The 264,660-nt window shown below is 42.1% G+C and overlaps 3 protein-coding genes and 2 long non-coding RNA genes across 27 annotated transcripts; 4 read left to right on the top strand and 1 right to left on the bottom strand.

The window, feature by feature from the left end:
• The first annotated feature begins 986 nt into the window (after positions 1–986).
• On the top strand, positions 987–23,556 carry NGB (neuroglobin). Its single transcript, XM_020794371.3, has 4 exons — positions 987–1,231; positions 10,109–10,220; positions 15,362–15,481; positions 20,882–23,556. Exons 1-4 carry the CDS (start codon positions 1,125–1,127, stop codon positions 21,026–21,028), a joined length of 486 nt encoding a protein of 161 aa, XP_020650030.2. The 5' UTR covers positions 987–1,124; the 3' UTR covers positions 21,029–23,556.
• A 15,801-nt stretch (positions 23,557–39,357) lies between these two features.
• TMEM63C (transmembrane protein 63C) lies at positions 39,358–143,378 on the bottom strand. Of its 20 annotated transcripts, none has more exons than XM_078393085.1 (27): positions 142,912–143,378; positions 114,429–114,650; positions 108,957–109,009; positions 89,897–89,980; positions 86,731–86,973; positions 84,647–84,726; positions 82,130–82,162; positions 80,562–80,649; positions 78,966–79,003; positions 72,873–73,015; positions 72,143–72,194; positions 71,382–71,490; positions 70,843–70,916; positions 70,106–70,186; positions 61,631–61,751; positions 59,524–59,657; positions 57,946–58,068; positions 56,541–56,694; positions 55,883–55,989; positions 54,978–55,064; positions 53,427–53,492; positions 52,964–53,126; positions 52,117–52,222; positions 49,671–49,838; positions 47,511–47,626; positions 46,646–46,720; positions 39,358–46,266 (listed from the first exon to the last, which is right to left on the bottom strand). In XM_078393085.1, exons 5-27 carry the CDS (start codon positions 86,926–86,928, stop codon positions 46,054–46,056), a joined length of 2,529 nt encoding a protein of 842 aa, XP_078249211.1. In that variant the 5' UTR covers positions 86,929–86,973; positions 89,897–89,980; positions 108,957–109,009; positions 114,429–114,650; positions 142,912–143,378; the 3' UTR covers positions 39,358–46,053. The 20 variants fall into 20 exon arrangements, with proteins under 20 accessions (XP_078249211.1, XP_072842569.2, XP_072842573.2 ...); XM_072986468.2 differs by having other exon boundaries at positions 86,731–86,928; XM_072986472.2 differs by lacking the exon at positions 108,957–109,009 and adding an exon at positions 93,873–93,939.
• Positions 90,019–113,604, top strand: LOC144589128 (uncharacterized). The gene is made up of 2 exons (XR_013545034.1): positions 90,019–101,219; positions 108,270–113,604. It is a non-coding gene; the product is annotated as an uncharacterized LOC144589128 (long non-coding RNA).
• A 15,360-nt stretch (positions 143,379–158,738) lies between the features above and the next one.
• On the top strand, positions 158,739–167,947 carry LOC140703233 (uncharacterized). 2 transcript variants are annotated; one of them, XR_013545027.1, is made up of 6 exons: positions 158,739–159,230; positions 161,530–163,083; positions 164,026–164,148; positions 165,054–165,189; positions 165,276–165,346; positions 165,632–167,947. It is a non-coding gene; the product is annotated as an uncharacterized LOC140703233 (long non-coding RNA). The 2 variants fall into 2 exon arrangements; XR_013545031.1 differs by lacking the exon at positions 165,054–165,189.
• A 27,867-nt stretch (positions 167,948–195,814) lies between these two features.
• Positions 195,815–212,797, top strand: ZDHHC22 (zDHHC palmitoyltransferase 22). Of its 3 annotated transcripts, none has more exons than XM_020793935.3 (3): positions 195,815–196,229; positions 197,759–198,352; positions 209,151–212,797. In XM_020793935.3, exons 2-3 carry the CDS (start codon positions 197,773–197,775, stop codon positions 209,414–209,416), a joined length of 846 nt encoding a protein of 281 aa, XP_020649594.3. In that variant the 5' UTR covers positions 195,815–196,229; positions 197,759–197,772; the 3' UTR covers positions 209,417–212,797. The 3 variants fall into 3 exon arrangements, with proteins under 3 accessions (XP_020649594.3, XP_020649595.3, XP_020649593.3); XM_020793936.3 differs by lacking the exon at positions 195,815–196,229 and adding an exon at positions 196,245–196,944; XM_020793934.3 differs by lacking the exon at positions 195,815–196,229 and adding an exon at positions 196,245–197,182.
• The last annotated feature ends 51,863 nt before the right edge of the window (positions 212,798–264,660 follow it).

The following is a 264,660-nucleotide window of genomic DNA, read 5'->3' as shown; positions in this document are numbered from 1 at the left end:
GTGCCCCTTACCAGCATTTTGTGCAATGGCATTATAATGTTGGTTGTTTTATTTTCAATCCCCTTTTTAATGATACCTAGCATGGAATTGGCCTTCTTCACTGCCAGGGCACATTGGGTTGACACTTTCATCCAGCTGTCCACCAGCACACTAAGATCTTTTTCCTGATCTGTCAGAGACAGCTCATAGATGAAACAAACAAACAAAAAAATGTCATAGCATCTTCAAATGCATCTGAAGTGGGCTGGAGCCCACTAAAGCTCATGCAAAGTCAAACTTGCTGGCCTTTAAAGTTCCACAAAACATTGTTTTAACTAAAGCAAAATTGAGACTAACTGCTAACCCTGGATATACGGACTCCTATGGCGTGCGCCTATTTAAAACCGTAACGTAAATCGGATTGCTGAAACACTGTGTTTTTTGTTCTTAGCACGGAAATTGACGGAAAGTTTGGAGCGTGTGCCATGTCGTTGCAGAGAGTGGGTGGACACGTAGGTGGAGGGGCTGTTCGAATGAAAGGCGATGCATGTGGTAAACCTCTGGTTGTGTGAATGCTGCGGGCAGAGCTGCCGTTGAGAGGGCACTGTCTTTTTAAGAGCCGGCAAGGCTCTCGCCGGGGCCAGCTGGGAAGGTGCCAGCGCTCCGGGGAGAGGCGCTCGCCTTCTTGCGCTCGCTCGGGTGCCCCAGGGGGGGTCGCTCGGAGACCAGGCGAGGGCGGAGGGGCGGTTGGGGCGGGAGAAGGAGCCAAGGCTCCCCGGAGTATCATGGCGCTCCCCCGGGCGCCTGCCCAAGGCAGGAGCGCAGGAGCTCTCGGGCTGTCCAGCGGAGCGGCGCCCTGAAAAGCGAGGGGAAGGGAAGGCGGGCAGGCGAGGGGTGTGTTGTGTGTATGTGTGCGTTTGTGAAGGCTCCCGCGCCAGCGATGTGAGTGCAAAGTCCCCAGCTCAGGGAGCGGGAGGGGAGAGAAAAGAGAAGGCATCCTCGGCGCGCGCTGAGGCTCCGGGCGCCCCGGGATCGAGGGCCACCTGTGACTCCTCTCGCCGGATCCGGCCCGCCCGCCCGCGGAGGTGTTCTGCCCAAGTGCCGCCGCCGCCGCCGCCGCCCGCTCCTCTCGCCTCTCGGCAGCCATGGAGAGCGACGGCGGGCTTTCCAGCACAGACCAGCAGCTGATCCGAGAGAGCTGGCGGAAAGTGAGCGAGAGCCCTTTGGAGCACGGCCTGGTCCTCTTCGCCAGGTAGGGAGGGAGGGAGGCGGGAGGACGGGGACGGGAAGGGACGCGGACGCGGGCGGGGGCGCGCCGAGGAAGGCTGGCCCGGGCAGCGGCGCCCGGTTGGGAGTGCCAGACCAGCACGTGTGAGCGCGGCGGACGGAGGGACGGCTGGAGTTGAGCCTGAGAACTCAACCGGGAGGGACTCGGCTCTAGGGAGGGCTCTCGCGGACTGATCGCGGACAGGGAACCGTTTCTGTTTTTGTACGGCAAGTCCCAGAATTCCCCAGCCCGCATCCGGAGGTGGGATTATGGGGCTTGTAGTCCAAAAAGTAACGCTTCCAGATTCTGAGTTTAACGTACGGAAGAAGCAAGGAAATGTAAGCCCCCCCCTCGCCCGTCAACTGAACTCCAAACTTTCCCACCAGTTTGGCGCCCTTTCCAGTTCTCTCAGCCTCTCTTCTTTAGCCTCAGCGCCGGATCCGTTTTGCGCTCGCCGCCCGGCCATCCTGTGTCTCTCTCTTCTCAGCGAAGGCGAACAACTTCCCTCTTGCTGCTGTTGTACGTGCTGTCGAGTTGAATTGGGCTTCATGGCAGCCCTCATGGGCGTTCTAAGATATGCGAGAGATGTTCAAAGGTTGATGTTCCAGTGGTATCGCCACCCCCAGCGAGTTTGCATGGCCCAGCAGGGATTGGACCCTGGCTCTCCTGAGTCCTTATCCACCACTCTGTTTTCCTCACCACACTGGCACTTCGAACTTTCTGCTCTTTCTCCTAAGGAGAGTTCAAATAGGGAGACACCTGATTTTGATCCATATCAACTAACCAGTTTTAATTGTTATTTTCTCCTGGAACAGTTATTTTGGTAAAACCAATAGCTCTTATTTGCCCGTTTGAGATCAAGGCGCTTTAATACAGTACTTTTCATAATAATGGGAGTAGCTCACAAAGAAATATTGTTGCTGGAGAATCTGTATTCTTCCAGCTAAAGAGAGGATAGCATGTAATCTTGAAGGGAACAGTGGCAAATAAGGTCATAATTGCTGTCAATCAAAACATCCTGTCACACCAATCCTTGGAGTCCTCCTTTCATTGTATCCTTGAGTTTGGGTCTGAGCTGAAACACTAGGCATGTTCCGATGACATACAAGCCAGGGTTTTGAAGGAATCCTGGCTTACCAAGGATGTTAAGTATGGTGCTGTTCCCAGTTGCATCACAAGCTGCGTCTCCCACAAACTACTGTATAGAGTTGATCTGTCATGTGCTTGTAGTGTCATGAGGATATGGGCGCAGCTGTTGCTCTGGTTTGTTTTCCTCCCAACAAACTGGCAATAGAATCCACAAGGAAATATAAACCAGCTTGGGAATTCTTTGTGTGTTTTGGGGGGTTGATAAACAAGCCAGAGAGGCAGCTGTGCCTTGGGTTGTGCAACACATTTTTCCAATTCCACAGAAAAGCAGCTTCCCCTGAAATGGGAGCAGTTCAACAGCATGCATCAGCACAGTGTACATAATTGTTAAACCAGGCTTGTGTTAATTCTCTAACTTATGTTATCTGATCTGGGTCCTTTAGCCTTGTAAACAAAAATTTTAAGGAGAGTCCAGTGTAACGTGTATATGATGCCAAAATGCTAAAATAAATGCAAACATGTAATGTAATACACTATTACAAAACTACTACAACAACTTGTCTTTTTGGCAAGTGTTTTTCAACTAAGACGGTTACTGCCACTGAAAGACCTCTGAGATATAACATTCATATCCACCTCAAATAAAGTAGAGAATGCATAATCAAAATGCAGATATTCTGCCATAATCCCAACAAAAATTAGAACCACTGTGCCAGGACATATCAAGATTTGGTTAACAGCACTGTACAAAAAAAGCAGCCCATAAAGATCATTTGTTAGCAAAATGTAAGGCTTGATGTAGTGTCTGTTGGTTTGTTTCTTAAAAATTCAGAACTCCCAGAAATCCTGGCCAACACAGCTAGTGGAAGACCTCTGGGAATTTTAATCCAAGAACACCTGCAGGCCCAAAGTGGCCCGGAACCACTTTCCTAGAGAAAGGGACTTAGCTGTTAGCTTAACTCTTCAAAACACCATCTGGTTTGGCTAACTTGGGTTTTAGTGCGTGTGTTCAAGACAGACGAGAGCTCCAGCAGCATCTTGTTCATTTTAGCAGCTCCTGGAAAAGATTTTTGGTACTTCACTACCAAAACAACAACAACACAGCAATATAGTCCTAGTACATAATCTGAAGGCAAAGGTACCTTTATTAAACCAGTAAAAAAAACAAATCACAAACATGAGCTACCTTTTGACTCCTTTCAACAACTCTCCCAATCTTCCAACCATCACACTGTTCTAACTGTGGGATTTTGGCGTTGCAAAAATCCCTAATTTTTTCCAAGCTGTTTTGCTGAAGAAATTTTACCAATTGGATGAGTCTTGGCAGCAGGCAAAACTGTAAGACTGCAGTCCTTATAGCTCTTCCCAGGGGTGAATCCCTGGAAGCCAGGCACTTATGAGTTTAGGCTTGGAAGACTTTGAATTCTGCATTTAGAAATCTGATATTTTAAAAAAAGACTAACTGCACGGCTTCTAGGTTCCTTCTGATTTTTCCTGTTGCAAAGATACAATTTTTCATCTCATTCTGGAAACAGCTTCACAGTCCTGTCGGCATACACTCAGCTCTGCAAAGTGTATCAGAGTGGCTTCCTAATTGCTTGTGACATAGCTATTGCCAGCGCTGGGGCCAGGTCTGGCCCTCGGGGAGAGGCTCAATTAATTCCGGGATCAGTCCGAGGGCAGAGGAAATGGTGCATGTGAGAGAACAGCTGAGCACCCGCCCAGTGCATTCCATTAACCCCCCAAGCAAAGGAGCAGATAGCTGAAAAATGATGGGACAGAATCCCCAAGAGCTTCAGGAAAGCTGCAGATGTTTTACAAATAGTGAACTTAATTTTTCCATTTGTTTACGAAATCTTAAACAAGCAGGTATGGTTTTCCACCACTATTTTAAGTTGTAATCAGTTATAAATCTTTGAAACAATGCTGAGGTTTCAGTGTATGGAAAAACCAAAGGAAGAAGATTTTCCCAGTGTCAGTTCAGAAGAACAGAGGGTGGTTTCTCAGGTTGGTACAGTGCAGCCATTCTCAATCCCCCCCCCAGCCATAAACACAATATGAAAGAAATGTAGGCCAAATTAGGATTGTATAAATCACGTAGTGAACCTTATAGAGAGGTGTGTGAAGTATTCTTTCCAGTTTGTGGCTCTCTTCAAATGTGCCAGGGGCCCCAATAGGATCATATTGTACACACACATCCCATTGAAAATGGCTGGTATAGTGTACATCATTAGGAACATATAAGGTGGCTTTATACCTGGTCATACTGTCTGTTTATCCTAGGGCTGGGCAAAGTGCAGGAATCTAGAAAGGGACATTTTCTTCTGCATCCTGCACCCTCTGTGGGCCACAGCTCCCCTCCCACCAGATTAGATGCTAGTGGATGTCCACTTTCATTTTTGAAAACATCTATTTTGGGGAAATCGGACGGAATTTCTGCAATGAGGTCTGTGAGCTGCAGGATTCCCACTGTGGTTTAGCTCAATGGGAGGTGGTCTCATCTTGGGGTCTTCCTCATCACCTGCAACGTAATGTAGGTAAGAAGATGGTATTTAGACAGAGCCATTAAATGTGAACTAAACATTAACTATACTCTTTTTTTCTCATAAGCAAATTCAGTAATATCTATTAAGTGAAAAAGAAAGTGGTTTACAAATTTGCAATGTGAACCAAGTTTCAAAACTTAGGGTGCAACTGCATTGGAGAACTGATTTGGAATGATTGGTTCACAGCCTGTATCTGAAATCACAGTGCTTACATAGGGGCATCAGATTGATTTGGGAGTTCACTGTTCATGCTGGTTGCAATGCAAGTCACATTCCAGTCCAGAGCCCAATCTCCCTCCCAGTGTGGTGTAGTGGATAGAGTGACAGACTAGGATTCAAGAGGCCTGGGTTTGAATCCCTACTCAACTATGGAAACTCATTGGGGAAGTGGAACTGGTAAAACTACTCCTTAAATATCTCACCTTGAAAGCTCTACTTTCAGGTCGTTATAAATTGGTTGCAACTTGATGGCGTTTTATTTATTTATTTATTTATTTATTTATTTATTTATTTATTTATTTATTTATTTATTTATTTATTTATTTATTTATTTATTTATACCCTGCCCATCTAGACCGAAATCTACTCTGGGTGGCTAACAATAATAAATAAAATAAAACGATATAATAAAACAAAAACCAACAATAGTAATATAGTTGTAATAACAACAATAAAGGATTCATTGGGAAGGGCAAGTTGTTTTTCTATTTTTAAGTACATTTTTATTTTTACCTCCCTCTGTAAGTAATATATTTCTAAATAATTATTCTTACAGCAGTGAATAAGAAGATATTTTTCACAATTAGAGGTAACACTCACATACTACTTTTCCGATAGTAACATTCCAAGAACAGGGCTGGATTAAAAGAACACAGAACAGAGCAAGGCTTGTAAAGAAAGCATGAGCATGCAGACTCCAGATGGGTGCTTCACTAACCTTTATACTATAAATGTGTTGAGAATGTAAGCGTACCCATTGAGAAGGATGATATCTGAACACTGATCTCTGAACATTGAACATGGCACATATGGATTTTTTTTGTTTTTAAGATAATGTTTGCCAAACTCCCCTTTCTAAAGAAGATTGGCGGTCAAAGATCTATCCATTTGCGAATTAAAAACTTGGTAAAAGTAAAGAGAAACAAAAACAGAGATAATTACCTCATCTTGTAATGAGGCAGATGAAACTTGGGTCTCACCCAGAAAGGTAATTCCTATGAAACAGGCTCCCTTTAGGTGAGCTGTTACAGAATGGTAGATGGCCAACAGTTTTAGAAAAGTATCTGTCCCTTCTCCAGGACAGATTGTTTGATTTATCTTTTTTGTGAAGTGTTTCTTGCAGGCTTTCTAGTCTCCATCTAGCAGTTACATCCGTTTTGGAATTCTAATTTAGGGTGTGTTTACAGTAGGAAAAAGGTAAAGTCACAAGGTTGAAGTCACACCCAGGAAGTCAGATTTCCCCAGAGAATTTGCTTTAGAAGATCACACAAGATTTAGCAGAGAGAGCAGAGGAAACTGCCAATCTGAACCTGTCAGCATCTTATTAAGGTGGCTTTACTGCAGCCATCCAGATTTACAGGAAGCATGGCTACCACAAAACTACCTTAACAAATTACTGCCAATTGGCTGCCAATTTCCTTCTTGTTTGCTTAATACCCCGCAAGCTGCTCTACTGCACTAGTGCTGACACCATATTTTTGGGAGGGAGGAATGATTTCGAGACAAAAAGGTGCTCGTTTGAGGGGAACAGCTCACAAGCCCTTTATTTCCTCTGTCCCCACTTTGAACTAGGAAGCTGCTAGAGCAGCTTCTGGTCACCCAAGTTAAGTGATCACACCTTCAGAACCAATGCAAATACACTCAGATCTGAAAACAAGAAGCTCCAGTGGTGAACAGAAACAGTACAGATTGAAGGGAAAATATATGGGCTGATTCACATTTACTTGAATGTCATGAGGTCAATGGAAAATAACAGGAACCAGACCATCCTAATACCAGATCATTTCCCACATTTGTTAATGTAGTCATACTGTTATTCAGAATATAGGCTTAGATCTCCTGGTTGATGAAACCATTATTTTACATTTGTTAAGACATTCTCTTTTCTACCTCACGTGTGAAACCCAGTGGGATTGTACCATGTCTAACTGAGAACGTAAGTCACTCCAGAAATGTGTTGCATAATAGACTCTCAGGCAGTCCTAATAGCCAGGAGACATGTGTTCAGCATAAACAGAAAATGATTTTTTGAATAACATTCAGCCTATCAGGCTAGGCTGATGTGTGAGATGATGGGGTTAAGAGGGTGCTGTGGATAACACGCATGCATGAAATGCAGTTTGTCAGTGGATTTTGGACTATGTCACAGAATGAGGAAGGGCAAATTAACTTCAGTGCTCTCTGAAGGTGACCATCTTTTAAGCATATAGGAGAACAAGGGTAGTGGGGTCTTTTAGTTGTTGTAGGGGATACATAAATCTTGCTGAAAGGAACTTAGGGTTCCTTTGAATATCAACGGCAGTGGATCTTCATCCTGTTCTCCAGCCTTCTCAGACAACTTCACTGGGCCTCCCACCCTCTAAAGCTGATTTGAGGGCACACAAGACTGCAGGGAAATCCATTCTACTAGTGGTTTATGCTTTGCTGCTGGAACAACAGGACTGGATGCAGTCCTCTGAAAGACCAACTTAACAAAGTGCAGCTATGAAGAGAATGAAGACTTCTTACATTTTTGACAGCAATTGTGAGCAGTGCAGCACCTATGGTGAAGTAAATGAAATGTACTAAGCTGTGCTGTCAGCTCTTTCTTTTCTTTCTTTTCTTCTTTTCTATTTTCTGGAAAAAAGGCCTTTTTAGTAGAAGTCTTCCAGTAGTCTTGCAGAATGTCACAGTTCTTTCTCAGTTCCAGGTCTGTATTCCTTCATGGTATGAATTAATTGTTTCTCCCTTTCTGAAATAGCCAATTTCCAACATCCTATCCTTGTCATGCGATATGATTGTGATGCTAGATCATGGTAAGCCATGCTGAAAGCATTGGTTCTGGTAGCAGGAAGGATGTGCTCTATCACAGTGATCCCCAACCTTTTCGGGGCTGCGGACCGGCTGGGGGGAGTGAGCTCCATGAGTGTGGGGGGGTGTTGGAGGCATCCCCATGCTCATGCGGTGGGCATGTTGTGCCTGTGTGTGTGTGTTGTGCTCTCACGCATGTGTGTGAGCGCGACATGCCACTGCCTGCATGTCACACCCACTGCAAGCGTGATATACCCACTGCAAGCATAACACGCCCCTGCATGAGGGTGTGGGGCAGACCTGGACAAAGTGCGGCCCATGGGCCACATATGGCCCGCGAGCCGCTCCTGTCCGGCCCACCAGTCATTGCTCCAGTCCTAAAAAAGTTTAGGGAATTAACTATGTCAGCCTTGTAGTTTGTTCACTGCAGGGCCTCACCCAATGGGGCTTATTACTACCCACAAATTGGGGGCCTATTACTACCCAACTAATGGGGGCCTATTTTTAAGTAAAGATGGTTCTGCTCCCGAACATAGTTCAGATTTTTCATGTGGCCCCCTATAGAAATTAATTGCCCACCCCTGGTGTTGGGGGCTGGTGGAGATCCATATCCGCGGCCCAGTTCCGGCAAGCCCACAGACCGGCACTGGGTCACGGACCGGGGGTTGATGACCCCTGCTCTATCGGAAATTCATTACTGTATTTCCCCCCTTTCTTGAAAATGGGGTGTTGGATTTGGAGGCGAATGAGCACTTAAAGAGGACTAAATGCCAGAGTCCTCTGCCCCATTCCTTTTCTTCGCTGTTGTTGCTGCCTACCATTGCTCCTCATAAGAACATAAGAAGAGCCATGCTGGTGGCTGAGACCAAAGATCTATCTCGTGCGGTCTTCTGTTTGTACTGCGACTATCCAGATGCTTTTGGAAAGTCAGGACATGAGTGCAAACAGCTCCTGCCCATCTCAAACATATGGTTAGTGATGAAAGCATGGAAGAGGAAGAGCAGCTTCTCACTTGCTTTGCATTCCTCTTTTGAGGCAGATTGATCTCAGGAAGAGAATGAGCAGATGGAAGGTGTGTTAAAAAGTTGGCTCCACTTGGGACATCAGGCTCAAGGACACTTCCAGATTTGGAGATGATCCTTGGTGGCAGATGAGTCTCCTGAAAAGATGAGTCCCCTGGGAAGGGCTTCTGGAAGACATAAAGGGAGATTAGAGGTTATGGGTTACACTCAAAAGTGTTTCTGGTCGAGCATCCTTTATCTTTTAATAGCCAACCAGATGAGTATGGAAAGCTCATAAGAGGGAGTGGCAGGAGAACATTGATGAGATTCAGATACACACAGACCCTGAATGCTGAACAGGGATCTCCCAGTAGTGCAGTCACTCTCCAGGCTGAATATGTCCCAGTGGTGCTGAACAACCTGGCAAGGTGCATCTTTCTTCCCTCTCTTATCTGTCCTTTATAGAATTGGGGAACAGAGAGAAGGAGGAGGATGTGGCTTCAGTTGGAGGAATAGAACAAAAAAAAATGGAGTAAGCAAAAGAAAGGCTTACTTTCTTTCGCTTACTCCATAAGCATAGGGGTGGGGTAAGAGGATGGGGGTGGGGGAAGAGGATAAGCAGGAATGGTAGCAAGAGGAGACTCAGACCCTTGGAAACATCTAAATACATGCCCCTTTTAATTTCATAGATGATTACTGGTGGCAGTTAATGGCTGCTGCATTCAGTCCCCTTGGCCTCCTGTGTAGTCCTGCCTGCTTCGAGCCCAGTGTGACAAAAGAGATGAGAAGGCACACAGAGATGGATTTCCTTAGTTCAGCGGAAAGTAGTGCCATGGTTCCATTTGTGCCTGGCACATTTCTTCAGGTCTTGCAGTTGTAAAGGAACAGGCTCAGTTATACTGTACTGAAGGGTGGTGGGAACTTGGTCTCCTGTTAGTTTGTTCTCATGAAGAGAGAGAGAGAGAGAGAGAGAGAGAGAGAGCTAGAATTGCCCAGGAGTGGGCGGACATCCATCTCTCCCTCACATGGTCCCAACTCAACCTCCTGTTGTGTTTGGGTGGCTCTCTTGGGTCTTGTGTGTGGGACATCTTCAAAAGAAGCTGTGATGATGCACAGGAGGGAACAGCAGTTATTGGGATGAGATGATGATCCAGGGGCTTTCCTCTTTGAAATGCTCGGAGATGGAATAAGTAATGGGTTCATGTCTTGTGTTTCAGGTTGTTTGATTTGGACCCTGACCTATTACCACTTTTCCAGTACAACTGCAAGAAGTTTTCTACTCCTCAGGAATGTCTCTCATCACCTGAGTTTTTGGAGCACATTAGAAAGGTGAGAGATGCAAAGATCTTGCCCAATAAGTATCTTGAATTATAGAACAAATTGACAAATTGCAGGTTGAATTAGGAGATGGTAGTGGCTAGTGTTGGACAGTGACTAGGGTTTCAATTTAAAAAATGGAATTGCCAATAACTTTTTAATTTATTAGCGTGATTGGGGAGAACAAGGTAGAACTGAGTGTCTGTTTTTGGAAAGCAAAGACACAAAGTTTCAGATGAATGGATATTTTTTGTTTAAGAAAAGCCTTTTTATTTAGATTGTATTGAAAGAAAGATATATATCCCATTGTGTTTCTTGTGGACCATTCTTCTGAAAATAAGAGATTGCAATTAAAGAAAGCCACTAACAATATATTACAGTGTCTCAACTCAAAAGACCTCTCATGTGTTATTCCTTTCCTGCATCAACTTTCACCTGTAAAAGAGGAAGGAAGCTGGATTACAAGTTTTATCAAAGTCACAGCTGCTCCCTGGAGTCTAGCAGTTGGAGAGCCTCTCTAAAAATGTGCCAAAAGTGGACATTTGGTCGTTCAAGCTTCCTTCCACCCTGGACATGTTCATGGAACCAAATCAAAAGATGTTACTAAGTGTGTGTGTGTGTGTGTCAGACTTCCCACCTTCCTGAATTCAAAGCCTGAATCAAGGTTCAAATGGTGTCGTTTCTGAAGGAAGCCCACTTCACCTTCCAAACCGGTCCAACTAGATTTGTTTTGCCTTGAACATCAGGCTTTGTCCTGATCCATTGCTCAAAACTCCCAGTTGTTTAACAACAGGAGCAGTACAATTACTTCTCCGAGCCCTAAATTATATTACAAAGAGGAAGAAAACTTGTACTAGCACAGGATGGATGGTTGTGTGGATTGTGACTATAACTGAAGGGTGTTCATAGTGATTCCTTGCCATCCTGGAGTGAAGGACTAGGGAGGTGCTGCAGGATTTGGCCCTTGGACCAGTTATTTAATGTTATTGTGAATTACTTGGATGAAGGAATAGAGGGATTTCTCCTCAAATGTATATATAACGCCAGACTAGAAGTTGGGGGAGGGCTATTATCTAAGAGTCAGAGTCAGGATTCAATATGACTTGAACAGAAAGGAGAACTGAGCCAAAATAAGCAAAACAATTTGAACAAGGATGCATGTGAAGTGTTAAATTTAAGCAAGAAAAATCAGATGCACAATATAGGATATGTGACACCTGATTTGCTAGTACTAGGTAGGAAGAATCTCTAAGTCTTAGTAGACCACAAGTTAAATATGAGTCATCAATTTTGTCCCACTCAAGGACAGTAATTGTAGCACTCTGGACATCATAGTTGAAAGATACTGTCAAGCTGAAAGGATCAACAGGCTGGTAAAGCATCTAGAAACCAAGCCTTATGAGGAATGGTTGAGGGGGCTGGGAATGTTTAGTTTGGCAAAGATTAAACAATGATAGGTCTTAAAGCTTCTGTCGAGAACCTTCTCACAGTTGCATCCACTGCCCACTGGTAATTAACTTTATAGTCAAGGCCTAAATGTATTGCTTGGTTGTATGAGTTAGTAAAAAGTAAGGTAGGTCATACAAACCTAAAGTCTTTATGTCTCTCATATATAACATCCACAGCTGTTTGAAAGATGTTTACTATTTAGAAAGCAACAAAGGATATTTGGCATTTAAAAAGCAATAAAGGATATTTGGTCTTTAAAATGTTCTGCTTCAACCGAAGTCTCTCTCGCCCTGCCTTTTATGTTTGGTTCACCAAGAAATGTCACTTAATCCAAACTCTCGATTTTCAACAAAACTATAGTGATGGATTATTATTTTTTTCTTATGTGATGAGGAATGGAGAAACATTAGCCAATCACCTGGGACAGATTGTCATGAGTTTTGACTTCTCTGGACCACTTTTGCCTAATTGGACCCTAGTAAAAATTCCCTGAAGATGGGCATTTGTGTATGTGAATTTTTAGTTTACAGATAATGCATTTTGGAAAACAGCATAAATCTATCAACAGCATTACACTAGAGGAGGCGGAGCTTGATCGCAGTGAAGCCAGCAGCTCCCGGCCAATAGCTCCCGGGAAAAGCTGGAACCACCCAGCCCTTCATCCCTCTAGAAAGTGGGGAACGGAAGGGGAGGCCAGGAGAGGTCACCCCCAAGCAGATGGTGAGCCCAGAAGGTAGAAGATTTGGCAGCAACCATGTCTTTCTTCCTTCTGAAAATTCACCCAAGCATGGACTGGAGACAGAAGGCAATCTTATGGCAGAAAGCTGTGGGAAAACTCCACCCCCAATTCCCGAAGAAGGAGAACAAAAATACGTCCGAAAATACACAATAACAAAGTAAGTCTTTGATTTATGAATAACCTCATTAAGATGTTAAAGAAACTAAAGTGAAAATACCTGATCGAAAGGAGAGAGGAAGTGGCGAGCTGGCATGCCAGCCTGTTTTGTTTCCAAAGTGAACTGACTTTTAAACAACAAGTTTATAACTAGCAGACTGGCTCAAGGTCAGTGAGATAAGACAGCGAGACGGAAAAGTTTGTGTTTCTGGAAAAAAATCCCAGTGGAAATATTACTCAACAGTCTTTAAGGAATTGAAATCTTGTTAATGCTGTACAGTCTGGATTCTTCTTACTAGTTTCAGTGGGACTTTGAAAATAAAAGCTTGTCTTTGGAGCAAGAGGTATAAGCTTGTGGAAAGAAAAAACAGGCGACGAATTATCAGCGTGGCGACATAGATTGAAGACCTGGAGAAGCCCTCTAGGAGCTACCGACAGTGAATCATCAGCCTGTGAGTGAGAGGAATTTAACAGAATAGACTGAGGACTTAAAAAAAGTCAGGGCCGGAGTTACTGAAGGACTATAACAATATTTTTTTGGAGAGACTGGTTCCCTGTGTTTGCTGCGTTCAGACTATCTGAATGTGTTGTGGATTTTGATAATATTGCTATAATATCTGGATAAGGATACTATTTGGACAATAACTGGACAAAAAGGGGAGGACATTTCTGGGGGGGGTTGGTTTGTTGATAAAATAGTGGAATCAAACAAAAATAATATTATTTACACAAACTATATATACTGGAGAGATGGAAATGACCTCCAAAAGGTTGGGAATTTTGCCAGATAATGAATGGCTGGTTACTATGCAAATGACAATAATAACAGGATTCCAGATGGTAAATGAGCGCCTTAATCAGGTGGAAGATCTTATCAAAGGGAAATCAGCAGAGGTAAAACAAAAGTTGAATGAAATGGCTCTAACTCCAAAACAATTTATACCGAGAGCTATGCCAGGTACTATAGATGAGAGTAAGAGTTATTCTGTGAGCTACTTGGCTATAATAGCCAGAAAAGGTGATGTTAAAAATCAGACTACTGTCCTGCACTCAATTTTATTTTCCCAAAACAGGAAGAAAACAGAGTTACAGAAACAAGAGAAGGGCACTAAGAAAATGTGGGAAGTGCTAGAAATGGAGATCTTTCCAGGCAGGCTGAATGCACAAGACAGAAGGAAATTGAAAGAGGGGATGTATTTTATAATTGGTCTCGATTTCCTGATAGAGTTGGAATAACTTAGATTTAAATTTAAATATGAATGTAAGATGATATTTAGAGGATAACCAAATAGTATATAAAGTTGTTTTTTGCATTGAAAAATGAATAGACCAGATGCATGTATATTTAATATGAATAGATTGGATGATTGTATACTCTGTGTTCTCCTATCTTCAAAACCCTTTCCCCATCCCTTACACTTCCTTTTACCTTTTGTATTCCCTACCCTATTCCTAGTAGTTTAAAAAATAAAAAAAATTATAAAAAAAACAAAAAACAGCATTACACTAGAAAGAAGTTTAAGGTCATTTAAAAAATTAAATCTTCTCTGTAGCATGACAGAAGCAAGCAGGAAGGACAAATAAAGGCTAATTCCAAGAATGAAAAAGGATTGATGTTAGGGAGCCTGAAAACCTTTGCTTTTTCACTAGTTTTCAGTTTCTTGGATGGCTGATTTTAGTTTTATGTTCTTTGTAGCATAGAGATACAATTTGTGCTATCTTTGTTTTATAGTTCTCTGTTTCTCATGTGTGTAACTATATTTGAAATACATTTTTGTTTGTGTTTGGATTAATGTAGGGTACTTTTTATTAACTTCCTTGAGCAACTGTCTGTTGGAGAGTAAGGATACAAAAATACCAATCAATCAGAGAGCAGCCCTAAACCTAACATGGAAGCAGTTTCCAGATGTGATGGTTTCAAACATTTAGGTCAGTCTGTGGCATGGCGGTGTGAAGGTCAATGGCTGTTCTACTTGGCAGGGTCACTGTTGCTCTGAGGAATGTATAACAGGGCTTGGTGAAGCCATTTCTGTTTGCTCCCTTTTATACTGCCATGGCTTATAGAAAGCAATAGACTGTTGGCTATTTCGTTTGTCTAAAAAATCCTCATGTATGGTTTCAAGCCCCATTAAAATGAAAGGAATATATTGCCAGCTAAAGAAGTTTAGGATTGGGCTGTAAGTGGTTTTACGTATTGAGGGGAGAGAAGGTGGGAGGAGTGACAGAGGAGTGAGAGTGACTGCATTCAGATGTAATTAGGAATATTTCTACTTGTCTTCACCTATCTGATAGTGTGGCTGTTACATAGGAGCACAGCCTCAAAGAGTGCCTGGGGGATTCTGAAGGTCATAGTTCAGAAAAGTGACATGGGGATTGTACATAAATGCTGCAGTACATGGGCCATAATAGGCAGGTGTGTTGGCAAACCATAGTTGTGGGATCCCAGCACATGTAAAGGCTGCAAAATAGATGTGTGCAAAATAGATCAGGGTGCATAGTGACATGCCTAAGGTCCCTATGCACTATCTGTCACAAAAATATTTTTTGCAAAGGGAATTCTGAGGTGAAGCTGACCCTAGAATCACGGAAGTGTGATGATACAGACTTACAGGCATTTTAAAACAGAAGGTTGTTCTAACATGCTTTTGGTTCTTACTGGGCTGTAGAAAGCTATGGAGAACTGCAGCAAAAACCATTCAGAATCTGTTGTGATATTTGCAGGAGGCTTTTGAGAAAAGGACATATTTTCTTCTTCTGTTGAGGAATGCCAGACCTTTCCTGTTGTTTTACTGTTCTCTCTGCCTGGTAGGTGATGCTGGTAATAGATGCAGCTGTAACCCATTTGGAGAATCTACACTGTCTAGAGGAATACCTTACCAATCTGGGTAAGAAACACCAAGCAGTTGGTGTGAAAGTGGAGTCTTTTTCGGTAAGCTGCTTTTCCAGTCTATGATATACCTGCCATATTCTTGCCTTCCCATAATTTTTCCTTTAGCTCTTCAGTTTATATGACCGTAATTAATCCTATAGGTGTGGAGATTCACAATGAATGATGGTACCTACAAAATGTCCTGTCTATATGTTACTGTGCATTTCTGAAGACAGAGGGAGCTCACACAACAGATCTGACAAGTCATGCATGAAGCTTATAAACCCACAAAACCTCAAGCATACCAGTAGTGGTTGTTGACCATCTTTTCAATGATGATTATCAGCATTTACTATTGTATGCTTGAAAACTGAGGAAATATTGGGACATCTTTGTAATTCACCTAGGTTTGATGGCTTTTATAGGCACCACAGTGCCATTATGTTTTCCACACACCATAACAGATATAACAGAAGCTTCGCTATTTCTTTTAAAGCAGACTAAAAGCCACTCGATGTGGTAAGCCTTCCTCAATTCGGTGTTGTCTAGATGTTTCAAAAGATGACCCCATTTATCTTCAACCATTCATTGACTGCCCTGTCTTGAACTGATGTAAAAAGCAGTGCATAACATATGGAAGGCACCATGCTTGGAAATACTGTGTCTCAGGAAAAGAAGCAGCAGTGCTTCTGAGTAGTTTCTGGCTTTAAAAGAGTAAATGTTTCAGCAGCCAAACTACATGTCTGAATGGCTGAAATCCTGTTGCTTACTGTAGTAAGTTGCTCTAGAGTAGGCCCATTAAGCCAGTGGGGAATTGTGTGTCAACTCCGCCATAAATTCCATTTATTCAAATGGGCCTACTATAACTGTGACTTCTTTTATTGTAGAAAGTTGCAACAATAGTAGGTCGATTTGAATCAGTAAAGCTTACAGAGGACTTTGTTTACCAACTCCACACTGATTCAACAGTACTGTAGTGTAACTTAAATAGCTAAGCAAAAGGATTTCAGGCAATGTATGTTTTTATATGTGTGTCTGCATGTTCTGAGGGACGTGGTGGTGCTGCGGGCTAAACCGCAGAAGCATGTGCTGCAGGGTCAGAAGACCAGCAGTCATAAGATCGAATCCACGCGACGGAGTGAGCGCCCGTCGCTTGTCCCAGCTCCCGGCAACCTAGCGGTTCGAAAGCATGCAAATACAAGTAGATAAATAGGGACCACCTCGGTGGGAAGGTAACAGCGTTCCGTGTCTAAGTCGCACTGGCCATGTGACCACGGAAGATTGTCTTCGGACAAAATGCTGGCTCTATGGCTTGGAAACGGGGATGAGCACCGCCCCCTAGAGTCGAACACAACTGGACAAAAAATTGTCAAGGGGAACCTTTACCTTTACCTGCATGTTCCAGATATTAATGGAAGCAGGTGGCAGTCTGAACTGAGATCACCCAGAGAACAGAAATTTTAGTTTTTTGGGGTAGCTTCCTGTAGCCAACCTGGCTTGGGGGGTTCTGGGAGACATGGTTCCAGAATCTAACCTTTCTTAGCTCTTGGACTTAGGTTTGAGTAGAAAGCAGTCAGCAGTTTTTATGCTGAGTTTTCAATCAATATTTCCCACCATCTGGAAGGGCTCCTTTCTCTGGAGGCAAGCATTGTTCCTAGTCTGGCTCAGCTTCCCACTGCTACCATTTCAAGATGTGCAAATACACATTTAACATAACATGAGATTTGGCCTGAATTTGGTCGGTGCTATCGCCATCTGCTTTCCTGCTCCACACTACATTGAATCAGAGAAATAAAAGAGGGAAAATCTTACCAAAGAATAGGAGAATAGTTGAGATTATTTGTCCATTCAAGATAAGAACATTTATAGCTTTGTTTCTTGTTGCCATATGTAGGGTTGCCACACGTCTGGCAAAAGGAGGACATGTCCTCCTTTTCAGGATCATGTCTTCTGTCCAGTAGGCAAAACTAAAAAACTTTAAAATGTCCAGCTTTTGTATCTCCACCCCCACCCCACCCTCCCCCACCCCCTGCAGCTGAATATCTCCCTGTTACTTCCTTTGTTGAGGCACTTGTAAATCCTCCGGTTCTTTCAAAGACGGGAGATAAGGTGGCTTGATTATTTAGGGCTGACAGCCCTGGGTAGTCAATCCCCAGCTTGTGGATGGCTGCTTCTGCCTGGGAGCTGAATAAGGCAGGAAGGTGCAAGAAAGATGGATGGAAACCTGGACAGGAGTGAAGTGAGTGCAATTGCTTGCCTGCCGGAGGGGAGGCTGTTCTGGGGTTTGTGGGGGTGGCGGTTCAAAGCCAGGGAAATAGGGGCCAGTCCAGTCCCTCCTTTCTCCTAAAGCCGGGGAACAGGAGGCACTTTTATCCCCCCTTCTGCCCTGATCCCCCTGACTCTGGGGCATGTGCAGAGTGTGTTTCCAGGTCCAGGAGCATATGCAGAGTTATCCCCCATGCTTGTGGGAGCTGGAACACACACATACATACATACACCCCCCCCCACACACATACACACACACACACAAGCGGATTTCTCTCAGCTTGAGAAATTGCAAAGGGTGGAGAAAATGGCTTTGTGTGTGTGTGTGTGTGTGTGTGTGTGTGTGTGTGTGTGTGTGTGTGTGTGTGTGTGTGTGTGTGTGTGTGTGTGTGTGTGTGAAAATCCATTTTCTCCATCCTTTGTATTTCTCAAGCTGAGAGAAATCCACACCTTCTGTTTTTTTCTGGTTCTTATAAAGGGTTTCAAATCGTCACACAACTTTTTAAACTTTTTATTTCACTTTATTATGCTTTCATTAAAATAAAAAAATCAATAAATAAAACAAGGGGGATGGGTCACCATTAAAGGAAGGAATAGATTGTCTCCACTGGTCCTGGGAACCCAGTAAGTGTATATGTAGATTTGTTTTGTTTTGTTTTTATTTTAAAACATTTTTTAAAACAAGAAAACACAGTGGGCAGTGGATTCTGAGTTTTGTAGTCCAAAAATGTAACTTTCCCAGTCTTGACCTTTTAAGACTGAGTAGGTTGAATGGTTATGGTATTGCCCCATGATCAAAGAGCTATTCTCCCCAATACCTAATTCCAAAAGTGACATGCCCCCCACCCCATGCACAGAGCCCCCCCAGTATGTCCTCCTTTTCCTCCTTTCTGACTTTCTATGTCCTCCTTTTCGTAAACATGTATCTGGCAACCCTAGCCATATGAGAGTATGTTCTTGCTTACTGAAATGAGAAAGAATTAGAGAAATCTCTGACGTGGTGGTAAGTTTCCTGGAAAGGATGGGAAGTGGGGCAAAGGTATGTAAGCTCAGAGAAGGCAAGAACATTCTTTATTTCTATTGTATGCACACACCTTTTCCCTTCCTTCTCACTGCACCCAGGAACTCTAACTTCTTTCTCCCATCCTCACTTGGGAACTGAAGTTTGGGCAAGTACTTCCATCTCCCATCTGTGATCCATCTGGCAAAAAAACTACTAAGGACAAAGGTGGATATAGTCCTAAATGGAAAAAAAGAGTTATGTAAGAGCTGCATATATGTGGGGTGAATTTCCATTTGAGCGCCAATGAAGAACATAGCCTCCAGACCTCCATCTCTTTCCCCCTCTGTTCCTTCTATACAGCCATGTCTAGGAAGTGTTACCTATTAGATTATTATTTTATTGGACTACAGCAATGCTCATCTTAACAGTGACGCACTAGATGCAGTGTTTTGATGTTCACATGCTTTTTCATGTGATTACATAATATATGGGGTGGGATGGGCTTAAGATGGAATCACTTCCAATTAGATGGCCAACTCCATGTGGACATCCTGTCACCTTTGGATTGAATACGTTGGGAACTGTTATCCTGTATCTGGCTCTGTATTTTGGAGTGGGAGGATTAAAAAGAAAAGAGGATAGCTAAGAAGCATGCAAAAGAATGAAAGGATCTTGAACTAAAAGCACAAGCATAGAATGCTTCGCTGCCCAGTGATGGGAGTTATAGGAATCCAGACTCTCCAGTAAGGTAATATCTGTATTAAATTAGCTGTGTACTGTCAAGTCAGTTCTGACTTCTGTGGCACTTTTCAGGGCTTTCTAGGTAGAGAGTACTCAGAAATGATTTGCCATTCCCTTCTTCTGGAACTGTGCAGATTGCCCAAGCCCACACAGGCTGGCTCAACCTGTAGGAAGCATAGTGGGTAATTGAACTCCCAACTTCTGGCCTCAGAGCTACCTCACTGAGCTTGGATCAGCTAAAAGATCCCAAAATACTGACTGAACTTTCAAGGTGTTTTGGTTTAGGTATTTAGCAAAGAGGAACCAAAGAGTTAAAACTGTCATGGCATTAAAGCCAGAAATCATGAAGTTATATCAATCTATGATGGAGTCCTGGAACAGACTTGCGTACCTACTGGGATTAATCTCTTTTTAGGTCCTCAAAAGATTGAGGTTACATCAAGGCTGTCGGGGGGGGGGGAAGAAATCCTAATAGGATCCCCATTAAAAATGGAAGCAGAAGTACACTATGCCTCTTACCCAGATCAGTTCTAAGCAAAATACAAAGCCTTGTCTCTGAGGCAAATAATTAAAAAGAAAGTGATTTAGCAATGTTGGAGATTAATTTTAGATGTTATAATAGGTAAAAAGTAAAGAAGAGCCAAACTGGGTAGTATTGCGTAGTAGTTGTTGTTTTGTCGTTAAGTCGCGTCTTACCCTTCATGACCCCATGGACCAGAGCACGCCAGGCCCTCCTGTCTTCCACTGCCTCACAGAGTTTGGTCAAATTCATGTTGGTAGCTTCGATGACACTGTCCAAACATCTTGTCCTCTGTTGTCCCCTTCTCCTCTTGCCTTCACACTTTCCCAACATCAGGGTCTTTTCCAGGGAGTCCTCTCTTCTCATGAGATGGCCAAATTATTGGAGCCTCAGCTTCAGAATCTGTCCTTCCAGTGAGCACTCAGGGTTGATTTGCTTTAGAATGGATAGGTTTGTTCTCCTTGCAGGCCAGGAGACTCTCAAGAGCCTACTCCAGCACCACAATTCAAAAGCATGAATTCTTTGGTGGTCAGCCTTCTTTATGGTCCAGCTCTCACTTCCATACATCGCTACTGGAAAAACCATAGCTTTGACTATGTTGACCTTTGTGATGTCTCTGCTTTTTAAGATGCTGTCTAGGTTTGTCATCGCTTTCCTCCCAAGAAGCAGGCATCTTTTAATTTTGTGGCTGCTGTCACCATCTGCAGTGATCATGGAGCCCAAGAAAATAAAATTTGTCACTGTCACCTAATAGTTAGTGGCCACATAAACACAGCCTCTCTTCACTCCAATCCTGAAATTAAGGTTTTTATCTTGAGGTGGTAGAATCTTCCTCCATTTTGGGGCTAAAAAGGGAGATCAATCAATTACATTTGCTTTGAGATGTTTGCTTTCTTTTTGCTGACATGCCTGTCTCGTCTTTCATTTCTAGACTGTGGGGGAATCCGTGTTGTATATGCTGGAAAAATGCCATGGGCCTGCCTTTAATCTGAATGTTCGGGAGGCGTGGACCAAGCTGTATAGCACTGTGGTGAAAACCATGAGCAGTGGCTGGGAAGTTTCTAAAAAGGTGGAATAAACCAACGATCAAGATGCCTGCGGAGCAGTTTTGGCTGTTAATCATCCAGTACATCTCTGAAGAGAGAGCAAGCTCACTGTCTTTCAGAGTAATCTCGACAGCTCTCTCTCTCTCTCTCTGTCTCTTGTTTACTTCGGCATTTACCGTCTCTCTTGTGATAATGTCATGATGCTCCCACATTTCTGTGTAGCAGTTCCACAAATCAATTTGCAGAAGGCAGGAGAGAATCAGCCTGGAATTGCAGCTATTGGTAATGTCAATGTTGTGGCTGCATCCCCTCCAGAAAGTCTTGGTGTAGCTCTTTTCCCAGTCTCTTTAGGAAGAAGAATTTGTACAGATCTTTTGGGACAGAAAGGTTCATACACCAGCCATTCCATTGGAGGTGACGGCCTGAGTTGGTTTCAGTGAAGTAAATCAAAAAGATGTGCATTTATTTGGAATTATCTAAGCAGTATAGCTTTAAATCCCCTTTTAAGGGATTTTGTTTAACTGAAAAGGTCCCCTTCGTGCATTCAAGGTGTGGGATGGTGAGGTGTTTGAAATGCTTTGGACAAAATAGCAACTTGATAGCAGTTGGCAGTCCTATGGATGTAAGAATAACATCTTGTAGTAAAATTAGTGACAGATGCTGCTTTGGTTCTAGGAAATGGTTCCAGAATTTGTCCTGGTTTCTGGCCAAAGGGAGTGCATTTTGTAGCATAAAATCCATTTATTGGCAGCTGCCCCTCCTGTTCCTCCGGAGGTGTTTGATAACCACTTTCTGAATGCTTGACAGAGTGGATTTTTCCTCTGTACGTTTTAATTAAAAGCAGCTTCCTAGCTCTTGTTGTGGCAGAAACCATCTTGAAAGATTAGATATTTGGAAAATTGTGTTACTTTTTGATGTGATAAATAAACTGATTAAATCCAATTTCCATCCCTGAAGGGACTTCAGATATGCTGTACACCAACACCCATCAGTCTCAGCCAGTGTAACTATATGTTATCTTCAAAACATCCAGAAGCTCGTGAACCAATGGAGAGGTTGATTTTATCTTTCCCTTTGATTGGCTTTTTACTCCAGAAACAAATCAATCTACGGAAGAAAATTCTGGGGATATCAAGTGTAGGTCTTGATAGTAGGAGGATGCAGAAGGTATATATTGTCTTTGGGGATACAAGAATCCCTGCTTGCTGGATGACAGCAGTTTTTATGGTTTTTCTACCAAATCTATTGCCTCATGACGACGGCCTCAGAAAGCATTCCAGATTGCTGATTGTTCCACAATTACTAGGAGTAAGTGAGTGGCCAAATTTTTTTAGTGAGTGGCCAAACTTTTTTTAGCTGCTCACTAGTGACCTTTTTGTCTATGCTTTACACATGATTAATTGTAAACTGTCAGTTTTGGTGCAAGGTGGTATCTTGTCGTTATATTTGATGTGCACAACTGCCTGATTTTGTGGAGTATGTATGAATGATCTTCAAGAGCCAGTGGAAGTAGCCATCTAGATTTTTTTAAAAAAATTTCTTTTGTATATCATCAGAATCTGCAATTTATAAATCATTTGGTGTTTTGGTTTATTTAGAGTTGTATTAAATACTATCTTTAAAAAAGGAGATATATGCCTCCCCACCACCACCCAAGGAAATGATACCTCTGTCTTTTTTTGTTGTTGTTGTAACTCCAAAAACAGCTTAGGGAACACGGGTACTCTGAAAACTGTTAAAACGGAATAAAATGTACAGTGGAAAGTTGGGAAACTTATTTACTGGCCTTGATTTGGTGTCTCCAGCTTCAACCCACACAAGACTCGTGATGCCAGTTTTGGACTGGAGTCTGCACATCATGCTTCCTCTTTTTGGGGAGCTATTTGCTGATTTAGCCCCCTTTGCAGAATTTTCATTTTATAAAAAGGATGGATGTGGGTCTTCTTGTTAAAGAACTCTCTGGATCTTGAAGAATTCTTGGAAGATGGTATCTCTCACATCTGCACATCATGGCAATGTAGATGAACCATGATGATGGGGGTGAGGATGAAGAGGATGATGAGCTTCTCTAATTGTTAAGCAGGAGCTGAACCTCTTGGTAGGATGAAGAAAGAGCAAAAATAATGGAGTTTCCTCAGTATTTGAGACTGCATTGGTTGTGTGACATATTTAGCACATATGTTTCTTACTTACATAAGCAAGTCAACTGTGTTAGGTGCACTGACTATTAGCTGGGGGAAGGAGAAGGGAAATCCTTATTGAATCCTCACCAGAATTATTTTCAAGACTTGAATTGTACTTGTATCTACATCGTGTGTGTGTCATGGCCTTATATATACATAGTCTAGTGGCTCATAACCATTGTGATTGAAGCAGCAGGGGGAGAAGACAAACCAACTTCTGCTTGGTTGTACTGTTTCACACTGGAGGTGGTAGTTCACGTGAACCAATGAACCTCCACCTAAAAACATTTGGATGTAATTCTCTCTGCCCTATTGTTTCTGTGAGTGCCATATTTTGTTGAGTCCTTAAAAAAAGTGAATAAACAGTCAAACAAAAACTTGCTCTTAGTGGATGTCAGACTAGTTTGAGCTGTTACGTCTTTCTTTTGTTACATTTTATGCACTGGGAATGTGTTCGTGTGAAAATCATGTAAGAATTATGGCTGCACATATATTCAGGCCTTCTGAATGGTCTGATTTGATTCAGAAAGATTGGATTTCTGGTCTGGATCCAAATAGATTCAGATCTCCTGCCTGTCATCACACTGGAAAACCAAAATGACTATAACATTTTGCACTTCTGAGTACTTTATGTACCCTGTGCAACTTATGACAACTTATGACAACCCTTGCCAACCCAAGAAGGGTATAAAGTAAGGAAAGGGTTGTCATGAGTTGCAAATTACTGAACAGCATATACAGTAATTAGTATTTTTGTGCAAGGTATTTGGTGACATGATAAATCCTAAGGAGGGGAACAAACCTGCCAAACCCCCTTCTGAGGTTTGCATAATAAGCACATTTAAAATTTGCTTTAAACAACAACAAAAGCTGCTCTCAGTCTTGGGCACACTGAGTTCCTCTGAATGGAATACTATAATCTGTTAGAGGTACTGTTCCTGTGGAGTTGGGAATGCTATTCTGAAAAAACAACTTTATTAGTAACTTTGCATTGCCAACACAGTAGTTTTTATTACACTTAAAGTTATATTTTAAAGACTTCTTAAAAGTGCACAAATAGACCCAGACTACAGTTTCTTTGTAAAGTTGTGAAAGGATCAAACATGATGCAGAAGAATTTTGTTTAAGACTCTGGAGAACAGTTTCCAACTCTGAGACAGCAGTCATCATCTCCAAACCAACGTGATGAAAGCTAAGATAGAAGGAAATGTCGCTAAAGGAAATGTCGACTCTGCCAAGAAAAAGATGAAACTGTCACATCTCATCTGTGAATGCCCAAATATTGCACAAACAGATTACAAGGCTTCGGTATTGAACTGGATAAAGGAATGGATTAGGTTGGAAGATGAAAGAATTTTAAAATTAGAAGGGCATGATTTAAGATTAGGATGGCATGCATATACAGTGGTGCCTCGCTTAATGAGCGCACTGTATAACGAAGAATCCGTATAGCGATCCCTTTTTGGGGATCGCTATACGGAGCTGCCCCAATCACCGCACTCGCTTTGCGACGATTGGGGCGTCCGGCGGCCATTTTGGAGCCGCCGAACAGCTGATCGGCGGCTCCAAAATGGCTGCGGACGACCCGAAATGCCCCCCCAGCGTTTTCGCGACCTCGGTAAGCAAGGGGAGGGCGCGAAAACACTGACAGGGGGCCATTTCAGGTCATCCGGCGGCCATTTTGGAGCCGCAGAACAGCTGATCGGCGGCTCCAAAATGGCCGCCGGACCAGCGAAAACATCGCTGGAAGGGTAAGTTTTGGCGCCTATTGGAACACATTAAACTAAGTTTAATGCGTTCCAATAGGCTTTTCCTGCCCCGTACAGCGATGTTTTCGCATAGCGAAGGTTAATCCGGAATGGATTAACCTCGCTATGCGGGGCACCACTGTATATGGTATGTCAAGGGTAAAGATCAAGTAACTTTTTTTCGATCACATGGTAAGGAAATCATTATACCAGGCGTGGCAAAGGTTCTGGGAGCAAATGTATTTAAAAAATCCTGATCTGGGTAGCACTGTTAGAAGCATTTACTCAACCCTCTTTAATGATGGAAGAATGGAGATATACCAAAATCTACTCTTTCAAAGATGGTAAGAATCTGATAGTGGCGTGGGGGCTCTGGCAAGAAGATGAAAGTGACCAAGGTGCAAGCAAGTAGGCCTGCAATGAGTGGTGGTTTAAAAGAGAAGATATTCTGAATGGAAGAAATTATTGGAGGTTATTGGACGTTTGATGACTCCTCCCTCCCGCCCTTTTTTTTTTTAACACGGTAATTGGCCCATGGTTTTTATTTTTTATTTTCTTTTTTCTTCTTTTTCTCTTTTGCTTGTTTTCCTGGTGGGCTTTTTTCCTCCCACTGGTGGATTTTTTCTTTCTTTTTCTTTTCTTTCTTTTTCTTTTCTTCTTTGCTTTTTTAAACATGGTAATTGGCCTGTGGTTTTTATTTTAAAAGATTTTTTAATTTTTTTTCCTTTTTTTCGTTATCCTGTTGGCCTTTTTTCCCTCCCCACCGGTGTGGGTTCCCCCCCCCCTTTCTTTGCTTTTTTTAAACACGGTAATTGGTCTCTGGTTTTATTTTTTTTAAGATTTTTACTTCTCTCTCTTCCCCCCTTCTGTTTGTTTTCATGGTGGGTTTTTTCTTTTTTTTTCTTTTTTCACTTTTGGGATTGAAGAAAAAAATGAAAAGAATGCTTAAGGATAAATAATAAATAATAATGAGGGAAGGTATTAAAGGATAAGGATTTGGCTGGGACCCAGACTAGTGTGGGTGACGTCTCAACCCCTCACAGGGCTCGCGTCAAACTTTAGTGAGGCGCGGGGAAAGGGGAGGGAGAAAAAGAGTTTATATGTGTAGAGGGAAGTTAGGGATAGGAGATTAGTTAGAGGAATAGATGAATTTGGTTTTTTATAGTGGTTTTGTCTTTATTGTTGTTTTGTGGGATGCACAACGGGACCAAATAAAAGACAGAATATGGAAAGGATATGGGGAAAAACATAAGGGTAGCTACTTTAAATGTGAAAGGCCTAGGGACTGTAACAAAGAGAAGGGGAATACAGTGGTGCCTCACATTACGATGTTAATTCATTACAGTGAAATCGCTGTACAATGAAAACATCGTAAAGCGATTTTTAAAAGCCCATAGAAACACATTAAAACCCAATTAATGCGTTCCTATGGGCTTGAAACTCACTGTCCAGCGAAGATCTTCCATAGCGCGGCCATTTTCGCTGCCCGTGCAGCGAGGAATCCGTCTCAGAAAACAGCAGGCGGCCATTTTTTTAACCTGGTGGCCATTTTGAAACTGCCAATCAGCCGTGCGAAAATCTTCGTTTTGTGATAATCGGTTAGCGAAGCAGGTAACCGATCATTACAAAGAGAAAAAAACCCATAGGAAACATGGTTTTGCGATCGCTTTTGTGATCGCAAAAACTTCTTCGTTATGTGATTTCTTCGTTAAACGAAGCACTCATCTTGCAAGGCACCACTGTAGAATCATTGAAATTGTAGAATCCAGCAAACATTGAAGAAAAACAAGGTTGATATTTTTTATCTACAAGAGACACATCAATTGAAGGATGGAGTTAATGAGTTGAAATTACGAAATAGAAACATTTATGAAAAAGGATTTGGGACTTCCAAATCTAAAGGAGTAGGACTATTAATATCTAAACTGTGAATTTATGGTAAAAGAAGTAATATAATAAAAGAGTAACGGTATTTGATAATTCTGGGTCAAATGGGGGAAGAAGATTATACATTAATAAACATCTATGCACCGAATATGAATCAAGGGGCATTTTATAAAATTGTGTTTAAAGAGATGGAGAAGGTTAGAAAGGGATATATGATTATGGCAGGAGACTTCAACATGGTTCTGGATAAAGTAAAGGATAAATCAGTATGTAAAAAAGACGAGTTGAACAAAAGAAGTACCCTCTTGAGTAAGACGTTAAAAACTATGGATTTAAGAGACCTATGGAGAGAACTGAAGGGGGACGAAAGAAAGTTTACATATTACTCTTCTGTACATAATAGTTATTCAAGGATAGATTTTATGTTCATATCGCAAAAATTAATTTCAAAAGTAGTAGATACAAATATTAATGTGATAACGATAATGGATCATGCATTGATGGTGATGGAGACAGAAGTAAAGAAGGAATATAGAGAAGCAAAGAGATGGAGAATAGACTCCAATATTTTTCTGTATCCAGATGTAGTGGATAAAGTTAAGAAAGTATGGTTGGAAATATGGTCAATTAATGAAGCATGTGGGAACAAAATAGGAGTGTTATGGGACACTATACAAGTGGTTATCAGAGGAATTGCTATAAGAGAATCCTGTAAAATAAAAAAAAATTGAGAGAAGAAAATATAAGAAAAATAGAAAAATCATTAAAAGATCTAGAAAGTAAATATTTTATAGATAGGGATAATAAAAAATTACTAGAGATTCAAGCTAAAAGAAAGGAACTTTTTTCATATATGGTGGACTTGCACTAAAGCAAAAATCTTTTGGAGACAGACAAAAGATATTTCACAAGAAATTATACATCAAGAAATAACTTTCAAACCAGAAATGTTTTTGTTGAATATAATGTCAGAAATTATTGACAAAAAATTAAATATATGTTGTTGCACGTATTTGGAGCTGCAAGGCTGATCTGGGCCCAGAGGTGGAAAACGCAGGAAAACCTGAAGAAAGAGGAGTTACCGTACTTTAAAAATTGCTAGATATTGCAGAAATGGATTGTTTATCAGAGACACTATGTGGAACTGGAGAATATATATTAAGGAAAGTTGGAAAATGTTTTATGATTTGGGCCCAGAAACAGATATGAGTAGAGCATGTATTAGAGATTACTATATCACAGTCATAAAGTCAAGAGCATTTTAGATTTTTTTTTACACTTCCAACAAACATTGCTGTTACTTTCTGATATTTTTGCCAATCATACAGGGGTGAAATGCCATCTATGAAACATTTTAAGGATATTTTCTCTAAGATTCACTGGCTTGATCATCCAGGGACTTACTATCATATGTGGTGGTCATGTGAAAAAGCAAAAAAAAAAAAAAAAAAAAAAAAAAAAAAAAAAAGGATACAGGTTTGGGAAATGACAAAAGTAACTGTTCAACAAAAATTAATTTTTAACCTGAAATGTTATCATTGAATATTATGCCAGAAATTATTGATAAGAAAATAAAATATAGTCTACTGTATATATTTACAGAAGCTAGGTTACTCTGGACTGAAAAATGGAAGAATGAAGAGACACCAATGATGGATGAGCTATTAAAGAAGCTACTGGACATTTCAATACTAAACATGCTTTCAGAGGCACTACGGGATCAACCAAGAGACTTTGTAAAGCTTTGTGAAGCTGATACATAATTGGGCCCAGAAAAAGACAGGACTTCAGGGGGAAACTTAGTCTATAGCAAACTCAGTGCTTACCGGAATGCTTTTGAAGACACTTGAGGTCCAGACGACGATGGAATCTCTGTTCCAAAGGGGGAGGAGGGATGTTTAGTTAGTAGTTTTTCTTTTTGTATTTTTGTCTTGTGAATTATATATTAGATAGCTAATGTTTTTGAGTTTGTATGTCATAATTTTAAAAAAAGAACATTTTAGATATTGAATGAAAGCAAGTATTTTCCTGCATATATTTATTTGTCTTTGTTTTGTTTTGTTGTTAACTCCTCCCCCTTTCCTGCTGTTGTAATATGGCTGTTTCTTTATGTGGTATATGATGATGATGATGATGATGATGATGATGATGATGATGATGATGATGATGATGATGATGATGATGATGATGATGATGATGACGACGACGACAACCACCACCACCACCACCACCACCACCACCGCCACCACCATCATATTGGTTTGGAGTGCTTGTTCTTGTGCAGCAAAATCAAGTCTTTGGTTTCTTAAGAGTCCCCAATTTTAGCGATACACATGTTGAATTATGATCATGCTTTCCATCAATATTTCTAAGGTGTTGTCCATGTAGTGGTTTATTTTCCATCTGTTTAATTTATTTTCAGTTTGTTGTTTCTTATATTGAGCCTTTGTTTCTGAGGTTTTCAAAATATTCTCCCTTTCCACTGTTTTAAGTAATTTTTCTCTTCTTGTACTGATATAATCATTTAGGCTTCTTTTTTCCTCCTCTACTACCTGCTGTATTTGCAATAATCAACGGCCTCCGATTTTTCATGATAAATATAATCTGTTCACATCACTTTTCGGATGTAGTGTGTTATGCATGTTCATTAGTTTCCATGTTTTTTGATCCACTTCTTCTTCTTCTTCTTCTTCTTCTTCTTCTTCTTCTTCTTCTTCTTCTTCTTCTTCTTCTTCTTCTTCTTCTTCTTCTTCTTCTTCTGCTTCTGCTTCTGCTTCTGCTTCTGCTTCTGCTTCTGCTTCTTCTGCTTCTTCAACTCAGGTCTATGGAAACTGTCTTGTGCCAGGACAGAATATTTGTCCACCAAGCCCAGTACAGATCACTTTAACTGGAAACAGTTCTCCGGGGCCTTAAGCCAAGGTCTTCTGCATCACACATAATCTTTTCATCACTGAAAATCTGAAGGATTGAGCTTGGATTGGCCTTCATGTCTAGTGTACCTTTTTACTGCACTGTGTCCCTTCCTCATGAGTGTCACATTTACTACAGCTCCAAAAGGCAAAACATTAACAGCAGTTTTTTTTTTTTTTGCTTCATGACAATTCCAGAAGGTAAAAATGTTCAGGAACTTATCAGTCGTCACCAAATGTTGTCCTGTATTTCCTGTGCATGTTTTTCTTATTTCCTGTGCTTTAACATGCCCATTGGAAGCTGCAGTGTTTTCAGGCATTAAACAGTAAGGAGAATTCCAATTGAAATAATGATATTTACAAATAAATTTAGGTAGCTGTAGAGACTGCTTACAGAAGACATACATTCCAGAAAGATGTGGCAACTTACCTGATTATTTTTTTAGCAAAATGTTTGTCAGATCCAGATCACTAGACTGGGTCCCAACTGAAGCCACTGGTCATTTGCACCCAGGTAGATATTTTATTGTTGAAGCATTTAACACTGTTCCAGTCACATTTGAAGACTGGTCTCCGTGTGCACAATTGTTGTTTCTTGTTTGGCTTGGACTTGCCTAACAGGGGTCAGTTCAGCAGTTCATAATTCGCCTCTTGGAACATTGTTTTAAGCCTCCTGTTCCACTCCTCTGAAAACCTGGTTCTCCTAAAACCCTTTCGCAGAGAGAGCTTTTGTTATCCTCCCATCCTTATGGTCTTACATGATTACAGTAAGAATTCTGGTAGAAGTGAGCTGGCTTTGCGGGAGCTCCGGTCTCCATAGCAACAGAAGCAGGAGTTTGCCAAGGGAGATGGTTGCCTTCAACAGCAGCAGCAGGTAGTCCATCCTCCTTGCCAGGGAGAGATGAAGCCTAGCCTTCTGCATAGGTGTAAGGTGGCAGAGGAGAGAAATGCCAATTATTAGGCAGACTAGCAGAGTGCTGTGGAAAACAAAGCCATGTCCAGGATGCAAGCTGTTTTACCAGAGAATCTCCTGAATACAAAAGGCAGGGGTATGTGGCTTCCCTGGAGAGACTGGGGTGCTTAATTGCACCACATTTTCCTACTGTTTCCTATACTATTACAGGTTTTTTTTCACAAGCAAGATGCTAGGCTAAACAGGTGCTCTGAAACATACAGTGGATGAAATCCTGTTGCTTAGTATAGTAAGCATAAGCAATTCTTCCACAACAGACAACCATCTGTCAGATGTATTTTATAGGTCCCCTCTTAACTCCCTTATTCTATAAATCCCATTGGTTCATATGTGTCTACTGTAGATGCAACATTGTGCTAACGCAAGTTGCAAATAGAGTAGGCCTATTTGAATCAAGGGAATACAATGGTGCCCCGCTAGACGATTACCTCGCAAAATGGTTTATTTGCTAGATGATGAGTTTTTGCAATCGCTATAGCGCTTTGCAAAATGGTGTTTCCTATGGACGATTTTTGCTGGACGATGTTTTGGACAGTGCTTCGCAAGATGGTTTTTTCCCCGATGATTTTGACAGCTAGGTCCGCGACTCGCAAAACAAGTGTTTTTGGAACCGTTTTTTGCAAGACAGCAATTTTGACAGCTGATCCGCGCTTCGCAAAATGGTTTTCCTATGGCCGATTTTCGCAAAATGATGATGATTTCCCCCATTGGAACACATTAAATGGATTTCAATGCATTCAAATGCGGAACCGCATTTCGCAAGATGATGCTTTCGCAAAACAGCTATTTTCGTGGAATGAATTAACATTGTCTTGTGGGGCACCACTGTAGTCACAAATTGCTGCCAGATTGGCACCAGCAGTCTCAATCCTGGCAGCGGTGACTTCTTACTATTCAACGCTACCTCCCCCCCATCCTAAGGCTCCGAAATGTCTCCTCAGAACAGAGGAGAGACCTAGGGAGCCTCAGAACCTAAAACAAGAAGGATAGGAAGGCTTTAATTTTATGCCAGATCTTGGGCATGCCAGTGCCAAGTTACAAAATAGGATTTTGCCTATAATGTCATAACTTGGTTGCACGTGAAATGGCTGCCACTGATCTGTTCATAGTGGTTGTCACTGATCTGTTCATAATTAGTGGTAAATTTAATATAGTAATTTAATTGATCATGTGATAACTATGATTTTGATTCAATGAATTGGTGTTCTTATGAATGCTTGTTTGGCCTGTGGGGACATTTCAAGTTGAACAATTTAGTTTGACTTACTTAGTTGACAACTTAGTTTGAACAACTAAGTCGTCAACTAAGTAAGTCAAACTAACAGTTTTAATTTGTGAACGGCGGCTTCTTTGGTTCCTTCAAATTGTATGTTTTCTTGGTAATGAGATCGTATAAGTATATTCTGACTTTAGTGCTAATCTATCACTCGCTCACTATTACTCATTTAACAAATTTCTTTTGGAACAATTATATCATCTCTCCTAGGTCAGAGATAACTAGCTACCAGCTTATGAACTGAATGTGGTCCACGGAACAATTTTAACAATTAAAAATTTACTAATAAAATAAAAATCAAATCAAATTAAAATCAATCCAAGTTTTAAGATTTTATTTTATTTTTTATTGCTAAAAAATGGTTTGCCTATGAAAGAGCATAGCATAGGCATCTGTCAGTCTCGAGAGACTATGGTAATGTGCTCTGTATGGAGGACTTGGAATAGCGTCTAGTGTTTCGACACTGTATGCGAAGCTGGAGTGTTCCTCTCCAGGGCATGAAGCCTGGGTAAAATAATATGCAGAATAGGCTGTTACCCAAGCAGCAAATCCCCCCCTCTCCATGTCACTGAAATAGTCCAATGGAAAAGCAAGAGCCAATACAACTGGTTCCAGCAATGTTGCAGGAGTTGACAGAACAACACGAACTGCCTCCGGGACTCCGGCTCCAGATTTTGCCTTGAGGTTAACTCCTGAAGCCTTTTCCATCAGTGGATATAGCCACAAGGCAGTGGAGGCACAGCACCCAATACACTGTGGGTGAATTCAGTCAAATGGGCCTTCAGCTGGTTGCATGCTTGGTCAGCCTTCTCCTACCAGTTGCTGGGTGCCTTTCTTTGACACACAGTATAGGGCCGGAAGAAATATCAACAACCTCCGATATGCAGATGATACCACTCTGATGGCAGAAAGTGAGGAGGAATTAAAGAACCTCTTAATGAGGGAGGAAAGCAATGACAAACCTAGATAGCATCTTAAAAAGCAGAGACCTCACCTTACCGACAAAGGTCCGCATAGTCTGAGCTATGGTTTTTCCAGTAGCGATGTGTGGAAGTGAAAGCGGGACCACAAAGAAGGCTGACTGCTGAAGAATTGATGCCTTTGAATTGTGGTGCTGGAGGAGGCTCTTGAGAGTCCCCTGGACTGCAAGGAGAACAAACCTATCATTCTAAAGGAAATCAACCACGAATGCTCACTGGAAGGACAGATCCTGAAGTTGAAGCTCCAATACTCTGGCCATCTCATGAGAAGAGAAAACACCTTGGAAAAGACCCTAATGCTGGGGAAGTATGAAAGCAAGAGGAGAAGGGGACAACAGTGTATGAGATGGCTGGAAAGTGTCATTGAAGCTACCAACATGAATTTGACCCAACTCCGGGAGGCAGTAGAAGACAGGAGGGCCTGGCGTGCTCTGGTCCATGGGGTCACGAAGATTCGGACATGACTTAACAACTAAACAACAACAATAGGGCAGGATAAGGAAACCTTGGCTTACCTGAAGCATTGAACGTCGGTTAAAGGCTTTGGACTTCAGTTCCTTTATTTTTTTTACATTGGCCGTGCTGCATACAACCAATCGAACCTGAATTCCAAAACATGTATTGGGAAAAAGTTCACCAGCCCTGGCTAATGGGAACTCAGATAAAAGTACATACTTATTGAGTGAGCCTTTGTCTGGCCCTGAAGTGCTGGTGGCTGTTTGAAAATGGCCAGTGGTTTTAAGCTGATTTTGTTGTCATAATTGGAGGGAAATCCTGATTGGCTGGTGGTGCAAACTATCATTGAATGGGTCATCTGTAAAGTTCCCCCAGACCTCAATAGCTCAGTGATTTTGGTATCTGCCTGTGGAGACAGAGGTTTGGAGTTCAGTTCCCTGCTGTGCCTCTTGTGAGCAGAGCCAGCCTGCATGGCCTTGGGCAAGCTACATAGTCCCAGGATGCCGCTAGAAGAAGGGAATGCTAAACCACTTCTGATTATTCTCTACCTGAAAAACCCTGAAGAGGATTGCCATTAAGTCACAACTGACTTGACAAAAGCTCACACAGACAGGCCAGGAGATGTGTTTGGACATAGGAAGAAGGGATGTTCAAGACACATTGAGCAGATCTGCTATAATAGCCTTGGGCAAAGGATTGTGTTTGGGTAGACAGCTTGTACTTTGTTATGGCAATATATAGTACTGTACAGCTGTAGGAGGAGAACCATGGGAACATATGGTAGATATAAGACTACCTTATATCCATGCCATATGATCCTATTCCATGTTGGTGTCAAAAAGCCTGAAGACTTCACATAGTAATATTTTAGTACAGTGGAACCTCTACTTAAGAACTTAATCCATTTTGGAATGGTGTTCTTAAGTTGAAACGTTCTTAAGTTGAAGCAAAATTTCCCATAGGAATGGACTGAAAACCAATTAATCCGTTCTGGCTGTTTTTTTTGTTATGTAGAGGTGCGTTCGTACATTGAAGCATTAGTTCCCATAGGAAGTAATGCAAAGCTGGTTAATACGTACTCTACCACTAGGGGGAGAATTTTTTTTAACCTAAGATGACCTAAGGTTTAAAAAAGAGCAGGAAAGTTTTTTTTTCCTGTTCTTATCTTGGATTTCTGTTCTCAAGTAGAAGCAAAATTTAGCAAATGGAGCTGTTCTTAAGTTGGATTGTTCTTAAGTAGGGACGTTCTTAAATAGAGACCCCACTGTAACTGGTTTAGGGAGGTCACCCAACTTTAGCATATTTTTGAACTGCAGGAGAAGCTTCCCTGTGATATCCTACCATCGGGGTGGCTAATGGGAGAATATGACATTGCTGAACATGTCCTTGGAGAATACTTTTTGCTTGTTTTGACCATCTATACTGTGTGATGCTTTCCAATTATGATTTATTTGGAAAAGTGCAATTTTGGTAGAAGACCGTGGCATACTACTTCACGTTTCCCTGTTCCTTACGTGTCTCTGAGGTTCTTTCTACGGAAACACCCCTTTCATCTCGCTGTGTTCTAGTTCTTCAGCAGACTTCTAGCACCTTGTGTTCCTACAAGTCCTAGGTTGAGGATGCTACAATTAAATACCTTTGGAGCAGGTGTATGTTATCTGTAGTGCGTCCTCTTAAACTATGCCTTCTTAACCTGATGTCCTCCAGCTGTGTTGAGGATATCAGGTTAAGATCCCAATAGATGTGCCATTCCAGAATACATAGATTGACGTGCCATTCCAAAATACATAGATGAAAACAAGCCACCCCCCAACTCTACTGCCATCTAGCCTGCCTTAAGCCACACTAAAGATTTATATCAAGGCTGAGGAACTGGTGGCCTTAATGTGACCATAATGGCTGATAGGAAGCAGAGTCCAAAAACATTGCGTGCACATTTCCCAGCCCTTAAAAAAGACTTGTCAGGTTAATATGAGCAGACAAGTCTAAAAATCAAAATATTTTGCTTTAACTTTAATGCCTCCCCCCCCCCGAGTAGAATTAAGAGCTGTGATCAGCCTGAGAACCATTTGGGTAGAACTCAATGTACTGATGAACAGGTTTTTCTAGGCTTCCTCTTACACAGATAACAGCACCATTCCCACATCTGAAGACTCCACAAAAAATGAACTATCTGGCAGGAAAGCATAATTTCTGTATTGAGGAGCCTGCTTTACTTGTGTGGCTCTCTACGTAGTTCAGAATTTTGACCTTGATAAGAGACACTGTGTGACATAATGGTTAGAGGGTTGGGCTGGGACTTTGGATATCTAGTTTTTAGTCCCGTCAGAGTCACAAAATTCATTTGTAACTTTGGATCAGTTATTTTTTATTTTCCCCTGAATATATGAGGATAGAGAAGTAGGAAGGACATCCATAGATGGTGACTAGGACAAGGTGGAAGAAAGACAGGATAGAAATGGAACTTGTGTAGGTGTCCTTCAGTCTCGTGAGACTATGGTAATGTGCTCTGAATAGAGGTCTTGGAACAAGGTCTAGAAATGGAACTAATAGTTAAAGAAATGTAATAAATTATGCAAGGAATCTAGAAGAGTATAACCAACTCTGTCCCCAGCTAGCTTTTAATTTACAAGCTATGGAGAGGAATAGTGAAATAAGGGATAAAGCTGCTGCAGTGTACCCATGCTCCTCAAATGATTCCAGTTGTTTGTATGTGGGGGAGGGATTAGAGCACCTGATAAAAATAATAAATAATCATGTGTAGTTAAGTCAGTTTTGACATGGCGAACCTTTTCAGGGTTTTCTAGATAGGCAATACTCGGAAGTGGTTTACCATTCTCATCTTCTGGGTGCACCCTGGGACTGTGCAGCTTGCCCAAGGCCCCAGAGGTTGGTTCTACTCATAGGGGGCACCGTAGGGACCCAGACTCTAAACCACTGTGTTATCCAGCCAGCTAAATAGAGCTACAAATAACACTTGTAAGGGAGGACAGATAACATGCAAGATGAACCCTTAATCTCTCTTGTATCCAGCCATTCTTTATCACCAGTGTTAACTTTGATTAGCTAACTTTGATTTTTTTAGAATGCTCAGTTCATATGGGATGGCAAGCTGGAGCACATCAGATATCGGATTACAGCTTCAATGATTTATGACCACTGATGGATGTGGCTAATGGGAATTATAGTTCAAAAAAAATCTAGAGGGAAGTAGATCTCCTATCTTAATTTTATAGCTTGATTGGGGCCAAAACTGACAAAACCAGTTGTGGGAATACGCATGCTCAGGAACTGGTAGCCCCCTCGCCCATTTTGCTTACCAGTTCTTTCCTTGTAAAAAACTTCCACTACATTCCTGCACTAGTTCTGCTCTTTGACTCTCTAGATATAATAATGGCATGAAAACACAACTGTCTGTCTTTCTAAACTGGAATGTAATTAATAATGCTATCCTTTTTGTTCAGTGGGAGAAAGTGCTTGGGCTTAAACTCTAAATCTCCACTGTGCCTCCAGGGAGAAGGGCCAGCAGGGATCACTCAGAATGTGCGTGGCTGAGGGTGTTACATGCTTTGTTGCCTTGGCCTGGGCAAGCTGTATGATTGCAACTTGCCACAAGGAGGAGGAACTGATAAACCACTTTTGAGTTGTTGTTGTAGATTTTTCAGGCTGTTTGGCCGTGTTCCGAAGGTTTTTCGTTCTACAGTTTCAAATACTCAGCTATCCCACACATCACACCAGAACACGGACAGAGTTCTAGCTCCTGTCCTCTGAAGATGCTGGCCACAGAGACTGGTGAAGAAAAACTTAAGGAAGAAAAACCTTTGGAACACAGCCCAAACAGCCCGAAAAACCTACAACAACCATCAGATTCTGGCCGTGAAAGCCTTCGAGAATACACTTCTGAGTATTTTATACATAGGAAGCGCTGGCACTCTCAGCAAAAGTCAGACAGATCATCATATTTAAGGCTTGATTCATCAAAAAATTAAGGAAACGGCAGGGAGAGAGGCTTTCAGGAAGTGCAAAGGAAAGGTATATGTGATTGTCCTTCAAACTCAGAGTAGTGCAAAAAATGTTCAAAGGAAGAAACAGATAGGCACTCTAAAGGGCATACCTGTGATTATGGAACCTTCCGCAGAGCCAAGATATTGAAGCGCAGATATCCAAGGATGTGGACTCGAGTCGCGGGATTCACTGTCAAGCCAGAATAAGTCAAAATGTGACTTGATTTGGACTTGACTTGGGGTTTATTTTTCAATGATTTCGACTCATGACTCAGAACCACTCACCCCTCCCTTTTTTCTGAGGAAAAAGCTTGTTTTTAACAGGGACTCAGACTTGGGACTTGGTGCCAAAGACTCGGACTTGGGCTTTGGACTGAGACTCAAAGATTTGCCAATGTCCCTGCAGATATCTAGAGTTCAGTTGTAACTTGGCTACATGTCGGAAATTGTTTGTTTGTCTGTTTGTTTTTTGTTTCAATATAAAGTAGCCTTTGTGGAGTTCTGGAAGTTGGCTGCATAGCCTGTGTGGAAAGGACATATTTGCTGTAACCATTCCTATTTATGATACATTTTTGCAAACTAATTCTTCGAGTGTGGATCCTTGCGCAGTCAAAATAGCACAATCCATGTACAAAACGGCGGTACTTACAGACTTCAGGAGTCCCAAACCTAGTGGAAGAACCCCTTTCCATTTGAACAGAGAAAGGGACTAAACTAAAGCATCCAGCTGAGGAATGACAAAGTAAAATGATTGGTGGGAAGGGGGAGGAAATTAATGCTAAATTTTTTTTTGGTCACATGTTTAAACATTCATTTTCAAACATTGGGAAAGTCTGCTTGTGGTAACGTACCCAAAATGACTGCATGCATGCACAATGTGAAAATATGTGGAGACTGAAGAACACCAAGGTTTTCAAAAATACTACAGTTACTGACAGGGGACATATTGAAGCCTATAAAAAAAGCATAACTTGTTAAAAGAGGAGAGAATGTAACACTGAAGATAGAGGAGGAATGAAAGAGAATTTTTTAAAAAAGGAAGAGACAGTGCCATTTCATTATTTGACTAGATCATCCCCTACTTCATAACAACACATTTTTAGGAATGGAAATAAGCAGTGGAGAAATTTAAGCCATTACTGCGGCTGGTATGGGACATCATTTCATCCGCCTCACAATGGATAGCACCAAATAAACTTCCCTTTCTAACAGTTCTTGTTTTGCATGGAAGTGATTTTTTTGATTAAAAAAAAAGAACAATCTTGCTAATGCAAATTCCAAAGCAAGTCTAATTCATTCTCAGTCTTGCTGACTGGAGGGGCCTGTGGATGAGAAGAAGTGACTGATGAGAGCCTCTTAGTGGCATCTGAGCTGAGTATGGCAGGTGAAACCCTGGTAGTTTATAGCCCTGCAGAGCTAGGTAGGAGTACTAAACTAGTAGCTGGGCAAAGTGTGGTCCTCTTGATATTTCTGGACTGCAGTTTCCATCAGCTCTAGGCACTATGAGCACTTTGCAAGTAAGGTTTTGTTGTGCATTCTGTTCATCAGTGTTTAATTGTGATTGGTTTCCTTTTCAAAAGCATACAATGGTACACAGTAGGAAGCAAAGTGACTTTGCTCTCATGCTTAGATGGTGTAAGCAGAACAGTAGTTGTGTTCCTCCTCTAGGCTTTCTGTCCCAATTCATTTCTACAACAGACTTGTAAAATAATCCCTTTGGTATATAAGCCTAGGCCTGGACATGGATGGGTTAGAGGTTTTTCTTTTAGATCGAATTGACCCAAACTAGCTTTTACATTCTGTGTAAAGAAGGGGTCAATATTTCATCCACCAAGAGCCAATGGAGATGACCAGAAGTATCCTGAGAAGTTCTGTGAGGGACTGCCTTCTCCTGTTTTGAGTTTGTATCACTCGGGTTAAATATGTGCAGCTCAATCCCAGGCACTAGCTGGGCAAAGTAACTTTATTCAAGGCACAGTCATAGCAATAAATAGAATGAGAAGAAGATACAGAACTCTGTCACATTCCTGTCGGGCAACACAGCCAAAAGAAAACATACCCACTCACAGGCACTTTGCCTTCTTGAAATATAGAAGCAGCTACGAAAGAAGGCCTTGAGGTGTGCTACATGAGCATGTGAATAGGCAAGGGTTAAATCATGGGCACCAGGAGGAGCATTGGGTATCCTCATTTCTCAGCACTGCTCCTGGAATTCACCTTTGAACCCCCCCCCCCAACAAGGGCAGTAAATCTCAGAACATGTGAATGTGAAGTAGGGGGCTCCACACCTTGGCAAATACTCTTTTGGAATATAGTGCCCAGAATCCCTCACCCTGGCCATGCTCTGGGCAGCTCCTTTTCAGGAAGTTATATTACTGAAAGGCTGAACAGCCCACATGTATGTGTGTATGCATGCTGCTCCTCGTTAGCAATCATGAAGATGGAGGTGAGTCCTTCCCTTTCCACTGAAGCTAGACATATGACTGAAAGTGCGATTTTAATTCTCTTCCTTGGGATCAGTAGCCCAATACTTCTGCTATTTATATATTTACTCAAATATAAGTTCCTCTGCTATCAATAAGATCTGCTCAAGGTGTGTGCAGTTTGAAGCTTAGACTGAGTTAATCCAGCTCTAAACCTTGTGTGGATTGATTCAACTCTTATTTTAGTAGTAGGTATATATAACTACAACTTTGTTGATACAGAAGGTTCACCCATTCTTCCTTGGTCTAGCTTACACTGGTTCTTGTAGGACTCTCAGTTCCCCCCCTCAAAAAAAGTTTTTATTGGAGAAAGCATGGTGACAATTAGTTTAACAAACAGATGTGGGTGTGTGAAGAAATAATATCTTACTGAAATAAATTAGTGGACTAAGACCAAATATTGCCACAGGCAGCAAGTGACAAGGGATATAGGTGAACATATGCCCTCAGATCTGGAGCCTTGGCAATATGCTGGCTTCTACTGCAAGGATAGGGGGAACGTTTGGCTGTCCAGATGCTGTTCCTCCTAAGGCCATTGATAGGGGATTGTGTGAATGGTGGCTCCCAACATCTGGAAGGCCCAAAGGCTCTCCTTGCTCTTTCTCATCAGGAGAAAGCCAGCCTATAAATGCAACAAACACACAAACTCACAAGTCCTGTTTCAGAGTAGTCATTTGTGCCAGTCTTCTTTTGTTACCATATGCTATGACAAGAACCTTCTCCCTCTTTCTCTTTCTCTGTCCTTTTGTGTTATCTCTACTAGGACAACTCTTTGTTCTACCCTCTGCCACTTGCACATCTGGAATCACATCGGCAAATGCTATTAGTAGATTGCAGAACACAAATATGTCATCAGCTAGAACTCAGACATAGTTGTATTAGTCCTTTTCTGTCACAGTTTCTATGAAACCAAGGACTAGGACCATTCCTTTCCTATTCACATTCTCCTCCCGTCTTTAAAATTCACAGGCCAATTATTCATTTGATCAAGTTTTTTATCTAGATCTTGTTTCAAAACATGCTGTGCATTTTATGCACAAATACTCCCAGCCTACTTTTCAGAATGTGGCTCATTCACAGCACCTTTCCCTATAAGACCCCAGGTGTCTGCATATGGTACAAAGTGCAGACTCACTTTGGAACAAACTCTTTGGGCTTCTGAATACAGCAACACTTCTCACTGATGCCTCTGTTTCCACAACACAGCATGAAACACTGCCCTACAGACACTTCCATTGACTCAGCAGACGGGAGAAAAGCAATGAAAAAGCATGGCACATTGCATAGAGTACAACTGTCAGTGAAAAGGTTACAGAATACATTTCAAAACTTACACATTCATGATATTTACTGCAGGATGCACTGAAGCAGCACCATGTAAACTGGAAAGTACTGGGGTCCCATCATGTCATATTCATCAGTTCTGACATGAAAATCTTTTTTTTAAGGCAGGAAGAATATTGTGATGTGTTTTCCCTGATTTAAACAAACAAAGACAAAATACTTTGTCCCCAGGTCTGTTAAACAGGATCGTATCTATCCTGACTTGGAATGCAGCAGCTCTAATGAGCCTGTGTTGCATCCAAACCAATCGGCGCCCCTTTTGGCTATTAGACAAGGGGCAACTAGGTAGCCTATGGCCACCTCAAAACATAGAAGATTGTGACACTACAACACATCCAAGCCTTTGTGTAAGCATCATTAGCCAAGTCCTGGCTTTGTATGGCAGGGAATGGCAACTTAGTCCATCTGCAGCTGCAGGCTTTAGGGTACAGCATTGACTCAAATCCTATTGCCTGTATAACACCAATCTCCATCTGCATAACTTTGAATGGTGAATTAAGAAGTTGGAAACGCCTACAGTGACTTCTTAACTTCTGGCAATTTGCTGCAGAACAAGCTTCTGATCATTGTGTTAGGAATTTTTATCAGACAAGGTGCATGAATTACTTTTGATAAGAAAAGAAAAACCCAGAGTGCAAAAGAGATACAGTATATGAATCTCTCTCTCTCTCTCTCTGTTAATAGATTTAAAGGCACAGTATTCAAAACCAGTTAAAGAATTTTGGAAAGCTCTTATTTATTTCTAAACTTCTCACCTACTCTTAAATAGCACCTTCCTGCTTGTGTGCCCCTATAAAGTGGTGTTCAGAGGCACAGTGCCTTTGATCCTGCAAACAGCATATAGCTGTCATGATGATTAGTAGCCACAGCCAACCTTAACCTTCTTGAATTTGGGCCTGGTTCCCCTGCTGGAATAAACTGGGAAAAGGATTGTTTCTTTTGGATTCAGGCTAAAGTCACATGGACTTTAGCCTGAATCCAAAACTTTTGTGTTGGTGTGTGTGTCCTCAAATTTGCTGCCTCTGCTACTGCCTGTCAAAACAAGGTCAGTGATGGGTGGGGGGAGGGCAAGCGATTGGGTAGGTGAGTGAGCTGGCAAGTGGGTGATCAGGCAGGCTGGCAAGCAGGGGGCAGTCCAACAAGTGAGTTTTTTTTTTTGCTCCTACTTAATACTTTGATCTATGTATTAGATTCTGCTTCCAATGAATCAATTCCATGTCCGCCTCAAAATAAACCAACTTCTGGTGGAGAAAGGGAAAAACTAGCTTCCCTGGCACATACTGCGCATGTGCACTGTAGCGAACAGCCCTGCCCTCACCTGCCCGTCACCGCAGAACATTAAGGCAGGAGCCAATGAGTGGTCGGAAGGCAGAGCCAAGGGGGGAGGGAGCTGGATATAAAGACTGGTGTATGGAGTCTGAGAGAGATTCTGTGAGTGAGACACTGTGTGTAACTTGAAAGTGTCTGGAAAGTGAGTTAGAGATCTGTAAGAGCCAGGATTGAAACAGAGGGTTAAAAGAGTTTTAAAGTTATATCAGATTTGATTCAAATATAAGTGATTGGCAGCCTGTGATTTGTCCCATGAATATTCGTTTATTTACTTCCCTGATCAAATAAAAGACTTATGTTTTGAACAGCACACTTGTCTCCATATTCTATTGATATTAAAGCATTAATATCTGGTGGCAGCGCAGAAGAAGGAGGAGCGAGATCCTCGTGAAGGCCTGGGGGATAGGGACTTCAGAGATCACCACATGCACGTACCTAGCGGGTATGCAAAAATTAGGGTTTTTTTTTGAAGAGCAGAAGCCAATATAACAGTGGTTTTTATTGTCAGTAATATCAAACCCTTTGTCTAATTCCCTTATAAATTCATCCAAGCTGGTGGCCACATGCTTACCATGTGACTAGGTCTTTCCTTTTGTCTCTTTTTAATCTCCTGAACTAGAAAGAGGCTTCATTCTTTGACCTATGTATCAGATTCTTTCCAGACAGTACCATTGCAAGGCTGAACTCCATTTATAGTCTACAGGAGAGCAGATCCATTGAATCAACTGCTGGACAGTAGGTAAAAACTTAAGTAAATCCTCCTTATTCAATGGATTTACTTTAGCTGTGACTAGCAACTAGATTTAGGGCTAAGATAACACACTTAATACTCTGAAATGTACAAGTATGTTTGCTTGAGAGCAATTCACACTGCCTTTGGTGGCATCTAACTTCATGGATTGTAATCTTAGATAAACTTCTAACAGAAGAATATATTTCTGTATCATACTGTGATTGCCAGGTGGATTCCACTCCCCCCCCACATATATTAAACAGCAGCAGAAAACCATTAAGATTTCTCTATTGTGCAAAACAGGCCTTGATGAGAATTGGATTTCCACTGTTTTTATTCATTTGTTTATGTATTTTAGCCAGGCAGATCTCCTGAACCTTTAATAGTTGCTTGAGAAGCAAAAAAATCTGAAAGGAAATGACTTCTGCTACAGGAACTCAATAATTCTCCCAGTTACAGCATCTAGATGGTAGAAGAGTTTTGCCTCCTTCACAACTATATGAGAGGCAGGAGCTCAAAGCATTGTGTGTGTGTGTGTGTGTGTGTGTGTGTGTGTGTGTGTGTGTGTGTGTGTGTGTGTGTGTGTGTGTGTGTGTGTGTGTGTGTGTGTGAGAGAGAGAGAGAGAGAGAGAGAGAGAGAGAGAGAGAGAGAGAGAGAGAGAGAGAGAGTGAGAGAGAGAGAGAGAGAGGAGAGAGAGAGATGTGGGTGGCATGCCTCAGTTTGCACGTAGGCTGTTCCTTCCCTCTCTTCATTCTCCCAAACCACAGGCCATTTCTCACATTTTTCAGACTGGCCTGTTACAGATTCTGCAGTACTGACACAAGAGAGCAATGTCATTGTTGCAGCTACTCCAAATGCAGCACGGTGAATAAGAGAGAAATATTGATCTAATTGGCCATGTATCATATAACTAGAGGGAGCTGAGAGCCCTCTTTTAGAGTGGCAGCTTCAACGCGAAGAGTCACTCCTGCGGATAAGCTGAAAAAGAAAGTCATTCTGATAACCACATCTATCATTTTAATGATCCTCTTAGAGATGATGGGTTGGGCTAGGTCTCATCATGTCATCATGCAGCTTGAAAGCTGACAATCTTGGGTGTACAGAAGGTTAATGTCATTAAAAGGTAGAAATGTCATCTTTGCTGTCCATTTCACCCAGTCCATTCTTGCTTGATCTGTCATCCCAAATTCCAAACTAGATAAGATTCTGGTATAGCCATATGTCTGGATCTAGATTCTGCAACAGGCATGCAGAATAGATGTGAGAAATGTGTGGGGCTCCCCATGTGATGTTACAACTACCATTATCCCTGCCTGTTGGTCATGCTAGCTGGGGCTGATGGGGTTTGAGTCCAACAGGTGCTCCATCCCAAAGCAGAAATGGCTCCAGTTTACAGAGCAAAAAAGGGGAAGAGAATGAGATAAATAAAACCTTTTTCCTTCCACAGCTTACCTCTCTACAGTTCAATGCCCACCCACCAACATAGGTTGAGAGACTTATTTGGCTTCCTTCATACCTGTACTCCCTTCAACACTTAAAAATCTCCCCTTGGTCTCAGCATTCTGTGGCATTATAAGAAATCTAGATTTACATTAGTGCTTGGAAAACTGGCCTTACAGATGAGAAAAGAAAAATAAGTTATATTGGCAAGCTCTGATTTACACTCACACATCTACCATTCTCAAGTCCAGCTTGTCCACAGATTCTGTGTCACCTCTTCTCTCTCTCCCCAGCCCAGGAAACCAGATATTTTTCACTTCATTTACACCCAGAGGCAGCAATGTACGAACATGGCGATTCTTCCAGCAAGCACACCAGCAGGCATAGAAAAACAGAGGCAAGTCAGGTTTATCACTTGGGCCAAACTGGCAAGGCAAGTCTTTCTCGGAGGCAGTAGATTTGGGTAAAAGCAACAACTGCAGCAGTAACTAATGGGCACTTTTTAAAAAAGGAAGAAAAAGGGCTATGGGATATGTTGCTCACCAAGGGAATCTCTTAAGAGTCATTTTGTTACTCAGGAAAGACACAGACTTTTGCTCCAACAACAGATGCACTGCACGAGCTGCGTAGTCCATTTAAAACTCATCTCAGGAGGCACTTGCCATTCTAACTCTTGCCCGCCCAGCCCTGAATGTTTTATGAAAAATTTCATAGCTTTCATAGCCATTATACTGTTCAAATTCTTTTCCTCTTACTGTATTAAGCAGAAGGCTTCAAACTGCAGGAAAACATTGTTTTGTCTTTTACCGAAAAGAACTATCAACGAAAAGCAAACAGTGGGGGGAGACATGGGAAAGGGTGGGAGAGAAAAAGTAGAGTAACTGAGGTCTGATAAGATTTGTCAGAAGATCAAGGAACAGCCAGGGAATGGCGGTTTGTAGCTCAGGAGCAAAAAAGATGCTTGAGGCAAGACGCAAAACACATGGCTAAACTGCAAGAGCACAGGATGGGAGTCTAACACGGCCTCTTTAGAACTTCCCTGTTTGTTCTGATTCTGCCACAGAGTTGAGCTGCCATTCTGACAACATGGCTCAGAGATTACGGGTTGAAAAGCCTGTTGTGCATCTCCTTTGCTGCCTCTGGCCATGTTAGCAAGACAAGATCTTGTGCCCAAGACCAGCTTTCAGAAGGACTTGATACAGCAGCATAGGACTGGCCTCTCTCGGCCTTGGGATGTGAAGCTTCCCTCTGGCACCCTCAAGACTGGAAACTGTTTTCCTCTTATCAGTCATTGCTCTAGCAGGGGCTAAGTCAGTGATAGTGAGTTTGGCTGTCCAGCACAGGCCCGGTTCTGTATTCTCCTTCAGTGCCTTCCAGCTCAGTTTCAAAGCTCTGAAGACCAGCCTCCTCCATATTCTCTGCTTGCTCCAGACGGCTGCCCATGGTACCATAGGACTGGTGAGCCGGCGAGGCTGCTGGCGTCAAGCTGAGCTCTGGCTCTTGAAGCACCGTGGCAACAAACATCTGAGGCAGAAAAGCAAGGAGGTTACAACGGCAGCCCTTTCCACTGCATCGTGTTTACTGACAAGCCAGATCTGTCTTTTAATTAAGACCTCCCTCCTGCCTTTGTCAGCCAGGCTCAGGCAACCAGAACTGAGAAAGGTTATTCCCTTGTTCTCTCTCTTTTTTAACCACTCTCCCAGAATCCCACAGGCATCGTGGACAAGTCTGAAGAAACTCTGACAGAGACTGCCCCAAAGGCTTTTCCTGAGAGCTCCAGCTCTATATAGAAAATGCTGGCATATGTACCTTCACAAGCATCTGTTTAAAAGCTCTGGGATATGGGAAGCACATGTACAAGACAAGCAAGGGAGGTCTTGAGGCAAAGGGACGATGCACTTACATTTGAATTGGGGGTTGAGGAAATGCTGCTCCTTTCCATGTCATTGAACACTCCTTCAGATTGCTCAGACATCTGCTTGTAGGTGGAGAGGGGTATAAAAGTCAGGAGAGGAACAGAAAAATACAGGTACATTCCCTGTCTGCAAGTTTCCAAAAGATGTTATCTCTAAACCAAGGAAGAGGCACCTGGGATTCCTCCAAGTCTATTCAGACAGAAGCTCCTGTCATCCCTGTCTACTGGCCATGCTGGTTGGGGCTGATGGGAATAGGACTATAACAAAATTTGGAGGGCCAGTGGATCCCACTCTGATCCTAACGGACCTTGGATTTTGGATTACATCTGGAGAGGACCAGATGATGAGATTCAGGCCCAGGTGGGTCAATTAACCCAAGGTGACTGGCACATACAACAACTCAGAAAAGATCTGTAGGACAAGAATGATGAGACCACAAGAAGGGGATACAATGGTAGTAAGAAAATGTAAGCCCCCTGATACTTTACACTGTTAATAAGGAATGGTAATTCCACTGAGTTTTTAAACTGATGTCATTATCTTTATGCAGGCGAAACTTACTCAGCAGGATTCAGGCAAACAGAATTCCCATGTTTCTTCATTTTTCCTGTTGGTGCTGGGTGTGTAAAAGGCACATCCATACATCCACCTATTGCTGGGAAGTTGTTTGTAGGACAAGTTGGAAATGGTTTGGGAACAGATTTGTGTGAGCATTATGCAGTTAGTATGTGTATTGTCCAGGAAAAAGAAGAAGTGGGAACCACCTTTTAGTTTTGATATAGGCTCTTCATGTACCTTAGGATGCAAAGAAACAAATGCAGGAAGCTACGCAAAACTTTTCTTTTTTCTTACCTGGTAACTGGAGGGCTTCTTTGGATGCAACTTCTTCAGACAAACGCCAAGAAATGTAGAAAAGATGCAGGAGAAGAGGATTACGAAGGTGAAGATAGTGATGGGATGGATAGTGCCTACAGCATTGAAGAACAAAGAAACAGTGTCCCAGGCTACCATAGTATATTTTGCTTTTAAAAATATGCAAACGCACATACAGATCTGTACAGATCTGTTTTGCTCTGCTTCTGCAAGCAACAAGTTTGTGAACATTTCATTTAAAGCTGTGCAAAAGTGTACATGCATTTTCATGTGCACAGAAGTCTGCCTATACAGATGACTTCCACATAATACACATGGTTTAGCAAATGTTTTTCTCTACTAAGTGTCTTTTTGTATGTAATTTCCTATAACATATGCATTTTTTTGACCAGACATGGTAAGTGCACAAACGGAAAGACAATTAGGTTCCAGTTCACTTAGTAGTTCAGGAAGTATAAATAAGGCTGGTTTGGATTAAAGTGTAAACCTAACAAAATGCCCTTGTGAACACAGTCCACTTCAACAAACCTAATTCAGATCTGCCTCGTATCTATCCAGCCACTGATACAGACTTCTACACACCTGTAGAGCTCACAAGTCAGGTTCTCCTGGGCCTCTCCATCTCTCACTTTACAATAAATATTCTGAAATGAGACTTGCAAACCTTATTCACAGCAGCATCTGTGTGCAGGAGAGGACCATGAACCTCAGGTCCAAACATTTCCATTAGAAGCAGAGTGAAGGAAGCAGGAACCTGTCACATATCTGAAAATCCCTCCACTTTCCTCAGTAATGCCATTGGCCTCAATACTACAATATCTATTATCTTTGATTTCTGGAAAGAGAAGTACTGGTGGCATACTTAGAATTCCCTGCTGCAGAACAAAGGAGGGCCCTAGAGCTCTCTGGTAGGAAATTTGAAGTACAGTGGTGCCTCGCTTAACGATTGCCTCATTAAACAACGAAACCGCTATACGATGACTGTTTTGCGATTGCTTTTGCGATCACAAAACAATGTTTTAATAGGCAAAATTCACTTCCCGACGATCGATTCCCTGCTTCGGGAACTGATTTTTCGCTAGACAATGTTTTTAAAACAGCTGATCGGCAGCTTCAAAATGGCTGCCCGCTATGTAAAATGGCTCCCCGCTGTGTTTTTGGACGGATTCCTCGCATTAAAGGCACAAAAAATGGCCGCCCTTATGGAGGATCTTCGCTGGACAGTGACTTATTCAGCCCACTGGAACGCACTGAATGGGTTTTCAATGTGTTTCAATGGGATTTTTTTATTTCGCTTAACGAGGATTTCGCTGGAATGGATTATCCTCGTTAAGTGAGGCACCACTGTACTTCATGAAACAACATATCCCAGGATTTCATAGGAGGCAGCCAAGGCAGAGGTGGAGCTTGATCACAGTGAAGCCAGCAGCTCCCAGCTAACAGCTCCCAGGAAAACCTGGAACCGCCCGTCCCGTCGTCCCTCTAGAAAGGGGGGGATGGAAGGGGAGGCCAGGAGAGGTCACTCCCAAGCAGATGGTGAGCCCAGAAGGTAGAAGTTTTGGCAACAACTGGGTCTTTCTTCCCTCTGAAAATTCACCTAAGCACGGACCGGAGATGGAAGGCCATCTTATGGCAGAAAGCTGTGTGAAAACTCCACCCCCAATTTCCAAAGGAGAACAAAAATACGGCCAAAAATACACAATAACAAAGTAAGTCTTTGATTTATGAATAACCTCATTAAGATGCTAAAGAAACTAAATACTTAATATGAATATATTGGATGATTGTATACTCTGTGTTCTCCTATCTTCAAAACCCTTTCCCCATCCCTTACACTTCCTTTTACCTTTTGTATTCCCTACCCTATTCCCAGTAGTTTAAAAAATAAAAAAAATATTTTTTTTAAAAAGGTGGCAGCCAAGGCAGTTAAACGGGAGCCAAACTCTTGTAACTGTGTAGTGCAAACAAACAAACAAAAACCACCTGGGTACAAATCAACTTTAGAAACTGTGGCTGTGTGAGCTTCCGTGGCCATGGAGTTGCTGCCCAACCTTGTGCCAGTTGATGCTAGAGAAGCCCTAGGCTTTTAAAGGAACAAATGTCTGTTTCGGGAAGGCTCAGGTGGCGCTCCTGACCTACCTAGACGAAGGATGGAGAAGAAGAGCAGCCAGAACATGCAGAGGGTAGGAGCCACCACCACCTGGCTGACAGCGGCAGAATGGATGCGTTGGTTCATCTTGGTGGGGATATAAACATAGTAGATGTTGTACCGGTCCACCATGTACTTCAGCAACATATACAGCAAACCTGTGGGGGAAAGAGATTGGAGAGGATGAGGTAAAGCCCATGGCTACTTGTAGGAGACTTTGCTTGCTGAGAAGATGATCAATGGGATGGAGCCTAGAGAGATGCAGTAGCGGGAAGGCTTCTCTTCAAACTTAAAAGAGGAAGGGCTTTTGTTTGTTTATCAGTGTCTCCCAACCAGCACAGGAGGTTCAGTCCAGGAAATAACTGTGAAATTCTAGCCACTACTCAGTGGGAGAGCACATGCTTGAATCTTGTTATATGCCATCAGGTTGCTTCTGATGTATGACGATCCTATGAATTAATGACCTCCAAAAGGTCCTGTTCAGGTTTTGCAAACCAAAGATTGTGGCTTCCTTTTTTGAGCCTGTCTACCTTATGTTTGAGTTCCCTCTTTACTTAATGCTTCCCACTTTCTCTGGCATTACCGTCTTTTCCAGTGAGCCTTGTCCTCCTTGTCACGGATCTAAAGTATAATAGCCTCAGATTATTTTAGCTTCTAGTGAGAGTTCAGGCTCAATTTGATCTAGCACCCAATTATTAGTCTTTCTGGCAGTTTGGGATACAGTGGTGCCTCGTATAATGAGTGCCCGGTTTAACAACGAATCCGCATAGCGATGCGGATTTTGCGATCGCAAAAACGATCGCATTGTGATGTTTCCTATGGGGAAAAATCGCTTTACGATTGTTCCCCATAGGCCCCATTTCCCCCCAGCTGACCGGCAGGCGCTTCCGAGCGCCCGCAGTGGACGCTTCCCCGGAGGTCGCTCTGAAGCAAGCGCCGCCCAGCTGGGGGGAGAAGGTTCAGAGCGCCCGCGGTGGACGCCTCCCCGGAGGTTGCTCTGAAGCCTGCTTTAGACCAACCTCCGGGGAAGCGTCCACCGTGGGCGCTCGGAAGCCAGCTCTGCCCAGCTGGGGGGAGAAGGTTCAGAGCGCCTGTGGTGGATGCTTCCCCGGAGATTGCTCTGAAGCAGGCTTCAAAGCAACCTCCGGGGAAGTGTCCACCACGGGCGCACCGAAGCCAGCGCCGCCCAGCTGGGGGGAAATGGCCGCCCGCAGCGTTTTTGTGCCTCGCTTACCGAGGCCGCGAAAATGGCGGCCGGATGGGGGATTCTTCGCTTACCAGTGCGTTTTTCCCCAATAGGAACGCATTAAATGGAGTTTAATGCATTCCTATGGGTTCCCCCCCCCCGCATAGCGAAGAATCCGGATAGCGACGTTAATCCTGGAATGGATTAACGTTGCTATGCGGGGCACCACTGTATTTGTAAACCTCTTCTCCGGTAGTGTGCAACAGGTTTAATGGCTGCCATTTTTCAAGTCCAAAATTATCAATGGCAAAGCAGAAAAAAGCCTCTGATCCAGATCTTACATTGCTGCTGTCAATCAGAGCAGACATAGCTACTTGTTTGGAGGAAATGTCCTATTAGTCTATCCTACTAGTTATTGTATATGTTGAATGTTTGTATTATTTTCTTCTTATTGTGTTTTAATATTGTGTTGCTTGTCTTGTTGTTGTCAGCTGCCTACAGTGGCCTTGCTGCCAGATGATGTGGAGTATAAATCTAATAAATAAATAAATAAATAAATAAATAAATAAATAGATAAATAAATAAATAAATAAATAAACAAACAAACAAACAAACAAACAAACAAACATGTCTTATTGACTATTCACTATTTATTCCACTATATCAATATCCTGTTGCTATAGCACATTGTTGGCACTAAAGTATATGCTAGGTTAACTGTATAATGACATGTGTGTATCTAGCATTTCATTTATCTTTTAGACAAACCACTGTGTTTGCCACCCCACATCCGGGTCAGGACTATAGGCTAGAAAGGGATTAACTCTTCGTTAATGTCATAGTTTACAGTTGTAATTCCTTGATTAGGCCTCATGGATTTGTCTGTCACTGCAGAGCCTATCTGCACTGGCTAGGGGTAAAAGCAGGGGTGAGCAAACTCCAGTGGCGTGTGCGGGGGGGGCTACATGCCATCACTGGACTTTGGAGAGCTGGCCACAGTATACTTAGTTTAAACAACTGAATATGTGGTGTGGAGGAAGTGCCCAGAGGCAGTGAGCCTTCAAACGCAGCAAAATTGCCTCCTAGATACCACACAGGGACTTTTTGAGCAAATATTTTCTTGATTTTTTAAAAAACTGGCTATAGCGCTTTCAAGGTAAAAGGGGTCTGTCACCCATTCCAGTCAAGACTCTATAAAGATGGTTAAAGACAACAGAAGGTGATTTGGGGGCACCAGCCTATATACTTACCAAAGGGGACAATAATGGGGCAGGTGATACTGTAGGTCATGACAACAGCAAATATGCAGCAGGTCCAGGCATACTCCAATCCAAACTGGAACTCATAAGCTTGGTTCTGTGGAAAACATAACAATCCTATTATCTCGATGCCTTCAGCTTTATTATGAGAGTGAAAGTTACTCTGAGGGGAGTATGACAGCATAATCAACAAGTCCTGCAGAAATATCATGAAACCATGGCTTTCTTTCTTTAACTGAGTATTTGCATACGAGTACCCTAACTGTGGTTAAGGGTTTTTACCATGCTTCAACAAAGAAGAAAGTGTCTTTTAAAGAAAGAAAATCAAGCTATTCAACAAGTGCCATGTAGCTCTATGGTACATATTACACGACATGAGTCAATCCAACAGATGTACATTGAATAGACCAGTGATCCTCAACCTTGGGCCTCCAGATGTTCTTGGACTACAGCTCCCAGAAGCCTTCACCACCACCTCTGCTGGCCAGGATTTCTGGGAGTTGAAGTCCAAGAACATCTGGAGGCCCAAGGTTGGGGACCACTGGAATACACGTCTACTGCTAAAGACTGTTTGCAAGTGGTCTTCTCTCAAAAAATTCTCAAGAAGCTGAACCTCAAGCCTACCCAGCTGTGAATCTGGATTTCCTAAAGGGGCAGGGGGGTGGAGTCTAGTGTTTTTCCAGATTATTAAATGTTGATGATATCAGAGAAGAGAGCTGCCTCTGGGCAAAAAGTACAATTCAGAAGATTGCAGAGATAACAGGCGTTCAGCCTTCTAGTCCACAGAACAAAATTTTATACACCTGAATTTGGTTGAGAAAATAGCAGAACCACACACCCGCTTGATGTGGAGCCTCTCTGGTTCAGACTTCGCAAAGCAAAGCCGTGTGGCATAGACAATAAGTCCAGGGATGCGCAGAAGCTCCATGGCTGTCCCAATCAGGCTGGAGGTGATGACATAGTTGACAAAGAAGGCACCATTATCGGGGAGGAAAACACACCTATACAGAAAAAGATCAATGAGGGATGAGAAGAGAAACAGAGAAAAGAGGCTTTGAGAACACTTGACAGTACTTGGGCGTTTCCAGAGATTTTTGTAGAGAGTCAAGGCTGTATAAATGTCCCACATGTATGGATGTGCTTTATGTACAAGCAAAAAACCAATCCTATTATATTATATTATTTTATTTATTTATTTATTTATTTAACTTATATGCCGCCCACACTACCTGAAGGTCTCTGGGCGTTCAAACTGGGTAATCTATCTTACTCACACACATCCCAGGTTCGACCATACTCACTGAAACTTTATCTCTGCCCGATCCACAAAATGGGTGTCAAAGAGCCATCGGAAGAAAAGATCCAAGCTATAGGGGGAAGAACGAGAACAGGAATGGATTATAAACCTATGGTTCTACAACAAAATAAAGTACAGTGGTGCCCCGCTTGACGTTAATCCGTTCTGTTAAAATCGCTGTTAAGCGATATCGTCGTCAAGTGAAAGAAAAAAACCCATTGAAATGCATTGAAAACCAGTTCAGTGCATTCCAATGGGCGAAATACCTCATCGTCCAGCGAAGCTCCTCCATAGGGGAAGCCATTTTCGATCGCTATATTCCGGAAATAGGTCCGGAAAACAGCGGGAGGACATTTTGAAAACCCAACGAGCAGCTGTTTTTGATCGTCGGGAAGCGAAAAATCAGTTCCCAAAGCAGGGAGCCGATCGCCGTGAAGCGGATTTTCCCCATTGAAACATCATTTTGCGATCGTAATAGCGATTGCAAAAAACTCATCGTGAAGCGATTTTGTCATCTACTGGGGTAATCGTCAAGCGGGGCACCACTGTAAACCTAAGTTTACACATGGGTAGAAATGTATTCCCTCCAGTTCACTGGTCAGATTCAGAGATGAGGAACATGTGGCCCAATGGATAATCCCGTCTTTCCATCAGTGAGCTCACTGTGACAAATATAGCTTTCCTTTCCCTAGAATTTCCTCCTCACAACAACTTGATGATGTAATACAGGCCCAGAGAGATTGTGGCTGGCCCAAAGTAACCAAGGGAGTTAAATGGATCAATGGGGACTAGTATCTGAATCTCCGAAGCACCAGTATAATACCCTGACCACCTGCAATGGACACAATAACAGGCCTATTCAAAAGAACATGCCTTGCTTATGTCAGGGGTGGCCAGAAAGACAGACTGCAACTCACCCGTAGAACTCTCAGTAATTTGCAGCCAGTCATTCTGGCAGCCACTGTCTAGCAAAGGCAACAATGAAAGAATTCCCTCCCTAGACTCCTTAGATATAAAAAACTGAGGAGACTGGGTGAAAACTAGGAGTGGGTTTTTAAAGAAGGACTCTGAACGCAGTTTTGGTCTAAAACCAAATTCCTCAGCTGAGCATGGACACAGAGGAACCTTGTTCTTTATTTTGGTTTATTTATTTTGTTTATGCCATGCAGCACTATTCTGTAAGCATAATATCTAGTTTGAAACTAAATGCAGAGCTTTCTGCTTTGCAGAATGCACTGAAATCCACTGCCCTTATTTATTCACTATTTAACAACAATAATAATCCTGTATTCTCGAAGGCTTTCAAGGCCAGGATCCAATGGTTGTTGTAGTTTTTTTGGGCTGTTTGCCTGTGTTCTGGAGCCACACAGCTCCAGAACATGGCCAAACAGCCCAGAAATCCTACAACAACCAATAATAATCCTTCCAACCCCAGTCAAAAGTTTTCAGCTGGCTCTGACTGGTGGAATGTGGGGCTTTGATCAAAAACAAAACAGACTGTGCTGCCTTAAAGTCAGCCCACAATTGTCTTCTGCTACATGCAATTTCTCCGTACCTGCTCAGTCCTAGTGAAGGCAAGATGATAACCATAAATACCAGGAAGAAGTAGCATTTGTGCATCGTGATCTGGTTCTCAGTTGACCTAAAGAAAGCAAACCATGTTTATCCCTTAGAGAAAGAAGGTTAATGAGTATGGCACAGTACAACGATGCAAGAGAAGATGAGGGAAGCTAGCCTGGAATCCTGCAGCAAAACATCTGAAATTATACAACACAGCATCTCCAGACTTGATGATAACTAGGATAACTGGAATATAATAAGCAATGTAAACACATTTACATGTATTTTAATAAACTAACATGGGACAGCTATGTTAATTCTGCAGCAGGCAAAACAACCAAGAGTCCTGTGACATCTTAATGATTAGCACATTTTTATACCTTAATAGTGGTTCCCAAACTTGGGTCTCTAGATGTTCTTGGACTAAAACTCCCAGAAGCCTTCACAACTAGTAGTGCTGGCCAGGATTTCTGGGAGCTGTAGTCCTTGGGACCCATAGTTGGGAACCACTGGCTTATAATATAAGCCATCCGGGGGTTACTAGGAGTGTTGCAGGACTTTAAAGAGTTATTCTTTGTCACAGAGTGAGAATGGCATGTTTGCGGCAATTTACATAAATACTGAAACCCAGCAAGATAGAAAAAAAGTAGTGGCCCCCTAAGTAATGGAAGATCCGCTGAAAACATCTCCAGACAAACTACACTTTATAAACATGAAATGTCCTAAATTCATTTATGCATGGTTTTTTTTAAAATCCATTGCCTTAGCTACTTAGGTCCCTCAAGAAACTCTGAAAATGTGTCAGTGCAACCAGATCCAAGCCTAAGTCGAGGATATGCAGAGATGTTTTCAGATAAAAATTATTTAAAGGGTTGTAGCTCTAAGTTGGAGAGGACTAACCTTGTCCAGTGTGATTCAAAGAAAGCTGAGTAGTACACAATGAAAGGGAGGAACACAGAGAAGGCCCAGAGCAGCAATGTGGGGAAGAATTGGGTGACAATCGGGTTCTGAAATGGGAAGAAAAATGTGAGTAAAATAAAATGTAGTTCTTTTTAGCTGAAAACTCAGTGGCTTTGTCCCCTCCTCCCCATATGACTTCCCAAGATTCGTCTCGCCATCCATTCCCAGCTTCATCTCTGCCTTGATAAGGCTTCAAAGACAAAGGATGCGAATGGAAAATCTGCACTGAAAGGATTCAAACAACTTTCTCTTTCTGTCTGTACATCAGGGGATCCTCCATATCCTTCCTCCTCCAGTGCATCTCCTCATTTAGTACCAGTATATATTTGCAGATCAAAGAAGATAATGAGTATCACACAGAGCATGCAGCAGTCCTGGCTTGTCGGGACACAGATCCACTAAAGGTCCATCATGGAGAAATTTTGCTAGAGCTATTATTCCTAGCTCACTAGACTGGCTGATTGGCTTCCCTTTGGTGGGGACAATGAGCATGGAAACGGCAGCCCCAGAAAGGCAGGGAAAGACATGTTACCCTCCGTAAAAGGGGGCCCTAGTATCAATAAGGCAGAATCCCACCAGGCGGCGGTGGAGATGGCACCTTGAGGCTCTCCACAGGCTGTGTAACGTTGAACAGGTCCATGGTGTTGACAATGATGGCAGGTGTGGTGAGGAAGAAGAGGAGGATGAAGAGGCAGATGTTGAGCAGGACAAATCGTACCCACCACAAAGCACCATGGACAGATAAATTCTCCCTACAAGAAAGAAAGAAAGCATATGCATCATGTGGTGTGCTAGGAAGACCTAAACATATTAGTATCTTGGTAAGACCTCTCTCCTCAAAACAATACCCAGTTCTTCAACCATCAATGGCAATTAAAGATATGACTCCTTTCACCCGGCCTTAGCTGTCATAATTTGGGGGTCTCTTCTTTGTCTCTCTTTCCTGTGAGGTTCAGCTGCTGGGGATCTGCAGAGGGGGCTTTTGGTGATAGCTTCTCAGTTGTGGATTTGTTCCAGCAGGGCAGGGATGGGACACAACTTCTGGCCCAAGAGCAGAAGTCCATCTCAGAGAAGTACTTGTGGGTGACATTCCAATGGGGGGGGGAGACAAATGGGTGGGACACAAAAGATCAGCCTATTTGAACTTAAAACATTCACTGCTAGTGATTAAGCAGTAAGAGAGGCATTTCAACTTTTTGGAGTGGGGAAAGAATCCATACAAAAGCTGGGAACCTGCCAAATTATGGTCTCACTGCTGGGCCACAGGGCCAGCCTGGGGCTCTGGGGAGCTGGCCCTGGCCTCATGGCTTCAGATTCCCCACCCATGCCATTGAGGATCACCTAGCATACCATTTAAGCAGGAAGCAAAGATGTTTATATTTGCAATTCAGTATATGATGTGATTCACCTCTATTATAGTTTTATCCATTCTGCTGAATGTTCATTTTAATTAATTTTTGCTTTCTTAATGTTTTCTGTTTTGACTATTTTCATCACTTTATTATATCCTGCCCTGCATGTGTTTAACTGAAGGACAAAACAGAAAACCTTAAAATATATTAATTTACACAAAATCACAACAATGGTAGGAAAATATGGGAGATTTTGTGAGTTTAGCCATGTAGCCACAGAGAAAAAAAGGACTCCATAAGGCACCAAGGTGATCAAAGAGTCTCTCGTCTCTCCAGTCTTCACATTACACATCTCTTTCCCTTGCCTAATGTTAATGGCCAAGTAGGCTTTTGTGAACAGAAGCCCCACTTCAGATGCATATAAAGAACAGACTACAGTGCAGAAAAGCTTATTATCATATAATACTTGCTAGTCTCTAAAGTATCACAAGACCGACTCATTCTTTTTCTTCCAACAGGTTAGCATGGCTACTCCTCTTGAGAGTCTGAGCTGGTGGATTTCCAGTCATTGAAATATCCCAATATTTGGGTATGGAACATTTTAACATTTGGCTCTCTCTGCAATTAAGACAGCAAAGCACAAGAATTTACCAGATGATGTCACTGGGTGCAGGGGCATAGCTGACCCCCCAGAAATGGGACTTCACCACGGTGGTAACTGATGACTGCTGTGGATGCCTACGGCAGTAGATGCAGTTGTAATCCTTCAAAATACTGGGGAAGAGAAGAACATGGAATAGTTTTCAGTTCCCCTGCTGTAGAGAATCACTGGACTGGGAGAGAATTTGCAGATCTAGTCCTACTTGTTTGAAAGAGTTGTCCGCACAGTAATCCACATGCACCCAGCACATTAACTTCCACCTACAGATTCAGATGCATGGGAGATACAATGGTTAAGCACATGGTAGCTCATGCTGTTGTTTTATGTGCCATCATTTCTGACTCATGGCAACCCTATAAATGATGATCTCCAAATGTCTCCAAGTGATCTCCAAGGACATGCATGGGGGTGGGGGTGGGGAGCCATGATTTCTGACTTGTAGTCTGTGGGCACTATGGTCTGTATGATTGGATGGTTGTTTGTGCCATTGCAGTCAAAAGATCAGTGATTTCTATGGTGTAGTTGATGGGCGGAAATGGGATCTTTGATGGTGATTTGGCTAGGATCACACAAAAAGAATCATATAAAATCATCACAATCGGTTCTTGATTTCATGGAACCGCCTTTTACCCAGACCCCAACACAAACTGTATTTTCATAGCTTACATGAGTTTCTGAATATTTTTTAAAAAATATTTAAAATACTTGTGAGTAAACCAGGTAAACTTACTCATGAGTAAACAAGGTAAACCTAGGAGTAAAACATGCTTTAAGATAAAAAACTCCAGTAATTTCATAGCTTAAATGAGTGAGCTGCTGAATAATATCAATGATTTAAAAATATATTTAAATTTTTTTTTCACAGGCAAAAGCTAATAATGTGTGGACAGGAAGGAGTTAAATGCAATCTTTCACATTGCACCCTGTGTGGCAGGGTTACAAGTGACAGTCTTCCGACCCCTGCTCTATCCAGCTGCCTGCCTGACTTCGGACGGATGTTGACTTGTCAGAATTCTATCCTATGCAAATAGTTCAGTTAGCATGTTTGCAAGTTATAAAAAAGCAAGCTATTTCAGAGCTTTTCAGGCTTCAAGAGTGTTGGACGAGGGCTCAGGATACTTGGATTGAAATTCCCATTTGGCCATGGAAACTCAGTGAGGGGGAGAATGAATAACCACTCCTTGAGTATCTCACCTGTCTAGCAAACCCTCTTAAGGTTGCCCTAAGTCTGATGCAACTTGAGGGCACATAACAGCTCAGCATCACGCACCCTGTAGTGAACAACCTGGTTGGCTTATTTCATGCATCCTTTAGCCTAATTTTAACCAGCACCCCTCTGGACAAGGAAGAAGCGGGGCAGAGGAGAGAAAAAAAGTAGATAGCAGAGAGAGGGTGGCAATGGGAAGAGGGTGATAGGGTGGGAGAGAAACAGAGGCAGGGCAAGGCCAGAGGGGTGGCTCCACCTACTTTTGGTCCCACAAACCAACAGACCTTGATGGAAGGTAAGCTTCAATAGAAGAGAAGACTTCCCCACTTTAGAAAAAGAGTTAGGGGGAGGGGATGCTCACGTTGCTGTCATCCTTTCATCCTGGAATGTGACAAAAGCTATGTCAAGGCGCTTGAGCGCAATGCGGCTGCGTTCGGCATTAAACTCGTCTGTCAGTTTCTCCTCCAGCTCACCATAGTATTGTTCAGCATCCACCTAGGAAGAGAGAGAGAGGGAGAGAGAGAAAGAAAGAAGAAATATATGTGTTTCCTTTATTCAGTTTGGAAAGCTACTAAAATAAACATTGGACAAAGTTAATACAACCCCAAACTTTTCCAATGATTGCATTCATTGTCCATTTCTCAAAAGCTGCAGAACCTTACAGTTCTTTGGCAAATAACACAAAATGATACAGGCCTGGCATTAATCCCAGAATTTCTATCCTACGAATAAACCGATTAGGTTTTTCCTAATGAGATTAAATAAAAGTCAAAACCTAAGGTTCCACACTAATACTGGTGTCAAACATTTGTCAGATGCCAAACTCTGTCTCACAAGAGTTGCCATTGGAGTGAGTCAGCTATCCCAGGAAGCTGTGTGCTTGTGCGGGCAAGTGGGATTAACTGAATCATACCTGTCCTGTTAGACAGATGCCACAGGAAAAATAACAGAAATAACCATGTCAAGGAGATTTTTGTCTTGGTGGAAGGAACTGCTTGGCAGCTGCCAGCTTGCATTTTCCAACAAAGCCACCAGGGGGTGGCATCCAGCTGACATAGGCTTTCAGAGTAATATACGAGAGCTTATATTAGTTTTTGACATTTTATTAATCTGCCTGGCACCCTGAGGGCCTTTATTCCCTTTTGGCTGAATGCTGTGGTTAAAAAAACATTCAAATAATGGCTAAAAATTTTAGCTCAATCCCTTCTAGCTCCAAGTTACTGGGTCCATTTAAACTTTACCTCATGTCTCTTTTTACCTACTTCTTTTAATACCTTTAGCACTTTCTCACCTCGCTGAACTTAAACAACCCCCCTCATGCATTCATTGAATACATGAGTGGGGGTGATGGGGATATCGTATTGTTTTACGATATATTTTGATAGTTATAATCATGATTTTATATGATTATATTTTATGATGTTTTATAACTATTTGTTAGCCGCCCCGAGTAGACTCTGTCTAGAGGGACGGGGTAGAAGTCAAATAATAAATGAATGAATGAATGAATGAATGAATGAATGAATGAATGAATGAATAAATAAATAAATAAATAAATAAATAAATAAATAAATAAATAAATGCATTTGGCCAGGAACTGCTGAAAACATTTTGCTGCCTGAGGTGGAGAAGCAAATCCACCTCCTGCTGCCCAAGTTAAGGTGCACAATACTTAAATACTATGTAACTTTATCCTAGTGCTACAACACCCCTGAAATCAAGGTGCACAATATCTAAAGCTGGTCATGTTGCTCCAACATATAAAGCAGACAATTCCACATGTTCCTCTTTCCATCCCGAGAATAACGTCAAATGAAATGAGCACTTGTCTGCCTTTTCATGACACCCAATAACTACGGTTTGAGGTAGCCACCTCACTTTGCTTTACAAAAAGGCCCTGTCTTGCCATCAACAGTGCTTCATGTTGGGTGCTCATAAAGGTGAATCCCCCCCCCAATATATAAAGATACGCCCATAGGCCTTCTCCACAGGAAGAAGAACCATGGTCATTCAGAGAGTTTGTGAAGGATTTGTGTGTGGATCTGTGGGTTGGAGGAGACATGCATATACAGAGCCCCTTCCCAATTCTCTCAAAGACACTACCAGAGCTGCTGATGGATGTGAGACAGCGGAGAGGCAAAGCATGTAGGTGTGATTCCAGAGCTCTCACACGTGTTCAGTAAATTCATGAGATGGGTGTCCCTCCTGTTCTAGTGACAGCTAGAAGTCCATGGCTTCAATCTCAGTTCCACCATGAACTCAACTATGGAGGGTTACTGGAAGTATTCAGAAAGCCTCTCTCTCTCTCTCTGTCTCTCTGTGCTGGTCTTTTCTTCCTTGTCACAGTGCGAAATCTCACAGAAAAAGATAAAGGCTTAGCCCAGCTTGGTAGCTGACATATAAGCACAGCAATGGTACAACAGACCACCAAAAATACCCATGTGTATGTCCTGACTTCCATTTTGTACCTCTTCAAAGCCACAGATACTGCAACAGAAGATGCGGGAGCACGGGTGGATCTTAATCATGATTTTCCCCTCTTTTTGTGCCTTGGTAGTAAAGTAAAGCCTCCCCTTCATTGCCCGGCGCCTGTCAGGAAAAGAATTAGAGAGAACAGTTAAAAAGGCCATCTATTTCTTCTACAGAAACAGGATCAGAGAGGAAAGTTAATGAAGCCATTCCTTTCTTCATTACATTCAGAGTTAGTGTTCCCTACTTATGTGCTATGGAAATCACATAGCTTAAACTCCTAAACCCAAAATCTAGCATTCAGATAATTTTGTATTTCTTAAAAAACTGAAGAAAAGCAAATCTTAGAAAAGTGAGAGTTTAGCACTGATTACTACGAAGAAAATAGCTATTATTGTATAACATTTGTGGAGAGTGCCATAAAACCATAGGTGGCTATAACTGACAAGATTATGTTGAGGGAATCCTTCCACTATTCATAGGATGGATCTCTTTCACTCTCCTGTCTAATTACTACATCAGAAGACTCTTTCTAAATATAATTAGGAGGATCATACTTCTCAAAATGGTTTAGAAAGGCCTGCTCATTCATTAGTGAGGATAACAGTCCCTTTCTGCTATTATGGGACACTGTTAACTTTAGCAGCACAGGATAATCTGCTTATTGGTGGGACTAAATTTTCATTTTTCTTGTAGTTGTTACATATTATCAAGTTACTTCCAACTTAACAGTGGCCCTGTTAATTAATTACCACAAAAGTTCCAATCATTAGTCCTACTCTGATCTTGGGAACAAAAGGCTATTTTATTGTCCCACTCCATCTCATTCTTGGTTTCCCTCTTCCTCTTTTCTGACTATCTTAAATTTTTCCTAGCATTACTCTCTTTTCCAGTGAGTCTTAAATCCTCAGAATATGTATAAAATACAATGTTGGCCATTGCTTTGTTTTCCATATTTGTTGATATATTCTTATTAGGATTTTGACAGATTCAATTTCTGTAGCTTGAAATAGTTCAATTGGTATTCTATTCACCACTGGTGATTTATTTCTTCCAAGTACTTTGAGAGCAGTTTTCACTTTACTATCTAAAGCTGCAGTCTTCATCACAGAATTCTTTTTCAAAGGAATTTGCCATCTGTGTATTTTTTCTGTAGAGGTCTTTAGTATATAGTTTCTTCATCACAGAATTCTTTTTCAAAGGAATCTGCCATCTGTGTATTTTTTCTGTAGAGGTCTTTAGTACATAGTTTTCACTTCCTCTTTATTTTCTGCTGATCAGAGAGTATGTTTCGTTGTTGATCTTTCAGTATCCCTAATCAAAGTTTAAATTTTCCTTTAATGTATTGGGTCTTCTGAAAGAGATTTTGCACTTTAACTCTTTTGTCATTCTCTTTTGTGCCTTTGCAATGATTATTAAAACAGATCTCTTTGTACCTGTGTGCCAGTCATTTAGGATTCTGATCCTAATTCTGCCCCCTTTCTACGTGTAATTATGATCTGTTGTCAATCATGGAATCATAGAAAAGTAAAGCTGGAAAGGGCCTACAAGGCCATCAAGTCCAACCCCCTGCTCAATGCATGAATACAATCAAAGCATACCTGCCAGGTGATTATCCAAGTTTTTCTTGAATGCCTCCAGTGTTGGAACACTCACCAACTCCTGAGGTAACTAGTTCCACTGTTGTACTGCTCTAATAGTTAGAAAGTTTTTCCTGATATTCAACCGATATCTGGCTTCCTTTAACTTGAGCCCATTGTTCCATGTCCTGCACTCTCAGATGATCGAGAACAGATCTTCTCCCTCCTCTGTATGACAGCCTTTCAAATATTTGAAAAGTGCTATCATATCACCCCTCAGTCTTCTTTTCTCAAGGCTAAACATGCCCAATTATTTCAGCCTTTCCTCATAAAGGTTTCCAGCCCCCTGATCATTCTTGTTGTCATCCTCTGAACTTGTTCCAATTTGTTAGCATCCTCTTTGAAGTGTGGCGTCCAGAACGGGACACAATACTCAAGGTGAGGCCTAACCAGTGCTGAATAGAGTGGGACTAGCACCTTGCGGGATTTGGAAACTATACTTCTATTAATGCAGCCTAAAATAGCATTTGCTTTTGCAGCCACATAACGCTGTTGGTTCATATTTAGCTTGTGATCTACGACAATTTGAAGATCTTTCTCGCTTGTAGTTTTGCTGAGCCAGGTATCCCCCATCTTGTAACTGTGCAATCAGTTTCTTTTCTTTGCACTTATCCCTGTTGAATTTCATTCTGTTGCTTTCAGCGCAGTGCTCCATCCTATTGAGGTCATTTTGAATTTTGTTTCTGTCTTCTAAGGCATTAACTATTCCGCCCAATTTGGCATCATCTGCAAATCTGACAAGCATTCCCTGGATTCCCTCATCCAAGTCATTAATAAAGATATTGAAGAGTACTGGACCCGGGACTGAGCCTTGGGGTACCCCACTTGTTACCTCCTCCCAGTTAGAGAAGGATCCATTAATCATCACCCTCTGAGTATGATTCTGTAGCCAACCTGACACCTGATCTATCTAGCCCACACCTAATAAGCTTGCTAATCAGGATATCATGGGACACTTTGTCAAAAGCTTTGCTGAAGTAAAGATATACTATGTCTACAGCATTCCCTCTGTCTATCAGGGAGATGACCTGATCAAAAAATGAGATCAAATTAGTTTGGCAGGAGTTGTTCTTGAGAAATCTGTGTTGGCTCTTAGTTATTACTGCATTGTTTTCTAGGTGCTTGCACAATGACTGCTTTACGATATGTTTCAGAATTTTGCCTGGGACTGATGTCTGGCTGACTGGTCTGTAGTTCCCAGGTTCCTCTTTTTTGCCCTTTTTGAAGATAGGGACAATATTGGATAATGGATAGCGGTTCTGAGAGTTCTTCAGCCAGTTCCTTCAGTACTCTTGGGTGCTGTTCATCCAGCCCTGGAGATTTTAACTCGTTCAAGGTGGTAACTCATTCAAGTCATTCCTTGACTATTTGGTTATCTATCTCCAGCTGCAATCCTGCCCCCCCCCCACACTTGCACTTCCAGTTTGTTTGGAAGTTCATAGTCTGTCTTATAGGAAAAGACTGAAATAAAATAGGAATTGAGCACCTCTGCCTTTTCTTTGTCCTCTGTTATCATTTTTCCATCTCCATTGCGGAGCTGTGGCATTATGTCTTTTGTTTGTCTTTTGTTACTCACATACCTGAAGAATGCTTTTTTATTGCTTTTAAGATGGTTGGAAGTGTCATTGAAGCTACCAACAAGAATTTGACCCAACTCTGGGAGGCAGTAGAAGACAGGAGGTCCTGGCATGCTCTGGTCCATGGGGTCCCGAAGAGTCGGACACGACTTAACAACTAAACAACAAGCTAACTTCAGTTCATTCTCAACTTTTGCCCTCCTAATGCCATCCTTGCATTTCCTTCCTACTTCCTTGGTGGCCTGGCCTACTTTCCACTTCCTGTATATGCCTTTTTTGTTTTTAGGTCCTCCCTGAGCTTTTTGTGAAGCCACACTTGCCTTCTTTGCCACCTCCCACCTTTTTTCTTGTTGGAATGGTTTGTAGTTGTGCCTTTAGAATTTCTTTCTTTAGAAACTCCCAACTTTCTTGGACTCCTTTTCTTGTTAGCATCTCCTGCCATGGGACTTTACTTATCCTTGTTCTGAGATTATTAAAACTGGCTTTAAAAAAAATCCAGCAGAAGTGTGTGGCTACACTCTGCTTTCATTTCCTTTGAAATCAAGAACTCCAGGAGGAAATGCTCACTCTCGTCTAAAGTCCCCCTTACTGGCACTTCCCCCACCAAGTCATCTCTGTTGGTCAGAATCAAGTCAAGGATAGCAAACTGTCTAGTTTTTTTCTCCACATTTTGTAGGACAAAATTATTAGCCACACAAACCAGGAATTTCTTGGAAGGGCCATACTTGGCAGAATTTACCTCCCAACATATATCTGGATAACTGAAATCTCCCATCACTACTACGTCGTGTCTCTTTGAAAACCCTGCAATTTGTTTTTCAAAAGTTTCATCCACTTCCTCTCTTTGATTGGGTGGTCGGTAGTAGACTCTAGCTACCAAGTTCCTTTTGTTTTTTACCCCAACTAAATTGATTCAGATGCTCTTGATGGGACAGCCAATCTCCTCCTCCTCTATTTCTGTGGAGGAATGTGTATTTTTGACATATACTGCAACTCCACCTCCCTTTTTATCCTCTCTGTTCTTTTTGATCAGTTTATATCCCTCAATTGCTGTATTCCGGACATGGGAGTCATCCTACCAAGTTTCAGCTATTCCTATCAAGTCACAGTTACCCTCCTGAATTAAAATTTCCAGTTCTTCTTGTTTGTTTCCGCTACTCCTGGCATTTGTATACAGACCCTGGAGGTTGCGTGATTTATGGTCTGTTTGTCTTTGCATATTTTGATCATGATGAGGATCGTTGCCCTTTTGATCAGTTTGGTTCATTCCTCTTATTTTGTGTAAAGCTTCATTTACCCTTAAGTCTGTGCTTCTGTCTCCCTCCGCCTTCCAATTCACTTTAAAGTTCTCCTGATGAAGTTCTTCATGCTGTGGGCAAACACATTCTTCCAAGTCGTCGTTAGATGGAAGCTGTTTCTCACTAGCAGTCTTTCTTCCAGGAAGCTTAGCCTGTGGTCTCAAAAAAGAAATCCCTCTCGTCGACACTACCTTCGTAGCCAGTCATTCACCCAGACAATCTTCCTTTCTCTTTTGATTCCTCTTCTGAGCACCGGTAGGATGGAAGAAAAACACTATCTCGGCCCCAAAGTCCTTGAGTTTCCTTCCCAGAGCTTCAAAGTCAGACATGATATCTCGGTGGCTCCCCTTGGCTGTGTCATTTGTTCCCACGTAGACAAGAAGAAAGGGATATATATCTGTAGGTTTTATGAGTGATGACAATCCTTCCATCACATCCCTTATCCATCCTCTAGGGATACAGCAAACCTTTCAAGTCCATGGATCCTCCCGGCATATTTTGGCCTCAATTCCACATAGTAGGGAGTCCTCTACTACAACTATTCTTCTTTTTGTAGGGTGTAGGTTCAGGGACTGTATTTTGCTGTGCTTCAGCCCTGCTCATGTCCTCCTGTGGGGTCTCCTTTGCATGTTGTCCGACCGACTCTTCTTCAAGTAACTGATAGCAGTCTGTTGTTCCACTGGGGAAGAGTGTCTTCTCCTTCTTTTGTTCCTAACTTTTCCATGGTGGTTTGTGTTTGTAACCTCTACAGCATTTTCCTCCACTGCAATGTTTCAGTTTTCTTCCATCAGCAGTGCCCCCTCTGACAGCTGCTGCTGCTCAAGTGTTCTATCAATGTAGGTTTCATCTTCTCTTATCGCCTTGAGTGTGGCTACTCGCTGCTCCAGGTCTCTGACTTTCTCTTCTAACCGCACCACAAGTTTATACTTGTTACATGTATGCAGCATTTTACACTCAGGAAGAAAGACAAACATAGCACAAACTTTGCAGGTAACAACAACTGAGTTGTCTCCACCCTCCATAATCCCTTCTAGCTTTTTTACTTTCAACTGTTTGTTTAGCATACCTGTCTCTCTTGTTTTGTTAGTTTAAATGTAGTTGTACATATACCTAAAGGAATGAAAAAACCTTTGTTAGGGGCCTTTCCCCACGAACCCCCGCGGCAAACTCCCTATTTGCTTTCCTTTTTGCAACCTCCGGTTGTGAGCTCCCTGGGTCTGCCTTGAGCTCTATTTGTCAGCTGAGCTCTGCCCGGAGTCAGGAATTAAATCAATATTTTTAACAGTTTAATTAGTCATTTATCAAGGCTTTTCTTTTCTTTTGACTATGGGATTATTTTTCCCCCTGCATTAATCCCTGATAAAATCTCTGGTTTCATTCCACATTTCTTCCAATTTACTGTGAGAACTGATGTCAGTACAGTGGTGCCCTGCATGACGACGATAATCTGTTCCAGCAAAATTGCTGTACAGCAAAATCGTCATCATGTGAAAAAAAACCCTTTGGAATGCATTGAAAACCAGTCAATGCATTCCAATGGGGGAAATATGTGATCGTCCTACGAAGATCCTCCATAGGGCGGCCATTTTCCGATCCCTGTCTTGTGAAAATAGGTCAGCAAAACAAGTTCATTAAGAGTTGAGCGCTTGCATTCTTTCATTTTAAGATCTGAAAGCATGTCCATGAAGTCAAAAATGACTCAGCACTGCTCGGTTCCATGCAAGGGGTCGTCATAATGCAGGGCACCACTGTAATTTAAAGTTTTTCTTTACAGGGACTTTATATTTGTTGTTTAAATTATATTGTTTAAATTATACTTTGTCATTATGATTGTTTGAGTGTTCTCCGGCTTTTCTCTAATTGATGACATCAATAATTTATGATCTATATCACAGTCTGCTCTTGGACTTGTTTTTGTAGGAAGAATAGAAATCCTTTCTGTTTCTGAGCCTGTGTGTGTGTGTTTAGTCGTTTAGTTGTGTCCGACTCTTCGTGACCCCATGGACCAGAGCACGCCAGGCCCTCCTGTCTTCTACTGCCTCCCGGAGTTGTGTCAGGTTCATGTTGGTTGCTTCGCAGACACTGTCCAGCCATCTCATCCTCGGTCGTCCCCTTCTCCTCTTGCCATCACACTTTCCCAACATCAGGGTCTTTTCCAGGGAGTCTTTTCTTCTCATTAGATGGCCAAAGTACTGGAGCCTCAGCTTCAGGATCTGTCCTTCCAGTGAGCACTCAGGATTGATTTCCTTCAGAATGGATAGGTTTGTTCTCCTTGCAGTCCAGGGGATTCTCAAGAGCCTCCTCCAGCACCACAATTCAAAGGCATCAATTCTTCGGCGGTCTGCTTTCTTTATGGTCCAGCTCTCACTTCCATACATCACGACAGGAAAAACCATAGCTTTGACTATTCGGACTTTTGTTGGCAAGGTGATGTCTCTGCTTTTCAAGATGCTGTCCAGATTTGTCATCGCTTTCCTCCCAAGAAGAAGGCGCCTTTTAATTTCAGGGCTGCTGTCTCCATCTGCAGTGATCATGGAGCCCAGGAAGATAAAATTTGACACTGCCTCCATATCTTCCCCTTCTATTTCCCAGGAGGTGATGGGACTAGTGGCCATGATCTTAGTTTTTTTGATGTTGAGTTTCAGACCGTTTTTTGCACTCTCCTCTTTCACTCTCATTACAAGGTTCTTTAATTCCTCCTCACTTTCTGCCATCAGAGTGGTATCATCTGCATATCGGAGGTTGTTGATATTTCCTCCGGCAATCTTAATTCCGGCTTGGGTTTCTTCCAGTCCAGCCTTCCGCATGATGTATTCTGCATATAAGTTAAATAAGCTGGGGGACAATATACAGCCTTGCCGTACTCCTTTCCCAATTTTGAACCACTCAGTTGTTCCATGACCAGTTCTAACTGTTGCTTCCTGTCCCACATATAGGTTTCTCAGGAGACAGATAAAGTGGTCAGGCACTCCCATTTCTTTAAGAACTTGCCATAGTTTGCTGTGGTCCACACAGTCAAAGGCTTTCGCATAGTCAATGAAGCAGAAGTAGATATTTTTCTGGAACTCTCTGGCTTTCTCCATAATCCAGCGCAAGTTAGCAATTTGGTCTCGAGTTCCTCTGCCTCTTCGGAATCCAGCTTGTACTTCTGGGAGTTCTCGGTCCACATACTGCTGCAGCCTACCTTGTAGGAGTCTACTGTCTGTTTTTCTTGTACGCTGAACCCTCTAGTGGTCTCCATGTATAAAATCATCTGTTAGATATCCTGAAGTGTGCACTTAATAAACAAACTCTTTATTTCATATATTTCCATGAGTCAATTTCCTGCTTTGTTTCAAACTCATCAGCCAAATTCTTCAGTAACGTTTTGTTCCGCAACATTTCTTTTTTTATTCCAAACACTTTCAGTTCCTTCTTCTTCAGCGTCTGCAGTTGAATTAGGGTATGTTGATATATTTTCAATGAAGTCTTACCGATACCATTCGGTCACACTTTACATTCCACTCCCTAACTGCCTGAGCTACATTTCACTATCAGAGCCACTGTTTCTTCTGGATTTCACGTTTCCAGAACAAAATATTCTATAATCATCTTACTCCAGTCCACTTAGGTTCCTTTTCACCAAATAATGCAATATTCCATTTTAAACATTCCATATATATTGTTTTTATATGGGTTTCTGCCATTATAGATGATTAGAAGAGGAAAATCTTTTAAGAGCTAATTATATGTGTCACAGCAGGAGATTCTCTCACCTCGTACCATTTGCAAATTAGATTGCTTTACTTTGTGTCTAGTGTCGAGGACATAAACATGAGATTCCTCTGAAGTCTAATTTCTCAAACTTGAAAGACTGCCTCAACCATGCATATACTTTGAGTTCTAATTATGAGCTACCTATGATGTCTATTTCTGCCTTCAGAACAAGTCGTCCCAGAAAAAAAAATCCTGAAACCTACCTCTCTGAATCCAGCTTCATTAACTTGCGAACATCAGAGCAGAACTGGACTCCGGTCACTGTGCAGCTTGGGTAAGCCTCACTGTGAGGAAGGACAATTAAGAGTGGTCAAAAACGAATGCATTCATTGGGAAGTAGATGCCACGAGAAAGGAGAGGCTGGGATGTGCCAAGAAAGACAGATCTCTCTTTTTAAAAATAAGTTTTATAGGAGTAGCTCATTACAAAGGGGGAACTGTCTTCCAAAGTTCAGAAGTCTGTCTTTATTAGGCCAACTCACAAGAAGAAGTATTGATGTTCTCCAGAACTCCTAATCAGACCAGGTTGTATACAAAGAAAGACAGAGAAGAAAGGAGATAAAACCATGCTATTGAAGCCATGGAATCTGCAGTTTAAGGCACAAGCTTGACAATAAATGTCAGTGTAAATGTAGACATTTAAATTAGGCTCCACCAGGTGCTGTGATGGTTTCTGGTTGCTGTCCATCCTTTAGCAGAATGTACAAATTCATTTATAAGTGGAAAACTGTCTAGTGAAATAGAAATCAGAACAGTTTTTAACCAACAAAGCAATAATCTTGTGAGAGGCGAAGAGATCACTTAGTTTCATGGCTCACTGCAGACATGAACCCAGACCTTGGTATTCTTAATCACAGTCCTCACTGGCTCTGTATATTGTTAACTGGACTAGAATGGGATGCAGTTAGAGGGAAAGACTTTTTCCATGTAGTTGTGCTTACTGGAAATGTTTGACAACAAGGGAGGGATCCGTGATCTCTTTGGGAATCCTGGTAACCATCAGTGTCCGGGCCACCTGGGATAGAAGGGGAGAGAAATGAAGATATTCAGCAACTACAGGACTAGGAACAGCTTCCCATAAGCAGGGTGTCTAGAATGTTATATTAATAAATCTCAGTGTGGACATTTGGCAGATGGGTAAGACTTACACTCTGCCCAAGAGTCACAGCTTTACTTAAAATGCAAAGATAGCAAGATGCCCAGAAAGAATTTTCCTTCTTAGTTCACAGCTCTCAGTGAGGCTGCAGTGTAGGATACCTATTTATTTATTTATTTTATTTGTATCCCGCCTATCTGGTCGGGTGAGGACCACTCTAAGATGCATCTGAGTCTAGTGTTGGCCAGCAGTAGAGGATTAACTGGTTGACAAGACAAATGTTGTCCTCAATCCTGCTGCCTCAAGGTGGAGAACTTCCCTGCCAAGTCCACTTATGCACCAGTCAACAAAGAGAAGTTGTGAAAGAGGCTGCTGCATTCTTACCCTCTCGTTCTCCTTGTACTCAAGTTGGATGGAGTGATGAGCCACACAGAGGACAGTAATGATGAAATAGAGGAGGGAAAAGATACTGTGTAGCCACAAGAGGCGGTCACTTTAAAAGACAAAAAAAAGGGCATTTTTTTGAAACTGGAAAAAACAAGGACATTTAGCCAGAAGGATAAGGCAACAACAGCTGTTTCCTGATTTGGGCAGACGGACTCCCTGACAGACATAGCAGTTAAGAAAACAGGCTTCACCTCTCACATCAAAGTGCAATGGGTGAATGGCTAAGCTCGGGAGGATCTGGTGTTGACCTAGCTGAACATTATTACTGCATTTTGAAGCAAAAGAAGCTCTCCCCATGCTTGCAAGGTGAGCAGTCAAGAATAACTTTCTGATGAAATTGGTACCAAGGTTTTTTTTTTACATTATAAAGGATGGCAAGTGTTGTGGGGGAGGAAGGGCCATACAAACACCAGGAATTTTAAAAAGAAAGAAAAGAAAACAGCATATTACAGAAAAAGGTGGTCTTGAATTTGTTAATATTAAAGAATAGCAATTTCCGCAAGAATTCCTGAAGTAGTCAGCAAACCTAGCTGGTCTGACTCTCCCCTCTTCTCCACTTCACCTTGAATCTCTCTTTCTCTCTCCCCCTTTCTCCTTTGCTCATTTCCTCCCTCCCTTCCTTCCCCTTCCCAACTTCCTTCTTTCTGAAAGAATACAAACAGAAAATAATGTACCTCTAAGGAATTGTGAACACTTACTCTCTGGGAACATTTGCAATAGTGGTTCGGCCAAAATTAGTTGGATGTGTTCCTGAAAAGGAGATAGAGAAGGAAATCAGTGAGGAGATGGCAGACATGCAAAATGAAGGGCACAAATGCAAAAAAATAAAAAATAATGCTGTCTTGAAGGAAAGAAGTATGTTTTTACAATGGCATTATATCCATTCCATCTTAATCATTTTGATTCATTTAGAGCATTTCCTAAATATTGATTCAACAACCATGACTAGGATTAAAGAATGTAAAAACAGTGAAGTCCAATCAGCATGTAGGGAAAAAGCAACTAATCCTAATGGATCAACTGATTAAAAAAAAAAATCATGTTTAGCTGCCTAAATCAGTTTATCTGTCTCAGTTTCTGACACTGAGCCAAACTAGATAGAAGGGCAAATCCATAATTGCATTTATTTTTACACAAAAAAACAAAAACAATTTTCCATCCTTCTGCTTCATGAGAGGCACATTCTAAAGCTTCAGTCTGCTGTTAGCTTCTTTAGTTAGTCAATTCCACTGGTTCAGGACTGAACTGAGTTGTTTCCCCAGTACTGAAAGGAATATTAAATTCCCCTCTTCCTAGTAGAGCAGTATCTCTGGAATCCTTTGGGGACCTCACAGCCACTGGTCTGTTCAAGACCATCGAAACCCCTCGCCCATTACCACTGAGGCCTGACTTTGGGCCCTGCTGTGGGGGATTTAGAGCGCTACATACCTAGGAGGTCGCCAGAGAAATTGACAGGGAGGATGACTGCCACAGAAAGCACACAGATGATCAGAAGCAGCACCAGTAGGTGCCTTTGGAAGGAAAGGTAGGTGGTAGCATCAATTCCACACTTGCTTTGAATTTCCTCATCTCTGAAAAAATGTGAAGAAATGTCAATGTAGAACCACAAATTACCACCCTTCTTTCTTTTCCTTTTTCAGAGAGAAAGAATATAAGTGCCAAACTTTAAGACAGAATATATTCCCTGATTCTGCCAACAAGCAACCAGGCTACAATGTCTTTATATAGATTTACATCTATATTTCTAAGGGAATAAAATAAAAAAGCATGCTCAGTAGAGAACACCAACAGTGGAGACTAGTCATATAAATTGAGAAAATGGCTGAAATTCAAACTCTTCACAGGCTCCTTGGCCTGTTACTTATGTACACTGGCCTAACTACAACACCTGAAACTGCAGCAATAAATTGCTGCCAGTTAAGAAGTTGATGCCTGCATTCTTTGTCACTTGCCAGTTGTATCACCAGGCATATTATGAGGAATGCAAGTGTGGACTCCTTGCCTAGTGATAATTCACTTTGCCCTTGCACTTATGCCAGCATGTGTAAGTAATAAAATTCTGGGCACTGAATTTAAGAAGAAAAAAAAACCCTTTTGGAATTCTGTATAAGATACAATTGTAAGATTAGGACACTTTTGCATATTGATTAAAATATGGAAGGATGAAGATTTATTTGACTAAAAAATAAATAAATCTTGCATTATGATGTGCCACAAACATTTTTTTAAAATTTCTGCCCTTAGCAACAACATCAACAATTTTAAACTCCTGAGAAGTCATACCAGCCTTTACCAATCTGGAACCCTAAAGATCCCTTTGATTACTACTCCCCAACATTCTCTAGCCAATATAGCCAAAACAGATCAGGAAGGGTTGGGTTTCATCAAGAAAAAAATGGCATTTATTTACTTTCCATTAGTGGTGGGAAATCATTCGTCTTCTTATTTCCTCCCCTTTCTCCTCTACTTCTCTTCTGCGATGACCAAGGATGGCTAACAGTCTATTCCTATCAGTGTCACTTCCCCTTATATTTACTCTTAAGTCTGTTGTACATCTGTGATTTTTTTAAATAGATGAACAAAAGTGTTAGCCAAAATCCTACTGGCTTTATTTATTTATTTACTTGATTTCTATACTGCACATCTAGAATGTGCCTACTCTTAGCAGAAGGTTTATGTAATTTGCTGCAGCTAATTGTAGTTACTTGACAAGACATTGGAACACATCCAGATAGTGCAACTGCACACACGATTTGACATGCAACTGGGATGTGTCACAGGACTCTTATCCATTAGTCACACCTAGACACAGCAAGTTACACAAATCTTAAGCCAACACTAATGCAGCACAGTGTATGGGATTATGGGAGTATGAGTTAGAAAATGAAGAGGAGATTGACAAGACTACCCACCTTCCCATGCTACCACAGCTGTAGCTCAAATGGAGCTGCCAAGCAGAGTTGCTTGGGGGAGCATCTGATCAAGAAGTGGGGGCAGCCAAGGTCCATGAAAAGAGAAAGCTGGGGCAGGCAGGAGGTGGCCAAAAGGTGAAAGAAAGAAGCATCCTGGGAGCAGAGGGAAGACCTGCATGGGAGTGACAAGGTACTGTGCCAGGAGAGGTGCCGTGACAGGCCAATAAAAGAGTGATAATGAAATGTCCGATGGGAAGGGAAGCCTAGTGAAAGTGATGTGTTAATTGTGGGAGACCAAGTGAGGTGCCTGGAAGGGAGCAGACAGAGAACTCATTGTGCCCCTCCCCATAAAAGGGAACAAGGAACCGTAGGTGTTAAGACTGACGTAAACTCATGCCTTAAGTATGTGTCTGAGGAAGTGGACTGGACCTCACACAGAAATAAAAATGTTAGCCTTAAAGATGCCAGACGCCTTAGCTTTATTGTTTTCTTGCTGCTGTTGTTATACATATTGAAATAGATGGATATGGCTAACTACTTGAAAATTACATATAAATATGATTTTTTGAACTTATTTTCTCACAAAACATTTATTTCTAGCCATATTTTTCTCAGAAGTATATATTCTTACATCGATTTTGCATTACTGTACATTTATATTTTACATGCATGTTGATATGATTTTAATATATCTTCATTTCCATCTGCCCATTTGCTCAGAAGATACAGGTCACGTTGGTTTGCTTCAAAATATAAACTGATCAATTTCCTCAAACAACTATAAAGTTAAAGGTAAAGGTTTCCCTTGACATTTTTAGTCCAGACGTGTCCGACTCTAGGGGGCGGTGCTCATCCCGTTTTTCAAGCCGTAGAGCTAGCGCTTGTCCGAAGACAGTTTCCGTTGTCATGTGGCCAGCGTGACTAGGGAACGCCGTTTTACCTTCCCACCGAGATGGTACCTATTTATCTACTCGTATTTACATGCTTTCGAACTGCTAGGTTGGCGAGGAGCTGGAACAAAGCAACGGCAGCTCACTCCGTCGCATGGATTCGATCTTAGGACTGCTGGTCTTCTGACCTGCCTTGTATTCCTTTGTTATCTGAAAACCAGGTTCAGCTACAGCTAAATGAATGGGAAGAAAGGATATCTCTTGGAGGAGCATGAATTAATTCTGATGCGCCTCAGTGGAATGAAGTTAATGCATTGTTTATTGACCCTTCCATCATCTCTCCCTCTCTTTTTAACAACCAACATCCTTCCTTTTAAAGACATAAAAGCATTCTAGCATACACTGAGCAGGCACTTCTACATATACACTTTGGGTTTCTCACAAGTGCAGAGAATTTCCAGCAAAATCCAGATCTGTTGCAAGAATTAGCTTCCACATGTGATGGGACCTCCTCCATCTTCCTTCCACAGACTCCCATACCACACTAAAACTGCACTGGAAAGTCCTCAGACCCTTTGCAGAAAATGCTCAGGGCATGTGGTGGGGTAAAGACAGAAGAGAAATTACCTCTTTGCCATTCTGATGAAAAGAGAACAGAATACGTATGAAGCAGGATTTTTCTATTTTCTGACTACAGGTTGCTGCTTTTTGTCAGCTTCTATTGTATCTGTAACTTAAGAGTGACCGATGCCAAAACTCATGTGTTGTTGTGCTATAAAGTCAGGTTTAATCAACATGACAAAAGGACAGGAAAGTCATCCAGCTGCTCTTAATTTTCAGCAGATCCTTGAAATTAATTTTCAGTGGTCCTTAGGCCACTGAAATTAGAGGAATCTTCTATAATAATAGTGGAGAATGTGTATTTTTTTTCCACCATCGCTTCTAAGACCATGAAACCTAAATTTCAGAAAATTGGCATGGATACCATAACTTGGCAAGGACATTAAAAACTTCAAACAGGAATGTGTGTGTGTGTGTGTGTGTGTGTGAGAGAGAGAGAGAGAGAGAGAGAGAGAGAGAGAGAGAGAGAGGTGTGTTTAGTCGTTTAGTCGTGTCCGACTCTTCGTGACCCCATGGACCAGAGCACGCCAGGCCCTCCTGTCTTCTACTGCCTCCCGGAGTTGTGTCAGGTTCATGTTGGTTGCTTCGCAGACACTGTCCAGCCATCTCATCCTCGGTCGTCCCCTTCTCCTCTTGCCATCACACCTTCCTAACATCAAGGTTTTTTCCAAGGACTCTTTTCTTCTCATGAGATGGCCAAAGTACTGGAGCCTCAGCTTCAGGATTGTCCTTCCAGTGAGCACTCAGGGTTGATTTCCTTTAGAACTGACAGGTTTGTTCTCCTTGCAGTCCAGGGGATTCTCAAGAGCCTCCTCCAGCACCACAATTCAAAGGCATCAATTCTTCGGCGGTCAGCTTTCTTTATGGTCCAGCTCTCACTTCCATACATCACGACAGGAAAAACCATAGCTTTGACTATTCGGACTTTTGTTGGCAAGGTGATGTCTCTGCTTTTCAAGATGCTGTCAAGATTTGTCATCGCTTTCCTCCCAAGAAGAAGGCGTCTTTTAATTTCAGGGCTGCTGTCTCCATCTGCAGTGATCATGGAGCCCAGGAAGATAAAATTTGACACTGCCTCCATATCTTCCCCTTCTATTTCCCAGGAGGTGATGGGACTAGTGGCCATGATCTTAGTTTTTTTGATGTTGAGTTTCAGACCGTTTTTTGCACTCTCCTCTTTCACTCTCATTACAAGGTTCTTTAATTCCTCCTCACTTTCTGCCATCAGAGTGGTATCATCTGCATATCGGAGGTTGTTGATATTTCTTCCGGCAATCTTAATTCCGGCTTGGGTTTCTTCCAGTCCAGCCTTCCGCATGATGTATTCTGCATATAAGTTAAATAAGCAGGGGGACAATATACAGCCTTGTCGTACTCCTTTCCCAATTTTGAACCACTCAGTTGTTCCATGACCAGTTCTAACTGTTGCTTCCTGTCCCACATATAGGTTTCTCAGGAGACAGATAAAGTGGTCAGGCACTCCCATTTCTTTAAGAACTTGCCATAGTTTGCTGTGGTCCAGAGAGAGAGGAGAAAGATAATAATAGGTAGGAAAAGAAGAGTAAGGAGGAAATGAGTGTGCAGACTGAGCAGGACAAATTGTAATATACTTGGAAGGTTAAATTTTCCAAGGAAAGCCTCGTAAGAATTTGGATATGACTCTGACAGGGGAATGGGAAAGGGAGAGTGGGAAGGAAGAAGGGGTCAGAAACGTGTGTGTATGTGTGTGTATTTTTCCCACCACTGGTCTTTGACCTGATTTTTAAAAAAACTTTATATATAAATATAAACTTTTAATATATTGTTAGAGATTTCTAACAATCGCAAACCTGTATATTTTTTCTAATCCACAAATATGGGGAAAGAAAGCAAGATTTTCCACAAACTTAGTAAGACATGTGGGACTCCTGATATAATATTAAAAGGGGGCTTTCTTGGTAAAGGAGGAAATGTAGTATCTGACAATGCATTCCTTTATCCCAGAGTTCATTCCACCACCTCCTTTCCACCCCAGATAAGAATTCCATTTTAAACCATCTTGTGTAAATCTAATCAGAATTAAGAAACACAAGGAGGTTCACCAGAATACAAACACCACAAATGTGATCATTAGCTCTGGGTCGCTCACGACTTTGAAGATTTTTTACTTTGGAGATTTCTGTAGTTCTGAAATTTTCATATTAGAACTTCTGGGGAATGACAATTCTTTTATGGAGAAGATCTTATAGTTCAGATATTGAGTCATTTCGGATAATGAGAACTCAGAAAGAGGACAAGGGGCCCAAGGGTCGATTTCTGCTGCTTTCCACAACAAGACATAAAATACTTGGTGCTTGAGTTTGTTCTAATGAAATATCAAAATGAGATATAAACTGGGCATCTTGTCAACAAGCATTATGACAACTAATTTCACTGTAAATGTATTTCAGATTTCATCTACCATATCAGTAGACACAGTGGGATCTGTAGAGCTAAGATGTGTGCTATTTTAGAATAAACACTTTATTTCCATTTTCAATAATACTACACACTTTATTTATTTCATTTATTTATTATTCGATTTCTACCCCGCCCCTCTAGATAGAGTCTAGGAACTTGCTGGAGTATATATAGAGAGTGTATAGGAACTTGCTGCAGATAATTGACCAATTGCCAGAGTGCTTCTTGGTTGTGTGGTTGGTCATGTGCCCAGTTACGCAACTGAGAGGTAGCCCAGCATCTTGACAATTAGCCAGAATTAGCCACAGATAGGCTATATACAAACTCTAATAGGATCTTCATTGTTTTTCAAGGGCTCTGTTAACTTTATCTGTCGTCTCTTTATATTTTCAGATAAGCCTCCTTGAAGTTTATTTCCAGAGAAGAGCTCCAAGTTCCACTAGCAGAAACTGTAGCTTTTCTAACGTTATTCGATCACAACTCTCATCAGTGCTAGGCAACATGACCAATTGTGAGGAATGACATTTACATTATAGACTATGAAAATGAATAGTTCCTGGTTGAGCACAAAACACTGCCATCCCAAATCTCACTGATGTTGCCACATTAAGAGGGAGACAAGAATGATTATCATTACCTACAACATGTCATGTACTCACTTCATTTGGTAAATAGAAAGCAGCCATGAGCAGAAGCCCTAAAAAAGTAAGTGAGAAAAAAAATGAGCTACCTAAGATCAATTAGACCAGAAACACCTGCAACCACAGGTGGTGCTGAAGGCCATATTTCACATTGGCCACTTTCTTATTGGCCAAACCCCTAAAGGAGCATGGCTGAAGTGGAAAGAGGCATGACTAAAATGCTATTTTCTTTTTTGTTTATTTTTTAAAAAATATTTTATCACTTGATAAACAAAACATTTTCAAAATATGAAATTTTACCCTCACAAAGTATTATCCATTTTGTAAAAATAAGATCTATTCTTTCAGGCTAATTCATCAAATATAATTCATTCAGTAATATCAACCTTATAGAAATATTTACTCATACTTACTTGAATAAGATCACAGCACCACCACCAGAGAATAAACAGTCTGTGATTCTCTGATAATTAATACGGCCCCAATATTAAGCCTCTTTATTAAACATTAATACTTGAACTATAAATAACCAAGATGTAATCCTATGTAAATGACAATCAAAGTTTAAAGAAAAGAAATGCTGAGGAAACTCCTAGGAAGTGGGTGGTAACAAACTTTTCTGATTAAAGTTACAGTTAGAAAAAAACTTGTTTACTGCCTTACTATGGTTCCCTTCTAGGTTTTAGGGCAGAACTTCTTAAAAACTATTTTTCTTACGATCACTGGAAGACTAAAAATAATAATAATAATAATAAAGACTTGTGGGGCAGCGTGCAACCTGCAGGCTGCACTTTGCCTACTCCATATTATCAGACTTCAACAGAATTCGTACTTCTGTCTATATTCTGAAGTAATGTGGATTAAAGAAGCCTAGTCCTAAACTCTGGGATAATCCAAATGCTACTCCAAACTACAGCAGACTCATTCAAGTGATGGGACCTGATATGTCAGAGGGAGGCAAACCGTAACCTTCCAGTTCTTGTTAGACTATAATTCCCATTAGCCTCAGCCAACATTGTCAATAGTGAGCAATGGGAACTACAGTTCAACAGCATCAGGAGGACTGCTCTTTCCCCAACCTGTGTTAACGCAACATCTATATAAGTCTGTTAATTAAACAGGTCTACTCTAGCTTGGACTAACAACTGCCAATGAACACAATGAGTAAGGATCATTAGGATACCAAGAAGAACTGCTAAATAGCTGTGTGGTTTAAGTATCTTGCTGTGGAGCCAGAGATTGGGATTTGATTCCCTAGTGTGACTGCTTGACAGGGGCTGGACTCAATCATCTGAAGGGTACCTTTCATCTCTATAAATCTAAGATGATTATGATGATGTTTGTATTTTTAGTGGGGGACTTCTAGTGGGTGGGGAGTGTTTGGGGAATGTTATGTGTGTGCATGTGTCTGGTCTCTGGATGTCTGTGAATTTCGTTGTATGGGTATACTGTGTATATACTTACAATGACAATAAATTATATTATATTATATGATGAACATCTATTTATCTGCTTCCAGCTCTGACTGTAATTATAGACAATTAGTAAGATGGATACAAATTGAAGGCAAGGACTGGTGGGCATTCAAAGAAGTATCTGTTCAATGAAACTTACCCCATCTTTGTTATCAGCATCTAGTGGACTAGTCTCTGATGGTGATTTCTCCTTTTCACTTTGCTCACCATAGAAGAGTGATGTCAAACTTCCCATATGTTGAAAAGGTGACAGATAGAGAAAATAGGTGGGAAAGAGAAAAAGGAAAGGGTGAGACAAAAAAAAAGGGAGAAAGGAGGTATGAATTAGATTTAAAAGAAGATGGAAAAGGCAAGGAAGGAGAAAGAAAGAAAGAAAGAAAGAAAGAAAGAAAGAAAGAAAGAAAGAAAGAAAGAAAGAAAGAAAGAAAGAAAGAAAGAAAGAAAGAAAGAAAGAAAGAAAGAAAGAAAGAAAGAAAGAAAACCATTATTCCAATCAGTCAAATTTTAACCATCTAGATAATCTTTGCATTTACCCAGGTGCCGAGGAAATCAGCCAGGCTACAGAAGGAAAGGTGAGGAAGATGGATGAATTTAAAATTTATAAATTGCAAGAACAGCACCCTAAAGACCAAGCTGACACCCTTATATTTTCCCCTTGCCCAAATACGGCTTCCAGCACTTTGTAAATACAAAGTAAAATTTGCAGCGTAGGTCAGAATTTAGGTTCAGGATCTGCAATGATTGAACAGTTGAGAAATTTGATTTGGACAGAAAAATATATCTCAGCTTACTCAATATTAATTCCGGAGAAAGGTGTACATGAAAAGAAGAAAGGGTAAATTACTCTCCCAACTAACCCCAATCACCAGTGGAAAGTGACAACTCATTAACAACCCAACAGTAAGAATCAAGCAATATTATTATAGGATTGTGAGATCCAAATTTCAGGAAGTTACTTCTGAACAGTGGTGTTCAAAATAAGATAGGCCCATTATATAAGATATAACTGCGATATTCTGAAATAAAATCAAGGACATCTGGACAGTCTGTTAGCATGGTACTAGATGCAGGCTGTGACCTGTACTTTCCTCAAATGTATGAATACCAGTAGTATAAGTTTCTTTTCTGATTGGAAAAACCCAAACCAACCCAGCATTGTCAGAGAGCCAACACCTCAGAGAATAACAGCCAAGTGAACATTCTGCAAGAGCTTGCCCAAAAGCTATTCCATGACATTCAAATAGGCACCCTTGAGACAATATCCTGTAAAGGAAAGGAAGACCACTGCAAACTGGGTTGGGTGGACAAGGAAAAATCATGATTCCCTTTTAATGTTATTTGAGAAATAGTAAGTACAGAAATCTGTGATCTGTAGCAAAGCCTATGAAATTCACCTTGTCCTACGCATCTATGGACAGAAGGTGTAATCTATAAAAAGAACAAAAAATTATCCTTTGGGTCCTTTCTTGAGAAAATTTCAAGGCTAAGAATCTCTCAATAATTACAAGCAGGGAGAGAGATCTCCCTTTCATCTTGAGGTTAAAAAAAGTAAAAAAAAAGTTTTGCAATTTATAGAAGCCAGATGCTCCTGTAGGGTATGGACTGTGCCTCAAATTCTCTTCCAAAAGCAGTGGTGATCCTTTTCCTTTCACAAGAATTTCTGTCCCCCCCAAGCCTCCAGTCCCCTTGTCACCATGATATCATTACTCGTAGGAGTTCCATGTGTTTGGAGGGAAATGGCTGATTAAAAAAAGAGGGTGGGAGGGAGATCAATAGAATCGATTAATAACTCCAATTGCAACCTAAGACATATAAATAGCCCTTCCCTGCGTTTTAAACTGTTTTGTGTAACACTGTCATAGATTAAAAACAAGAAATACTTTCTAAAATGTGGTGGAGTAGTAGGAGCAAGAGTATTTTGCTTGAGTATTATTTTTCCCATATGATGACTATCATCCAAGGACCACACTACAGACTATGATTAATGCGGATGGTGCAGTTCAGGACAGTTTGGCTAAATCATTAAATATGGATCAGGACCAGGTTTGCATGGGTGGGGGAGGTTTAAACCTTCCCTCCAGTCAGTCCTCCCCTCAGATATACCTGCCTCCTCATGCAAAGGCATCATTACCATTACGGCTAATTATGACAAAAACACATTAGCTTCAAGGAGCAGATCTGGTGGGTGGGAACAGCTGGGTGAGAAGATTTAAAATTGGATTTGGGATGCACATGCTTATTTAAGTGTAAAAAACAAACAAGTGGTTCTTAACTGTCCAATGTGTACAGCATGTAGTATGTAATAGCCCAAATATACCAGTTGCAGTCTGTTTCTGTGTTTTCTATTTTTTAAAACTCCAACAGAGGTTTTGAGAGCAAATCAGGTTGAAGAGTAAACATCTCCTGCCCCATTTGCTCCCAATATTGTATTCATTGCTACCTCACTCACATACTTTTTATGCTTCGGGGGCTTCTTTACTGAAGAGAAGCCTGATGAATGTAGAGGATGTCTTTGAGAGCTGGAACTGTAAATATATTCACAGGGCTTCCCTTCTAAAACAAGGCCTAGTAGTGGCTTGTGACTCTAGTTTTGGAGGCACTGTGAATGCACTTCTGGGTCTTAATCTGTACTTTACAGGAGGCATGTGAGATGTTGAAGCTATTTGGACAATAGGATCCAGGACTTGTAAAGTACAGATTAAAATTTGGGCTAGATTTACAGCATCCCTGAAATTGGACACCACCCCCAGCCACTACTGACAAGGCCTCAATATGAAAAGAAACAAACAGGTCTAAAATATACTGTAAAGTAAGGCATTGTTTTTTTTTAGTGAGGAAAACACATATCAAAGCCCATCACAGTGCAAAACATGTATTTATGCTATTGAGGCCTTGTACAGTCTGAATAAACATGCCAGGAGAAAGCATATCCTAGTTCCATTTCCATTTATTGCCTTCTGCCCAGAAAGAGCAGCCTTCTGAAAAGGCAGAACTTGAGAAAGTTACATTTTTGGTACTAAGGTCTTTTTTTTGGGGGGGGGGATTTGGAATTGTGGTAAACAACATGATTTTTCCCAGCTCTGTGAATATGTCAGTAATATGAAGAGGCTCTCCACACCATAATGAACTCTGGAACATCAGGGTCAGATGGGGAACCATGTCTTCTAAGGGTTGAGGAAAAAAAGACCTTTGTGTACTCCTGACCTTTTAGAACATCACCTGTGTTGTGTTAACTAGAGATGGGGGTATTTGTATACGAATATCCTTGTGCAGCTGGACTTAATGAGGGTCTGGCTCCTGGGGCTGGACTGTCCACTCATGTGTCCTGCTGCGGTGCTGATCCCGCTCGTCTTTCTAATCGTGACTAGAGGGCCGCTCTCTTCCTGCTCGGCAGCCGTGCAGGTAGATTCGTCCTCCATTCCCCAGCCTGGAGGAGCCAACCAAGTGGGAAGAGAGTAGCACTCCGGGTGCAATTGGAAAGACAAGTGGGATCAGCGCTGCAGCAGGATGTGTGAGTGGATGGTCCGACCCCAGGGGCCGGATCCTTGTTAAGTCCAGCTGCATGGGGATATTCGTATACAAATACCCCCATCTCTAGTGTTAACCAATTATACCATGTTGTTCGTTTTTTATGACCACTGCTGTTTTGTTGTCATATGGTTTTACAACACTGATTTAAAGAGAAAATACCGAACATGCAGAAAACGATTATTTAAGTAAAACCTGAAATTCTTGATTCCTTGCTTTGGTTTGGCTGTAAGTCTCAGCATGGTTTAGCATGCTAGATACTTTTTAGTTTCTAAGCTTGACAGCAGCTGCTCAGTGTTTTAGTGACTCTGTTAGTTATTTTGAGGATGAGAAAAATGTTTTCTTGAAACCTCAGTTTACCAGGATTCCATACATGCTTCTGAAGTTGACACTTAAGAGAGCTGTTGTCATAACTATTTGTCGCCTTTTGCCATGCCCACAGATCCCAAGACATTCCTAAATCCACTGCTGCCCTGACTTGGGAGTCATTCCTGCAATAACATTTGTGCTTTCACATTGGAAAAGAATCCTTTCACATTGCTGGGCCTCTTGGAAACAAACCCCCTATTCTCTCAGCTTCTGCAGGCCTTTCAGAAACCTTAGGTCTTACTTAAGTCTTACCAGAGTAGACACGTTCTAGATGGGCGGTATACAAGTCTAATAAAATAAACTAAATACATAAAGAAAATAAATTACCTGTCATTATCCATCAGCAATGCCAGGCGCCCATAGTCCCAAGCTGCTTTCCGAAGACAGGAAAAGACCAGTAGCAAGAACTACAATGGAAATAAAAGGTCTAATTTTTTATAGATGCTCTTCGTGGCATGTAGATCAACCTTGCATTAGGAAGCCCTTCTGCCCTGTTTGTGGCCTCGTATCTCAGCAACAGCAATCCAGTCTTATTCGCTAATACACAATAAACATGATAGTTCTGTACTGGGATTACTATTTTTTTCCACACATAGTCATTTGCAGGATGTTATCTCAGCAAACAGGTGTGCTCCAACTTGAGTTTGCTGAGCTTCTAGGACTAAAGGGCACAAAGATAAATGGCACGAGGTGCTTAATCTATCTCACATCTGCCATTTCTCTCGCACAGCACAGAAGATGAATGGGGCCAGAGACAAATTTCCAGTTAACATTATTTATGCACCTGGAGCCAAAGTGCAGAAAAAGCAAAATTAGCAAAGTGGGGGTTGAGGGGGACAAGGAGGAGGAGGAGAAAGAGACAAGCAGCTGCAGAAGGGTAGATATTTTCTGCACACCTGTTTCTCCTATAGCTCTACTTCCCCCCAAATTTTTAGAAACAACAGAATCAGAATCCAGTCATACTTCTTCAAATCAGAGCAAACTGAACTGTACATCCTGGTGACCCTTACACTAATTTCAGATGTTATCCTTCTACACACAACACGCTGGGTTTTGACTAAGTCAGTTCCAACTCAAAACTGACAATGTAGAAAACTTAGGATGATGGCAAAGTGTGATGACTTTAAAGACATTGTTGAAGTCCCTCATTTTAAAAGAGATGATAAACTTACTTGCACCTCTGATTTTTTCCCTCTTTTTCTCTGGAAAATTTATCACTAAGGTATAATTAAACTGTGCACATGTGGCTTGAGGTATTTTGATGCCAGGGCAGACTGTAAACACAACAATCAACCTGATTTCCCTTATGGAACACCACTAGATATTTTGAACTGTAACTCCCATCTCTCACGAGCTAAGCTTTTAGGAGTTGGAGTTCAAGCTATCTCGGTAGTGTCATCCTGGGTTACTGTGAAACAGTGCTGAAGATGACCTATGCAGTCTCCCATATAAAGCAACCCTTCACAAATAGTAAATCACAGATGGATGCATAGATAACAGACTCCACACAACAGCGATGTGTTCAGGGTCAGCAGCCATTCTCTCCATCTTGCACAGCTAGAATATTTGGGGGGAAGAAATCGCCAGCAGGGAAATTTCTGTTAAGCATTTTAGCTGTGTGTCTATGTGTGGTGTGTGTGTGTGTGTTTGTGTGTGTAATTGCTCTGGGGAGGAAACAAACAAGCCTCCTTGTTCATGCACTCCATTTCCTGCTAATTAAGATGAGAAACCTTGGCCAAAATCCTGTTATTTAGCATGGTAAATTGCACTGGAGTAGGCTCCTTTGAATCAATGGGGATTTGGCGAGTCAACTCCTCCATAAGTTCCATTGATTCAAGTGGACCTACACTAACTGTGACTTAATTTGCATAGAAAGTTGCAGTTAAATTAGAGCCATTTCAATTAATGGAACTTCAGAGGAGCTGACTCATTAAATCCCTGCTGATTCAATGGGCCCACCCTACTGCTATTTACTACTACACTAAATAATACAGTTTCAGCCCTTGTTATGTAACTACTGTACATGTGTAGTGCAGTGGACTGAGTACCGGATTGGGGCTTGGGAGATTCAGACTCAATACCTTATTCAGTCACAGGGTGATCTTGGCCCAATCATCCTCAGATTTAGTGCAATCGTACTGCACATGTTTACTGTAAGAATAAAGCAGAGAATCCCAGAGCCATGTACACCACTGTGAGCTCACTGGTAGAAGGGTAGATTATAAATATAATTAATAAAGAAATGTTATGTATCAAGAGAATATCTAATTTGACCCAAATTTCCACTCAGTCTGTTATTTCTTATTTTTTTTAATTCTGTCATTCTCAACTGCATGGGAAGCACCGTAACTGTGGAGTAAGGAATAGATATAGATAACAATGAGGCATTATTTCCTCCCATCTGCACTCACCAACCAGAGAATAAAGTTGAGGGCAAGCACTGTGGGAACACCACCAAACGGCAACCCTTGAAGGACCGAGCTATGGGAGTGGACACTGAAGCACTGCTCTTCTGTGTGGTTGCTCTCGGCATCACCAAATCCAAGGGAACTCAAGAAGATGAGGCTCTCGTCTCCTGATGAAACTTCATCCACAAACATGTTGTCCATCTATGAAGACAATTTTGTCCTAGGGAATTTTACTTTGTAAAATACCTGGGCAAAGTTAGTGGGGGGAAAAGAGGGAGGGACTGGTTAGACGGAAGTTTAAGGAGATATTCTGGCCAAGAAGGCAGTCACATCTGAGGGACTACCTCTCCCCAAATGAGCTCCCCTTTCACTCATGTGATCAGTTGGATTATGTTTGATGGGAATCAAAGAGAAGATCTTGGAAGTAATTCAAATAATTAAATGAGTTGGTGACAGACAATCTGAACAATTTTTGCCCATTCACCGTTTTGACCCATTCCAGACTGGATTCAGGCCACAGTGAGGTACTGGGATGGCACTGGTCGTGCTGTAGGATGACCTTTTAAGGGTGGTTGACAGGGCAGATGTACCCTGTTGGTACTCCTAGATCTCTCAGCAGCTTTTGATACCGCCGACCACGGTATCCTTCTGGACAGACTCTGAGATTGGGATTGGACGCTTAGCACAGAGCAGGTTCCAATCATTTCTCAAGGACTGTGCCCAGAGAGTTCAAATAGGGGATGAAGTGTCGGCTCCTTGGACCCAGTATACGGGATGAAATGCAGATCTCTCTCTCTATTACCACCTCTACAGTGGAGCACTGCATGGCTAACAAGCTGAAACTGAACCCGGACAAGACAGAGATTTTGTTCCTGAAGAGGCCCTCTGAAAGGTTAGGGAGGGGAAAATCTTCACTAGGCTGGATGGCATTGCCCTCCTGCTTAGGAACCAAGTTCATAATTTGGACATTCTTCTGGACGCAGCTCTTTCTGGGGAATCCCAGATAGCAGCCATGTTCAGATGAGTCCTTAATCAACTTAGGCTAATCACCAGACTCCACCCGTACCTAGATAAGAGCTCCCTCAAGGCCTTGGTGTGGGTGCTGATCATATCCTGGATTGACTACTGCAATTCTTTCTATTTGGGGCTTCCGGCTTTCTTTCAGGTTGATCTGGAGATTACAGCGGGTCCAGAATACGACAGGCAGACTGGTGGTTGGTGCAAGCAAGTCTGGCTGTATTTCCCCTGTTCTGACTCACCTCCACTGGTTACCCGTTGCATCCTGAATCAGGTTCAAGGTTTTGACACTCACATACAAAGCTCTCCACCATTTGGGCCCACGTTACTTGTTCAAGCTTCTTTCCCCAATGTCATCTGCCCAATTCACTTGATCATCATAAGCTAGGCTCTTTTGGGTGGCCTCCCCAAAGGTGGCCTGTAAGCCATCTACTACAAGTAGGGCCTTCTTTGCGGTGGCCCTAATCTTGTGGAACCAGCTTCAAAAGGAGTTTCACTTGGTCTCCACCCTGTGGACATTCAGGGGTGCTAATGAAGACATGGCTTTTCAGGGAGACTTTCCACACTGATCCTAGCTGACTAACTTTTGTCCACCACTTTTTTTGTTTTATTGCTTTAGTGTCATCTCGTTTTATTGGTTAGTTGCTATACTGGTTTTAAATAGTTTTAGTTTTATCTTGTTTTGTCTATTATTGTAATCCACCCAAAGTAGTGCTTTGGCACTAATGGGGAGTGGTATACAAATTTAAGTAATAAATAAATAAAATAATAAATTAAATGGTAAAATGTAAATAATAAATAAAATAGTACATTGTAAATTGTTTTGTTCGGGGTAGATAACAACCATGTGTTGAAATCACATATCATAGTGAAAGAAAATGAAGTCACTTCATTGGTATAACAAGCAACTTTAAAAAAAAAGCTTTATGGATATTGTGGCATTTTGGCCATTTTTATAGAAATTGTTCAAGTTTTTTTTGCTATTCGCTGAGTCACCCTAAAGGTCCTTGTTTCCAAAAGAAAGCAAAGTTACAAGCAAAGCAATATACTGCTTAAAATACCACAATGTGTAACAACAATGAATTACTTTCCAAACACAATAATGGTCACTGTGAATAAAATGATTTTTAAAAAGGAACTTCTCAAGTTTTTCTTGGTATCTGTATACCTCTCCTTTGCAATAGTCTCCTGAAGTAAAGGACATTTCAATCACTCCTTAACAACATATTTACCATTTGTCAAAAATATATTTTTAAAATAAATAAAATAATAAAAAAGAATACAAAAATGCTGTGGCACCTTAAAAACTAACTGCTATATTTTGCCTGGTATGACAGATTAACATGGCCATCTCTCCTAAAACTCTGAAAGAATGTTTCTGAGCCTGAAGGCTGTCAGAATGCGATTCCTACAGGTTTTATTGATCCTTTAAAATCATATTACTCTTAACATACTGCCATTTTAACTAAGGCTGTACTAATGTTGTTTTGTTTTAGTCAAATGGCTTCATTTTGTCTATGCTACTTTTGCTATTGATGTCTTATTTGTTTTAAATTACAAATCACCTTGAACTTTGGGGAAAATGCGATAATTTTAAAACTGTAATAAAAATAAATGAATTCTGTGACCATAATGCAGACCCCATCTATTTATATCAGTTCGTACTCAAAACTGAAAGCTGGCAAGGTCTGCTTTCACTGAGGCCTCAGTGGTCTCCTGGGTGGAACTGGTGAACCGGCTACATAAGAAGCATCAACAAAGAATAAGAACTGAGCTTTAAAAAAAGGTAAAGGGCAGCTAGAGGACCACATGCACCTGCAAAGTTTGCTTTGGTGCTCCTTGACCACATCCATTCCCAAAATGGATGTCCCCCAAATATCCTGATTTCAATGGTTTTTCACCATCTCAAATAATATTTATTTTCCAAAACCACATTTTGACTTCTAGCCACTTGTGGTTTCTTTTCTTTTTTCCTTTTTTTAAAAAAATATATTTTGGGTGGTCTATGTGCCTTCAAGGATCCTAACACCAGAAAACTGGGCCCTGCACCTGCCACAGTTGATCATCATCATGCTGTATGACAAGGACTTATGTAACCATATATTGGCACTTAAACAACCCTGATTTCCCATTTTCCTTTTTTTATTCATACCTGAGAAAGGGTCATTCCCTGACTTAAGACTCCTTCAGATGCCAGAATCAACCATGGCTGTTTTGATGTTGTCACTCCGAATTACTGCAAAAAACAAAAGAAGCCAATTAATATATCTGGAGAATGAACCATGCAATTCATCAGCATTTTCAGCTGCATTCTTTGTAAGAAACTAGTGGAACTTGTCTTGCCAGACTTTTCACCATCCCTTGTAAAACAAACATTTGTAGGCAGGAGTGTCCTGCTCAGACCTTAAGACTTTGTGCTTTTTGCCAGCTGCATGTTACAATTACATCATCCACTCACTATTGTTCCCTCCCAGCAGCAGCCAATTGCCATTCATGGCTGACCTTTGTTTCAAATGCCAGTTCAGCCAATCCAAACAGGGCACAACTGGCAGTCAGTTAGAAACACTAAGCGCGAACCCAGGGTGAACAGCTCCTGACAGGAGGAGCTCCACAAGTGGAATGAGAGGGTGATTTCCCCCTTCCCACACAGCCCAACAAGATTTTTTCTTCACCTCTATGCCATTTGAAACACCTGGAAGCATCTTGACGATTAGTGGAGCTGAATAAGGATGGTGACTACAACAAACAAAAGAGAAAGTGCCACGATTTTATATTCATTCAGGATATGACAGACTCATGAGAGAGTTAAATCATGGCAAATAATAAAAGATGAAAGGAAAAAAAAAGATAAGCTACGATAGCCATCCTATCATCAATTAATTTCAAGATATAAAGAGGCCACACAAGACAATAGGGGAAGACTAAGAAATTTAACAGAGTTTGAGAGAATAATTTTACAAAAAACTGAGCAACTGTTAGGACACATCTATAAATTACTACTTAACTTTGACACAGAAATGGAACCAGTCAAAATCAATATGTTTAAAATGGATGCAGAATCTAGGAAAAGTGGTAACTTTTCAGCAATGGGAAAAATTATGGACAAAAACCATAAAATTCATGGCATGTCAAAATCTAAGAGAGAATGGTACAAAATGTATTACTGGTGGTACATAACATCAAAAGACATAAAAATATGGATGAAAGTTATACAGATCTCTGCTGCAAGTGTCAGGACAGGAACTTGAAGGCTCATACTACCACATGGGGTGGGCTTGTAAAAAGGCAAAGAAATTCTGGAAAGACATTCATGCTGAAAAGAGGAAAATTCTTCAAGTTGAATTTGAGATGAAACAAGAAACAATGCTCCTGGCAATACCACCAGAAAATCTGGAAAAGTCCACACAAGAACTGTTTAATTATATGTTAACAGCAGCAAGGGCAATAATGGATAAGAAACAGAGGTGGCTATGTCTCTGGAAAACAGAGACATAGTCATCTACAGAAGATTGGAGAGAGAAAAATGTTTGAATATGCTACAATGGCTAAACTTACAAACTCCATTAACAGAAGACATGTCAAAGAATTTGAAAAAAATTGAGAAAATTATTTTGATTACTTAAACAAATAAAAAGGGTGCAGCAATAATGCTGTAAAATACTGGTAAAAAGAAAGACAGATGATAAAAGAGTAAAAATGTGGACTAAGAATAAGATAGAAGTTAGGATGAGCAGAGCATATATTTCAAAAGCTTAGTAAATTTAAAGCATAAAATAGTATGTTTAGTATAAAATGTAGAGTACAAGTCATGTATACGTACAAATATCAGGTGTCCATAATATGCAAGAATTGCATGTAAACACATTTCTGCTTTCATTATTTAATAATAATAATAAAAAAGGTGGGTGAAACACCCCTTCCCTGGTTTATGTCAGAGGATATACATTGATGGATCTAGGCTATTACAACAGGTTTCTCTAAACTAGTACTATATATCTCTCTAGTTGAAAGAGACTTTTATTTCCTGAGGAAAGGGCTGCTGTTCCAAGCATCCTTCTTGGAAATAAACTCATTTTAAAGAGGCTAACAGAGAGATTGTGATTTCTATCCTTTGGCTTGAGGGGAAAAATGAGGTATCTTGCAGTGGAATTTCCTGTGTAGATTGTGACCTCTCTATTTGGTACATTACTCTTTTTTATTGTTTGAGTGCACTCTTCATGCCCTGATCAAAAATAGCAGAAACAAGCATAAATTCTGCAAGTCGGCCTCCCTTACTGTGTCATGCAACCAGAGGCAGTAATGATTTTACAGTTACTCTCTTCCAAGTCATTGAAACCTTATCAGAAGGTCTCATGGACCACACAATTATCAACCTACTCTGCACTGCACAGGGCCATTGTTTCAGATGTTCCAGGTTCTATCCTGGCTTCACTGTCCAAAGCAATCAGATGGCCTTCAAGAAAACTGAGGAACAGATGACAAGTTTCACCAATACAATCTTCCAGACCGACAACATGTACTAATGCTACGAGGCTGTCTACACAATGGTGTTGTTCCTGGTCATTCCTGTTTTTTCTTGTTTCTGATTTGAACTTTTGGAATTGATCATCCAAGTATCTTTATACAGATTTTTAAGGGAAATTGATGTCAGATACACTGGTACACCTGTCAATACACATCTCGAATGGCCCCTGTCATTTTGTTTCTGACCCTTATTAACCCCCCCCTTGCCTGTTGTCTCTGCCTGAACTCTACCCATTTCAAGCTCCTCTCTTATTTCATCTGCCTGTCATCTCACCACAGAACTTTTTTTATTTTTACATTTTTACACCATGTGAAAGCTCTCCAGTTTTGATATGATTACCTAGTTCACTGCATCAACTTCCACTTTTATTCTACACCCCCCCCCCATTTTTCTTCTTCAGCCCTACGGTAATTGATTGGCGTGTGAGATTTCCCTTGTGATCAACATTATCATTCTTGCTGCTGGCTTTTCCCCAAATAATACTCTACTGCTAATTCTACTCAGGTGTTTGTTTCATACACGGAATGCTTTGTGTTTTATCAAAAATGTAATTGTCACTGTCCATCTCTGTTATTATTGTGGGAGAAATTGGATAAGGGATTTTGCAGGGGAGGAGACCATTGTGTTTGATCTTTCCTGCCACCTCAGTGCTTCCTGCTACCAGTCCTCCATGCTCACAAAACAAACATTTATGAGATGATACTATTACAAAGCATTTATTCATATTTTAAAAATAAGGAACAAATGTGCAACATTCTAATATTCTGAAACACTAGTCCTGGCCTTATAAGACACCTATGTGCCTCAAGTCTATAATAGGGTGGGGGTCAGGACAGAAGACATCCTAGTGCTGTTACATATAGATAAATGTTCCCATTTCAGAATAATACCAAATTAAAATGGGAAATTGTAAAAAGGAAAATGGAAGAAAGAATGGTGGGGAGGAGGATTGTTATATGGAATGCAAGCAGGTAGAAAATGTGCTGCACCATGGAGGGATAGAGAAGTGACAACTAGAGATACATCTGCAAGGAACCATCACCTCACAAGATGTACCTACAGACAACACAGATCAACATGGCATTAGAGTCCACACAACCAGATTGCATAACAGTGCTGATTGAAGCAACATGGAACAACCACCACCACCACCTGGGTGTGGTGTTTAAAAAGGCCCATAAAGTGAGATTTTGTCCTCCTTTGACACTTGATACCAGTTTCTACATGGTGCCATGTGGACACCACGAAAAGTACCACTATCTTGGTAGCTAAGAAAGTTGAATAAGTGTTCATTGAGACAATACCTGTGACTTCTGTTCTTTTTATCTATTCAGAAGAAACTCCCACTGAATTCAATGAGTGTTACTCCCAGGTAACTATGTATAGGATAGACATGTACTTAGGTTTCCTGCCTAAGTACTGTATACTGATTTGAATCGTTTAATAATTTGTTCTGTTGAGCTCGCATTTTTTTTTAAAAAAAGCAAAACTGTTGTGACTAAAAAGAGGCCAAGTTCATTTTGTTCTATTTTTATCCCTTTTTCCAAGTCTCACAACACACTATAGACTCAGTGTGAACAATATTGAAGTGAAGAATCATCACCTGAACACATGGTTCTCAGGGGAAATCTGCCCTTATAAATCCTCCAGCATTTCTTCACTCATCAACCCTGCAAGAAACATATACAGTGCATCTCAAATCAGGCCTCCTGAAACCAGTCCTAGCCACCAGCATCCTACTCTGTCAGCAATCCAGGTAGATTAGGTACTTGTGAACTAACAATACCTGCTAGGTCATATTGACCTCATAAGCTAGTGGGACACACAAGGCTTACCAAGCCCTCAAATTCAGTTTTCTCATTCTGGCAGCTCATCTCAACAAGAATCCACAGATTCCCTGTCCCAAAACGCCCTGCTTGTTTCCTCTGGAACCTGGCTACCATCTTGGTTTGACAATACTGTTCGCCTTTGGCCTTGTTGACCCTCACTGGTTGGTGAAAGAATCTTCAGCTTTGGCTTACCTTGGAGCTTGGCCATGGACTGACATTATCTGAGAAAACACACACTAATACAAAAAGCATGACTAGCAGGTCTACAGCATCATAGAACAATGTCTTACAAATGTAAGTAGCAGTGTTTAGTGCTGGAGCCGAAGGTATGGCTTAGTTATAGCGCCTTTTTCTGTTCTATGAGGAGGAAGCTGTGACTGAGGTTTCCCTACTTAAATATATATAAAAAAACATTTCCAGGATCATGTGTGACATGTACATACAGAACCACTTCTTTACCAGCCTTTGCCAGTTCCTCTTCGTTGCCACTCCTGTGCCCAGTGATGGTGGACTTTTAATCTTGCTGAACTTTCTGAAAACATTTCTGCTGCAAACGTGAAGCTAAGATTGAAGGAGAACTGGGTGCCTACTGTGGGTAATCCCATCCCTGAGAATTAATGGGCTGATAAAACTGAAGAGGCCCAAATTGTCCTTGCAGCACTTGAAGCAAAATATAACAGTCCAGATTTCCCATGATACTGTACATATCTAGGCTGGACTCAGCAAACCCGCTTATCAGTCTTCCTAGAAATTCTGTTCCAGCATGGCTGCTAGTAACTCAATTTGTAAACCTGCAGCTAGACAGGCAATGGCTTGCTCTCATCATAAACTGAAGGTGGAAAGAAATACTGTTTCTTCAAATCTGAAGCTCATTGGAAAGAGGAAGACCTAGTTATAGTGTGTAGCTCCAGCTAACATTTTATACCAAAAAGCAGGTCTTGTAGGCCAAAACCTATTTCAGAAAACATGAGAGAGTTCATCCTTAAAGGTAACAAATGTACGATTGTATGACCTTTGGTAGACAACAGTCCATATTATCAGATGTAATCAGGAATTATCCAGGATTTGTATTTGCCAGAATCCTATTGGAATTTTACTCCAGAGTAACTGAAATCATGTAAGTCACAGTGGCAAATTGCAGCTAATTAACAAGGTGCCATATGCATCCTGCTTGTGCAACCTGGAATGCACATAGCTCATTCTTAATTTCTTGAAATATGCTGCCACAAATTACATGATTTCACTCACTCTTGAGTAACATCCCAATAGGATTGTGGCCATTAAATATTATTCAATTCTTTTTTTTAAAAAACCACCGGTTTATGAATGTGGGATATTGTGCATCTGTATCCACAATTCAGAACACCAGAAAATAGCTCGTATTGCTGCGCAATACTGTGCCCACATTGCCAAGCTCTACATAGCAAAGGGCAGCCTGAATGTCGACAACCCCAATGGCAGCAGTCAAGATGAACTACTACAGCATATCCTCTTGTGTTACTTTTCACAAAGCAACACCACACAAGTGAAAATCCCAGAAGCTGACTCCTTTTTCCATCAGTTAACCACTTCTAACTCAAATGCTAAGCAACTGTCAGGGGCTATTTTTCGACAAGTGTGAATGATAGTGAACATTGGTCAATACTAAATTCCATCTTGAACTGAAGATTTCCCCAAGATGCAGCTACCACTCTTGGAAGGTTTGAAGGGCCTTAGAGAAGGGCAGTAGCATTGCCTAGGCATGAAAGCAGAAGGTCCATCATCTCCACGAAGGGCTAAATAATACTCTGCTCTGGAAATCTAGAGCACGGGTCCAAGCACTGTTATGGACTATGGCTGGAAAACGTGTGGTCCAAATGCTGTTGGACTCCAACTCCCATCACCTTGAGCCAGTGGTGAAAGATGATGGGAGCTGCAGTCCAACAACATCTGGAGGGCTGCAAATTTTCCAGCCCTGTACATGAGACAGACCAGTGGTGCACCTTAATATCAGGCAGCCCACTATGTTTTACTGTCTTTTTGTGTTCCCATGTTTTGAGGAAGTGATGGGGTGCCCTTTAAGAACTCTGGGGTAGCTGCCCAGCAAAAATGACAAAGAAAACTGCATGCTGTATGAGCGGACACTTCCTTACTGCCTTGGCCTGCCTTCTCTCACACCTTCCTTATGTAAACAGCAGGGAAGTTGCCATTGGCATTGGCTGCTGAATAATTTATCTCCTCTTTGTTTCTCTGGAAAAAAGGGAGAGCCTTTGGACACTCAGCAAGTAAACAGAAACTCCTAGCAACTCTTGCGTGCCCCCACCAACTACTTAAATGTAAAGATATATTTTCAACACAATCCTTCTGGGGAGCCCTCACCTTAAGCAAAGCCACGCAGGAATGTTCACATAAACCATGTTCTTGTGTGCATTCAGAATATTATTGGAGGATTACAAAAAGCACTGACTTTTGTCAGTTCATGACTTGAGTTTGATCCTGACAGGCTTGCCAAGCCGACTCAGAGTTGACTCAGCTTTCCATCCTTCCAAGGTGAGTAAACTGAGTACCCAGCTTGGTGGGGAGACAATGTATAGCCTACATCAGTGGTTCTTAACCTTTTTGAAAGAAACGCCCCCTTGAGCCATTAAGGAAGTTATCATCGGCCCCCTCCCCATGGTGATGATATCTTATTTATTTATTTATTTATTTATTTATTTATTTATTTATTTATTTATTTATTTATTTATTTATTTATTTATTTATTTATTTATTTATTTATTTATGACACTTAAATCCAATGACCCCTGAAAACAAAATTCAATTCCAAGAAAATGAAATGCCCCCCAAAAGTAACATTTAATGATTTAGTTGCAAGCGAATTTTAAGATGCAAAAAGAAATATAAAAAGGGCATAAAAACAAACTGCAATGCAGGAACTAAAAATTTCAAGACAAAAACTCTGAAACTAAATTAAGATTGGAGGAAAATATATATTCATGCACACTGTAAAAAGGCTGCAGCCATCTTCACAGGTTTGGCTTGCTCCAGCGCCCCCCTACCGCCCCCTTTCTGCTCCAGCGCCCCCACGCCGCCCCTTTTCGTTCTACTGCCCCCCTGAAAAATGAAATTGCCCCCTGGGGGGCATTATCGCCCACGTTAAGAACCACTGGCCTACATAACTAAACTGTAAACTGCCCAGAGAGACTTAGGCACCAAATCATCACCACCATCACTCTGGAACTACAGAGATGGAAGGGACCCTATGGATCATTGAGTCCAGCCTCTGTCAAGGAGGAACAATAATAGATTGAATTCCCACCCCCTGGCTCTGTAGCCAGATGCCTACGCCACTCTATCCATCAGTTCCAAGTAGCACGCTTTGCTTTTGCTTTGTTGCTAAGTCAGAAGGCGGCTGTCAAATAACACTACTGGACACCAATCTTACATCACCAGTTCAACATAATTTACTTCCTAATTCCTCATCCACACTATGAACAAATCCAGAGCCATCGCTTGAGCCCAGTTCTTTCTAAACAAAAACCCTGGTTACCTCAACAGTGTAACTATAAACACTCAACTAAAGTGCCAGGCATACAGACACTAACAGAGACATAGCATACTACTGCTCCAAGCTCCGTTCAACAATTTACTCAACGGTTTCTATTAATACTTTCTGATTTATTTTGGTATTTTTTCCCAAGGCAATTCTTTTCTATCTACTGGAAAAACTTTGGGAAAAACAGCAGCAACAAAGTGGCTCACCTTCCCTCTCCCATATTTTGCTTCTGAAAGTGAAAAAAGCTTATATAAAAACTAATCTTGCTAGCCACCATGAGGAGGTATAAGGAAGAATGTGGTATGACAGAGAATGATGGGAGATATTAGGATAATACAGTACTTCCCAACCTTGGGTCCCCAGATGTCCTTGAACCACAACTCCCAGAAATCCTGGCCAGCACAGCTAGTGGTGAAGCTATATAGCAGTTCTGACTAGTTTCGGACTAAAACGTCTGACAGTTTTAGTTCAAGAACATTTGGGGACCCAAGGTTCGGAACCATTGGTCTGATACATCAGGAGAGCCTTCGGACAATTTAGGGTTAGAACAGTGGTTCTCAAACTGGGGTCCCCAGATGTTCTTGGACTGCAATTCCCAGAAGCCTTAACCACTTGCTATGCTGGCCAGGATTTCTGGGAGTTGCAGCCCAAGAACATCTGGGGACCCAAGTTTGAGAACCACTGGGTTAGAGGGACAAACCATCTGGCTTGCCTTCAGACAGCTTCCTGTCATCTAAATTCATTTTCCTAAGAACTCTTTGCTATTGTACTTTTACTTGAAAATGGACTTCAGTGGCAGCGTGGTTGAAAAATGTTCTTTCTCAATAACGGAGACATTAAAATGCTATTAGACAACCTTTTCATCTTTTACAAATAACCACAGACTAGCGGGGCTATTGATGAAAATGTGAATTATTCTGAGTGGACACAGGTACAGTGGTGCCTTGACTTACAAACGTCCCGACATACAACCATTTCGAGTTACGACCAGGTCCGGCCACAAAATTTTGCTTCTACTTGAGACCAGAGCTTCGAGTTACAACCAGAAAAAGGCAGGGGAAAAAGGTGGAAAATTCAAATTGCTAACCATTGGTGGCGAAGAGGCTGCTTCTTTGTAGCTCTTTCGCCCCAGCAGTTAGAAAGTGTGTGTTTGCAGGGAGGCTTCAGACTGCCTGGTAAGGTGCTGCTTTCTGCTTTTTAAAAACTGTTCTGGGTGGGTTTTGCAGCATGGTTTTGGGCTGGGTGGTGGGATTATGTTTCTATGCTGTGATTGGTCTTGCAGGGTTGGTTTGGGTTTTTGGGTTTTTTTCCCATTTCTGATGGGCCTTGCAGGGTTTGTTTGCTTCCCCCCCAATTTTCAATGGGTATTGCAGGGTCTGTTAGCTTTTTTTGTTTTTTGCCCCCCATTTCCGATGGGTCTTGCAGGGTTTGTTTGGTTTTTGTCCCCCCCCCCATTTCCGATGGGTCTTGCACGGTTTGTTTGCTTTCTGCTTTGCTTTTTTTTTTTTGCATTTCTGAAAGGTCTTGCATGGTTTGTTTGCTTTCTGCTTTGCTTTTTTTTTGCATTTCCGAAAGGTCTTGCATGGTTTGTTTGCTTTCTGCTTTACTTTTTTTGCATTTCCGAAGGGTCTTGCATGGTTTTTTTGCTTTTCTTTTTTTTCTTCCTTCGGCCGGAACGGATTAATCGCGTTTCTGATGGGTCTTGCAGGTTTGTTTGCTTTTTGGTTTGCTTTTTTGAATTTCCAAAGGGTCTTGCATGGTTTGTTTGCTTTTCTCCCCCTCCCTTCGGCCAGAACAGATTAATCGCATTTCTGATGGGACTTGCAGTGGTTTTTTTATCATTTTTTTCTTCGGCCGGAACGGATTAATTGCATTTCAATGCATTCCTATGGGAAATGGTGCTTCGACTTATGACCATTTCGAGTTATGACTGGAGTTCTTGAACCAATTAAGTTCATAAGTTGAGGCACCACTGTATATTTCTGATTGCTAAATTACATGGTTGCAAGCATCTGGAGTTCCAAATGGAATTATTACCATAATACTGATTGGCATGCATTCTCCAAAAGTCACATCAAAACTTGTTTGGCTTAAGAGATCTCTTAGCATCACATTCAACAGATAATTGTCAAGGCAGAAATGGAAAAGGGTTTCTATGCAACAAAGCCAAAGTGTACACTAATTGAAAAAGAAGATGTGCATATATACAACTGCCATTGCCTTATATTCTTAGCTAAACTCATAACCTTCCTTCCTGCAATGAGACAGAATTTATTAATGAAATTTTGATGAGATATCCGATAACGCCTAAAGAAGATACAGCTTGTGGTCAGAAACACAGAAAGAAAAAGAACACAATTGTTCCTGGCTTTTAGAGGGGCTGAAATATTCAGCTATATGTTCAGCTGGCTCACTGCTGTTCTGTTTTTTCAACTACTCTCACTGCTCCAGCCACTCCTATTTCTTTGCATCCTAGAACTGGCTGTCTCAATTTTGTATTAATACAGTATTCAGCACTGGGGTCATCCCAGACGATCTATCCCACTGGTTCTTAACCTTTGTTACTCAGATGTTTTTGGACTGCAACTCCCAGAAGCCTTCACCATCAGCTCTGCTGGCTGGGGTTTCTGGGAGTTGCAGTTCAAAAACACCTGAGTAACAAAGGTTAAGAACCACTGATCTATCCTTTCCTCAGCCATCAGCCCCTGTATGTGACATTGGTTGCTGAGAGTGCAAAGTCATTCATTGGAGACACTCTCCCCCCACAGGGAAAGAGAAACCGTAGCCAGTTATACTGATTCAGCATCGCAGACAAATCAATAACTAGCCTGGGAAAGATGCATCAATACATCTACTTCACTATGGAGCTCAGCAGAAACATTATGTCCTGGCATGTGGGGACCTGGTGTATCCATTTATCTTGTTAGGAAAAGAATACACAGGGAAAGCTTGAGGAAGTTATGCTTTTGGGCAATGATTTCCAGAATCCCCTGGCAGAACATCCTTGCTGGCTGGGGGATGGTGGGAACTGTAATCCAAAACAATAACAGAAACATTTTTGAACTCTGTATAGAGACTGTATGTTTACTCGGCTAATATTCTGTTAGGCTTCCAGTGAGAGGAAGGGAAAGGAAAGTTAGACCCAAGTCAGATGCAAAATGACACCACAGTTTCCTATGACGATAACCTTGGCCTTGCACACACCCTGTCCCCTCCTCAGCAGAGCTTATAAAAGGAAGCTGGAAAATTCCTTCCTGCAATGAGATGAAATTCCTGTTTTAAATCAACCAATTTGCTATTTCCTGTAAATGAAGGGGACCCTGATTCACCTAAACTATGGATTTATTTTATTTATTTATTTTTTATTATTTTTACCCTGCCCATCTTATAGATTTGGGAATCTACTCTGGGTGGCTTACAGAATATAAAGATAAAAACAGCATTAAAATAACTTTGCTCACAAGAGCAGAAATATCATTAAAGATTAATGGATGTGAAATCTCCAGCCTACGGGTGTGAAGATCTGAGGTTGGCTGCAGGGGATCTCCAGCTAAAAAACATCTTTTACTGTTACCTCCAATCAGAGGTAAGAAATAAGATACTCTTAAAAGCCTGAAATACTTTAATAGTATGCTTTTCAAAGGCCTGGGATGGCGCGTAGGATGTCGTTTGTTGCATTCTGACTTACTCTTGAGGAGACCTACAGTAGAGAACTGAGAAGTGATTCACATGCTAGGTTGGAAAGTCGCCAAAGTGCTAAGAACCGCATTAGCCATACCCACTTTCTTTGGCCCTCATCCCATGTCCTTATCACAATGCAGCCCACACAAGGCACACTAGGAATTGGTATTGGGCTCTTTGGCACCTCCCTGCCCATGTCTGGTTAAAGCATTCTTTGAAATAGGGGGTGACAACTTGGTGCTATTCAGAGATTTTGGAGTACAGTTCCCGGGAACCCTGATGACTGGCCATACCAGTTAGAGTCAGAAACATCTGGAGGGGACCAGCCTACCTACCCCAAAACATGGATGAAACAAAAGACACTGACTTGTCTTAGGATGTGATGACACAGTGAGAGAAAACTGATTTGACCTGCTGTGAAGTCACATCTGGGAAGTCAGGTTTTCTCAGGTGAACTGTCCATCAGAGATGGGCACAAACTGGCACAATGGTGGTTCATGATGGTTTGAGGTTTGTTGGTGTCCAGAAACAATGAACCATACCTAAATTTTTTAAAAAACCCAACCCGTTTGTGGTTCGTTTGGTTTGGGCCCATCTCTAAATGGACTGTATAGCCCAGCTATACAGAAAGCCCACTTTCATGGGTTTCCTACCATGCACCCCCCCTTCAGGGGTCCCAGCACCTATCTTACTCTGAGCAGCAGCAGCAGCGGTGGCCTGGAGAGAGTAAGGTAGGTGCTCAGGCTTTCAGGAGTGGGGAGGATGAAGTGAAACAAAACAACAACAGTGGGTGTTTTGTTTCACTTTGTAAAAGTACAGTTCCCTGAACTGCCCAAAAATGAATCATGAACCACCTCAATTCATGGGGTTTTTTTGGTTTGTGGTTTGTTTCGCGCCAATCTTTACATGTATATAAAGGAGGAAATTGACGAAAAGCCTTGTTTGCAGCTTTTAAAGGCAGATCTCCTGTAGCCCTCCTGATTTGCAGGAGACATGGCTACAGGAGAATTACCTTTATAAACAGTAAACAAGGGCTGAGGAGCAATTTTATCCTCTCATTCTCTTTCTCCCGCGGTGTCTAGGTGCCCAAGCACAACAAATCATAAAAGAAGATGAAAATACAGTGGTGCCTCGCTTAGCGACGTTAATTCGTTCTGCAAAAATCACTGCAGAACGAAAACGTCGCTATGCGATATTAAAAGGCCCATAGAAACGCATTGAAACCCCTTCAATGCGTTCCTATGGGCTTAAAACTCACCGTTGAGCGAAGATCCTCCATAACACCGCCATTTTCGGTGCCTCTAAAGCGAGGAATCCGTCCCTAAACACAGCAGGCGGCCATGTTTTTTCCCAGCGGCCATTTTGAAACTGCTGATCAGCTGTGCGAAAATGGGGGCTTTGCGATGATCGCAACCGTTTAGGGCCTTGTAAGTAAGCATTAAGACTTTTAAGTCGACACGGAAACAAATGGGCAGCCAATGCAATGCGGCCAGAGTTGGAGAAATATGTTGGTATTTTCTCATATTTTACCATGTATACAACCCCCCAATGTATAAAATGACCCTCTAATTTTGACCCTTGATGGAGGCGGAGGAGCAGTTAATGGGCAACTGCTCCTCCACCTCCATCTCCTGCTGCTGTCTCCGCTGCCCGCCCGATCACCTCCTTCAGTGTGACTGCCGGGGCTCACCGCCAGCTCACGTCGTTGTCTTGTCCCCTGCCCTAAGGAGGTCGTGGGAGGAGGTGATCTGGCAGCGGTGGCCTCGCCTGAGCGCTTGCGAATGCTTGTTTGCCTCCGCCTCCTTCTGCCTCCACCACCGGAGGGGACAAGGCGGGAGACGTGAGCTGGAGGTGAGTCTTGGCAGTCACACTGGAGGAGGTAATTGGGCAGGCAGGGAAGGCAGCAGCAAGAGATGCCCGAGCACATGTGAATGCTTCTTCACCTCCTCCTCCTCCTCCTCCTCCTGCTGCCTTGAGGCCACGAAAGGGGACAAGCTGTGAGCTCTGGAAGAGGCAATTGAGCAGTGGTGGTGGCAGGAAGAGGTGCCCGAGCCTGTGTGTGACTTCTTCCTTCCGTGTATAAAATGACACTCAGTTTTTCCTCTAATTATTATAGGAAAAAGTGTTGTTTTATACATGGAAAAGTCCTGTTAGCTTAAAACAGAAAGAGAAAGAGTAGAGAACAAGCCTGTGGGCTCACCTGCTTGAAGAAATATTATTTTGTGTTAAGTCAGAAGGGGGCTTTATCAATCCTATGCATTTTATCAGAGCTCATAAATCAGTGGTTCCATGTTCCATAAGGCATACTCCCTATCACATCTGTTGAGGTTTGTAGCTTTAGATTCACCAGCTTTCATATATACTTTTCATAAGATATAGCAGCCTGTGCAGTTCACAGCTAATACTGCATGATCCCAAAGATTTCCATCTTTCTGTATGCTTACCAGATTTTCCTTTTGGACCAGAACACAGAACAGAGTTCTAGGTCCTGTCCTCTGAAGATGCCAGCCACAGAGACTGTTGAAACATTAGGAAAAAAACCCTCCAGAACACAGCCAAACAGCTCCCAAAACCTACAACAACCATAGGATCCCAGCCATGCAAGCTTTTTAGAACACAGACGAGAGATTCCTGCAGCCCCTTGGGGTGACCCGGAATTGCTTTCTGTGTCACAGCATTGAGAGAATCTGTCTGCAGAATCCAGTCTACACCAGTCCTGTGATCACAGGTGGGCAGGGGTATGAGACTGGGGTCTACTTCAATCTCGAAAGTGATGGTGGGCTTTGTAGGCAGATGATGAAGCCCACCCCATACCACCATACATAAAACATGGAGGAAGGAAAAAGGGAGCGTAGTATTGATCCTCATGATAATAGTATCCCAGGGATTGGAACCGTGAGCAGCTAGGTTGATATTGATCTTATGAAGATCATGTAGTAGAGCAAAATCTCAATTGCCTGTTTTTTCTCTCGCGGTGCCTCAGAGAGACATGAGGTGGAGAATGTTGAAGGCTGGAAGAGGCACACCTTGGTATCAGTTGTTGGTCATCCTTGACTGAGAGAGGCAAGGAGCGATCCTGAGGAAAACTCTGAGGGGACTGTTGCTGAGGAGAAATAGGGATACTCTGGACAGGCTCAGGCATTCTCCTTCTGATACTGAAACCTGTATCAGTTGGTTGTTGGTAATGTAGGTGGAATCTGGTTCTCGGACAAGCACTTGTGACTGCAAGGAAATGGAAGGCACCACAGTATCAGGTTGCAACTTCTTCTTTTTCTGCTTTCCTGTCTTGATAGGGGGATAGCGGTTCTTTTTTGCTACCTTGGTCTGATTTCATTGTCGATTTTGATGGAGCTTTGGAAACCAAGGGGAACTCAGGTTCCAAGGCTGAGGATTTTGCCAAAGTTTCCCATTGATCCATCTGCTCTGTCACCAAGGGATGAGATATTTGAGCTGCGCTAGGAGAGGGACCAGCTGCCCTGACGGGTTGCTCTCATGGGAAGGAGCGCAAACAGGATTGATGGGAAAACTTTTGAAAAAACACAACCTACAAACAGTATTTAGGCCCACCATAAAAATACAACAAATGTTACGGTTGGCAAAGGACAAAAGGGACCCCCTCACTACTGCAGGAGTACACTGAATATCTTGCAGTTGTGGCCAGGTATATAATGGAAACAAAAAACGTAGCATTCACACCAGAATCAAAGAACATGAGAGACACTGTAGACTAAAACAACTGGGAAAATGGCCAGTAGCTGAACATGCCCTAAAACAAGCTGGACATGAAATTCTATTTCAGAAGACTGAAGTACTGAACAACACCAGCAATCATTATGTTAGACTGCACAGGGAAGCCACTGAAATCCACAAACACCAGTAGGTTCAACAAAAAAGAAGAAAGTCTAAAACTCAACAAAGCCTAGCTCCCAGCACGGAAAAATACAGCCTGCAAAAAGGTCAATGAACTCTACCTAGCCACAAGGATCACTGCACACAAAAGACCAGCTAACGACACCCATCAATCACATTGACAGATAATCTCCCCCCCCATCACAACAATACACCCACAACAAAAACATACTGATCACCATAATCACCCAATCTCCTGAAAAGGACAAAAGCTGATTCCACAGCTATAAATACTCAACTATCCAACAAACTGCAACAGAGCACAGACAGAGTTCTGACTCCTGTCCTTTGAAGATGCCAGCCATAGAGACTGGAGAAACGTTAGGAAGAAAAACCTTAAGAACACAGCTATACAGCCCAGAAAACCCACAACAACTATAGGATTGATGGTTCTTAAGAGTGAGGGCTGTAAAGCTTTTGCATATCTTACAGGATTTTACCAAATGTGTTTCTCCTAGACAGGAGAGGCAGATATTGTACCTGTTGGACTGAGGGATCTTTTTGCCACTTGTGACACAATTTTTCATCAAAGTGGAGGAGGCCATAAACTGCAAGAAAGCCAATGGCTGTAGCTGGGAGGGTAGGAAGGGGAAGGGAAAGCATATAAAAAGTAAAAGAAGGTCCCCTTCTGGGACAATAAATAAATAAATTTGCTCGTTCTAGGGAAAAAGACAAGAGAGGCAAGGGAAAAAGGAGGACTTGGCGGAAAAAACCCACAGGTAAATAGAGACAAGGCGCTGGAGCAGTCCTTCACTTGTTGCAGAGGTGGACAAGAAAGGACTGGCGAGAGCAGGGCCGCCCTTGAGCAGCAGAGGCAAAGCAACTTATGTTTTTGGAGGCTCTGGAACTTTCCCAGATGCTGTTCATGCAATTGCACAAACCCATTTGTGTGCATACAAGGACATCACGACGGAGAACCTAAGCACCATGATGGTGAAGCTCCATCCTTCTGTGGTCCCATCTGCTACACCCAAGATGGTGAAGGGACCCAAGACAGATTAAGCAAGGGACACATGCAGTTTCATATGGAAGGAGGCACTCCTTCAGGCAGGCTTCTTTCAGAATGTAGCACTGCACTTTTGTTCTGCTTCCATTATGGATCTTCTATTCCAACCTTTAGTTAGTCTAAATTTTTATCTGATTTTACTTAACACCCACATAATTTAGCAATCTCCGCAGACTTCACGCCTATTCTCAAACTTTCCTCCTCACTTATTTTCTAATTTTGGTTTTTCCCTCGTGGTCTAGTTATTTAATAGATCTATTCTCTGTACTGCCTTACCATTGCACAAATCCAGGCAGCTCATTAAAGATAGCCACACATTTAACAATTCATAACGAACAAACGTAGGGAAACCTCACATGACTAGAAGAAGAAAATCCACCCACATAAGGACAAGCAGGACAATGAAATGCTGAGGTATTTTAGACACGGAATCACATAATGTGCCTTTCCCATCAGACCCCTGACAGCTGCATGAGAATAGTGTGACAATGAGGTTAAGAAACACAATGCTCAGGCACAATGGTGAGGGCACACAGAAAGCTAGTAGAAAGAATGGGTGAAGTAGTGAGATTAGGGAAATGTAGGTTTAACTCCCCACTGAACCATGAAACTGGAAGACCTTGGGCCAGTCACTCTTCACAGAGTTGCTGTGAGGGAAAAAAAAGTAAGGTGAGCCATGCACACGGCTTTAAAGTCACTGGAGAAAAGGTGAAATGTAAATGAAACCAATGCATAAGTAAATAAATTAGATGAAGGTGGTGCTTTGAGGCAAAAGTGAAAATCAGATTTCCATGTGCTGATGGGGAAATGATTCTGTTAGAGCTTCCAGCTCCAATTACCATGGGTTCAACAGAAGGTGCCTGGAGACCCTTCCAAAACAGGCGTTCAAGAGTGCATCCTCAACTCTCTGCTCATTCGTAGAACATTATAGCACTGTACATTTTTTTCTGTCTACAAAACTCATTTAAAATAAAGTTCTTTGACCACATTATTGTGTAGATTAAGATAAAACACAGAATACACCAGTAACAAAGAATGTATGGGGCTTGATACATACTGAAAAACACAAAGGTCAGTTCTACATCCATTATGTCGGGATTTTTTTTTTGTGAAATCCTTTAGGTATTTAATTGAGGGGCTCTGTATCCCCTTCCCTTCTTCTCCTACCACCAGTAGCTACATAGCTTAGCTTCAGGCTTGTAATTATTCAGTGTGGCATACTCCCTGTGCAGAGGTGCTGTCAGTCAGGGTGTCTGAAGCCTGAACATCTCCCCAAGAGCTGTACACAACTTTATAGACTTCTAGGGAAAAATTAGAAGCCTGTTCATCACAGCTGGCATTTATCCCAAAAAGGCTCAATTCCAGAATGAAATCAGACAATCATTTCCAATCATATCAAAATTTATCTAGGTATCAAGCTATAATTTTTTTCATTGTTTCATTGATTCCAGGCAAGATTAGCTTGTCTAATTCTACAAAATTTATTTATCTACATTGCTTCTATGTTCTATAAGTAGAGATGGGTGGGCACCTGCTGGAAGAGGTGAGGCTGGAAAGCACCAAACACCTGTTTGGCCAAAGAATGAACTGCTACGAACCGCCAAACCAGTGATTCCTGCCCATCTCTAGCACATAAAAACAGTAGGACTTCCTGTATCTGCCAGATCAGTATCCACAGTTTCGCATCTGTGGTTTGCCTTCAATCCTATATGCAACATACAAGGGCATGTCCTTGTGGTCTTTGTCCTGCCTGTCCCCTTGTGCCCTTTATATCCCACCAATTATATGTTGTATATAGGATTCCCTCATATTCATGGTTTCAGACATCCATAGTAGATTGTAGATTTATTTATTTATTTATTCAATTTTTACCCCGCCTCTCTAGACAACGTCTACTCGATACAGGGATCCTACTGTAAATTAAAGTTGCTGGTATTTGGTGTGGTGTGGTGTAGTGTGGAGTTGTGCGGCCATCTTGTGTTGTTTTTTGAATGTTGATATGTGCATCTCCTAACTCCCTATATTTATAATTTCTTTCAGATGTCCACACTTCCCCCAAATCTGTTCAGAATCCTTTCTGCTGGGCCTGAAGATTCAGGGGCCTGATGCACCAAGGAAATTTTTATAATAGGAATTTCTATTGGCCCTGCACCTCCTGTAACTACAAGGGCTTGTCACTCAGCATCTGGCAGGCTGCCATTATGATGATGAAAATAATTGTTGTGACTAAAATTTTGCAAAGCTTGGAGGAATAAAGGCCTGTAACATAAAGATCTGGTGCATAAAGGTACTGTAAAACCAAAGTACTGCAGTAACAGAGGGTGCTAGCTATAGGACCTGCAAACATGATGTTCAATCCTATTGAAATACTGGAACATAAATATGTTCTACTTATTTCAATACAATTTCAGTTCTCTCCTATGGCTCAACTGTCAGCCATGGCAATTAAATTCCCGTTGTTACGCTGTGTTATGTATCGTGACCTTGTTCCTAGGTATAGCTGATTATTTTGCAATGACTTTTAGTAAACTGCTGTTCAAGCCTCATTTTTAAAAGCACTTTCATTTTCAGGGCTACTTTTTCTACAGCCCCTTTAATTACGTAATATACAACATTTCACATCTTGACATTGTATTAGGATTTTAGGGGAGGTGTGTATAGTTTGGAAAAAATACATTACAGTAATATGACTTTATTTGGAAAATGGGGGAAAACAATTAAACTTACTCCTTTCTCAACACACAGCTCCTTGTAACATCCCACGGCAGGCAGCAAGGCACCTATAACATATTTTACATATTTATTTTTTAAATATCTGAGTTACAGGTGAGTTCACTGTAAGTAGATGGTGCTACTGTTTCCCTCAAGAAATCTGCTAATACACAGGCATCTAAAGCTAAACGTTTCCCCCATATTTTCTAAACTTCATTGCTTTTAGTTGCAATATTGCACATTTTAATTAAAAATATTCAAGTAGGCAGTTTGAAGAGGAATAATATTATATGTCTGTCCGAATTGTGCCTTGGGCCAATGACAAAATACAGTATGCCATTTATGACAGATGACTCATGAAAAAGTGCCATTTGTATGAATTCATTGCTTTTCTTTTTGTATTCATGCACAAAGTAATCAGGAATGGAGAATACTCCCACTTGCCTACATTTTCAAGGAGCAAAAGATCATGCAAGCATGCACTTGTCAGCACTGACATAGCATGGCCGTGTTCTGTACATGGCTAGGCTACTGGAACCAGCACGCAACACATCTCAGAAGAAATGACCCACTGCCTCCACACTTCACTAAACAGATCCCAGGGTGGCTGGGTCAAGCTTGAGTTGCTTGCGTTCATCAATCTTTTCTCATCCTTATTTGAGAATATTTTCCCTTGTGCTTTCTCATTCTCCCTTGGCATCTTTTTATGTTCCCCTGTGAACTATACTCAAGTCAAGAATGACAAAGCAGAAAATAAACAATGCAATTCCACAGCAGTCTCTTCAGAAAATAAATCCAAATCTGTAAATCCTAAAATTATGAGACAGAGCTATTCTAATTATGATGAACACCATGGATGATCCATGCAGAGTCAGTATTCTCAATTGAATTAAAAGTATCATCTCTTTCCAGCAACAACAGAGATCCCACTTGACACCCCATCACTGATGGGGTCAGGAAGAGACTTACTCTCACCCTTTTCAACTTTGCATAGGGGTAAATAGCCGTTGTGGTGTAGTGGAAAAAGTGATGGATTCAGACGAAAGAGACCTGGGTTCAGATCCCTGCTTGGCCAATATGCTATTGTGGTATTTAGTGTATTGACTCACTCATCACTTCAAACGAACACAAGGATTTGTGTATAATTCGTTTAGCCAAATTTCCAGTGAGCCATCACTATGTAGTGCACATTGTTATACTGGAACTAGGACATGAAAACTCACTCGGTTGGAGTGGTGGGCACTGGAGAAACCACTCCATAAATATCTCACAAACCTTGAAAGCCCTATTCGGGTTGTTAACAAGTTGGATGTGAATTGGTAACATGTAACACATAAACACTTCTTAATACAAGGCTGCAAGTGACTTTATCCCAACGGCTGTGAAACGCTGATGGATGTTACCTTTCTACCAGCATGCAAAAGACATTTTGCTTCAGGTAGTTTTTTGGTAAAATGATTAGCTGTGAAGGAAGGGATTTTTAACTAGGGATGCTATATCTTTTGCCTTTTTAGGCATGCTCTTAAATGGTTTAAATTGTTTTTATTTATTTGTTTCAATATGCAATATGTTTAATCGGTTTCTAATACTGTAATTTATTATATTTTTTAATTGTCAACATTTTTCTTTTATATATTTTGTAAGCTGACTTGGGTCCCTTCATTGTAAAAAAAAAAAGGCAAACTATAGTTAAAACAAATGAACCGTTTGCATCCTACAAGGTAATATTCCATGTCCAAAGTATGTTCGGGGGATATCTAAACAGTCATGGGCATCTTGATAAAATACTGTAGCTCCAGAAAATATACTGGATTATCAAATGACACTGTTAGTTTTGCACTGCTTGAGCAAGTACTGCATTACAATCTGTATTGCTCCTTGTCAGCTATTATAATCTGTGACTTAAACAATAAACAATATACAGTATTTGTCAGCTGAAAGGTAAATAAACCTAAATTGGATATTCTTTGGGTCTGAGGGAAGAGGAAAGACAATAGGACTTCATTTCTACTGAATTTATCTAGCATTTTTGTGATTTTAGCACTTCGGCTCTGAAAAACCCAGATCATGTAACTAGATCCTTTGAGAATTGCCCTCTTCACATGCTTGTCAAATCTAGCATGTTGCCGAGTGTTCTCATTTTAGTGCTCTGTCATACTCAAATAAAATCTAGTTATTATAGAAGCATTAAAGGCAAATTGATAAACCAGAATGTTCTTGTATTCAGAGCCATGAGATCATTCCAGTGCAGTTACAGTAAACACATTCAATGGTAAACAAGTCATCATCCATGACACAGGAAAAAAAACTAGCAATGTGAGATCTGGGGCTGCCGGCAAAAGAAAACTAAAAGAAAAATATTGCAGCACTTTACAGACCAACAATTTTATTTCAGTATGAACAGTCGTAAGATTGAATCCATTTGATGGAGTGAGCTTCCGTCACTTGTCCCAGCTCCTGCCGAACTAGCAGTTCGAAAGCATGTAAAAATGCAAAGTAGATAAATAGGTACTGCCATGGTGGGAAGGTAACAGCGTTCTGTGTCTAGGCATGCTAGTCACGTGACCACGGAAACTGTCTACGGACAAACGCTGGCTCTATGGCTTGGAAATGGGGATGAGCACTGCCCCCTAGAATTGGACACGACTGGACTAAGTGTCAAGGGGAACATTTATCTTTACCTAAATTATCACAGAAAAACAGAATAATGGAGTTGGTAGGGACCTATAAGGACATTTCAAAAGAGAGGGCTCAGGCCTCTGCCTAAGGATACTAGGTGGTCATGCTAGGGCTGGCACTCCTCCAACAGGAGGGGGAGCAGAATTTCAATGAACAAAATGACACAGCCTGCTACTGTGGAAACAATGAATTTCACAAAAAATTCTTTCTTTTTCATTACAACTGTCAAAACACCCCGGTCATCAGGGCCAATTTCCAAGCTCTGGGTGTGGAAATGCTGTGGGATGTGAAGGTATTTTTCTGCCCTACTGGAGCATATTTTGCATGCAGAGTAATCTGTGTGTGGTGAATTGTTTCTATGCATAGATTGGATCTTCCTGGATTACTGCCATTATCTTTTCACCTTAATGGCCGCTTAGAAGACATAATTGCAATTCTCCATATTTTTAAAACCATCTAAGGAGGTCTGTTTGAGAATCCCCCCTCTTGAGTCTAAAGTTTAAACGAAGCACTCCAAATAACTTTTTTCTCCATCATTGGCAAGACTGGATAACTTCTGTGTTGGCAAACAGAAGAAACTTTGCAGAGTAGAACTTTTGTAGAATAGTAATCTAGCACTGTTACAAGAGAATTTAAGACTGGAAGAAATAGCCATATACCAGGTTAGGCCATTGGTCCATCTTGTTTAAGATTGCCTTTACCAAGGATGAGCAACCATGGTCCTCCAGGTGTTGTTGGACTACAACTCTCATATCATCCTTCACTACTGGCTACATAGGAAAGGGCTTGTGGGAGTTTCAGCTCACAAACACTCAGAGGACCTTTTCCAGAATTGGTCTACAGTTCTGTTTGGTACTAGCCCTTCAAGGTTTCAGAGCAGAGTGTTACCCTTGAGACACTAGCATTTGAGCCTAGGCCTTATGTAGGCAAAACTAGGAATCAATTACTGAGCTATAGCTTTTCCACAAGGCCACTCAGAACCTCTCAGAGAAGTAGCTTCAGCTTGCACCAATCTACATTTCAAAATTACGGGAGTGGGTGGAGGAAGACTTTTTTATTTATTTTCTTTTCAACAGTTTCCTTCTTTTTATCTTTATTAAAACAGACCCAAAGCAGCCCACAAAAGATAAAAGCAGACAAAAACTCAATTCACAATACTGATGACATGCAATTTAAAAAAAAAGGATCAGAACATAAAACACATTTCCTTCACTAGGGTTTGTAAGCAGTGAGCTAGAGTCCAGTAGTAAATCATAGAAATTATATTGGTAGGTAACCAAACTTTCATTACTGAAATGCAGGGAAAATTTAGCAGAATATATTGGTAGGTATCCAAACGTCACAGTACTGGGTGGGGGAGGAGAAGGCAATATTGAGGTAGGGAATCCTTGAATATCAGAATGCCATGGTAGAGAGTCATACAAAACAGGGAAGGGGGGGCCTATCTTCAGATATTTTGGCATACAAGATCAGCAGCTGTGTCCAAAAGCCCTTTCCCATTGATATGTAATAGTTGTAGTCCTAAACATCCAGCAGACTTGAGGTTTCCAAACATATTGTAAGATATGCTATGTCATACTGGGGCCAGGAATGCAGGAATACTTTACTCAGTTCAGCACTATGATTGGTACTGCTCTTTCTATGCCTTTGCCAGTTTTTCACCCTTGTAACCTTTTTGAAGTGATGGAACAGGAAGACAGAGTATAAATTCACCATATTTTGTTGCTGAAAAGTGATTTTTGCATCATAAAGCTCTATGAATCTCTCCTCTTCAGATCTATCCCTGACTGTGTGGAGAAAGTGATGAAGGCATGGATAGCCATCTCCCACTATCCATGTTGTCAATTCTCAATCAGTCACCAATCAAACAGAGCTTGCATAAAGACAGTCTTCTCATATTCCGTTCTCTCGACGAGAATTACACAGATCCCTTCTCTGCCTGATTGGTTGGTAGGGGGTGATCTAAGCTCCAGGCACAGAAAAAGGAGATTTAAATTTCCCCACCTCTATATGCTGAGATGGAGAAAAGATCTGTATGCCTTTGTGTATACAGTATATGTGTAATACACTCACCCATACCCACGTACGTATGTATATAAATAATGCTTGTGTGTGTGATGTAGGAGGGCGGGCAGGGGCGATGCCTACCACTGGTATGAGTCCTACGTCCTCCTGCCTTTTGCGCCTTCTGGCATTCTGGGAGAAACAGCTTCCTCCCCCATCTTTGAACCCTCCAAAGGCAAACTGCTGGAGCTTAGTGTCAAAGCCTATGCTTTGTGTGCAAAAGATTGCAAGTCCAATCCCTAAGAAAAGTTGGAGAATTCCAGACTGAAATCCAGGTTACTGCCAGCCAGTGTTACCAACACTGGTCTAAATGATCTTGTGATCTAGAGTCAGTGTAAAGTAACTTACTATGTTCCTAGGGCAGCACATATCAGCTGCTAAATCTTGAAATGAGGCTCCTGTTCTCTTGTCAAAAACTGGTGCTGCCTCTGGAAGATTCTGGATGTCAAAACAAAATTCTCACACTTACGTAGCTCTGGACATTCCCTACAATTAAAGCAAATGCTTCAGATATGAAACTCCAGTAGAAACAACCGAGGGTTATCTTAAAAGATACTAAACATTCAGAATTAAAAGTGGGTCCACAAATATGGGGCTTCTCCCAGCAAAAATCTCCTGTTCCAGACCATTTATTTTAAGATGCAGAAATGGCTAATTAAGGAAATCCTGCCTGCAGAACAATTTAGGGGACAATATCCACCCCCAATTCAAGCTGAATCCTCCCCCTTTTTTGTTGCCACATACCTGACAAGAATCGCTGGACAATCCTCCCAGACAACAATGTGTTTGGCTGTGCCTGGGGAGAAACCACGTTTAGATCCCAGTTAGCGAAAGGGTTTGTGAGTTTCGCGCTCTGTCGGTGAGTCCTCCTGAAAAACTTCCCAGAAACAGCTTCGGAGACTTCCTCTCCCTGTGAAGCAACAGCAGCAGCAGCAGCAGCAGCACCAACAACTAGGCCTAAGGCCTCTGGAGAATGAAGAGGGAAGATGCTGTCAGTGTATTTGGGGCCAGTCCAGTGTATACGCAGCTGATGATGCATGGAGAATTGGCCTCCTTCCCTCCTCCTCCTCCCTGGCTTTTCGAATGCTGGGAAGAAACCAGTGTCACTTGGCAGAAGACATAGGTCAGCCGTGGTCTGAAAGGGTTTTCTCTCTCTCAATAATGTGTAACGTTACTCTAAAGGAAGCACAGACCCCAAGAGAAAGCCCCGAAGAAGAACGTTCAGCATTCTCCGCCCCTTCAGCTGGGTTTTTGCTATTGGCAAGTGCTCACAGATTTCTCCAGGTTATGCTTCTTATATTATGCTCTGCTAGAGCACAATTCCCAGCATTTTGCATCAGTCAGAGAGTGCGTGGGAGGAATCTTGCACACACCGACACACACACACACACAGAATTTACCCACCCCCATCCTCCTGTCACTGCAGTAATTCATCAATTACATCTGATTCAGCACTTACCATTGAGCTATTTCTGTAGGGGAAAGGCTGCTGACTATGTCTGGGGTTACCAGAGAAAAGGAAGAGGTGGGGGCTCAGCTGCTGCCCAGTCCCTGTTGGGGACAATTAAGTGTTACAACTGAAGAGACATCACTAAACCAAATACCCGGAAACCATTTGTCCTGCTGGGCAGCATTCAGACCCTTCAGAAAAGGTCTGTAAATTAGGATGTGCTGTCATGAGACAGCAGCCTTGACACTGGCCTAGAGTGAGATGAAGCTGGGTTTTTTTTAAAATTTAGTCAAGAGCTTAAATCTGAGACAGGGAGCAATGGGTTAAATGGCGGGATGAACTGGAGTGTCTGAGACTTTCTTTCACTTTTCCTCTAAAGACATCCAGAGGATCAGAGTGCTACTTCATGGCCCTCTCCCTCATGACTATACAAATAAGGCTATTGCCACCATACACCTTTGTTGAGTATTGCGGTTCATTCACAGGTCACTGCTGTTCTTTAGGAAGCCACAGATTCCAGAGAGAAAGAAACTTCTGGATGCTTATGCAGAGGAATAAGAGCAATAATAACAATAAGAAGGTATTTCTTTTTAGAAAAACCACACCTTTGATCTTAGGGCATGAAATATCTGCCACTTCATATATCTGTCCTATGCTATCAACCTTGCTATAAAATAGGAAATAGGAATACAGCTTTTGACAGTCTAGAATTAAGCAACAATTCACACTTTTAAGCTAGTTTATCTGCTGTGTTTACGCTAGCGAGAGGGAGCGGGGCACATTCAACCCACCAGAGAACCACATGTCACGCCTCTGCAACGCAAGTGTACCCCTGAGTAGACAGGTCCATTTCCCTGTCACAGTTCTGTGTGTTCCTGAGAAGGAACACTGTGGTAAAAATGGCAAATGTATGCCGCCATAAAAAGGCAAATTAACTAACCTGAGACTGGAAGAACTGCAGATTCACCCCAATTGGAAACTGATCCCCAAAGAAAAGAGTTAAATATTCCTATCAAGCTTAGTCCAGGAAGGAACAGACACTAGTAGGCAGAAAACTGTATTTTCATTGAAATAATGTTGCTATAGTTTTATTTATTTACTCCATGTTTATTCTGCCTTTCTTCCAATGAAACTAAGGCATTATATAAGGCTTTTTCCTCCCTTCCCACATCAAATCTGATCCTCACAACAGTCCTGTTGGGTAGGCTAGGATGAGAAGTAGTGACGGGCTCAATTTTTCTCCAGTGAACCTCCGGGCTCAGTGGGGATTTAAATTTCAACCTCTTCCTATTCAAACTAGACATAGTCACCCATATGCCACACTGAAACTGCAACCTTTTCAACAAAACTAAGAATACATCATAGCTTTTGCTTTGTGTACACAAAATCCCAATTCAGTGTCTGACATTTCCAGATAAGGTTGAGAAACACCCACCTTGGAAACTGTGGATAGGTGCTGTCAACCCTGTGCAGCCCACATTGAGCTAGATAGGCCACTGCTGGAAGTTATCTATGTGAGGCACTTCTGGACAAAGAATAATAATCTGTCAGTTCTGTTTTCTTAATGTGGTATTTGATCCTACCTATTCTGCTCCCCCTCAGTGTCTGTGGGCAGGTCTAATAAAATGTAATGCAGGTATAGGTAGCAGAATAACATCCAGGATCATGCCAGCTCTATCAATACAACTTATCTTGTCTAAGTATGGAAACTAATCAGCATCAGAAGAAACACCCAAGATCTCCAGGAAGAACCACAAAAGGATCCTACCTGCAACCCTGGAGAGCTGCTGCCAGTCAGAGTTAACAATACTGGGCAAGAATCACCAAGTCAGCTTCCTATGTTCTGCACAGCACACGAGGCTGTATCCTATATACACCACTTCAGAGGCAGATACAAGTCAGACATCTGCTTCTAGTCCCCTGGAAACATCATTCCCTATTTGTTTTGTACATTAATAGTCTCCTGGGTGTAGATGGTGGCTTAACAACAATACCTTAGTACTACTTACAATGTATGATCCATCTGCAAAGTACTGAGCAAATATTTGCTAATTAGATGGCAAACTCCCCACAACAAGGACTTGTTACTTACTTGGCACTGTTCTATCTATGACTTTGTAACTAAGCACCGGCCGTTGCAGAGATCTTATGTTTTTATTTTTCTGCATGGCAAAGGCTAGCAAACATTTCTAGCTCCCCAGCCTGACAAACTCAGTATCAGTTGGACAATAACCCATGTTATTCCTTACCATCATAGGCACTGGCTTTGGCGTGATGGGAATGGCTGTCTAACACATCTTAAGAGCTGTGCTGAAAGTGTGCCTCTCATCCTTCTCATAACTTCTCAGTTGTCTTGATTCACAGAGATATTGCCCAACCACTTCAACTAGGTAACAGTGTATGCAACTAATTTATAATTTATTTATTATATTAGTTACTTTTATAACCTGTCCTTCCTCTAAGGTGCTCAACACGGCACACAGGCTCTCTCCCTGCCCACTCTATTTCACAACAACCCAACGAGGTAGATCAGTCCAGAGAATACGGCTGGCCCACAGTCACCAGCACGTTTTATCATTCGGTGCCCCCAAAGAAGCAGGTTACAGTCCAGAAAAGCCTTATGGCAAATACACCTTGTTAGTCCTTAAGGTGTCCCACAGCTCCCTGTTGTCATGGCTCATGGAGAGCTGACCCTCAGACCTCTAAAGCTGTAGTGCAATTCTCTGCTATACCACATTGGCTCTCAACTAATGGCAGCCAGGTCTATAAATCACTATGCAAACATAGCTCATTAGATCCAACAGTAGGGAACCAGCTCTGTCCCTAAGCCAAAACAAAACCACTTGGTCCAAAATGCCTCTGACAGATCACCACTTGGGACTGAAGGATGGAGCACATAACTCTTATATCTACACTGGCCACCTAACAATTTCTGGGCTCTGGGTTCTCACCTTTCAAGCATTTAAAGACTCCCTTTCCCCCTTTATTATCTTGATTGCATAACCCAGTCAATAGCAGAGGTTCTGCTCTGTTTCTCAATGCCCAACAAGGAGATACAGAACAATGACAGCCTCTCCATTGGTAGCAGGGTGGTGGTGGTCTGGAATGCCCTCCCAAGGAGAGTTATAACGCAACTCTTTGGGGAGGCCTTCAGAGAAGAATGAAAGCCAATTTGTTGTTGTGTCGAAATTGTTGCCTTCTGTGTTACCCCAGGCTGTTGGATTAAATTTTCCTGTTGTGAGTGATCTGGCCTCTTACAGGGAAGAAAGGTGTAATTTTTTTCATAAAGAAATAGCTTGGAGTGGTGATGGCTAATTCAAGTCTTGTGTGATTGTCTTCTGCTCCTACTTCTCATTACTATCACTTCTACCAGTGTTGAAGCAGCAGCAGCAGCTAATGACTACTTCCTCACTTTAGAATTCACTTTCAAGAAACAGACCTGACATAGGCATCTGCCTTAAGCTTTGGAGCTTTTACCCACAATATACTGGTCCCCAGCCTGACAAAGACTAGCATAAGTTGAAAGCTAGGTTTTTTTTAAGTAGTCTAATAAAGATAACACCTGCCCTTGCTTTTACACTGCACAAGGACCACATGACTTGCTTGTTTTTTCTGGCCTATGGAGGATACCCTGAATAGCAGCTGCCCAGAGCCCCAGAGGTGTGGGACCATAACTGAGAAAGCTTGGTTTCTGGTGTTTGCTCTTGTGGCCTCCTTTGGTGTTATTGTCTTTAACATCTGGGACTGCGAAGAGTGGGTGGGATGGGTAGTTCTTTTATATGATATGACCAGCACACTGAGCTGAGCATAGAAACTAACAGGAAGTCAGTGGAGATGTGCCAAGACTGAAGATATATGGTCATAACTCTGTTTGATTGCAAATTGAAGAAAACACCTGATTCCAACCACTAAGAGTCAGAATTTGGCCATAATTAGCTTCACCTAGTGGTTAGTGTTGTTGTTTAGTCGTTAAGTCATGTCCAACTCTTCGCAACCCCATGGACCAGAGCACGCCAGGCCCTCCTGTCTTCCGCTGCCTCCCGGAGTTGGGTCAAATTCATATTGGTAGCTTCGGTGACACTGTCCAACCATCTCGTCCTGTGTCGTCCCCTTCTCCTCTTGTTTTCACACTTTCCCAACATCAGAATCTTTTCCAGGGAGGCTTCTCTTCTCTTGAGAAGTGGTTAGCAGACATAGGCTATTTGTATCTCCGGAGATACGAATACAACGGGAGCCCAATTTCCTTTCCCAGAACCAACCAGCCCACTCACTGGGCTCCACATCGTGCCAGGGTCCGTTGTTGTTGTTGTTGTTGTTGTTGTTGTTGTTGTTGTTGTTGTTGTTGTTGTTGTTGTTGTTGTTGTTGTTGTTGTTGTTGTTGTTGTTGTTGTTGCTGTTGCTGTTGCTGTTGCTGTTGCTGTTGCTGTTGCTGCTGCTGCTGTTGCTGTTGCTGCTGCTGCTGCTGTTGTCTCTATTGCAACAGGAGCCCAGTCAGCTTTCCATTTCTTTCTGCACAGCTGACCACTGATCAGCTGAGTGAGGAGACTTCGCATCCCGTCTCTTTGCCAAAGTGGTTGGCTGTGCAGGGAGGTGGGGAAAGCCAGCTAGGATCCTTCTGCAATTGGTGCAGTGACAACGAAGGATCCCAACGTGGTTCGATGAGCAGGTCGGCCAGTCCTGGGGGAGGGAATTGGGCCCCTGCGTCATATTCATATCCCCACAGATACAAATACGAATAGTGCATGTCTAATGATTAGACTAAATTCTATTCCTAGTTCTCTGATGGGGCTTGCCACGTTTTTGTGTACTCTCGAATCCCCAGCCAAGAAGCAACCTTGAATTTCAAAATAAGACAATGAGGAAGGAGAAATGCTGAATCCCTGGCAGCCCTCTCTTTGGTGAGTTGGGAGAGATAATCCAACCAAAGGCCACTAGGGGTGGAATTTGAAACCTAGACTCCTGACTTGTATTTGGATCTTACATTTTAAAGAAACAGACTTGGCACAGACATCTGCCCTGACTTTTGGAATTGTCATATGCTTTTTCTGCACCATCGACAACATATAGGTGCCCAGGCAGACAAAAACTAGTATAGGTTGGGCACTTTTTAAAGTGTTCTAATAAAAGTATCACCTGTCCTTGTTTTTGCAATTACTACTTCCTTATTATTGCAAGCATTTCTAGAGGGTAGTCATGTTAGTCTCCTGCAATAAAAACTAAAAAAAAAGTCTTGTGACACCTTAATAAATCTGAGTTTTATTTGGCATTAACGTTTACGGATTGCACTTGATGAAAGGGAGTTGCTGTCCATGAAAACTTATGCCAAATTCTGCTTCATAAATCTTCAAAGTACCAAATTTATGTTTTTTTTTACACTGTCTTCACTTACTACTGTCATCCACATGGTCCACTACTATGTTTGAAATTTACATGACAAGGGTATATCAAGAACCCTCAATAACTAAACCATTATTAACTGATGTTGGTTAGATGAATGGAAAGTGGGATAATGGCCATGTAACAGAAGTCATAGTACAGATAGTTTGGAGCATCTTCCATAAGACGAAGGAATGTAATACATGGCAAAACATTAAAAGACAGCTTTTGAGAATCCATATTGTATAGTGCCGTGTATTGTCAGTTCTAATGTATGAGATGGAAAATAACACAGGCTACTACAAAAAAGATAGAAACTTATGATACATGCATTTATTACAGGATACTAAGAATATCTTATACTGAGATTATGACCAATACGTAACAAGAAAGTAAATGATTGAAGACCTAGAACTCATAAAATTCATAAAATGCAGAAAGCTAGAACACTTTGGTCACCTATTGAAAAATGGGAAGGACAGACTGTTACAACTCATCATTCAAATGAGTGGAGGGAAAGGAAGAACTTGTTAGCTGGAGGACCAGGAGGCTAGTTTTGATACAAGAGATAATTTTGAGCTGCCACACACAAAGGCAGGATAGCCATGACATCTTATGTATGTCTGGAGAGGAACAAAACTAGGATGCACGTATCGAATCAGGACAGCACTGCATCTATTCTTTCAGGACAAGAAACCTTATAACAAACATCTACTTTAACGACAGAATTCCAGAAATGTTGTCAGGATTGTATCTCAGCCAATGCATTTCTTGACTGTTGCTTATTTCTTGGTTTCATTTTTGCATGATGAGGCACTGGTACATAATTCAACAATTTTAAGTGAAAAGCAATTAGGAGATTACAGTCCTGCTGAGTGCCAGATCCAGGAGAAAGTGATGGAAATGAAAAAAAAATGCCACAAAATGCGTAATGCAGGTATATTCTGCTGGAGTAGGGGTTTGCTGGAGGTTTTGTTTAAAGTAACCAGCCAGGAGTTATGAAATCTCCAATACAAGGGCAGAAAAGGCAACCCACATCCCCACATGCTGCTTGCTGGAGCCACCGCTGGTCTCCAGCAACTGTGTTTCCTAGCAGAGGATGTGCACAGGCCTATTGCCTGTCTTTGTGGGTGGGTGGGAGAACATGCAGACTATCATTCCCATCTTTGCTCCACATGTACAGAAGGAGCTAGGCTTTTTAAAAGAGACAAAAAGCAAAAACATTCCCACCCGTAGAGGAAGAGGGAAGAGAAGCAAATCCTCAAGACCTATGCTTACAGAAGAAGGGGTGGAAAAGACAATGGAAATAAGCATGGGCAAGTCATTAGTTCAGCTGCAGCAGCATACAATGAACATTCACAACACTATAGGTATTCACTGGAAGCCAAGAATTAAAGAACAAAAAATACCCACATATGAGAGAGGATAGGAACAGAACAGATATGATCCAGTTCAATCATGTGTACCAACTTCGGAGTTTATTGACAGAATTAAAGGGTGGTGGTGGAATAAAGCAAAAGACTGTGGCACTTTTGCCTATGATACTGTAATTCCTTTATCCCCCTGAATAAAAATGACACCCGCAATTTCATGTGTACTTAATTGTTGGATAAAACATGGATCGAACCTGGAAAAAACCTCAGCTGAACACTGTTAAGCTTTCCAACAACTCATTGTCGTGGGAAAGAGACTGTATCAGAAGTTGAGAACAGGATGGGGAGAATAGTTTACATGTAGTTTTCCAGATGGTTTTTGACTGTCCTAATTAGCACAGTCAATACTGAAGGATTATAGAAGCTGTAGTCCAAAATCATATAGAAGGCCACAGCTGCCAATCCCTGGTTTAAGCAACAGCCCTGTACATTGTAATCCAGATCGTTTCTTGTTCCTGAGGAAAACCAACTTTTCTAGTTTTCACAGTGCAGATAGATCTGGATAGTAGGGCGTTTGCACTTCAGACTGTTAAACACTATATTTAAAGATCCTGGATTCAGAAACTGAGTTAAAAATAGCAGAATGTGATCTGAAACCACACCCTCCCTCCACAAGCCTTTTGTTATCTGCATCCATTTAAGAAACTACCTGGTCGCAACAATGACCATGGAACTTTGAGACTTTAATAAAAGCATATAATTTTCAGACCTACCCATAAGAACTTGGTGCACAAGTTCTGAAGAAGATGAATTATCATCAGAAGCTAACTGATTGTTGTTTGACTTTTTTTTTTAGTGGTCTAAAAAGGTTATCACTTGCTTCTGCATTTGTGTTAGAATGTGACTTCCGTTTCAAGACTGAGATTTGCCATGTTTCTATCATTTCAACCACATTCTGATGTGCTGTAGTGGAGACAAAGGACAAAGAGCTTTCCAGATGTAATGGGAAGTGTACCACCTCCATATAAATTAAACATAAAGACCTGCTTGGGACTGTGTCTGTCCTTTTGCAGACAGATCCTAATCCAAGTGATGGATCAGAGCCTTGCAGGATCAGGGCAGCGACTGTAGAACTTTGAAAAATGACCATTGGGAGAGACTACAACTCCAGGGGCCCTGTCGCTGGCATGGTCACCGACCATGACAACTGTGGAATTCTGGGAAGTCTAGTCCAATATATATTCGAAGTTCTGACCCCTCTCACTGGATGGTGGTTTAGCACTGAAACCATTAGATGGGAAGATAGTGCCTGGGCGCAACCAAAAGGGGTTAACATATGAAACATTTCCCAGCTAGCTGTAACAGTTTGCTATTCAAATGCCACATTTTCAATGAAGTTCTGAACAGCTACAGTGCAGACTGAGTCCTGGTGAAAGCTGCAAAGAAGGGGAAAGTGCTCACCATTTGCTGATGGTGGAGAAGAATGAAATAAACATCAGTCTCTCCAGTTAACCATAATATTTTGCAATTCAAAAGTCATTTCCCCCCTTTCAAAGACTTGTTATGTTTTGTGTTACTGCAAAGATATCCTGGGCTCTCCAGCTGTTGCTGGATTACAACTTCCATTGGTGCCAACCAGCATAGTCAACAGCAAGGGACTGCCGAGATTCCAAAAACATCTACAGGGCCACAAGTTTCTCATCTAGTATACAGGGCTCAGGAAACACTTAAAGGCAGACACTTATTTCCTCCTATGACAACATTATTCATCCAAGGCAAGTAGATCTTCCAGTGCCATTGTGCCTGAAGCATCAAACATACCAACAAAACCATGCTAGATTCCAACAGATCTGTTACAAATAAAAAAGCAAGATCATTTGCCAAGTATGGACTGAAGTAAGCTTAGAACTAGAACCATATTTCCCTCTTAGGGAAACACTGTTTCACGATACAGAATTAGTATCTTGCTCAGCAAGGTTTAAGGCTGCACATTAAGTCCTTGTGAAAGCCGCAAAGAAGAAAAAAGTTAAAGAAAAAAAAAGAAAAAACAAAAGTTCTCAGCATCTGTTGATGGTAGTGAGGAATGAAATAAATGTCAGCCACCTAGGGCATGGAATCTGAAAGCCTTTGCACAACAATCTAGGGTCCATTCTAATTCAAGAGGATGTTACTCAAAAGAATATCCCTGGTAAAATGCTATGGGCAAATGATAAAACAACCTCCTCCTTGAGTTTTCTAGTAAATAATCACAAACGGGATATTCTCTTTCCACAAAAATCTGTTGCAATAATGTCTTTCCCATACATTCCTCCACTGGCACTCCTGCCTCCCTCCTGTCTGCATGTCCTCCCCCAGAAACACTCATATTGTTCTCTTTGCAACATCTTCATCTCTGCTCCAAGGGGAATATGTAATCCTCAGGTTTATTAGGCATCATCAGCCATTTCCCAGCAGTACAGCAAGAGCTGAAAGCAAGAGTCAGTCTTGAGATTTTTACTCTGAGAGCTGCCTTAGCAATGCTTATTAATGTATGATGCAGATTGAGCGTCTAAGAGAGCTTTTCCAACGGCCTCCATCAAACAGGTTCTTTTGAGGCACAAACATTACTAAAGAGCATTTTTGGATCAGTCCAAATAAGGGGCTTTCTGGCATTATGAAAACCTTGGGCTCAGAATTCAGATGGCGTTCAGTAGAACCACCAGCACATAAGTGGTTGAACGAGCTGTGTGTTGGTTCCAGCTGGTGCTCTGGGTACAGATAAACTGTTTGTCTTGTGGTGAATAAACACACTTTCCTTCCTTGCTGCTGCTTCTCTTGCACTTGTGAGGCCTACTCTGGTGGGAGCTCATCTGAAGTGCCATGTCCAGTTCTGGAAACTGCAAGTCAAGAAAGATATTGAGAAGGAGGAATGAATCCACCGAAAGACAACCAAGATGGCAGAAGGTCTGGCAAGTAGGTCATATAAGGAACAGTTGAGAAAGCTGGAAATGCATAGCCTAGAGAAGAAAAGACTGTGGGATGATACGATGGGCATCTTTGAATTTGTGAAGGGCTCCCCTGTGAAAGACAGAGTAAGTTTGTTTCCTTTGGCTCCAGAGGATAAGGCCTACACCAATGAATACAATTTACAAGAACAAAGATTCCAAATAAGCATTAAGAACTTCCTGACATAAGAGGTGCTGACAATGGAACATGTTATCTCAAAAGATGGACTCTTTTGCTGGAGGTTTTTAAATGATGGCTGCCCATCAAGAATCTTTTACCTGTGTGGATTTCCTGCGTTGAATCCTATGTTCCTAAAATATGGATGCCCATCTCACTAGAGCTTTATATAGATGCCAGCTCAGTGTATGGCATGCCAGAATCTTGAGAAATTCTGGCTGCTATGAGAAGGCCACGTGGTCAGAGGCTCTTTCCATTTTTCAGACTTGTTTGCACATCTTCTTGCATGCTCTCTTCATCAAGCATGGAGTCCCAAAGCTTAGTTGATGACTAGAGCTGGGAATCGACTTTCCACAGCCTTGTGCCCTCCAGATATTTGGGGGTACATATCCCACCATCTTGACTCCTATGCAATTGGGCAGTTATCAAAGCATGGCTGATGGACAAGTAAGGCTATCTCTATCCAGGCATGGCTGCAGCTGGTGCACTGATCTAAGAACATCAAAAACACTTCAAGCCACAGAAACCACTTCTACCATATGACAAAGACTTATTCATTCAACATACTGTATATCCCTGCCTTTTTGTCAACTTCCCCAAACTACAAACTCAGCCTTTTAGGGTAGGAGCCTTGTGATGCAATGGTTAAACTGCTGTACTGCAGCCAAAACTGTGCTCACCACCGGGCGTTCGGTCCCAGGTAGCCGGCTCAAGGTTGGCTCAGCCTTCTGTCTTTCCAAGGTTGGTAAAATGAGTACCCAGCTTGCCGGGGTGGGTGGGTGGCGGCGGCAATATATAGCCTACACAATTAACTTGTAAACCACCCAGAGAATGCTTTAGGTGCTATGGAGTGGTATATAAGCAGCACACTTTGCTTTTGCTTTTTAAGAATGAGGAATGGGCTGCTCACCCTGTCCCACACATTCCCTCTACCTCACCCCACTCTGAATACATAGCCTATGTCATACTTTGTGGTCGTCCCTGGATAGGATAGCAGAAGGAAGCCTGTATATTTAAAGTGCTAACGGAATCCGGGAACTTGCATAGAACTCTGACATACGCTGCTGGTGGTGTGTTTTGGTCTGACAGTAGTCTAGTGTCTGCTGCTCTTGCTTTTGTTGTTTTCACTGCTATTCAGTTTGAAATATTGTTTTAATTTTCTCAATCTTACTTCTTGTATAGATTTTAAAATTTGTTTTCAAGTCACCAACAGCCGTTTGAGTCACAAGGGAGATAAACAATTGACATAAATGATAACAAAACTTGTTTAAAGAAATTAGCATCTATCAGCAAGTGCATCATTTTTTTTAAAGTGTCAAAATGATGCACTAGCCAATAAGTTTTTCTTTCCTTGCACAGCCTTAGAATTATTTATCTAAAATATCTAGAATACACACACACACGGATAAAATATAAAAGAAAAGAAAAAGCAAGCAGCAAAAACTTTTTAGGTATTGTGCTCATTAGAATGTGCAGTTATCTGCCCCAGCTGATCTTTCAAACACAGTTTATAAAATCATGGTCCTGCCTTCTTGTATTATTAGTGTTACTTAAAAAATGGGGTGCAATCCAGCCAAAGGTAAGCAGTGGAGTCCTTGCATGGGGACCGAGCACTTGCATCCAGATCTCCAATTGAAACCACAGGATGTATTGTTTAACATTAGAGGGAGAAGACTTTTTCCCCCCTAAGAAGTGTGAATTCTCTATTCCTGTTCAGATGACATGGCCTGATCTCCACAGTGTGCACAAGTGGAAAAGTAAAAATGGGCACATGCTTGCTAGCCTCACTCTTGACCTATGGGTATTAAACTGATCTTGTGAACAGACTCTAAGTGTGTACGAACTTTGCATATCTCAAATTGTCCACACAAACCTGAAATTGTTTTCCAGCCACAGAATCAAATAATCTTTTTTCATTCTGTTTTCCCTGCTTTTTTTTTTTTTTAAGGGTTTGGAATATGTAACTCTCCAGATGTTGCAACTTCCAGCACAGCTAATAGTGAAGGAAGCTAGGAATTGCACAATGACTTAGCCATAGTATGTTCCTCACCCTTATTGTTAAGCTACCTACTGTTGTGACCAGCAACACCATTCCAAGCCAGACCAATGGATGGGGTTCTACCCATGCTAGCCTCAGCTGCTTTGGACAACTCATGGAAATATACTTTATAAAACAACATACCACTTGCTGGCATTGCTCTAAGCCATTCTAATCTTTCTCATCCTAACACAAGCAGCAGAAGTAATGAGTCAGCACTTAACTGTTTGATGTCATGATTCATCACCTTCACTGCTCATTTCAATGTTACACCTTTCAAGTACAGATTGCCCTAAACCAGAGATCTCCAAACTTTTCAGCAAGAGGGCCACGTCATATATACTCCACATTCTTGACGGTTGAAGGAGGGTGTGTGTGTATACACACACTCCTGCCAGCCCACCCACCCACCAACCTGCCTGCATGCGTAGCATAGGAAGAAAAGGAAATGGGGAGACAAGCCATTTTACAGCCACACTGCCTTTGCAAAGGCAGCTGGGCTGGGGGATCATTTTGATCCTGCTTTGATCCCTTCCCTCCTCTTCCTATGCTGTGTGTGTGTGCATGCGTGTGTGCGTGCAGGGGGTGTGCATCTGTGCATGTGGAGGTGCAGGCAGGCAGGGGTGTGTGCAGGCAGGCAAGCATCCATGCAGGGGCGTTGTGTGCATGCGCATGTTCCTTCAGCCCTCAAAAATGTTGAAAGTATATAATGTGGCCGTCACCCTCAAAAGTTTGGAGACCCCTGCCCTAACTTAAAGGAATAAGCTTCCATCCTGCCTAAGCAAGTCATGGACCTTCTCTTTAGCTCATGCTTTGAGCCTCCAGGGTACAGACAGAGGCTATACACACTCCTAATTCCTAAACAGAATACCCATTTCATGAATATCTGGAAAGATCCCTTTGAAACCAGCAGGAAGCAGAGTACTACTGTAACCAAAAGGCAGGTCTTTCAGAAATGCCCTGAGGGTACACAGGTTATTTGGACAGGAATTGCTTTGACTTCAAAAGCTCTTTGAAAATCAGAATGCTGAATACAGGGAAAATCACACTTCCTGTATGGTTAGTTTCTCCCCATGGCTCATGCTGGCCATTTGCTTCAGAAGAAGGACAGTATACGTAATTAATCCAACTAATATCTGAGATCACATTTCAAGACTCGCTGAAGTGGCACAGATTAAGCTGGTGCACTCTTTTGGGTTTTTGTGCAACAGCTTTTAATGGTATTGATTGTATATACACCTAAAAAGCCAATGTGCACCAGATTGCCACAAATATTCCACTTTACCCTTACTATTTCATAAATGACTAGCTCTAAAAATATTTATCTTTGATATTTTAATAGTATACAATATCCAGGGTTCTCCAGACAATAGCATACACAAATGTCTAAGCAATGAAAAATATAATTACCTAATATCATCTACTTAAATTATATTTGTATTATTGTATTTAAAAGTAACAGTTTTAGAATACACAACAAAGACTTATAGTTGGAATTGAGAATACATCTAGCACAGTGTGGTGTATTCTTGCTTCTATTGTATGACATGAAATTGTGGAGTTTAACAGCGGCAACTAGAAAAAAAGAAGAATGTGGATTTATTAAAGGAAGCTAAGATTGAGACTGGATTGAGAAGTACAAACAAAGTACAAAACTAAATGATTAAAATGAACAAATAAGACCCAGAAATCACAAAACACGTAGAAGTACGGAATGCTTCAGTCAGACAAAATAAAATAAAATAAGAATTTATAAAAACCTTAGATAATCAATCACCTGGCAGATATGCTTTGATTGTATTCCTGCATTGAGCAGGGGCTTGAATTTGATGGCTTTGTACGCCCCTTCCAACTTCACTTTTCTATGATTCCATGAAAAAATCGTTTGTTAGAGCTGGTCATTCAAGGTAAAATAAATGGGAAAAGAAGTGCAGGAAGGAGAAGAACTTATTGCCTGGAAAACATTAGGCACTGGTTTGTTTGCAACACAACACCATTGTTTAGCCCTACTATATCATGAATCAATGTATCAATGATGATGACCTCCTACTGCCAATAGGCGAAGAACAAAAAGATGTAAACACAGTTATCTAAAGCACAGCAGAGGCAGATTACTAAAATCAGCACAGATAGGCCTTAAAATTTTTAAATCCGAACATCCTCAAATATTTATTAATAAAACCCACAAATGAGCACTTTAAAAGCCTGGGAGAGCAAACAAGTAAATAAACAAACATAAGTCATCAACTGAAAAGAGCACAAAAGAGGTGTCATGTGAACTTTTTCTGGAAAGGACATCTCATAACCAGGATGCTCTCACTGAGAAGCAGCCACTTGCTAAGCTTCACTGCACAATACGCTTGGGAAACAGAGAGAAGTCCTAGTTGAAAAAGTGTACTGTACTCCTTCTCTTGAAGTATAAACCTCCTTACGATAACATTTCCAGGTTGAAAGCTTCTGGCAATCCAAGATGTTGAATTTAGTTTCATCTTTGTCAAGCTGGTGCCTTCCAGTTGTGATGAATCACAACTACTAACACTTCCCGTAATGTGGGCACCACATTAGGAGAGGCTAAACTGGTTGCTCACAGGAAAAGCGCACTGGGGTTGGGTCCATCTTGTGCTGTTCTCTGTAGTCTAGACCAGTGGTTCTTAACCTTTTTGAAAGAAAAGCCCCCTTGAGCCATTGAGGAAGTTATCATCACCCCCCTCCCTGAGGTGATGATATCTTACCTACCTACCTACCTACCTACCTACCTACCTACCTACCCTCCCTCCCCACCCGGGTGCGAGGCAGCGCTTCACGGGGCGAGGATGAGAACCCAAGAGACCCTTTCCTTCCACCCGATCCACACTCAGTGCTCCCCTAAAGGAAAAAGGCGGGATGTGGCAGGTAGAAAGAGCTGGATCATCTGGCGGCAGCAGCAGCACCGGATCTACTGCCAGCACTGCAGCTGCAGTCACCTTCACAGGTTTGGCTCGCTCCAGCGCCCCCCTACCGCCCCCCTTCTGTTCTTTCGCCCCCACACCACCCCTTTTTATTCTACCACCCCCCTGAAAAATGAAATCGCCCCCTGGGGGGCATTATTGCCTACGTTAAGAACCACTGGTCTAGACAGCAACCAGAGTAATCAGTAAAGTCAGAAGAAAATGATACATTGTTCCATAAGTGGTGTTGTCTTGGGACTGATGCAAAGAAACACATGGACAATTCTGGGGGATCTGAGGGCAGTGGGCAAGATCAGAAGCTTAGGGGCAGAAGTAGCTAGGAGCACATATGGCCTACACCAAGCTAGCTTATACAGGAAGCTGACACCTGGTACATGCCCATTGGTTCAGAGTTGGCTATTCAGTACCCTACCTGTGTAGATACCTTTCAGAGAAGCCTTGTGGCACAGTGGACAAACAGCTGCACTGCAGCCAAAACTCTGCTCACAATCTGGGTTCAACCCCAGCTAGCTGGCTTGAGGTTGGTAAATTGAGTACCCAGCTTGTGGTGTGTGTGTGTGTGGGGGAGAAGCAGTGTGTAGTCTGCATAATTAAATTGCAAACTGCCCAGAGAGTGCTTTAAGTGCTATGGGGGCGGTATAGAAGCAGCATGCTTTGCTTTAAATATCAATCAGGTCATCCAGGTTGCTTGAAGGTCATTTAAAAAAGCTGGTATTTTGTTTTCCTTGGCCATGCCAGCTGCACCCTTCATAGCCCCACTATCTCTGCAGAACCTTGAAACATATCCAGGTACTCTTGGATAATCTGGCCCAGAGATCCGACTGCCTTCTGAGTGGGCATCTGGTGACTTTCCTTTTTTGGAGGCTGACAAGTGGTAACCTAGCTGGGTCCCAATCCCTCTTTGCTTGGCTGACTCCGTTTCAGGAAGCCTCCAAAAAATAAGGTAGGAAAAATGGCAGGGAAGGATAAAGAAAGTGGAAAAAAACTTGGTTTCTGGCAAACCCACAGAAAGCTGTTGTCCTGCTTTTTTGAGAAATGGCTGATCACGTTTACTTATTTACTTCAAGTGTAAACAAACTTCCTTTCTCTGATACAGGCGATGCATTAAACTTCAGCTTTACTCCATGTATCTGGAGAAGTCCACGAAAGTTTATACAAAATAAAACTGTGAGGATTCCCAAAATTAATTGGTTGCAGCAAAAGCAGTCTTCTTTTTAAAATAACTTTCTAATCAACTTTCACACACTGCCGTTTTCTTCTTCAAATGCCTGAGCTTCTGCAGACTTACATTTATATACAAGAAGGAGGCGGGTGGGAATGAAGATGCACGAGTGACAAAGATTGATGATTTAAGTGTCATCGGAAAGTGACAAGAACATTCTGACATGGAGGAGCAAATTAACACACATATGGTAATGGAAAGTCCTTCCCCTGATTGATCGGAAGTTTAAGCGTTAGATGTACCATAAGGGGCACAGTAGATCCTTCTTGATGTTGTTGGACTTCAACGCTTGGCATTCCTCACCATTGGCTGTGGTTGCTAGTGCCGCTAGGAGCTGCAGTCCCGTAATATCCAGATGGTTATACTTTGCCTGCCCTGCCCTAGTGAGTGGAAAACTGAAATTAGAAAAGAACAGAAGTGACCAAATCGCAGAAGGAGACAAATGGCCTGAATGCTAGCTCTCTGACAATTGTTGGCCTGCATGGGAGATTGTTCCTCATGCAAGAGTCCAGATCCAAGACTGCCATTCTTGAGTCTTCCTCTTTTTGCTGCACGGGATGTGGATGAGAAGGTTAAACAGCATGAGAGAGAGAGAATGCTCCACCATTGGTCACCACAGTACGTAGGGCTGCACAGACTGTAATGGACCTGTCACTTTCAGATTATTAGGCTTGATGTACTTCTTTTTATAAAGGTAAACGTCTGATGAAATGACCTATAGTTCATGAAAACACACACTAAACAAAAATTATGAGACTTTAAGGTGCCACAAGACTCTTAGTTGGTTTTGACATAACAGCCTTAAAGGGCTTACAATTCTGGCACCTTTTCTCAAGCGGCTGGACAGTAGCACATCTATATCTCAACACAAATGCCTCACTTGCCCACGAGTCTCTTAAAGATCCTGAGTAAGGACATCTCCCTTCTACAGGTGGCTCATTATAAGATGGCATCAGGGAAGTAGGATAGGCCAGGAGGTAAGAAGCTGCTTCTTGAGCACCAGTGACAGCTGTGCCAAGTTATTTTCACAGTCAAGTAATCCAGAACTTACTTCAGAATTTAATGAAGAATTCCTGTAAGACAGTTTCACGGCACTGTGAACAAGGAACCAATAGATTTTCGCTCTTCCTAATAATTGATTTCTAAAATGCAAAAATCTGGAACTCTTGATCCTTCAAAGAGTGTCTGTTCCTTCTCAATTTAGGGTGTTTCTCTCTATAGCACAGGCAGAGAGAGTGTGGAACATGGGGACCGTACTGCTGGGAATCCCACAGCCAATAAAGCCATTGTGGGCTAAAGTTCAAAAAACGTCTAAGGACATGGAAACTTTTTTAAAAATGCCACAAACGTTCAGAGGAGCGGTAATCTGTTCAACAGCATATGCAACATGGGAAGCATCAGGCAGTGCGAGAAGCAAGACTGGATGAGACCAGAGCCAAATCTGGGTAGGGTTGACAACATTGCAAGAAAACAACCTCCACATGTGGGATCTCACTTTTGCAGACCTCAGGAAATTAGGTGGAAGGTAGCTGGAACTTTGGCCAGAAATGTGAATCTTGAAGCCTGTGGGCTATTTCCTTTCTTGGCTTCCTGGTGTCCCCAAATCTCAAATTCCCCACTGGGGGAAGAAAGGTCAAAGCCCAGGTACTTCAACTCTTGGGAGCCTCCAGAAGTGGAACATTTAGCTTAAAACAATGTATAGCATGTACCCAACACTGTGTTTTGCCCACCCCAAATTCAAAAGTTAAAAAAACAAAAGCAAAACACAAAATTGAAAGTGGATGTCTGGCCACTTCCACCTTTGCTTTTGGGGATCTGGAGCAGTCCACAGTGGACTGGAAACTGGCCCTGAGATTTCTGGAGCTGACTCACCCCTAAATTAGGCTGAAGGTTGCATGGTTAATCAACAGGTTCCCCACTACTTGTCTAAGAAAATGGGAGTCAGAAGCAGTGGGGGAAGCGTGCAAGACTCAATGACCATGTTTCCTATCGAGGACAGGCTAGAGGTATCCCTTAACTCGGTGGTCCCCAACCTTGGGCCTCCAGATGTTCTTGGACTTCAACTCCCAGAAATCCTGGCCAGCAGAGGTGGTAGTAAAGGCTTCTGGGAGTTGCAGTCCAAGAACATCTGGAGGCCCAAGGTTGGAGACTGCTGCCTTAACTGATATCATGGCAGCATCTTAGCCTGGTTTTGCAAGCAATCTGATGATTAGGTACCAGTAATGCACAAGAAGGTAAAGCCATCACCTGCATATGGTCTATTGATGGGTTTTGATCTGATTCAGCAAAGTAATTCTTAATGGCACACAAGAGACCTAAAAAGTCTAAAACAGCATGATTTCTCTGGAAACAGGGAAAGCTGCCTTGCACTGGGTCACATTTTCAGTTCATCTTGCTCAGTACAGCTGACATGGACCAGCAGTGGTTCTTCAAGAGTTTCAGACTACAGTTTTCCCCCCATCTCTGTGCTGGATTGAATCAACATAATCCCCATATGAAGGATGGTCTTTCCCTTAAGTTCCGGTGAAATCTTCAGTTCCTGAAATCCATTTACTCATATAACCACAGAAACTAGACAACTGATAGCTCTTAATATGGTTTGAAAAAGCCAATTTGAATGGTTTGAGGAATCTACCTGTCTAGACAAGAATCCTTGCTACTTTCTCTGTTTGGACTGAAATACAATTAATATGATTAAAGGCTCAAGATAAGTATCTCTTGCAAAACAGTTATTTCTTTGTACAGAGTTGGTCCTTGTACATGATCACAGATATAACGGGCAACTACGACCATAACTACAAATGCAAATGTACCATGGTCCAATCAATCGGGGAGCAAAGGATATTGAACAGGTTTCATTAGCGATAGCTATAAGCATCAATCAACTATGTCCGAACTTGGCTTCCTTCTTCCCTTGCTTATGAGGAAAACACATAACTGTGTATGGTCAGGTGTTGAGAAGAGAGAGAATGTAGATCTATCATCATCTCTAAACAGACCATAGACAATTCAGCACTCCAGGGGGACATACAAGAAAGGAGATATACAGCGGCAGCCAAGCAGTAGATCTATTCTTCTAAGCAGGAATGCTGGAGCTGAAGTCCCACAAGTGAAAGGTGAAGAGTACGAATTAACACTAAGGATGAGTTTTTTTGTATTTCAAGGATTCCAGAATTTACATGGATTCCTCCCCCCCCCCCGACCACCGGCAGAGTTTTGGGAGAGACAGAGCACAAATAAAAAGCAAGTGCTGAAAGTATTCCATGTTTCACAATTCAGGTTTGGAGGAGGAGAAGAAAGCCCTTCCTGCTCACTGGCAGTATAGCAAGGCTGCCTGGCAGCTGCTGCAGAATCTCATGCAGAGGCCTCCCCTACTTCCCTTTACACAAGTGTTTCCCGTGGGGATGCCAGGGATTGAACCTGTGATCTTCTGCCTGCAAAGTGGCATTTCTGCACATCACTGAGCTATAGCCCTCTACTACCAATTAATTTATAAAACAAAAAGAAGGGTGGTTCCCGTATTCCTGATGGAAGGTAGGAACCTTTTCTGTGAGTGACAAGCTCCCTAGAAGCTTGCTGGGCAACAAGCCCAGGACAGTCTGTTTTTTTCCTAAGGAAATGACCATGTGCAAAGGATTCTGTTCCCATTCAGTTTATTGCGGGAGATACAGAGGGTTCAGAACTAGTAGTAAAGCTGAAGTAAGCTAAGCCCCAGTGGTTTTACGAGCTATGCTTAAGTAAGAACATGGATCAATACAGATAAACTCCACAGGACCCCACAATGGCCAAACAACCTGGAACCTCATGGAATCAACATCCAATTTCCTCACCAGACCAGCAACAACCGTGAAAGCCTTCGGCATTGGTCAGAAGGATAACCAACGCCCACGCAAGGCCGAGAAATCTAAACACCACAGAAGAACAATTCTGGCTGCCAAACATTTATGGGTATGAAAAAGTACAGGAGGCTAATGGATCTATGCCAAACTGAACATTATTATGTTCCAAAGTATTATTGTATCACCAGTCCTGAGATGAGGGCATGGCTGACTTCCCTCCCACACAAGCACAGGTTTTCCCTGTGGCTGCTCACAAACTGTGGAACTCCTTAGTAAAGCTACATTGCTTCCCATCTGCCCCTTCTTGTAACTTCACCAGTAGGCATAGTACGTAGTGCTGTTGTCTCAATCTTGCCAGGCTGAAGAAAAGACGTCTTATTGCCTGGGTTCTGCAGTTGCCTCAAGAGCTATACTTCTTATTGTGTCTTCGGTGTAATTCTATTTTAGTATCTGATCTTGTGTTGTGTTTATAATTATTGATTTTATTTTATTAACATGAGTTGCCTTGAATCTCATGTGGGGGGAGAGGAGGGATAGATATCCAAACATCAACAAGGATGTGTTATCACACCCATTCTGACTTATGGCAACCCTTTTCAGGGTGATCTAAGCATCAAGGGCTCATAAGTAGGTTTTGGTTTACTAACTGCCCTTTGCACCTGCAGGATACTCAGCCTACATTCCTTGAACTGTAGTAACCAACTGCCAAGAGAACAGAAAAGAGCATCAATGCACGCTTGTTCCAGCACTGGCCATTATTTAGCATCATGGTGTGAAATCCTATTAGGAGAGGGATTCCCAATCTAGTCTTTCTGAGGTCTCAGAGTGCCACACCCCTTCTCCTGACATCATCCCACCGGATGATTTCCATGCCCTTGTATGTTTTATTCCCCTTCTAAAGCACTGGAAGGTCTCTTACAGCGGCAGCAAAAAACAACAACTTATGATGACCTTTCCCAGAGGTTTTTTTTTTAGGTTTAGAGGACTTAGAAGTGTTTACCACTCCCTTCTTCTGGGGACGCTTCGGGATTGTGCAGTTCGGCTGTTCCCTCGGGGGCACAGTGTTTCTGGCCAAGATGCTCCAGCCCCCTAAGCTATCCCGTTTGCAAGGGCATGAAGTTGAACTATGCTGGTATTTTTGAACCCATCCTTTGGCCCTCTCTTCCCTATTGTCAAAATCTTACCTAAAATAGAATTTGGTCCTTAGGCCAAGAGGGCCTGCCCACTCTTGCTATCTGAACAACATGATGAAAAAAAATCTCTATTAAGGCTGAGGCATGTATAAAGACAAAACAGGGGCTAATCTAATACTATAAACCTGAGAAATCTGATACCCAGAAATGCAAAGAGACCAGAGTACTGCAGCAGATAAAGAATTAAGGATATTGCTCTGGTTACCAATGATGCACAGTCACAACAAAAATCATGTATGTGATAGCTTCCAAAATCTACCCTACCTCCAATCTGTTTTACCATCGGGCCAGGAAAAGCAGAATACTCCTCACCAATGAGGTTGCTATGGTATCCGCCAGCAGCACCACATGCTGTAAAGCCACAATGCACCAACATAACCCTTCCTATTCTGCAACATGTGGATTTCTAGGCATCTGGGATAGAAATGTAACAAACAATAAACAATAGTTTGGATTTACAGTCAGTTTCTAATTCTGGTGGCTGTACAGAGAAATGTGGAAGCTATGGAAGTAGCCTCTTGGGGCAGGAACAGTGGAGATGGATAGCTTCACAGTTAGAAGCAGAGCTGGCATAAGCAGTAAAAGAAGTATGATTATCCCCCATGTTGTCTTTAGTTTTCTTTTGGTAGGCAGTTAGTCACTGGAAAAAACAACTGGCTCCTGCTTGCAGCCTGAATACAGAAGCTTTGAAGAATGCATCTCTGTGGGGATAATTTTTTTATCACCTCTTAATATCGTCCATCTTGTCTGTTCTGCCCATGTTGACTAGAAAATTCTCCAAATTATGGTTTAAAAAACTTTCACAAGGTTCAGTTAGTATTGTTTCTTGTATGGTTCTCTTTATTGCAAATTTATATGCATTTCCCCCAAGTTCTGAAAGTACTCCATGTGTATTAAGTCAGGAATCCTCAATATGAAAAAACAACACTTAGCTAGTTGGCAGAAGGATAAATAAGTCCTTTCGAACCTTGGAGTAAAACAGCAGATGCTATAAGGCTGGAACTGCTTTCAGCCAGCTTCTACAGCGTATCATAGCTCAGGGTTTGACATGAGAGAGGGGCTGGTCTTTATTTTAATAACTGAGAAACTAGGGGAACATGGAATCCATCTAGAAAAGTTGAGATTCTTCTTGAGAAGCTGGCAGAGAAGTTGGGGGTCAGTGTCTGCTAAGTACCAAGGGGAAAATAACACCTACAACTTATCTCTTGTCAGAGAGGACATCAAAGCCAGTTTGCTTCCTCCCTGGAGGCATACAAATTGAGGGAAGATTACAGCTGTGTGAAAGGGGAGCAGAAAGTGCTCTTCTTCCTGAACAATTGAGGCATTTGAATGTTGATTAGAAAGTCTGGAATAGGTTATCTGAAGGGGTCAGAAATCTGGTTAGATGGCTCAGCCTGGCTTAAAGAGGGAGGCTTTGCTCAGCTGCTGTCCTGCCATGCCTGAAAACAATGCACTTTGTGTATGGCTCGGAATTATACTGACTCGCTAATATATGAAATATTAGGTAGATTAGTTTAGCTTTGTTATTTTCTAGTGGGTACTCTTGAATTGCCTTAGTATGTTTTCAACCTGCATGTTGCTTCGGTGGATTCTTTGAAACTTTTTGGAACCTTTTGCCTTATATCTCAACACCCCCCACCACCTTCTGCTTCTTTTAATAAATTAAACAAACCTCATCAACCAACTGTCTGGGTTTTTAGCTCAGAGGTTTTGTGCTACTAAAACCAGGTCCTGCCTTGACCAGCAACGAGGAATTGTAGTACTTGTGTAAGTACTGTATGGTGACAACTCTGCTTTGCAAGTTGGGTACACTGGTCCTGAGTACCTTAACTCGGGGATTTGGTGGGCTCCCCAGAAGCACTGCCAAATCTGGGTAGACTGAAGTGTTGGGAGTATCCGGAGCTAGGTTGGTTCCATAGTCTTCAACGCAACTGACTCCCCCCTGAGTTCACGCACCCCAGGATAAGTGGGATAGTGTGGCTACATAGCTAGAGAGGGAACCCGCTGGACCCAGAAAATGTCACAATAACTACCATGAAACTATCGTAATATAAGCAGAGAGAGTTCCAAGAGGATGTGTGAAAGGATCAGGCAGCAAAAAAAACACAGGAATGGACAACAGATCACCAAATAACATGAGGAAGCAAGGCACTAAATCCCAAGTAAGAGCTGTTTATTCTTCCCTGCTCTCACTTGGAACTACAGTACTATGTGTGATTTGCAACTTCAGTCTAGGATTCAACCTCTTACCAACCATGCATTTTGACATATAACGCGAAAAGTATATAGGATGAGTAAGACTCTTGTTAATGTAATGAATTATGGTAGCTTTATAAAGTGCAGGAAGGAGTATGACTCTGTGATAAAGCCCAAGCTTCCCTTGCTACTTAGCCCTAATCAATGCAGGAGGTTTAAGATATATATTCATAATTAATGGTGCAGTAGTAAAGTTTGAAATGCAGGGAGTCATCATAACATTTTATTGTTTTTATGGGTCCTCCATTTGGAACCTACAAGTTAGTGACCTTGAAAAAACTCCTATCAACAGATCTGCTCAGCTCTTGAAAATGCAAGGCTGTGGCTTCTTCTCCATCTCTCATGTGGTCTTCTCCTCTTACCTCCAACTTTTCCCAGCATTATTGTCTTTTCCAATTAATCTTCTCTTCTCACTATGTACTCTAAGTATGATAGCCTTCAGTTGAGTAATTTATACTTTTAAGCACAACCCACAGAGGCCACAATCTTGCCCCACCAGTCCCGCTTCTTTTCCATGCCAACCTCACTCCGTTCCATGAGGGAAGCCTCAGTCTCAGCAATCAGAAGACCCAAAATGTGTCACTAAGTGGCTCCTACCTCCTTGGTGAGGTCTTGACCCCGTCCTCTCATTCAGAGTGCGGAAACCAAAGGCAGGGATGGATTATGTGGCATGGCCTACTTCCCTCCCAGGCCTTGACACTGCAGAGAATAAGGAGGGGTACTAGCACCATGTTTCCCATCCCTGATCATGAAGCACCTCCAAATTGACCTTGTGCTCTGCTTTCTGCAGCCCCTTCAAGAATCCCAACATAAGACTCACTAGTCTCACCCTAAGCCAGTACTTTCCAACCTTGGGTGACCCAGGTGTTCTGGTGGTGAAGGCTTCTGGGAATTGCAGTCCAAGAACACCTGGATTACCCAAGTTTGGGAATCACTGCCCTAAGGGCAGATGCAGTTCTGACACACAACCACAGGGCAGATGCAGTTCTGACACACAACCACAAAATGGAAAGGTAGCCCAGCTAATCCCATCCCACAGCATTGACCGAACCCATCTCTCATCCATCAAACAGGAGCCAATCAATGAAAAGAAAGTTTAGAGGAGATGGAACGGATCCACCCATTGAGGACTGTGAAGGATTGTGGATGCTTGTCAAGAAACTCTCACACATTTTGTCTGAATGCCAGTCCATAACGTATATCTCCATTCTGCTTCCCTAGGCCTTGTTCCATCATTATGCTTTTTTTTTCATGTACCTCTAAATGCCCTGGTTCATACCGCTGCAGTGCATGTACCCCAGGATGAGAACTACAGCCCCAGTTCCTTTTATGCTAGGATATGTCTCTCAGTATTATTATAACAAAAGTTATCTATGACAGACTAGACAATTGCAGTTCACCATCTGGAATCAACAGATAGAAAAGTACAGTAACTAGATTCAATATACAGATTGCATCATAGCCATGAAACAGTTCTGCTTCAAGTTCTAGATTTATATCTCAATCTTACTTGAGGTGGTGAACATGTGTGTCAGTTTTACCACTTCAGACAGTTAGATGGGGACTTCATAATATATAATGTTCTTCCATACTATCCTCACAACCACCAATAAGAATTGCTTCATACAAACCACTACTAGGTGTCAAGGGAAGGTTTCTATTGAATCTTCCCTCTCCTGGCATGCTAGTTTTCTACATGAAGGGGTTTTGCACATTTATGGAAGAATGCTCCTTGGGGTGAGCCCCCAAGTGTCATTTTCCCTATCTTCTTTTTCTTGCAATCCCTGTGATGAGATGGGTTTTTGAGTTAAAATCTTTTAAGGCATATGGGTTTTGTAATTAAGAAATGAGCCAGAGAGGTTCCATTTTGTTTCTTTATATAAAGTATCTTTGCTATGCTGACAAGTTGTTTTCTAGGCGAGCAGAGAATGTTATTCTGAAAGCCTGAGAAAGGACTCTGTGTGATTAGATAGATGGGAATTGTTGTGACTCTTTGATAAACCACAGAAAACCCAAATAACATCTGGTGCGTATGGGAAGGAAGTCATGTGGTGTAACGGGACTGTTTGCCTAGTAACGAACTCTGATTGGATGACATCGTGGGAAGGTGCGATGAGCCCTTGCCAGTTACTCTTGAAAAAGGAACTTTTTCTCTATGGACTTTGTCTTTCCAAGACCGACCTTCCAGTGATTCGTGACCTACTCTTCAGCCATTTGGGACTTACCCTAATGTCTTTCGAGACGGACTGGTGGCCTACCTACATGGACTGGTTCCTATGCTTTGCTGGATTACTTTTGGACTTATGGGATTTTTCCTAAGGACTGTGCATGGACTATTTTCTATGGACTGTTCTATGGAATATTCTTTATGGACTTCTTTTCTTGGAATACTCCATATGGACTATGCTCTTGTAATTTTGTAAGGACTATGGTATATTTATTGGATTTTTCTTTTCTAAGGACTATGGGACATATAATGGACTTTTACTTTTGTTTAGGGGTTTTTATTCTACAGGATCACTGAGGACTATAGCCTTTTTATAACCTATTTGGATTATTTTGTTTTTACTAATGATTTCCTGGACTGGAACTGTTTTTATTCTTTTTAATGGCTTTTTGTGTTTTTATAAGGTTTTTGAACTCTTTTATATTTTTCATGTTTTCTTTGCCTCACTACATCTGTGTAACTAAACAGCACAATGCTAGTTTATTTGTTTTGGTTTAATTTGGCTTTGATACTTAGTAACATGCTTTTTCTTTAATAAAATAAAGATTATAAAACTCAATTGGTTTTCTGAACAGTACACTTGTCATAGGGTCATCTGAGAGTGCTGCCTCGGCCTAGCTTACTTAGAGTCCTGTCAGTGGTGCAAGTTAAGTCTAAGGACTACAAAGCCCACTTGACCTTTTCACAATAATATCTGAGAGTACTAGGGTGTTCTTATGTGGACAGACCTGTGAGAAGGAGTGTTGTAGCATGGCTAGCTGAATTGGACTCTTTCAGCCCATTTTAGCATGTGCAAACTCCTGATTGCTCTCTGTCCAAGCTTACACGTGTGTTTTCGAACCCGTGTTTGCGACAATCCCTTTTAAACATTTTTTTAAAAATAGGTACTGAAGACCAAACCTGTCTGTAAAGCACAGGCTGTTTCAAGATGAGTTCAATCTAGTTCCAAAGCTCACTATTATAGTCATCTATTCAGTACTGGTTTGTGGGATGCCTTAAACTATTGGTAACATCCTCTAGGGCTGAATCAAGGCTTTCAAAACAAGGAATGCAACTTAAAGTTGTATTATTTAATACACCATAGCAAACTGTGCACAAAAAATAGAAACAAACAGCTGGCGTGAAACCTGTTGGTTACAAAGTGTGATCTTAGAGACCCTTCTGCGTTGGAAAAGGTTGCACAATTCCAAGTATTTGCCTGCCACCACGGCCTCAGTGGCTTGGAGAGCTGAAACAATGTATTATTTCTGAGATCAGGAATTTAAACAAGGTTTTCCATCTTTCATAAGCGGGAACTATGCAGAGTAAAATATTTATTACAACCTAAGTTCCAAGAATGTATACTGCAGTCCATATAAACCTTTGCTGTAAAACATTTACTAGCTGTCAAGATGTAGTTTTCGCTACATCAGGCTACGTGTGCAGCCCTTCCACCAGCCTTCACAGTTCCAATAACTTAGCAAATGGACCCAGACTCTGCACCCATCCTCTTTTAAAAGTTCTGGGGTGTATCTTCCCCACTTCCCTTTCTCCATTTGCTTGTCAATGTCGTGACAACCACCTTGCTTTGCTCAAATATCCATCGCCCAGCAGCCTGTTTCCATTCCTAGCCAGCCAGATTCTTCGATTAAGCTCGCATTCAGTGCTGGGTGGGTCAGCCATCCCCCCCTCAACTTCTTTAGTTTTATTCCATCTTTTCACCTTTGCTGTTCTAGAAAGTCCCACTGCCTCTCCTTTTCTCCTCCTTAGCCTAAATAAAGGCCGCGCCGGCCCAGCTCTTAAAGTCGGCTGCTCCTCGTGTCATCTAATACGCCAGAGCGACCGACACCCCGAGTGCAGGGGCTTCCCAAATCATCCCCGCTTCCTCCACTGCCTCTTGGACGCAACACACACCTTTAGGAGAGACAGGCGGCCACAGAAACACGCCTCCCCTCGCGGCTTTGCCTGGAAGGGGTCAGGATCCTGCCAGGGCCGGCCCTTTTAGACACCCCTTGATCTGGAAAGGCACCCCCACGCTCACCCCGGCCCCGGCCCTCTCCATCGCCCGAGGGTGCTCTCCATCTTCACGTGCGTGGAGAGGCTGCCAATCTCCGCCTTACCATCCACGGCAGTTAAGGGGACCAACTGGGAAGGCTTTGCCTACCTGACCGAGGGCAGCGAAGGTGTTGCCTCTCCGCTTCATCGACAGGCCATCCAGATGCCCCACCTTCAAAAGAGGCCGGCTCCAAACCGCTGCTTTCGCGCTCAGAAAGCTTCGCGCCGGCGTCTCTCTCTCTCTCTCCCGATCAGCTTCGGCGGGGGATCGTCCGAAGAGCCGCCTGGTCCGCCTCGCTGTGGAAAACCAGACAGCGAGACCATAACAAACCCACCTCGGAAGGCAAGGCGAGGGACCGTCTGCAAATTACCGAAAGCGCAGCGCCTCCCTCCCTTTGGCAATCGAATTAGAGCGGCCCGTCTTTTTGCCCCGCCCAGCCTCGGCTGCCTGGTTCGCTCTGAGGGCCAGGAGCCGGACGGCGCAACCTGCTGGGAGATGCGGGTCCGCCGAAGGCTCTTCTCCGCCCCCGCCGCTGCGGGGCAAAGAGGGCGAGTTTCCCAGGAGGAGGAGGAGGAGGAGGAGGAGGACCCGGAGAGTGGCAGCCAGGGGACCGTCCTCTCGTTCTCCCCGCCCCTCCCCTCCCCTCCCTTAACACGGCCGCAGCCAATTCGCGCCGCCGAACTCTCCCCGCTCTCCCGAATCCCCGGGGAAGGAAGGACTGTCCGCAAACTACGAAGAGCATCATCACCTGGGGCTCAGGCTGCGCAGCATCTCCCCCGCTCTCTTATCTCCGGCGTAAGGCGGGGGAGCTTGCCGTCACCCCTGACGTCTATATCGTTGTTCTGTGCCGTCACGACGGAACCGACTTATAGCGTCCCTAACAGGGTTTTTGAAGATAAGTGAAATATTTAAGGCGTGGTTTTACCAGCTCCTCACCCCCAGTGAGCTTCCATGGTTGAGCAAGATTTGAACCCAGCCCCCTTGGGTTCTAGCCATCACTCTATCCACTACTACACCACACTGGGTACCTAGATGGCTGGGCCAGATTTCTCCTAACAGTATGACCGGTCTGAATTTTGAGGGCTCAACTCTTGTGACAGGTTTTTTTTAGCTGCAGATATAAATATTGCTGCTGGGGAAAGTTTTGATGTCTTATCTGTTCCCATGCTGGTACTTTATTATCAGTGCAGGAGAGTGTGGTAATGATACTGTGCAGCAGAGCAAATAAAACATTCTACAAGGCAATTCTAAAATTGCAGGCAGCTCAAACAAAAATTTATAACTTTTAAACTCGCCTTTGGATTAGCACCACATTCGGTGCAGATGTAAAAGACAGTCTGCTCTTGCTCTGTGTCAAATTTGGGGAAGTTTTGGAAATGGATTTCCAAGTTATGATTGTTTTGTACCCCTCTGAAGAAACAGACCTTAAACATTACCAGATTTGAAATAGATGAAATAAACTGAAAAGACCAATCAGGATTATCTTGAAAGAGAATGTTTTTCCTAATTTGGAAGAAATCCAGGCTGTAGGGGCTAAAATATTTATCGTTTGACAGGCTGCCTTATTTATTTATTTATTTATTTATTTATTTATTTATTTATTTATTTATTTATTTATTTATTTATTTATTTATTATTTATTTTTATTTATTTATTTATTTATTTTGCAGCTGGCCTGTCAGCCGGTTGGGTAGCCTCTGTGCAGGTCCCTGCCTCTCAGCTTTTTTAAATGTATTTTTTATTTATTTTCAAAACTATTAAGGGTGGGGTAAGGGATGCAGAAGGTAAAGGGCAATGGCAAGTGTGGAAAAACTCACCGTCCAGCGAATATCCTCCATATGGCGGCCATTTTCACTGCCTGTATAGCGAGGAATCCATCCTTAGAAAACAGCGGGGGGCCATTTTGAAAGCCGCCGATTAGCTGTTTAAAAAAACATTGGTTTGCAAAGAATCAGTTCCCAAAGCAGGGAACCAATCATCGCAAAGCGAAATTCCCCCATTTAGACCATCGTTTTGTGATCAAAATTGTGATCGTCGTAAAGCGGATTCGCCGTAATGAGGGGCAATTGTTAAGCGAGGCACCACTGTATTGTCCATCTTAGATTGCAACCCGAATGTCTGGTTGCAAATAACTATCACTTTAGTGCAGAATTTGACCCCTTGTCATGTAATATAATGAGTATTGTCAGAGATTAGCAACTCTACATAATACTCTTCTGATCTCCGAGGAGATTTAGAGATGATAGAAAGTAAAGTAGAGAATTTGTGGAAACTGTCCATTTTCCATAGTGCCGAGCAACACTTTAAACAGCCCACTGGCTTTACAATGAACCATAGAAGAAGAGGCTGGGATCAAAGGAAGGTGGCACAGATGAAACCACATACGACTGGGGTCGGAGGGCGGGGCGTGTGGCCACTGGCACCAAAACAATCTGTCATCTCATCATCATCACCTGATCTGATCTGTAAAATAAGCTGCAGCTCAAGCCACAGTAAAGCCAAATTCAACTTGCTGGTGTAGTTGCAGCTTGAAATAAATAGAAAAATGAATAAAATATAGAATATTTATAAGTCCCCTCTCAGAGGATAGTGTTCGCTGTTTTAGCCAAAGAAAAATACTTGAATAAGTGAAGCTGAAAAAAATGATTTCTAGAAAGTAATTAGTTGTCCTTACAGTGCCAGGGATCCCAAAGAAACTGTTACTACTATCATCATACTGCTCCCTCCATAAAACCATGTTCTATTTTCTTGTTATTTGAACATAAGTAAAATAGTTACTTCTTAGGGTTTTTAAAAAAAAAAAAAAAATCGGAATGCTCCAACTCACTGCCTTATCATGAAAACATGTCTAAAGTCATATACGCTTAGTAAAAATCAAATGCAATCAAAACAGTTATGCTGCAGGAGTAATGCATTATGATTATTATATAACTTATTATTCCTTTGATGTTGGAAAAATGAATTAATTACAACTAACTAGTTAATAGTATTGAACCACTTCCACATTCTGCCCATATGTTCTAAATACCGTATTTGCTGGCATACAAGATGACTTTTTGGCCCAAAAAACATCCCTCCAGGGGGGAGGGTCATCTTGTACACTGGGTGCACTTCATTTGGGCCAGGAAGGAGCTGCCGCCGCCATTGAGTGAGTGATGCGGGGCTGCACTGGCCGGGGAGGAAGGCAGGCGAGCAGGCAGGCAGTCGGTCCAGATGGAGGGAGGGAAGCAGAGATGGCCATGCCTGAGCAGCCAGAGTCCGCCGCCGGACTGCCCACCGCCCCACGCCACTGAGCCAGCTGCGTGCTCGCTCACCTGCCACCTGCCCACTTCCCCTCTTCCTCCTCCTCCTCCTGCCGCCGCCCACACAGCCTCTTCCCCTCTTCCTCGCCCTCCTCCCCACCAGCCATGAACTTCCAGGGTGGGCCCAGGCAGAGCCCCAGGAAGCTGGCGCCGGCGCCGCAGCAGAGCCATCCACTCTATATTTTGAGTGGAAATGTTGGGGGGTCGTCTTATACAGCCTTGTATGCCGGCAAATATGGTAGTCTGATTTGACTCTGATTTAGATGCTCCAAGCTGCGTAGTTACCATGAACTGTTACTGTGTTGAAGGTATCACAGGCAGTGCCTTTCTGGCTGCCCTGCCTGATTAGTGGCTGTTTTTTTTTTGTGTGTGTGTGCCTTTTATCCTTTTAAGTATCACATACTACCAAACTATGTGTATCGATCTGGTACTATAGCAGTAACATACTTGTAATTCCCTAAACCACATCAGTTAAAAAAAGAGACAATAAGATATTATATACCACTTAGACTGTGCATCTGTGTGCCCCAGCCTCAGAAATTAAATATTGATACTTGCGAATCAAACATGCAGGAATGGCTCATCTGGGAAGGGCAGCTATATAAGAATGACACTCTTGGGTTCTGTGCTTGTTCTGTCTTGATTCCAGAACTAATTTGTGCCGCCTTCTTCTCAGTGTAATTGCCCATGGAATGGGTCTTTCTCAGCTGTTGGATCACAAAGTAATTTGTTTTGGCACATGGGCTTCGATCCAGCCCAAGGCGAGCACTTTTCAAGTCCCACTGATTTCTGAAAGAGAGAACTGATTGACTTTGACCAAATTACAGACCTTGGAAATGTTAATTATTTTGGACTACAGACTATAGATCCCAGAATCTCTAGCACAGTCACTGTAAACTGGGGTAAAAAAACACACACAGCAACAACAACACAAACACATTTCCCCAGGCTTTGTTAGACTCTGCCCTTTCTAAATAGTCAATGCCTGCTTACAGCCTTTGGGGTAAAATAAATCTCTCTTTTATTCAGGGAGGCTGGGCCCAAGCTCATGTGGGAGACGGTGCTCCATATTTCCACCAACAGTTTGAGGACTGACTATTTATTTCTTTTAACATCCTTTCCAAGAGCCACAAGTAAAAAAAGACTCCTGGAGAAGATTTGCTACATTTTGACATGTACATTTCATGAAACTGTTGGATGCAGGCTCTATCTATCTTTTGCTGTCGTCGTTTAGTCGTGTCCGACTCTTCGTGACTCCATGGACTAGACTAGAGCACGCCAGGCCCTCTTGTCTTCCACTGCCTCCCGGAGTTGTGTCAAATTCATGTTGGTTGCTTCAATGACATGTCCAACCATCTCATCCTCGGTCGTCCCCTTCTCCTCTTGCCTTCACACTTTCCTAACATCAAGGTCTTTTCCAAGAAATCTTCTCTTCTCATGAGATGGCCAAAGTACTGGAGCCTCAGCTTCAGGATCTGTCCTTCCGGTGAGCACTCAGGGTTGATTTCTTTCAGAATTGGTAGGTTTGTTCTCCTTGCAGTCCAGGGGACTCTCAAAAGCCTCTTCCAGCACCACAATTCAAAAGCATCAATTCGTCGGCGATCTTTTGCTGTAACCTGGTTTAATTTTTGTGTGATAGCAACCTGTAGAATTGAGGATATGGCTACACCAGCAGTAGGGAACAAGCTGGTGTAGGCAGCTTGGGAATTGATTGGGTTTTATTAGAATGATCTAATCAAACCTGACCACACAGAAATGGCTCCTGTCAATATCATGATGTGGTTTAATAATTTATTTATTTATTTGATTTTTTTTTATTTATATCCCGCCCATCTGGCCTAAAAGGCCACTCGCTTAATAAGCGAGCTGTTTCAGGATATTGTCAAATTAATCACTTCCCCTGCTCGGTAGAGGGATTGTTGATGATGAGCTGCATCAGTTATAAAAAACTGAAAAATCTTTTCTTTGCCTTCTCTTAAAGGGCCAGTTGAGAAACTGACAGCAGCTAAAGTTGAGGATTTGACTGCAGGTGGTTTCTTGACTAGCTTAAGGGTTTTATGATGAGCTCATGGGAGTTTTCCTATATATCGTTGATCTTTCTGGGTAACTTAGGCCAAGAGAATGTTCTAAATCCGTCATTAGTTCTACTTAGACTTATTGAACACAATGGAACGTAAACTAGTAGTGACATATAAGGGATTTACTTTAGGACTAACGTTGGATTTAGCCTAATGATGGCACTATCGGAAAATGGGATAATTTTTTGCAGGTCTTGACAAATACATGACATTCTCTGGAGACAACTCGGCCTTTCATAATGTATCTGTCATTAATCATCAAGATCTTTCACACTAGGCTGCCTTCAGAGCACGATCTATGCAAGCACCACCATCCGATATGATTAAAAGATGAGAGGCAATTTTGTTTGCTTCCAGAACTTTTAACTATTTCTTCATAAATGTAAAGAAAATAATTTGAGTGAATTTTAAAAACAAAATTTAAATATGGAAAAAAGTGAAGTAATCAGATTGATCCACCTCTAATTTGGCTGAGTGCAGGATGAATGCAGGGAATTCCTTCCCAAATCCAATGGTCTTTCTGGCTGGAGTTACCCAAAAAGTAACTTCCTTCTATTATGATCTAAAAAGGATGGAATTAAGACATAGAGGGCCATGGTCTAGAAGGCAAAACAGAGCAAATAGGAGATATAGGAAGGAGTGAACAAGTGAATGTACTTATAAGTTAAGAACAAAAGTCATGAAAGCAACAACCATCCCACCCGCAACACACTTGATGTCATCTGATTTTATAAGCTAAGCATGAGTGATCCTTGTTAATGAGTGTCCACACTGATGGGGCTGTATAGAAGTTGAATTAGTAAATAAATAATAATAGATGAGAGATCACCAGTCAATGCTGGAGATCTCCAGGTAAGGCTAGAAGTGAACGCTGCTCGAAGCCTTGTAGAGCTGCCACTGATTAAATTGTACAGTGTTGGCCTAGGTAGATCCATAGTGAAACTAACTGACTCAGTCAATGCAAGGCAGCGTTCTACAGTCCTATGAGTGTAGAAAAGTAGAAGTGGTGGGAAAAGTAAGGTCCTGCACTTAGGCAGGAGAAACCAGATGCACAAGTACAGGACAGGTGGTACCTGGCTCAACAGTAGTACCTGTGAGAGGGAATTAAGTGTCCTGGTGGACCATCTCCTAAGGATGAGTCAACAGAGTGCTGCAGCTGCCAAGAAAGCCAACACAGTCCTAGGCTGCATCAATGGGAGAGCATTGAGATCATGGGAAGTGATAGTACTATACCATGCTGGTGAGGCTGCACTTGGAGTGCTGTGTCCCGTTTTGGCCACCACAATACAAAAAAGACACTGAGGCCCTGGAAGGGATGCAGAGGAGAGCAACAAAGATAAGGGGACTGGAGGCTAAATCCTATGAAGAATGACTAAAAGAACTAGGTATGTTTAGCTTAACGAAGAGAAGACTGAGGGGAGACATGATAGCAGTCTTCCAATATCTGAAGGATTGCCACAGGGAAGAGGGCATCGATTTATTCTCCATTGCGCCCGAAGGTAGTACAAGAACTGGAAACTCACCAGAGGGAGATTCCACCTGGAAATAAGGAGGAATTTCCTGACGGTGAGAACCATTAAGCAGTGGAACAGCTTGCCTCAATGTTGTGGGTGCTGCATCGCCGAAGGTAATGTGAGGTCCGGGATGGTATGAGGTCTCCTCCCTTGGGCAGGGGGTTGGACTAGAAGACCTCCAAGATCCCTTCTAACCCTACAATGATTCTATGATTCTATGGTTATGCATGAATGTTCTTGCTTTTATCACAACATGAAAAAAGAGTAAAGATCTTGGAAGCAGAATTTTGATACTGCCTTTCATTTTCCTGATTCTTTATCTGATTATTTATTTCTCCCAACCTAGTTTGTATGCCTCAGTTTCCAAGCACATTCAGTTTAGGTTAAATAGGCAGTCATTATGGATTCAAACATGGTGGATTTTTTTACTGTACAATAAGGTTGTAGATGGCTTTCTTAAACTCACTTCCTAATGTACTCCATCTATGAATATAGCTTAAAATAATTTAGTGAGGTGGTTCTGTGCAGCACTTTCGCCAACCTTATAATCAATTGAGAACATAACTAATTTTAAAGGGCCCAGGTTGTGAGGCAGAAAGGTGGAAATGTCATTAATGGGAGAATAAACTGTGGGAAAATGGTGGACAAATTATGGTACAGCACGAGTCTCGTGGTTTTTCTGGAACTGGATACAACACTGTCTACCCACATAGCTACAACAGAACTTACAGGAAATGAACCGTATTTGAAGAACCTCTAATAGATGCAAAATATATCTATAATATGCCATTAAGAGAATGTATCATTTGGAAGTTCCAAGGAAGCTGCTGAACCTGAAAAAAATGACAAGTGCTGAGCCAAAACTTTTCAGAATACTGTACTTTTTTATTGGAAAAAAGTTTTTTTAATTCCTCTAGATACAGAAGACCTTTTTTGCATACTTTGTTCCAATATTTCCCCACCCACGCATACACACATACACCCACATTTATACCCCCCCTCACCATGCTTTAACATGACAGCAGGTGGAAAGCACTGGAAAGCAAGCAAGATGGCGGCCTGCCGGCCTGCCAACTAGTCGTGTCTTGGGCTTCTGACCTGGTTGGTGCCTAAATAACAGCTGTTTGATTGGTGACCTACCTGCCTCTGCCCTTTTGGAGACAGTCTGGCCTGACCCTTGTCCAACTCTGTGTTGATATTTGTATGTTTTGGGAACTCTGTGAAAAGCCTTATTCCCATGAATAAAGTACATATGGCAAAACCAGGGCATCAGTTGAACAACTGATGCTACTGTATCAGGCCCTAGAGTTTTGAGGAGTCCTGAGGGGCCAGCAGACATGCTTCTGGCTGGACCAGAGGATGTTTGAAGAGCTAGTCATGCTTTTATTTCCATCCCTGCTTTTTCCCAGCCAGCAGAGTAAGTGAAGGCCTGAATCTCACCAGTGAGAAAATTGCTTCCTAAAGTAGTCATAGATAAGGGAGGAAGGGAGGGACTTTAAACAGGCAAGAGACACAATTATTTTCAGTTCCATCTTAAAAGGTCAGTATGAAGACTCTCCTCTTGCTTTACACCACCTCAAATTTCTCTTCATTCATAGCCCTCTCTGCTGCTATCCATCAGCACAACAACAATGTTTATTCATGGACAAAAGAAGAACTGTTTATTTGGGTTGAATAAGAAAGATGGAAGAAACCTTCCAGACCACACTTTCCATCCTTTTTCTCTCCCCTTTTCCTTGGATTTGAAATTAGTGCTGTTGTGGCTTCCTTCTGCTGTTACTCTATGGCTGGGAGCATAATATTTGATGATGATTTTAGTCAATGGCTTTGCGGTATGAAAGGCAAGGGAGGTTTATATCTAAGGCACAGTGCACACATTTTTGTTCTCTTGGCCACCTTCCCCATTTTAAATTCCATCAAATCCTTTTTCTTTTAACATTTTTAATCCCACAAATGCCAGATTTAACATGAAGGATCCATGCAGGTGCCACTCTACCCTGTGACTGGGATCTTTTATCCACCCTGTGGTTGCCCTAAGAACATACAAATACCCCAATTTGGTTAATATTTACACAAAGACAGTGCACACCCACATGGTCAATATAGCTGCTGTTGTTCCTACTTGCAGTACTAGTGCAAAATTTTAACTACTGTACTTTGAAAATAGCATCCAGCTGTGTTATAACTGCAACTAATTTTGGGCCCCAATTCTGAGAAATTGTAAGAGAATTTCTCCTTTCTGTTGATAAAACCAGAGAAACTGTTCCCCCAGTTTCTCTAGTCACGAATGTCATGGAGAAATTCAAAAGGCTTTTTGCACTCCTCTGTAAACAGCAATACCTTCAGACAACTTAGCACTGCCATCTACTGGCTGCTCACTACTATGATTTCTAATCCTCTAAGAATTTACTCTTCAATCCGAATGAAGACGGCAGGCAAGAAATCAGAAGACTAAAACTCAAAATGGCAAGAATGAATGAACTAGAAGAGATCATAAATTGTAAGGATATATCACAGGAGATCAAGGCCAAGATCATCCACTCTTTTGTATTCCCAGTTACTATGTGCAGATGTGAAAGCTGGGTAGTGAAGAAAGCTGAAAGGAAAAAAAGGTTAATTCATTTGAAATGTGGTGCTGGAAGAGCCCCACAGAATTTACAGATACTCTTGATTGTCAGAAAGATGAATAATTAGGTCCCAGATGAAATCAAGCCTAAACTCTATATAGAGGCAAAAATGACAAAACTGAGCATGTCATGCTTTGGACACATCACGAGAAGTCAAGGCTTGCTGGGAAAAAAAACACTATTTCAGGAAACGTTTAAAGCAGCAGGAAAAGAGGCAGACCAATGATGAGATGAATTGACTCCATAAAGGAAGCCACCATCTGAAAAATTTGTAAGAGCTGAGCTGAGCTGTTAAGAAAAGGACATTTTGGAGAGCACGCATTCACAAGGTGGCCATAAGTAGGAGGCAACTTGACGGCTCATACGAGCATCAGCAACAACAAAGAAGATTCCGCCAGCTTTGATCTGCTGGAAAATGATGCTTGTTCTGGGAATGTCTCTTAAACTGCCCTTTTTTTACTGTCTTCATGTCATGGACTTTGATTAAGCCTCTTGAATCTGGACTTGATTTTTCCATCTGTATCACGAGTCTCTCTCTCTCTCTCTCTCTCTCTCTCTCTCTCTCTCTCTCTCTCTCTGGTCAGAAGCCATAGGTCATTGATAGAATAAAAGCCTTATATGTAGAAAATCAAAGGTTGATTCCCTGGCAGCGACATGAAAACAAATCAACCTCAGGCAGTATGGCTGATCAGCTTCTATTTGAACTCCCTGGATTCTGGTATAGTAGGCAGTAGTAGGCTAGGTAAACCAATTATCTGATCAAAGGAAGTAAAATGGTTTTAAAGTGGAAAGAACTGCAGTTTCCAGAATATCCCATCTATCATGTCAATGCCTGAGGTGTCCAGGGAGCTGTCATCTAAAAATGTAACCTTTTCCCTTTCTATATATTTTATAAGATTAAATGGGCTTCTTTAACATTTAATTCTACTTTCCTTTGACAGAGAAATAAAAAGTAAAGGGTCAGAAAAAGAATACTGGTATTAGCATGAAGAAACTTGAATGCAGACTTCCAAAGAATAGCAAGGAGAGACAAGAGGGCCTTCTTAAATGAACAATGCAAAGAAATAGAGGAAGATAACAGAAAGGGAAAGACCAGAGATCTGTTCAGGAAAATTGGACATATTAGAGGAACATTTTGCGCAAAGATGAACATGATAAAAGACAAAAATGGGAAGGACCTAACAGAAGCAGAAGACGTCAAGACGAGGTGGCAAGAATACACAGAGGAATTATATCAGAAAGATTTGGATATCCCGGACAACCCAGACAATGTAGTTGCTGACCTTGAGCCAGACATCCTGGAGAGCGAAGTCAAGTGGGCCTTAGAAAGCCTGGCTAACAACAAGGCCAGTGGAGGTGATGGCATTCCTGTTGAACTATTTAAAATCTTGAAAGATGATGCTGTTAAGGTGCTACATTCAATATGCCAGCAAGTTTGGAAAACTCAACAGTGGCCAGAGGATTGGAAAAGATCAGTCTACATCCCAATCCCAAAGAAAGGCAGTGCCAAAGAATGCTCCAACTACCGTACAATTGCACTCATTTCGCACGCTAGCAAGGTTATGCTCAAAATCCTCCAAGGTAGGCTTCAGCAGTATGTGGACCGAGAACTCCCAGAAGTACAAGCTGGTTTCCGAAGAGGCAGAGGAACTCGAGACCAAATTGCTAACTTGCGCTGGATTATGGAGAAAGCCAGAGAGTTCCAGAAAAATATCTACTTCTGCTTCATTGACTATGCGAAAGCCTTTGACTGTGTGGACCACAGCAAACTATGGTAAGTTCTTAAAGAAATGGGAGTGCCTGACCACTTTATCTGTCTCCTGAGAAACCTATATGTGGGACAGGAAGCAACAGTTAGAACTGGTCATGGAACAACTGAGTGGTTCAAAATTGGGAAAGGAGTACGGCAAGGCTGTATATTGTCCCCCAGCTTATTTAACTTATACGCAGAATACATCATGCGGACGGCTGGACTGGAAGAAACCCAAGCTGGAATTAAGATTGCCGGAAGAAATATCAACAACCTCCGATATGCAGATGATACCACTCTGATGGCAGAAAGTGAGGAGGAATTAAAGAACCTTGTAATGAGAGTGAAAGAGGAGAGTGCAAAAAACGGTCTGAAACTCAACATCAAAAAAACTAAGATCATGGCCACTGGTCCCATCACCTCCTGGGAAATAGAAGGGGAAGATATGGAGGCAGTGTCAAATTTTATCTTCCTGGGCTCCATGATCACTGCAGATGGAGACAGCAGCCCTGAAATTAAAAGACGCCTTCTTCTTGGGAGGAAAGCGATGACAAATCTTGACAGCATCTTGAAAAGCAGAGACATCACCTTGCCAACAAAAGTCCGAATAGTCAAAGCTATGGTTTTTCCTGTCGTGATGTATGGAAGCGAGAGCTGGACCATAAAGAAAGCAAACCGCCGAAGAATTGATGCCTTTGAATTGTGGTGCTGGAGGAGGCTCTTGAGAATCCCCTGGACTGCAAGGAGAACAAACCTATCAGTTCTAAAGGAAATCAACCCTGAATGCTCACTTGAAGGACAGATCCTGAAGCTGAGGCTCCAGTACTTTGGCCATCTCATGAGAAGAAAAGAGTCCTTGGAAAAAACCTTGATGTTAGGAAGGTGTGATGGCAAGAGGAGAAGGGGACGACCGAGGATGAGATGGCTGGACAGTGTCTGCGAAGCAACCAACATGAACCTGACACAACTCCGGGAGGCAGTAGAAGACAGGAGGGCCTGGCGTGCTCTGGTCCATGGGGTCACGAAGAGTCGGACACGACTAAACGACTAAACACACACACACATTAGCATGAAGAAACATCCCAAAAAAAAGCACATAGTTTTTTGAACAAGAACTTTTGTTAGATCTAGGTGTTCAAAATGAAAAAGTAGAGTTCAGAAAATATTTGTGCCTGCTAAAGTGCATCTTATAAAGATGGTAGGGGAGGAAAACCTATGCTTGTATTATAATAATTGAATTGGTTCCAGATTGTGAGCCAGATGCAGCTGGCTGGCAGAGTGGTCAGCCTCCCAGGGCAGGATAAATGTTCTCCCCATTCCAAACACCTGGGCCCATAGAGAAGAAGAGGGGCCAGACACACCCCTCAGATGGGGAAGGTGCTCTGGCCGGGCTAGAAATAGGAGGGGGAGATGAGAGCTCAGAGGAGGAAGAACACTCTGACACTTGGCAGGACGCCCTGGAATCCCTCATTGAGGAGAGCAAAGCCTCGTTACCAGGAGAGGAGCTGGGAGGGAGCCGGAGGGAAGGCTGATAACGTGGCATCCAGACCCTGAGAGGGTAAGCAAAGGGGCTGGGAAGGAGAGAACGTGGCCTTGGCTCCTGTCCTTCCCCAGTTGCTTCCTCAAGCCGTATCCCTGGACTCCAGGGAAGCCAGGAGGGGCTCCCGCCTACCCTAATTGAGCAGTTTTTTCTATGTGGACATTTCTGCTTAGCTGACCAGGGAATGAAGTAACTCCTGGCCAGCTGGGGACGACTCCGTTGCCAGGACGAAGGCCAGAGGCTCGAGGAAGGAGCCCAGCCAACCTCGAAACGGAGAGGCTGAAGGGGCCTGAGCCTGCAGAGACATTCATTTCTGTTTCTTCGCTCTGCAAGCCAGAGGGGCATGCGGACTGGAGGTGCAGCCAACCTCCAGGGGGTGGCCCTGGACTAGATTCTGCTATTGCCCAAAAGGGCTTGGTGCTGCAAGGAACCCCAGCACCCCCACACCCTACAGGGGCCGACTCTGCAAGAACTTGTGTTTATGCATCATCTTTCCACCTTTCTTTGTTCCCAGTAAAGTCCTAATTCTACCATAATTTACTGTCTTGTCATGGAGGGAGCAGCGGAGGGGGGGGTGTCGCTCACACAGATATATCTTCTTTTCCTCTAGTGATTATCAGGTGGCATAAATGGTTGACCATCACCCCACTATATCTTGACAACCCTGTGAGGTAGGTCAGGCTCAGAGTGGCTAGCTGGCTGCAGGTCACTCTGTGAGTTTCATGGTACAGTGGTACCTCGCAAGACGACCCCGCTAAATGATGAATCCACATAATGATGACTTTTTGTGACCGCTATAGCGATTCACAAAACAGTCATTCCAATGGGGGATTTTCGCTGGACGTTGATTTGGTCTGTGCTTCTAAAACCGTTTGTTCGTAAGGCGACGATTTTTACAGCTGATCGTCGGCTTTGCAAAATGGCTGCCCTGTGTTTTCCGGACCCATGCTTCAGAGGACAACCATTTTTACAGCTGATTGGCGCTCACAAAATGGCCTCCCTATGGGCGATCTTCGCTGGACGACAAGGCATTTCCCCTATTGGAATGCATTAAACGGGTTTCAATGCATTCCAATGGGGAAACGGATTTCGCATGACGACGATTTCACTCAACAGCAATTTCAGTGGAACAGATTATCGTCATCATGCGGGGCTCCACTGTACAGTGGGAAGAAAAACCTCGATCTTCAAAGTCCCAGTCTATGCTGTAATCATTCATACTGGCTCCTGGCTGGAGTGGATTAGAATTGTACTTTGTACAAAGGTATTATGTTGGTAGATGGCATGAAGGGGATATCAGATTCTGCCTCTGATACCAGGTCAGACTCTTTGCTCATCTTGCTCACCATTGTCTGTTCTGGTTGGCTGCAGTTCCCCAGGATTCTATTTATTTATTTATTTATTTATTTGATTTTTACCCCGCCCCTCTAGACCATGTCTACTTGGGGCGGCAGGGAGTCATTTATATCAGTTGTTGCTTTATCTTTCTAACTGGAAACCCCAGGGAAGATACCTCCTCCACTAAAAACAGGCACTTTGGTGAGGTTTGCTTCTTTACATACAAAATATGTGTTCCTTCTGTTCCTTTGTGGTTGCAAGGAGGAGACAGGGAATAGCCACTTCCTTTTAAATCACAGTTTGAAACTTAAACGGTGGTTAATCTGAACAGTGGTTTGTTGACACATAGGGCTAAATCAGTTGTTAATCCTGTCGGCTTTTGGTTGTAATTAAATGTACAGTAGGACTCCCATATCCACAGGATCGTTATCCATGGGTTCAGTTATTCAAGGTCTGAAAATATCGAAAATATTAAAAGAAAAAAAAAACCTATTTTCACATTTATTACCAAAACCAGCCACTAGAGGGAGCAGAGACCATGCTAGGAATACTTGTTAGTTTAGAATATATACCGTGTTTCCCTGAAAATAAGACAGGGTCCTATATTAAGTTTTGCTCCAAAAACACATTAGGGCTTATTTTCAGGGGATTTTTTTTCATGTACAATCTACATTTATTCAAATATTGTCATGTTGTCTTCTGGTTTCTGCACAATGATGGAGGGCGGGGTTTCACTTAACTGGGGCTTATTTTGGGGGCAGGGCTTATATTACGAGCATCCTGAAAAATTATACTAGGGCTTAATTTTCAGGTTAGGTCTTATTTTTGGGGAAACAGGGTAGCATGGTTGCTAGTGGTCTGTTCTGGTAATGCATGCATAAATAATTTTTTTGTGCTTTCCTTTCCTTTTGCCCATGCTGTACATTCTATAATGTTCATTGTTTTATGCAGTTTTCAGTATCCACAGTGGGGCTTGGAACCAATCCCCAGCAGCTATGGGGGGGAACCTACTGCATATAACTTCTAACTTGCAGTACAGTAGCTTGAAGCATATTAATTAAAAAATTTGGTAGAGTTAAATTTGATACTGTCCCTTATGTGTGTTTTGTGCTAGCAACTGATAGTAAAATAATCACATGTGCTTTGGATTAAAAATTGCAAAAGATTTACTATTTAGAAACATATTTAAAACATAACATATCCCATAGTGTTTAGACATTTGATATTTGTCATACATGTTCTTTACTTATCGATAGACATATTTTCTCTAGTACTGTATATAATTACCTCTCACCTTGTTATACTATTATATTTTTGTAAACCCTATCTGGCCCTATTAAATCCTGTCAGTTACACCTTTATTCCCTGTCAGGTCTATTACATATTTAAGTCCGTCTCATATTGGACCCTGTCACGATCTGACCTTATCAATGTTTGTAATTGTCCCTTTCTGACCTATTACATGTCTGCCTCTGCCTGACAGACTTCTAACTGACACTTGCGTTATACAGCTGCCTGGCTGACTTCACACACATTCTGATTGATCAGAATGCTATGGTATGCAAATATAACATTCTGGTTTTTCATAGCAAACACATTTAAGCATACATATACACATATTGTGTCGTATAATTATATATACCAACAAATCCTTACTAGAATAGATCCACTGAATGAATGAGATGTGTTAAACAGAAATGGGAGCTTCACAGTCATCTCCCAGGGGAGATGAATATGAAGCTCGCCATTACTGGTGACCAATCTGATTGGATTCTCTCCCCCCCGCCCCTGCTCACTTAATGCTTTCAGCATGCCACGTCAATTGTAGAAGTAGCCCAACTGGGTCTTCCCCACCTCCCTGAGCTGCTGACCAATCCGGTGAGGGGGGTGGAATGACAGGTCTCCCGACTTAGCTGCTGACTGGTTAGCAGTGCAGGGAGGTGGGGAAGCCCCAATCGGGATACTTCCGTGATTGATGCGTGCTGTGCAACAAGTAGTAAGTGGATACCCAATTCGGGGGGAAGGGTCCAATCGGACTGGCCACGTGCCCCTCAGGAGATGAATACAAGGCTCCTATCTCTAGTGTTGAATCAACATTTATGTAAGTCTAATTGATTCAAAGGGTTTATTGTAATAAGAACAATTAATGGATTTAGCTCATAGGCTGCCAGTGTGTAACTCCAAGAAAAGCTAACCGATTGCTCTTTCACCAGCAGGCAAAGGCCCTTTTATTCAGACAGACCCGTGAATTGACTGCTGAAGGAGGGGCTCTTAACAGGTGGTAGTATACTTTCAACTCTGATGTGCTTTTCAAATGGCCTTTAACTCAATTGTGTTTTAATTTTACAATCGGTTTCCTTGCCTTTTAACATTACTGTGAGTTTTACACTTGGTTTTTAAAAATGCTGTTGTCACTTGCTTTGTGTATCAAGACACAAACTGGACCTGGCCACACACTGGACCTGGTGTTCTCCACAGAGCAGAGTGAGTGTGCTCCAATGGTGACTGACTTTGTGTCTGTCCCTTGTCATGGACGGATAACTGCCTAATCAAATTCAATCTCGCTGTGACTCTCCCCCCCCCCCGTGGGGAGCAAGGACCTATTGTTATGGTCCGCCCTTGAAGGTTACTGGATCCTATAGGATTTCAGGATACCATGAGAGGGATTCCAGTTCTGGTGGATATCTGGTTGGCTGCCGCCACTAGGGCTGTTCACACAATTGCACCTAAACAACCTCTCCGGTGCAGAGATTTGCTCTTTGCCCTGGTTTGATCCAGAGCTGCAATTAATGGAGCGAAATAGAAGGCTAGAGCACATATGGAGGCAGAACCTGACGGAAAAGAACCAAATTGCTGCCAGGATGGTGACTAACCTCTACCAATCTAAGGGGAAGGCTGCTAGTTGATCTTACTTTGCTGTCCAGATAAGCGGAGCTTCTAATCAGCAGTCGGAACTTTTTCCGTATAGTTCATGATCTTTCCCAAACTGGTCATAGTGATTGGCCTCCCTCTAGCATCTCACCTGACCAATTTGAAGCCTTTAAAAAACCAAAAGTGGAGGCCATCTGCCAGGATCTTACTCCCTATTTGGACTACAGTGATGCCTCGCAAGACGATTGCCTCAGGGGACGGAAAACCCGCAAGACGATTGGTTTTTGCGATCCCTATGGTACCTCGCAAGATAGTTTTTTCTATGGCCGTGCTTCTCAAGACTTTTTTTTTCAAGACAGATGCTTCGCAAGATGAATAAATTTCATTCATCTTGCGAGGTTCTCATCCTGGGGAGGCTCTCCAAGCTGGGAATCGGTGGTCTGGTACTTGCCTGGCTCCGATCCTTCTTGGAGGACCCTCCCCAGAGAGTGCAGATTGGAGAGAGTTTCTCGGCCCCGTGGAGCCTCAACTGTGGGGTCCCGCAGGGCATGACTATCTCTCCAATGCTGTTTAACATCTATATGAGGCCACTGGGAGGGGTCATCAGGGGATGTGGGGCTTCATGTCATCAGTACACTGATGATACTGAACTCTACATCTCGTTTTTTCCAAAAACAGTGGATGCTGTCTCGTCCCTTGAGCGTTGCCTGGGGGCTGTTCAGCAATGGATGCAGGAAAACAGACTGAGGCCGAATCCAGGAAAGATGGAGGTCCTTCGGGTGGGCACCCCAGACATCAGTGCTCTGGGAAACAACCCTCTCTTTTGTGTGTGGGGGAGTCTTACCATCAAGAGTGAGGTTTGCAGCTTGGCTATACATCTGGACCCGGTGCTCACCATGGAGACCCAGGTGTCATCAGTGGTCCGTTCGGCACATTTCCACCTTCGGCGGATTGCCCAGCTGCGTCCCTATCTTGATGTAGGGGCTCTCACCACTTTGGTCCATGTGCTCGTAGTCTCAAGATTAGACTACTGTAATGTGCTCTTCGTGGGGCTGCCTTTGAGATTGACGTGGAAACTTCAGATGGTACAAAATGCCGTGGCCAGACTTCTAACTGGGGTGAAGAGGCATCAACATATTTCCCCCACGCTGGCTGCCTTGCATTGGTTGCCCATTTGTTTCCGCGTTGATTTAAAGGTTCTTACAATTACTTATAAAGCCCTAAATGGTTTAGGACCTCAATATCTGGCAGAGCACCTTCTCCCACTCAGTTCTGCCAGAGACACTCATTCTAGCCAGGTCAGGCAATTGAGGGGCCTAACAATGAGGGAGACCCGGAAGGAAAGAACAAGGAACCAGGCCTTCTTGGCAGTGTCCCCTTGCCTCTGGAACAACTTGCCCGTAGAGATCCGCCTGGCTCCCTCTCTGGATGTCTTTAGAAGTAAACTTAAGACATGACTATTTAGGCAGGCTTTCCCTCCTGCTGTATTTTAATATTTACATTTTTACATCTTGGATTTTTGCATGTTCATTTGTTTTATTGTTTTTAAATTTTGTAATGCTGCCCAGAGTAGACTATCTGTCTAGATGGGCAGGGTATAAATCTAAAAATAAATAAATAAATAAAATGTTCTGGAAGAAAAGTGGGAAAATAAATAAACAATGCCTGCCTCACAACCTCTCTTTTGAAATTTGTTTATTTTGAAGAAACCATGATTAAAATTTAACACAGCTGACGCAGAAATGGAAGCACCTGGATTTTTCTTTGCAGGCACTCCAAAGTTCCCCATAGCTCATATTTATCAGTGGTAAGCTACAGTTTGTACTTGTGAATGTACCCTTCATTTTCAGTTCAAGAGTGATTACTGTTCTCACAATTTTATCAATAATTCCTGATACACATGGATCTATGTACATTAACAATAATTAACAATTAAAAAGGTGCTTATCACTTTTCATCAAAGCTTTTTGGAGTTCAGAGTTTCAATTAATTAATTAGTCTAACAGATGGATCAACTAAACATTGCTGCCCTACAATTTATATATTCTTTATGAAGACTGTTAAAGCAAAAAACTCCAATTATTATATTTAAGAATTTCAAACAGTATTACTGTATTTGCTTGAGTAAAACTCTAATTAACATGACTAATAGTAATGTTCCTCTGTGATTTAGCTTGCCAAAAAAGTAATGGGACTAATTGTCCAATCAAAGGTGGTGAATATGCAGAAAATTACATACAACTTAGATTTGTTCAGTTTTTTAAAATCTTGATAAAATTGTGAGAACTACATTTTACAGTTCTACAGGCCGAAAAAAATTCCATTTGGGCAGTCAACATGTATTATGAAAACCATGAAAGTAACAAATTACAAGTAATCCTAGTTACTTACAAGTAGTTACTTTCTGGTATAAAGATGTTCAGAAGTTGAATTTCAGAAATGATTTAACAAATAAGAACAGTTAAATTATTAGGTAATAAATAACACATTATCATCACTTAAAGGGGCATTTTAATACACTTTAGAATTTTGACAGGATTTTTTAAAGCTTCCTGTTATTCTTATATCAAGCCTGAGTTTTCCCACAAGTGAAGTAGCACTGAACTGACAAGATATGGTAAGCATTCGAACTAATAGTGTATCAATTTAGCATTACAGTTCTCATAATTTAGCACTACAGCTAAATACTTAAACTAGAAGAAGTTTTTTAAAAAATGCAATGTACAAATTTAAGTTCTAGTCCATACCAGTGTAAACGGAAGGCAGGCAACAAAGAGTAGGTTTCACTCCCATGCCATGTCCCACATCATCAGTGATGTTATCTGGACATACCTAACAACAGCCTTAAGGGTCCAGTATAAGTGATCAAACAAGCCAAAACCAACACAAAATAATACAAGCAAAACACTGCCAAAAAAACAAACATAAAAAACAAAAAACAAAAAACCCCACAATGAACAAAGTATATTACATACTTTCCCCCAAAAGATCTGATCTGCTTGTGATTAGTGCTAATTTTGTATAGTTGGTGGAACAAATATCGAAAGGAAAAGTAAGAAATACTGCACAAACAGCAGGACAACTAAACTATGATTGTTTTTATTTCTTGCCTTTGTAGTTTATGCTTTCAAAGAGGGGAGAACTTCATAGAATTCATAGAATCTAGAATCACAGAAAAGTGAAGTTGGAAGGGGGCCTACAAGGCCATGAAATCTAACTCTCTGCTCAATGCAGGAATACAATCAAAGCATAACTGCCAGGTGATTATCTAAGTTTTTCTTGAATGCCTCTAGTGCTAGAGCACTCATCAACTCCTGAGGTAACTGGTTCCACTCTTGTACTGCTCTAACAGTTAGGAAATGTGTTAAAGTTTGAGTTTTTGTAGGATTTTATTATGTCTATTATATTGTTGTCTTTTTATTATGTATGTAAGCCGCCCCAAGTAGACTTTGTCTAGGGGGGTGGGGTACAAGTATAATAAAAGTAAAGTAAGGAAGGAAGTTTTTCCTAATATTCAATTGAAATCTAGCTTCCTTTAACTTGAGCCCATTGTTGTGTGTCCTGCACTCTGAGATGATCGAGAACAGATCCTGCCTCTCCTCTGTATGAGAGCCTTTCAAATATTTGAGAAGTGCTGTCATATCACCCCTCAGTCTTCTTTTCTCAAAGCTAAACATGCCCAGTTCTTTCAGCCTTTCCTCATAAGGCTTGGTTTCCAGCCCCCTGATCATCCTTGTTGCCCTCCTCTGAACTTGTTCCAATTTGTTCGCATCCTTCTTGAAGTGTGGTGTCCAGAGGGTTCTATGGCCTGTTTTTAAAAAATACATTTGAATTTCCATTGTCTAGAAGGGAAATCTTGATTTTCAAAATAAAGCATTTTGTATTTTAGCTTATAAGCTGGTGCCCTCCAGGTATGTTGAGCAATCCTCTGCCATCACCCTCGGCTGGCAGTCAGTGGTGTTTTTGAGCAGTGGTCCCCAACCTTGGGCCTCCAGATGTTCTTGGACTACAACTCCCAGAAGCCTTCACCACCACCTCTGCTGACCAGGATTTCTGGGAGTTGAAGTCCAAGGTTGGGGACCACTGTTTTTGAGGACATGGAAGTCTCCAAATTAGTGAAGTAAAGTGTCACATGCTGGATCTGCATAAATGTCAGGGATGTTTTTATCTGTTCCTAGTGTCTTGTCTCATTCATGTTGCAGAGCTGCAGATATTCTGAAGTCCTCTGAGTCTGAGGCTCGAACCAGATGATACAGATGGCACATGGCCAAAAGTGGAGCAGACATATTTTTATCCTAGCCGAAGCTTGCCTCACTCCACATGTTGTAAGTTAAATTTCACTTCAAAACTTACTGCTAGCAGAGGTTGGGTAGCCACCCAAGAGGGTTGCTTTAGCAGTGGGTTATACCTGCTTCTGCAGAGAGCTGCTCTCAATGACTCTTGGGATCCCTTACAGCTCGACAGTTTTATGATTCTGTTCTATACCATTGCTATCATTGCAAGGGATTATGGGAGATATTGTTTAAGCCATGTGCTACATGTGTTTCTGACAGCCATCTCATTCTGACCCCCAAATAGGTTATCTCACTAATTGTCTAGAATTCTTCTATGGTTAATCCTACTATGTTTATGCAACTATTTGCTCTTCAGTCTTTTACATAAATAAGAATAGAAATACATGCTCACAGCTTGAAGCAGTTACATTTTTGGATTACAATTCCCAGATTCTCCCGGCCAGAATGGCCAATGACTCTGTTCATGTTACACATGAATGTGAGCAAGAAAAGATGGGCAGTTTCTTTCTTGCAGGGCAGGGGAAGGACCTTTAACAGAGGGCAGCTGGGACCAGGGCGACATACAAGGAAGGCTTTTCAATCCCTTTTGATGCCTGCTGTGTTTCTGTTCGAAATCCCCACACAAGCAGCTTTGCCTGCATTGTGGGATTCCGTTCTTTTATCTTCACTAACACAGAGAGCTGTAAGTAGCAATTTTGGCACCCAGGGCAGGCAACACAAAAAGCTCTCCTCTGTAATTCATAATGTGAAAATAACACAAGAAGTAATCACAGCGCTGAACCCTTTGCCAGCATCTCCCCTCCTCCACAGGGCATCAGCAGCACTGTCAGAGCTACACAAACAAATAAATAAAATGTGTTTTAGGTAAATAAACATACCCTATACATATATAGACCAGGGCTAACAGATGATACCACTCTAACAGACATATATAGCTGGAAGCTGGAAGGGACCCTGTGGATCATCAAGTATATATATGCCATGGACTTGTCTTCTAACAGGGGAGCCCTAGTCTATCTCTGATCAAGTTACACCAGTCCTCCACCTGGTATTCACCTCTTCTATGTCCAGGTTAGAGATCTGATCTACTCTGCTATGGGTATACCTACCTTTCACTGCATCAATATACTGACCATCTTCCATCTGTTCTCTGATAGCTTGCCAATGATTTGACTTGGAAGCCCAGTCTGCCACTGTCTTTACCTGTTGCAGGAGACCAGGCTAACAGGTCAGTCTTGAAAGTATGGGGGGGGGGGAAGTGGTCCACATCAATTTGGCACCTTGAGGCAACTCCTCTGCTATCTCCATGCTAGTGATTGTAATGAAAACACATATCTTGAATATTTTAGAGGATGACAAGTGAGGGGAATGATAGTGGGAAAGGGGGGTACTTATGAGAATGGTAAAGTACTCTTTCTTCTGCAGGTTCCCCATCACAAATTGCCCATTACATGTTTGCCTTTGTTCTTGAAAAATGGTGGACAGAGTTTTATTACACAAATCCATTTCTTAGACTTTCAGAGCTGGAAAGGGACCCTATGGATGATCCAGTCCAGCCCCTGTCAAGGAGGCACAGTGGAGAATCGAACTCCCAACCTCTGGCTCTGCAGCTGGATACCTAAACCAGTGAGCTATCCAGCAATTCATTTAAAAACATATGCTTACGTGCTGTGCAATGGTGGCTGTTCAGGATCCTATTATGGATTTTTCTAAGCAGAAGCATGTTTCGTAAGGAAAGCCTTGAGGGACAGAATGGAAGGAGAGTGAATAGTTAACCTTGAAAGAACTGGTTGTTTCCATTTTGAAGGGGTGGGGGAAGAGTACGATGGGTGCTGAATATTCAACACACAAGCAGCAGTTGGATTTTGATAGAAATCTTAAACAGTTTATAAAGCTTTATATCTGCCCACACGTTCCCACCAGGAATTCACTGAGGGCTTCACTCGATAGCTGAATTGGGTGAGGCTGGATTTGGCTAAATAGGGTCCCTTAAGGTCACACAGAAATGCATGGTTCAATCCTTGCATCCACATATATTGATTGGGTGATTTTCCATCGGGCAACAACTCCACACCTCATTTGAAGCAGCCTTGTTTAGCACAATCAAGGTTTTCCTTCTGTTTAAAAGAAGTTTCTTTTTAAAGGGAAAGATTTCTCAAAATCATTAAATGGCTGGCTGGCTGGCCCTTTGGAGAAGCAGATTAACAGTCTTGAGAAATGGAAATCTTCCAGTCAGGCAGGGGAGAGTGGATGTTTTGCATTTCTTCTTAACTGTCGCTAACCTATCAGGGATGCTTTGAAAAGGGATTTTTTTAAAAGCCCTGTCAAAGCATCACTGATAAGCTGTATCAGAATCATTAAGAAGAATTGGAAAGCTTCCCTTCTCTGCCTCTCCAAAGGTGAACTGTAAGGAAGATTTAACAGGAAAGATTCCCATTTTTCAAGAGCATTAACAGGTTCTTGCAAAGGGACAGCCGGTCAGCTGCTAGGCAGCTACTTTGGTTTGATCCCAGTGATCATGCACACTTGAATCAGACCAAAATGGAGTGATCCTACCTGCACCTAAAAAAACAATAGTGCCTGATAGGGACGCCAAAAGGGTTGGGTAGGAATGCTCTGGGGACAGAGTGGTTTGTGCTGACAATTACACTGTCTGGTCACTGGCAAAAGGAGCAAACCAGCTGATCCTCAGAGAGAACCAAACAGTGGGACCACTACCTGTGTTGTCATGTGTTTGGTTAAATAGAAAGGCCAGGATAAGTTTCTTGGCATGTATATTTCCACAGAGCATGTGTTCATGTTCATTTCTGCCACCTACTAGCATTATAATTCTTTTCTTACAATACTCCACTACCACAAGAACAGATTTAAGGAACTAGATTTGGTGGACAGAGTGCCAAAGAACTATGGATGGAGGCTTGTAACATTGTACAGGAGGCAGCAACAAAAACCATCCCAAAGAAAAGGAAATGCAAGAAAGCAAAGTGGCTGTTCAACGAGGCCTTACAAATAGCAGAGAAGAGAAGGGAAACAAAATGCAAGGGAGATAGGGAAAGTTACAGAATGCAGACTTCCAAAGAATAGCAAGGAGAGACAGGAGGGCATTCTTAAACGAACAGTGCAAAAAAAAATATATAGAAGAAAATAACAGAAAAGGAAAAAACCAGAGATCTGTTCAAGAAAACTGGAGATATTTAAGGGAACATTTTGTGCAAAGGTGGACATGTTAAAGGACAAAATGTTGAGATTTTGATGTGAATGTATTAAATATTAATGTTGTATAGTTAAATGTAAAATGGCTGATGACTGATTTTACCTGAGTCATTGTACTGATTGATTGATTGATTGATTGATTGATTGATTGATTGATTGATTGATTGATTGATTGATTGATTGATTGATTGATTGATTGATTCATTCATTCATTCATTCATTCATTCATTCATTAGATTTCTATCCTGCCCCTTTAGACAAAGTCTACTCCGGGCAGGTTCCATTAAACATTGAACTAAAACAGTTAAAACAATTCAGGTGTGTATCAAGGATTAAGACTTAATGTTGTACAGCTATGGACATGATAAAACTTTCTGTAACAGAAAATGAAGTAATGCATCTTTTGATTGGTCACAGAACTGTACATAAGTCATGTGTAAAATGAACGTCTCTATCTGTTGTAAGTCGGATAACTTTTTCCTGTGCTGTATGTTGCTTCATGTCATGTTATGCTGCCAGAGGAATGTCTATTCTTTATGTATATATGTAAATAGACTAAGTTGGTTTTACTCTCAGTGTTATAGTGTCATAAGTATCTCTGTTAACCAATATCTCCTTACTCGGCTGATGTTATGAGAATACAAGTTATAATCAAAATTCTCAACAAAAAAATGGTAGGGATCTAACAGAAGCAGAAGACATCAAGAAGAGGTGGCAAGAATGCACAGAGGAATTACAGTGGTGCCTACACTTACGAACACCCCTACCTATGAACATTTCGACTTACGAACAGCTCTGCTCAAAAATTTTCATTGACTTGCGAGTGGAGCTTCGACGTAAGAACAGAAAAAGGCAGGGGGGAAAGGCAGGAAATTCAAACAGTTGGTGGCGAAGAGGCTGCTGTTTTGCCCCAACAGTTAGAGCAGGGGGGCAGAGAACTTTTTTTACTCCTGCGGGGCAGTAGGAGGAAGGAGAGGTGGGGGTAGCTCCGGATCACCACTGAGCGCAGAAGCCAGTGCACTCCCTGCCCATCCCTGGTGCGGGTCTACTCGTGAGTAAGGCCCACCAAAGGCCATCCAATGGGGCTTTTTGTGTGCTTTAATTTTTTTTTGTATTTTCTTGAAATGCTGGAATGGATTAATCCTGTTCCCATGCATTTCAATGGGAAATGGTGCTTTGACTTACGAAAATTTTGAGTTACGGCCACTGTTCCAATACTGATTAATTTCATAAGTCGAGGCACCACTGTATACCAGAAAGATCTGGATGTTCCGGACAACCCAGTTAGTGTGGTTCCTGACTTTGAGCCAGACATCCTGGAGAGTGAAGTCAAGTGGGCCTTAGAAAGCATGGCTAACAACAAGGCCAGTGGAGGTGATGGCATTCCAGTCGAACTATTTAAAATCTTGAAAGATGACGCTGTTAAGGTGCTACAGTCCATATGCCAGCAAGTTTGGAAAACTCAGCAGTGGCCAGAGGATTGGAAAAGATCAGTCTACATCCCAATCCCAAAGAAGGACAATGCCAAAGAATGCTCCTACTACCGTAAAATTGCACTCATTTCACACGCTAGCAAGGTTATGCTCAAAATCCTACAAGGTAGGCTTCAGCAGTATGTGGACCGAGAACGCCCAGAAGTACAAGCTGGGTTTCGAAGGGCCAGAGGAACTAGAGACCAAATTGCTAACATGTGCTGGATTATGGAGAAAGCCAGAGAGTGCTAGAAAAACATCTACTTCTGCGTCATTGACTATGCAAAAGCCTTTGACTGTATGGACCACAACAAACTATGGCAATTTCTCAAAGAAATGGGAGTGCCTGACCAGCTTATCTACCTCCTGAGAAATCTATATGTGGGACAGAAAGCAACAGTTAGAACTGGATATGGAACAATTGATTGGTTCAACATTGGGAAAGGAGTATGACAAGGCTGTATATTGTCTCCCAGATTATTTAACTTACATGCAGAATACATGCAAAAGGCAGGCCTGGATGAATCCCAAGCCGGAATTAAGATTGCCAGAGGAGAAGGGGACAACAGAGGACAAGATGGCTGGACAGTGGCATTGAAGCTACCAACATGAATTTGACCAAACTCCGTGAGGCAGTGGAAGACAGGAGGGCCTGGCGTGCTCTGGTCCATGGGGTCACGAAGAGTTGGACAGGACTTAATGACTAAACAACAACCACAGAAAGGGTTTCTCCTCAGACTCTTGCCAAGCATTCCCTGTTTCCTTATCTTCCAGAGAATCAGATTGGACTGTAATGCCCATCATTCCTAGCCAGCAAGATAATGAAATGCAGGTTGTAGGGATGGGGCTCGTAGTCCAGCACATCTTGAAGGCAGCAGATTGGGGAAGCCAGCAGTACCTTGCCCTAGGAAAGTCCTAGGACATCTTGTCCAGTACTCCAACTTTTAAGAGGTCCACTTTGAGTAATTACAGTCTCTAGCACTTAAGAATGTCGAAACAAATTTGATGTGCACAGTAATGTATAAAGTGGAGAACTCCCTGCCCCAGGGCTAGATCTGGTCCACTCCCCTGGAATCCCTATCCAGCCCTCTCAGTTCTCCCAGGTGGTCACACATCCTTTGCCATGACACCAACATATCACTGTTTCCCAGGTTTGATACTGGATTTCACTTCCCATTCTGAAAGGATGAAATGTTTCTGTAAAGGCTTCTTTACTAGCCAAAAGCTGCTAGCTGGAACGTGTGACTATTTTTGGTATCCTCTGTGAAGGTGTAGAAAGAGAGAGTGTGCCGTCCGCAGAGAAGACAGAGGAAAAAGAGGATGGAAAGAAAGAACAGCGGGATAGCAGTGAAAGTAATAAAGAGAGGAAAGGGTTAACAGAGAGAGAAGGGGAGGTAAAGGTGGAAGTGTGCTTGGCTGAAGGGGAGTGGGAGGAGCCAGAAGTGACAGTTGGAGGCAAGGAGAAGGAGAGAGAGGGTGTTGTGTGGTTTAGTGCAGTGGTAGAAGAATATGAGAGGAAGAAGAAAGATGAGAAGAGACAGGCATTTGAGAAAGTTCGTACCCAGGGTTTATTGAGAGACTTCCCAAACCTACGCGTGGGCGGACTTTTGCCAGATCCCACACCTCACCAGTACTCACCGGCGCCCATACCAACTCAAGAGTGGAAAGCGACCGTAGCCCCGTGGAAAGGAGAAGAGCGGCAAGAACAAGGTGGGAGGAGGGAAGAGTTTGAAGAAGGTCCAGATGAGAGGGGGTTGATCCGGCACAAATGCTGTGGGACAATCTGTGCCAAGAGGAGTCCCCCACCCCCTCATTGGGGCTACAAGAAACCCTATGGGGCCCATCGCCGTTAACCCCTTGGGACTATGTTCAATGTTTGGAGCATGTTGATGAGGCTTTGTTGCCAAGTTGTAAACCGTTGGAACCGTTAAAAGAAGTGCTGGAGAGTGGAAGAAGCAATAAAAGTTCTGTTGTTAAAGTTATAAAGACTCAACCTTTATTATTTCCTGCTGACATGGAGGGGCCGCCTGAAGGGAAAGGCGAACCTTTTGACATCCTCCCTTTGGCCTCCGATCTCAGCCACCACTGAAATGTGGCTTCTGAAATTAAATTCACCCCTCAAGCTGAAAGGAATTAACTCTTTGTCTACCCTTCATATAAGGTCGGAGACTCCAGAGTACACAAAATGTGGTCCTCCAGGTGTTGTTGGCTTGAAAATCCCAACCTCCTAGGCAGGAGCCAATAGTGATGGACGGAAGAGGTTTAAATCTAACAACATCTGGAAGGCTGAACTTTCCCCATGCCTGCCAAAACTCCATATGGACAATAGGCTGCTGTTGCCCTGGCAACTGTGCTACACACTCGTTGATTCTTTTGGTAGGGAGATTTTTTTTCTGACTGATGTTCCTTCCCAATGTTCCACACAGCAGCTTGTTCTGTGTCCCTGTCACCCTGGTTCTGGTGCATTCAAAAAGCCACTTAGAAATCCGTAGAGCTCCTGTGGCCATTGGGAAGAAATGGACTCATGCCACTACTCATCCTGTAAGCATGTTGTGCCATCTAACTAGTGCTCCCAAATTATTTATTTATTTATTTATTTATTTATTTATTTATTTATTTATTTATTTATTTACCCATATACTTCACCTTCTTGCACTACATGCTCCATTATAGTAAGTAATACATGGTCAGTACAGGCCAGCCCATAGGTAGCTATCTTTTCATTTAACACCCCCATCTTTATATCCGTGGAATGCTTTTTAATGCTTTTCTTGGCTTGTCAAGATAGTGTTTGACTATAAAAAGCAGGTGTTTCCAAGCAGCAGGCAGCGAAATGATTCAAACCTTGATTTAAGCAACAGCTTTCATGACACACAAGGATGATCAACAAATTGTTCCTTGGTACTGTACATTTACTTCTAATTTCATTCCTTCAGCCTTTTTCCGTCACAACTAAAAGGTCACAATATTTTCTCTCCTACTGGGCACCCATCTCTCTCCCCCCCTCTTTTTTTTCACTGAGATAATGAAGCCAGGTAAAAAGCTCATGTTTAATGAATAAATCTGGAAGGAGGTTGTTTATTACTGTGCTTTGGTGGGTAGCTCACATATTAACCCCCTGGAAATAGGAAAGTATTAACCACAGAGAGTGTTAACACCAAGGATGGGCATCTCATGGAAATCCAGAGCTGCTTACCACCCCTCTGGAACGTGGGGACTTCTCCCATCCAGCCACCCTCAAACATTTTTCACTGCAAAAGTTCCCTTTGGCCCCCTCGTGGCCAAAGAGAGGAACCACTTTCAGCTCTTTTCAGAAATGATCTCCAGGGCTGGGGGGAAAAAAGCCAGTCCCAGTGCCCCCAAACAAGAGTAATGCAGTTAATAAGAGTGTTGGACTAAGACTCTGAAGATCTGGGTTCAAGTATCTGTCTGCTTGACCATGGGAAATCATTTGAAAAGCTCAGTAGGGTTGCTGTAAGTTGGACGCGACTTGATAGCACATCACAATGCAAAGTCTACAACAGTTCAGAGGGGGAAATTCACGGCGAAATAGCTTCCAAGTCTCCTAGAAGAGGCAAGGTGGCTTTTAACATTTTTTAAAAAAGTTATTTGTAAAAAAAGGGATGCTATAGCCCCCACTTGCTGTTAGGAGACCATGCCTGGGCTAGCACTTTGCTTGATGCCTTCCTTAGATTATGTTGAACAGATGTTTTCTTCCCACAATATATCCCATCACAAACTGCCTAAAATATCTTTCCCAACCTGGGAAGGATATTTTAGGATATTTTCTCATCAAGTCCAGCCAATGGAAGCCATCTATAGTGACTCATGCATGCTGGGAGATTCTGATCTAATGCATATGGAGTGCACCAGGTTGGAGAACTATATGGAAGAACTTGGTGCAAAGCGCTCTTAGTGGCTTGACCCCTTCACAAGTCCATTCCACATCTAATGTTTTTGAAATAGGGGAATTAGCATCTTACAGTGTCCGGAGACATCTCAGGAAGACTTCATACATTCAACACAAAGAGCCAACCTGAGCTGGTTTTTAACAAGGAAGAAGATAAGAATTCATGAACCTTGTACTAGGATTGATTAATCACATTCCCACTCATTCAGTGGGTCTATTCTAGTGAGACTAACAACCGGATCTAGGACCGCTGAGGCCTTACAGAAGCAGCAACATTTCCTTTTCAGTATGTACAGAGTGATTCTTTTTTTTTGAAAAAAACATTGGTGTTTTTAAAGGTTCTGTTTATTAGATTATTTTCTAATCTATCTCCTCTGACATAACTAAGGTGTACTAAGTTCTAAATAGCAATGGCCATTGGTTCAAGCAGAAGGTGCCCCACCTCACCACTATAGGGCGAGTCCCACCTGTTGGGATCACGGCTTGCCAATGTTATTAATGGTTCTGGATGCTATTTATTTATTTATTTATTTATTTATTTATTTATTTATTTATTTATTTATTTATTTATTTATTTATTTATTTATTTATTTATTTATTTATTTATTTACTTACTTACTTACTTACTTACTTACTTACTTACTTACTTACTTACTTACTTACTTACTTACTTACTCACTCATTCATTCATTCATTCATTCATTCATTCATTCATTCATTCATTCATTTATTTATTTATTTATTTATTTATTTATTTATTTATTTATTTATTTTGCTTATATGCCGCCCATTTAGACATAGTCTACTCTGGGCAGCTCACAAAACACATAATAAAAACAATTAATATAAAATAACAGACTCCAACATTAATACAAAAACAGAATAGATAAAGAGAAAGAAAGAGAATTACGTAGTGACCAGGGGGAAGGCCTGTCTATATAACCAGGACTTGAGTTGGGTTTTGAAAATGCCCAGCGAGGGGGCAGGAGCAAAGAAATCCAGAAGCAGAAAAAAGAGTCACCAAAAAAGCAGCAATATATATGCAAGCCAGCTTCAACATGAATTCAAGCATGTAAGCAGGTGCTATATTAATATTATGATTGCTACTATGATTTGGCATGGAGATCTCAAGAGCTATAATGCAGGATAAATGCTTCAAGAGTTTATAAACCTACCCACAGTCCATAAACCTACCCAATCAACCAAGGGAAACTCCTTCTTCATGTCCCAGCTGGAAAATTTACTGTGTTTGTCAGACAAAACCAAGAGGACAACAGCTTGCTTATCTAACTGTGATGTAACGGGATGTCACAATCTGCCTATATAGCCAAAGAGATGTTTGAAGGCCGAATGGATGAATATAATACATGGCTAAAACACAGGGTGGACATCTAAAAAGGACTGTAAGTCTGTAATATTCTGCACATGAGTCCACCATGGGAACTTGTTTTGAATAATTTTGCATTGAAGTGGCTGGTAACTTGGAGTGACTCTTGGTTTGTGTAGTAGAGAAAAGCTCACTCCAACATTTTGGGGTGATGCATCTCCTTCCTGGACCAAGGGCTGCCTATAGTAGGAACAAGAAGCATGATAATAATGAAGGTTTAAAAACATCAGGTGGAGAAACCACAGCCTTTCAAATGTTGTTGAACTACAGACCTCATCACCTATGATGGTTGATCATGATCTCTGGTGCTGATGAGAGCTAGGGTACACAAAATTCTTCAGGACCACGGGTTCTTCTGTAAAACATCATCCTTTGTCACCTCTCTTTCAGCTACTCCTGATATAACCTTTGGTAAAATAATGGTTCAGATATATCTGTTGGGATAATAGCAGTCTTGCATGCACCAACACTGAGTATCAGTGGGAGGAGGCTTTACAAGCTAAGGTGATTGTTCTTTGCCACTAAGTTGATTAGCAAAGTTCTTTTCCCACCTCTGGCATTTGAGGCAAGCCCCTGACCCCTCTTCCTATATGTTTTTGCTTTTTTTTTGTATTTTATAGCTCTTCTTTGACTATCTTCCAAGCAGCAAATATGCAGGGACTCCGTTTCTCCCTTTCTTCCACTCTGACTGCAACTACAGATAGTTACTGTAAGTAAAGATACACTTTGTGTTTCTATAGTGATTTCTACCACACAAAATGATAGTTTTGTGTGCAAATCAGTGAATGTGTTTGGCAAGACTGGGCTAATCTCCATGTTTTTGTGTTTTATTCCCTGCTTTATACTCTGCTAACCAGAGTGTAGCGTTCCCCTTTATTATGTCAATGGTTCATGTTCTGTTATGTTAATTGTTCATGAATATTCATGTTGCTGAGAGGTGGAGAGAGAGAGAGAGAGAGAGAGAGAGAGAGAGAGAGAGAGAGAGAGAGAGAATGAGTAACGTGAGAGAGCGGAGAAGGAGATAGAGTGTGGAGTTTGGGGAAATCTGAGAGGTGATTAGTTAGGAGCGTATTATCAAATAGAAGATTGTTGTTAATAATAAATTTACCTATAGAAGATATTCATGAATCACTATCAATTTCTGTAATCAAAACAAAAGTTATATTTAAAAGACTTTGAAGTGTGGAACTGATTCTTCATCTTCCTGAAGTAATGGTGATTTGGTGATCACCTGGTGGCAGCAGTGTAAAAGAGGGGATTGTTTGCCTTCGAGTGCTCTGAGTCTTGACGGTCAAGCAAGGGGGCACGAGGGGTGAACGCCACACAGAAGAACAACCAATTTCCTAGAAACCCCTCTTCATTTTAAAACCAAAATTCCCCAGTGGCATCTAGTACAGTATCTTTTTAAACAAGTATATCCTGTCTGTCACTTTTTGGTACTTTTTCACATCTTCGTCATCTGTAGTGTGTTAATATGGTAAATAGGAAAGCCAATGAGATTTGCATAAGCTGGGTAGTCAGGAAAGTTTTAAGGATCAGATCATACTTTTGCACTATTAAAGAGCAGGCCGGGTAGGTGGGGCTCGTCAGCCATGGAAGGCAGCCCATCTAGGAGAAGGAAAACTCCAATTTCAAACCTCCACTGCCTTGTGGCTATATCCACTCATGGAAAAGGCTTCAGGAGTTAACCTCGAGGCAAAATCCGGAGCTGGAGTCCCGAAGGCAGCATGTGTCATTCTGCCAACTCCTGCGACATTGCTGGAACCAGTTGTATTGGCTCTTGCCTTTCCATTGGACCATTTCAGCAATGTGGAGAGGGGGGATCTGCTGCTTGGGTAACAGCCTATCCTCCATACTACCTTACCCGGGCTTCATGCTCTGGAGAGGACACTCCTCGATTCAGAGCATGTTACCATAGTCTCTCGAGACTGAAGGATGCCTATGAATAATTTTAAATACAAAAATTAGTTGTTTCTGTGCCATTAGCATTTTGGTTCTTAAAATTCTTATTTGCTTTCCTCATTGTCAACATAGCTTTACTTTACCTGCACTTGTGTTTATTTATTGCATAAATAAATCTGTACTGGGACAGGACTTCCATTATTGTAAAGTAACCCTACTTTTATAACTCATTTTAATGCTACACAGCTATCCTTGGGGTTATCAATACTCTTTCTAATCTGAGATATACATTTTATCTGTCTTTCTATTACATTATCTTCCAAACTTCTTGATGAGATTTCCCCTCCTGAATTTCTTCTCCAAAGTCCATATAATTAAGTCATCCTGTTTTTAAAAGGCAAATCATACCACCACAAAATCCTACTTTGCTCTCTCCTAATGGTGTGGAGGTGACCCCTGAACTCTTGAACTCATGTCAACTGACTGTGAGCTCTAGAAAACCCTATCCAGCTCGTAAGACTCCCAAGTGTAGCCTCAAGAGCACAGCCTACTAACATAATATGTTTACTACTAGATGGTGGGCCATGAGCTGATGAATTGGCCATCAATGTTCTGCTTTGGCCATTCATATTTTCCAGTTCTAATTGGAACCTACCCATTTTGACGTAGAAGCTTACAGCATCACCAGACAAAACATGTGTGTCCCTTTTTAAGGGCATACTTCTGTGCTAGGCTGCTGGTATCTGAGATTAGAATGCAACAGAAGACCATGCCATTGGAACTACACTATCTAAAACAGTCACTGCCCCACTGGTTTCCTGTGGTATATTCTCAACACACCTCTGCCAGTGAAAACAGTTAAATCAAGGAAATTATGTCAACTTTGCAGCCAAAAACGAGGCGTGTGTCATGGTGCATCTATTTGAATAAGTGCAGGACCGGTGTGTCTAAAATAGTGGTGGAATGGATTGACTGGTAGGTAGCCAGGTGGGTGTACACATATCTTTCCTGTCTTGGTCTTTGTCATCCTTAGGTCACTTCTCTCCTTATTCCAGACAATTTCTGATATTGTCTCGTTCTTTCCTTTTGGTCTGCCATGAAGATGCCCCTCTGTCTGCACTTTCCCTCTAGGAAAGGGAGGCAGATCTAAGAATTTCTGTATTCAGGTCTACATTGGATTTCTCAGAACAGTAAACTGAAGTTTTCCCCCCTTTTATGGTACCATGGGCATCCTGAGTGATTATTCTTAACTCAGAACTATAAGCTCACTTCACTAGACGGATGCACTCTACTCACCTGTTCACCACAATTGTTTGTAGTGTCTAGAGTACCTGACACGCATTGGCTGCCTCTAGATGTGGGCATCGTGTCAGCATCTTTGAGGGCATACTTTCTGGTTGCTTGCCACAATTGTATCTCCCTGTGATGTCCTGGGTGTTACAGTTGTTCCCAATTTGTATTCACTTCTTTTGTGGCTTTCTTCCATCTCTCTCAACCTAGGGCTGCAAACGGTTTGGTGGAGCTTCTGCCAGTGGCGATGTATCTCTTTACTTCCTCTCCTGCTGTATTTGCAGGTATAGGATTACCTAATAAATATTTGATCATTTAAATGTATCTGGTATGTTTAATAGATGTTCTCAGAATGATTACTTAATACCAAAACATGTCTATTTGAGTGACAACATAACCACAGCTTGCCTGAAGCCTTTTGCTCTCATCCTTCAAACAGTCTTGGCTGATTCTCAGTGTGTGTTAGAATGGGGAACATAATGTTTTGCTATGGATGACAACTTTTGGCCCGTAGCAGTTTTTCCTCAGCTGAGCTACGAATTCAGGAAAACAGGTTTGTGAGGACACACAAAGAAACATCAGATCACAGTTTGGCTTGTTAAATAAGAAAAGGACAGCTGCACGGATGTGACAGATTTCAACCTGCGTCTGACTGTTGAGGATTGCTGAATGAGGATGATGAACAAGACTGGCTAAATGCGATGGTGCTGGAAAGGAGTTATTAACATCTTTCGACTCACCAAACCCGATGAGAACAGAGGAGCAGTCACTTTTTCTTCCCTTTGGGAATTAAGTGTTGGTAGGATGAGTGATGGGTCTGTTAGAAGTCGGGTGACCTACAAAGGGAAGCCCTTCTTCACTGCCCTTTTAATATTTTTTGAGAGAACGTGGCTGAGCCACTCTGAGGTCACCCCCTACTCAGGCCTCTCAGAATGCCCACCACGCCACTAAACACTCTTGCTGACACCAACCTTTCCTTTAAATAAAAAGGACAAGGGTTTCTTTCAAAAATAAAACTTGGTTTATTGAGTACAAAATAAAATAAGTAAATCACAGTAAGATAATCAAGGTGTAAATCACTTTCTGGTTTAAATCAATCACATAGACTTTCCCTCACTGGCACTCAGGCACGCAGGCCTCTAACAAACTCTCCAGATCTCACTCTCTAACTCTATCAATCTACCTCACACACTCTTCCACCCCCCTTTTTATACCAGCTCTTCCCCTTCAATTCCACCCTCCGTCACACCATTGGCTGATGATTCACTGCCCAGCTGTGACGGACAGGTGAAGTCATGGCTGCCCGTTACAGTGATCATAAACATTGGGAATTTGAGGTAGCAAAAAAGCTTATGATAAAGCCTTTCACTAAAGCCTCTTGTGCAAATGTAGCAATCTTTGGGTAATCTGGCAGGTCATCTTATTCCCTGATGAACTGGTTAAAGAACAGGAAGGAGAGGTAAGGGATGAAAAGACAGTATCCAGAATTAGGAAGGCTTCTGTTACCTCTCAGATATTTCGGACTTCAGCTCCCTTAATGCTTTACCTTTAGTCATGATATGTAGGGCCAAGTATAAATCCAAAATCTGTTGAAAGTCAAAGGATTCTTAGCCATGCTCTACTGGAAGTTTTGGGCTTCTGCTTCAGTGATCCATCGCCATTGGCTGATGGGTGCTGCTAGGGTTCACAGGGGGTCATGGAAATTGCATTCCAAGTATCCGGGGAGGCAGGGCAGCCAGCTGGTTACCCTTAAATCTGCATTAGGACCAGGGCTACTTTAAAATTTATGGTAATAATAACCATGCACTGTCAAGACAATTCTGACTTATGGCAGCCCTTTTCAGGGTTTCCCAGATGGAGAATATACTGAAGTGGTTTACCATTCCCTTCCTCTGGTGGCGTTCTGGGACTGTGCCACCAAGGCTGCACAGGCTGACTCCCCTGGCAGGAGGCACAGTGAGGAATTGAACACCCAACCTCTGGCTCTGCAGCCAGATACCTAACCTGTTCAGAGGTGAACAATGAGACGGCCAAGTTTGCAGATGGCAACAAACAATTTGGGATCATGGCAGCACAACAGGATTGCAAACAATTTCAAAAATATAGTTACAAATGGGTGAATGGGGAATAAAATGGCAAGTGAGGTTAAGTATGAACAGGATACCCAATGTGGTGTAGGAGATACAGTGACTGTTTAGGACTTAGGAGATTTGGATTTGAATCCCTGCTCAGCCATGGAAGCTCAGGAGAAGGAGTTAGACCTGATAAAACCACTCCTTATATATCTTATTTATTAGGGCAGCTTTAAGTCAGTTCTGACTTGATGGCACATAACACACACATAAGCATGAATGCAGGAATTCATAGAAGGACAGAATGATTTTAGGGAAATGCCCCCAGAAATGTATTCTACTAACACTTGGAGTACCTTTGATTGCCAGACACTTTCTAGCCAGATTGAGCCCGTTGTGGCCACCCAAATGTTGAAAGTCACATAACACGTGCTTTCTGAATTTTTTCCTCCTTGGTTTTTATTTATTTATTGGATATCTATCCTGCCCTTCTAGACCAAAGGTCTACCCTGGGCAGTTATACACTTTAGTGAATATCTACTGGATCTGGTTTGGTCACCTCGTGGCGCAGTGGTTAAAACGCTGTACTGCAGCTAAAACTGTGCTCACGACCTGGGGTTCAAATCCCAGGTAGCCGGCTCAAGGTTGACTCAGCCTTCCATCCTTCCGAGGTCGGTAAAATGAGTACCCAGCTTGCTGGGGGGGCAATGTGTAGCCTGTATAATTAAAATTGTAAACCGCCCGGAGAGTGCTTGTAGCGCTATGGGGCGGTATATAAGTCCAATAAATAAATAAATAAATAAAATAAATCACCAATTTTCTGACCTACAAAAGATGCACTACAGCACATGCTGTGGAAGGATTCATTTTGCCTGAGCTGCTAAATCCAATTTATAATATTAAACACTTAATTTATATGAGTGGCTTACCTCCTGAATGCAGATTTAATGGGAATCCCAGATATTGTTTCCCATAGATACCTCCTTGTTGAGAGCCAGAGAACATGGAACTTCAATGTGACTGTAAATTGTTTCTCCCAGGTTAATTACAATATTGGAACAAAGAGACTGTTCGTTCTAGGCTACGGATCCAAAGACAGGATGGCCAGTAAATTCTGCAAAAGAGACAGCTATGTCTACATTTCTGGAAGCTTGCAGAGTGACATATTATGGCCTCATCAGATAAACTGATTAAGCACTGATTCCTTATCTAGAAATACTGTAGTGTGCTCCTAAAAGGAAAAGACTGACTACCTGTTCTAAAGCAAGCTTAGTTCAATCTGCATTTGGCAAATTTCCTTGCTTTTGTCTTTTATTTGGTCAGTTGGGATACGCGTGGCTTCATCTGCTTTCTCAGGCAAGTAGCACTGAAAGGTTTGCATGCCTAGAGGAACAACATTGCAAGACACGGAAATGCACATTTGACTTTAATTGTGATTTAATCTTTATCTTTTGACCTTTTAAACAAAACATGCAATCAGATGAGAAAAAATTAGCTATAATGTGAAATGTACTGATTTTGAGTACATTACATTGTCCTCTGGGTGGCAGTAGAAAAACAAATGCTTCTGAGGAAAATAGCAATTTCCTTGTCTGTAAAGATAGCCCTTTCAAAGTTTATGTGCTTTGTGAAAACGTGCTTCCTTCACTTGTCTTGAATCTCTCACCATTCAATTTTAGCTGATGACCTTGAGTTCTAATATTCATACTGAGGTGATATTACATCAACCAAAGAAAGTGCCAAAACATTAGGAACAATGTACACTTTTGAGAGAACATTCCCTTCATCAGGCAAGATATAAAAAGTAAGCAGGGTGAGGAAAGGTGAAGGTGAGGAGGGGGAGGGGCTATCATCTGGCTGAAGTACTTGTTGTCTGTGTGTTGCTGCAGAAGCCATGCTGCAAAGAGAAAGCTTGGTCTCTTCAGATGATACTATGATGTTGTCTTTCACTCAGGCAGGCTTACAGACTCAGAGCTCAAAAATTAGGAAGTTTTGAGCCTCTGCTTTAGCCAACGTAAGCCCACATAGTGAATTCAGTGCTGCATTTATCTTGTCTACCTCCACAGCCTCCTTCTTCAGTGGATTTAGTGATCCCAAGTTTGAGTTTTATGAAGGAGGGAGAAAACCATCTCTATGCATAAGTTTAGGCACCTCTCTCATGTCTCCCCTTCGATTCCCCCCCCTAAGGTAAGCAGTCACAGTCATTGTAACCCTTCAACTTAGGGGAGCTGCTCCATCCCTTTGATCCCTTTGGTTACTTTTGAACAGCATCTGTCTGCAACTACACTGGCAAGATGAATTGGAGTGATTTGGTTTTGAGTCACATCTTATTTTACACTTCGGTTCAGATTAGGTGATGACACAAAGATGGCAGATTGTTTCGGTGCCAATGTCCACGTTGGCCTCTCAATCCTATGTGGTTTGATCCTTGCCACAGCCCACAACCCTACTTCCTTTGATTCCACCCTCTGCCAATCCTTGGCTCTCCTTTTATTGTTCATTGTGAAGTCGCTGTTCTCCTCAAGCTGTTACAGAGCATTAGGGAAAAGTGACAGTTTCCCAGAATTCTCCAAAATGTACAAACACATACACTTGTGCCACAGAAACATAGTAGTCTGTTATAGTTTGTTGGAGTTGTTTCTATTGATTTGTATCTCTTCTTTGTGTTCTAAATGGGGTAATTTAGGTAAAAGTAAAGGTTCCCCTTGACAATTTTTGTCCAGTCGTGTTCGACTCTAGGGGGTGGTGCTTATCCCCGTTTCTAAGCCATAGAGCCAGCGTTTGTCCGAAGACAATCTTCCGTGGTCACATGGCCAGTGCGACTTAGACACAGAACGCTGTTACCTTCCCACTGAGGTGGTCCCTATTTATCTATGTGCATTTGCATGCTTTCAAACCACTAGGTTGGCGGGAGCTGGGACAAGCGACGGGAGCTCACTCCGTTGCATAGATTCGATCTTATGACTGCTTGGTCTTTTGACCCTGCAGCACAGGCTTCTGCGGTTTAGCCTGCAGCGCCACCATGTCCCTTTTTGGGGTAATTTATTTTTAAAATTAAAAAAAATTGGGGGGAATTAGGGAGAAAGACCACAGGGGCAGATGTTTCTGCTGTCCAAAATGCCATGCTCAGCTTAGTGCATTGCCAGTATACCACTCACAGTCACACACCCCTATCCTTTTGGAGAATAAAACAATCAACCACACAGGGGAAAGTCCATTCGAATTGTTTAGGCTTGGAAAAAAGCCAAAGTCTTCAGTGGCAGAGAAAAAACCCCTCTGTGTTGGGAGCAAAAAGGGCTGGACTGATTCGAATTGGCCTTTACATCACGTGATCAATAAAAAATGTGAATTCATCAGTTTTGTACCCACAGCAAATCCCACAGTATTTGACCACGAAGTCACAGCCTCAAACTTAATCTCTCTCTCTCTCTCTGTGGCCTGAAGCCAATCACATTCATTAGCTGATGCCAATGCTTAGTAATGTCAGAGGGAGACAATTCTTTTTCCATATTCTTCACGTCATGCACATATTTCCCAAAAACTCCATCAGCCCCTTGCCTCATCCGCCCTTGTGTTCCTAAATCTGTACATTGTCTGAAACTTTTTCAATTGTGCAGTATCTTTTTTGAGACAAGTGGTCAGAATGCTACACATTCTGCAGGATGTTGCAGTATAACATCTGCAACAGGAGGAGAGTGTGATGATCTGGATGGATTGAGAAAAATAAACTTTCAGGTTGACAGGATCAGAGAGTAGGAATCAATGGTTGATTTTGCAGTGGAGGGACGTGAGCAGTGGGTTCATAAATAATTCAAAATAAGGGTTGAGCGGTAAGGTGACTAGGTTTGCTGACTAGGAAGGGAGGGAGGAATCCCAGCTTCACATATACATTGGTGTGATCTGAGCTGACAGTTGATTGACTGTGGTAGATAAGGTCATTTTATCGGAATGTTGATAAGACTTACAGCTCCGGTGAAAAGGCAGATTCCACATTGTGCTCAATTAGAAGATGAATCAGAAATAAAATTGCCAGCATCACACTATCTGTACATAAATCTATGATACAACCAAATCTGAAATGCTGTGTGTCGTTCTGAATACCACATGTTAAAACAGAGCATGCTGTAAAGCTAGGAAAGGGGCAGAAAATGGTGATTAATCAAGGGACTGGATCGATTTATTTAAGAGGGAAGGCTACAACATGGGAGGCAGGGTTTAAAATAGAGAAAAAGAAAGTAAAGAGAGACAGAGGCGTACCAATTATGCATGATGTGGAGAAAGCAAGTAGGAAGAAGCTTTTCGCTCCCTTCTTGTAACACTAGAACCTAATTTCACCCACTGAAAGCTGAATGGTGGGAGTTTCAGAAGGATAAAACGAAGGACTTCTTCACATAGTGCATAATGAAACAGTGGGATCGCATGCTGTGAGGGATCATGATGGCTATCAGTCTAGTTGGTTTCAATTTGGGATTCAATAAATTTCTAGAGGTTGGGGCCATCAGGACGGCTGTGTATCATCTTCAGTATCAAAGGCAGTATATCTCCATAGTTACAGGGGGATGTGAGACAGAAGGTGCTATTGCACTCTATCCTGCTTGTGGGCTTCTCCTTGGCAACTGGTTGCCCATGGTGTAAACAGAACATTGGCGCTAGGTAGGCCTTTCATCTGATGCCACATGGTTCTCCTTAGAGACTCAATATTTTCCTTTAATGCATGAATTTCCATCAGACTTCTCTTGCTTGTTTATCTCCTATTTGCTATTAAATAATCTTCCCATTGTCTAAACTGGCTTCTTCTTATTCCTTTTCTGGTCTCTCTCTTTTTTTCTTCCACCTACCTTCAGTTTTTGAAGATTGCAGCTTAGCTTGTAAGCCATCAAGAGAGCTGACAGTTACCACTATGTTTTCTGTACTGTCCTACGCATTTATCTTAGCAGCAATAGTAAGTGATGAAGCATGGGCCTACATCTGATGAAGAATGCCAGAAGTCATGAAAGCTTACCGAGTATAGCAGCCCTTCAAGTGTTGTTGGCCTCTAGTCCTCATCAGCATAGGTAAAGTTAAAGGTTCCCCTTGATATTTAGTCCAGTCGTGACTGATTCTAGGGCGCAGTGCTCATCCCTGTTTCCAAGCCATAGAGCCAGCGTTCGTCCATAAACAGTTACTGTGGTCACGTGGCCAGTGCGACTAGATACGGAATGCTGTTACCTTCCCATCGTGGTGGTACCTATTTATCTACTTGCATTTACATGCTTTCGAAATGATAGATTGGCAGGAGCTGGGACAAGCGACCGGAGCTCACTCTGTCGCATGGATTCAGTCTTATGATTGCTGGTCTTCTGACCTTGCAGCACAGAGGCTTCTGCAGTTTAACCCATAGTGCCACCACGTCCCTCACCAGCATAGCTAATGCTAAAAGATTATGGGAGCTGTAGGGCACGTTCTCCATCCCTGCTTCATGAGTTTCACACATTCAAGGCAAGCTGAAAGCTGTGTGTCAGGAGCAGCTGAATTTGTTTGCAGCAGTCCAATGTGATAGACCATGAAACTGTGAAGTTTACTAGTGAAATATCTACTGTGGGGGGATGGGGGTGATGGCCTCCAGGTCCACCTCTGAGCTTGCCAATTTTTAAAAACTCAGAAAGCCCTCTAGTGCACAAAAATGCTTTTCTCATGATGGGATTGAGGGCCCCTCAGAAGGTAGCCAAAAGGCTTCCAAATGTTATTTGGAGCAGCCATTTTCAATGAGGGGGACATATGGTCCCCTGTGTGGTGTTGGAACATTTGAAGGGGGACACAGACTGGAAACAAGTCTTCACACACCACCTTATAGAGTTCATTATGCAATTTATGCAATCCTGATCCAGCCTATATTTCTTTCATATTGTGTTTATGGCTCTGGCCAAAAAAAGGTTGAGAAAATGGCTTCCGTAGAGGATACAAAAGGAACGTTTTTTTGAGTCACATTCCTCCAAAATCTATTTAACATATTGGGGTTGAGGGGGGCTGGTGCTTTGATAGGATCTTCTGCATGTACAAGCACATGCTTTATCATTTTATGAACTCTGTTGCGTTCCTGTACCCATGGTTCTTCTTCAGTTTTGACCTCTGACTTGCTTCCTCTTCCACATTTTCTTGTTCATTCTTCTACCCTGTCTTCGGGCAGGGGATGTTAAAATAACAGTCCTAACTGTTTGGTTACCTTCCCAGTAATGTGGAGTAAAATAACACATATTTAGGAGGGGGATAATGTAGGGTTTGTACTAGGCGATATACTTAGCCTGTGTTTAGAAGGAGTGCTCCTTTCAATGATGTCTGGTGCCCTAGTATGCACTTGAAGATAAATATGGGCTTAATTTGCAAATCTGATTTTCTATTTCTATTATGATTCAGCTACAAATTCTCTATAAAGAGAACACTGCCCTTTAATAGCACGGACCAAAGAAATTAGTGAATCCTACTATGCCTTGTGGAAGAGTTGGGCTATTTAGCCTTAGGCAAGCTACTATCTCATGATGCTTTGCAGGTTGAGATGGAGCTTAAAAAGTTCTAATTGTAAGGGTTACCTAACGATTAATGTCTATTGCTGCAGACTTTGTCAGCTTATTGAGGAGCAGATGTACTAAACTCCGTTTAGATTTTTTGACTAAAGCTTCCAGAATTCCAGCTGGCCTAGTTCCCAACATAGTGCTCTACAGAGGTTTGCATAAAGACTCCCATAGTTCCCCCAAACTGCCTCAGGCCTGTTCTAACTGTAGCCTCAAACATGAAAGAGGCATCAGGTTTCTTATCTGTGCCACAGAGCCTTATGCAGTATTACCAGCACTAGGCAACATATGGAAGATCAGATGCCCAGTTACATCGATGGGTCCCTTGAAAAGGTTTGTTCCCCAGTTTCTCATTAAAGCTGCAGCCCTATTGCCTCCCATGAATGGGACTGATGTTTGCGCAGGTACTCTACAACACCCATGTGGCTTAGCAACCTTGGGAATGGCACCGCCACACCAGGTAACAATACCTTGACCACACTTTGTGATGTCACTTTTCATCAACTTTATAAAGTCTCCAGCAGAGACTTTAGGTAGAGTCATCATGTCCTCAACAGAGGAAAGCAGCTTGGCAACAACTCCTGAAAACCAAAAAGTGGAAAAGACAGAAGACCTTTCCTCCAACAAAACAACTGGGGTGAGGTAGTCAAATCTATTTCACTGGACTGAGCAGGATGCTTCTGACACAGAGGTGGTTGAGCAAAGTTTTCTTCCAGGTACTCCTTTTAAAAATCTGCTTGTAGGTTTCCCAAAACATCCTATTGGACATACTAAAATTTACCTTTGTTTTTTGGATCCTAAAGGGCTGCTTTAACAGCCTGATTTCACTGCAGAAGTACCAAAAACTTCTGCAATGAAGTGATATCTTCTGAAAATCAAAAAGTGCAAAAAGCAGAAGAGCTTACCTCCAACAAAACATCAGGTGAAGTATTCTAACAGTTTGGGGACTGAAATAGGCAGCGGGGAAGGATCACCAGTGACCACAAGTTACAATGACTCTGAAGAAAATATGAAATTGGAGGCATGACACCATCATCAGAAATGGAAGATGAAATGCAGCTTCATCCAGCACTTTGTCAGCGGCTTGTGCTTAGGAAAGAAAAATGACTTCAAACCCCCAGTGAGGCACCGCCATCGGCCTCCATGCCATGAGCGAGCAAGCTGGGTAGGTGGGACTCATTAGCCTTGGAAGGCAGCCCATCTAGGAGAAGGAAAACTCTGACTTCAAACCTCCACTGCCTTGTGGCTATATCCACCAATGGAAAGGGCTTCAGGGGTTAGCCTCGGAGCAGGGTCTGGAGCCGGAGTCCTGGGGCCAGTTTGTGTTGCTCTGGCAACTCCTGCGGCATCGCTGAAACCAGTTGTATTGGCTCTTGCCTTTCCATTGGACTGTTTCAGTGATGTGGAGAGGGGGGATTTGCTGCTTGGGTAACAGCCTATCCTCCATATTATTTTACCCACACTTCGTGCCCTGGAGAGGACACTCCAGCTTCACATACAGCATCAAAACACTAGACGCTGTTCCAAGTCCTCCATACAGAACATGTTACCATAGTCTCTCGAGACTGAAGGATGCCTATGAATGAATGATTTTGTGTCTGTAAGAAGATCCCTTTGTTGGAAGGGATAGTGCTAATGGCAAGGAATAAGTAATCCCCTAACCTTCAGTTTGCTGACTCCTACATTTGTAGGATGATGCTGTAACTCATTAGTCAAGTTTGGGCACAAGGACTGGCATTTTTGTTTTTCAGCCGTAGAGCTAGAAGACTGTAGAGCAATCCATCGATCTCTGCATGGCTAATATGGCTGAATGGAGATTTGAACGGAGGTTTCCTGAGTTCTATCACTCTATCCACGATACTACACTACATATCCTAATATACATAGTCCTGACTATTATGTGCATACAGAGTCCTTTGCTTTTCTCTGAGAAAGAATTTTGGTTAATGTCTGTAGGTGAAGAACCCCCTTACAGAGCCACTCTGTCCTTAAGGATACACTCCACCCTATATCTATGATCCCTTTGAGTTAGCCCCATTTACCTCAGTGCTACTAACTTCTCAAAAAACTGTATAGGATGGTACTGTTTACTGCCTCTTAAAAAGCAAATAACTTCTGTCAAAGGTAGAAAACCCATAAAGGCCAACAGTGAGGGATAAAGCTGCCAAACTTTGTCTTTCAGACTACAAACCCATGGTGTATATTCAGTTATCCAAGGCTAGGACCCATTACACTTTTTGTAGTCCCCCTCCAAAAGAATGTGTGACCATGATATTAACAAATCAACTCATCTGCCAACATGAAATGTCTGCCAGGTATCCATTCCATTAAGACTGAAGGGATGAGGAAGAGAGGGTAGACTAGAGATGGACACGAACCTCAGTTCGGAGGTTTGTGTCAGGTTTGTGGAGGGGTTTATTGGCAGGTGAGTGAATTAAATACAGGACTCTAGTGCTCATATTTTATAAAGTCTGAATATGTGCCAAAGCTAGTCTGAAAGCACATTAAATTTGTTCATAACTTGGTTTCTTTTAAGAGTAATTAATAGTGATTAATTGAATGAATGAAATGTTTATTGGCTAATGTTAATACCGGATTCCCCACTCACCAGCTAGGGTTCTTTCTCCTCCTCCTCCTCCTCACCTGTTTGACCAGTCTTTGGCAGAAGCATGGGCTTCCCTGCCCTTTTCCCTTGACTGATCACCCACCCAGACAAGGAGGCAGGACAGGCAGACCCATGTTCCTGTTGGGGACTGGTTGAACAGCTGAACAGGAGGAGGAGAGAAGCATGCTGTGATTGGTGAGTGGGTCATTGGCTGGGGAGGGAAGGGAATGCACAGATACTTGGGGTGCCATGCATATGAAATGGCACAAACCCATGTCTAGTGTAGACACAAAATGGGAAAAGATTGTTCTTAAAGCGAAAAGGTGGTTTGCACTTTTCTGTCTGCTACTGTTAACAAAATGCTACTGGTGCCCGGTTGCAGTGGATCAGCTCTAAAGAGCAGGGTAAACAAAAAGTAATAACTTCCCGGCACTTGGCATATGGGAGTTAGGAAGAAGTCTTAAGAAGTGCAATTTTATCAAGCACAGTAGTTGTTCCGTGTGCAGAGATATTTTTAGATGGAGGTGGAAAATGTCACTAGTGAATTCCAGAGAAATATTTACCATGTGACACTGAAAGAATTGGTATACCCAGTGTGATTAAGTGGATGGCATGATGGACTAGGACTCAGGAGGCCTGGTTTCAAATTCCTATTTGGCAATGGAAACCTATGGGGTGTGTGGAACTGGTAAAGTCATTTCTTAAATATCTCACTTAACTTGAAAGCCCTATTAGGGTTGCTATTAGATGGTTCTGATTTGATGACTCATAATAACGATAACAACAACTTTGCAAGAATAGACATGTCTTCTTGGAGGAAAATACCATTGGGTTTGGAGGGGTTTATTGACAGGTGAGTGAATTAAATACAGGACTCTAGTGTTCATATTTTATGAAGTCTGACTATGTGCCAAAGCTAGTCTGAAGGCACAGTTAATTTGTTCATAACTTGGTTTCTTTTAAGAGTAATGAACAGTGATTAATAGAATGAATGAAATGTTTTATTGGCTAATGTTAATACCATATTTCCCCCAAAATAAGACCTAACCTGAAAATAAGCCCTAGCATGATTTTTAACAATGCTCATAACATAAGCCCTATCCCAAAAATGAGCCCCAGTTAAGTGAAACCCCGCCCTCCACCCTTGTGCAGCATTGTGCAGCAACCAGAAAAAGATGACTCAACTGTATTTGAATAAACGTAGATTGTTCTACATGAAAAAAAAAATCCCCTGAAAATAAGCCCTAAAGCATTTTTGGAGCAAAAATTAATATAAGACCCTGTTTTATTTTTGGGGAAACACATTATTAACAGATTTAATATACTTTGGAGCACTAATCAATCACAAATTGATTAAGTTTAAAAACAGTTTAATAGATCTGATGGGCTGTACAGAACATATATAATAAAGAAATAGAATTCATGAATCCAAGATGAGGTGATGGTCATGAATTTGAATGACTCTTTGTCTACATACAATTCATTACGGATGGATTTTTCTACAGCTACTTATTTTTACAGGAAAATTGAATTTCTGTGTACAGGGACAATATATGTCTACAAACAGCAGGTACAGGGGACAGATGACAGAGACCACCGTCCATTGCTTACAAATGCTCAGATGCAGGGTTCTGGACATTGTTCAAGGCGTACATGTTTTGTATATGAATGCCCAGAATAGTGGATTTTCACTAAGTGGAACAGTATTAAGTGAGTGAGTGAGTGAGTGAGTGAATGAATGAATGAATGAATGAATGAATGAATGAATGAATGAATGAATGAATGAATGAATGAATGGTTAAGATGTGGCGGGGCAAATGAATAATGGAGGGCCTACATGCATATCTGTTCTTTAGGGTCGTGCCCACCACCATTGCTAAAACTGGTGGTAGAGCCAAAAAGTGCCTTTTCCCTTCAAAACATGAAATGCAGGGAGTGACCACCTTGCTTCCAAACCAAACTGCACTTCTAGAAACACACCACACAACATTTTGTTGCAGGTCTCACCTGTTTGCAGCCGATTTCAAAGTTATGAAGTGTTCACTTTTGCTGGCAGCAACTTAAAGACATCAGATTCAAGAGAGCCATTTTAATGAGAAATCAGAGCATGAATTACTTTGCCTCTGTAATAACTCCATTGGGGGAAGCTGTTCAATTTCTGTTATACATTTCATTAATAAACTATAACTTGTGGTTGGCCTGTGCAGGGAGGATTAATGCCCTTCAAGTTAGTCATTCTCTTTAGTCCATGAACCTGTCATTACATGAAAAAGCTTCTACCCATTCTTTCCTGTTGTTACTTTGTTCTCTTCAAAAGATAAAAGCTGTTAAAATATGTAGACAACACTGTCTAGTTAAAAATAGATCCTGGGACGGTGTCTCGCATATATCCCATATTTCCCTCACAGCAAACCATCAGAGCCCCTGTCCGCACATACTACGTCCAGTCATAAAAGAGAGGCCATTGGCACAATCCATCCTGACGTTCTCCTATATGAGCACTAGGAACATAGACAGCTCCTTTCAGGTAAGTCACACCCTTTGCCCTTTAGGTCTGTATTGCCACCTCTGCCTGCAAGGTTTGCCTGGGTTTCCTAGTCCTACTGCAAGACCCTGGAGAATGAACCTGGAACCTTCACCATGTGAGCCATGACTTCATCCTAGTAGCATGTCCAGTATTTCCTAGTGTCTTATTGCAAGCACTAGCTAGGCCAGACCCTGCTTCACATTTTTATGGAAAACCACCAGGAGAGTCTGCTTGTTCACAGTGTTGTACCTTACAGAATCACTCTGCTATGCTTTTATGAGATAACCATTTATTCTTATGACATTTGTGCAGGGTGATCTCCTAATGAAGCATTCCTGGTGTTTTGGGCGTTATTGTGATGAATCTCAGGGAAATCAACAATTAACGTAAGCCTCTGGGAAAGTTTCAGAAACTATATCTCTGAGGATGGAAAAGTTCTTCAATGCAAGTTTGAATAGGGAAAAGATGTCAACCAAAAGTTAAGAAAATTAACTTTTTAAAACTTTTGGTTAAAAAAGTCATCTTTATTCAGACAGAAGCTGAATTGAAGACAGTGGAAGCTACTGCTTTGGTAAATATGTGTAGGTTTGTGATGTAAAGCAGAATAATAATGTTCAGCTATTAAGATGATAGAATAAGAAGCCAAAAGGGAAATGATTTGTTTAATGAGGATACAAGTGGAAGTGGGGAGGCTTCTTTGTAGGAAGGCAGATTTTAAGTTAATATAAATATCCTAGTTATGTATAGATGCAACCAGATTCTGGAAGAATTAACTTTAGGAGGACTCCTTTCTTTGAAGGTTTTCAAGGGCATCTTTGGACAGGCATCTATGGGGGATGATTTTAAAAAGAAGTACAGGATAGTGGCCCCTGAGATTGTAAGAGTTTCTTTTTTGGTCTGTAATTTCTATAATTTACTATAAAGTATGCCCTCCCCCCTTCTAGCATGTATATATTACTAAAACAGCGATGTCTACATTAGCTTGGGCATGTCGTGAGAACGGCTGATGGTCAGATTCCAGAAGATCTCCTGTATGGAGAATTAGTGCAGGGAAAGCACCCCAGAGGGAGACCACAGCTGCGATACAAGGATATCTGCAAGCCGAATCTGAAGGCCTTAGGAATGGACCTCAACAGATGGGAAATCTAAGCATTCACCCTGGAGGGAGGCGGTGCAGCATGGCCTCTCCCAATTTGAAGAGACACCCGTTCAGCAGGCCGAGGCAAAGAGGCAGTCCTCAAACCAGCAAAATCAGGGAGCTGGACAGGGGAGAGATTAGTGGTGCCCTGCATAGCGATGATAATCTGTTCTGAAAAAATCGTCGCTATGTGGATTTATTGCTATGCGGGGCAAAAAAGCCCATAGGAACACATTAAAACATGTTTAATGCGTTCCTATGGGCAAAAAACTCACAGTTCTGCGAAAATCCTCCATGCTGCCGCCATTTTCGCTGCCTGGTAAGTGAGGAAAGGGCACGAAAACACTGCAGGCGGCCATTTTCCTTACCCGGCGGCTATTTTGGAACTGCAGATTAGCTGTTTTTAAAACATCACTATGCGAAAATCGGTAAGCGAAATGCTTACCGATCATCGCAAAGTGATATTTTACCATCTAAAACATTGTTATGCGATTGCTTTTGCGATCACAAAAAACACATTGCTATGCGGATTCGTCGTTAAACAAATTGCTTGTTATGTGGGCCACAACTATATTTGTCTTCAGTATGGAAGGGATTGTCGCTCTTCAGTTGGCCTCCTTAGCCACACTAGACGCTATTCCAAAACCTCTATTCAGAGCACGTTACCATAGTCTCTTGAGACTGAAGGATGCCTACACCATGGCCCCTTGCTGTGATGCCTGGTAAATTCTAGACCTAGTAGGTCTATAAAGTAACTTTTCTCAGACTCTGAGTGAATTAACTGCCACCATCTATCTTGTATATTTTATGATTCAGAATTTTAACCTTTAGATGAAGGGGCGTTTAGCGCTACTGGTCTCTTTCCCTCTCTCGCATGACTTGAGTCCATATTTGTACATACAGTCATCATGAGAGGCTGTTTGTATAGCAATGTGTGTGTCTATTTTCCCTCCAGGGTAGTATGTGTAAGATGTGTGACTGTGCGTGTGAATTAATAGTGTGCCTTAGATGTGTGTGTGGGAATCAGTAAGCCTTTTATATATGTACTTGAATAGGAAGGAAATTGTTATCTGTTCAAAGGCAGACAATCCAGGTAAAATGAATAGATTCTTTTCAGTTATTGATTTCTCATTTCCTTTAAGGCTGCTATGCATAAAGCTTGCTTCACCATCAGCAAATGGCAATGTGGTCAGGCCATGTTCCAACCTGGTCAACCATCAGGAGCATTGTATGGATATTACTTTATAATATAAAACCATAGACAGGTTTTATGTCTGAAGCAAAATGTCCTTTTATTGATTGAACTGGACTTCTCAAAAGTCTTCACTGTCCCAAGGGCTTGATGCAGATTTCAACTAGCCAGTGGCTATGCTTCAGGAGTGGGCGGTGGGAGAGATATTCTGGGAATTATAGTCCAAAAAAGCAACTTGCAAATGCGCAACTGCCAGTTCAGTTGAAGAGTGGTCATATTAGTAATAGAATACTTGGTCTGTCCATCTCCAGAATCACACAGCAGATTATGATGTAAAGCCTTTGCTTGGGTCTCTGGAGAACTACTGTCAGTAAGAGTAAATAACAGGCTTGATTGGAGCTATAGACCCACTCAGTGTAACAGGAGTGGACAATGGCAGACAATCCAGATGTTTTTGATCTATGTCTCCCATCAGCCTGAGATGGTATAGCCAATGGTGAGAGATGGCTGGCATTTGGATCCATATGATATGATATGATATGATATGATATGATATGATATGATATAAATCTAAAGGGCCACAGTTGCCCAGCCCTGCAGTATAATGTAGCTTGAAATCAAATCAGTCCTATCAATCATGGAACACTTCACATAGTTCCTTTAGTACTGAACTATAAGAAATGTTTATTAGAGATCACTGGAACCAGATCATGAACTCAGAGTCTTGTCCTTCTGAGTCACATGGTGAACTATTCAGATTATAAATTGGGATGCTCATGATACATAAACGTGCCCGTAGGGTGGAAAGAAACTGCTTAGCCATGCTAGTCATTAGCTTCCTAAAAGTTGAAGAGGTTATAAAACAGACAAGAGAATCTGTGACTTTTGAGAAGGTGTTGAGCAGCAATGTAAATTCTCACCATTGTCTGTGCTGCCTAGGGCTGATGGGTGTTGTTGCCCAACAACATCTGGAAGCTATATGTTCCCCACTCTTTGCTATAAAGCTTTTCAGATTAGTCTGAGACTTTGCCTGAGCAATAGTACAATCTATTACAGTATATCAGGCTCCTGGCTCCATAGCTGGATGTAGCCTTTAGTGTTGACATGCTTAGGATGGTATCTCTGACTAAAATAGTTCGAAAGCCTCTTTGCTTTCCCACAATATGCCACCCAGAGTAGACCTTTGGCATAGTTGGGTGGGGTAGAAATCCAATAAAATAAAAATAAATATGAACCTCCATTTCAAACAACTTCCATTTTTCATATCTGCATCTTTGATTTAGTTGTTGTATGAAGATGAGCAATGTCTATACATATGGGAACCATCCCCAAAGCCAGCCAAATAAGAGGATTGCATAATGTGTTTGGAAGATGTAGTTGCTTGGATTTGGTGGATCTTCAATGGTGTCGGGGAGAAGTCACATGAGTGTGAAGCAATTGCCATCATACTCTTTTACAGGGTTTCATTTAATAGATCCATGATGGACTGTGCCAGTGCAAGATTCAAAATTCATGTTGAATAACATTGTGGGACATCATGGAAAAGTCCAACATCTAAATACTGTATACATTCCTTCCAAAGCAGATCAAGCATCTTCTTGCTAGAAGCTCTTGGTTATATTCTAAATGATATGAGAGTGCCACTTTGCTAATCTTTCCTTTGTTCCTCAAACATCTTCCTATCCCTGCAGCTGCTAGGAAAGCCTTTCCTGAACTGGTGCCCTCCAAAGCTCTTGGATTACATTTCTTTTCTAACTCAGCCAACTGCCTTGTTAAGATGGAAGTTGTCATCTGACACATCTGGAGGGCACAATGTAGGAGAATATTGTTCTAGGAAGTCTCAAAGATTAAAAGACACATCTCTGCTGAGGTACAAAACCAATGGCCAAATTAGCTAATGAGACACCATCCTGTCAGGGACTGCAGTGTCATGGAAATGTCCAGGGGGTATTGGAAAATCCCTGATTATGGGTACCTCAGAAGCATCTGGCTTGGTCACTGTAAAAAACAGGATTATGGACCAGTTACTTTCTGGAATATGATTCCATGAATTTCTGCTGGCCATGCCAGATGGAGGATACTAATAGACCAGTTAAATAATGTCCCAAGCTTTGATGAGATGGGCTTTTGGCCTTAGAATATACAATGTCCAAAGTGGGCTCTTGGGTTCTTCTCAGGCTACAGGTCAGTGGTTCCCAACCTTAGGTAACCCAGGTGTTGTTGGACTGCAACTCCCAGAAAATTCAGCCAGCATAGCTTGTGGTGAAGGCTTTTGGGAGCTGCAGTCAAAGAACACTTGGACTACCCAAGGTTGGGAACCACTGCACTAGAAGAATTTGGTGAATGCTTTGGACCGAGAAAGGTCAGTTTTTCTTCTTCTTTTCCCATCCAAGGTTAATGAGTTGTCAGGATCCGACACCCAGGACGTCTGCAGGGCAGTTGCCCAGAGGACTGGAGCTGGAATTGGAGCATCGGCATCTCTTTGGGATTGTCACCGACGGCTTTGTTTTCCACCCCCGCTTCTCCTCCCCCTCCTCGTCGGGCTGCTCTCTGGTGGTGCTGAAGGGACAGCTCCCGCGGCGCTCCCGAAGGCGAATCCGCCCTATCGGGGCGCGGAGAGAAGGCGACGGCCAGGTAGGCGGGTCCTGCCTCTGGGGCGACCACAGGCAGGGCCCCCACTGAGCCGGAGGTAGCTGCGCACCTTGGCCGCGGCGGCGCAGCTAAGGGGGGTTCGCGTTGCCGCTGCTGAGGCTGGCGGCGGCGGGAAAAGGCAGGCGCCGGCCTGGGATTTGGAGGCTCAGAGGGCTGACCAGCGTGGAAACCACAGCAGCTCTTGCTCGGTTGCGGGCGTCCAGGTAAAGACGGGGTGGCGGGCAGGGATCCCTACAGCCGAAGAGCACAAGGGGACCTCAAGGTTATCGAGCGGTCCAGGCAGACGAGCGAACCGGAGGGATCTAGAGTTGGGAAGTGGGGAGTGATCGCCGCAGATCCGAAGTCACCTGCCTGCAGAACTCCGAGTCTGGCGCGGTCCCACAAAAGTTCCCAGTGGCGATCGGATCGCGGGAGTGGAAAGAGCTCATCCCCTTAACCGACGTAGCTCCCAAGTTTGCATTTCTTACAGTCTACCGGTGGATAGGTGTGGGAGAGGCGGAGAGGCAGGGATTGCCGGCTTACCGCAGAACTCCTCTGTTTATTGGTCCGTTTTTTTTTTTTTTAAATGTCTCCATACTGTACATATGTGTCGTACGTGGATTTGTTTGGGGAGGAAAAGCAGAGACGAGCCATAGAGACAAGCTGAGAGGAAGGTGGGGTGGCTGGCTGGCTGGCTAGACTTCTGGTGTGTGTGTGTGTGGGGGGGGGGGACCTCCGTATTTGGGTGTCCGAGCCCCGGGGTTGGATATGGGTGAAGACTGGGAGGGAAGGTTGAGTTTGCCTTGCTTCCAAAGGTGAAAAGGACCGCACCGCGACCATACACGCACACACACACCGGCGCCGGAGGCTGGGCGGCACTTAAAGCAGCTGGTTCCAGCTTCCCCTAATGATGTGTATGGCAGGACAACAGTCGACGAGGTAATCTGCAGATTTGAGGCTTTTAGGGCTAAACGAGAGCACTGGTTTTGATCCGTATTGCAACGGATTAGAACGGCCACCGGGCTCCCTCCCCTTCTTGCTTATAATACATAATCAATAATAATAATCAGAGGGAGGGAAGATCATCATAATCCTCAGCTGCTTCTGCAACCGCCGCCGCCACCGGAGGAGAGGAACTCCAGAATTCCAGTTTAATCCTCTACGCGTCTACTCAGAAGTAAGCCTTCTTAAGTTCCAAGGGACTTCCTCTCCAGCCAAGTAAACACGTTCAGATGGCAGCCTTGGCCGAGCCGAACGAGTTGGGTGGCGGGGATGTAGCCGGCAGGCAAGAAGGGAACCCGAAAAAGGAAGAGACATTGAGCGGTGGGGGCTAATTCAAAAAACCGCTGCAGTCCCCCTCCCGCCGGGAATCTTGGTAGCAAGGCTGCCGCGCCGGCTCCCCGAGGTTCGACCTCCAAGCTTGGATCCTGGCAGCATCCAAAGCTAGAAGGGGAGAGCCTGCCTTCCCCGCGGCTTGGAGTTTGCCTCCCTGTCTGTGCACGGCTGAGCTAGGAAGTGAAAGCTGGGGGAGGGGAATTTTTGCATTGGAAGGGGAGAGAAACCAGAGGCAAGCAGAAGGGGATGAGCGGCCAGAGAGCAGGGAAACTATGAAAAGGCGAGTGCTCTCCATGAGCCCCAGCGGCAGACGGGGGAGAGAGAGAGAGACCTGGCTGGGGACCTCTGGATGCAAATAGGAGTCAGTCTGCAGGCTAGGCTGTGGTGATGCCTGTTCTCCTCTTGCTGTCCCCTGCAGGAATGTGACCCACAATGCTAGTGCTCCGGTTCCTCAATGTGGTGGCGCCAGTCTACTTCCTCTGCATCTCCTTGGTGACCTTCGCCCTCCAGCTCTTCCTCTTCATCCCCAGCATGTTCCAAGACCCTTCTGCCACCCCGCTTTTCTCCTCTGCGCTGCTGCATGGGGCCCTCTTCCTCTTCCTCTCTGCCAATGCTCTGGGCAACTACATCCTGGTCATCCGAAACACCCCTGAAGATCTGAGCAAGGAGGACCTGAACTTGGGCACAGCTGCCAGAGAAGCTGAAGGGGTGGCCAGGGATGGGCCAGAAGGCGGGAGTGGGTCTCCCCGCTTGGCTCTGCCCAGCACCCACTTCTGCCAACTGTGCGCCAGGCTCACCCAACGGCATGACCACCACTGTTTCTTCACAGGGAACTGCATTGGTAGTAGGAACATGCGGAATTTCATCATGTTCTGTTTGTACACTTCTTTGGCTTGCCTTGATTCGCTGGTGGCAGGGGTATCTTACATCTCAGCTGTGCTCTCCACCTCCTTTGCCAACCCATTGGCCTTCCTGACTCTTCTTCCTCACTCTATCAGCCAGTTCTTCTCAGGTACGTCTTTTCTCATCTAATACAAAAGCTCTTCTGGCTTCTTCCTACTCCTCCCTTTCCTTCCCCAACCCTTCTTTGGATTTTCCCCCTTCTCCCTTAGGTCTTTTCCTTCACCTAGCATTATCATTATTAATACAGGCTGGAGGATGATCTGTGGCTTCCTGCACTCTTAGGTTTGTTTGCTGATCTTTCCTGCCGTCACTAGATCTTGAACACCTTGTCTGACTTCAGAAGCTAAGCAGGGTCGGTTCTGATTACTACTTGGATGGGTGACCGCTAGACACTATCCAGGTCTTTCATGTAGGGCTAGTGAAGAGGAATCCTGCCTGAAACTCTGAAAAAAACTTGCCAATCAGAGTTGACTATATTGGCTTAGACAGTCTCAGTATAAGACAGCTTCTTATCATCTACTACTTTCAACTGATGGGACTGTTTTTATTAATAGTCATCTCAGAAAAGGAAGACATAAATCAGGGAAGGTTGTGAAATGTGTTTCTTTCTGAAAGGGAAGACAGATAAGCAAAGGAACTGTGGTAGAAGTTATGAAAATAGGCATGGTATGGAGACAGAAGTTTTTTCTCATTTACCCGAATACTGAAATCTAGGGTTGCCCAACAAAGTTGGTGGGAGATTCTGAACAAAGAGAAAGAAATGTGGCAATCACAATAAGAAACAGTGATGGCCACCAACTTGGATTGCATTTAAAGGGGATCAGACAGAGGCCAAGGACACCAGTGATTTCTAGTCCTGTATGACCTTTGGTAAAAAAAGGCTGTCAGGGAACATGAGTAGAAGAGTGCTATCATACTTATGCCTGGCTTTTGGACTTCCAATCGACATCTCATTGGTCATTGTGGGAAAACAGAATGCTGGACTCCATGCACCTTTGGTCTGATCCAGCAAGGGCCTTGTGCTTTCAGGATGCTGAACAAAGGCTGTCTTGAAACAGAGTGTCGATTTTGCTCCAGGCTACAGCCAGTGTAGCCTATCTATAATTCACTAGATTCTAAGAAAAGCGCCCAGCAGTCCCAGAAGGTGAGTCAATGAGAACCAGTCCATAGTCTGCTTGAAAGGCAGTGTGTATGTTGAAATACAGTGGAATGTTTGTTGTTACTATATTAAGCTACTAGAGGAGGACTGTTTACAAAGAACACTCTTTTCTCCTGAAAGGGGGATTTTCTTAGGACCTGTCCTATCATTGGACAGTGTGAGGCAGGTGTCTTTGGCACAAAAGGGCAGGTTTTTTGTTTAAATGCCAGTCAATAGAAGAAGTGCTTATGGGATTTTCTGTTCCAGCTGCCAAAGTAATGTGACCAGCTTTGAGTACTCTGAACCTTGATTGAGTGTGTGCATTTGCACATGTTCCTCCACAATGGAATCAAAATATCTTTACACCACTCTGTTCATATATTATCACTGGTAACTGCCCCAGCTTTTATCCTTTCCATTCCAAATACAGTACTTTATCTCTTCCTCCAGCAAGTATAAGGACTAAGCATGTGAAATATCAGGTACAAGAAAGCAGCACTGTGTAAATTTCCCAAATCAGCTTGACATGGGAAAGTCTGTCTGAACTTAGGAGGGCTGAGATAGAAAGTACAAAGCTGCCTTACTCTGAATCAGGCTATTGGTATTTGTAGCCCATGACTGTTAACTCTTGAGTGGTAGCAGCTGTCCAGGATTTCATGTAAGATTGTTTCCTAATAATTTCTGGAGATCACACACAATCTATCAATGAGCTAACATGGCACTTGGTATTGTACAGTGGCCTCCCATCCAAAAATTAATGACGTCAGATCCTGCTTAGCTTCCAAAACCAGACCAGGGTGTTTAGAAGAGATGTTAAGGTGCTATACTGGGAAAAGAGCATAACATGTTGCGCTGATGCCATGATTCCAAACACAATTACCTAGGAATAAGCCTCATCAAGTTAAGTGGGACTAACCTCTGGTTAAAATATCCATAAGAATCTACTGTAACTGCTTGCTAGCAGAGGGAGACAAGAAACAGTACCCATGCAGTACACCCAACCATATAGCATTTGCAAATATTCTCCTGTTAAGTTCACAAAAAATTCAGTTTCGGATCTTTCTGTGCCCTTATTATGTTGTTCTCCCCTCATCTGTAAATGTATGGCTATTTCTCCTACCACCACCCTCTTTTGCCTATGTTCAGTCTCTGCCCCCCCCCCGTTCCGCTTCCATATTTCCAAATCCTCCCATCACTGCTCTCTGATTTGAAATTCATTAAAATAAAACAACAACAAAAACCAGCCAAAATCAGAGATCTCAGACACAATATATAACCCTGTGATTCAGTTCTGAAAGGGGCTGCATGAAAATAAGATTCTTCTCACCCAGTGGGCTTAATTATATTGTGTTCCCTTTGGGTATCCATTCTAGAAGTCTCGACAAGAAAGCACAAATAGTTTCTATTGCTTGTATCACAGTACAACCAAGTATGTATTGGGAAAAGATTGTGGGTGACATATTGGCTTTCAGATTTTTGTGTGTGGTTGTTGATTCTTGTTTGTATTCATGAAGATAATTAACTATTTGTAATGGCCAAGGTATTGAACTCAGCTTAAGTCTTTAAAAACAGGGTATACATGTGGGGCTGATAAGGACACAAACATGAATTTACTCATATAGCTGTGTAAAAACAGACTCTGTGATACTGAGCTAAATCTGTGTTGATCTTCCCTGGAGTAAACCTATTGAAATAAATGAGATTAACATTAATAGTGACTAACAACTACTATTCACTTCAGTAGACCTGCTCCAGGTATGCCTAGCAATGCACTGGGCCATTACTTTGGGTTATTTCTCCCAAGGAGAGTGTGCTGGTTTAGGGAAACATTAGATCAGTTTCTTGACCCAAGAGCTTGTTAGTTTCCTTCTGATCTTGGGACTCAGCTCAGCATCATAAAGTGGAAAGAGAAAGAATGAAGTTCATTTCTTTAGGGGTCTTTAGCTATGACACATTTTCTTGATCCCACTATTTATTCTTTGCCAGGCCCTCATAGCCTGTCTCTTTATGGAACCACAACTGCCCTTTATTATTCCTGCTGTGGGAAACCTCACCTTTTAATTATGAATCTGAGTGAGTTAATTGCATGATTTAAGGTATGACTTTAATTTAAGATGATTGTGTATTATTGGAGTAGTGTAATAATATGAAAAGTGGTATAAAACTATGCATCACTGCAGAAAGTGGGTAGGAAGAAATGTTGCTCCATCTCTTAAAGTCCTAGTGCTTAGGGTTACCAACTGAAGCAGAATTGTGGGAGAATCAGGACAAACAGAATAAACTGCTTCTATACATAGCATGGAATTCAGCTCTGGAAGCTGGTACCCAAAGAGGTAGTAAAGGCTGCCAATGTGGCCAGCATTGGAAGCAGTAGACCTCCATACACCACTTGGTGGGAAACACAACTTACGGGCCTCTCATAGGCATGACGTTGGCCACCCTGGGAACAGAATGCTGGAACAGAAAGGTCTCTGGACTTTAAGGCATGTCTTGTGACCTTAAAAGTCTAAGGGGCACAAAATCTGCTTCTGCCATAGGCCATGATCTGATCTTTCTAGAGTGGCACCTTCTCCCAGATATTTAAGTCAAAGAAGAGCCTGAAATATTTTGGAATTGTTTCCTGTCACATTGGTGTATCTGCCATAGAACAGTTTCCACAAACTGATGAATTGTAATTGTGGACAGAGAAGTTACCATGCTAGATGTCCTGGAGTGGATTTCATATTGAGTTCTGTGTGAAGTCATCCTCATCTTCATCACTTGATTTTTTTTTGGGGGGGGGGAATACAAGTTCCAGAATACATCAGCCAACATTGGCCATTGTCATGTTTTTTGGGGATTCTGGAAGCTGTAGCATTTCCAGCCTCTGGTTATGACTAAGCATTTCTGGATAGCAACAATGGCGCTGTCCCTCATTGTCACAAACCCCACCTCATGTCTCCTGGTAGAAAACTAAATTCAGGTGCTAAAATGCAGAGGAGCCGTGTAGCGTGCCTCACCCTTAGCATTGACAAACTTTGCAGAGAATGACTCATCAGAACAACCATTTCAGCTGTTTGTTTGCTTATCTTGAGAAGGAGATTAAGACACTGCATGTATGTTTTCAAGTAAGTGCCTTAAGAGCAGATTTAAGAGATTGAAAAATAACAAAATTAACAGCCCCCCTTGTCAAGCCTTAGAAACATCATCCCAAAGGAAGCTTGCAGCCTTTTCTGGGAAAGCATCTTTGCACATCTCCCACCAGGGTTGAACACTGAAAAGGAATAACAGGGACTTCCAATTAATCTTGGTCTCCAGATTCCGTATCCAATAATTTCAAAGCTGTCTCATAGTGTAGAGAAATTGAGTCTGCCTCTTCTTTGTTTTATAAAAGGAATGCAGTCTGTCTTTAGTGTTCACAGTGTCTTCTGAAATGAATGGGATCTGACAAGGCTGAAGGGATGACATTGCACTTGGAAGGCAATGTTGAATGGGTCCCTTTAATGTCTTGTTTCACGTTTACAGGAGAATCTGGGAAGAGCCACCTGCCGCAGTCCCCTTACAGAGTAACAAGCTGCTACTCAGTGCTACAGAAAGGGATGACAGAGATTCTCTGTTCTCTCTCTCTCTCTCTCTCTCTCTTGATCTCTCATGAAACTGGGAATCAGAGATACAACGAGCAGCAGATTTTGGGACAGAAATACTGTAAAAGATTTCATCATGCATATAAGCAATTCACCATCACTTAATTGACTTTTTTTTAAAAAAATGCACATGATTGGAGAATTCCATGAAAAATAAATCTATCAATGACTAGACAGTCTGCCTTACTATTAGACAAGATGGGATACCCACTCTAGCATGCAAAAGCAGCCATTATTACTAATCTTTTGGCATTGTATTTTTAATACCAGAGAAATAGAGAGAGATGGTTGTGGGGGGTTTCTACCTCAGGTACTAAAATAACCTTGCTGACCTTGGCTCTGTCTATTATGATTTTGGGAGAAGCAAAACCATTTAGTGCTCTGATCCAGGCAGCAAAATATCTTAGGCCAGTCCTGATAAATAGAACATGTTTGTGTAGAGACAACAGATACTTGAATACCAGATGTGGGGAACAAACCAGAGAGGAATGACATTTCCTTCATCTTCTCTTTCTAGATCTTCCCTGGTTTTTAGGTTGGCCACCACTAGAAACAGAATGCTGGGTTAGATAGAACCAGCAGAATTCTTCTTATGGTTCCTAACTGCCCAATTTAACAACTGATCCAGACCTGGGGTGTAATTCTGAAGAACTAGTATGCCTGTTGCTTCTGTCATTGGGTCATCAGAACTGGAGGACTTTGCTCTACTCACCATGCTGGCTTTATCTCACACAAGATTCCCGACCCCAGCTCTCTCACACACATGAACATGTGCACAGAAACACTTCTCTGAAGACATTGCTGAGAGAGGATGAATGAAAAAATCTTGCAAATTGCTTAGTTTTAATTCCCCCCATTGACTTTTTATAGACAGAAGTCTGAGGAGAATAATTCCAACCTTTCCTATTGACATCATGTTGGCAACATTTGCCTCAGGTTAAGACCGTAACATTTTCAAAACGTCTTTTAGAAAGCCCTGAAGGCATTTCTTATTTCGAGTGTAATAGTTATGATATGTACCACAAGGAACATCATAAAAAATCATAAAATGCCATCTAGCACAATATTGCAGTGGAATCAATCCCTCGTCTCAGGTCATTTTCTTTTGATCTTACAATGAATTTGAATTGTGTACTTGTTTTCTGAGTACCCTTGTAACTTCCAGTAAATTCATTCCTGCTTATCACAAATACCTAATTATCCAGTGCCTATGGTGGTTTCTTAGGCTATTTGGACAAATGAGTTGAATTCAATGAATCACTGAAATGATGTCAATGTGTAATTCATTACTTTCATTCAAATTCAATGTAAGAACCCAGCTACTGGTGTGAGGCAGTAGCCACATTCATTTAGCTTTCCGATCCATGTAGGAAGGAGGGGGTGTGGGTGTCAAATTTCCACAGCAGATGTGTGCAAGAAGGTGAAGTGAGTTGAATTCTCCCCTCTCGTTCTTATTTTCTCACAGACAATACATGAAATCAGAAGTATGCTAGGCAGAGGGCAGAACTATACGATATTGTAGTAAGAAGTGGAGTACCCTCGCCTCAAGTCTGGTGCTGAAAATTAGCTACTAAAAAAGTGGTCACAAAACCTCACTAAGTATGGACTTCTTTTGCAAGTCTGATGGATCAGGCATATATTTATTTGTTTATTTGTTTGTTTTACCCTGCTTTTCTCCTTAAAAGGAGAAAGTCCAGCCATGTGATTCTGAAGGCAGTGCGTACTTGGAGAGCATAATACTTTAAATTACATTTGCTTTAACGTTTGCTTCAATACTGAAAAGACAGGGGCCTTCAAGTTGTCCACCAACAGCTAACATCTGAATAGCAGACTGCAGTGGTATAGAATTATCCAGTCATAGTCTTCCCTTTGAGATAGACTGGATTTCCATTTTTTGTTGTGGTTCTGGTTTCTAAATGTACATCTATAGGTATGAATTCACATTGACACCTTTTATCTCTATCCTCTCCGACGTTTGTGATAAATTTATAACAAATGTTATTCAGCATAAGGTTCCTTGGACTGCACACTCCAGTGTAGTGTGCATGTGCAAGATGCATTTAGAGAAGTGGGTTGCAGACCAGGGAAGTTTATGCCAAAATAAAACTTCTTAGTCTTAAAGGTGATGCAGGTCCCTTTCTTTCATTGCAAGAAACTAACAAGGCAATAGCCTTGAAAACAATCTTTCTTTTATGTTTCTAAGTGGCCGTCCTACCAATAACTATCCCTCTTTTTCTTTCTACTGGTGCAAGAGGAATGGTGATACCCAATGTGTTGTAGTGGACAGAGTGATGGACCAAGCCTCAGGAGACCAGGATTCGAATCTCCACTTGGCCATGGAAACTCACTGGGCGAGTGGAATGGGAGAAGCCACCCCTTAAATATCTCACTTATCTTGAAAACCCTATACATTAGGGCACATTACTTCTGCACCTTTTAGTGGCTGCCTTCCAGATGCTGTACATTTTCAGCCTCTCCACCATGACTAAGATCTTTGAATCCACATCTTTACTGTCCTCCAACTTTGAGACAGAAATTGGAGTTTACAGGAATGTAACATGTACACCTATAAATCAAAACTTTTTAATAATTCAGATAGAATCAAATAGTCATCCAAATCCCAGTTGTTCTATGACATGGAAGTGGTCCTGCGCAAAGACATTTTATGCCATTATTAGATGTCCTGGTTATTCTAATAGAGATGTCAGATACAGTCGTGTATTTCTTTGAACTAGATGCATTTGTTTCTTGATCAAAGCAAATGCATTCAAGATCTAAAGGGGTTTGTTAAAAAAAGAAAAGAAAAGAAGTCGGTATAAATTGATACTGCCCTAATTTCATCTGTTTTGTTGCTTAGCCAAAATGTTATTTTTTCCATTCCATAGAGGTAGTTGTGTGACTCTAGAGCAGTGGTCCCCAACCTTGGGCCTCCAGATGTTCTTGGACCACAACTCCCAGAAGCCTTTACCACCACCTCTGCTGGCCAGGATTTCTGGGAGTTGAAGTCCAAGAACATCTGGAGGCCCAAGGTTGGGGACCACTGCTCTAGAGGACAACCTGGGAAAATATCCTTTTTTTATAACAAGTCCTAAAAATCTCCAAGATGGCTAAGAGATGGGAGTATTCCAAACAACAATTGTCCTAAATTGGCTGCAGCAGTGAAGAAGCCGTTGTCACCATTCAAACCTAAATAGACAGAATCAAACTTCTTAATAAGTTATAGTTTAGCATTTCTGTGCTAGAGCTTCCCTCTGAAAAATAATAATGAGATCTCTTTCATTATCAGGGAAAGAAGCTTGTGACTACAGTAAACAGAGCTCAGGAAGAAGAAAGCTGCATGGAGCTAATACAATGCATTAGGATTATAATGGAGATGTACTAGTGACAGGACAGCTCAGAAATGCAGGGAATATGAATTCATGCACAGGATAAGAGACAGCGGATTTCCATAGCCAGAATAGGAAGGAAAAGTCTATCTCTCCTTACCAACAGTTCAATATTTATGTGCCAAATGTTTCCTGACCCGCCTTGGCTGTTTTTTCTACTCTGGCCTGTAAGCTTCTGTAGCGTAATGAATATTTCAGCCTTAAACTGACAGATTTTGGAGTAACTGACAAGACTGCTGAATCCCAAAAAGAAATTAAGTTTGATAATATTGAAAGAGTGGTGCTTTGGTACTGCTGCAAACAGAATGGACTAGCTTGCCTAAGTCATACTAGGTCAGTGTTTTACTTCAATTATTTCTAAAGAATTAAAAAACTGATTCCGATAATCTGTTAATCTTCTGTCCTAGTATTTATTGAAGTGAGTCACCCATCACCCAAAAGGAGGACATGGATTTTATGTGCAATTCACACATTCTAATCTACAGTGAGCCCCTGTGATATAGCCTATAGAGTGCTCAGCCATGGAAACTCACTATGAGATGGCATTGGTAAACTCATTGCTTAAACATCTCACCGACCTTAAAAACCATATTAGGGTCTCCCTGTGTCAAACGTGACTTGACAGCTCAGAATAAAAAGAACACAATTGCAGCTGCAAATTTGGAGAGGACAACTATTATAATTCTTTCAATAGAAATCATGGCAGGGAAGACTGTGAAGTGGTGACCTTCTAACCCCATGTCAGCTGCTGTCCGGTGCTACCTTTCAATGGGCAAACAAAGGTCTTGTAACTGTAAAGCAGGACGGCACCACCTGAGGGTGGGCAGATGTAATGGAAGAGAGAGCTCCTGCAGCTATAAATGTTCAAATGAAAGAATTTCAGTATTAGTTGCTGTTGTTTAGTTGTTAAGTCATGTACGGCTCTTTGTAACCCCATGGACCAGAGCATGCCAGGCCCTCCTGTCTTCCACTGCCTCCCGGAGTTTGGTCAAATTCATGTTGGAGGATTGCCAGGACATTGTCCAACCATCCCCTTCTCCTCTTGCCTTCACTCTTTACCAACATCAGGGTCTTTTCCAGGGAGATTTCTCTTCTCATGAAATGGCCAAAGTACTGAAGCCTTAGCTTCAGGATCTGTCCTTCCAGTGATCACTCAGGATTGATTTCCTTCAAAATGGATAGGTTTGATTTCCTTGCAATCCAGGGGACTCTCAAGATTCTCCTCCAGCACCTCAGCATTCGTGGACAGGACAAATTGGACATAAGCCAAAAGGAGATGGATCAGTGCCAGGAAACTTGTGTTTCCACAGTAAGCTTCTTACTCGAAAGTGTGCCACGTCAAGCATCCAACTGTGCCAACTCCCTGTTGCAAGACATGCAAACCATAATATCTTTGCATTGTGCTCAGTCCCTTTTAGTTTAGCTAAGTGGGGCTGAGCACATTTCAGGCCATTTGACTGAGCTGATCCATATTATAACGATCCCTAAAGAGACAATGATCGCAGTCAGGGAGTCCTTCTGGGCACAAAACTACCACCTTTATTTCCTGAGGTAGGTCCTTTAGGCCTCAGAAGTGCGTAGTAAGCCCTATAGACAAGCCTGAACCTTAAAAGTAACCTTGATTGCTTCCAAAGCAATAAAACATAGACTATATGTTTCCTTAGAATACACACCAGCCTTGTAAAGTAGGACAGTAGGATCTCTACTATTTACAGTACCCATTATTAACCTTTCATCCACACTGGATTTAGTTATAATCCTGATGTATCAAGAGACTAGTCCTCTGTTGCAGTTTTATATTTGTTTTATTAAGAAAATAAAGTAGATTCATTAGATTACAGTTGTAGCTAAAGCATAAGTGTTAGGCATCTTCAGACTGTTACAATGGTTAAATAAACTTACAATTTCTAAGTAAAAAAAACAGCTAAGTCTCGGTAATCATCTTGACTAGAAGCTGGGCTATTTCCCTCCTCCCTTCTTCTTGAAATAAAAACAAACCTCTGTGTCTCACATTCCACAGCATTCACTGACCATCTTTTTCACATACACAATCCCTCTCATTTTACATATCTTTAAGACCACCTTCTTCATTACACTTTCAAGCTGTCAACCAATCAAGTCCAAGTAGGTGTAATTCAGAATACTCCAATCACTGCCCAAAATTCTCATGAAACAGGCTCCAGGTGTCTTATCTTCTTAAATTTAGTGTTTATTTCGTCTTCTTTTCCTGGACTGTCTGACCTTGTGAATTAGGCAAACAACTCTGCACAACATCTCTTTTAAATTCATCTTAACAATCTCCATTTTAGTATAACTACAATTCCCAGTTTCCTTTCATTTCCTTATACATATGATCAACATGAACAGGTATGGAGGTAAATGTGGGATGTTCAGTCTTCCTTTCCGTTCAAAATGTCCCATATTGCCAAATGCATAACCCACACCATGATAGGCTCGAATTCTGCTGTGTTTCTGATGTAGGGTTGTTGAATAATATGAAGTCGCAAATGCTGTTGGACTGGAGTTCCCATCATCCTTCAGTACAGGCTTTGCTGGCTAGGATGGATGGGACTTGAAATCCAACAATGTCAGAAAGATCACATGTTCCCTTCCTTTGATGGAATGAATGCATGTACAAACCCTTTCCTTCCATAAATCTTCAATTTTACTTTTTCCTAGGTGGATGTAAATAACAGTGTGAAAGAGTTGTAACATTCACTTTTCTCTGTCTCTTTCTGCCTCCCGGTTGTGGATCTGCAGGAGCTCTTCTGAGCTCGGAAATGTTTGTCATCCTCATGCTGTACCTCTGGCTGGGAATTGGACTTGCTTGCGCCGGCTTCTGCTGCCACCAAATGCTGCTGATCTTGCGAGGGCAAACACGACACCAGGTGCGAAAAGGTATGGCAGCCCGCGCCCAGCCCTGGAAGAAGAACCTGGAGGAAGTCTTTGGGAAGAGGTGGCTGCTGGGACTTCTCATTCCTATGCTGAACGTTGGAAGTGGCTGCCACGGGCAAAAGGAGAAGTGAGGCCTCACCCCGGATAGCCAGATGTGCGCAAGTAGGGGTGTACACGGACAGACACACATGCATATGCACATGTGCACACGAGTATGCTGTGGCCGAATGCAGCACTTTAGGGGGTTCCTGTCCTTTCCCCCCACCCTATGTCTCAGCCTTGATTCCTATAAGAAGAGTGGCAACTATCAAGCTTAAGTGGGCTACTTCTGTGTTTTGGGGGAAATAGATGTCTACAATACAGCCATGATTATGATCAGTAGTATCGCCGATACAGAGATCAGAGGGCCAGACAGCTAGATATTTTTGGCTGATAGGGACAACAATGTTCCCTGCCGCTGCCACCCTCCCCCACACAGGATCCCCCCCCCCAAGTTTAGCAATCAGTGTGTCTCTCTGTGTGTGGGTGATATTTTTCTGGCAATTGTATATTCTTGGGAGCTATCCTTATACTAATGCAACTTTTTGTGGTGCCCTGAACTTGAATGGGCAATTAATACCACATAACTTTACAGAAGACGTCATGCTCCTGGTGCAGATGAAAGGCGCTACTAGTGGTTAGTTGTTATGAATCAGTGCAGATGCCACCACTTTTAGATTCTGCTTGGGAATCTGGCCATAGGGGCCAATGTGATGAGCATCTGCACACCAACATTTTCTACTATGTCCCAGGCTTTGTGTTGCCTAGAGGATGAATCAGACTTTCCCTGGAGTCTCTGAATCATTTTCTGTCTAGATCCCCCCTCCATTCCTCCCCCTGCCTTGCCTATCCAGCTTGACTTGTAGTAGAAATAACAGCGGCAGAAGTCTTTGCCATGCAAAAGCTAGTCTGCATTGCTGTGAGTAGACCGTAAGTACCGAGTCGTTTCCTCTGGGATTTGCCCAGTGTGTTAACTGCAGCTCTTTTTCTTTGCAAGTTTACAAATTGAACCTCATATAGAAAGAGGCCACGTTTACAAGAACAGCAGAGGGTGGCCGCTCAAGTGCTTTGTGGATCCGGGAATGCAAACTGCTGGGAAGGCAGATGGAGCTCAGAAATGGAAAGCACTTATCTTCCCACTTCCTCCGTCACCTCCTTCCATTCCAGCGTGCAGGAATAGCAGCAGTTCATAGCCTCACTACAGGGCCTGTCATGATCGCATCTCTGCATACTACTCCCCCACCCCCCCGTTTAAATGTTATTGTCATCTTTGTTGCAGAATTAGGCTCATTTTCCAAGCCACCTGCACTGATCACTGTACAACAGCGCAGCTGTAAGCCTGCTTGGATGCAAAGGTTTACTGGCAACGCTGACAGAGCACAAGCATGGCAAAAGACTAAGGAAATGTGTAAGGCAGCATTCCCCAACCTGATTCCCTCCAGATGGGTCAGACCACAACTCCTGTCCTTCTCAGCCGCCGAGCTGTCCTGGTGAGGTCCTAAACTGAAGCACGGTCAGCAAGGGTGGGGGGGGGGAAGAGAAATGTATTTCTGCACCAAGACACTTCTAGATCTCTTTTACAGATGAAGAACCACTGTTAGTTACCAGCCTAAAAGAAAATCAAGAAAGCACAGAGGCAAGTGTTGAAAGAGCAGCCAAGTGAGATAGCAAACTGAATTATTGAAAGGAGATGACTTTAAGTAGCAGGACCTGAAATGAAGGCCCTCAAATAAGTTCTTTCCACAACCTATTATTCTTCCATGATTAACAGGGTGAAGAGTTCACACCATTCATAGGAGATAAGGGCATTTCAAGGACCAAACCCCTCTCCAGCCTCATTTCTTTTTAAATATATTTTTAATATCCTTCACAGACAAGTCTCTCTTTTACCACATATCCTGCCTTATCCAGATAGTGACTTTTAAGGGTCATCTATCCCTTTCAATCTCATTGAATATGAGCCCCATCACCCCCAGCTAGTCTAGGAACTGGGGACAATGGAACTGTAGTTTGGCTGGAGTGAGCAAAGATGGGGAAGGTGATGTTTCTTTCAAAAGTATTCCTTCAGATTCATGGAGGCAGTTATTAAAGATTGTGTATGTATAAATCAGATAACTGAATGTTAATGGGTCAGAGACCGCAAATAAAGATTGTTGTTGTTGATAACTGAATGAACTGACATAGTTTCGCACACACAGTTTTGTTCCCTTAGTTCCAGGGGGATCCTATAGTGGAAGGTGCCTTATTTTTTTTTTTTTTAAATATGGGGGAGGTAGAGATAGAAGAAAAAAAGTTGTTACCTTGTTCCAGACCACATGTTTTCTTCTAGAGCTGACAAGTGCATCATCTCTTCAAAATCCACAAGGAGAGAGTTCTGTTTCTGAATCCATTTCCCTTCTTTTGCTTAGGAACTCATGTCAGCAAAATTCAAATCTAAGTACACACACCAACGCACCAAATGCTGAAATCCACCCACAAACTGAACAGAAAACAAGAAACAGTAAGAAAACACTTACCTTTCCTGTGTGCAAAAACAACTCAATTGTTTATTTGTTTCCTGCAACTAAAACCTACCCTTCAATACTTGTGCACCCAGGGTGACCAAAACAACATATATTTTTTTTTTAAAAATCACATTTAAAAAATTAACCCACGTAGCATAATATCATAAACAGTATCATAATTGAAAACATAACAGAAATTAAAAAGAGAAAAATATTGTTTAAAATATTGAAAAGCCTGGAAAAAAATGAAAGGTCTTATCATGGGGGGAAAAAGGCTTACAATTGGACAACAAGTAAGCCAGTCTAAAGAGAACATTCCCAAAATGTGGTGCCACACTGAGTGGGCCCTCATCTCAGTCCCCAGTCATATTAGCTCAGACCCATAACGAGCTTGTGACCGAAGTGTGGATGTGCGCTACCAGTTGGGGAATGAGATCCCTGCTCAGTTCATAGCCACCCTGATTGGACCTGAAAAATGGGTCCCAAAGATATCCAAAAGGTATGGGTAGGTTAATGTGGGATACCTCCTTAGGTATACAGGTGAGAAGGTGCTTGGAAACTGGATTAAAAATTCCCCCGGACATCAATTCAACATTCCCAGGGGAAGGATATCCTTGGTCTATACTTGCTAGCTGTATCTAGAATGTAGAAAAATTACTTGTTTGACCTATAGCTCCCAGAATTCTTCAATCAGCATGGTCAAAGATTCTGGGAGTGGCAGTCCAAACAAGTAAATTTTCCAAGCTCTGGGTGTGTGAGGTAAAATGCACACCAAAAAACAAAATATAGCAAATGCGGTAGAGGTGTTTTGTTCCTGGGAACATTTTAAAAGTGGAAAAAATGGTTAAATAGATGGTATAGAAATCAGACCTTCTGTATAAGACTTGTACTTGCATGAAAACATCTTTAGTTATTATGCTGCATTTACACAAGCAGATAAGAATAAATGGTATTGTTTTTTTTAAAGAAGTGTTTGTCTCTTCTTTGCTATAATCTTTGACTTCTCCTCTGGGAGATGGGGGAGTTCAGCATTCTTCACACGCAAAAGAATTGGTGAAAGAAGCTATTGATTCTCCCGCCCCCGTCTGCCTCAGAAATGTGAAGCTCTTCTGTAACAACTTTGCTTTTCAACTCCTTAATCTCCACGCACGTTAAAACACAGGGAAATTGAGGTTCTGGCTCAAGCGGAAAGCCATCCTGAGTAGTCAAACCTCCTTTCTTCAGACCTGTCATTGCCACAGGAACCTGATGACAAGAAAGAGGAGGTGGAACAGGGCTCCCATATCCTCTCTTTAATGTGCTGAATAAACACACTGACTGAACAACAAAGAAGGGCTTTAGAATTCTCTTCCAGAGCACTCTAGTGTACTCCTTTGAACTACAACACTAGAGATCTCTAAAAATAATTCTGAGTATCTCACAGAAAGATTTTCCCAGTGTGATGTGGTGGATAGAGTGACAGACTAGGACTCTAAAGAACAGGGTTTGAACCCCCCATTTGGCCATGGAAAATCATTGGGAGAGTGGAATTGGTAAAACTTTAAATTTCTCACCTTGAAAGCATTCTTAGGGTTGCTATAAATTGGTTCTGACATGATGGCACAGAACATACACATACATAGAAAGATTAGTTAAAGTGATATTAAACTAGTATAAGCATGGAGTCTAGCTCAATGGTACAGAGTCTTCACTCATTGCCACTGTAACCCATGTGTGTGAGATGAAACACACTAAAACACTGATCTTCTTAAGAAAGCAACAACAACTTGATGTAAACACTTTGCCACATATCCAAATCTAGCCCTTCCTCTTCACCACATAAAGCCTTCCCCTAGCCTTTTCCTTAGGTAAATCATCCCACAGGGGCTGGGCTGGATAGTGTGAGGGTTCTCTACCTGCCTCTGGTGGATTCTATTCTGACTCTTTCTTTGGGTCAGGTAATGAGGATGCATTAGCTGGATTCAAACCTTCAACATTTATTTCTGGTAACTCTAGAAAACGCTGAACAACAATAAGAATGGAAGCTTTCTCTTCCTCATACAACTGTGTGAGGAAGGGATTGAGTTCTTGGTGGACAAATAGGTTTTTAACAGTAAAGTCCAATGGTTTAAGTCCCACCTCCAGGTAAACGTCCATCAGTGGTGACCTTGGTGAAATTGGCAACAAGGGGCATTCCCACCTCTTGGAATGGGCTGGTCCCAGCTGTGGTGATTCCTGGTTCCTGGTATCCCTGTCACCCAGGCTGTGGCATCTCAGTGTCTCCTTGTACCTATATCCTCACTTCCTTCTCTCCTTTCTCTCCCTCTCTGTCTTAGTCCTCTCTTATCTAATCTTTCCCCACTCTCAGGCTTCCTTTTCTCCCCAGTAAGATGGCTTTACTGGCACTTCCCATTTCCCTATGTCTGCCTCCTTCTTCAGCACCATGATCTTCTCTGATTTATTAGTCTACGGGTTCTCGAGCAAAATCTACTCCCACTCTGGTGGAAGGATTTTGGGCTTTACTTTCGTATCTGCTTCTTTCACCTCCATTAACTTCTTCTTCGACTCTACCTTCTTAAATACCTTCTCTTGCACTCCTGCCTTTTCTAACATGGTATTCACTCCCCCCCCACTATTTTCCCCACCTTTTCTGTCTCCCTCTTTGGTTCCTCTCATTTTCCAGTAGAGGTCTTCACCCTTCTCTCCATTTTAGGCTCCTCTGGTTTAGGGTAGTACTTTTCTTTAAGAGAAGGGACAGCGCTTGGGGAGGGACACTGTCAAGCCTGCCCCCAATCTAGCTCAGTGGTTTAGGTAGGAGTTTGATTTCCCACCATGCCTTCTGTGAGTAGAGCCTGCCTGTGTGGCCTTGGGCAAGGAGCACAATCCCAGGATGCCCCCAGAAGAAGGGAATGGTGAAGCACTTCTGAGAACCTGGAAAACATTGAAGAGCGTCACGATGAGCCAGAATTGACTTGATGGAACATACTCATTATTCCTGAATCATCCCAATCTGTTAGAAATTCTACAGGGGGATATATGACTGTGTTTCATATTTTCATTTGAATATCCAGGCCAAATACAATGCTTATTCTGGTGCAATTGCCTTCTTTGCATTAAGTAACCTAGACTTTGAGAGTGTCACCCCAACATCAAGGAAGACTCAGTCATCCTTTTTTGTCTGTGCAACTGACCTTGTACCTGATATAGCTGGTGTTCTGTTTATTCACTGTTTTCCTTTCCTTGCTTAATTTGCAAACAGACAGAGTCCAAAGCCACAGTTTTTCTTTTGATAGCAGTGCAAATTAAGTTATAAATTCCTGTGCTCCTTCAAATTAAATTGACTTGGCAGTTATGGAAATGATGCTTTGCTGCCTCCTGGAAGGCCAGCTGTGATATGGACTTCTTACAGAGTTTGGGAAAGTTTACTTTTTAAACTCTATCATCTAGATTCTGAGAGTTTTAGTTAAGGGAAAAAAAAGGGAGAAAGGCAATTCTCCTCCCCTGCAAATCCAGTTTCTTAAAAGGCTTGTTTGCTAATGGTAGAAGATAGCAGTTCCAGACTCTGATGTCCTTGCCATCTCTCTGTCTGCTGTTCATCCAACAGGGTTGTGGGGTTTTTTTGTATGCAAAAGCACCCACAAGAGTCTCTGAAAATTCCAAATGACCACCAGTACCAAAAAAAACATGGAGGGGGGGACTCAGAACCATTTCTGACTGTCAATGATCCTCTAGTCTCAAGGAGAGATAATTTCCTATTGCAATCTATGGTCCTTGACCAGATTTCAAAAGAGCAGTTCAGATCTTGGGCAAGAGCAGTCTGTTTGCCTGATGAGCAACCAGTGAGTGCAAAGGGAAATGGAAAGAGAGGGAGGGAAAGGAAAGGAGGTCACAGAAAAAGGGATAACAGGTGGCTTCAGTCACCACCTACTTCAGTCCTGCTAGCGGATAGTATCTGCCCTTTCTCCAACAGACACACTCCTTTAAGAACTTTGAAAGCTACTTTTTGCGGCATACAATTTCCCCACCCACCCACCCACCAGTGTTTTAATGGCAGTGTTGTGGCAATGGGTAGCTCCTGTTTCAAGGGGCTGTGAATCCATTTCAGGTTTTAGTCTATACTTTATAGCACCTATCCAGGGTGATGAAACTATTTGCGGGGTTAGGATTTTACCTCTGGGAAGGCTTCTGTAAAGTGTGGGCTAAAACCTAGAATGGATTCATAGCACTTGGAAACCCATTAGCTGTCACTAAGACAGGGGCCATGTTGCTTGGTGGAGGGAGTGTTTGGGAGTTATAACCTTAAACAGAACCTTTGCTAAATTCTCCCCTGCCCTGCTAGATCATTTTCTGCACAGACATGTCTTGCTGATGTTGCAGCCTACTTAAATTATCTGTCACTTTGTGAGCTCTCTAGAGAATAACATTGAAGGCCTTCAAGTTATAGGCCCCATGGGTGCTGTAGCTGTCATTTGCTCAAGTGCTCTTCTCTCATCATGCCTTGGGGAAGTACCAGCAGTGCCGGAAAGGTTGGGGACCAATGTAAACAGATGCCAGTTCCCAAAAGCCCCTTATAATTAAAAAATAAAAATAAAAAGTCATTCTCTGTTAACTCCAAAAAGGACTTTTCATCTGGGGCTGAGAGCTGACTGATGGGGCTCCAACTCCATAAACATATGGCTGCTTGTCAAAATATCTCCGTTAATTTCATTTGGCAGCATAATATTTCATAGGGGTAGACCAGCCTTTTCCAATATGGCACTCTCTGGATGGTTCAAATTACAACACCCACTATTCCTTCCTACTCAGAGCAATGATAAAGGTGTGGAACACTAGTGCACATCTGCTTTGTTTCCCATTTTTCTGTGGAAAAGACAGAAATGGTCCTAAAGAAACAGAAGAGCATATTTTCACTGATAATTTGATTTTTTACCAGCTACGCTGAAGGCTCTCAGTTCTTTGTTGTATCGACTTTTTGAAGACCCCCGTGCAGATACATGTGTAAAAATCACTGCATGTAGGTACTAGAATAGCCAAAATCCTGTTTCTTAGCATAGCAAATTGTACTAGAATGGGCCCATTGAATCAATGGGGATGTATTGAATCAACTCCTCTAAGTTCAATGGATTCAAATCAGCCTACTCTTAACTATGACTTACTAAGTCTTGCTTAAATCATTGGAGCTTATGAAGAAATTGGATCACCACATCCCCATTGATTCAATGGGCCTACTCTAGTAGGATTTACTACAGTAAGCGACTGGATTTTGGCTAATGCATTGCACATTACTTCTTGGCTGTCAGGTTGCTCATTGCTTAACTAGTGTTTCTCTCAGCTAATTCATTCTCTTGAGCACTGGTAACACATTGTGTTGTCTCTACCAACAATCCAGAAAAGCACAGAATACTCGCTGGTCCTCTGTTGTGGCCAGTCCTGATACTGCACTTTCCCAATTAAAAGACAATACAAAAACATAGTTCCTTTGCCCTTGATAACAGAGTAGCAAAAAATCTGAAAATGCCCCTAATGTGCCTTGAAATACCTTCAAAAAGTAACCTTTGAAAGCAAATATGCATTACACCTAAATAAGTCACGTGTTATCTGTTACAGCTAAAAATTAACTGTGTAACTACAGGTGACATCCTTGCTATCCATGATGTAACTAGTTGCAAGTGACTACATAACTTGCAATTAGTAACTTTCAAGTTCTGGTGTAGTCCTATTCAGTGTTACATGATCTAAGAGCAAGAAAGCAAAACATTGAGACTCAGAAGCACCATCCCTGTCGTTCTTTTCACTTTCCTCATGACGACAGTGATGATCTTCAGAAGAGAGACTACACATGGAGGCTCTTCACATAATAAGGAATCTATGATACAATCTTGAGATGCATTTTCAATTCTCCCCCCCCCCGAGAAAGGATTGTGAAACATGCACACACCACAGGACACTTGCACTCTAGTTTGCGTATTGAGAGAGGAAGTGGGCCTTTCTTGGGCACTCATTAAAACAGGACTCAAATGATATTCTCTATTGCTGTGCTTGTGTTCAGACAGGCAGACAACAGCTTTGGAGAAGGAGACAGATGTGAAAGATGTGATTACAGAAGAAGGAAAGGGGGGAAGCACACTCCCTGTCTCTGTCTGCAACACACCCGAAAAGGCAATGAGTTATAGCAGCTTTTGTTTTTCTGATGGCGGCTGGTTATGATGGGAGGGAGCCCTTGAAGAAGGCAAACAGAGGTAGAGTAGCAGGAAAAAAGCTCATAGGGCAGTTTCACAGATGCTTGTGCAGGAGTTTGCATGAGAGATCGTCAATCACATCATGGTTGTACAAGAACTTGTGCAGATCCTTGCACAAGCGGAAGGGTATGTTTAGGTCGCTTTCATTTTTCTCCTACAGTACTCTAGGATGAAATGTAAAATAGGAAGAGGAGGAAGGCGTTGCAGTTTTCCACATGCAAGAAGGTACCTTTGCCTACAATTCCTTGTTGCTTTCATTGAAGGGCCTAGTTACCGTATTTTTCACTCCATAAGACACACCTTTCCATAAGACGCACCAATTTTTTAGGAGAAGAAAACAGGAAAATATAATCTGTTTTCTTCGCTCCATAAGACGCACAGACTTTCCACCCCCCTGTTTTATGGGAAAAAGTGCGTCTTATGGTGCGAAAAATATGGTAAATGTCAGCCGAAAGGAAATATCATGGTTTGACAGAGGTATGGAGCATGTTAACTGATCCCAAGACCTCCCTCGCAGAATAAGAGTCCCTTCTCTGAGGGAATATAACCACCTTTAAAAAAAAAATATATGCTTTGCTCTATAGTTGGAAGAGCACTCGAAATGGCTTTTGTAGGTATGAAAAAGGAAGACTGTCCCTTCCCTCAGGCTTACAGGCTGAAAAACACTATTCTTCCTCCGGCTGCTGGATTGAATGCTGGATGACAGGTATAGAAAAGGCAAAGCTCCCTGAGCTGATGGTCGATGGTAGCTCTCTTCTCATTTTCTCCCTCTCTATTGTATCCCATAAGCCATAATTTATCTCTCAATAATACTGGCCTTGTGGCCATAACATCATCCTTCACACAACGTCAGTTGGTCGGTCGGTCTCAGTTATACAAGGTCAATAAATAAAACACAGTTAGCTAGAACAGCATCCATTCATTTCAAGAGAGATGGAAATCTGGGCCTTTAAAGACTATCTAGAAACAGGAGGGATCCCCACATGCTTCCCTATAGCAAGGCATTACAGAAAAATGGGGAAACCACAGAAAAGACTCAATGTCTTGTGCTCACCTGTCTCATAAGTTCTATTGATGGCCATGAAATGAGGACTTTTGTGACCATTCTTAGCAAGGAGATTCATACAGGTACAGTTGGTCTTTCAAACAACCTGGTTCTTTTACACCTTTAATGTGATGACCAGCATTTTAATCTGGGTTTAGAAACACACCAAACAGTACAGCTAGTACTGTATCATACATACATAGCTTTATAGATATTAACTGTATGACCTTGTTGTGTTTCTTCTCAACAAATAAGTCCATACACTTTAAGCTTCCCTTGTTCAGGGAAGTATTTCATCTGTTTAGTTGTAGTAGAAGGAAACTGCTGTTCTACTGCACTGTTATATGCTACTTTACTGTTCACACATTATTTTCCCACCTCATTTTATTGAAAGGTCTGTTTACGGCAATCCTAGGGTTAAAAACCAAAAACATACTGCCCACTCTCAATCAGAGCTTCAACCAAAACTGATGGTAAATTATGATGCAAAGACGCTGTTGCTGCAGTGGGAAAAACCCCCTTGAACATTTGGACAATTAGGCTGAAATTAACATAAACTGTTGTTGAAAAAATTATTCACAGAAGAATCAAAAGCGAGAGATGTTGCTGCAATACATATTATTTGCATTTATTTTGGAAAGGATTATTCAAAACATTTCTGTAGATTGTCACAGTTCGCTGCAGAATTTCAGCAGGCAAGAGAATAAGAGGAAGAGAGGCTAACAGAGCAGGTACACAATGTTAGACCTCTGCATTGAAAGCAGCCCTAGGATCAAGTGATCTTAGGTTATATTTTGTAGTTTAGGCATAGCTGCATTTCCCTATTCCTTCCTTGAATCAGATTTTCTATCGGGAACTTGGCCTCTGCATCCACTTCTCAATTGATGTCCCAATGTGTTACAAATGCACCCCCATGTGGTGAAAGTGAGATTCCTTTGTATTGTAGGCAGTGGTCATTTTGAAGCACTTTGACTGATGAGAGTTGGATCTCAGTTTCCCATCGAGGCACATATCTAAAAATGATGATTGCAGACAAATTATCCTTGCAGAGGTATGCTGATCAAAATTAATGGTATGACAAACTCACCCTTCTCTATGGAATGAAATGACTTCCCTGTGGAAAAAACAACTCTACAATATTTTCAATGCCACGTCTTTGTGGAAGTTGTGGTTGTTTCAGTGCAGTGGCTCCCAATATTGGATCTCCAAATATTCTGTACTAAAACTCTCAGCCTTCAACACTAGTTGTGTTAGCCAGGATTTCTGGGAGTTGTAGACAAAGAACATTTGGGGACATAAAGTTGGCAACCACTGCTTTAGTGGGTTATATCCAGTTCCAGTTAAGTCACCCTTTAGTCTCTCTGAAAGGGATGGTCAAGTTAGTCATGACAATCTTAAACCCCATTGGCTTTAATGGGATGAAGCATGACTGACTAAATTCTACTGTGAGGTGACCATCTTGAACAGAAGAGGCTGAGTGGGGGGAAGGGGAGGTAGTAACAGTTCTCTTTTAAGTTTATTATGTTTGTGGACAGAGCCGTATATATTATTGACTCCCTTCCTTCAAAAGCGGTTATTTTGTCTCAGCTGAGCTTGAAGAAATTATCCCATCACCAGAATGAAAATTAAGACTTACCTGTCAGTCTGGCGGGTTTCTCGGGACAGCACTACAAGGGAGTGTCATCTTAGTCCTTTGCTTTAGGTAGCAAATAAATAAATAAATAAATAAATAAATAAATAAATAAATAAATAAATAAATAAATAAATAAATAAATAAATAAATAAAAATAAAAATAAAAATAAAATAAAATAAAATAAAATAAAATAGGGCTGTTCCTGGATTAACTTAGCCTGGATCCAACCCAATAAAAGTCATCTTCCTCCAGAATTTTATAGCTGGAGAAACTGGGTTTAAAGAAAAGAAAGAAGACATGGAGAAGATAGCAAGAGTTTCAGATATATCAGGGAGACAGAGCTAAAGTTAACTGTCAAGTCAGTTCTAGATGCCCTGGTCTATGACATAGAAAAGCAAAGACATTTCATGTTCACAGTTGTTCTGAAAAATGATCCAGCCTGAGACATTTTGCTGCCTGAGGTGTAAGATAAAATAGTGCACTCTCTCTCTCTCTCTCTCTCCAAATATGGAAACTGCTCAGAAGGATAGCTAATCTTACTTCAGCTCTGCTCTCTCTCTCTCTCTCTCTCTCTCTCTCTCTCTCTCACACACACACACACACACACACACACACACACACACTACACACACACACACACACACACACACACACACACCCCAGATATGGAAACTGCTCAGAAGGATAGCTAATCTTACTTCAGCTCTGCTCTCTCTCTCTCTCTCTCTCTCTCTCTCTCTCTCTCACACACACACACACACACACACACACACACACACACACACACACACACACACACACACACACACACACACACACACACACACACACACACACACACACACACACACACACACACACACACACATACACCCCAGATATGGAAACTGCTCAGAGGGATAGCTAATCTTACTTCAACTCTGGTGATGGAAACACTTTTCAGCATGGAAAGGACAGCAAAGCGGAGTCAGGAGTGCAGTGGGGCATCTACAGCTCTGTTTTTCCTGCTGTTCCCTCACCACTTGCTGTCTGAGGCAACCTCCTAATTTTGCCTAATGCTGGGGCCAGCCCTGTCTGAAGAAGAGTGGATTCTTGGTATCCATTTCTCTTTCTCCCTTCTGCTCCCCCACCTTGTTTATATCTCATTTGTACAACAAGAACATAATACTGTATAGCCTTCATCATGCATTACAGCTGTTTGAGAAAATGCGTGCTTCATTAGTAAGAGCAAGTCATCTTTAAAAAACAACAACAACCAAAGAATTCAAAGACTTTCTGTTTCATTAGCAAGCCCAGAAGATGAGAGGGACTCTTGATTTCAGCAGGTGCTTGCTATTCTGTTCTTCTCTATGCTTTTCTGTCTTCTCCATTTGCTAGCAGCTGCCACCCCCTCACATTATTGATGTCATGGTGTGTGTGTGTGTGTTTCATTTTCCTCCTCACTTTCATCTTCTCAAATTGCTGAGATTTAAAACATCAGCCATATGGCTACTGGTTTCTCTTATAGAAGTATTTGCCTGTTAATGTGATTGTTCAGAATGCGGCAGATAAACGGGAAATTGCAGGTATGTTGAAAACAGCATAGGGGATGTAAAAGGTGAGGAGGGGGAGAGGCAAGAGGGAATGATATTTACCACAAGAGAATGATGCACATGGGGGAAAAGGTGGTAGAGTGATTACAGAGATGTTTGCTGCATGATATATATACATAGGTACAGATCTCATTGCATATGATCATGAGAGGAAAAATTTGACATGTCAGAAAAGAAATGAAAAGCAATGGAAGAAATAAGATCTCTTAACATAGATTGCCACAGTTAATGGCATGTTCTTTTCAACACTCTTTGTAAGGCAAAGATCAGATATTAGGAGATTTTGCTGTAGAGGAAAGATTCCAAAATGTACAGAGAAACACAAGAGTTTATGTATCTTTTACATAATGCAACAATTACAAGATGAAATTAATTCTTCAAAGCCAAAGGTTAGATTTTCTATATCCACTTTCCAGCTGAGTTCACCTGAGGCCTACAACTAGATGGCCCAGAGTAACACTGAGTTTCCGAAGAAGAGAAAACCATGAAGAAAAAAAATGCAGGACATTTCTTCAGGCCTTGGGATCCCACAAGATGAGATGTTGATTCCATATCTAGAAGCAGTGCACCCATAAGAGGAAAGGCTTGTCTGCTTATTCTAGCAGGAGCATGCCTCAATCCACATTTGGCAAATTAGTTTGCTTTTGTGTTGTAACATGTCAGCTATCAACTAGGACAGTGGTTCTTAACGTGGGCGATAATGCCCCCCAGGGGGCGATTTCATTTTTCAGGGGGGTGGTAGAACGAAAAGGGGCGGTGTGGGGGCGCTGGAGCAGAAGGGGGGCGGTAGGGAGGCGCTGGAGCAAGCCAAACCTGTTAAGATGGCTGCAGCCTTTTTACAGTGTGCATGAATATATATTTTTCTCCAATCTTAATTTAGTTTCAGAGTTTTCATCTTGAAACTTTTAGTTCCTGCATTGTGGTTTGTTTTTATGCCCTTTTTATATTTCTTTTTGCATCTTAAAATTCGCTTGCAACTAAATCATTAAATGTTACTTTTTGGGGGCATTTCATTTTCTTGGAATTGAATTTTGTTTTCAGGGGTCATTGGATTTAAGTGTAATAAATAAATAAATAAATAAATAAATAAATAAATAAATAAATAAATAAAAGATATCATCGCCGCAGGGAGGGGGGCGATGATAACTTCCTCAATGGCTCAAGGGGGCGTTTCTTTCAAAAAGGTTAAGAAACACTGAACTAGGAGATAGCACATCTTTGTTTGCACATTTGATCTCTCAGGTAGTATTTCCTATTGCCTGAAAGAAGAACCCCTGTAAGAGGAAGAAAGACACATTTTCCTGAATGTATGAGCTGACTTTCTGGAGCTGTCTGGCAGAATAGAAAACATCTTCACCCTATGTTAAGGTATATAGCGTCCAAGCCTAGTCAAGTCATTTTGACAATAGAAGAACAAACACACAAGCACTCCTCCCTCTCTTGTAACTGGGAGCAAAAATAAAATAATACATAATAAGCAACAAATCTGCTGCCCAGTCGTGACAAACATAATCTGCTGTCTGAGTCAGCCATCTTGCTCTCCCCAGTGGGAGACCTGATCCCAGGCTGCATGCTACATTTTGAAAGAGCACATGTCCTCCAGAGAGATGCCAACAGACTTCAAATAAAACTGAAGAACCCTTTCAATATCCTGGAACACACTATAGATTGCATAATAAGTATATTTTTCTATGAATTTTCAAAAACAACATTTATACAACCAGGCAAAAAACAAAAGAAATAAAGAAGAAAAATTTTGTGGCAACTCATAGACTAACTGCAATAGTGTAATGTGAGGTTTCATGGACAAATCCACTTCCTCAGACACAAGAAACATCTATTAGAAATGTTGATATTCTGCAAGGAGTAGTACACTGTGCCTTTGTTAAATAAAGGCAGATCCAATGTTTAAGTCAGAATAGCAACAACAATAAAGTGCCATCAATTCACTTTTGACTTTGCCTGTGACTACATTGACATTGAAGTTTTTTTCAATTATCACATGATACAAAGGCCAATACAAATAAGCCCAGCCCTTTTTGCTTCTGATTCTGAGTTGTTTTCTCCTCTATGCATGTGTGTGCGTGCATGCATATGTGAATGCTATTTTTTTTCCAAGCTGGAACAATTTCATCAGTATTGACTCTGTATGATCTTTTGTTTGTTCTACGGTGACTGTTACGGTGAAATGTCAAGTTGGGAACAGCAGGAACACGGATCCCTGCCATCATTCTTCCTAGTCATCCCAAAGCATTTCTTTAAAACAAACTGCCAAGTTTAATGCTGGATCACCTTATCATTGCATTAATACATAACTTTAGTGCTGCACAAACAAACAACAAAAAAAGATAAGGAAAAAGAGCCAGAGATTGCCATATGGGTGGTATCAAAGGAATGGGGGCTTTGGGTGGGTGTCAAATCGCATTGGAATTGAAGGCCAGTATGGAAGATGGCACTGAAACCATTCAAAGTATTTCTGTGATCAATTAAACTAAATTCACCTGCAAAAGAGACAGTGATTTAAGTCACTGGTTCTTAACCTTGGGTTACTCAGGAGTTTTGGACTGCAACTCCCAGAAGTCTTCACCACAAGCTGTGCTGACTGGGGTTTCTGGGAGTTGCAGTTCAAAAGCATCTGAGTAACAAAGGTTAAGAACCACTGATTTAAGCCACAGGAAAACTGGATTGCTCCAATTCAGCTTGCCAATGAAGTTGCATGCATCCTTACAGAGACCCTTTCCCAGGGTTTCCCAGGTATAAAATAATCAGAAATATTCTTGAAGGCTTTCACGGCTGGGATCCAATGGTTGTTGTAGGTTTTTCGGGCTGTTTGGCCATGTTCTGGAGGTTTTTCTTCCTAACGTTTCGCCTGTCTTTGTGGCTGGTATCTTCAGAGGACAGGAGTTAGAATTCTGGGATAGTTTAGTATTTGTAGCTGTGGGATCAGCTTCTTGTCCTTTTCAGGAGATTGGGTGATTATGGTGATCAGGGTGTTTTTTGTTATGGGTGTATTGTGATAAGTGGGGAGATGATCTGTCACTGTGATTAATGGATGTTGTTAGTGTTGTGAAGGTGCTGGCCACAGAGACTGGTGAAATGTTAGTAAGAAAAATCTCCAGAACATGGCCAAACAGCCTGAAAAACCTACAACAACTATCTAATCAGAAGTAGTTTATCATTCCCTTCATCTAGGGGTGCTCTGTGACCATGTAGTCTGGCTAAGGCCACACAGGTTGACTCCCTACAAAGCAGAATGGGGAAGTCAAATGTTTGATCCTGGTGGTCCAGCTCTCTGAACCATCCAGAAAACTGTAATTAAATGCCATCATATGATTTTGACTTATGGTCATCTTCTTCAAGATTTTTTATCTATAAAGTACTCAGGAGTGGTGTACCATCTCTTCCTTCTGAAGACATTCTGGGACCAGGTAGCTTGTCCAAGGCCACACAGGTTTGCTCTTCTCATACAAGGCATCCTAAAAACCTAGATAAGCAATACTTTTGACTAATCACAATGCTATTCCTAGATGTCTGTCCCAAGACATTTTTTTACTTGAAGGAGAGCAACAAATGGTCTCCTTTAAGGACTCTTAGTTCTCAGAGTCAACCAAGTTATTTTCACACCTGAGGGATAAAATCCCAGAAACACCTTTCCTTCTCTCTGGTGATAAAAAGAGTATGAACTAAAATAATTAAAAAATAAATAAATAATTGACGGCATGCTGCCTTTTCATGACATCCCAAATCTGTTGCCTAGGCAGCTGCCTCATTTTGTCTAATATCAGGATTGGCCCTGGTTATCATTCCCCCTCTTATGACTAGATCTCTGTTTAGTCATTGACAGGAGTGCACTAGCCCATCGTCACCTTGAACACAGAAGCATGACTGTTTGAAGAGAAGGGTGTTATATCTTGGTAGCCTCTCTGCGAGAGTTATTCCATCCTCCTCTTCACACATGTGAAGAGGCTATCGAGGTGTAACACCCTCCCACCTTCAGACTGTTTTGTTTCCATGATGGAAATGAATGAAGCAACAACAGAAGGGGGAGAGCTAGCACATTCCTCTCAATATGTGGGCTCCACACACTTCTTTAATGACTAATAGGGCTTTGGTGCTTGGCCATCACTTGAGTCAGGCAAACTGTTAATAGCTGAGTGAATAGCAACACAACTGTGCAAGATTTCCTGAGGCCTGCCCTTTGGATACCATTTTTACTTCAGAAATAGAAAACAAGATGATTTACGGGAATCTGTCACATATGCAGAAAAGTATTAAGGCCAATAATCGTTAAGACTCTGGCAATAACTGATATTTAAACTTCCCCAAGGCTAAAAGACTTCAGAAGACAAAGGGACTTTTTGTGCCTGCTTCAATATTGAAGGAAAAAAAGAAGGAAAAGGAAAATAAATGCTGAATCTAGCTTCTGAGTGTTCACTGGTGCATCAGCTGCTAGCCCAAGCAGTTTGATAGTTTCTTAAGGTGTGCACACCTAGTAGAACATCTGAGACAAACAGTCAGTGATGGGGCTAAGAGACTGGAAATGGGAAATATTTGGGGTTTTGAACCACCGCACCAGAATTTCAGAGCTGGCATGGTCAGTGACAGTCCTGGGAGTGGATTCTGGGAGTTCTTGTCCAAAATCTAAATATGTCCCACCCTTGAATAAGAAAGCTGGATAGGCCATCTTCAGCTTTCAGCCCAACTTATCACAGATTCTGCTAGAGTTTAAACAATGACCAAAATACTGTTGCCTAGCAGAGTAAATTACACTAGAGTAGGCTGATTCATTAATTTTGATTTGTTGAGTCAACGTCTTCAAATGAGTCTACTCTAACTGAAACTTTCTGTTCTAAATTAAATTGCAGTTAGAGCATGTGCATTTGAATGAATGGAATTTAGGAGGAAGTGACTTACCAAATTGCCATTGACTAAATGGGCATATTCTAATGTGATTTACTACACTCAGCAGGATTTGGGTCAATGTTTATTAAATCCTACTTAAAGATCACCTTGGAATTCTTCGCTGAGAGAGGCTAACTTGGTCACTTGATCACCCTTCCGCTGGCAAGCAAAGAACTGAACTTGGATTTAACATGCCACAAGTAAGCATGTTGCCTGTAAGAGGTTACTTTGAATGGCAATGAAGCCCACAGCAATATTCCATTGCCAAAAACATTAGGGGCTGGTATTGCTATTAATGTTTCCCCATGTTAACAAGCAAAATCTGTTGTTCTTGTTATATGCTGTCAAGTCACCCTTGACTTATGGTGACCCCAGAAAGTAGTGATCTCCAAAATGTCCTGTCCTCAACAGCCCTGCTCGGCTCTTGCAAATTCAAGCCTGTGGCTTCCTTTAGAGAGTCAATCCATCCCATATTTGATAACGATCTGTAGTTGCTTATGAACAATCAGGGCAAAGGAATACAGCAATAGAAAAAAGTTTTGGTTGTTGTGGGTTTTTCGGGCTCTTTGGCCGTGTTCTGAAGGTTGTTCTTCCTAACGTTTTGCCAGTGTCTGTGGCCGGCATCTTCAGAGGATTGGAGTAGAAACTCTGTCCATGCTCCGTGAGAGCCCGAAAATCCCACAACAACCATCAGATCCCAGCCGTGAATACAGAAAAAGTTTTATTTTATTTTATTTATTTTTTTGATAGGTGAGGGTGGTTTGCTAGGTCTACCTGATGCTATCAGATCTCCAAATTAGGTCCCTATTTGCTTCAGTGATGCTGTCCTTCTCTGCCTCTCAGGTCTGGAACAAGTGGAAACTGGTGGTTACTGGGGCTGGTGGAGAAGAATTGTAACACTGTAACAGTGTCAAAGTTACAGGCAGAATGATGGTAAAAGAAAGTCTTCTCTCTCTCTCTCTCTCTCTCTCTCACACACACACACACACACACACACACACACACACACACACACACACACACACACACACACACACACACACACACACACATTTGAGAAGCAGGCATGCATTTAGACACCCACTCATTCCTCCAGTCAATCACTCAAAAAAAACCCACAGAAAAATATAGTTTTCTTTATAAGTAAAAATGTCCCCAGCCTGCTGCTCCTTCTTTTTGTACCTGCTTTCAAAGCTGGACAGTTGACCTAGTCACACACATTCATTCTCTCATTTCCCGTCTTCTCTCTCCCTCACCTGAAGAGTGTGAGGCAAGGTGCTCAGTAGAAGAAGAACAGAGGTGTGGAGTCAGCACTGAGTCTGCTTCACTCCCCAGGCAAGGAAGATGCCTTGATTAGGCTGACTGGGGGCAGGGATGGGGGGGGATATCCTTAGGTGTCAGGCTATTTGCCTCGTTTACCCTGACAGAACAGCCTCCAATGTCTAGAGCTCTCTCACAGAAATTCTGTGTGACATGCTCTCTCTTTTTCCCTGCCCCGCAAATCCCTCTTTAAATTTCACCTTTCCCACAAAGGGTTTGGCACATCTCATTATCCTTAATCTTCTGCTGAACAAATTCCTTCCCTGGCCTTCTCTCACTTCAGGAGTTCAGCTGAGTAGCAGGTTTCCATTTTGAGAGAACTATGAATCCACTTCAGATTTTAGTCTTCATTTTACAGGTGCTGCACCTTATCCTGCAGATAAGGAATTCGGGATTCAGGAAGTAGGTAGTCCAGGGAAAGTGCAGACTAAAATCTGAGGTGAATTCACAGCGTCCCTTGAATGGGAGCCACCAGCCACCACTGGATAAACTCCTTAGGCACCATATCACTCCCTTCACTTCCAGTGGTCAGTACTAAGCATCACTGCTTCCACAGAGTAAAGCCGTCTGCACAAAATTTTTGTTTGCAAAAATATAACGAAACAAGATGGGGGAGAGAGACCATAAGTAGGATGATTCCTAAAGTTGCTCAGTGTGGACTGAGCATGCTCAAACTGACACTAGGTTTGCAAGGTTTCAGGACACTGGTTGAAGACTCAGAGAATTGCTGTGCATTTTCAGGTGGGAGAGAAATCTCAGCGGAAATGAACTTGGATGAATTTGATCTTTGTGTGTAAGATGGATTCAGAGACTGGACTCCCATCTCCACTCATTCTTATCTAGCATTACTGCTCACTGGCAAAGTGTGAAGATGTTTGTGAGTGTGTTGCTCCAATGGCATGATGAGCCAAAAGGCATACATTCACTCACTTTCTCCCCAGCATGTGCACCTGACTTTTTGAGGCACCAAAACTGACTCCACCAAGATATTTGGAAAAAGGCAGGAGATGGAGTGCCAGCTTTGTAATGCATAGGGTTTCTTGTTGTACAGATCCAGAAAACAGGACCTGGGGGTGGAGGTGGGGAATTTTTTGTTCCTCTAACCTTGCCTGCTGTGCTCTAGCCTAGTATCATCATAAGGAATTGTTCCTGGGCACAAAAGGTTTTAAGATGTAATCAAGCAAGTTGTTTACTCTGGAACACATAGTGCCCTTGCAAAAATTTGGGGTTCTAGCCTTTACTGTCTTGGGGGGCCTTTGGGATACACAGACAAGAAAAAGTTCTAAAACATTTATAATATTACCGCATGCGGAATCTTCAGACTGAAATCAACTATCACATGCGTGCATGAGCGTGTGCACATGCAAAATGCTTTAGCGCAATTTTACTACTAACTAAATCTATTTTCCTATTAACTGATATGTCAGAAATAGAGGGAATCTTTGTTCCTTCACAAGAGTTTTAGCTTGGCTGTAAACCCATTTGTTGATCATGTTCTTTCTCCAGCATGGAGTGCTTTGAGATCGTGTGCAGGGATCTAAATCATGTGGCTGTTCTTCATATGGCCCTCTGTAAAGTTGATAGAGTTTTTCTGGAAATACTGTAATAGCGTGGAAGGTTCAGCAGAAATGCACTTCAGTCATATGAGAGGTTATTAATACAGGAAGAGAGAAAGTCATTGTTCCACTGAAAACCTTTTTGTGTAATTGTGGGTAAACCACACTTCCTTAATGAAGGGGGTGAATTCTCCTGTTGCAATGCCTGCCATAGAAGATCAGACATCAGCTAAAGTTCTAATGCCTGGCAAAACTCCTATGTGCCTGTCATAATAAGTGAATGAGCATAATTATTCTAAACTTTTAAATCTCAATAAATGACATTCAGGTCAATTTAACCCTTTAACATCTGCCTGAGCCTTAGTGTCTACATGTTCAGTCTCTCTGATTTTGGAGGCTAGGCTTGGTTAGTACCTGGATGACAGAGCACCATGCAGTATCAGGGACCTCCAAGAAAGAACTCTGTCTGTAACCATGGAGAGCAAGTGCCAGTCAGCCTTGACAATATTATGCTGGATTGTCTCACTGTTTGACAAACCATAATACAGTTTCCTACATTGTAGTGAGTCAGCCTCTTACACAGATATGGTCCAATTGTTCTTTCTCCCAATGCATTCCAATTGACCATGAAAACACATTAATCTAAGTTGCTTTGTTGTGGGGGACCTTCCATGATTTCACAAACAGACCTTCATAGGCTCATAGCAATGAACAATGGTTTATATTTCGATCAGGCACTGAATGCATGGCTACATTGAAAGTAAGAACTGCTTTTGAGATAGGTTTTGCGTAATTAAAATCGATTTGAAAAATCCCAACTACACAACACACAGCAAAGCCTGCTCTTTTTTTGTTCGCAAAGTAAGATTTTTGAAGAGGCCGACAGTTTTTTAAAAAATTTAACACACTTGTGAAATTAGTTCTTTATTCACTGCTTTGGTCAATGTGAATGTCCCTGTAATATTAAATACGTCCTTTTGTGGGTGGTTGTAGGTTTCCAAAGTAATGTCAGTATGTCGCTATGCCACTTAAAATTTATTAAATACTGCCTTTGTGGGTGGTTGTGGGTTTCCAACGTAATGTCACTATGTCGCTATGCCTCTTAAAATTTATTAAATACTGCCTTTGTGGGTGGTTCTGGCTTTTTGAAGTAATGTTACTATTGGTTGTTGTGGGTTTTTCGGGCTCTTTAGCCATGTTCTGAAAATTGCTCTTCCTAACGTTTCGCCAGTCTCTGTGGCCAGCATCTTCAGAGGATCCTCTGAAGATGCTGGCCACAGAGACTGGGGAAACGTTAGGAAGAACAACCTTCAGAACACGGCCAAAGAGCCCGAAAAACCCACAACAACCATTAGATCCCGGCCGTGAAAGCCTTTGCGAATACATTAACATTACTATGTTGCTATGTCACTTAACATTTATTTTTTAAAAAGAGAGAAATGCATGCATTCCAAAAAAATGCCTGAAAACCAAAGAAATACTGCATTACACTGAAAACAAATGAGAAAGAGAAGGTTGCAATTATTGGTGATGGACCAGGATGAGCTGTAATAGAAACCACGTAGTCTGCAAACATTCTGGTTAATGAAATGATTGAAACTCTCATGTGTAGTTTCCTGAAGCAGTTTTAAGCCCCTATTTCATATTGGAGTAATAATTTTTAAAGTGAACAAGCACAGTGATACAAAAATGACATGACTGAAAATTGATTTAAAATACATTGGAGCTGAAATCAATATAAATCAGCTGTGTAACCACGCTCTAAGATGATTACTTGAAATTGCAATCCTATATCCTCCTACCCTTGTCTTTTGGGTGCTAGTTACAAATATATTTGTTTGTATGAGCCTTTGCGGAATAAACAGCTGTTACATTTGTTTCTCGTTTCTGTTTATTTTTATCACTTTCATTTTTTTAAATCAGGAAATGGAATTTATTATTTTAGGTGTTTCTAATTTGTGATTTTGGATGTTTCTGACTTGTGATTTTTACTATGTATTTTAATGTTAGTTCTTTTGAACTCCCATGGAGAAGAATAAATAGAATTAAATCAATCAAATCAAAGCACTTAACCTGAGATTAAGCCCCACTGGAATGAATGGGACTTATGTCTGAGTAACCATGTGCTGCATTGTGTTCAAAGCACTCTTCAGTATTTTCCGTCTCTTCAGTATGTCTCAGAGAAATACAGTTTCTTCATATCTCTGTAACTTGTTTCAAGCAATGGTTAAAATTCTGGCTTTACTGGAAAATGCTGATGTGCTGAATCCCCCACCCAGCACGTTTTTTAACACAACAACCTCTGAAGCATTCCTGCTGCACTCTGGGTCTTAATAAATATAGTGGATTGCAGCCGTCATTGTTCCCACCAATTTGTCATGCAATCTGGGTCTGATAGAGGAGTTGTAGTCTACAACACTTGCTAAGTGCCAACTTTGAAAGCTTTCTAAGGCATTGAAGACAAGAAGGGAGGAGCAACTTGGAAAGATCTTTGGCCGGTGCATGAGAGTTCTTAAGTTTAAACAAATGCAACAAAGATGCTAAATTTGGAGTCTCAAACCCTCCCCCAGTCCAAACCAAATTACTTAATATTGTCTAACTGGAAACATTCCTGCTGTTTTGAAACTGTGATGCATGGAATTCGATGAAGGTAAGCATTGCTCAATCAGTTGTCCTAGAATGATTGTTTTGCAAGAAGTTGCCACACCTTTTACCCATTTGCCCTGGTTGTAACTCAAGATCTGCTTCTCTTCTTCATAAAGGATATTACAGTACTTTAATTTTTTCCTTACAAGCTTGTTTTTCACAATTCTTTTATAATAGAAGGAACCTGGCATTTTCTACTCAAACAGCTTCAAATGTGAGCATATCAAAGAAATAATTTAACCAGAAGAATGCCTTCAACCCACAGAAAGCCTGCATTGCACTGACATTTGTAGCTGGCTAGTAAAGCACGTACCTAAAGCAGGGGTCATCAACCCCCAGTCCACGGCCCGGTGCTGGTCCATGGGTTAGCTGGTGGGTGTGTGGCCTTCATGCTAACCCTTTCCCCAGTGTGCCTTGCAGGAGAGCCACGCCCCTTCCCTATGAGGAAGCCACTGTGGGGCAGCCAGCCTGGGAAGCGCCCCGATGCACGGCTTTGCTTCTTTGCTTGCTTGGTCGCTCCCCACCCTCCAGCCGGCTAACAAGCAGCCACTCTCCCTTCCCCCCCTTGCCCTTACCTGCCTGTGTCCTCCTTCATTTGCAAGAAGCCGAGACGTGGAGCTACTTGTGGGGGGGGGCAGCGGGAGAGATGGCAATAGCCGAACCCAGAAGGGGGAAGAGAGATGGAACTACTTTGCAACTCTTGCCTCCCAGAGGCAGCGCTTCCTCTGCGCACCCAGCCGCCCTGTCTGGAAAGTTGCTCCATCTCTCTCCCCCTTCTGGCTTCGACTATTGCCATCTCTCCCGCTCCCCACCGCAAGTAGCTCCACACCCCAGCTTCTTGCAGATGAAGGAGGACACTGGCAGGCAAGGGTGGGTGGGTGGGAGCGGCTGCTTGTTAGCCGGCTGCTCCCTCGAGAGGGAGGGTGGGGAGTGAGCGAGCAAAGACTCAAAGCCATGCGTCGGGGCACTTCCCGGGCTGGCTACCCCACGGCAGCTTCCCCATAGGGAAGGGTCACTGGGGGAAACATTAGCATGAAGGCCACACCACCCACCTGCAAGTGTTACACACCCACCAGCAAGCATGACACGCCCACCAGTAAGCGGGGGGTGCCCCACCCCCCAACCGGTCCGTGCATGGAGCACACACACCCCAAACCGTCCGTGGACCGAAAAAGGTTGTGGACCGCTGCCTAAAGCACACTACATATTTCTTTTGTAATGGCTTGCCTGAGATGGGTGGGTGAGGATATAGGTTTAGTAAATAAATAATGATACAGAGTTCGTATGATCTTTTCACACACACACACACACACACACACACACACACAAGCAGATACACACACACACACAATGTGCATTGTGTTCCCTATGTATCCAAAGAAGTGCTAAATGACCTTTGCATTAAATAATGACTTACTGGTCACTAAATAATGACTACTGTTCATTATTTTGAGCAGAAATGTGGGGAACTTGTGGTCCTCCAGATATTGTTGCACTACAAGTTCCATCATCTGTGCTCGCCAGCTTTATTTGGTAGAACTGATGGTAGTTGCAGCCCTACAACAATTAGAGGACCATACATACCCCACAGTTTAGTGCACGGGAAGCTGTCTATGAAACACGTCTGTTTATGGAAGGCCCTTCAGTATTTTATGAAATGGCCAGCTTTAAAGTGGGTGACAAGAGAATCATAAAATAAAATAAAATTGTCATGCTTCCACTTTTTACAAAAACTGACAGGTTTTGTTGAAAACGAGAAAATAACAACTTATTCTTGTCTTGTATTCCATCCATCTCATTGTTTTTCCTCTGGGTCTTCCTCACTGCCTTTTTTGTAGGCTACAATGGTCTCTTAGCACAGCAATTTAAAACTGGAGGTGCCCTCTTTCTTTTTTTCAGCATGTTGAATAATCACCACAGGAGAAATGGATGGATGGGTGAAAACCCACCAACAATTTTTGAGCTGGCATCATTTCAGAAGAGGGCTCCCTAGTGCAGTACTGAAACTGTGATGAGTCATCTCCCTGAGAAATATCAGAGAGGGTAAGGTAGAGTTACCATGATTACTGAAACAGGAGAAGGAAGAAAGATCAGAGATGATTTTATCAGAACAAACGAAAGCTGCAGAAAGCTGCCAATTAAAGTGACTTGATTTGCTTCATAAAATATTTGCAAGATGAAGTTACTGATCAAGACAAAAACTGCTCTCTGAAGAGCAGTCACATGTTTACTGCCTCTGAGCCAAAATTGTTAGAAGCCATCATATTTTCAGATTCAGTGCAACACAGAGAAACATAGTTCTTATTTCCATTAGTGACCCCATTTCTTTTCCCACTATCAAAGACACTGCCTCTCAGTATCCTCCGACTTTTCTATTTTTACACCTGAAAAGGGGTCCACTAAATATTTTATCCCCCCAGACTCCCTCCTGTCATGTTCCCATCTCTGTAGGGGGATTCTTTTACCCTCCCCTTCTCAGAGTATTGCCACTATTTCTGTTCTGAAGGGACTCCATTCTTTGTTTTAGCCTTTTACTTGAGGAGCCAAACTTCTGTATGGCCTTTTCTTGCTTCAGCCCAAATCTACAGGCACATTAGCTGTTTCAGCAATCTCATTAACTGTTGTACTGTGTCTTAATGGAAAATGCTGCATTATGACAGTTCTCAGCAAAGGGGCCTACAAAGCCAGGAGCTGGGGTCAAAGGAAATGCATATTACTTACAATTAATCTGTGTCCCCTCCCACAGTACAATGTTCTTAGAGATGCATATCTTTATTTATTTATTTTACTTATTTGATTTTTACCCCGCCCCTCTAGACCATGTCTATCTCAGCAATCAGTCTTGCAAATTAAGTCCATGTTTACCTTCTGATGACCAATCACAAAACAAAGCATCCTAACTGTTCTTAGGAAAAGTCTGTGCCATAATTGAGTCCTTTCTGTTACACATGGATGACAAAAAACACATGCGGTAATAGATGGCTTTTACTTCTTGGAGGAGCACATATGGAAACTTATCACCTGAGGCAGTGGCCCCAAACCTTGGGCCTCCAGATGTTCTTGGACTTCACCTCCCAGAAATGCTGGCCAGCAGAGGTAGTGGTGAAGGCTTCTGGGAGTTGTAGTCCAAGAACATCTGGAGGCCCAAGGTTGGGGGCCACTGACCTAAAGGATCAAGTACACTTAATGCTAGTTTAATCATTGTTTGACCCCTAGAAGGGGGGTGTCAAGACAGAGATAGAGAGTAGAAGAACCATTTCTAAATAACTTTATTGTTACCCTATGGGTGCTTCTAGAGTGAGATCTCTTACTGCTTCCAGCTAAAAACCATTGTACAGCTGTTCTGTCTTTCTCCACTAACTTACTTACTTATTTGGTAATAAAAACATGGAAGAAATAGAGGGAAAATACAGACATGCTGCAAATTAAAAACAACATTGTCTTGATCTCCTGCAGACTTCAAGGAATGGGACATTTTGATGGAATGATAAAAGTGCAATATATGATTCCTTTTAAGAAGCTTACCACAAAGTTTCCAGATCAGAATCAGGGAGTAGCATCTAAAATTTATCAAATCCTTATTGCAACTCGGCATAATAATTCATCTGGCGTTAAAAACATTTTAGGAATCAGACCTTGGGCTTACAATCAATGACTCTATATGGAAGCAAATATGAAAGAAGATTCCTCTGCACTTAGTTTCAAGTTAAGATAAAGGAAGACTATTTTAGGATGATGTATTATTGGCTCTATGCTCAAGTTAAACTATGCCTTATATCAGTTACTATGTGATGCACAATTTCTTTGGAATTTTTAGGAGGAATCTTTGCCACCATACACCAAAGTATGTGTTAAGATGGCTGCCCTGATATGGGCATGTACACTGGCTTAGCTTTCAGATTTTGGAGTTCTTATATTGCATCTAGTGTGTTTTTAACTGTATGAATGCTGGGGAGAGGGAGGGATGAAAGTACTGTAGCTATCAACCCAATGGAGAAATAAATTCTGGGCTGTCTGATATCTTTATTTGGTAAGTTGAAAGTTAGGAAAAAAAAGAACTGTTCTTCAGGGGTGAACATTGTAACATTGGAGGGACTGAGAAGAAGCAAAACAGTTTCCAAAGTCTCCAGCATGTGGCCAAATATAATGGCCATTGTTCTTAAAAGCAGACTCTGTGCAAAGTGAGATGGAGATGACAGATGTCAGGATACCAATTTACTCTTGGCCTGGTGTCCTATCCTGCACTAGTAACCAGAATGGGGATTTGGGAGTAGATATCAAGGAAACTTGTCCACAGACTCTCCGACCTCCACTTCCTTCTGCACTTATTGTTAGGTTGATACTCTTCCTGTCATCCTATCAGTCACTCTTCACTTTCAACTTCATTACCAATTGTTTCTCAAAGAAGTAGATGTGCTGTCTCTACTCTCGTCATACATTTTCTGGAGCACGTGTCTTTCTAGTAATGTTTAGACTTTAGGCTTTTCTATCTGACATGTGACTTTTCAAATAAAAGGTAGTTATTTTTAAATAAAAGGACTTTTTAAATAAGAGGTACTTAGCGACCCAGAGTAGTTGCTTTGCCACTTGTTGGGTGGGATTAAAATGTAATAAAATAAACAATTTGATTTTAAATCCTTTTTCTGCTTTATTGTGAGTCTGTTGTGGGACTGACCGCACAGGCATCTACACTGTACCTACTGTGGTATAACGAGATAAATCAATATTTTTCTTTTCCTTTCTTTCATATCATAAGCACTCAGAGTTACACTTGTGGAAGACAAGTGACTCCCCTCATGATTCACACTTGGACTTTCAGGCACACAACAGTCCAGTGGGCCAGTGCATGTCTGAAAATACAAGTAGGGTTTCATTCATTACCAGCAAGAAACCACTGTTTGCTTTCTACAGGCATAACTATGCAGTAGGATCTGGGCCTGTATTTTATTCTAAGGCTCTTCCTGTCAGTAGTGAAGCCTTATAATAGGCTTTTTGAGCCTTTACAATGGAAAAACATCCATACAAAATCTGGGAAAATGCTAAATAGCACAGTCATGAGGAAAGGGGCCTGAGCCTCTTGGGAAAATTCAGAGGGTGAGATTTTGTCCCAGAGTCTGAAACTCCTCCCTCTGGCTTCTGCTCATGTCAGCCCTTTCCTTGAATTCTGCTGTGATTGATTGCCCTTATAAGAACATATGAAGAGCCCTGCTGGATCAGGCCAAGGGCCCATCTAGTCCAGCTTCCTGTATCTCACTGTGGCCCCACCAGATACCTCAGGAAGCACAACTAGATAGCTGTTATGTTTGAACCTCATGAACCACGACCCTGCCTCTGGATTGTTCAGGCCTGATTTCTCTGTTCTTTGGTTAGACCCTGCTAGCTGGACCACTGATTGTCTTTTGACTTTGGGTGTGATCAGACAAGAAGAAAGGATTATGTTTGTTTGTTCTAGAAAGGGTCACTTGCCAGGAGCAATTTCCCTTAAAGTAACAATCCATCTGTGTGGGGATTACTCCAGTCCAGCCGGATTACTCCAGTCCAGCCCCCAAAATGAGAACAGACATACCATTGGACCAGAAAAGGTCTACCTTGGTTGCACATTGAGGTTGTCCTGGAATGCCATTACTCATACATTGTGAGATCACTAGGAAATACATTGCTCTGGACCATGTCACAGGCAATCCAAATACAAGTTATTTGATTACACCCTTTCTCTTTGAATTGTCCCTATGTAAACTGCATGATTCTTGCTTGGACCTCCTGGCTTAGACTTTAGATGGTCTCAGGACCTGAACGGTCTAAATCAAGATGCAGCTGTGAAAATGGCTATCTTGACAAAGAAGCTGACTACATGGGCATTTAGCTAACTGTTTGGTCCACTGGAGGGACAGACTGGTTGACTCCTAAAGCTGGTGATCAGATGACATATTTGCTGGAGTGAATAAGCCCACCCTCAGAGTGTTTCTTCTGTACCTTTCTGGCTGCTGTCAGGAGCTTCTGCTTTTTCAGTGCAGGTAGGATTGCTCTGAATTGGTTGGTTTCCAGCACACAGGATAACTGGAAACAAACCAAAAGAGAGCCTTCCTGCCAATTGCCAATATCATGAAGTGGCTTGAAGAAGAGAGCCATTTCAGGATATTGGGAAATTAAACACTTCTTTGACTCCATGGAGAAGATGAGGAAGTGATTTGTTGTTGTTTTTTAAAGTGTATTAGGGCAGTACAGGTGTGCTGCATCATTTTTTAAAAAAAATAAAACAACATGGAAAACTTCCTCATGGAAATGAGAGGAGACAGGATGCAGCAATGAGGAGGATTTTTGTTTGCTTTTCTTAACTGTTTCTTCTTTACCAGGTGTTGTGCATTCAGATTCCAGAAAATATGTTCTATAAATGCCTGAATTTCATGCATGAGGAGAAAAAGCCCTAAGTAAGCATGAATTTAAATTATATGCAGTTTGCCCAGAGGTAACTATGTTTTTCTGTTACAGCAAAGCAACAAAGAGTTATCTGACACCTTTAATACTAAACTTGACAGTCTCCAAGGTGCCACACAACTCTTTGTTAGAAGTTATATGGAAAATGCAACACTCAAGGTCTCTCTTAGTTATCTTGAGGAATGTCTTCTAGGTAGAATTGTATCTATTGTACTATAGATACAATAGGAAAGAGTACTCACAGCTTTCATTTCCATCATTCTCTTTGAATGTTGTTGCTTGCTCCCAGATCTCTGCAGAGCCCTGTCCTATATCTGTCAGCTTAAAGTTCTGAAACTTTAACCCATACTAAACAAATGATGAAACCGAGGCTGTCATACTTTGGGCATATAATAAGAAGGCAAGATTCTCTGGAAAAGAACAAAATGTTAGGAAAAGTTGAAGGCAGCAGGAAAAGAGGAAGACAAAATATGAGATAGATTGACCCCATCAAGGAATCAACAGGCTTGTGTTTACAGTAGCTGAGCAGAGCTGTTGAAGACAAGACATTGTGGAGATCATTCATTCATAGGGTCACCACAAGTCGGAGGTGTCCTGATGGCATGTTACAACAAAAAAGACTTGGCACCATAAAGGTTTCCAGGATCTCACCTGAGTGTTATAAATGAAGGAATCCAACCAGCCACCACAAGAGAGATAGTTCCAATCAATGTTGCAATCAATGTCAATGTTTTCTCATTTTTTTTAAATTTTTATAAATTTTATTTTAATTAAAAAAAATATAAAATACACCTACTACTACAAAAAAGAAAAACTATAAAATACAAAACAAAACAGTGCACCCATCACCCTCAGGACTAGCATTACACTTCATTCCATCCATTTTCTTTCCAAAATTTCATTGTTTCTTCACTTGGTGTAAACCCCCTCCCTCTCCGAAATACATGTTCTAAAAATGTTTTCTTAATTTAAAAAAAATAATATGTTTTCTATTAGTTTTGCTGCCTCTGGTTTCAAGATAATGATCAGCACAAGCAGCATTTAAGTTGCAAATTAAAGTTGGATTCAGTTTGTTGTTAATTTATTATTTTTCAAGTAATGAGACTACTAAGGATAGGCTCTTGTGAATAATTCAATGAGGCAATGAAATAAAAATGAAATAACAGAACTGCCTTCCTGCTCTGCTTATAAGTGTCAGAAAACATGGCTGCATTTTGGGATCCAACATGATGAGCAATAAGTTCAAAAGAACATATTATGGCCACATGGATTTTACTGCCAAGTGGGCATCAGGTCAGAAAGTCTGATGCCTGAACATCTGCCTAAGAGCCCTATAGAACTTCTGGAAACAATCAGAAGCCTGTAATTGTCACAGCTGGCATTTATTCCATTTAGAGTTAATTCCAAAATGAATTCAGACAATCATTTCCAATCATATCAAAATTCATCTGGGTATCAAGATGTACTGTAAGTCTTTTCATTGTTGCAATGATTCCAAGCAACACTACCTTGTCTTGTCTAATTCTATAAACTTTATTTATCTACATTGCTTTTATGTTCCATAACAGTGGTTCCCAACCTTGGGTAATCCAGGTGTTCTTGAACTGCAATTCCCAGAAGCCTTCACCAGTAGCTGTGCTGGCTGGGCTTTCTGGGAGTTGCAGTCCAAAACAGTCCTAAAGTTGGGAACCACTGTTTTATAAGCACAAGAATAAAAGCCCAAATATAGAAAATATCCAAAAGTCTTACAGCTGTGGAAAAATTGTAGGCACAAATGCTTGAAGACATATGAAAGCTAAACTTAGGTTGCAAGCAAATACTTAAGTCAAAATTCAGCCCAAAATACAGGTACAATAAAACCCAAAAATAATGTTTTAATTACATTCCAAAAATGCAGGAGCTTATAGCTGAATAAGGCATAATTATAAAGCAGAGAAAACATCTCCAAAATACTAAAATTCTTAAAAATAAGAACATATAAAATAAAATGGTTTTCTTAGTCTTTAAGCATAGTGTAAGAACACACACCAAAATTATTCTAAGTGCTTACTCAGCCAATCCAGTTTGAATCTATGGAAGAAAATCCACACTTTCTCCATCTGCTACTTCTGTTGCTGCTGCTGCTGATACATGACCCCTGACTTTCCCCAGTGTCAGTGTTGTTGGCATCCAGTGTGTGTGGCGTGGCATGTGTGGAGTTGCAATGTATGTGTCTTCTGCCTCCCTATATTCAGTCCGAGCACTAGCCTGGAGGTGAAGGACACTTGATCTTGACTGATTTTGGAGGCCAAACAGGGCTGACTGAGTAAGTTTAGCACTTGGAAGGGGTTGAATCTTTGGCATTTCCACGTAGGATTAGGAGAGGATCCTCTATCTATAAGACCCTGAAAAGGTGTTACTAGTCAGTGCTGACAGTAATGGACTAGATCTCTGACACAAGATGAGGCTCCTTCCTATGTTCCTATATGTGTATGTGTGAGGGAGGGAAGAAGAAACACCATTTCCCTCTTTAAATAGCTTTCCCATCAACCCAAATATTGCAACCTTTTCTTTTATGGTGGTTGATTCAGCCGCTTGATCACTTTGTTTGCAGTTTTTCTTCTGTTTTTTGCTTTTGTTGAAATGTTACTATTAAATGTTGCCTTTAAGCATAGCTCTTTAATGTGAAGTTGCTATGTTACTATTACATTCTTGGCAAGCATTATTGTGTACATTAGGTGTGAAATCCAATAACAATGAGTATTTGGGGTGGGAGGGAATTGTGCATTAAAATATATATTTTAGGGGAAATTGTGTATAAAAACAAATAAAAATAGTTGTGCCAGGTTGCCTTCCTCCTCCAGATTTGCAAGTTGATCCAGAGACAGGTTGAAGCAGATTTAGGATTGAACCCATGGAAAATGGTACAGACGGAAAACAGATTGTGTTGTCCATCTACATATGATTTATTTTACTTTGTATGCCTCATTCTGCTTCGTGGCCACTAGATGTCATCTACACTATTGTTCACAGTGTCCAACAGCAGATAAGAGCTCTGCCTAGTTCCAACAGAAATCAAATTGTGATGAGCAGAATAGTAAGAGGCTGGTAGAACGGCTTGATTGAACCTTCTGCATGAAGCTCAGGACATCTTTCTTTGTGACAAAATGAGCAACTTCTAGTGCTATGTAGGCAAGAACCCTGTTCCAAAGTAGCTGAAACCATGTCTGCATGACACACATGGAAATGGACTAGCTATACACACAATAGCTCATTGGCTACTTCAGCTTTTTTTCTTTTTTTCTTTCCTTCCTTCTTGCTTGCTACCCCTTTCTTCTTCCCTCCCTCACACATACACATATAGGAACATAGGAAGGAGCCTCATCTTGTGTCAGAGATCTAGTCAATTACTGTCAGCACTGACTAGTAACAACTTTCCAGGGTCTTATAGATAGAGGATCCTCTCCTAATCTTACGTGGAAATGCCAAAGATTCAACACTTTCCAAGTGCTAAACTTACTAAGTCAGCCCTGTTTGGCCTCCAAAATCAGTCAAGATCAAGTGTATTCATTGTATATAGGTTCCCCTTGTATAAAGGTTCCCCTTGACAATTTTTGTCCAGTCGTGTTCGACTCTAGGAGGCGGTGCTCATCCCCGTTTCCTAGCCATAGAGCCAGCGTTTTGTCTAAAGACAATCTTCCGTGGTCACATGGCCAGTGCGACTTAGACACGGAACGCTGTTACCTTCCCACCGAGGTGGTCCCTATTAATCTACTCGCATTTGCATGCTTTCGAACCGCTAGGTTGGTGGGAGCTGGGACAAGTGACGGGTGCTCACTCCGTCGCGTGGATTCGATCTTACGACTGCTTGGTCTTCTGACCCTCCAGCACAGGCTTCTGCGGTTTAGCCCACAGCCTCACCATGTCCCTATATATACACATACATATACATACATATACATATACATATACATGCATACATATATATATCCACCATATAACAATGAATACACTTGATCTTGACTGATATATATATGATGGAGATACATTAATACTGTAGATGATGATATGGTGGGTCACGTTGTGAATATAAAAGTGCTGTAGAGCACATGCTTTGCATGTAAAGGCCCCCAGGTCAAATTCCTGGCATGTCCAGTGAGGGCTGGGGAAAACCCCTGTCTTCCATGATGGAGTAGATAATCCCACGGAGAACCCCTGAAATTCAGTGTCAGCAATACTGAGCTAGATGGACTAATGGTCTGACTTAGTATAAGGTGGTTCCCTGTATTCTTAATGTGAGAACAGTTATTTATGCTAACAGAATGTAACAGGTTATTGGTGAGCTTACAATTGTAAAGAAGGTGTAATTTTTGCAGAAACAAGGCATAAATAGAAAACTTACATAGGAAACTCATTCAGGGAGACAGCCAGAAGAAAGAAACTTAAACTTAGTTAGAGAACCCCTATGGCTGGCTTTTGCTCATTGAGAAGACCCTGTGTGCTACCTCTTTCTAATAAAAGAGAACAACACACACACACACACACACTTATGTTAATGATGTACTTTCAGGTCAGTTTCAGCTTATGGTGACTATCCCAAGGTTTTCTATATATATATGTTACATATCATCATCTACAGTACTAATTGTGTATTCTGTACACAAGAACATGTAACTCATCATAATGGTAACATCAGACAGCAAGAGGTACTGAGATAAAAAAAGAGAAGTGGTATGACTGGGGCTGTTGTGGGTCACATGCTGGTATCAGCTGTCATGATCATGGGATATGTGGTTAGAAGCTTGTCATGATGGTGGGATATGTAGAGAAATGTAAAATGGAGTCAGATAGGTTCTGTGTGAAGATGATTTGAAGGACTTTGGAATGTGTTTTTTCTAAATGCCATGAGAGTGTCTTTCTGAAGCTTGTTACAGCCAGGAATGAGATACCTTGAAGGCCAAACCAAGAGGCCCTGGAAAACTCAACATTCCGAGCTAATTAGAGAAGAGATAACAGCACCAGTGCTCTCTCATGGGAATAGGAAGTGGAGAGAGGTGGTAAACCTCTTAAAAAGTTAATTGGTTAACAGCCAGAAAGGCCAAGGAGAAGGGAGGAGTTAGGAGGGTAGAAAATGGAAGATGGGTTATGTGAAATGTGTTCAATTGTGTTCAATGATTCCTGATGATGGATTATGTTCTGATGAGGGTATGAGCATGTAGCTTGAAGGAGTGAGAATGTAAGTAAAGGAGAAAGCAAGAGGCAGGGGCTAGTCCACTATAGCCCACCATAGCCTCTGTAGTTAGCTTAGTAGTTTATTATTTTTAATGGGAAATAGTTATTTTATTTAACTGCAATGGTCTTTGAATATGTTCTTGAATGCTAATGCTTTTGCAATATAAGCATTCTAATGAAACTTTATTTTTCTAATAAGAAATTTAATCATAAAATTCCTTGTTGAGGACTGGTCTCTCTCTTTTTTATTATTATTTAATAACTTGGGATAGGGCATGAGATACAGAGGGTAAAGGGAAATGTAAGGGAAAAAAGAGGGGGGAAGAGAAACACAAAATATAGTGACATCCTCGGCTGTGGAATGCCCTCCCAACAGAAATTCGGCTGGCACCCTCACTGGGTGTTTATAAAAGCCAGTTAAAAACTTGGTTATTCAAGAAGGCCTTCCCTCCAGTCAATTAAGTCTTTCTCTCTCCTTTTTTCTTTGTTATTCCATCTTGGTAATCTTCTCTTTAAATTGTTTAAAATTGAAATTTGTAATTTTATGATTTTATATATTTTTATACTGCTTTGTTTTATTTTGTAAGTCGCCCCGAGTAGACATGGTCTAGAGGGGCGGGGTAAAAATCAAATAAATAAAATAAAATAAATCCAGTCTATTCATATTACAATATCAAAATTCAAACTTTCCGCTTTTCTACTATTCGCTGCCCTCCAGATTTTAATTTACATCCTAGTTTAGATCTATGTTATTCAAGAACTATCTGGTGACTCGAACTATTTATAAAATAAATCCCATCATTCAGTTGCCTTTTGTATTGGACAGCCTTCCAACACTTCTGATAGAGGACTGGTCTCTTGAACAGCAGGGCCTGGCTAAATCCGGTAAGGGAGAAAGCCACAAACTAGCTACATTTAAGAGTCCTACCTCACTGAGCTGTTGTGAGTTCTAAGGAATCACAAAGCCCATGTGTCTGTATTTGCGAAGTACTAAGGAAGTGCAAAGTGTTCTTTTTAGGTCAGGCTTCTTCAAAGGGCTTATGCTACACACTGTTGAGGTCTAGGGACTTGACCCAGCGAGAAGGTGGTAGATAAGTGCCGGCTGAACTCCCTGGCCAAATGCCCAATGACCTTTTAGGAGGCTGTGGGCATCACACCAGGGAAGGAAGGAAGGAAGGAAGGAAGGAAGGAAGGAAGGAAGGAAGGAAGGAAGAACTATATTAATTGCTACTAAGTTTCCCTAGAAGATAAACACCAGAGAAAAAAATGAAAAGGCCTGTCACCCCCAAATTTCAAGTAAGTACCGATGTTTGTTTTGATTTTTTCAGTGATGATGGCCAGAGATCCAAAAGAGCATGGCTTGGTTTCTTCTGGGTTTCTCTCCTCTCTAGATGACCATGTCTGTCCAGGATGGGGTAGCCTAGTGTTTGGTGCAACAGGCATGATTCCAGGTAGCTTAGTAATGGGCAACTTTAGTGGATATAGGGGCCAATCTTCTCCCACCTGAGGTGTGTTGCATCCCATCACAACCCACCATCACTATTATTACCTGATATCAATCACTGCCAAAATGTAGTGGCAAGAAGATGTGGCTTGTGGATTGGCATGTGGAGGTATCTCTCCCTAAACATTCATGGGGAGATATCCTTGCTGTCCTGGTCATAAGCTTCCCTTAGCAGAATTCTCCTTCCAGTTTTAACAACAGAGAATAGAGGGGTACCTTAAAGACAACCAAGTTTCATTCAGCATAAGCCTTCATGGGCACAGACCACTTTGTCAAAGGTATGGAGGGTTATTTTAGTTGTCATATATGTACATGCTTGTCTGGAATAGTGGTATTGAATAAATGACATGTTCTTCAATTCCAGTTTTATGAAGCCCTAATTTTTGCTTAAAATAGTATGACACATCTATGTTAGAGCAGATTTTAACTCGCTGGAATCTTCTGGGGGTAGGAACAAACAAACTCTATCTTTGCTTTAACCGTAGCAGGGAAAACTACACTGCTGAATTTCAGCAGCCCAGCATGGAATCTGAGACATAAATGGTGGGTCATGAGAATGCAGAAACGAGAAAGGGGCAAATGAGCCTGACAAATGAGGGAAGGAGAGAGAAGGAGTATTGAGAAGGTACGAAGAAACAAAAGAAACATTTTCTAAAACATACAAGGCTAAGTCCTGCAAAAACTTAGTCCTGCGAAAACTTTCTCTGAATGGAAGTGTTCCTACCATCATCAATGATCCGCTGAATGTTTTCCATTGGATGAAAGGGAGAAGAGAGGAGCTTCAGTTGCCCAGATCCTTGGCTAACATTGTTGCCTAAACACAGAGTGGAAGGGCAATTGTGCAAAAGACCCTCCTGCTTGAGCACGCTCACCATGGCATGACTAGTTACAGAACTGATCTCATCAGTATTAGAAGTGACTGGATGCAGCTCACCTTAGACTCAAGAAGATGCATGCCTTTGCAAGGTAAGAGTATACAGATGGCCTCTTCAGGTTTCCAAGATGGTTCTTTACCCATTCAAACCTACATTGACCTTCCTCCAACCTCAGATCGTCATTTGTAGGTACCTGGTGTCACTTCCATCCTTTTCACACCGTTATCTTGTCCCTCCAAGGAGGAGACATCTTGCCTTAGTTCTCTAGATATGAAAAAGGCAACCATACAAAAGGCTCTTGTTACTTTCCCTATCACATTTACTTTTTTAATTGTGTGTGCAGGTAATCATTTTGAGTTTCAATGGGCTGAACCCACAAGTTGATGTTGCTCCTGGGCTGCTACTTACTTACTTTCCAACGATAACCAATGCAAGAATTGGCAGGCGACAGGAAGCTGCCAGAAAAGGGAGGAGACATTTATGATTTCCCTTCCATTCTGCATTAAGGCAACTGGATAGTAGCCTGTGCATATTTTACAGTGCACACAGAAATCTGGGACATTGATAGCCATTAAGGTCCAAGTTAGTGGTAAAGCTTGAACTAACACAGGATAGAACAACCTAAGAGCCTGCCCGTCTTCTCCTGGGTCTGTCCAGATGCTAATATTTTCAAGAGACGACCTTTTGAAAATACTGATACTTGTAGAAGTCTGACTGATGGGTATGTGGAAGAGAGCTTTCTCCCTTGTCACTTTCAGACTGTGAAATGCCCTCCCTACAGAGTTGTGATTTCTTTCCGCTCCCTCTGCTTTCAGGAGAGGTATGGAGACAGGTCTCTTCATAAAGACCTTTTAACCTGTATTGACATTTATTGATGTCTATTATTGGTGTGATAATGTTAACGTTTTAATTGTTTAATATGCTTTCAGTGATGTGACTTGAGAGCAACACTTTTTTGATGTCTATTATTAGTGTGATAATGTTAATGGTTTAATTGTTTAATATGCTTTTAGTGATGTGCCTTGAGAGCAACACTTTTTGCCTTTAGCACCACTTTTTACTGGAATACTATGTTCAATGGATAATGATGGGATCATGATGATACTGTATACCTGAATCATAGGGTTCAGCTAACTGTGTGGCCTTTAATTTCCTGGCATTTTGGAAGGTAAAAGAATATGAAAAGCCAGCTATTTTTGTTGCTACATGCTTTCAAGTCACTTTCTACTTATGGCAACCCTATGAGTGAGAGATCTCCAAAATGCCCTGTCCTCAACAGCCCTGATCAGCTCTTGCAAACTCAAGTCTCTGCCTTCCTTTTCCTCTGGAAAAGACAATAATGCTGGGAAAAGTTGAAGGCAGCAGAAAAAGATGGATGGTCTGCATCAAGGAATCTACAGGTGTGAGTTTACAAGGGCTGAGAAGGGCTATTGAAGACCTGAAATACTGGAGATTGATTATTCATAGTGCTGCCATATGTCAGGAGAGATTTGATGGCACAGAACAATATTCTTCTTTCCTCAAAAAATGCAACCCAGGGCAGCAGGAATGGCAGGATTTTAGGAAGTAATTTATCATGTGAATTGCATGGGCAAATGTGAATGGGAGTCAGCTACCTAATTGTTTTTGACCGAGAAAATACATGCACACATGCATGTGTCCTTCTGTGTAAGGAGCACTCTCTGCTAGATAGGAAGTTTACGATGTTGACATTCTCCACATGATGGCAGCAAAACCCTGGGAAGGCTTCACACTGCCTTCTAAAACCTGGGAGGAAAAACAATCCAGGGTGGTATGATAGTCGAGTGCTTTGGCTGGATATTTGGATTTCTCAAGTTTCTGCTAGTAAAGTTCAGGTCCTATAGATTCCAGACAGCTGAAAAATATCCAGAGTAGAGAACTGATTACACCCTGTGTGATGCATGTACTGAAGTGCAAATTTGTCATAGAGCAGTATATCCAATTACATTACTGCAAAATGAAGGTGCGATTTGTGTGTGTGTGTGTTTTTGTATATGTATGTGTGTGTGGGGGGGGGAGAGCATGCTCGGAGTGTCAAAAAGAAGAGTCCACTGCCCAAGAAGTGAGGCATAATAACTTATCACTTGAAACCAGTCTGGCTGGAGGCACTCATCTCAGAACTGAGTTTGGTTCCACTACCAGGCATTTGATCCATCCTGTTTAGTTTCTCTGACAAGGCCAAAGAGAGATTAGTCTTGGAAAGAGCCTGGAGTCTGCCTACAGCACTTCAGATAGTGCATGGAGGATTTAAAGAGTAGTGTATTTAAGGAATTCAGAGGCAGGCCTGTGCAACTAAAATTAAAAGGGGCCTTGCTTCTTGTATAGTTTGGCTTCGCTTGGCTTCTTCTTACAGACTGTGAACCCGGATGAAAGCAAGAAGATGGATGGGCAAAAGCATAAGAGTAGAAAGAGATCGTCTCTCTGTTTCCTACAAGCTCAGTAATTTTTGTGTATGTGAAGAAAGGAAGTGCGGAGAAAAGGCACACTACATTTCCTGTTCCTACCAGATGCATCCCATTTTCCATTGATCCTGCCAGATTTTCTTCATGAGAGGTTGCCCATTACATCTTTAGAACCAGCATAGCTGACACCTCCATCCATATTCTCTTTTGGAAAGACAGAATGACTCAGTTTTGTTACTAGCAATGCTAGCATGCAATTTAGAGCTTGGAAACGTTACATTTGGAGCAGAAAAGGAAACCACGGGTCTCTCCTTTCCTTCCTGTTTCTTCAGCTATGGAAGCCACACGAGTTTGTGGAAAGGTTCCCCATATGTAAGTTTAGTTATTTAGTTATTTAGCTTATATGCCGTCCATTTAGACATAGTCTACTCTGGGCGGCTCACAAAGCACAGAATAAAAACATTAAATATGAAATAACAATTTACAACATTTATACAAAACAAAGCCTTAAAGAGCCGCATTATTTTTTCTTTCTCCCTTTTCCTCCCTTTCTCTCTCTCTCTCCCCCCCTCTTTACTTTTGCCAGGCTGCTTACTCTGTTAATCATATTCTGCCCTGAACTTCACATGGGGAGGGTAGGAGATGGCCCTTCCTGTCCTAACCTGCCATAATCAGGCTGTTTATTTAACTGGACCTTTTCCTTTCTGTTCACTAGCCTACAACAGGACTGCAATAAAAAACAAACAAACAAGGCTAAACAGATTCATTTCCATGTAAACTTTTGTGGCTCAAAGTCTCTTCTTCACATAAGTTCACACTGAAATAAATCTACTAGCTAAGATGCTGCCATCTGAGAAACAGCTACTCCTTTGGAAATTGCTACAGAGAAAGTAGAGGACAATTGTACATGTCCCAGCATCCTGGGAGTGTTCTGAAGGCAGAGAAGTCTGATATCCTTGTCAATCCCTACAGATTACCCAGATATTTACCCTGTTTCCTGAAAATAAGACCTAACCTGAAAATAAGCCCTAGTATGATTTTTTTCAGGATACTCGTAATATGAGCCCTACCCCAAGAATAAGCCCTAGTTAAATGAAACCCCGCCCTCCACCAGTGTGCAGCTACCAGAAGAAGATGACATGACTGTATTTGAATAAATGTAGATTGTTGTACATTAAAAAAACACAAAACATCCCCTGAAAATAAGCCCTAATGCATTTTTGGAGCAAAAATTAATATAAGACCCTGTCTTATTTTCAGGGAAACACAGTACCAGAGATTTCCTTTGCTCAAAGGCTAGACCTTCCTTCCACTAGACTATTTTGCCAAAGACATTTTGCTGGCAGAGGTGGAGCAACAAATACCCCCCCCCCCGCCACGTCACAAAAATCGTGCTGCATGATACTCAGATCTGGCCAAGTCATTTTAGCACATGAGGCAGAAAACTGCACCATAACTTTAACTCACAGCTACTATGCTTGTTCTGTGAAACAAGTAACAATCTTTTCATGGTCCCATAGGCTGCTACCTGAGACCACTACCTTGCCCTGCCTAATGATAGAGCTGGCCCTGATCAAAACTCCACTGTAGATGAATGCTTACTATGGTAATCAACACCAAGGGTAAGAATCATACGGCGTGTGGGATACATGTTGCCCCAAAAGCCTCTTTTTGCAGTCCCAAGGCCCTTTCTAGAACTCCAGCAACCCCTCATTGAAAGAAGGATTGTGTATGCATATGCATATGCGCGCGCGCACACACACACACACACACACACACACACACACACACAGAGAGAGAGAGAGAGAGAGAGAGAGAGAGAGAGAGATGCAACACTCTTTGAAGTGTTTAGGAGTGTTAAAAAGGTAAGGTTCCCTTGACAACTTTTTTTGTCCAGTCGTGTTCGACTCTAGGGGGCGGTGCTCATCCCCGTTTCCAAGCCATAGAGCCAGCGTTTTGTCCGAAGACAATCTTCCGTGGTCACATGGCCAGTGCGATTTAGACACGGAACGCTGTTACCTTCTCACCGAGGTGGTCCCTATTTATCTACTCGCATTTGCATGCTTTCGAACCGCTAGGTTGGCGGGAGCTGGGACAAGCGACGGGAGCTCACTCCATTGTGTGGATTTGATCTTATGACTGCTTGGTCTTCTGACCCTGCAGCACAGGCTTCTGCGGTTTAGCCCGCAGCGCCACCACGTCCCTTTAGGAGTGTTGGTTCCCTTTTAAATGCTTTGCAGCCCCTTCCCTTCAAGTTTGAGACAGGAGATATATTTGCCAAACTTAATGTGGATGTCCTACCAGGTCATTCCCCTTTTTGGAGATTGGGTGGTGAGGAGATTAATAAATACCAGATAAATCCTGAGGATAGGAAACTGATCCCTGGCCTCCTATATATTGTCTATTCTGATCTACATTTTACATAGTCTTATTTTATTATACTGTGTTAGAAGAGAATAAAACAAGATGTTCTATATATAAAATGCCTATCCTGTTCAAGGAACAGTATGACTTAATAATCCAGACAGCTCAGAATGGTCCTTGATGACAAAGTTGGAGCGAAGATATATCTAGTTCTAACTCAATTGGAAATGGGTACTACTGATTGTTTTTTAGAATCCTTGGCCTGATTTCTTATTAAGAAAAGATTATACATGAAGACCTTCTTCTTGATGTTAGACATGAAATAGTGTAATAAATGAAAATGAAGTGACACGCTAATCATATGCATGTTGATTTAGAAGTAAGAGCCACTGCATTCAATATTTATTTATTTATTTATTTATTTATTTATTTATTTATTTATTTATTTATTTATTTATTTATTTATTTATTTATTTATTTATTTATTTATGCTTCATTAATCCCACCTATGGGATAAAAGCAACTTTCACAGGCCCGACTACTGTATATTCTATACTTAGACAAAGGCAGGCTTTTGCTAGTTTAGGGGTTCGGGTGAAGAGGCACTTTGTCAGTGTTATAATCCAACCACTTATCAAAGACTGGTCTGCTAGGGATGGACAAATTATAGAACTGGAGAAATCTTTACCAACTTATAATTTAATATGTTTAGACCTTAGTGATGCAAATTCAGGATTTGAGAATTTAAACTCCACTGGTCCTAGAAGCAAGAACCTTGCCTACAATAACCAATTATTCAGAGACACAAGTGACACCCTCCAAAGCTCTCTGGAAGTAAGAGACTACTTTCCAGAGGGCACTCCAATAATGCCTATGATGATCTCCGAAGAGGAGAAAGCTCTAAATGACAGGTATTTCACTTTGCCTATAACAGAACAACAGCATATCATAAACAGGCTTCAAACGCTTATCCATAATTTAGTCAGTAGTTCATTTAGCTTAAATCCCTCACAAGAGCAAGCAAATGAACTTCAAACAACATCTGCAGACTTCTGTCCAGCTGCATCACAAGCTTCCTGTATACAAATCCTATCAGAGGCTGACCCAGCACATAAATTGCTATTAACAGATTCAAGTATCTGCCATGCACCACCGTCTCCAGCCAGGTCATCATGTTTAGTTGATTTGGTTAAAGCCCCCACCATAGAAGATAATAATATAACTCAAACAGGTTATTTTCAATATAAAACACAAAAAATTACAGCAGAATTTAACATTAAACCCTTAGCTGACAGCTAAGACAAATGCCACGACTATACCTCAAACTGTGGCGCATACAGCACAAAATTGTATAACTGATGATAAGCTTTTAGGCTTAGACATCATATATGAAGAACAGCTACCCTCACATTCATAGGGTGCAGTAACTCAGTGGTTCTTAACCTTGGGTTACTCAGGTGTTTTTGGACTGCAACTCCCAGAAGTCTTCACCACCAGCTATGCTGGCTGGGGTTTCTGGGAGTTGCAGTTCAAAACACCAAGGTTAAAAACCACTGCAGTAACTGATGGACAGCCATCCAGCAAGTAAATTGGTCCCAAACCCAAAGGTATAAGTTCTGCCAGTAGTACAGGCAATGTACTTGGAAGAAGTGGACAGAAATGACTACCTCTCTCCAAGCCTTAACAGATGTCTTATTAAAGCCATATCCTGGAGCATTGCAGGCTGGCCTTCCAAACTGATAGAAAAAGGCTTTAAAGATTTCTGCTTTCAATCTGAAATTATCTTTATTCAGGAAACCTGGGTGACCTCTACGGGTTTCCCTTCTCTCCCAGGTTTTGCCACTCATGCATGACCCGCCAGCAAACTGGAAACTAGAGGCCGGGCACAGGGAGGTGTGGCAACTTTAATATCAGTTGATACTAACCCAGAAATTCTAGAACTTGATATGCGTTTCAGAAGTAACATCCTAATCCTACAGGTTACCTGTCCACCAGGCATTAAAATCTTCTTGCTAAATGTGTGTTGTCCCTCACAATATTTGAGGCATGAAGATAACATTATCAGAATTAGACCAGGCTCTCGCAACTCTCTTTGAGCAGCATATTGACCCTCCAATCTTGTTAGCAGGTGATATGAATGCCAGACTAGGGGGAAATAACTATAAAATAGGAGATACATTGGCACTTACAGATTTAAACTATCTTCCTGAGAGGGATTCTGAGGATCCAGGTCAACTGTCACTTTCTTTATCAATTAGAAAACCATTAACAATAATGCCATGCAAGGAAAATGTGATAGTTCATGGTGAAAGAACCTTGCAATGGACTGCAAATTTGCAAGAACAGATAAATGTATTTCTAATGTCTCCCAACCTTTTATTTTTAAGATAACAAATCCTTATTTCCTCCGACCCTTTGGAAATTTTTGGCAAAGTTGTTAAAGTAATTAGACTTTTTTTGTCTTCTTCTAAGCCTGCTTGCACAGACAGAAAATTATATCAGGGATGGTTTGATGCCCAGTGTGCCATCCAGAAATGCATCCTGGGAGGAGCAATAAGGAGACTGAGGTTAGAGGTTTGACCAGAAAACTTTTCTTCCTATGTTCAGCTTCGCAGATAATATAAAATCCTGCTTTGGCAGAAGAAGGAAGAACACCTAAGGAAATCTTGGTTAGAGTTAAGTGCAGCAGCTTTCAAAAGAGATATGGCCAGGTTTTGGTCATTAGTGTCAAAGAGAACCAATACTTATTCTGGTGCCTTAGACGACCAAATAACCTCCTCACAATGGCAAGCCCACTTCTCAGCTCTTTATAGTCATACCATTTCTGGGCCTAAACCAGAATCATCCTTTAGTACGGTTTCACTCCCTTTCTCATTTTCCTCTGACTGGGACCCAGTCACCCCAGATGACATAAATGACTTCATCACCTCTTTGCCCAGTAACAAAGCTCCTGGTGAAGATATGCTCCCAGGAGAGTTGCTTTAGTCAAATACCACCTGGTGGTGTGCAGTGCTTGCTAGAGTGTTCACATATATAAACCAGCATGGGAAAACACCTCAGGGTTGGGGTGTAAGTATAATCGTCCCTATTCACAAAAGAGGCTCTAAAGCTGACCCAAAATTTTTTAGATCAATCAGTCTTCTCAATGTATTCTCTAAACTGTACTCCAAATAATTACTGGGCAAATTAGAGAACTGGGCTGTTGAAAACTCGGTGATAGCAGAAGAACAGTTAGGGTTCCAAAAGGGGAAATCTACTTTAGACCAATGTTTTGTACTCCACCATTTAATACAAAAACATTCTCAATTAGGTAAGTAGGAGCTGTATGTTGCCTTTGTGGATTTCAGTTGAGCCAATCTGTGGCAAAAACTTTCTGCCACCAATATAGATAGGAGGCTGTTGTTTTTAATTCAGATGCTTTACTCTAACACCAGCTTCAGGGTAAGGCTTTGGGCAAATGTCCTGTTGTCTGAATCAATTCCAACACAGAGAGGAGTCCATCAGGGATGCCTGTTGGCCCCTTTCCTCTTCAATTTCTATATTAACAACATAGTCTAAGAATTGAGCGGTTTGGAATTTTCCGCACCCATAATTAGGGATGTCAAGCTCTCAGTCCTTCTATACGCAGATGATATTGCAATGGTCTCCACAACATTAGTTGGTATGTGAAGACTCTTGACCAATTTGAGCAAATTCTGTGCAAGAGAACACCTGGCCATCAATTACACCAAAACAAAAGTTGTTGCCTTTGGAAAGAAGAGGAAATTCCATACATGGAAACTTGATGGCAAACCTATTGAGCAGCTATTCAGTTTTAGATATCTTGGCCTTTGTTTCAATGCCCAATTTTCATGGAAATATCATCTGAAAGCATCTCAGTCCTCTCAGTCTGTTTTGCGGTTTACTTCAACCCATGGTGGGAGGTTGGTGGCCCCTGCAGTTGAGGTGTTTGCCAAGAAAATGGTACCCCAAATAACATATGGGGCAGAGATATGGGGATATATAAAGATTCACACTGAAGAAGTGATCCAAAATTCTTTTATTCAACCTCTTCTAACTGTCCCTCACAACACACCCTCTGCATATCTAACGGCCAAAGTAGGACTGATTCCAATTGAAACACATTATCATATTACACTGGCCATGTATTGGCTGAAATTGGCCAGTATGAATGATTCTTGCCTTCCTAGGAAGTGCTAAACAGAACAGCTTCAGAATCAATCTCAAAAGTCCTGGGTGAATTTAGTTAGACCCATTTTGCAGAACTATGAGATTGACACAGACTCCCTTCCTACCTTTGTTTCAAATAGAGCTAAACATTTGGTTAAAGAAAAAATATGTCTTTACTCTAAAAGGCAGGATCTCTGTGCCATCTCAGAAATGTCCTATTCCTGTTGGTTTCCTTTGTATGTAACAACCCCCAGACCTACTGGAGTATCCCACCCTGTAGTTAGGCTGCCACCAACCATTCGCTCTACCAAGTCACCCAGACCAGGAATGGATTTTAATAAACAAAAGAACAAGGTTTATTGAAATAACAAACAGGGTAAATAAAAGAATCAGGTAAATAGGTTACTGGAACTTGGGATAGTCCCAATCATACACATACAACAGATTGGTTCCCACGGAACACTTTAAGGTAACGTTCTGGCTACCTAGATAGAAACCTGAACCTATCAGGTATGTACTAACTGACAAACAGTTGTACCCCGTCTGACCCACAGACTCCAACTCCACTTCTCCACGTCAGCTTTCTTACGAAGGACTTCCCCCAAATATATACAGTACAGCTCCTCCCCCCTGATGTCCCGCCTTCCACTCCCCATAGGATGGAACTTTCCCTCCAAACCCATGACAGACAGGTACCATCAGTGCTGTATGTGACAGACCCATTTTGCAGAACTATGAGATTGACACAGACTCCCTTCCTACCTTTGTTTCAAATAGAGCTAAACATTTGGTTAAAGAAAAAATATGTCTTTACTCTAAAAGGCAGGATCTCTGTGCCATCTCAGAAATGTCCTATTCCTGTTGGTTTCCTTTGTAAAACATCATTCTGTTTGGAGGACTGCTTTGTTAATTTAACTTCAGCCCCTCTAAGAAAAGTGTTTACAGCTCTGTGCTTTCAGTGTATGCCAACAGCTATATTAGTACTGTAGGAAGATATGAAAATGTTCCTTTTGATCAAAGACTTTGTATATGTGGATCAGGAGAAGTTGAAGATGTTTCTCATTATTTGTTAAGATGTCCTTTATATGATCACCCCAGGAGCAAATTCCATGCAGGCATACTTAGTACTTTGTGTGACAGCCCTCCTCTGGCTCAACTTTGCATGCTGCTTGTGGGCAGGGATGTAATTACTACCCATCAAGTAGCACAATTTGCCCTTGGAGCAAAGAATATTTGTGCCAAGCATAAAAAAACTATATCTTTCTTTTTAAGTGTAATTGTGCCACATATGTTTGATGCTGTCATTGATATACAGTGATGCCTCGCTGTTTAGCAAAATCATTGTTTAGCAAAAAGCATTTCCCCACTGGAATGCATTGAAACCTGTTTAATGCGTTCCAACAGGGAAGAATCGTCGTTGTCTAGCGAAGATCGGCCATAGGAAAGCCGCTTTGCGAACAGCCGATCAGCTGTTTAAATAGCTGTCTTGCGAAGCTTCGGTCCCAAAAACACCCATTTTGTGAGCACGGAGGGAGCTGTCAAAATCGTTGTCTAGTGAAAATTGGTTTGTGAAGCAGGGACCAAACATTGTCCAGTGAAATTCCCCAATAGGAATCACTATTTTGCGAATCACTATAGCGAGTGCAAAAAGTCTATATCTAGCGAAAAAACTGTCATGCGGGGTAACTGTCTAGCGAGGTACCACTGTATTGCGATGACCTATGGTTTTAAGCAATCAACCAATAAAGCATTAATTAATTATCCCACTCCCATTAGTGTCACAGGGCAGGTTACAACTCGTAAAATAGAAAACAAAAATAAAAATAGAGCTATTAGAATCAACAGCAATAACTCTAAAAAAAACCACACACCAGATGCCACCAACTAATTCCCCAGAGCAGATGGAGGAAAAGATGGGAAAGAAGAAGAGGAGGGGAAAGAAAGAAAGAAAGAAAGAAAGAAAGAAAGAAAGAAAGAAAGAAAGAAAGAAAGAAAGAAAGAAAGAAAGAAAGAAAGAAAGAAAGAAAGAAAGGGGGGGTTGTCAGCTGGGGATGGTGTACAAAGCCTTCCTAAAAGTCCACAGGGAGGACGCTTAGGTGGAGCTCCTCCGGAAGCTGGTTTCATAAAGTTGGAGCCACTGCAAGGAAGGCCTTTCCTCTTCCACAGGGTGGCCCAGAGGAGCCTCGACTGGGTTGATCTTGTGGGTCAGACAGATGACATTAAGGAAAGATGCTCCAACAGGTAACATGGACCCAAACCATGGAGGACTTCGTATATGAGTGTCAGAACCTTTAACCTGATCCAGGACACCATGGACAACCAGTGGAAGTGAGCCAGAACAGAAGTGATGTGGTCAAATTTACTTGCACCAACCACCAGTCTGGCTGCTGTATTCTTGACCTTCTGAAGCCTCTGGATCAGATTCAAGGGGGGCATGTAAAGATCATTGCAGTAGTCAATCTGGGAGATGACCAGGGCCTGCACCAAAGTACTAAGGGAGTCCTCATCTAGGTAGGGGCAAAGTTCGGTGATCAGCCTAAGTTGGTTCTGAACACGGTTGCAATCTGGGACTCCCTAGAAAGAGCCGAGTCCAGAAGAACACCCAAATGATGCACTTGGTCCCTAAACTGGAGGGGAATACCACCCAGGCTAGGGACCATTCTTCCTAACCTATTGGAGCCCCCCCCCCAGAGCAACATTTCTGGTTTGGCTGGGTTCAGTTTGAGCCTGTTAGCCCTGGTCCGTTTCAGTATTGCAATCAGGCAACACTCCAGTGTCTGTACAGCATCCAGTGCAGAGGTGATAGATTTGTGCAGACAGATAATTTTGTGTGTTATCAGCATACAGACAACACCTTCCTCCAAAACTCCTGATTATCTCCCCCATAGTTACCCAAGAGAGTTTACTCTCGGGTAACTATGTACATGACTGGAGACTTCAGCTGCCATTCTAGGCCCAATGACTGTGAAGTAACTGACCTGCTCAGTGGGACTTACTTCTGAGAGAAAATGCACAAAGTATTACACTGTCAAGTTGCAATCATTTAGACATTTCTCAGAGAGTTTCGTTGAGATTTTTAAAATAAGAATATTTGTTTATTTGTTTATTTGTTTATTTGTTTATTTATTTATTTATTTATTTATTTATTTATTTATTTATTTATTTATTTATTTATTTATTTATTTATTTATATATATACCACCCATGTGGTCTGGTCGACCACTCTGGGCGGCTTCCAATAAAAATATTTATAATACATAACAGTGTTACAATCAATCTAACACATATAATAATAAACAGATAAGGAAGGAAAGAAAAAAAAGTTAAGTATTGACAGAAGGGAAGGCCTGAACATATAACCATGTTTTTAATTGACTTTTGAAAGTACCCAGCGTAGGGGCCACACGAATCGCCGGAGGAAGGTTATTCCAGAGGCGAGGAGCCACTGCCGAGAAGGCCCTATTTCGTGTCCTTTCCTTCCGGGCCTCCCTCGGCGTTAGGCTCCTCAGCCTCACCTCCTGGCTCGTGCGGGTGATCTGAGTAGATCTAGGTGGGAGTAGGCATTCCGCCAAGTATCGAGGTCCTAAACTGTTAAGAGCCTTATAAGTAAGCATTAACACTTTGAAGTCAACGCGGAAACAGATGGGCAGCCAGTGCAGCATGGCCAGAGTAGGAGAGATATGTTGGTATTTCCTCACTCCAGTAAAGAGTCTGGCCGCTGCATTCTGAACCACCTGAAGTTTCCGCGTCAGTTTCAAAGGCAGCCCCACGTAGAGCACGTTACAGTGGTCTAATCTAGAGATTACGAGCACATGTACTAAGGTAGTAAGCGCCCCCGTGTCTAGGTAAGGTCGTAGCTGGGCAATCCGCCAAAGATGGAAAAAAGTGGTGCGGACTACCGACGCCACCTGTGTTTCCATGGTGAGTGTCGGGTCCAGGTGAACCCCCAGGCTGCGGACCCCACTCTTCGCGGCCAGGGTCACCCCCCCAAAGGAGAGGGAGTCACCCAAGCTGCCAGCCACAGGACCACCCACCCTCAGGACTTCCATCTTGTCCGGGTTCAGCCTCAACCCGTTCTCCCGCATCCATTGCAGTACGGTCTCCAGGCAGCGCTGGAGGGACAGGACAGCATCACCTGCAGATGGTGAAAAGGAGATGTAGAGCTGAGTGTCATCAGCATATTGATGACACAATGCTCCACACCCCCTGATGACCCCACCCAGCGGCCTCATATAGATGTTAAACAACATTGGGGAGATAATTGACCCCTGTGGAACCCCACATTTGAGGCTCCACGGGGCCGAGACACTCTCCCCAAGCTGAACTCTCTGAGGGCGGTCCTCCAAGAAGGAACGGAACCAGGCCAAGGCCAAGCCACCGATACCCAACTCGGAGAGCCTCCCCAGGAGGATACCGTGGTCGACGGTATCGAAGGCCGCCGAGATGTCGAGGAGGACCAACAAAGATATTTTACCCCTGTTGGCCTCCCTCAACAGGTCATCGTACAGGGCGACCAATGCCGTCGCCGTACCGTGGTGCGGCCTGAAGCCCGACTGTAATGGGTCCAGGGCATCCGTTTCTTCCAAGTGAGCTTGCAGCTGGTCGGCCACCACCCTCTCAACCACTTTGCTCATGAAAGAAATGTTGGCGATAAGCCTATAATTGCCAATTTCGTCCGCCGCCAAAATAGATTTCTTTCTTATGGGCCTAATGAGTGTCTCCTTGAGGGCAGGGGGAAATCTGCCCTCAAGAAAAGACCCATTTATTATAGCAGTGGCCCATTCTGTTGTTATTGGCCTGGATGCTTTGATTAGCCAGGCCGGGCAAGGGTCCAAAGAGGAGGTGGTGGCTTGACAGCAGTCAAGCACCCTGGCCACGGAGTGAAGTGTGACAAGCTGAAAGGAATCAAGGGTTACCGGGCAAAACGGAGCGCTGGACATCTCTGCTTGACTCACTGTGTTCAAAAAAGGAGAGAGATCCCGGCGGATGGCCTCCACTTTAGATTTTAAAAAGGCTGCAAACTGGTCAGGTCAAAAACTAGGGGGAGGCCTATCATCCAGACCAGTTCCGGATAGCTCGCGCACTATACGGAATAGCTCCGCCTGCTGGTTGGACGCTTCGCTTATCCGGTTAGCGAAGTAAGTTCGACAAGCAGCCCTTACCCTAGACAGGTAAAGGTTAGTTGCGCCCCTGACCCTGATGTTTGGTTTTTAAAAGATATAGTGCTTTTTAAAAATCTCAGACTGAAGTTGGTTTTACTTTACTAGTTGTCTGAATTTGTAAAGAGTGTTGACATTATGTTTTATGATTTAATCTTATATTTTAAGAACCACCCAAAAAGTTACACACAGTTAAAACTATATGTATGTATTGTGTGTCTAGACCTGGAATCATAAAATGCAGAATGTCTGTGGAAATACTGCTTTGTTTGATATGGATTAAAGAGGCATAGTCTAACAGGGAACTTCAGCCTGAAATGGCAGTGAGGCACCCCTCCCCCCCAGCAGTCTGTTGTGTGGATGATGGGCAAGATCCACATAATGGTGGAATCCAGCAGAAGAAAGAAGGGTTATTCCCTCTGACACTGTTGCTGCATATACATCTCAGAACTAGTTGGGAAGGACAGAAAATCCTCCAGAGTTGATTTTCAAGGAACATGGATGGCTGGGGTGGGGTGAGGATTCCATCAATGGAACTTTGAATGTTGCATTCTGTGTTTGCATAAGAAAATAATTATGTGACTGATTTACATATACTTTGATGATTTATTTGATTTTTTTAAAATAATGTTTTATTCTTCTTTGTAAGCTGCCCCGAGTAAACTCTGTCTAGAGGGGCGGGGTAGAAATCGAAAAATAAATAAATAAAATAAATAAAACACAAAATATTATTCCTCAAGCTGAATCCTGACAAGATGGAGGCTCTGTGGTTTATGGTCCCTAGCTTCATGAGTTGGGTAGGAGAACTGTTTTGAATAGAGTTGTACTCCTGAAGAAACAGGAATGTAGTTTCGGGTGTATTCTTGGATTTGTCTTTGCCATTGCGAGCTTATGTAAGTTCAGTGGCTCAGAATGGCTAGGGCCAGTTTTAACAGGTTCACCAGCTACAATCATTCCTGGATAGGGATAACTTGACTCCAGTCACCCATGCCCTGATAATCTCCTACTGTTGCGGTCCCCAACCTTGGGCCTCCAGATATTCTTGGACTACAACTTCCAGAAGCTTTCACCTCCACCTCTGTAGGCCAGGATTTCTGGGAGTTGAAATCCAAGAACATCTGGAGGTCCAAGGTTGGGGACCACTATCCTATTGGACCTCTGCAATACACTTTGTGTGGGGCTACCCTTGAAGATGACACAGATGCTGCAACAACAGCAATATGCAGCAGCCAACAAGAACATCTTTATGAACCCACATGACATTGGTTCTGAAAGAGTTGTACTGGCTGCCAATACAATATGCTTCTGGTCCAAGTTCAATGGGTTGGCAATAACATACAAAGCCCTAAATGGCTTAGAACCTGGATATTTGAAGGAGCACCTCTCCCTACATAAACCTACCAAATCACTAAGATATTCTGGAGAGGCCGTCCCCCGATCTCCCACAATTGAGAGCAATTCATTATGTGAGATACAGTACAGGGGAGGGCTTTCTCTGCTGTATCATGCTGACTGCGGAATGCCCTCCCCTTTGAGGTTCAAGTGATGCCGACATTGGCATTATTTCAGTGTCAAGTCAAAACATCTTTATTAGAATTTTTGAGGGTTAAGGACTGTGGCCTGCACGGATTCCAACACAATTGTTTTTTAATATCTGAAAATTTTAATTTTGCATTTTAACCTGATTTAAAACTGTTTTTAACATTTTAAATTGCAGTGGTTTAGGTTATCTGGCTGTGGAGCCAGAGGTTGGCAGTTCAATTCCCCACTGTGGCTCCTGGGAGGAGAGCTATGCCTTGTGGCCTTGGGCAAGCTGCACAACCCAGGCTGCCCCCCCAAAAAGGGAATAGTAAACCACTTCTCAGTATTGTCTACCTGGAAAATATGAAAAGGATCACTATGAATCAGGATTGACTTAATGGCACACAGTGATAAGGATGATATAAATATTTTAAACAAAAACAAGCAAACAAACTGATTGATTTAAAAAAATATGTTTTGAGAAAAGAATGGGTAATGGAGAGTCTAATGAAAATACAATTAGCCAGCTCAAAATATATTTTGGGTTCAATCAGCTGGAGAAACATAACACCTCAACTAAAACCCAGATCTTAGTAAAACGAGAAACATTCTCCTGCCACTATCAGCCTCATGGGTTGTACATTAAAGTGAGAGAACGCCCATCTCATCTTCAAAACATCAAATGTTCCGGAGCAGCATTGTCTTATTTATGGTTTTTTTATACAGCTCTCCTTGGGTAACATACTGTGAAGAAACTGAGAATCTGGGGAATATGAAATATGGAATTTAGTTGCTGGATACATCTCTGCTTCTGTGGATGTCTGGGAAGCTGGCCAAACAGGGAAAAATCAGTATAAAAGGACAATCCACACCTTTAGCTTATCTCCTGTAATTGAACATGTCAAAGAAAGGACTGAACAAGGAACAGACACTTCCATGCTTATCTTTTATCAGAGGACATATCTAAACCACCCCAAAAGAACTCCAACATCTTAACTGTAACCCTTGAAAGGTGTCAGTCTGCTTCCTTACTTGAGAATTATGCAGATTTTGGCTGTGGGAAAGGGAGCAGGTCAGGAAGATGCCTTTTGTCCTGACAGAACATGAAGGGGGTAGTGATGTTCTTCTCAACAGGTACGTAATGGCCCATTTACTTGTATAAAAGGGACCAGGAAAACTAATTAGTTAACCTATTATGTCTCTGAGAAAAATGCTTTCTTCTTTGCTGTTCTGTGCTGCCTAGAAGGAGTTTAATCTGATTCTAAAGAGAGACTGGGTCCATTTGCTGTCCCATGAAGCTATGCTGGAAGGATGTACTCTCTGCGTGACCAAGAACTACACTATCTCTCACCTAAGGTGAGAATATTCAATAAGGTAGACTGACTTTTGTTATTTTCTTGTGTGTTTTTCTCTTGAATGCCTTTAAACCTGTCTCTGCAGTTGCTCCTGCATTTTGAAAAGCCTTTTCTTGTGACTGTTTGGTGTGTTTGCCCCATTGCTCTTTTTAAATCATTTTCTTTCTTTTTAATAAACTACAAAATTATGTCAAGCAGTTGTCTGGATTTTTGGGTGAGAGGGCTTGTGGTACTAAAACCAGTCCTTGCCTTGACCGGCTACAGGGATTTTTAATAGAAGTGGTGACAACTGCCTCCCAGTGCTCTAAGTGTCTAGCTTGGGGATTCCTTTTTGTGTTAGAATCCCTGAAGCACTATTATGTTTTGGAGATTAGGTAGGTTGGGAGTGATACAGTTCCAGTCAACTTTCATAGCCTTTACAATATCTGACTCCTACCTAGGCTCTCATAACCCAGGGTGAAGAAGAGTAGTATGGCTGAGTGGCTACCGAGACGGAGTTCTGACTGAGGAACCGTGACACTTATCCATCACTCCTTTGTCTGTTTTCTTTAAAGGACTGCTACTGAACATTTGCTCATTCACACAAAATAAAAACAGGCAATGGCTTTGTTGTTGTTGACATCAGTGTTCAACTATTGTGTTTACTTTGTCATTTGGCATTTCAGCAAGCTTTGATAAAATATATTGCATCATTGTGCTATTTTGGAGTGAGACATTTACAAGCCCATCCAGTAAACTGCTGCTCTGGCAACTTCCATGTTTGTGAAACAAAGTAAGCACCATGGCAGCCAGTGCTGGCCCATGACATTTAATTTCCTCAGTCAAAGGATGAGATGGTGCCCCTCTCTATGCTACATACACTGATCAGTCACAACGAATGACGTAAATAGCATTGATTATAT

Source organism: Pogona vitticeps, chromosome 1, assembly GCF_051106095.1.
Source record: "Pogona vitticeps strain Pit_001003342236 chromosome 1, PviZW2.1, whole genome shotgun sequence".
Lineage (NCBI taxonomy): Eukaryota > Metazoa > Chordata > Lepidosauria > Squamata > Agamidae > Pogona > Pogona vitticeps.
The sequence above is the reverse complement of the archived record's forward strand: the minus strand, read 5'-3'. Positions and strand labels throughout refer to the sequence as shown.

Excerpts from the sequence above, each read along its gene's own strand:
- NGB (XM_020794371.3), top strand. The coding sequence starts at position 1,125 with ATGGAGAGCGACGGCGGGCTTTCCAGCACAGACCAGCAGCTGATCCGA. Across the intron at positions 10,221-15,361 it reads TTTTGGAGCACATTAGAAAG|GTGATGCTGGTAATAGATGC; the intron begins GTGAGAGATGCA and ends TCTGCCTGGTAG. Across the intron at positions 15,482-20,881 it reads TGAAAGTGGAGTCTTTTTCG|ACTGTGGGGGAATCCGTGTT; the intron begins GTAAGCTGCTTT and ends TTTCATTTCTAG.
- TMEM63C (XM_072986468.2), bottom strand. Across the intron at positions 82,163-84,646 it reads TTGCTGATGGATAATGACAG|CCATTTCCCTCCAAACACAT; the intron begins GTAATTTATTTT and ends TTTTTTAATCAG. Across the intron at positions 73,016-78,965 it reads CTTTCTATTTACCAAATGAA|AGATGAGGAAATTCAAAGCA; the intron begins GTGAGTACATGA and ends ACATTTTTTCAG.
- ZDHHC22 (XM_020793935.3), top strand. The coding sequence starts at position 197,773 with ATGCTAGTGCTCCGGTTCCTCAATGTGGTGGCGCCAGTCTACTTCCTC. Across the intron at positions 198,353-209,150 it reads TATCAGCCAGTTCTTCTCAG|GAGCTCTTCTGAGCTCGGAA; the intron begins GTACGTCTTTTC and ends GTGGATCTGCAG.